A 270,696-nucleotide genomic window follows, 5' to 3' on the forward strand; every position below is an offset into this window, starting at 1 on the left:
AAAAGTTAGTAGGACAACCTTTGTTGTCATAAAATCCAGACTTTGATCTCTTGTCAATTTGGGTGGCAATATTCACATTATAGTGTACACGGTCCACTCATATGACCGGGCAGGTGGACCACTAAATTATCTTCTCGTCTACAGTAAAACAGACTGTCTGAGGCTGGCATCAGTTTCTACTTCTAAACAAATGTATTTTGGTATAATATTATCACGTACAAAAATAATCATCGCTAAATAAAAACTTTTATTCGTTAAGCGGGTTAATATTCTATCTACGGAATCGACGTGGGTGTTTATTGATAAAAGAATTTAAAAAAGTACTTGTTTACTATTTTTAGCAATCACCTGGACCAATGTTGAAACCTTGAACCGTTAATAAGATTGAACATTCCGCAGTCTAACTTACTTATAAAATTAGTTCTTGCATACAGTGGAAAGCTCTAGGCATCCGCTAATTACCTAATAATCGACCGAGACTAAGCAAACCCAATACATAGAAGATTAATTGGACTCCATTCTAATGAGAATAATGGTCCAGTAATTAACTGTCGGTTGCGTTCGCAGATTTATTACAAGCCTGCGACGTGTATAATCGACGGGGTTATGGACACCATACTGGCGGCCTTTGTCGCCTCTGCAAGTAAGATTTATTGATTAATTTAACACAAATTCATTGATTATTATAATATATGATATTAATTTTGATTTAAGACGGTGTCTGGTGGCTTTTCTGTGTGTAAAGGTTCCTCAAATGGAATACAAGCAATAATATTAAATTAATTGGAAACTAAACGTATTTGCGTCAGTATTTTTCGACGGCATTTTATGTAACACAGTTAATAAACTCGGAGTCGCGTAGCACAAGAAATAGCGCGTGAAATAAAATTACCGGTAGATGCTACATAGACAATTTTTTTTCTTGCTTAGATGGGTGGACGAGCTCATAGCTCACCTGCTGTTAAGTGGTTAATGGAGCCCATAGACATTTACAACGCAAATGCGCCACCCACCTTGAGATATAAGTTCTAAGGTCTCAGTATAGTTACAACGGCTGCGCCACCCTTCAAGCCGAAACGCATTACTGCTTCACGGCAGAAATAGGAGGGGTGGTGGTACCTACCCGTGCTTACTCACATGAAGTCCTACCACCAGTAAACATTTTGTTATCTTTGCACTTTAATTAACTAAAACGACAATACTACAAATGCTTAGCTTAGTAAATATTTTTATGGGTTGTAAGGGCGTATTATATGCGCCCACACGGATGGGTACCGTCTTCCTAGACGACTTTGAGTACTATTACCTTCCCTTACAAGAGCCCAAAGCTGTTCGTTTATTGTGAAAAAAAAATCTACTGCATAAAATCAGAGTCCATTTAATGGAAAATAACATGAATATTAAAGTATACTTACTTAGTTACATGATTTCGTGGAATAAATTAAAATATTTGTCGTATTAGCTAATAAAACTATGATACAAATAGTAAAATAAGAACTTATCGGAAAATCAACAATGCCAAGTAACAACAACAACGAACAAGTATTTTCTAGAAGAGATATATTAAATTTTAAGTACATTAAGTGTAATATATAAATACATCTACAAGTGTAATAATATTATGCCGTGTTGCAAATTTATATTTCCTCGTTTCAGTCGGCCAAATAGAAATATTGGCGTTTAATCTTCGTAATTTCGATGTTCTTGCGGAAAGACGACGCAAAAGGGCCATTAGTGATAATAAATATATCGGAAAATATACCAATTTATATTTTACAAAGCGTATTCTCAAAGAATGCATATTATTACATAACAGTATTATAAGGTAAACAAAAATTCAATTGCGATCTCTTTTTTTAATAAAATTAATGCATTCTGGTTTGTGTGTTCATTCGTGTTGTATGCATTCATGGATCTTTTACCTGATTATGTTGAAATTTTGTACTGTTGTTTTTCGCACTTTCGAGATGGTTTCTGGAATAGTATCCATAAGGAATGAATAACTTCGGAGCGGTCATGCGTGAACAACGTCAATAAATTTCTATTTCATAAAACATTTCGATACAATAACAATGAAGAGTAGCCCTATTTTACTAGTGTGATGTAAGAATGCTGTTGTAATAATTGTAAATGATTTTCACTTATATTCAAGAGCTTCGAATTTTAAATGAATTTTTCATTTAAAACTTAGAATCCCGGAGTCTGCTGCTGAGGTCGTCGTCGGTCAAAGGCTCAATTTTATTATACTTTTGTATTTGAGAAATATAGCATTAAATATTAAGCATTAAAGTATTTAATGTGATAATTTTTTTATGTTCAATTTTTCCAGTTTTTTGCGCTTACATCTTTGGTCTTCAATTATATTTTTTGTGTGCTTATTCATTTTCATCAGTACAATAAATTCTTTAATCTATACTTCTGTCATTAATTTTAAGTATAAATAAAATAAAAACAGTTACTATTTTTTTTAAGACCCGTAAAAAGTAATGTAATTATAATTTTGTGTTCGAGATTCAAGAAATTTGGTGCATCTAGCAAACAGCTTTACAAAAGTTTCTATTTCCTAGATACGTATCAGTGATAGAGAGCGCCTTTAGTCTGGCTTCCGCATTGCAGTTCATGCTGAGCGTCATGGTCCTCTGTTTGATTGGAATTCAGTTTTTGTCGGTAACTAATGCCATTTTCCTTATTGGTTACGTGTTATGTTTAACCAATACAATTGGTATTGTTTTGAAAATAAATTAAATGAAATGATTCTTCAGATTGTTTATGATTACGGGTGAGAAACAGATGTGTGTTTTTTTTCATGCAGATTGAGAATCCAACAAGTCATCCGATGCAGATGGTTTGGATGGCAATTTACTTGACTTGCATGTTGATTGAAGTTTTTATTCTATGCTGGTTCGGAAACGAATTAATTTGGAAGGTAGGTTTTTTTAATAGTGTACATATGCAAACTAGCTCACGATCGGAAAGCCGACCGCCACCTCCAAAAACTACCTCAAAAAACAAAACCTCCAATAATGATGATTTAACAGGACGAACCTCGGTCATTAAATTAGAGACGAGATAAATAAGAGATTGAAACAGATTTCAAAACATAAAGACAACCAGATTTTTTCCAGTTAAAGATAATTAGTATTTAATGGTTTTTCATGCTTACAGAGCAACGATCTACGTCAAGCAGCTTTTGACGGTCCTTGGCGTAATTTGAATCGAAAAACATGTATGTTTATAATTATTTTCATGGAGAGATGCAAACGTCCCATGCGGCTTTCCGCCGGAAAGATTTTCACATTGTCGCTAGACACATATACTGTTGTAAGTTACTTTTAATTTAAATCACATTTGAGTTGGGCTTAAGGTGGAAAAAGTATATGAAATATAAACAATTTTTGGTACTTACATATTTTTAAATAAGAACATGAAATAATCTATTTTGGAAAATATACCATAGGATGCGAATGCCTTGTGTACTGACAGCATCGGGTACCTCTTTCAACTTTGTTTGTAAATAATTTACATAAAGAATGTTTACGCAATGAAGTTGTCACAGTAAGCCTGAAACCGGAGACTGGTTCAGAATGAAACATTTGGTAGCTATTCGTAATTTTAATTTGAAAAAGAAGAGGGCAGATTTTTTATTGATAACGTTTCAAATATTACAGCAGAAAATATACTAATTTGATGTTTTAGTAAATTTTCTTTTAATTCTAAATTTAATTGTAAATACTTCTTTTCATCCTTTTTTTATTTATCATACCTTTTGACTGTACGTCAGTATAGTTTTTGAATGAGCTCATAGTCCACCTCGTGATAAGTGGTTACTAGAGAATCAAAATCTAACTTTAAAGGACCTACTTATGTACGTATTTTCTTCAAAATATTGGTACTTCCTTCGAGATTTGAACTCCAGCATAGTCGCATCGTTTGATACGAGTACACCGGGCATCTTATTCATGGCCCTTATACAAATTTTCATAATGAAAATAAGAGTCGGCGAAAATTTGTACAAACATATTTTTTATAAACTCAAAGCATTTTAAGGTATACCTACCCAAAGCGAAGCAATACCGTTTTATTTCAGCTTATCAACTGGGCGTACAAAGCTTTCGCTGTTATGAGAAACATGAAGAAATGAACACGCAAACAAATGCTAAAATAATTTTGGAGCACCAAATTACGGCATAGCGATGTTCTCTTGCACAATGCACAAACGAATCCAGTCCAATTAAATTTCAGAACACATTAAAATAAAATCGGTCCATAAAGAGAAATTTTGTTTAATTTTCAAACGCAATAAATAGTTTTAAGTGCAAATTTTCTACATGGTTTGATAAATTGAAATAATGAAAATGTTTCGAATTATTTTATGTGACTGCGTGATGTTTCAATTTTTAAAATAAAAAATAGGTTTGGAATAAATACTTTTTAGAATACAAAACAAGAATCCAACATACCTAAATATGGTTTTCAAGGAATTACATTGTAAAACAAAGACGTGGTAATGCCGTTAATTCCGAACACCACACTTTTAGAAAAAATCGCGGGTGCAATTGCTCGGTTAACATAGTTACTGGTACTACTTTTGTTAGTAACTTTTTACTGGTGGTACCACTTGTGAGTCCACGCGAGTAGGTACCACCGCCCTACCTATTTTCTGCCGTGAAACAGTAATGCGTTTCGGTTTGAAGGGTAGGGCAGCCGTTGTTGTAACTATACTGAGATTTCAGAACTTATGTCTCAAGGTGGGTGGCGCATTTACGTTGTAGATGTCTATGGGCTCCAGTAATAATGCACACAGTGTACGACTTAACTTTGTAATAACGTACAAAAAATAACATATTTTTTTATCATTCATTGACAACGATGTCAGAGCGTTTGTTTGCGCAATACACTAACTCTTATGCATAATAAACAACCGTGAAGGAAGTGTACCACAATAAGTTCGCACGTTACCGAATGACCGTGGGCTGTTGCGAAACCTACAGCTTTATTTTCTTTATACCTCGAATAGAACTTTAAATTAGTATTTTTATAACGGTGTCCCACGACACCACACATCTTTTTTTTATAAGAAACAAAAAAAAGATTTAGCCGACATTCTGTTATAAACAAAAACACTGTCGAGAGTACATGTCGTATTGTCCCGATGAACATAATAGTCAATGCGGCGAGCGCTAATCCTCTGCCACCATGCGCCTCAACTTTTCCAATTCCATGCTGGTATTTCTCATAGTTGCCACGGCGACACACTAATCCAGGATTATAAAGTTTCATTGCGATAACTTATGTAAAGGAGTTTCATTAACATAACGCATTTTTATTAGAAGCAATAAAAAAATATTGCTATAAATAGCTATTTTTGTAATAACACAACGATAGAATTTAGATAGGAGCACTTCAAAAATAATAATGCTTTTTGGGTTTAATTGAAAATAGTATTAGAGTACATTCGTGACAATTAAACAGTCAATTTACCTTGAGTATGTATTAGCATAATATGACTGTTATTAAATGAAATATTCGAAAAGAAACGATTCAATGTTACGTTAACATTCATTGATAAATGAAAATTTCATCACGGATCATCCGTGGCCTATTTATTATAAGGTTCCCCGGGAGACTCATAGTCAAACCATTACGCCGTGATACCGGGGCAGTTACTAAGTAACAAATGTAACAATTCGTTTAGCTTAAATAGGCTAAGTTGTATTTCAGGTTTTCTTTTTATTTTCGCTTTAGCTTATTTCTTTTTTACTGACGATATGCATAATTGGCACACAAGCAGATATGAAGAGATGCATTGCGACTATCAGCTAAGCTTCAACCAACAAAATTCGGATAAATTGGAATCCAAAAAAGTTAAGTAATTCTAGGGTAATCTGGTATTACTCCTTTCATATAAAATATATTTTTTCAATTATTTCCTGCTCTTTTACACTCAATTGATAAACGATTTTTTTGTTTAAAGTCTTTGTATTATTTTTGTCTGAAGCACTATATAATAATAACGTATTATCTCGTATGACACGATAATCATTAGCATGAAACAGCATATTATCAACGCAACTACATATATCTCTACGGGTTCGTCAATAATTAACACGACCGCAACACGACTCTATTTATTCGGTCAAATAATCACGTACAGTAATTAGACACAATTTTGGCGCCAAACATTGCACTAATTATGTTGCTGCACGTAGGAATATTAGTCAGAACTCATTCATTAACCTTGTATGATGTAATAAAAGTCATGCTACATTTATTTTACAACTTTAATCTGCTTCATTCTTTTCTTCAGTTTATTACCATTTAAAACAAATTTGAGTTATATATCGACATCAATGTCCTCGAGAATCGTACCTACTGACATTTCGCAATACAATTTATAAAAACACGATTTAAAAAATTACACCTATTCTAAGACATTTGAAGAGCTATATGGCCAGTATAACCCCTTGAGGTTGATAGCAGCAGGTAGACAAAAAATTTGAAGAACTTTACGATTGACCATACATCCCACATTTTATAATATTTACGGATATAGAATATGGATGTAGAACATGCATATTATAACTTATATTCTTTTGATCGCTACTTTACCCACGCGGACTACACTTTATATTGTGTAGGCGGAAACCCGTGCTCAGAAGTAGAATGAAAGGTAGCCAATATTCTCTCCCACGGCTCAAGCGAATAACGAACGAATTTCGACAAAATCGCTTCAATGATTAGATGAAAACGTTACAACCAAACATAATTACGTTAATAATATTGTATAATTTAAGTATTCGAATAATAGTAAATTCCATAAACCTTTAAATTACGATTAGTTTCTGCAGCCTCCAATTTTCAACAATCCTGCTCCCGATGTTGTGATACGTGAAAATCCGATCAGTAGTTCCGGAGATGTACGCAAACAAAAAAACATATTAAAAATATTGAATTCTAAAGATCACTGCTTTATTTTCTATTAATTCATTTCCATTTATTTTACTTTTCTTCAATGTTTCATTATTTTTTTCAAATAAGTCACTCCGAATTCTATTGTCCTATATAAATTACCTGCTATAATCAATGTGGAATAATATAAAACTATATTTATTTTACAAGCAACGTATGTAAATGGGCTTTAAAAAGCTTCAATATATCGTCTTCTCGCATTAAAACTGTATAATCTCAAAACTTACTAATTTTACAGGGGAGTGTTTTAAAGATTTACCTAACATGTGACATTTTTAATATTAATCATCTTTGCAACACTTATTTTTTATTTTTTACCAGTTACATTGTCTTTTAATGTAAGATAAAATTATGTATTAATTTTGTTAATAGTACCTAGTCAAAACAAAGGTAAACTAAAAACTAAAAAAAACTAAAACTAAACAACGCTCTTTTTACAGTATTTAGGAGAAAAATACTGGTGATACCTAATGCTTCCGCATATTATAACTCAGATTCGAATATTTTTGGGAATGCACTTTTAATGCGAAAAGACGATATGTAGTCCGAGACATCAATTAGGTACTGTTAGACTTTACTTCTACTCTTTGCGGAGCTCAAAACTACAATGATATCCGTAAAAGATTCTCTTGGGCTTGAAAGTTCGCCGTTTCTCTCCAAGTTATCTCCCCCCGGCTACAGCCGTGAGACCAATATTATCTATCACATCAAATTTAACACTAGAACGGGTAAAGAAAACTCTTTTCTGAAACTACTTTTGTTCGCAATTTTATTGGTACCTAAAGGATAGTAAAATAAAGAATGACAAATCAAAAACATATTTTACGAGATTCGTTGCAAAGATATGTTTGTGTCATTATCACGATGTATATTGAAATAAACTAGAGGTCCAGCAGTAGTCAAAATTCGACTATAATTAATTGGAATTGTAAGTTTGTACACTATTATGATTGTATTTTATACTTCTATAATCACAAATTCCGCCAAGGCTACACTATAAAAACGTATGAATAAAGACAAACAATATTTAAACTATTCTCAATTTGACAACAGACGTCAAGAACAAAAGTTTGACAATAAATACTATGCATGCGTGTGTGCGTCAAATACATGGTATGTAGTGTGTGTAATGTTTTCTTTATTGATTTAATGTATCTTTAAGGCATTATTTTAAAAAATATTAGTATTGTGCACTTCTTCTCGATATTCTCTATAAGTGTGGAAAATTTCATACTCCTCCGTCCGCGCAATTTTCGTAAAAAGGGTTACAAAGTTTTTGCTTCACGTATTAATATTTAGATAAAATAAGTACTTAATAAAATGTTTTCTTGCCTAAAAAATGAAGGTTTCAACACCAATATTTTTTTTTCTGAACTTATCATATGAAATATTTTCTGAATTAATCGAGAGACTTCTTATGACACGTTTTTATTAACTGGCCTCGTTTGTCTATTTAAAAAAGTCAATGTCCGAGTAACTCAAAAATTTCCACGCACTTCAAGAACCGCAAGCAATTTAATAGAAGGAAGCGAAGAAGGACCCCTTTACTGCGAAGAAGGACCCCTTTGTCATGGCGCCGCAATTCCAAGGAGTATCCCTGCAACCTTCCGAGAGTATTGGGATACTTGGGGTCGACATTTCGAGCGATGTCCAGTTTCGGAGTCATTTGGAAGGCAAAGCCAAGTTGGCGTCCAAAATGCTGGGAGTCCTCAACAGAGCGAAGCGGTACTTCACGCCTGGACAAAGGCTTTTGCTTTATAAAGCACAAGTCCGGCCTCGCGTGGAGTACTGCTCCCATCTCTGGGCCGGGGCTCCCAAATACCAGCTTCTTCCATTTGACTCCATACAGAGGAGGGCCGTTCGGATTGTCGATAATCCCGGTCTCACGGATCGTTTGGAACCTCTGGGTCTGCGGAGGGACTTCGGTTCCCTCTGTATTTTGTACCGTATGTTCCATGGGGAGTGCTCTGAGGAATTGTTCGAGATGATACCGGCATCTCGTTTTTACCATCGCCTCCGGATACCATTACCTCCCGCCACCGGAGTAGAGTTCATCCATACTACCTGGAGCCACTGCGGTCATCAACAGTGCGTTTCCAGAGGTCTTTTTTGCCACGTACCATCCGGCTATGGAATGAGCTCCCCTCCACGGTGTTTCCCGAGCGCTATGACATGTCCTTCTTCAAACGAGGCTTGTGGAGAGTATTAAGCGGTAGGCAGCGGCTTGGCTCTGCCCCTGGCATTGCTGAAGTCCGTGGGCGACGGTAACCACTCACCATCAGGTGGGCCGTATGCTCGTCTGCCTACAAGGGCAATAAAAAAAAATAATATATATATATATATATATATATTATTAACATGATTTTATATCCTTTAACCGGTGGTAGGACCTAGTCCGACTGGCTGGCGACCACCCTCCAACTAGAGTCCGCCGCCAAATAGCCTAGCTGTGTTCCGGCGTGTGGGTTGGAGAGCCAGTTCTATCCCTTCCCTTTCCCCTTCCTTGTTGGGGTTGAGTCTTGGTGACGCCTGGAACTTGCGGAGCAGACGTGCGTGCGAACTCACGGGGCGTGATTGTTTGACGGGGGTATAGGGAGACCCAGTGAAACGGTACCCGCTGCCGCCCGCCGGTCAGTAGGGGACCTGAACCCGGGTGTCTCTACTAAACTCCGCCCCGGGAAGCTGTCCCGCCAACCGGTGTAAAATCCTGCCGTGCGGTCGTCGTGCCGGAGTCGGAGACCGGAGTGGATCCCGGCGATCGCACGCAGAGTGGACTGGGGGCCCTTCCATGCCCTGCGTCAGTCTCTCACGCAACCCGTGGTCGAGCACGTACTATGTTCCGCGCTTCATTCAGGTGTTGCCTCGATCTCACCTCCAACATCCTACCTCTCCTAATCCTACTCTCCGAAAACTTAAACATCATGAAGACGACAAAAAAAAAGAAAAGGGTTTCACAGGCGGTCCCCCATTCCACATTTAATGTGGATTTCAGCAATGTCAGGGGCCTACATAGCAACCTTGACGCCGTACACCACCACCTTGAGACGGCGCAGCCTGCCCTGCTTTTTTTAACGGAGACGCAGATATCTGCTCCGGATGATACCTCATACCTTGAATACCCCGGCTACGTATTGGAGCACAACTTCCTGCGTAAAGCCGGGGTGTGCGTATTCGTCCGGGCTGATGTCTGTTGTCGCCGTCTTCGGGGCCTCGAACAACGGGACCTGTCCCTCTTGTGGCTGCGCGTAGATCACGGGGGCCGTAGCCGAATCTACGCGTGCCTGTACAGGTCCCACAGCAGTGATGCAGGTTCAGCTCTGTTTGAGCATGTGCAAGAGGGGACTAACCGCGTGCTTGAGCAGTACCCATCTGCGGAGGTGGTGGTTCTTGGAGACTTTAACGCTCACCACCAAGAGTGGTTGGGATCCAGAACCACTGACCTCCCGGGTCGGACTGCCTACGATTTCGCCTTGGCCTACGGCTTCTCCCAGCTGGTGACACAGCCCACCTGTGTCCCAGATATCGAGGGGCACGAGCCTTCTTTGTTGGACCTTCTGCTGACCACAGATCCGGCCGGATACAGTGTGGTGGTCGACGCTCCGCTTGGATCGTCTGATCACTGCCTTATTCGTGCTGCCGTACCACTCTCTCGTCCTGATCGTCGAACGACGACCGGGTATCGAAGAGTTTGGCGGTATATGTCAGCAGACTGGGATGGATTGCGTGAATTTTACGCATCCTACCCATGGGGGCGGTTCTGCTTTTCCTCTGCTGATCCTGACGTCTGTGCGGACCGTCTTAAAGACGTGGTGCTCCAGGGGATGGAATTGTTTATTCCCTCCTCTGAAGTGCCCGTTGGGGGTCGCAGCAGACCCTGGTATAACAATGCCAGCAGGGATGCTGCACACCTCAAGCGGTCCGCATACGTGGCATGGGATAATGCCAGGAGACGTCGGGATCCTAACATCTCGGGGGAAAGGCGGAAATATAACGCCGCTTCCAGGTCCTACAAGAAGGTAATTGCCAAGGCGAAGTCGGAGCACGTCGCTAGAGTTGGCGAGCGATTGAAGAGCTATCCCTCCGGGAGCCGTGCTTTTTGGTCGCTCGCCAAAGCTGCAGAAGGAAACTTCTGCAGGTCTAGTCTCCCACCACTGCGCAAGTCCGATGACAATCTGGCCCACAGCGCGAAAGAGAAGGCTGACCTTCTGGTCAAACTCTTCGCCTCGAACTCGACTGTGGACGACGGGGGTGCCACACCACCGAACATCCCCCGGTGTGATAGCTCCCTGCCGGAAATCTGCTTCACACAGTGTGCAGTCAGGCGGGAGCTCAGACTCCTGGACGTCCATAAGTCGAGTGGGCCAGACGGCATCCCCGCAGTGGTTTTGAAAACGTGCGCCCCTGAGCTGACACCTGCGCTAACGCGTTTGTATCGCCTCTCTTATTGCACTAACAGGGTTCCGTCTTCATGGAAGACCGCCCACGTCCACCCTATCCCCAAGAAGGGTGACCGGTCGGACCCATCGAGCTACAGGCCTATCGCGATAACTTCCTTGCTTTCCAAGGTGATGGAGCGAATTATAAATACACAACTCCTGAAGTATCTTGAAGATCGCCAGCTGATCAGTGACCGACAGTACGGTTTCCGTCACGGTCGCTCAGCTGGCGATCTTCTTGTATACCTTACTCACAGGTGGGCTGAAGCCTTGGAGAGCAAGGGCGAGGCTCTTGCTGTGAGCCTTGATATCGCGAAGGCCTTCGACAGGGTCTGGCATAGGGCACTTCTATCGAAGTTACCATCTTACGGAATCCCCGAGGGTCTCTGCAAGTGGATCGCTAGCTTTTTGGATGGGCGGAGCATCACGGTCGTTGTAGACGGTGACTGTTCTGATACCATGACCATTAACGCTGGCGTTCCACAAGGTTCGGTGCTCTCCCCCACGCTTTTCATCCTGTATATCAATGACATGCTGTCTATTGATGGCATGCATTGTTATGCAGATGATAGCACGGGGGATGCGCGATATATCGGCCATCAGAGTCTCTCTCGGAGCGTGGTGCAAGAGAGACGATCAAAACTTGTGTCTGAAGTAGAGAACTCTCTGGGGCGAGTCTCCAAATGGGGTGAATCGAACTTAGTTCAATTCAACCCGTTGAAGACACAGGTTTGCGCGTTCACTGCGAAGAAGGACCCCTTTGTCATGGCGCCGCAATTCCAAGGAGTATCCCTGCAACCTTCCGAGAGTATCGGGATACTTGGGGTCGACATTTCGAGCGATGTCCAGTTTCGGAGTCATTTGGAAGGCAAAGCCAAGTTGGCGTCCAAAATGCTGGGAGTCCTCAACAGAGCGAAGCGGTACTTCACGCCTGGACAAAGACTTTTGCTTTATAAAGCACAAGTCCGGCCTCGCGTGGAGTACTGCTCCCATCTCTGGGCCGGGGCTCCCAAATACCAGCTTCTTCCATTTGACTCCATACAGAGGAGGGCCGTTCGGATTGTCGATAATCCCATTCTCTCGGATCGTTTGGAGCCTCTGGGTCTGCGGAGGGACTTCGGTTCCCTCTGTATTTTGTACCGTATGTTCCATGGGGAGTGCTCTGAGGAATTGTTCGAGATGATACCAGCATCTCGTTTTTACCATCGCACCGCCCGCCACCGGAGTAGAGTTCATCCATACTACCTGGAGCCACTGCGGTCATCCACAGTGCGTTTCCAGAGATCTTTTTTGCCACGTACCATCCGGCTATGGAATGAGCTCCCCTCCACGGTGTTTCCCGAGCGCTATGACATGTCCTTCTTCAAACGAGGCTTATGGAGAGTATTAAGCGGTAGGCAGCGGCTTGGCTCTGCCCCTGGCATTGCTGAAGTCCATGGGCGACGGTAACCACTCACCATCAGGTGGGCCGTATGCCCGTCTGCCTACAAAGGCAATAAAAAAAAAAAAAAAAAAAAAAAAAAAAAAAAAATCCTGACGAGAATCACCGGAATATTTATAATATTTTATTTCGAAAAGATATCTACAATTTGGTTTTGCGATAATTAAATTTGCTTTATTAATAAAGCTCTTAACTCATTAACTTTGTATCTAATTTATAAACAAATCTAAAATTAAGCGCACAGCCGGCCATCCTTATACATTAACCATAATTAAGCGGAGTGCACGCTTGTGTTATAGAAGCCGCACTTTGCTCATACGCGTCCCGAGTTGCGACCTCATCGTCGTGATTAGGAAACCGTGTCTACCACGATTTGCCGGTGATATTCTGTATTATCTATACCGTATACATATAAATAAAATTGGAGTGTCTGTTTGTAATATTGAAATAGCCGCTTTTTACTACATGCATATTATTATGAATATATATACGGTACATACACCAAAATAACATTTTTTACAATTTTTGTCTGTCTGTCTGTTTTTTCCGGCTAATCTTTGGAACGGTTGGACCGATTTTGATGAGAGTTTCACTAATAAGTAGCTCATAATATAAGAAGTGACTTAGGCTAGCTACTTTTTTTAGACTAGCTTCGCCCCGAAACGTCACCCGCAGCTATTGACGTACCGCGCGCAACATGGCGGGCTCCGCCTATCAATAATGAAATGTAATGTTTCCGAAGCGAAGCGAGGGTAGGTCGCTAGTCTAATATAAATTCCGCTTAATATAAATCTAATATAAATATACGCTTCCTGAATAAAAGTTCATTCAATATTTACGTATTTTTTTTAATAAATCTTTCAAAAATTCTAGTCACCAAATTTTAGTGGTAAGTAGCGACTTGGCTGTGCTCCTGGCATTGCTGACATTCTTGAACGACGGTAACTACTCACCATCAGGTCCAGGTGGGCTGCATACACGTCTGTCTACGAAAACCATCTTTTTTCTACAACCTCTCTTTGCATGCTGCCTAAGAAATTTACTAGAACCTTCCTATTCGTTTTTAAATTATCAGATAAATAATGATCAGTGAGTCTGTAATAAGTCGCAGACCCTTAGTCGTTATATGAGGCAGTTTTGGGTGCTATATTACGTTTCCTAGAAGAATTATTTTGTTTAAACGTTCGAAACTACTTCTTTGGATTAGTTCCGTCACAAGTAAAAAATATGTTTCATTACAGATGTCGATAACCGAGCGAGACCTTAGAACTAATGTCTCAAGATGGGTGGCGGCATTTACGTTGTAGATGACTATGGGCTCCAGTAACCACTTAACACCAGGTGGGCTTGAGCTCGTCCATCCATCTAAGCAATAAAAATAAAAAAAGTCATTTGTAGCATCAACTCGATACCTTTGCCGCCCGCTCTACTTTAATAATATCACAAGAATATTTTCAAAAATTTATGTGAAAATTATAAAACATAAAACTAGTATTTATGTCTGATAGGTTCCAAAATGAGAGTCAATAGATATTGTTGTTTTTTATTTAGTTCATAGACATAGATTTAAACGATTTTTTTATTTTTTTTTATTGCCCTTGTAGGCAGACGAGCATACAGCCCACCTGATGGTGAGTGGTTACCGTCGCCCATGGACTTCAGCAACGCCGGGGGCAGAGCTAAGCCGCTGCCTACTAAATATAATAATATAAAATATTCCTCAGAAGACATTCACTAAGTTATGTTTCCAATATGACTGATAAATAGAAATGATGTTAATTATCCATAGATACACAGTCTAACAAACTAGAACTTGCTCCTCAAGTTTCTCGGAGAACTCGATCAAAGTCCTTGGGCCAGCTTTCCGACGGTCTAATAAACCCGCAAAAAGTTTACGTAAATAAAAGAGTCTCCAGCTCTGAACTGTTCTTGATTTACTCTGTCTATGAACGTACATATATTTCTTGAAACTCTAGTGAAATACATAGCACAATATAGTATGTTAGTTTGCACAATCATTTTGAAAGTTTACAATTACTATAGCTGTTTATAGTCTATAATTATAATTACTATATATATAATTGTCTATAGTCATTTATGAACAACAACTGCTGATTGAACAAACATACTTGTAGTTTGGGTCTAAGTAATACCATAAAAAAGTAGTAATACAGTACATACTGCTACTACATTCTAGTACATGATACTAGTTCATACCTAAATATATATAATTATCATAATCTTCGCACTACCTGCTTTATTGAAAATGGGACGTATCCCTCCTACTATTGACATAATAATATTTTCTACTACAGATCATTCCAACTTTAAGACATCTTCTTTAAAGCCCTTAAAAGAGGGTTCTTGGTCAGCATAAGGCAGTTTTGCTGACAGATATAGCGCACATCATGACTTCTTGCCATTAGGAGGGCCTAAAGGTTAGACTTATGTTTATTGTTAAATTCATCTTACATTTTATTAAAATTTACATGAAATTACTGACATAAAATTATTTGAAAATGAATGAGTTAAAGTATTTTTGTTTATTTAAACAATATTTTGTTTTTAATATGTAGATATTCCTAGGTACTAATATATAACAACACCCACGTTACCCCAGGTACCTACATTGATCTAAGTGTATATAATAATGATAATAATATGACGTTGTGCAATAAAGTAATAAAGCAACTCTACTCCACTTTAGGCTTAAAAGATATTAACTTCCTTGTAGATTAGTCTGCAAAATAAAATGTATTCATAACAGAGTAAGCAAATTAGGTATACATGTACAAAATAGTACAGTTCCTTCCAAAGTGTTGCTTACATGCATTAAAACACATCAAATAATACAATTTGGCCCGCACTATAAACTCTTATTATGATAAAATCAGACACAAGTGCTGGTATAAGATAGAATCTTCGCCTACTTATAAGTTTCCAGACGTACTCATACATTAGATATATCAGTCACGTCATTCGCAATTACGTAGAACTCCACCAGCTGTATCATTCTCAAAGGTAAATATTATTCAGTCGAATAATAAGATAATAAATTCATACACTCAGTCTTGCAAAACGATAATTCCGTTTCCCAAGAGATACAAATTGCTAAGTTTGAGTTCTATTCCATTTTAGTGGCGCAAGGAGCCTTATTAATTTTGAGTAAAATATCGCTTATTAATTACTAGATACTGATTAATTATTTCATAAAAATGTGCCAATTTTTATTACCATTACCATTCGTTTCATAAGTTTTATATTTAGAACGATACCAATATTTCTTATATTTTTCAACATCACCCATTTCGTTAAATCATCTGAACCATTAAAAACCAGGACCCGTAAAATACGCACATTTACAACATATACATACTAAGTGAGATGAATTTAACACAATGCTTCGTTAAGGTGAAACGTATAGGAAATCAATAGAAGGAATGATGACCAGTTATCATAAGACTGTCTCGTAGGTAATCTCTATGGTCATTGCTCCATTTTTTCATCTTTTTTATTATTCGAGAAGAGCACGGTCCCTCTGGTATTATAGTTAATGGAGAGCCTAGACATAGAACGCATGATTTATGACCGAAATTGGAAGGATGGTAGCCGCAACCCGTAGGGGTTCGCAATACGACCTACCACCAGTAAATCTAGCTGTGACTAAGATCCATCGACCTATCTAGCCAAATAAAACATTGAAGTAAAATTGTATTACTATCGACAAACGATAAATTTTTGCCTAGTGAAAAAACATGACATCCTTTCTAAGCAACCTACATATGTACGTAATCTATAGACAGAACTCAGGCAGAGAAAGTTTCATTGGAATTGTATTAAAGTATTCGTCCATAGTTCAACTGTAACAAGAAAACGAGGATTCAACCTCAATATGTGCTCAAGGTGTCGGTATTCAGTGAAGCGAAGTTAAAGGAGCAAACTTTGCGAATTCGCCCCCGGGGCCGATCCAACTTCTCTGTTGCAATAAATAAGGATTTTAGCGACAAATTACCACACGAAAACGTTTTACCCTTTCTTGGCAGAGTTTCGAACTTAGTGAAAATGGGATGCCCAAAAGAACGTTTGGTACAATGCAAACAAAGCTTTCGATTCCACTTTATTATCGCAAGGGACTTATCGTTGTTTTGTTTTCACAACAATTAACTGCAAATACCATAAGCTGCATAGCTTAAAGAGTAGAAAAATCAATTGAAATTTAAAAAAAAAAATTGAATTTTGTAAATTTGTTAGATTATAAATTATCTGTTTAAAAACTACACACTTTAATTATCTATATATAGGTACATAAAAATGAATTGCTGTTCGTTAGTCTCGCTAAAACTCGAGAACGGCTGGACCGATTTGGCGAATTTCGGTCTTGAATTATTTGTGGAAGTCTAGAGAAGGTTTAAAAGGTAGATAAATATGAAAATACTCGAAATTAAATAAAAATAACAATTTTGTTTTCCCTTTGATGTGTCCCCCGTCGGACGGATTATTTTTGTTTGTCGTGTATTTATCGATTGAGGCACTACGAAGTCTGCCAGGTCAGCTAGTCTTGAATAAATTTAAGTATCGAAGGTGAAATTAAACGTGAGATGGCGCCACACCTGATCTTAAAGTTATAATAAACATTTCTAACACGTTTTTGAAAAGTAATTGGTATCCATGATGTTTCCCCCTCTCATCCATTTCCTAAGAGTTTTTTTCTTGACTGATCAGTTTGAATTTTTTAATTATAATAATTAACATTTAATACTTAATAATTTACATTATAAATAAATAAAATTTGATATTTAACTTCCAAGTCCACATCTATGCAATTTTTTTCTGATATAACTTAAATATCTCCGGGAGCATAATAAACACATTTTCCAGGGTGATAGAGCGTCCGATATCTTATTACAGCGAGTTTGTAAAATGACGAAACGCTTCTCGAATCACTGCTTTTATAGTCTGCGCTACCGATATTCACCTTCTTATACTGTAGTAACATATTTTTTTAATCAAAATGATGCTCTATCTTCAAGAACTCAACGTTCAAAATTTGTCGTAGTATAACCCAAAGAGCTATAAGCTGATATAGGCAGATTTTTTGTCGACCGAGATGGATAGAGCCAAGGAGATGAGGGCGACTTGATTGAAAATGACTTTACTAGAAAGAGGTGGTTTTAGGGATCATTCTAAAATGTGGAACGTAACAATACATTAATAAGATAAGGTAGTTAATAAGATAAGATAAGGTATAAGAATATTATATCTTGAAATTAAGAAATCGTTGCTCTCGATTGACTCAGGTATTTATAGTGTAAACACGTCTAACGGTTATTTACTTACCTACATAAACAAAAATGAATATACCAACCTCAATGTGTTATTTATCTTAAGCTGAAAGTTTTACTGATAACCAAAATCGTATTAGCCATATAAACTCAGATAACATTAGCAACAATGATTTAGAAGTAACAAACAATATCTATTAATTGTCTTATCCCAAAATGTTAAAATATAGGGATTATGTCTGTCGAATTTACATTTTAGGTCGTTTTGGGGAGCAGCGCTTAGCTCTGAAATTTTTACAATAGATACTGATTCGCACATCCGTGGTGGTAATTCTTGTTATCACACGGTCTTCTGCTAGAAATATCTCCATACGACTCTAAAAACGTAAAAAATACCTTAATTTTTACGATGGATATTATTTCATTTTACCTTATTTCTTCTGGCTTCATGTGCTTTAATTTTAGGTAATCAATTTCAAATTAAGGACTCTACCCAATAAATGATGCCCCTGCACTCTTTCACCCGACGTCCGATCTCCGCCCGGGGTCAGAACCCTGACGCGGAAGGTTCCCGCGATCAACACTACAACCAAACTCACGGTACCTCCCTGAGGACTGACGGGTCGTCAAGGCAATCGTCGACGACCAATGACGCCGGTCTCTGCAGAAATTGGGCAGCACTCAACCGAGGCAGACGGTAGTCAGAGCCAAGACCACCGAACCTCTCAGTCGGTCACCCGACAGAAGCTGCTTAGACGGCGACATCCAGTCGTAACGACGCGATACCCGTTGGCTCAAAACTACCCGGAGTCATCTGTCACTCACAGACACATTTTGAGTAGCAGCAAGTTACACTTCCTTTTCGCCGGTCTCCAAAGCATACAGAGGAAACACAAAATACTTAGGGAGCCAAAATTTGGGCGAGATCCCTATCCCGGAACTTAGGCTCGATGACAACTGCGCAGTGCGAACAGAGAAGAACTCTCTTGCTCACATCTCACCATTAATTTTTTTATTTATTTATTGCTTTGATGGATGTAGCCCTGGATGTAGGACTGGAGCCCATAGACATCAACAACATAAATGCCGCCACCCACCTTGAGATACGGGTTTTGAATTCTCGGTTTCTGTAATACAACGTCTGCACCACCATTCAAACCGAAACCCATTACTACTCCAGGGCAGAAATAAGCAAGGTGCTGGTACCTACTCGTGCGGACTCACAAGATGTCTTACTACCGGTAAACGGTAACACCTGATTTTGGATGCGCAAAGTTGAGCATTGCTTTCAACGGCGGTCTGCAGTAACAAGTCGTTAACGAATTGTTTGACTAGGATACGCCGCTGTCCCTCCCTTTGCTCGCAAATCAACAGCTAAGGATAATAATAAAACATAAGTGCGATTATGGATCATCACTATCTCCAAGAAATTAAATGGTATGAAGACGATTCAAGCATTCAAATAATAAAGTAATAATACAACATGTTCGATGTATGTATATGAGCTACATTTAGTTAATTGAGTTTCATTAATCTCTAAGCTAGTTAAAAAGTTATTAATTTTATAGTATACACGTACAAATAGTCTAAGCATCACTAAATACTAATAACTAGCTTTATACATTTTACTGATGTGAGCAAGTAACTGTTAAGGATTATTATCTGACTTTTTGGCGGGAACGCAAGGAGTGAAGTTGTATGATTTGTTTTATTTTGTCTATTTAATGTCTCTTCAGGTTTAAATGTGTAATAACGGTGGTTTATTAACTGTTTAATATCTGTGAAAGTGCACAAATGTGGGAAAATTAAACAAAGCCGCTGGACTTAACTTCTCGGGATCCCCCAAAAAGTCCACTGAAAAAATCTCAGTAAATGACCACCATTTTACTGAGGTTATATTTCATCCCACATCATCTCATCTCATTTCATTTAATTTCATCCCAGTTTTTTTTTTATGCTTAGACGTGTGTACGAGCTCACAGCCCACCTGGTATTAAGTGGTTACTGGAGCCCATAGACATCTACAACGTAAATGCGCCACACACCTTGAGATATAAGTTCTAAGGTCTCAAGTATAGTTACAACGGCTGCCCCACCCTTCAAACCGAAACGCATTACTGCTTCATGGCAGAAATAGGCGAGGCGGTCGTACCTACCCATGCGGACTCACAAGAGGTCCTACCACCAGTTGATTAATGTCTCAAATTAATCATCTTTATTTCATTTCACTCCATAATATCATTTTTCATAAAAATAAGAATATAAATTAAAATAAGACCTAAAGGTCTTAGTTACTAGGTCGTAAAATCCCTTTAAAAAAACAAATACTAATAATTAATCTATGCACCAGCGTGACCAGATTTAGTAGATTTCTACTTTTTTGGTAGATTTTGAGGTATTGGCAACAGAATTTAGTATGTAAAAATTATTTGGTATATTTTAGTAGAATTCACGCTTTTCAGTTATTCTAGTACTTTTTTGGCATAACGGACAAATTTGGGATATTCCCCCTTTCATCGAATGAATTGTAACTATTTAATTTTCATTCTTTTCTTTACCATTCGTGCCTTGAGCATAGTGTGATAGACTAGTGGGAATTCCTTCATTGAGAATTTTTATAATCGAGCTTAAAATGAAACATAAATGTACACAAGGATATCGTGATGTCCTATTCATCACGATATCCTTGTATTTACAACAGAAAACATGCAAATTGTTGACAAAGAATATAGGGAATCAAAATCAGATGTTTCCGTGTCTAATTTATTGTCAACTTCTAGTTCGATGTCTGAAACTTTTATTGTGGATAAATTTTGGAGTGCAGGCAGCCAAATCTGTGATGCGAATAGCAAACCAAGGTATGGCAATTTGTCCCGATTTGTGAAGCAAATGACGACACTACCTTTGTCAAATGCCAAAGTAGAAAAAATAATTTCTGATATTAATAGGATTAAAAATTAAGATCGAAATCGATTTAATAATAAGAATGTTGCTGCAATCATGCATGGAAAAGAGGGGCTACATCAGTTGATGTCGCACATTTGATTCTGACAGAACTATTATCAAGTTAATGGACTCAAAACAACTTTATGAAAATGTTACCCAACATAAAGAAAAGAAGTTTAAGTTTCATTTTATTATTTTTATTTTTTATTTAGATAGATTTTAGTTAGATATTTTTTAGAGATTTTTATTTAGAATTTAATTTAAAAAAAATAACATTGGTCTCTTTAATTAATTGTGGTTTCTTTTTATTATTTTATTGTTTAATCAAGGAGATTCATGTCTTTACATTGTAACACAACAGCAAAAAAAGTATAATAGATTTTGAGTATTTCTCGTTCTCTTTTGGTAGAATTTAGTAGATTTGAACCTCCACAAGCAGTAGATTCGTCAAATAAAATCTAGTCACACTGCTATGCACTGCACCTGTCATTCTTGTCAAATAGGTTGCGAGAAGAGGAGTTTACAAAGATTTCGACTGTTCTTTTCATTTATTGATTATTGAACCATATCATCAAAGCTCCTAGAACACCATGGGAGACTCCCTTGACGGGACTGAAAATACTGCAGAAACCCAAAATGTGGTTGTTGTTGATTTTCAAGACTTTGCTAATTACTTGCGAAGAGCCGCAACGGTACTTTTGCCTGAGGATGACATCGTTCCTCCGGCTCTTAACACAGCCCTCGAGGATAAAGTGAACCAAGACTGCATTAGAAAGTTTATTGCTGATCCTCAAGTTTCTTCGCTCTACGTCCAACGATTTTCATCAAAAGGTACCCACGTCTTTCAGTTATAACAACTTTCTACTTAAAAACTACTTTACTGCATTGCTTGAATCACAGACCGTGACGTCATATCATTATGTTAAAGCTTTAGCTGCATAATTCTGAGGTTTATACTTAACCATTTGACTCGTAAGTAATTTAATTTTAATTTTGCAGAAGATGACAGTGAACAACCAACTGAGGGTGAAGAAGAGAAAGAAGCTGTTACATACCAAATCAGTAATGAGGTGTGTGAAAAATAAATAGTAATCTTAAATTAAAATTAATTAGTGAATAGTAAGTAGGCTTAAACTAAAATTAGGATTTTCTAATTACAATATTTATGACACTTGCTCAATAATGTTCCTCAGGTCAAATATGGTACATATGGTAATATATAGTTGTGGAACTTAGCAGGTTAATAAATGATCGCCATAACAGGCCTATATTGCTTTTTTTCTACTTGTAAAAATATAACTCAACTCAAATAAACTCATGATATATGGTGTATCCTATATACTCAATAGAATCTAAACACTACCAAGTGCATTAAGAAAATCATACCACGTTTTCACACATGATTGATGCATTTTGTAACCTCCTCAAGAAAAGAAAATTTAATGAAGGTGTTCAAGCACAACAATACACACATTGTATTGTTTTCTTCAATAATACTATTCTATGTTATAGGTTCATTTTACATCCCCACGAGTGGCTGCCCTTGTCTGTACGAAACGAGGAGCAGTTATTGAAGCTGATAAGTCCATCCATAGTCAACTTCGATTAATCAACTTCTCTGATGGATCTCCTTATGAAACCCTGCATGCTTTTATCAGCAAAACGATGGCTCCATTTTTCAAGAGCTATGTTAAAGAAAGTGGAAGAGCTGACCGGTTAGTTACTTAAAAATTTTATGTGTGTGTAGGCTCAAAACAAATTAATTTTTATTGTGTGTGTTGAAAAATGCTAATTATTTTTCAGTCTGGTTTAATTATGTTCTTGTGGATTGTATAAAATTTATGTGCTAAATTGAAGTAAAGCCAATTATTAAAAATTTCATAAAATATTGACACAATTATAATTATTTAATGACTCCATATGTACAAGCTATTGAATCTTGTTAAGCAGTTTCCTCATCTTTGAACACGTCTGAAATTAAAAGAAGTAAAATTGAAATACTGTTATAATTGGTTATATGTAGTGCCTAACTATCAGCAAGAATATTAATAAAAGTAAATAAAATAAATATATAATAATAATAAATAATAAATTTATTGTTATGAACCTTTTGTATTGAAAACATTATTATTCATTGTGAAATCTATAAGTACATTCTAAAATTCACATAGATTGTGATTCTAAAAAAGATACTATGCAATTATGAAATACACTCTAAATAAACTCATCTTTAAATTATGTAATGTTTGTTTGGGAAATAGAGATGGTGATAAAATGGCTCCATCAGTTGAGAAGAAAATTGCTGAACTGGAAATGGGTCTTCTTCATCTCCAACAGAACATTGATATTCCTGAAATTACTCTACCCATCCATCCAGTTGTGGCAGCAGTCATAAAAAGGTAAATAAACTTTTTCTGAAATGTAATATTTTAAATTTAAATTAACTGTATCTTCCAAATTTATTTTTATTAAAGTCTGCACGGGTTGCTACCACCATCATGTATCTACCCCGAAACTGCCTTCTATACCGTTGTGAACTATTCGAAAGCCAATAAATAATATAATTGAGACTTTATCGTTTTTAAATTTGGGTTGTAGTATTCAAATAGTGATGTCTGAGTTCCAGTAATTACTCAATACCAGGTGGTATGTGAGCTTGCATTAAAAAATGTTTGCTTACAATATACCCTATGATTAGTAGCCTTATTTCATATTATTCTAGTACATTAACTTATGAATGTAAACAAACAATTTAGGTGTAATGATTAAGTTTGATATTTACAATTGACTGTATACTCTATCCTCAGGGCTGCTGATGAAGGAAGGAAAGCACGTGTTGCTGACTTCGGTGACAAAGTTGAAGATTCTACTTTTTTAAATCAACTTCAGTTTGGTGTTAATCGTTGGATTAAAGAAATTCAAAAGGTAAGAAACATCGAGAATATGGCACCTCATTACTGTTTAAGAACAAAAAAAAATTTAAACCTATTTATTCTATATATTATCTTTATTTTCTGTCAATTTAGGTGACCAAATTGGATCGAGATCCTTCAAATGGTACTGCACTTCAAGAAATCTCTTTCTGGTTGAATCTTGAAAGAGCTCTTCATCGCATTCAAGAAAAACGAGAAAGTCTTGAAGTAAGTACATTGTTAATAAAAACTAGTACATTGTTATCAACATTAAAATACAGATATGCAAAATCCCATATAAATTTACCCTGTAGCAAACCTACATTAATGTCATTCATTCTAAATCATTCACTAGGTCTTAAACCAGTCATAATTTTCATTCACAAAATTCGCTTACATCGCTGTGCCTGTAAAAACCTTTGTACTTTCTATAAATATCAATATACACCCAGTAATAGTGATAAAGTGTTTATATTTCACAAGAACCACAAAACCTACAGTCCACTCAGTTAGTTCAACATCAAACAACCCACAGTCATTATGTATTAAATAAGCAAACTTATATTATGGTTAGTCAACATCTGCCCACTTCAAATTCAACCCAAACATTTTATTAGCATTCAAATGACAATAAGTCGAATTGTTTTTGAGTATCTACCAATCTTAGCAGACCAGTTAATGGCAGATAATATAAAGTGATTACTAAAGCCCATGAACAAAACTATATGAATTTTACTGCTTTTATTGAAACTTGAGGTTGGTGTTTCAATTTCTTTTTCGAATAGCAGCTATTCTTATCTTGAAATCTTAATACATTTACTTAGTTTTACACACTTCATCAATGTATAATATGCATTTAATAAATTGTTATTTTCTGCATAAATGATACAGGAGTATGATACAAATTATATATATACTTTAATGTGGTGCAATTTAATGTTCTTTCAGGTGGCACTAACTCTCGAGATCCTGAAATATGGTAAACGTTTCCATGCAACTGTCTCATTCGATACAGACACAGGCCTGAAGCAAGCTCTTGCAACTGTATCTGATTACAATCCATTGATGAAAGATTTCCCCATCAATGACCTTTTGAGTGCTACTGAACTTGACAGAATAAGGTTAGCTTTTAACTTCAAAGTATATAAGAAAAAACTTTAAATAGTTAAAATTTTCCTTTTGTTAAATTTTTTGAATAGATTATTTAAGAAAAAAAATTATATAGGATATTTTTAAAACAAATATTAACCTAAAATACAGGTTGGCAGTCCAACAAATATTCTCTCATCTACGTAAAATACGTTCTACAAAGTATCCAATCCAGCGTGGACTAAGACTTGTTGAAGCAATTTCTCGTGATCTCGGACAACAGCTGTTAAAGGCAAGTTATTTTCTCATTATATGTAATTTTTAATACAACTAGTTTCTTATCCGACCCAGGCAATGAGGCAAAACAAAGCCGCCATCTCACTCTTCGCCGTCGCTCTTGGTGCTTTTAGGCTCTTCAAGCACCAGTCATTGTCCTCGTCTAAATCGTCGACTACGACGAAGACTTCGTCATGCGAACTAGCTGTCTCAGTGGGTCGCGATTCCGATCCAGTAGTAGATTCAGAGAAGTACTGATCTTGCTAGGGCTAGTACTAGCAATTCTCTCAGGTTGAGCTCGTGAGCTCACCTATCCCTTCGCGCGAAGTTGTAATTGCCCCTTAGGCTACCAACGATTAGAGAGGAGGGAAAAACGCCACTAGTTCTAAATTTTGCTTTTTTTATTGCTTTTGTAAGCATACAAGCATACAACCCTCCTGATGGTGAATGGTTACCGTCGCCCATGGATTTCAGCAATGCCAGGATCAGGGTCAAGCCGCTGCCTACCCTTAAATACTCTCCACAAGCCTCGTTTGAAGAAGGACATTGCGGCAATAATAATTGCAGTAAAGTGAGGCGGTTACATCTGATTCGATGAGACCCTAATTTGTTTACAATATGGTTATGTTAACCACACCTGCACTTCACTGAGTATTGAATGACCCAAAAATTTTAAATATGCACGTTTCTTTGACACAAAAATATTGACAATCTAAATCGCACAGGTGCTTGGTACACGTCGTCTCATGCACATCCCATTTGAAGACTTCGAACGCGTCATGACTCAATGTTTCGAAGTATTTTCGTGTTGGGATGATGAGTACGAGAAACTTCAAGGTCTTTTGCGGTAAGGGCACAGAATATATTATCTATTAAATAATATAATTATAATGACAGTAATTAAATCATGCCAAGCTTATAAACCTGAAAATTAATATATTTTAATAAAAACTATATAAAAATATATCGACGCTTGAAAGGCAAACGTGACTAAGCGACAATGCGTGAACTTTACAGTAGACTAATTTAAAGTTGAAATACCTGAAAAAAAATCTATTTTAACGAATCTAGCTGCAGGATTGAAATGATTTTAATAGACCTAGAAATATATATTTTTTTGCGTATCGAATATGGTTATTGCCCATCATTTATGTATAAAGCAGTTATTGTCGCTTAGTCACGTTTGCCTTTCAAACGTCGATATGGATCTGAGTGACATCTAGAGGCTAAAAAAAATTTCACATATTTCAATATTTTCGATTTACTGTGTATTTTATTTACATTACATTTAACTATTTGATATTCCTTTTTCCGCATTTCGGTGTCCCATTGCTGTACTTACTTTTTCATATAAGTGTAAGGGATCTTCAATACTATCATCTCAGCGTTATCAAGAGCCAGTACGCTCGGGTGATGTGAAACTGTTTGATGTATTAATAACACGAGAACGGCTAGCTCATCAACCTTGAAACAGGTCTTGCGAAAAGAATTTCCACGATGTCTTTGGCGAGTTATAGCGAATATGTTGTATCAGCAATAGATAATGCAACTTTTCTGTCATTGTCTATTAGCCATGTATAATTTAAGATTGGTACCACATAAATTCGGAACAAGTATAGTACAAATACGTCCAAAGCTAAAAACAGTTCAATAGAACTTTCCTTCATAGTCATCCAAAAAACAATGAGAGAGAGAGAGATGAATGAGAACATGAATTTCTCAGAATACCGATTAAAATGTAACTATACTTGAGACCTTAGAACTTATAACTCAAGGTGCGTGGCGTATTTACGTTATGAATGTCTATGGGCTCCAGTAACCACTTAACACCAGGTCAGCTGTAAGCTCGTCCACCCACCTAAGCAATAAAAAAAAGGTTATTTATTTATTAATTTTTTAAGGGATTTTATGACCTGGTAACTGAGACCTTTAAGTCATGTATTATTTTAATTTATATTAATATTTTTATTAAAAATTATATTATGAAGTGAAATGAAATGAAGATGATTAATTTGAGACATTAATCAACTGGGATGAAATTAAATGAAATGAAATGAGATGATATGGGATGAAATATAATCTCAGTAAAATGGTGGTCATTTACTAAGATTTTTTCAGTGGACTTTTTGGAGGATCCCGAGAAGTTACGTCCAGCGGCTTTGTTTCATTTTACCACGTTTGTGCACTTTCACAGATATTAAACAGTTAATAAACCACCATTATTACACATTTAAACCCGAAGAAACACTAAATAGACAAAATAAAACAAATCACACAACTTCACTCCTCGCGTTCCCGCCAAAAAGTCGTTTATTTATTAAATCATATTTGTGAAACAGTGACATCGTGAAGAAGAAACGCGATGAACATTTGAAGATGGTATGGCGCGTTTCTCCGTCACATAAGCGACTGCAGGCGCGTATGGAACACATGCGGCGCTTCCGGAGACATCACGAGCAACTGCGCACTGTCATGCTAAGAGTAAGTCACTGAATATAGTACTTATCAATAATAATTGAAGACTTCTATCTGTTGATATTTGGGTAGAATTCTTGTTTATCAGAGAGTTAGCAGAGTCATCTAATATTTATTTATACCGACGCTTGAAAGACAAAAGTGACTAAGCGACAATGCGTGAACTTTACAGTAGACTAATTTAAAGTTGAAATTAATTTAAAATATACATGAGAAATACCTGAAAAAAAATCTATTTTAACCAATCTAGCTGTAGGATTGAAATGATTTTAATAGACCTAGAAATATATTTTATTTGCGCATTGAACATGGTTATTGCCTATCGTTTATTTACAAAGCAGTTATTGTCGCTTAGTCACGTTTGCCTTTCTAGCGTCGATATATATTTTTATATCTATATATTTATGTATATGTATTTATTTAAGTACAAGTATTTATATCTATAAGTATTATGTATGTTATATATACACATATGTTTAAGTTATATCACTATCACACTACTGCTACCAAGGTTCATCTCTGCACCCCCCTAAGGCAGACTGTCAGAGAATGCCTATGGCATTAAGTCCGCCTTTATACTGTCTAGTATATAAAGTTATAAATAAATAAATAGAATATTCATTTTTATGTTTGTATAAAAAAAAAAAAAATTTGATGTTGCTCAAAATGGTTGAATGAGCTGATATCCAAGTTGGTTTTAAACGTCAAAACGTGAATGTCGTCACCAACCTTCAAAGATCTCATCATCAGTCTCAATTTTGTTATATAACTGGAACGATGGATGGAGGATTGCTTCACACAAAAATAGACAGTTCAGTCACTGTGGTAACCTCTCACTAATAAATAAATTATACGTTACAGATGTTACTACAAATGTTAGAATAATTATTGGTCTGAACTGAGACATTTGAAAACGCTACAGATGTTACCACAAATCATAGAATCATTATTGGTCTGAACTGAGACCTTTGAGTTCACAGTTTTATTGCGTACAGAAACTGTTAACACGTCATAAGATATATACATAAATAATAACATTTCGAACAAACGATATTCAGGTTTGGTTTTCAAATTAAAAATATTAAATTTACTATCATTTGTTTAGGTTCTGCGTCCACGCGCTGTAGTGACTGCAGAGACAGGTGCTTCAGGCGAACCCGCGCAGCCTCACTCTCTGCCCATGGATGCTGCTGATGCTAACGCCATTGCCGAGGTAAATTTCTGAATATTAAATAAAGATTTGTGCATAAATTAACTCCCATAAATACTGATTTATCTGGGTTAAGTAAATAAGGTATTTGAATTGTAATTTCGTATATTTACTACGAAACTGTAATATTATAGGTGAACCTCGCATATGAGAATGTAAAGGAAGTCGATTGCTTGGATATCACCCGCGAAGGTTGCGACGCTTGGGAAGCTGCCGTGGGGCGCTATGAAGACAGAATTGGTATGTCAAACAATATGTATCAAATTTTTTGGCGAATGTTAAGATTTTTTTTTTTTGCTTATATGGGTGGACAAGCTCACGGCCCACCTGGTGTTAAGTGGTTATTGGAGCCCATAGACATATACAACGTAAATGCGCCACCCACCTTGAGATATTAAGTTCTAAGGTCTCAAGTATAGTTACAACGGATGCTCCATCCTTCAAACCGAAACGTATTACTGCTTCACGGCAGAAATAGGCGGGGTGGTGATACATACCCGCGCGAACTCACAAAGAGGTCCTACCACCAGTAAGAATATGAATAGTAAACCGGTTTTTTTTGTGTTCGCAGACCGCGTCGAGACTCGCATCACGGCCCACCTCCGCGACCAGCTGGGAACAGCTAAGAACGCGAACGAAATGTTTCGTATATTCTCTCGCTTCAACGCGCTGTTCGTGCGCCCGCACATCCGCGGCGCCATCCGCGAGTACCAGACGCAGCTCATACAGCGCGTCAAAGACGATATTGAGGCCTTACATGAGAAGTTTAAAGTACGTAATATTTGGTGAAGCCGACTTAACCTAATAAGTGTATGGCTCTAACAAAGAATAAAAATAAAAAAATTTGCGAAAACATTGCGAATGGATCAAAAACTTGTAATCTATACTCTATACTAATATATAAATCTACAGTGGTTTTTACGGATGTTCCGTTATAACTACTGAACCATGCATCCGATTGACTTGAAACTTGGTATCCATGTAGAAAATACGTGTACTTAATGGATAGGCTAATATTTATATGAGTGTTAGACTCCCTACACCAGTTCCGAGGGCGTTAATAATGAGAATCTTTGTGGGGGTGAGAAATAATAATGTTAATTTTAATTGCCCAGCGAAGCGGACGGGTACAGCTAGTTATATATAAAACTCATGATTGTGGATTCAGTTAGTTTCGGTGCTCGGTAGACCGATAGTTCGAATGATATTCGAAACACATATAGAAAGCATATCTTTTAAATGTCACTGTAAATTGTATTTTTTCGTAAACCATACGCTCTGATATCGAAAAGTTGTCCCACAAAAGGTCAATTGTCAAAAACTTACCGCCGAATATCCTATATGGATTCAAAATTTAAATTATCTATATGTTTATGTTGTAGTAATTTTATGATAATGAAGTAATCATAAATTCTGACCACAAAGCCTTGTAACTTTTTTATTCTATCTGTTGATTTGGTGTTTGAAAAGTAGTGTCGCACAAATGCCTTCTCCAACTTTTTAACCTTATCATTTTCATAGGTACAATATCCACAATCGAAGTGCAGTAGTATTTCGACGGTACGAGATCTCCCTCCCGTTGCCGGCTCCATCATTTGGGCGAAGCAGATCGATCACCAGCTCACTGCTTATTTAAAAAGAGTTGAAGATGTTCTTGGTATACTAGATGACTATATTAGATTATTGTATTATTTTTTATTATGTTTCTTGTAATTTTTTCATATGTGTTTGTTTTGCATTTTGTAGGTAAAGGCTGGGAAAATCATATTGAAGGGCAGAAGTTGAAGGCAGACGGCGACAGTTTCCGACTGAAATTAGATACTCAAGAAGTCTTCGACGATTGGGCTCGTAAGGTAGCGTAAAATGAGTTTTATTTTAAAATACTACAAAATTGTAATGAAATTAGTTCTCATGAATAATAATCCATTTTTTTCTAATAATGTTTATTCTAGGTTCAACAACGTAACTTGGGTGTATCGGGCCGAATCTTCGCGATCGACTCAGTGCGTGCCCGGTCCAGCAAGACTGGTACAATCCTCAAACTGAAAGTTAACTTTCTGCCGGAAATCATCACTCTATACAAGGAAGTGCGTAATTTAAAGAACCTAGGGTTCAGGTAAGTCAAAACCAAAAAGGTTAAACTTTTAAAATAACACTTCTATTGCAGTTTAAATAGAAAAAGCCTGCGTTCTATTTTAGGGTTGAATTGCATTGCTATTTTTCTCAAACACGAACAGGCGAGAAAAATAAGTGCAAATAATAATATTATAGTTTTCAGTATTGATTTTACTGGTAGCCTAAGAGGCTATTCCAACTAGGCCCAGTCGGGTAGGTGAGCTCACGGGCTCAACCTAAGAGAATTTACTAACGCTAGCCCTAGCAAGAGTAATGCTTCGCAGAATCTATCACCGGATCGGAATTGCAACCCACTGAGAAGATCCGGCGAGAAACTCAGTGGGCTAACGTTGATGAACACTCGTATGATGCACGTATCAGGTCCATAATGAAGATAGCAATTTCAAGAGATGATCGTGTGGAGTTACGACACTTGTAATGTTGGTTTATACTCGCCAAGACTGTTCTTTCCAAGTGTTCGCACCTGGTCGTGTTGGGGAAACTCGTCTTGTCTGAATCAGCCCTCATTCTCATTTCTTTGTTTTAGAGTGCCGTTAGCCATTGTGAACAAGGCTCATCAAGCTAATCAACTGTACCCGTTCGCCATTTCATTGATTGAAAGTGTACGCACTTACGAGCGCACTCTCGAAAAGGTACGTACACCAAAAGAAGTATTATATAACCGCAACGAATTCTCAATGTTTTTTCAGTAGTTCAAATATGAGGTGATTTGATTTTTTTTAGAAGAGAAATATGTGAAATCACTAACACGTACACGTTTTGTTTACGCAGCTAAATAATAGGAATCATACTAAGGTAGTTGGGTATAGTAGAATGCATGTTTAGTGAAACATTGTGGACTTGTGTTCGCTTTTATTTCAGTTTTTGGCGCATCTTCATATAGGGAGCATTTACGCCTTTACAAAATGTTTGAATGCCATTTTATGAGTTACTCTAGAAATTAGATATGTACCGTTAATTTGTCGTAATATGCATCGTATCTCATATTCATTTAGAATTAAAATATTAACCCGTACAGTGCATGTGTCCTTGTCGATTCTGCATTGATTTTATGATCTAAATTTAACAGCCGATGTACTTTTTTAGATTCGCGATAAGGCATCCATCATCCCGCTGGTAGCTGGTCTGAGGCGCGACGTTCTCAACCAGGTGTCCGAAGGCATGGCTCTTGTATGGGAATCCTACAAACTTGATCCATATGTACAGAAATTGAGTGAAGTCGTGCTACTATTCCAAGAGAAAGTAAGTCAAAAGAAGGTTTTTTTATTATTGCTTATATGGGTGGACGAGCTCACAGCCCACCTAGTGTTAAGTTACTGGAGCCCATAGACATCTACAACGTAAATGCGCCACCCACCTTAAGATATAAATTCTAAGGTCTCAGTATAGTTACAACGGCTGCCCCACCCTTCAAACCGAAACGCATTACTGCTTCACGGCAGAGATAGACAGGGTGGTGGTACCTAGCCGTGCGGACTGACAAGAGGTCCTACCACCAGTAAAAAAGGTTTTAAAAATTAGCTTTTTAGATTAAAATTAACTACTAAAACCTCACCTCAATTGACTAACAGGTTGAAGATTTACTTGCGGTCGAAGAACAAATCTCGGTGGATGTGAGATCGCTCGAGACCTGCCCATACTCAGCTCAAAGCCTGGCCGACATTTTGAGTCGCCTGCAGCGCGCTATCGACGATCTATCCTTGAGGCAGTACAGCAACTTGCATCTGTGGGTGCAACGCTTAGACGAAGAGGTATTTATGAAAAACGATTTATTGATAAAACTAGCTTTTGCTCGCGACTTGGTCCGCGTTCAATAGTTCACAAATAATGCTTTAATGTAGAACAAATTTGGTCAGCATAAAAAACGTTATAGTGAGGCAACCTTAACATATAGACATATGCTGTCGCGGACTTTTTTTTAGATCTTTTAAAGGGGAACAATTCTCTCATACATCATTTTAGCAAAACTTTAACCGTTTCCGCAGCGCACGCAGCGGAAGCCCTCAAAAAGGAAAAAAAAACGATTTTGCAACATTATTGGTGCTCCGTTTGTATTGGTCTTAGCGTGATGTTATATTATAGCCTATAGCCTTCCTCGATAAATAGGCTGTATAACACTGAAAGAATTATTCAATTCGGACCAGTAGTTCCTGAGATTAGTACGTTCAAACAAACAAACTCTTCAGCTTTATAATATAAAAACACGATTTAATTTTGTGTTACAATATTCATCTTACCATTTGAGTTTTTAAAATATCTATATTCATGATCGTGATTATTGTTTAGGTTGAAAAGAGCCTCGCCGCCCGTCTGCAGGCCGGTGTCGAAGCCTGGACTGGCGCCTTGCTAGGGAAGAGCCACGAGCTTGACCTATCCATGGATACTTATTCTCCTGCTGAACCTACCCACAAACCCGGAGGCGAACCCCAGGTACTATTTTTAATAAAGAAGTAATATTTCACAAAATCGTCGTGGCCTAAAGGACAAGACTTCCGGTGCATTTGTATCGAGAAATACATCGGTGCTTGAATCTCGCAGGCGGGTACTTTTTTTTCTAATGAAATACGTACTTAACAAATGTTTACGATTGGCTTCCACGGTGAAGGAATAACATCGTGTAATAAAAATCAAACCCGCAAAATTATAATTTGCGTAATTACTGCTGGTAGGACCTCTCGTGAGCTCGCACGGGTAGGTACCACCACCCTGCCTATTTCTGCCGTGAAGCAGTAATGCGTTTCGGTTTGAAGGGTGGGGGTAGCCGTTATAACTATACTGCAACCATAGGACTCAAGGTATCTCAGGCTCATATCTCAAGGTGGGTGGCGGCATTTACATAGTAGCTGTCTATGGGCTCCGATAACCACTTAACACCAGATGGGCCGTGAGCTCGTCCACCAATCTAAGCAGTAAATTTTTTTATCTACATTCAACAAACTCAAACTACTGAAAATATGAAAACCAAAATAACGGAGTGAAAATCATTTTAATACTTTAACATATAACATGCATATTGACTATTACATTTTAATGGTCATTATGTATTTTACAGTAAACTGAAACGTATTAACGTATACAATAATACTATATTAATTACGGCAGATCGCCCGCGTGGTCCACGAGGTGCGCATTACGAATCAACAAATGTATTTATTCCCGTCTTTGGAAGAAGCTCGCTTCCAACTGATGCGGCAGATGTTTGCGTGGCAGGCCATCGTCACCAGCCTGCACAGACTGCAGAGCACCAGGTACGGTAATAAAGATGTACAGCACAAATATTTAGATCAAACTTCTTACATTAAATTGAAACTGCATCCACTAATATAAATATTTGGATCTAAAGAAAACAATTTTATAGTAAATTCGTTTCTTTTTTGCAATCATTTTTTTCCATTTGACAGGATATTAACTAATAATTAACACTAGTGGTCCCGCAGTAGTCGAAATTCAACTATAATTAATTCAAATTGTAAGTTTGTACACTATTATGATTCTATTTTCAAAGACTATTATACTACTTTAATCACAAATTTCGCCAAAACTACAGTATAGAAAAATATTAATAAAGACATTTAATCTATTCTCAATTTGACAACAGACGTCAAGAACAAAAGCTTGACAATAAATAAATAGTATGCATGCGTGTGTGCGTCAAATACATGGTTGTGTGTATAATGTTTTTTTTTATTGATTTAATGTAATTTTAGGGATAATTTCAAAAAATATATAATATTCTCTATATTCTCTATAAGTGTGGGAAATTTCATACTCCTACGTTCGCGCAATTTTCGTAAAAAGGGATACAAAGTTTTTCCTTCACGTATTAATATATAGATTATAAATGTAATTGGTTCAAAGTAACTTTAAAAATAATACTTGGAATTTAAACACTTATATTTCTTTATAGCTAATGCTTCTATTTTCGTTTCTCCTATTCAAAGGTATCAAGTCGGAGTTGCTCGAGCTCAAACAGCCACCTACAGGAACCTACTGACCAAGCTTCCTGGAGGATCCGCACCTCTCGAAAAAGCTTACGACGCGATTGAAAAGAAGATATTTGAAGTTCGCGAATACGTCGACGAATGGCTGCGGTTAGTGTCTTAAATCTCCGGTTGCAAAAAAAATCTAAAACCTGCGTTATCTGATTTCAACCGCTACTGTGACTGGAATTGCTATATTGTGTATTGTTACAGTTATCAAGCCCTTTGGGACTTACAACCGGAAAGCTTGTATGGACGTCTCGGGGAAGATATCACTTTGTGGATTAAGTGTTTGAACGACATCAAGTAAGTTACTCGACTGCTAATCTTGGACATATTCTGTGTGTAAAACGAATGGACTAATAGGTAGTCTGTTGAACAAATAATTCGTCGGGTGTATTTAATGTTTATTGATCGAAATCCAAAGGAAATACTGTATCCCTTTCTTGCAATGATGCTTGTATGGATTTTATAGATGGAGTAAATTTTTTATTGCGGATTGACTTGATTTACCAATATATTACTTTCTATCTAACAGAAAATTCTTTCTACACTAATAATTTTCTGATTTCAGATCAGTTTTATTTTTTTATTTCTTAGATGGGTGGACGAGCTCACAGCCCGCCTGGTGTTAAGTGGTTATTGGAGCCCATAGACATCCACAATGTAAATGCGCCACCCACCTTGAGATATAAGTTGTAAGGTCTCAGTATAGTTACAACGGCTGCCCCACCCTTCGAACCGAAACGCATTACTGCTTCACGGCAGAAATAGGCAGGGCGGTGGTACCTACCCGCGCGGACTCACAACAGGTCCTACCACCAGTAATTACGCAAATTATAATTTTGCGGGTTTCACTTTTATTACACGATGTTATTCCTTCACCGTGGAAGTCAATCGTGAACATTTATTGAGTACGTATTTCATTAGAAAAATTGGTACCCGCCTGCGGGATTCGAACACGGTTGCATCGCTTCAACACGAATGCACCGGACGTCTTATCTTTTAGGCCACGACGACTTCAAAATTATTTCTTCTATAAACTTCAATATCTATAGACTTTAAAGATATTTCTTCTTACTGTTGTTTAATTACTTCACTGTAGTTATGGTTATGTCATCACTCAATGAATTTATCACGGTTAGTTGACTGAACTTAACCTTCCTGCCAGGAAATCTCGTACCACCTTCGACACATCCGACACTCGGCGTGAATACGGGCCGGTGGTTATCGACTTCGCCCGCGTGCAGAGCAAGGTGGCTCTCAAGTACGACGCCTGGCACAAGGAGGTGCTCGGCAAGTTCGGGGCCCTGCTCGGCGGGGAAATGGTCCAGTTCCACTCCAAGCTCTCCAAGTCGCGTAGCCAGCTAGAACAACAGACTATCGGTAAGTACGCCTCTTAAATATATACTTAGTTTATCGGAACGAAGTTCCTTATGGGGCGATGCGGAGGGGTACCCTAACCGGGAAAAAACGTCCGTAACGTAAGATTTTTATTAGTAATGCACACAGTGTACGACTTAACTTTGTAATAACGTACAAAAAATAACATTTTTTTATCATTCATTGACAACGATCTCAGAGCGTTCATTTGCGCAATACACTAACTCTTATATGCAAACAACCGTGAATGAAGCGTACCATAATAAGTTCGCACGTTACCGAATGACCGTGGGTTGTTGCGAAAGGTCCAGTTTTATTTTCTTTATACCTCGAATAGAACTTAAAATTAATATTTTTATAAAAAGGAACTTGGTTCCTATCCGGTGTCCCACGACACCACACATCTTTTTTTGCTTATTATTGTCAAATCAACTGACACAATGCTTTATTAAATTATAGAAGCGGCATCTACTAGTGATGCAGTGTCTCTCATTACCTACGTGCAACAGTTGAAGAGAGAAGTCTTGGCTTGGGAAAAGCAAGTCGATATTTACAGGGAAGCCCAACGTATTCTAGAACGGCAACGGTATTATTTTACTTGCAAATTCTAATATAGTCATCGAATAAAACTATTTAATATAGTAAATAAAAATGTCGTAATAATTTAATTTTTAGATTCCAATTCCCAGCTCAATGGCTCCACGTCGACAATATCGATGGAGAATGGAGTGCATTCAATGAGATAATGCGTAGAAAGGATTCTTCTATACAGACCCAGGTATTTTTTTTAATGCCTTACCTAGTACTTACAATGTAAAAGAAACTTTAAAAGTTAAAAACGTATTGAACGAATAATTTCTACATGCCTACTGAAACAACAAAGTTCATATTTTTTTTTAGGTTGCATCACTACAGCAAAAGATCGTAGCTGAAGACAAAGCTGTTGAAACCCGTACTCTAGAGTTCCTCACCGAATGGGAACGCAATAAGCCAACAGACGGATCCACCAGGCCTGAAGATGCGCTGTCAAGGCTACAGGCTATGGAAACTAGATACACCAGGCTGAAGGACGAAAGAGATAATGTCGCTAAAGCTAAAGAAGCTCTGGAGTTGCACGATACTGGTCAGTTGTATTCACATTACTATATGATTATGAAAACAATTTTTACTCAACTTTTTTAGTAATTCATTCGCTAGTATTAGTCGCATCTATACTAATATATATAAATCTACAGTGGTTTTTACGGATGTTCCGTTACACCTACTGAACCATGCATCCGATTGACTTGAAACTTGGTATCCATGTAAAATACATGTACTTAATGGATAGGCTAATATTTATATAAGTGCTGAACTCCCTACACGAGTTACGGGGGCGTTAATGATGAGAATCTTTATTGGGGGTGAGAAATAATATTTTAAATACCCAGCGAAGCGAACGGGTACAGCTAGTTGCCAAATAAATTCAACTCCAGATTGCCAAGTTAATAGTCTCCATTACACATTTATTTTTGTTCACAGGAAGCTCGATTAATAACGAACGCATGACGGTCGTACTTGAGGAACTGCAAGATCTACGAGGGGTGTGGTCGTCGCTCAGCAAAATCTGGACACAAATTGATGATATCAGAGAGAAACCTTGGCTTTCCGTACAGCCCAGGAAACTTAGGCATGTTTTCAACATATTTGATTCAAGGGAGATTAAGTATTGTATAACGTAATATAACGATTTATTGTACTGTTTCAGGCAACAGCTGGAGGCTATGCTGAATGAGCTGAAAGAACTGCCAGCTCGTCTGCGTATGTACGACAGCTATGAATTCGTTCGGAAATTACTTCAGTCTTATACCAAGGTAGATTTAGTACCAATTTTACAACTCTTTAAAACTAAAAACTCCTTGTAATTTATTCTTGTCAACAACCTAGACGTAAAAAAAATCTTATCAAACATAATTGAAATTTGCAGGTTAACATGTTAATTGTGGAATTAAAATCGGATGCTCTTAAAGAACGTCATTGGCGTCAACTGTGCCGAGCTCTCAAAGTGGATTGGTCTTTATCCGAACTGACTCTAGGACAAGTGTGGGATGCTGATCTTCTCCACAACGAACATACCGTTAAAGATGTCGTTCTTGTCGCTCAAGGAGAAATGGCACTTGAAGAATTCTTGAAACAGGTAAATTGCAGAGATTTTGGTAACATATAAAAGAAACTTGTATAATTGTTTTCAAAAACTAAAGTTGAATTTTCGATATCCCAAAATCGTGCACAATTTTCATTGTTCTAATTATTACATTTGTTAAATAGGTCCGTGAGTCGTGGCAGAGCTACGAGTTAGATCTGATTAACTATCAGAATAAATGCAAGATTATTCGTGGATGGGATGACCTCTTTAACAAAGTAAAGGAGCACATCAACAGTGTGGCTGCAATGAAACTTTCTCCCTATTATAAGGTAAACAAATCAAATCTTGTTTTGTACAACAGAAAATTTACAAATTAATAGGGGTGGTAAACTTTTACTATATCATTCATGAGTATACACACATCGTCGCTGTCAAACCAGAATCTGGTAGTGCTAAAATTATTTCGAATTAACGAGTAACAACATCTTCGTATAAAATTTTATATGAAGGTGAATTTTTAAGAACTATATCAAAGGAAAGCTATAGATAAATATTAAAGCTATAGACACATAACAGTTTTTTTTTATATGGTAGATAGGGCTGTGAACTATATGAAAAGGTCAAAAAGTAAAAATCTCAAAAGTGTACATAGCAGATTTTGGTTTGACAACGACGACATGTTCTTGATGCCGTTTTGTACCTGCAGGTGTTTGAAGAAGAAGCTCTTACTTGGGAGGAAAAGTTAAATCGTATTAACGCTCTATTTGACGTATGGATCGACGTACAACGGCGATGGGTGTATCTGGAAGGTATCTTCAGTGGATCTGCTGACATCAAGACTTTGCTACCCGTTGAAACAAGTCGTTTCCAGAGCATTAGGTAAAGGAACAATTTAACTTTTTCTAGTAGATGAATCACAATTTGTTTTTAGAAATAGTTAATTTAAAAAAAAAATGTCTAAAACAAAAATGCTTCTGATTTATGGTGAAAGTGAAAAATAATTTAATTTTTTATATATTTAGCTCTGAATTCCTTGGCTTGATGAAAAAAGTTTCCAAGTCTCCCATGGTCATGGACGTTTTGAATATTCCTGGTGTTCAAAGATCTTTAGAACGTTTGGCTGATTTATTGGGAAAAATACAAAAGGCGCTCGGTGAATATCTGGAGCGGGAGAGAAGCAGCTTTCCTCGGTAATTACCTCCTGCAAAAATTATCAAATTTAATGGAAATAATAACAAATTATACGAAATTTAATAAATAAACTAATGCTGTGTACCGTAATGTTTATTTTAGATTCTATTTCGTGGGTGATGAAGATCTCCTCGAGATCATTGGTAACAGCAAGAACATAGCGCGTCTACAGAAACACTTTAAGAAAATGTTTGCTGGGGTTTCAGCCATCATTCTAAATGAAGACAATACCATCATCAACGGAATCGCTTCTAGGGAAGGAGAAGAGGTACCGTTTTCAACATCAAAGATTTTATGTTAATCTTATATTTTTCGGTTGACAACAATATTTTAATACGAAATGCTAATAATTAATTCCTAATAACTCTTTTAAATAACAAGCGGTCAATTTCAATTGATCATACTTGCTTATTGCCAGCGGGAAATATAGACATATTATAAATATAGGCAACTAGCGACCCGCCCTCGCTTCGCTTCGGAAACTGTAATTTATTTTTGATTTCTCCACTATTTAATGGAGGTTATTATACATATAAACCTTCCTCTTCAATCACTCTATCTATTAAATAAAAACCCATCAAAATCCGTTTCGTAGTTTTAAAGATTTAAGCATACACAGGGATATAGGGACAGAGAAAGCGACTTTGTTTAATACTATGTAGTGATTATTACATATCTGAGTCACGGAAACAGTTCAATGCTACTATCGCTAGGTATCCTCTAATAATCGACCGGTACCACCAACAGTAACACGTCCTAGATCTCTTGCAAGCTGAGTTGCCAGCTGCCTCCGGTGATGTACCAAAGCTATCGCTGTCACCCAGTCCACTCCGTAAGAGAGGAGAACCAACAGCGGCGCCGGGTACGTCGTTTTGTAATGCAGGCTATATTAACGTCTAAAAACTTTTTTCAGGTTTACTTCACAGCCCCTGTTTCAACAATAGAAAATCCAAAAATCAACTCATGGTTGTCGATGGTTGAGCGTGAAATGCGTGTCACGTTAGCTTGCAGATTGAAGGACGCGGTTGGCGATGTCAAACAATTCAAGGACGGCAATGTCGACCCTCTGAAGTTTATCGAATGGTGTGATAAGTATCAGGTGTGCCTATAAAATTTATGATGTTTAAGTATTACACATTTTACTACACATTTTTATAGGCTTTAACCGGAAACTTTTTTATTTAGGCTCAAATAGTTGTGCTAGCGGCTCAGATCCTCTGGTCCGAGGATGTAGAGGCAGCGCTCGTTAATGGGGGCGGAGATGGATTGAAACGCGTACTGGCTCATGTTGAAAACATGCTGAACATACTTGCTGACTCTGTTTTGCAAGAACAACCCCCGCTTAGAAGAAGGAAACTTGAACATTTGGTGAGAAAATAAAACAGAACACTACATATTAATGATTGGTTTCAATTTACTTTCAATAAAATATTGCATAACTTATTTTATAAGTAGGAATATTATAAGAAAATCAATTCCTTAATACGTGTTTTGTTAACAGATCAACGAATTCGTTCACAAGCGTACAGTGACTCGTCGTCTGATCGCTTCGGGCGTGAACAGCCCGCGCTCGTTTGATTGGCTGTACGAGATGCGTTTCTATTTCGATCCAAGGAATAACGACGTAAGTTAATTTTTTGTTATTTATATTTCGCACCATAAATTTAAAATAATCCATACCTATTGCTAGTAAAATCTCGCTGAGCACAGCCTGTGACTTAACTAACATCTGCCCTAGTAAAAGCAGTACTTCACTAAATCCACCACCGGGTCGGAATTGCAAATTTAGAAAAAATATTCAACAAATTATCTTTTACAGGTGCTGCAACAACTGACAATACATATGGCCAATGCTAAATTCCTGTATGGCTTTGAATATTTGGGTGTTCAAGATCGTCTAGTACAAACTCCGTTGACGGATCGATGCTATCTCACCATGACGCAAGCGCTGGAAGCTCGCCTGGGTGGATCGCCTTTTGGTACGGACAAAAATAAATATTGAGGTTAACGATAAAGTATAAAACTCAAGCCTAACTATTCATTTTTCCGTTGTCAATAGGGCCGGCTGGTACCGGTAAAACGGAGTCTGTAAAAGCTTTGGGTAATCAACTCGGTCGCTTCGTGTTGGTCTTCAACTGCGATGAAACCTTCGACTTCCAGGCCATGGGCCGTATCTTCGTCGGTCTGTGCCAGGTGAATTTTCTTATAAGACTAAGTGGCCTTGGCATGTATTTTTCAACAGAGTACAAACACGAAATTTTGTTAAACAGGTCGGTGCCTGGGGTTGTTTCGATGAATTCAATCGTCTCGAAGAAAGAATGCTGTCTGCTGTATCTCAACAAGTTCAGACAATCCAGGAGGCTCTCAAAAGCCACCAAGAAGGGGACAATACTAGTAATTAATTACATGAATTTCAACGATAATTCTTGCTTTACTTTACTTTAATTTGTTATAAATTAGATTTCACAAAAAAGAAAACCTAATTTCTTTATCAATACATTAGTCATATAATTTTATAAACTTTGAATTTGCCTTATTAATAATGCAACAATTCTTTTAGGCAAATCGATTACAGTGGAGCTGGTAGGTAAACAAGTCCGCGTCTCGCAAGACATGGCGATCTTCATTACCATGAACCCTGGTTACGCTGGACGCTCAAACTTGCCCGATAATTTGAAGAAGCTATTCCGAAGCTTGGCTATGACTACCCCGGACAGGCAACTCATCGCGGAAGTCATGTTGTTCAGTCAGGGATTCCGAACTGCCGAGAAGCTGGCCTGCAAAATTGTACCATTCTTTAAGTAAGCCCATTTTTTATTTTTTTTTATTGCTTAGATAGGTGGACGAGCTCACAGCCCACCTGGTATTAAGTGGTTACTGGAGCCCATAGACATCTACAACGTAAATGCGCCATCCACCTTGAGATATAAGTATAGACATCTACAACGTAAATGCGCCATCCACCTTGAGATATAAGTTCTAAGATCTCAGTATAGTTACAACGGCTGCCCTACCCTTCAAATCGAAATGGATTACTGCTTCACGGCAGAAATAGGCAGGTTGGTGGTACCTACCCACGCGGACTCACAAGAGGTCCTACCACCAGTAAAACCACCAGTTTTTCTTTGTTTAATTTGCCTATAAATCTAAAGAAATTTGTCTTAAATCAATGTTAACTTTCAGACTGTGTGACGAACAACTATCGAACCAATCTCACTACGATTTCGGTTTGCGAGCACTCAAATCAGTGCTTGTATCTGCCGGTAATGTGAAACGTGATCGCATACAGAAGATAAAGGTGAGCTTCATATTGCAAAATCAGAGTGAGAAACTTGCCTCGCAACTACTGATGCTTACAGTAACCTTGCATCATTCAGGGTATTCAATAATTTAAAATACCCCCGCTTAAATCTTTTATATGAAATCCCTAAACGATGCGGAGAGACTACAAATCGTGCTGGCATAAAGTACAAAGTATCTATGTTAACTTATTATCAGTCTACAAATGACCTAAATGATATACATTTTGTGTTTGCAGGAGACATTAGCTGAACGAGGACAAGAAGTACCCGACGAAGCATCTATTGCAGAATCGTTGCCCGAACAAGATATTCTAATTCAGTCTGTCTGCGAGACAATGGTCCCGAAACTGGTAGCAGAGGATATTCCATTGCTTTTCTCACTGCTGAACGACGTGTTCCCAAATGTGGGGTACACTAGAGCCGAAATGACTGGTAATTTTTAAATCATCCTCCTTGTTACTGGTGGTAGGACCTGTTGTGAGTCCGCGCGGGTAGGTACCACCACCCTACCTATTTCTGCCGTGAAGCAGTAGTGCGTTTCGGTTTGAAGGGTAGGGCAGCCGTTGTAACTATACTTGAGACCTTAGAACTTATATCTCAAGGTGGGTGGCGCATTTGCGTTGTAGATGTCTATGGGCTCCAGTAACCACTTGACACCAGGTGGGCTGGAAGGTTGTCTACCCATCTAAGCAAAAAAAAAAACTCAGACAAATATCACCTAACATAATTCACTTTTTTTTTTAATTATCTAATAAATGTTATATTAATTTCTTTCAGGCTTGAAGAACGAAATTCGGGCAGTTTGCGCTGAAGAATTTTTGGTTTGTGGTGAAGCTGACGAACAAGGCTCCACTTGGATGGACAAGGTGTGTTTACTTTCTATTGAGATAGATATGTATTGAATTATTATAGTTAAAATAAACATAAAAATCTGGTTGAGGAGTTAACAGCTATGACACAAATATTATTATTGACAATATTTATTCATGAGTGACTCGTCGTTCACATCTCTAAACATGAACATACATGCACTTGTATTTGACGATTTACACGGCATTCCATCAAAATTCAAAGAAATAATATGGTGACGGTAAATATTTAATTACTATGAACATCTCGTACAAAAGAATACTCATGTCGAAATAACCATAACTAATTTAACATTTTGCTTATCATTATAATTATGTAGTGACTGCATTAAACAAATATTTATGCGATTTATTACGTTTTTCCCTAAATATCATTGAAGACATATTTAACCAAATGTAATAATTCCTAAATGCAATCTCTACACAATAAAATATGATATCGTTACCATAATACGTTAGTATGTGAGTGTGAATGCGTATGCGTTTCCATGCTAACCCGCTAACGGCACGTAGAGGCGCAGCGAATCGTCGCGAGCGCTTCTCAGCACGTGGATCGACAAGGTCAGTGACCGGCCGGTGTGGGACGCTCTCTCACTCCCTATTTGTGCTCACGTCTCTGTGTGTCGCCATCACCACTCATATATTATGGTTTTCTAAACACACGCTTTTGTCGGTATTTTCTCGTGTTTTAACTGCTTTTGACTGTAATGTTGGATTAGGTGAAAGTATTTGTAATCCTTCTTCCGTGAGAATAGCAGCATTCCTGAAGAGTCTCAATAGGGCAGTTGACTGGTACCGCATTTTAAAATGGACTAATACAAATTAGTATTAATCATTAAGATTTTGTGTAAAGGATGATCATTGCTCTCTGATCCTTTTGCCTCAAAACCAGAATAAAATGAATTTGAATTGAATTAAATTGGTTATAACTTGTTGGTCTCTCAACATAATTTAATTACGTTATCGTTGATCGATTGTATCATATTTTTAATTATACATTTTTATCAATCAGAAATAACCAGTTAATCTGCCCTTAATGCTTTTTGTTAAGTAACTTTATATTACAACATAAGCTAAAATAATTATTTATATTCAAGTCTTCCATTCAAGTCCTACTATCGCTATATCACGCCCTACATGCACATGACTGGATATGTCTGAAAATGTTTATGTCCATTAAGCTTCATATATTCTTGATCCTTGTTGAACTTTACAATGTTTTTTTTTCTTTACTCTATCAACATTTGTTTTCGGGAAAGTGTCGTTGAATGAACTTCCTCTTTGGTTCCGTTCTGTAACAAGGAAAAAACTGATAGCTCTAGAACAACTTGAGTGTTCATAAATGGTGAAGAAAATTTCACTATTATAAATAGATACATACTAATTGATATTATTGAGAATTAGTTTAAAAATCCCAGTTTGAATTTTGCTTGTCCATTTTTAGTTCTACTTTTTCTCCTCGTAAGTTATAAATGACATCGGTAAATCACATGCTATGGAATATAAATTAAACAAGAGAAGGTGGATGAAAAATAAAATCTATGAATATTTCATGTCTAAGCGTCATATACAATAACGAATATCCTGTACTACCATCTTGAAAAAAAAACACTGACGCTTATTTTTCCTAATAATAATCAATGTACAGGTACTGCAACTATACCAAATCTGCAAGCTAAATCATGGCTTGATGATGGTCGGGCCATCAGGCAGCGGTAAATCTACCGCATGGCGAGTACTACTTAAAGCTTTGGAGAGGTAAAGCTTTCAAATATTATTCACAAACTGATTCTCTTTTATATATTATTATAATAATTTGTAGATTTCATATCAATTCGTCCTATGGTTCAAAAAAGAAAAAAATACTGCCATTAGCGCCGCCTATCCGACACTAACGTAACTATGCTCGTCGGAGTGCTCATGTCGTCCTTTATATGTATTTATATGTGTGCAAAGTTTCATATTAATTGGGGCAACAGTTCTCGGGTTTTAGATATACACACATATATTCTCTGTTATATAAATAGATACCACGTAAGCGTGTAGCTGTAACAGCCCCTTAGGCTGCCAGTAAATAGGTAGTGGAAAAAAATTGTTACCAAACATTGTATACGATTTTATAGTAACGAATAAAAGACTTTTATATTATTAAACGTTTGATTGTTTTTTTTTAAAACAGATTCGAAGGCGTTGAGGGTGTTGCCCACGTGATCGATCCAAAAGCGATGTCAAAGGAAACTTTATACGGTGTTCTCGATCCAAACACACGTGAATGGACTGATGGTCTCTTCACACATATATTAAGGTAAACGATAATTTTAGTTGTTTTTTTTTATTGCTTAGATGGGTGGACGACCCACCTGGTGTTAAGTGGTTACTGGAGCCCATAGACATCTACAACGTAAATGCGCCACGCACCTTGAAATATAAGTTCTAAGGTCTCAATATAGTTACAACGGCTGCCCCACCCTTCAAACCGAAACGCATTACTGCTTCACGGCAGAAATAGGCGGGGTTGTGGTACCCACCCGCGCGAACTCACTAGAGGTCCTGCCCACCAGTAAATGTTTAGTCTAAAATTGTTTTAAATTTAGTCTAATTTTAGTCTAAAATTGTGTTAAAATCATTTGTATTAATCATCCAATACCATCGTACCTCGTTTGATATAAAATTACCTGTTTATTGTTAAAGGAAAATAATTGATAACGTACGAGGTGAGATCAACAAACGCCAATGGATTATATTCGACGGCGACGTCGATCCCGAGTGGGTCGAGAACTTGAACTCTGTACTGGACGACAACAAGCTCCTCACTCTGCCAAACGGTGAACGTCTATCGCTGCCTCCGAATGTCAGAATCATGTTCGAGGTAAAATGTTTTTCTTGTCCAGAACTCTTGAGTTGTTGGTATCTGATTTGAAAGCTTTTGAAAATTTATTAATGTAAAAATAAATTATTATTAACTCTGAGTGTCAATCAAGGACATAGTTCCATTGTAGGTAAATTAAACAAATATTAATATGCGAGCGAAAAGAAGAAAAAATTGGGATTAGCTTAGTAAGACATTAGTCTTCTTCTTCTTCAAGTAACTTCTTGGACGTTTTATTTTATTACAATTTTTTTTATAGGTACAAGACTTGAAATACGCAACGCTTGCTACAGTGTCTCGTTGCGGTATGGTTTGGTTCTCGCAAGACGTCCTTACAACTGAGATGATCTTCGAAAATTATCTGATGAGGTTTCTAACTTTTTATTTAAATTTTAGTTACAGATAAAGTTAATAAAACAGAAAAAAAAATTAGTAACTTAGAATATCTTTTTCTAAATACTAAAGGAATAAAATGTTTTTAGGTTGAAAAATATTCCTTTGGAAGATGGCGAGGAGGATTCGTTCAGTATTGTCATGGCTGCACCTACACCCGGTAGTGAACAGAATGTCACTGAAAATATCCTGTCACCCGCTTTACAAGTAAGTTTAAGATCCCACAACAAATACTTTTTTTACCTATGCTGATAGCCTTGAGAGGCTATTTCATCTGCTCCTTGACATGTAAGTGAGCTCACGGGGCTCAAATCGGAATGTTGCTAACACTGGCCCTAACAAGATATTTATTATTATTAAAAATGGAATTGGTCTCCTTCAATGTAGGTACATTGGGTAATATATGTAATGTTATTTATAAAACGGAACTAATTGTGGTGATTTTTCAGACGCAGCGTGACGTGGCGGCTATACTACAGCCACTTTTCTTTGGCGACGGTCTCGTGGTCAAATGTCTCGAAAGAGCTGCATCCCTAGATCACATAATGGACTTCACTCGCCATCGAGCTCTGTCTTCGCTGCACTCTATGCTTAACCGCGGTGTTAGGTAATAAATTTATCAATAACATATTGCTCTTCCGACATTAAATTTTTTATCTAAAAATGAATCGCGTGGTCGCACGGAAACTAAAGTCAACAACGACGAATTAAAGGTGATAGTCGAAGCTCGAATACTCAATCTACCACTCAATCGAAGTGAGCATCAACACAATATTGGTCTATTTGCGTTAAATTGGACAGGAATAAAAACTTGACAAGGTGGTGTCGCGTGTAACAAATTCATCTTATATGGAACATTAGATATAACTGGAATTGTGTACTTCAGGAATATACTGGGATACAATCGACAACATCCGGACTTCCCCATCACAAACGAGCAATTAGAAGCCTACATACCGAAATGGCTGGTATATTCTTTACTATGGTCATTTGCTGGTGACGCAAAATTAAAGGTATGTAAAAAATCACATTGATTGATAGAAATTTTAGTTATTGCTCTAACATTCTTCTTAATGTTGCAAATTTTATAGGATCGCAATGAACTCGGTGATTTCATACGATCAGCCAGCACAATGCTGCTACCCAATTGCGGACCCAATCAACACATTATCGATTTTGAGGTAAAGTATTATAACCAAATTTTAATCGATATTACATTGTAAACGTGAAGTTTTCTGTGCTGTGGAAATAAATATTTCGTTTTGTAATGTACACGCAGGTTAGCGTGACCGGAGAATGGGTTCCGTGGTCCGCGAAAGTACCACAAATCGAAGTTGAAACTCACAAAGTTGCTGCACCTGACGTTGTTGTTCCTACCTTAGACACAGTGCGTCACGAAGCCTTGCTTTATACTTGGCTTGCCGAACATAAACCTTTGGGTGTGTATCAATTAAAGAGTATAATAATATATAAGTTATTAATCTTAATCAAAGATTTAAAAAGTCTTGGATATTTTAACGTAAAAAAGGCCAAAAAAATGAAAATGTCTTTTAAACCAAAATCTAATATTCCTCAAAAACAGTTCCTGGAATGATTGCGTGACATATCGTCTCTTCGCATTAAAAGTGTACAATTTCCAAAAATATTCAAATTTAAGTTAATATCCAGAATCATTTGGTAACACCAGTATTTTTCTCATAAATACTGACAAAAAAAAGAGCGTAGCTTAGTTTTAGTTTTTTTTTGTTTGTTTATTTATGTTTTGACTACTATAAATAAAATTAATACATAATTTTATCTTACTTTAAAAGACAGATAATGCAACTGGTAAAAAATAAAAAATAAATGTTGCAAAGATGATTAATATTATAAATATCACATTTTAAATCTTTAAAACACTCTCCTGTAAAATTAGTAAGTTTTGAGATTATACAGTTGTAATGCGAGAAGACGATATGCGTATCATATATTTCGTATAATAACCGGCAAACTTCTTGAGCATTTGTTGACGTAGTGGGGGTAAGTTTGCGCATGGTACATTCACGTGCAAAAACATTACTTACTCTGCGTCATAATGCTATTAAATTATGAAAATCAACATATGTATTTATTTATATATTTATTAGAACATCAACAAAACATCTAGGTTAATAATTGTAATAATTTAATCTTGGGGTAAAATAGATATTCCTTCTATTAAGTCAAAACTAGAGCTGTTGCCAGGTCTTGGTTCAGTTGAAGCGAAGCTGGTATTTGTAATTTTTTTTTCGTTATCATAATCTTGACCATCATCATCATCACTGTTTTCATCACCCGAGTCGCTATCATCGTGATGAGTCGACATAGGGCTCATCGGCGTAGTTTACAACTCGGTCGATTCGGTCTTCTTTTTTGTCTATAATTAATTATTTTTTGAAGATATTCGATTCGTAGTAATCGAATGTTACTTTTTTCATTTACCAGCTTCCGATTATTTTCTGTTCTTTTTTTCCATCTGAAGCCTAGCTCTTTCATAATTAGTCGTAAGCTTCATTCCGAGCCATTAAAATTTATATCTTCTTTAAATTTTTCGAAGCCTTTCTACGATACGGAGTTTCGCTGCTTGTTATGTAGTTATTATGATTACATCTTTTTATTACAGATTGACCGAAACTATCCATTCCGGTAACTTTCTTCTTCCCTGATCTTTTCTTACCCGGAGTCCGAAACACGGCGAGCAAGCCAGAGCCTTTAGCTTCGTTAATAATGCACCTAACAGTACTCACTGATGTTTTTCTTGCTTCCAAAGTCTGTTTTACTTTTTCCATATCATTCTTCCCCTATTTTATAAAGAAGCAATATACGTCGTACACAAATTTTCTACCCTTTCTTTTAAGTACTACACCAGTTTGTCACGGCATAGTGTATGTTTTATAAAAAATCAACAAACACTCAACAAATAGCAATGGCAACAAAGTCCACAAGCAATTATAACAAATAACTTAACGATTAATAACGATAGACTTTCCACTGTACGCAAGCGTACTTTTGGGAGCAAGCGGAATGAGGGCGCGGTGCGGGACGCAAGGTTCGACTGATCTACCAATAACGCGCTCGATACGATTTCCCCTGCCGTCGCGCCTCACCCTCACCACCAAAGTGATCTAAAATTCGGTTCTGCGCAGTCAAGGTCATTTGCTCAAGAAGTTTGCCGATTACTATAATAGTGTTTATAATAAGACCCTATTATCATTTTTAGAGCACTTTTTTTAAGGCATTAATTTAATTCCATCTCTATAATATTCTATGAAAAGCTTGAATAGTATTTTTTTTTTTAATTATAAAATAAATACGTCTCAATTTCGAATTTCGAAATGGAATGCTAGTGACACTGCATCATACTCGTAGTGATCAATAAACACAATTCACAGTTCTGTGCGGTCCGCCCGGCTCCGGGAAGACGATGACTCTGTTCTCTGCGCTCCGAGCGCTGCCCGACATGGAGGTGGTAGGGTTGAACTTCTCGTCCGCCACGACGCCGGAGCTGCTGCTGAAAACATTCGATCATTACTGCGAGTACAGGAAGACTCCGAACGGCGTTGTGCTTGCTCCGGTTCAGGTATACACTTTATCTGTATTCAAACTATTTAACCGTTGTGAGGTCGCACGTGTAGGTACCCTGCCTATTTACATACGTACGTGACATAGTTAATGTAGTGTTTTATTTTATTTTATTGCTTACATGTGTTGACGAGCTTACAACCCACGTGGTGTTAAGTGGTTACTGGAGCCCATAGACATCTACAACGTAAAAGCGCCACACACCTTGAGATATAAGAGCTCACAAGAGGTTTGACCACCAGTAAACATACGACGTTTTTTACTGGTGGTAGGACCTCTTGTGAGTCCGCACGGGTAGGTACCACCACCCCGCCTATTTCAGCCGTGAAGCAGTAATGCGTTTCGGTTTGAAGGGTGGGGCAGCCGTTGTAACTATACTGAGACCTTAGAACTTATATCTCAAGGTGCGTGGCGCATTTACGTTGTAGATGTATATGGGCTCCAGTCACCACATAACACCAGGTGGGCTGTGAGCTCGTCCACTCATCTAAGCAATAAAAAAAAAAAAAAAATACATAGTGCCCTCCCGTACTTTCTCCTTCTGCTAAATATACTGTGTGTGATTGGGAATAAACTGTCTACCCTATTACGGACTCCTTATTGTGCCGCCCGGCACTGGTGACCCTACTACAATCAACCACCAACCACTTCCAGAGTTAATGATTTTCGATTTAAAGAATGAGACAGCAACAATTTTTTTATTCACTTACAAATGTTAATTTTACTTTGTAGAAATAACGTTATAACAAGAACAATCGCTAATTAATTATTTATGTCTAAAAACTCCCATAACCGCCATACTTACTCCAAACTGAGCTCAAGGCACATAAATCTCTGATTACTTCACCATGACAAAGTAATAGTAAAGTTGTACACAACTAAAAAATCACAATGCCATTATAGCAAATAAAAGCATGATAGCTGATACTTAAAAAATAATGATGAACTCATAGACAACATTTAGATAACAAATACTAAAAAATAAACAAACATTTCTATTTCAGCTCGGTAAATGGTTGGTTTTGTTTTGTGATGAAATTAACTTACCTGACATGGATCAATACGGTACCCAGCGAGTCATTTCTTTCTTGCGTCAACTTCTTGAACACAAGGGCTTCTATCGCGCAAGCGGTAAGTGTTATTATCAATATCTAAATATAGTGTTGTGTCAAGCTATTTTACATGCAAAGTGCGAGAGGCAGCTTTAGATTCAACTAACACATTTCTAATCAGTATGAGTATAAAGTTCGTACTAAAAAGTCCCATTATATTTCAAAAAATTTTTCTTTCTCATTGATAATAAATAAAAAAAAATTAAAAAAAAAAAATTAAAAAAAAAAAGGCCTGTATTTCCTTATCCTGAACTTTCATTTGCAATGTGGTATTTATTTGTTAGTGTTTAGTTAGTTATTAATGCCTATTGTCTAAATGTTAGTACGAGTTAATTTTTGTTATTGGATATGGACCCCTCCTCTGGTGAAGGCCTCCTCCAGTCCTTTCCACTGATCTCTGTCCTTGCCGATCGTTTGCCAGTCTTTTCCTATTGTTTCGGTTATGTCGTCAGCCCATCGTCTTTTCGGTCTCCCTACCCTTCTTTTGCCAATTGGCCCTTTCCAGATTGTAGTGTTGACTGTCCACCTGGTGTCTGTGTATCTCAATACGTGACCTGCCCACTGCCATTTCAATTTTAGAGCTTGTGTGAGGGCATCTGTCATCTTTGTTTTCTGTCTTATTACTTTGCTCCTGACTTTTTGAATTTTTCTTATGTTTAGGATACTTCTCTCCATAGCTCTTTGTGTTGTTGTAATTCTTTGTTTTGCTCTTGTCGTGTATACCCAAGTTTGGCAGCCATACAGTAGACAAGGCAGTATACAGGTGTCTAATACAGTTTTCTTAAGGTTTATTGAGTAGTCTCCTTTTAAAATTTCTCTGAGTGACCAAAATTTCTTCCAGGCTATGTTTGTTCTTCTTTCAATTTCGTCTTCATTGTGCGTTTTTAAAAATGATATTTGTTTGCCTAGGTAGATGTAACTGTAGACATATTCTATAGTTTTTCCTTTTACATTGATGGGTCGTTCTATGCTGTTTGTCATGATTTTGGTTTTTGTAGCATTCATCTCTAATCCTACTTGTGAGCTCGCTTGAACAAGAGAGCGGAGCATATCTTGTAATTCATTTGCTGTTTCAGACAGCATAACTATGTCGTCCGCAAATCTGAGATGGTTTAGATACCTGTTGTTTATTTTTATACCTCTATTTTTCCAGTCTGTGTTTCGAAATACATCTTCTAGAACCGCGATAAACAGCTTAGGTGACAGGGGGTCCCCCTGTCTGACTCCTCTTTCAATATTAATTGCATCACCTCTAGATTCTAGCTTCACATAACTTGTGCTGTTGTTGTATATATATTTTATAATATTTATATATTTCGAATTTATGTTTAATTTCTTTAGTGATTTCCATATAGAGTTGTGGCTTATGCTGTCAAAGGCTTTGCTGTAGTCGATAAAACCTAGATAGAGTGGCTTATTAAACTCTTCGTATTTTTCTATAACTTGTTCTAGTGCCTGTATATGGTCTAGTGTGCTAAACCCAGAACGAAAGCCAGCTTGTTCTATTGGTTGTGCCTTTTCAATCTCTTGTGTTATGCGTTTAAGAATTATAGATGAGAAGATTTTGTATATATTTGCCAGTAAGCTAATTGGTCTATAGTTGTTGATATCGAGGGGGTTTCCTTTTTTATATAGTAATATGATGTCCGACGTGCACCATTGGATTGGTACGATTTCAGCTTCTAGTATGAGATTGAATAATTCTGTGAGAGGCTTAAGTAAAACTGGTGCGCCTATTTTCAAAGCTTCATTGGTTATTGCGTCGGGACCAGGACTTTTATCTGATTTTAGATGCTTCAGCTGGGCGTATGTATCTTTTTCTTCTATCGGTCTAATTGTTTCCGTGTTATAACAGTTGTGTGAATCGTTGGCTTCCTTGATGGTTTTATTTTTGTTTTTGTATAATTCTTGGTAGAAAGAAGTTGCCTGCTGTACGATTTCTTGTCTTGTTGTAATTTCTTTATGTTGGCCTTCTAGTTTTTGTATCCAAGTTTTTCTTAAGTTCAATTCTTTAAATGCTCTCTTTGTGCTTCGGAATTCATTTAAATTTTCTGTTATTATCCTTTGCCTGTGCTTACTATAGTCTCTTTTAATCGCTTTGCTAGTTTCCTTATATAATTTGCTTAGTTCTTTCTTTGTATCAGCATCTTTATTCTTTCTTAGAGTTAATTCACTGCGTTTGTTAATTAAGGCTAGTGTTTCTTCGCTAAATATTTTGTGTCGTTTTTCTTTTTTTTGTATTGTTTTTGCTAGTTAAACTTTTTGTTATAGCTATTTCTAGCGCATCATAGTAAGATTGAACGTTTCTGGTATCTGCTAGTTTGGTATCGATGTTCGATTTGAGGCTGTCTATGTAGTATCTTGTTTCTTCTTCATTTTTTGGGATTTTTGGTGGTGGTTTAAAACCTTTTCTATTTTTTTTCACTTGACTCAATAGAACTGTTGCTCTAAGTAGTCTATGGTCTGTTTGAAACTTTACGTTGTTGAGAACTTCATAATTTTGGACTATTTTTGGGACATTTGTCATGATGTAGTCGATTTCGTTTTTAACTTTTTCGTCTGGTGACTTCCAAGTCCATCTTCTGCTTGGTCTTTTTTTGAAATAAGTGTTGATTATTGCTAGTCTATATTCCAATGCATATTCTAGCAGTCTTTCGCCTCTTTCGTTTCTTTGGCCTAGCCCGTACTGTCCCATGACGAGTTTTTCTTCTTTTTTGGGTTGCCCTATTTTTGCATTGAAGTCTCCCAATATTATGATTTTCTCATTGGATAGTGTGTGAGCTTTTTTCAGATCATTGTAGAATTTTTGTATTTCTGTATCGTCTGATTTTTCCGTGGGTGCGTATGCCTGAATTATAGAAATGTCTAGTCCGCCAAAATTCATTTGAAGTAGCGCTACTCTCTCCGAAATGCCAGTGAAGTTAGTTATATTGTTTTTCCATGCCTTTTTTATTAAAAATCTGACTCCATACAATCCCTTTGTTTCTCCTATATAGCAGAAAACATAGTCTGAATACTCTTCTATGTGGCAGCCCATTTTTCTTGTTTCTGAGAGTCCTAGTATGTCGCATTTTATATCTTTTAATGCATTATTGAGTTCTAAGTATCGGTGTATTGATGAGAGAGACCTGACATTATAAGTTCCAATTTTTATACAATTCTTAAAGTCTTTGTTCAGTTTAGTGGTTTTTTGTTTTTGTGGTTTTCCTGGAGGGTTGTGGTCGTACTCTTCCACGGGGACCAGCCGGCTTGGAAGATGTGTGTTTTGTATTAATGTACATTCTTCAGTTTGTTTGTTGTTTTCTGGCTGAGGCTGGTCGGTTCGTTGCTATATATTTGTGGTGTTGGCTTGTGTGTTTGTTTTCTTGTTATTTTTGTTTGTTAGATAGTTTAGTATGCTCGGTTTTACTCCGCCTTCGGAAAAGCTTGAAGACCTTTGGATTATGTGGGCAGCCAAGGTTTTGTTCTTTTTGTTTGCTTGAGATATCTGCTCGGCATGGTTGATTGTGTTATTCTCTGGAGATTCTGATAGATTTCTTTTATTGTTTTTCGGGTCTTTGGATGAATTATTTAGTAGAACAAGCTTGTCGTATTTAATAATGGCTTTATTACCCTTCTCTCTTTCTGCTATAACTTGCTCCTGTAGCTCTTTTCTTTTTTGCAAGACTGATTGAGGGTAGTCTTCTTTGATATAATACGGTGTTTCTTTTAAAGCTCCTTTGCCCTTTAAGATATCTATCTTCTTGCCAAGTGTTGTGAAAGTAATAACTATCGGTCGTGGCTTTTTAGTCCTCTTCCCTATTCTTCTGATCGCTTGTAAGTCTTTATGGTCTATTTGTATTGGGAAGTATTTATGTACAAAGTCTACTATAGTGTTTTCTAAATTTGAGTAGGATTTTTCGTGTTCCTCCAATCCAAAGAAGACTAGATTACGTTGTCTTGATTGTCTCTCCATGTAGTATAATCTTTGCTCTTGATTTTCCACCCTCGACTTAAGGTTTTCATGTTTTTCTTCCAAATTTTTTAATTTCTCTTCTAGTATCTTATTTATATTTAATGTTACGTTCTCTGTCACTTCTTCCCCTTTTTTGTGTATAAGTTTTTTCTGTTCGTCGAGTTCTTTTTGAATAGAAAGAAGTGCGGTCATTACCTGCTCCATTGTCAATTTAAAGTATTGTTACTTTGTTTACCATGCAGGTAACCCCTATTGATGATCTTGGGAACTTGGTAGCAAGACAAAATTCATTAATAATCTTTTAATAGTGACCTCTTTTGCCAATTGACGGAACTTTTTTCGTGGGTCGATTTAGTTGAGTTTGACATAAACCGCTCCTCGTCGTCGTCTAGTAGATGGCGTTAATGTACGATGACTTCGGAATTTTTATTATATTTGTTTTTAATGTAGTTTTTTTTTTTTTTGTAGAATTTTCACAAAATCACTACATAGTTATTCTAGTCAATAATTAATTATTTCACAGCCACTAGCAGTTTTGCGATGTATAAAGTTGTATAAACTTCTTTATTTATACTGTTTTGTCTTTAAAAGTCACTGGGTAGGTACATAAACTTTACGAGCCCATTTTTTTTTTTCTTTTTTTTGCACTGCTGAGTACACTATTTTTGCTATTTTAATTTTGTCCTTAAATAATGCACACTCAAGTTCTTTTTGATATTATTTTCACTGTAACTTCACGCTTTTTTATATTTAAGTTCGTAAGAAAACACAGAGCCGATGTTGACATTTGCTCAGCCTCGGCGGGTATCGGTGAAGGAATCGTCTCATTGATATTGGAACTTAACTATCACCATTCTCACCAGACCATTCCTGGGTACATCTGGAGCGCATACAGTTCGTTGGAGCTTGCAACCCGCCCACGGACCCCGGAAGGAAGCCACTCTCACATCGTCTATTAAGACACGTACCGGTTATTTACGTCGACTACCCTGGAGAAATGTCTCTGGAACAGGTCAGCATAAATCACTCAAAATGTCTATTAATGTAATGTCTCGGACACTTGATCTCTTCAGACCTAATAACATATTTCCGCTATTTTTTATTTATTTATTGCTTAGTTGGTTGGGCAAACTCACAGCCCACCTGATGTTAAATAGTTACTGGAGCCCACAGACATCTACAACGTAAATGCCGCCACCCACCTTGAGATATAAGTTCTAAGGTCTCAGTATAGTTACAACGGCTGCCACACCCTTCAAACCGAAACGCATTACTGCTTCACGGCAGAAATAGGCGGGGCGGTGGTACCTACCCGCGCGGACTCACAGGAGGTCCTACCACCAGTAATATTTCTGCTAATACACTTCAACTATCAATCAGATCTATGGCACGTTCACCCGCGCCATGCTCCGTATGCAGCCGGCACTGCGCGGATACGCTGAGCCGCTTACTCAAGCGATGGTGAAATTATACCTCGCTTCTCAAGAACGATTCACTCAGGACATGCAGCCGCACTATGTGTATTCCCCCCGTGAGATGACCCGATGGGTTAGAGGAATATGCGAAGCTATAAGGTAAAAAAACTTTAACAAAATCTCTAGAAAACCGCGCTTTAATTTACCAACTACTGAGCTTTGTTTTTGAAATTTTTAGGCCTTTGGACAATTTGACTGTAGAAGGTCTGGTAAGGCTGTGGGCGCACGAGGCTCTGCGGCTATTCCAAGATCGTTTGGTTGATGATGTTGAGAGACAATGGACAGATGAAAACATCGATACTGTAGCCATGCGATTCTTCCCTGGTGAGACACCTAATTAATACGAGTAGATTTAAATGTACGTCCTCAAACATAATTAATAAGACTGTTGTATTAAAATTTCATCGTTTTAGGTATCAATAGAGAACAAGCTCTGGCCCGTCCAATACTTTACAGTAATTGGTTGAGCAAAGATTATGTGCCAGTCTTACGAGACCAACTTCGCGAATACGTAAAAGCGAGGTTGAAGGTACGAACTCACTCAATCACGAATTATTCAATGTAATTCTAAATATTCTTTTATATTTATGTTTTTATATAATAATACCAAATATTATTTTTAGGTGTTCTATGAAGAAGAATTAGATGTTCCGTTAGTGTTGTTCGATGAAGTCCTGGACCACGTACTGCGTATCGATCGTATATTCCGACAGCCGCAGGGACATCTGCTACTCATCGGAGTGTCCGGAGCGGGAAAGACAACTCTGAGTCGTTTCGTCGCTTGGATGAACGGACTCAGCATTTTCCAAATCAAGGTAAAGTTAAACGGCTCAATTATAAGTATATAATATATATATATCATGCGTGTCTTTACGGAGTCAAAAATGAATGTATTTAATTTTGCCTCGATGCAGTAACCAGCAATGACAATATTCGGTCATAATAAACAGCTCTTTTCGGTACTTAGGTTCACAACAAATACACTGGTGCTGACTTCGACGAAGACCTTCGTTCGGTTCTTCGTCGCGCTGGATGTAGAGACGAGAAAGTAGCCTTCATATTAGATGAGTCCAACGTATTGGACAGCGGATTCCTTGAAAGAATGAACACGCTACTCGCTAATGGAGAGGTACGGCTTATTTTAAAATTATGAAATGGATATTTTTTTAACAATTTTACATAAGCTTCTGTTTCATCATTATTAAACAAAAATACGATAATTATTTCAGGTGCCTGGGTTATTTGAAGGTGATGAATTTTCCGCACTCATGACCCAATGTAAGGAAGGTGCCCAACGCGAGGGCTTGATGCTAGATTCGAATGACGAGCTTTACAAATGGTAATAAAATAAATTTAATAGTTTGCATTCCAAGTAGAACCAAATAATTAAAAGAATAAAAGTATTTGAAAATAAGGATATCGTAATGGTCATGGTTGTACTAATTATTCTCAGGTTCACGAGCCAGGTGATGCGCAACTTGCACGTAGTGTTCACAATGAACCCGTCCTCGGAGGGCCTGAAGGACCGAGCCGCGACATCCCCTGCTCTGTTCAACCGATGCGTGCTTAACTGGTTCGGAGACTGGAGCGACGGAGCTTTGTTCCAAGTAAGAAACAAAATATTTAAATCCATCCGGTCATCGACGAAGGGCTCGACGAGTAAATTAACCCTCAGACACAGCTCACTGAGTTTCACGCCGGATCTTCTCAGTGGATCGCGCTTCCGATCCGGTGGTAGATTCTGCGAAGCACGGCTCTTGCTAGAATTCGTGTTAGAAACGTCATCAGGTTTGAGCCCCGTGAGGTCACCTACTAGTTAAGGCTACGCTGATATAGCCTCTCAAGGCTATCAGCCTAGGGACAAAAAAAAAATCCTGTCATCAAACTGTGTTGTTTTTTTTTTCAACACGTCACCCGTGCCCTGGACTAACGTTAGTGACGCACAGGTGGGCAAAGAGTTCACGAGCCGCATGGACCTGGAGTCTGCCGAGTACGTGCCGCCCGCGGAGTTCCCGGCGGCGTGCGGCGAGGTGGGCGCGGCGCCGGCGCACCGCGAGGCCGTGGTCAACGCCTGCGTGTACGTGCACCAGACGCTGCACCAGGCCAACGCCAGGCTCGCCAAGCGCGCCAACAGGACCATGGCCATCACGCCCAGGTGAGCACTCTAGTTCCCACCAGCCGCACTCGCTGGATACAGGATTCAGGGTTACTGGTGGTAGGACCTCTTGTGAGTCTCCGCACGGGTAGGTACCACCACCCTGCCTATTTCTGCCGTGAAGCAGTAATGTCGGTTTGAAGAGTGGGGCAGCCGTCGTAACTATACTGAAACCTTAGAACTTATATCTCAAGATGGATGGCGCATTTACGTCGTAGATGTCTATGGGCTCCAGTAAACACTTAACACCAGTTGGTCTGTGAGCTCTTCCACTCATATAAGCAATAAATATATAGATATGTATAGATGGGTATCTAAGCAATAAAATAAAAAAATAAAAAATTATACATATCGAGGGGTGAAAGGCTATTTAGCTTAAATGACATTTTGCAACATTACAGGAGAGCCATTTAAAGTTTAAAATTTGAAAAAAAATTCTAACAAAGAAATCCTTAAGCTATTTGAATATGGTAAACTAACCTGAAGTTCAATTAACACCATCGAATTGCTGATATTAAATAAAACGAATCGCTTAGACCAAATAGCCTTTCCCCCCCTTGATATGTATATATTTTTTTTTATTTTATTGCCGAGATGTGTGGACGAGCTCACAACCCACCTGGTGTTAAGTGTTTACTGGAACCCATAGACATCTACAACGTAAATGCGCCACCCACCTTGAGATATAAGTTCTAAGGTCTCAGTATAGTTACAACGGCTGCCCCGCCCTTCAAACCGAAACGCATTACTGCTTCACGGCAGAAATAGGCGTAATAATAGAATAATTAGCGAAATAGAAATAATTTCAAAGATGTAATCATAGAATTTTCAAAATCCAACCGACGATCTGCTTGCAGTGATTGAACGGTATTAGACTAGTATTGTAGTTAATAAAACATTAAAGTATTTAAAGACACACCTTACTTACTCTTAATTTTTTATTTACATTAAAACGAAATACTTTCCAGGCATTATTTGGACTTTATCCAACAAATGGTTAAGCTTTACGCCGAAAAACGTGCCGACCTGGAGGAGCAGCAGCTTCACTTGAACGTGGGTCTCGGTAAGATCGCCGAAACCGTCGAGCAGGTCGAGGAGATGCAGAAGAGCTTAGCGGTCAAATCTCAGGTACGACAATACTCCATTACTTTGACAGAACGGTTATTGTCAAACTTTTTGGATTGTCTTAACAGTAGTCATAACTCTTAACCCTTTGACTACCGTGTAGGTCACCGGTACTCTACGCGGCGCACTCAAGTAATTATGTCGATTTCTGTTACTAAACGCCCGGATTGCCTAACTACATTTTTTTGTTTGTTAATATATGTTTTAGTCTTTTAGGTAAATCTATCTATCTATATATATATAATTATATATAAAAATGTATTGCTGTTCGTTAGTCTCGCTAAAACTCGAGAACGGCCGGACCGATTTAGCTAATTTTGGTCTTGAATTATTTGTGGAAGTCCAGAGAAGGTTTAAAAGGTAAATAAATATGAAATTGCTCAGAATTAAATAAAAATAACAATTTTGTTTTTCCTTTGAAGTGTCCCCTATCGGACGGATTCCTTTTGTTTGTTAGTTTATTTTATATAAAAGTTTCTTTTATTTATCGATTGAGGCATTACGAAGTCGCCCGGGTCAGCTAGTCAGGAATATATTCCTTCTCAGTATCTTCGGATTCGTCTTTTTCGGAGTCTACTAGATATTCCGGTGCCTTAGTAAGATGATCGAAGTGAGAAATCGACGTAATTACTTCAGGGCACCGGTGACCTACACGGCAGTCAATGTGTTAATAGCCTAAAAATGTAAATGTCATTAGGAACTGCAAGCTAAGAACGAGGCCGCCAATGCGAAGTTGCGGCAAATGGTGAAGGACCAACAAGAAGCTGAAAAGAAGAAGGTCGAGAGTCAGGAAATTCAGGTATGAGATTTTGAGATACTCTCGAGGATACAGTTTATTTATTTATTTAGACACACCAACAGCAATACACACAAAACATTCAAGCTTAAAATTAACAAGTATAAAGTTAAGTACTGGTATGTAAATCAGCTACAGGCATGTACAGCAATCTCTTATAACACACTATGACATGTTACAGCAATTTTACAAACAGCTGAAAAATAGGTTAAAGGACAATGCCCAAAAGTGGGCCAACTTTATGTCAAAACTATTTGTACTTGAAAAACTATGCCTTATTTTTTCACGTTGTTTAGTTTATGTATCAACATTTCTTTCAACCTGGCATTGTTTTCCAAAAAAATAAATTACTTAATTGATAACATCCCAAAACTATCCATGCCATAGTTTTTAAATTCGCCAATAGGCAAAGGGCTTAGCCCATACAGCCTTATAGCAAACCTATATGCTGTCAAACGAAAGAGTTGTTTGTGACTTGAACAACAAATTCAAAAAAAATAGCTAATGCTTATAATTCACAGGCTTCTTAGTTTATTTTTGTTCAATTCAATATTTATTGTAATCTATACTAATATTATAAAGAGGAAAGATTTGTTTGTTTGTTTGTTTCGAATAGGCTCCGAAACTACTGGACCGATTTGAAAAATTAATTTTCCATTAGAAGCCGACATTGTCCCTGATGAACATAGGCTACTTTTTTTAAATTTTATTTTATTTATTTATTTTGTTTCATGTGTGTTTTAATGTTTCTGAAGCGAAGCGAGGGCGGGTCGCTAGTAATAATTATTACTTAAAACCATGAATTATTTAATATTTTTAGATATTAATGATTCCATTAGTAAAAATATCAATGGCCTACCATTATTCTATTCTTATTATATATGATCAGAGAGTTTTGGCAGCAACCCGAGTGAAGCGTCACTTGAATTTTTATTTTAATGTTTTTTTAATAGCTTACTGTGTAATTTGTATTATTTGTAATATTGTGTATAAAAGGTCTGCGTAAGCTCATGCTCAGTCAATGTGGTATTCGTCGAGTTGACGTCAAAACTCCCAAAAAGCAATAAAAAGAGATACACCGGCTTTTTATTGACATAAAAAATATATAACTTCGACAGACTAGGCTGTATAGGCTACGCTCTTTGCCTGCTTATTGGTGAATTTAAAAACAACAACAACAATATCGTTGCCGGCTTCCGGATTTTCATTTCATTTTATTATTATTATGAGGATATAATAATAATAAAATGTACGTAAGGGTTTATTTCTAGCAACATTAACCACAATTAACTTATTTAATACTGTAAATAATTATGAGAGCGATTATTGATTTCGAAGAAAACAATTAACAACTTAATTTTAGCTGCAGAAAAAAACAGATTTCTCTTAAACCTGGGTGAGAATATAAAAATCGTTTTCTGAATATGAAACGATATTTCTTTGTCTATCAAATTAAGTTAAAACCATCATGACAGGACAACTTTTTTTAAGGGCCCAAACGCCCATAGAAAATGGGCATTGTCCTTTAAATGTTAACAGTAGGACATAAAAAAATAATTGAAAAGAACATGAAAACAAGAGTTAACTACTTAATATTCTCTCATCAACTATAAACAAAGGAACTTGGATACTATAATAGTTTGTTTTTGAGACCAGGACACATGTCGTTAAAAATATCGATGCCGTCAATTAATGAACATATTTGGTTATATTCACTACAAATCTTTGATAAAGGGGAATATTTAAGGAGTTCAGACTTGTTACTAATCTGTCACGACACTACAGGTCGCTTTGGAGAAACAAACCAAGGAGATCGAGGCCAAGCGAAGGGACGTGATGGCGGACCTCGCGCAAGTGGAACCAGCCGTTATCGAAGCGCAAAACGGTTTGGTTTTCTTTTTCATACGCATGAAATATATTTTAATTCCTTCCTAGAATAGATTAATAGTAGTAGATTGATCTTGAATTACAAATATCAAATAACAACAGCGTTTTGTTTCTTCAATAATCAATTCGTCTCGTAGTCAAGACTTACTGTAGTTAGATTAATGTTCATAGAATTAAAACAAATAAAAAGATGCTACTTTGAATGTTTTATATAGTATGATTATTTTGATGATTACAAATTATTATTTTTAATCATAATCACATATACAGAATATTTGTATTCATTGCACGCAGAAAAGCTTTATCTTATGTGTATAATAAGTATATTTCTTTGAATACAGTAATTATTGCAATGTACTCAAACTATTAAAAAAATATATATATAGGATTAAATTTATTGTACATCTTAAGTTTCTAGAAGTGAGACTTTTTTTGGCGATCTCGGTGTTAATTTCTGTTAATTCTATTAATTTTTGAAAAAGAAATGTATTTTATTGTTTCACTCGAATATGACCTTTTAATTTTACCTTGATTGCGCCCAAAGAAGTTTCACTTCGCAAAGCTAGTATTAAAAGCGAAGATACTTGTACAACACAGCCGTGCGGTCGATCAAGAAGCAGCAATTGGTCGAGGTGCGCTCGATGGCGAACCCTCCGTCCGTGGTGAAGATGGCGCTCGAGTCCATCTGTACCCTGCTCGGGGAGAAGGGCGACACGTGGAAGGGCATACGGTCCGTCGTTATGAAGGACAACTTCATATCGACCATAGTTAACTTCGAGACGGAGAACATCACGTTAGTTTTAATGGTGTTAACTCTGATTGGTAGATAACACGTGGCCGCCATCTATAGTGCAAGACTTTAATGTGTCGTTGAAACGTGACTTAACCGAATTGTAACGGCTCGACCACGTGCCATCTCTGTCTTTTGAATATTTGAATGAATTGTTCTAGAGATCAACATATTAGATAGCAACTAGTAAGTTTAGTTTTTAGACGTTTATTGGCAAAAACATCTTGTATTACAAATGTTTAGTAACGTATTTTTACTACTATTATTCTGTACGTATTTAGCTAATTCGAATGTGATGACTGATATGAGATCCGAAATTATTATTTTTCTACACTGTTCGTGAATGAATATTGTTTTAGTTAAGTACAATTGTATATAAGCTAAGCTCGCTTGCATTATGTGACTGTTGTTATTAATATTATGAACTTGTGTAACGCTGTGATAACTAAAAAAACATTCTTATTTTTTAAACGTTTACTTAAAGCACACTAATATATACGTGGACATTCGTAACTAACCCGGCTCGGCATCGTTGTCGATGTAAACATTAACATGTTAACAGAAATGACTAAACTATATGTTGTCTATTTGTGAAATGACCGGGTGCTGACTACGGACCGCCACTGTTCGTCCGGGCGCAGTACCGCCACGGTCAGGTTCCCGGACGAACGTTGGTCGTCGCGTGTGTACAGTAATAACGCCAGCCGCATGGTCGCAGAAAGCCGCTAAACGCCTTTTTTTGTTTCTCTCCTTTTGTACTCTCTCGCTCTCGCTTCGTGGTGGACGGACGCGACGATTGGCAACCCCGAACGGCTGGTTAAAACTGTACAGCGGTGAAATCTATAAAGAAGCAGCATTTGGTCGAAGTGAGGTCTATGGGCAACCCGCCGGCGATAGTGAAGGTGGCCCTCGAATCTATTTGCCTGCTGCTGGGCGAGAACGCAACCGATTGGAAGGCGATCCGTGCGGTCATCATGCGGGAGAACTTCATCAATAGCATCGTCTCCAATTTCTCGACGGAGGACATAACGTGAGCACCGCCGCTTGTTTTCCGTTCCTCCCCCGCAATACTCGTCCGTGTGTGGTGCCGGTTTGCGTGCTCTGTACTTAAACAATATTTGCTTGTCGATCTTCTGTTGAACTGTATGTGATGGAACAAACAAGCAATAGTTGTTTTTAGTTTTGCATGATGTTTTATCGCTTGGGCTATTTCGGTTTAAATGTGCTGCATTTTTTCGCATGTCTGGCATGAATGAATGCATGAGTGTTTCGTATTAGGCGTAAAGCATGCGGAATGCACGTCTTCATTATAATATAACATACGAATATATGTTTTTATTTGAAGATCTTGGAAACACGTATACAACGAATTTAAATAACCTGTATAAGATCACGTTAACGAGGGCGGCACTGAAAATTTCGGGAATTAACGAAGTGACACAACATTACTATTTAAAAATGTATTTATTGCTTTTCGAAGTATTCTCCGCGAAATTTGACACATTTTTCCATACGATGGAACCAATCATTGAAGCAACCATTCCATTCGGAAGTTGGGGTCTCCAAAATGGCCGTTTTGTAGGCGTCCACAGCTTCTTCAGGTGATGAAAATCTCTGTCCACGCAATTTATTCTTTATTTTAGGGAAAGTATAGAAATCATTAGGGCTTAGGCCGGGGCTGTACGGCGGATGGTCTAATAATTCTATGTTTTCTTGCTCTAAAAACTCTTTTGTTCTGTGCGCGGTGTGAGAACTCGCATTGTCGTGATGGAGGATGATGCGGCGGTTGCAGTTCTCTTTACGGAGTTCAGAAACGACCTGTGGCAAACAAATGCTAGCATACCATTCTGCATTAACCGTTCTTTGTCCCTCAAGAGGAATAGTCGTAACATGGCCGGTTTTGGAGACAAACGTGGCCACCATTTTTTTTGCAACACTCCGTGAACGAACAATTTTTGTTGGCTTTAACTCATTTTCGAACACCCAAACTCGTGACTGGTTTTTTGTTTCGGGTTCGTACGCGTATATCCAGGATTCGTCACCTGATACAATGTTGTATACAGCATTTGAGGATCCTGCGTGGAATCTTTCGAGAGTTGTGACGCACCCAGTAACGCGAGCCGCTTTTTGCTCTTCACAGAGCGAATGCGGTATCCATCGGGAAAACACTTTTTTACACCTAATTGTTCATGCAAGATAATTTGTATTTGACCCATGCCAATGTCTAAAGTTGCCTGAATTTCGCGGTATGTCACATGTCGATATTCCTCAATCAGCTTACGCACAGCATCAACGTTTTCTTGGGTGACTGCAGTTTTTGGACGACCTTGACGGGGATCATCACTGAGCTTGACACGTCCACGTTGAAACTCAGCAAACCAGCGATAAATTGTGGTTTTGGATGGGGCTTCATTACCAAATGCAGAAATCATCCGGTCAACACACTGTTTTTGTGTTAAACCATTTAGAAAGTCATAATAAATCATCGCTCTTGAATTTTCTCGAGTCAATTCCATTTTCTCAACGACTAAACAAGTTTGACAAAACCTCGTGACAAGACCGAGAATCTTTTCTTAAATAAATAAATCGTATTCGATTTTTAAAACCAAGGAGTTTTCAATTAAAAAGATTTTAATATGACAGGAACAGTGGAAATATTCCATTCCCGATACTTTTAGTGCAGCCTAGTATCAATTAAAATCAAGACGTTTTAATATTGAATCCTCCTCCTAATTGGGATTCGATATATCACGTCCATAACAAGTTCATCCACAACAACACACGTTTAGCACATCCGCAAACACTAATCACACAATCCAGTACCAGCTAATTATTAATACAGTAATATCTTCAATAACAATAGAAATCACAGAATCAGACAACCAATCATACCTGCCTTCTAAAACCCCACACACTTACCAAAACATAACGCCACGAATAATCTCCAAAACACTAGGTATATACTTAATAAAATATTAACGTTTCATGGTTCCCTCACGTATAATACAGTAAAGCATGAATGTATTTGCCAATAATGATGTTCAAATACACATTGATTCCAGCCGACAAAAGTCACCACAGACAGTGAAAGTTTGCTTCATACTTTTGTTTCGTTTTATTTGATTTGCTGTCTAATGCGTCTTTCTTTTGAGACTTTAAGTGTTTATCTCTGGAAATATGTTTGCTGTGTATCGGGTAAGTGACGTCCTTTATTGGAAAAATATATATGGAAATATGCATGAATATGAACTACTTCCCGGGAACAAGGAGGAATTTCATTCATTGAAACGGTTTGGTTTATTGGCCTTGCACGCGAGCACGTAATGTTTGGTACAATTTAATGTAATTTTTCTAATTATTAATCAACGTGTGTATTGTCAGTGACGACGTACGTGAGAAAATGAGGACCAGGTACCTCAGCAACCCTGACTACAACTTCGAGAAAGTGAACCGTGCCAGTATGGCATGCGGTCCTATGGTCAAATGGGCGATTGCTCAGGTATGTTCACTAACCTCATTGAAGAAGAACGAATGTATCTTATATCTTTAAACGAGCAATTCTTGTATATAAATATCTCGAATAAACGACTCCAACGATTTTCATAAAATTTAGTATACAGGAGATTTCGGGGGCGATAAATCGATCTAGCTACGATTTATTTTCAGAAAATGTTGTTTTATTCGTGTTTTCAATAATCAACTTTATCGATAATCAACTTAAACATAAACTTTTTTATTGAAAGAAACAATATAGTATAATATTAATATGTAATTCATATTTCAATACAATTTCTAAAAAACACATTTTATCAAAAAAAAAAACACTCATCCTCTAGTTTACTTTACAAATGACTGTTTCACTTGTGTTCTTCTCGTTTAAGATTGAATATGCTGACATGTTGAAACGCGTAGAGCCTCTGCGTAATGAGCTCCAAGCCCTCGAGGACCAGGCTCAGAGCAACGTGACCGCCGGCAACGAAGTGCGCGAACTTATTGCTCAGCTGGAGAAATCGATCGCTTCGTACAAAGAAGAGTACGCTCAACTAATCAGTCAAGCGCAGGCCATCAAGACCGACCTCGAAAATGTCCAGGCTAAGGTAAAGGAGATCGCGCCTTGTAAAATATTGTGATCTAAACATTTGTGATCTGTAAGAAGAGTTATATAAAAATAAAACGGTGCGCGTGCAACTTGGTGCACGTGAATGAAGTGAAACTTCTTTTTGATGTGTAGTATTGTGGTTTTCTTCATTTTTCTAAATCAGATTGCTTTTGTAATAGGGAATGCTGTTTATAAGAGATGCGACTACTTTATCATTGATATTATACATATTTTAAATTATAGATAGAAAAATAAATAAATATATTTTTTTAAATACTTCATTAAAATATTGGACGCTACTCGTTGCTAACGCTCGCGCTGTCCTGTAACAGGTATACTACGCGCATGCGTTCGAGTGCCGCGCATTCACTCTCGCTCTGTCTCTTTCTATTCCACGGTAGCGTTATACGTTTAACGCAACCTTGTTGGAAGTCGCATTAGAAGTTTCACTTCAATTATGTTATACATAAAAATTTATATTGTTAATATGATGTACAGGTGGACAGATCTATCGCTCTCCTGAAGAGCTTAGTGATCGAACGTGAGCGCTGGGAGTCCAGCTCGGAGACGTTCCGTTCACAAATGAGCACGATCGTCGGCGACGTGCTCCTTTCAGCAGCTTTTATCGCTTACGGAGGATACTTCGATCAACATGTAAGAACTGCAAACGAAATATACGTATCTATAGCCCACCGCTATTTATTCCACACTCCACACAAAATTATGTGTGTTTATATAGTATCTTCTTAGTCGGACGCTCTTGTAGAGTGGTTGTGTTTGCGCTGACGATGTACGTGCAGAAGTATTTGTTAGGTCACCTATTCTCTCTAGGATCGTCCTCCTGGCGGCTTGAAGCGTTTCTAGTACATTGGACCATAGGGGAGTCGGTTGCATTCTTTATTAGGTCAGTCCAGTGGGTTGGTTAACGGCCGCGTGATCTCTTGCCTTAGACTACCAATCTCTCCATCGAGTCCTCTTTTCTGGAGATGTGACACTTTAAAACTCGTAGTTGTGCAGTTGACATTGTATGCTGGGTGTTAGGAGACCGCTTCCGAAAACTAAGACAGACGATAGTACTAATGAAACCTTTGATGATGGAGTTATTTAGACAAATGTTGTAAATAAGTATTTGTGCGATCGCGCGAGCTTACGCCGCGCCCGTGCGTTCGTTGATCCGAGCATTAGCTGGTTTTGATTTTGTGTTTCATTGCTGGGTTTTTTAGTAAAGTCATGTATTTTTATGAAACTATCGTTGCATTTAGCTATACTAACATGATGGAGCGTAAATAATGCTAATAAAACGTTTTAAAAATATGATTTTTTTTTTAAATGAAGATCGATTTTTTTTTTCTTATCGTCTGTATTCGTGTTCGAAAGCGGCCTCCTAACACCCAGTATACGTTTGTAAAATATTTTAAAATGTTAATTATTATTTTTTTCTTCAGTATCGTCAAAATCTATTTACGACATGGACCAATCACCTTGCGGCGGCCAACATACGGTACAGAGCGGACATAGCGCGCACGGAGTACCTCAGCAACCCCGACGAGAGACTGCGCTGGCAAGCTAACGCCCTGCCCACTGACGAACTATGCGTTGAAAACGCAATTATGCTCAGGGTAATTCTAATTCGGAATAATTATTCATCAATACATAGCTTTGAAATTACCTTACTAGTGGTAGGCCCTTCTGTGAGTCCACACGGGTAGGTACCACCACCCCGCCTATTTCTGCCGTAAAACAGTAATACGTTTCGGTTTGAAGGGTGGGACAGCCGTTACAACTATACTTGAGACCTTCTGCCTTATATCACAAGGTGGGTGGCGCATTTACGTTGTAGATATCTATGGGCCCCAGTAACCACTTAACACCGACACAGGCGACAAATCATCACGTTAATATAAACGGAAAACAATTTTCATTTATAAAGCTACTATAATGTTCGCTATGTGGTCGACATCGGTACTCCAAAATTTAGGAGTAATTCTCTTTACTACATTTAATATTTTGTTCGATTGTGACATTTTTGACATTTGTAAAAACGAGACAAAAACACTAAAGCTCATCAATATCGATTAATAAAAAAATTACAGAAGTCAAAAAGGTACTGAATTTTTTTGTGTTCGCTGAATGAACTAATGCTCCGAGTAACCCTCAATCCACATAGGCTCATTATTAATATATACATACGTGTAATAAATATGTTACTTAAATATTAAATATGCAACTCTTTTGTTCTCAGCGCTTCAACCGCTACCCGCTGATCATAGATCCGTCCGGACAAGCAACGGAATTCATAATGCGCGAATTCAAGGAACGCAAAATCACCAAAACATCTTTCCTTGATGATTCCTTCCGGAAGAACTTGGAATCGGCACTCCGTTTCGGAAACCCCTTACTTGTACAGGTATGTATTATGCACAGTAATTAATTTAACGAATACATGCGTCCATAACATCTGGGCCTATAAGAAAAAGAGCTTTAAGCAGCGGCTGAGTTATGCAACCGGCATTGCTGATGTCTAATAGACATATTTATACATTACATTGATTACCATTCACCATCAGTTGAACGATATTATTTTCTACCGTCTAAAGCAGGGGCTCCCAAAATTATTTTGTCTGCTGCCCACTATGAGAATAAATTAATTATTAGCGCCCCATTTTTTCACCTACTTAAAAATCACTATAGCGAAAGCTCAGTCGGTGTCTAAGAGTCCTCTTAGATGAAATTACAAATCGCCTGCCAAACCTCTACACAACACCCCCTATTTTTTTTCTGGGTCTCTTACCGCCCCCCTTTAGGCCTGCAACGCCCATAAGGGGGCGTTATCGCCCACTTTGGGAAAGGCTGGTCTAAAGGCAAAAAAGACTTACCTGTATCGCATTCTTCTGGTACCATTATTTGACAATTGGAAAAAAACTGAAGTCGTCTCGAATGTTTTAACATAACACTAATCGACTACTGCCCTAGTATTCACACAATAGATAGTTTGAATAAAAACAACTGTTTGTTTAATAAAGTGTTATATAGTGTTGTTTTCAAAATATCATTATTGTTGATGCAACCACTTCGACGCCAATGTTACGTGCAGGTACTGACTAGGACTATTTTAATTTGAGCTATACATCCACAAACCACACAAAACTACACAAGACCCTTTAATTTAGAATTGATTATTTCTTGGAACACTTTGAATAACCAATAAATTAAGAAAAAAAGAGTGCTAATGCGTGCTTGCACCAGACAAAGATGAAACAATTTTGACTGCACAGAAAGAGTCAGAAAAAAACATCAGACATCACAGAGCACGCAATGTCTTCATCTTATTTGCTACAGAAGTGGTTGCACTCAAAGTAGTTTCACATAATTTACGTAACACCACACTTGACATATGTTTCATACACGCACCCATTAAGATTGTAGTTTATAATACAATGTCTTTCTGCTAACAGGACGTTGAGAACTACGATCCTATTCTAAATCCGGTATTAAACCGAGAGCTGCGTCGCACGGGCGGCCGCGTGCTCATCACACTCGGAGACCAGGACATCGATCTAAGTCCGTCATTCGTCATCTTCCTCAGTACAAGGTAACCTGTGACTGTTATAAGAAAACACCATTCAATATTCAATTAGCTGATCTAATACCTAAAGATTTCCAAAGAGGATATACAAATTGAAAAATAAGAATTTTTAATGATAAGGTTTTTTAAGGCTTTGGAATGAACTCCCCTCCATGGTGTTTCTCGAGCGCTATGATATGTCCTTCTTCAAACGAGGCTTGCGAAGAGTACTTAATGGTAGGTAGCGGTTTGGCTCTGCCCCTGGCATTGCTGACGTCCATGACCGACGGTGACCACTTACTATCAGGTAGGCTGTATGCTCGTCTGCCTACAAAGGCAATCAATATGTATATATTGATACTGGTGGTAGGACCACTTGTGAGTCCGCGCGGATAGGTACCACCACCCTGCCTATTTCTGCCGTGAAGCAGTAATGCGTTTCGGTTTGAAGGGTGGGGCAGCCGTTGTAACTATACTGAGACCTTAGAACTTGTATCTCAAGGTGGGTGGCGCGTCTACGTTGTAGATGTTTATGGGCTCCAGTAACCACTTAACTCCAGGTGGGCTGTGAGCTCGTCCACCCATCTAAGCTATAAAAAAAAAAAAAAAAAAAATATATTATTATATATGTCGCAATCAACACGTGATTGCCGCAGCCAATATGTGATACGGCACGCAAGCGCCGTCTGTCGGCATTCGATGGGTAAACTATTCACCGGCCGAGTGGGGCAGTCGGCTAAAGTGGTCGATATTGAACCATCGCGTTTTCCTATATACGTACCTACCTAAATATATAACGTGTCTTGTGGAATCATTAAACTTTATAATGTAACCGAGTAAACTACTACTGCGTTTCGTTTCCCCGACAATACCCAACGACGCCTAATGTTCGAAGAATAAGCATTATGGACCCAGCCATACATTATATATATTCAATTTAAATATTTGAATGTAACATAAAAGTATTTTCCAACGGCCAGAGACCCGACTGTGGAGTTCCCTCCGGACATGTGCTCGCGAGTGACGTTCGTCAACTTCACCGTCACCCGCTCGTCGCTGCAGTCGCAGTGCCTGCACAGAGTACTCAAGGCGGAGCGACCTGACATCGACGCCAAGCGATCCGACTTACTCAAACTGCAAGGTGAGTCCGCGTTTCTATTCATTAATTTTATAAAAATTTTAAAAGCCGTTCTGACGGTAGATTCTGTGAAGCACTGCTCTTGCTAAGGCTTAGAAAATTCTCTCATGTTGAGCCCGTGAGCTCACCCAGCCGTTCAGGCGTAGCTGAAGCAGTCCCATAAGCTACTAGCTAATGGATAGGGAAAAAGAGGGTACTCTTAAAATCCTACTGACTTCCTATATCTGTACATATAAATAAAGTTGGAGTGTCTGTTTGTAATATTGAAATAGCCTCTTTACTACATGCATATGAATATATATACGGCACATACACCAAAATAGCATTTTTTATTTACATTTTTTGTCTGTCTGTCTGTTCCGGCTAATCTCTGGAACGGCTGGACCGATTTTGACGGGACTTTCACTTATAGGTAGCTGATGATATAAGGAGTAACTTAGGCTACTTTTTTTAAACTAGCTTCACCGCGCGGCTTCACCCGCGGTACGACAATAACCGCGGGTAACATCGCGGGACTCAGCTATCAATATTAAAATTTAATGTTTCCGAAGCGAAGCAAGGGCGGGTCGCTAAATGTAGTCGTATGTAAATAAAATTAGTGAGGTGCAGGAGGCCATTCATTTAAAATACTTTTCTTACGTCACAGGCGAATTCCACCTCCGTTTGCGTCAACTCGAAAAGTCGCTTCTACAAGCTCTCAACGACGCTAAAGGAAAGATCTTGGATGATGACTCTGTAATCGCGACATTGGAAACTTTGAAGAAGGAAGCCGATGATATTGGACAAAAGGTATTTGTGCAGTTGTTTAGTTAACGGACATCAATCAATACAATAAAAAAAATTAATAACAGACAAATCAACATACGAAAAAAAAAGAAAAAGTTTGTTTTAAAGTTTTGAATTATAAACAAATCCAATTTATATTAAGAAAAGTTATTTAGATTACTAAAGAAAAAAATTAAATTACTAAAGAAATTTCACAATATATCAAAATATGCCAGAACGCATGCGGCCAACCAATTTGAGCGTCCTACAGAAATACCAAAATTATTACATTCATTTTGTGCCAATCTGGTAAAAAATTGAATTATTTTGTTTGTAGGTTGAAGAAACTGATAAAGTAATTGCTGAGATAGAGACTGTGAGTCAGCAGTACTTACCGTTATCACAAGTAAGTACAGTTTTTAGATTTCGAGCGTTTTCACCTGTTCATAATATATTTTTATTCTATAATTCTAATTAGCCTAAACAGATCTGTATGCGACATGCTTCTTTAATAAAAACTTTGTTTTAATACAGGCCTGCAGCAGCATCTACTTCACAATGGATTCCCTCAACCAGATCCACTTCTTGTATCAATACTCGTTGAAGATGTTCCTTGACATATTCAGCTCCGTGCTGATATGTCCCTTGCTGAACGGCGTTACCGACTATACGGCGAGGCTTAAAATCATTACCGAAGAACTGTTCGCGGTATGTTTTGTGCTATTATGAACTGAATAATATTTTTAATTCAATTATCAAGAGGCATTCGGTTTAAATATAAAAGGTTAAAATATACTAGTGCCATAACTCAATATTTTTATAATTCAACGATAGGTAGGCAGCGGCTTGGCTCAGCCCCCGGCATTGCTGATGTCCATGAGCGACGGTGACCACTTACCATCAGGTGGGCCGTATGCTCGTCTGCCTATAAAGGGCAATAAAAAAACGTTTTTTTATCTTGTTAAAATGTTCTATCTGCTGTAACTGCTAGGCAGTAACGGGATTATTTCAGATCTGCTGACCTAAATTGTTATGCCACAAATTAGTGCTTCAAAATTAAAATGCAATTTTTCAATGTCAAATTAGTTAAATGGTTACTGGAGCCAATAGATATCTACAACGTAAATGCCGCCACCTACCTAGAGTTATAAGTTCTAAGGTCTCAGTATAGTTACAACGGCTACCCCATCCTTCAAACCGAAAGACGTTACTGCTTCACGGCAGAAATAGGCTGGGTACCTATCCGCGCGGACTCACAAGAGTTCCACCACTAAAATTTTACCATCATAGTATATTTTTTTAAATTACAAAACAATGGTATAGAAATGAACCTAGCAAACCTTATGTTACAGGTCGTGTATGAGCGTGTAGCCCGTGGTATGTTGCACACGGACAGACTCACTTTCGCGCTGCTGCTGTGCCGTATACATCTGAAGGGCACGGGAGCCGAGGATACCCTAGAGCAGTCGTTCCCGGTGTTCTTGCGAGGCAAGGAAGGGTTCGTCTCTCAGACTGCGCCTTCGGAACCGCTCACGCATCAACAGCACGACGCCGCCGCCAGACTCAGTTCTAGGTTAGATATTTGTCAATCAAAATAGATATGGTAATTTCTAAAGGTCATTAAAATTATACAGACAAGGAACCGATACTTGTGAAATTAGCTATTGCTTTTAATTTTCTTAATCACACAACGACGAACATGGTATTTTTTTTTTTTATAAATGAGATAGTATTTATGCCACCTTTATGCCATTATATTCTGTTTGTGTGAATAAATAAATAAATTACAATACTTTTGTTTTCCATAAAAAATTACTTCATTTTACTGTTTTATAAGTAAGAGTTGCAGTGTTCTTATAGATAATATATATATATATATCTTAAAACGATACTCTACCATGCGAGTCTTAGTATTTACTTATAGTAAAATATTATAATCACATGTCCTTCTTAAAACAAAGTTTCAAAAGGTATTTTTGACGGTCGATAGTAGTTTAGCAGTAATTCTTGTTTGTTGATGCCCATAAAGGACGGTGACCATTCGAGATGAGATAGGCATATATTGCACTTCAATGGCGAAAATAATATAAATATTGAAATATGACCTAAGTATAATATATAGCGGCCCGTTATGGCTCCGCTCGGGTCTTTAACAAAAATTTCAACGATATTTGGCATTGTTTTATTTTGTAAAATAAAAGAAAATATTTTATTGCGGCATAACTATAATAGTTAGACATATGCTGTCACAACACTTTTTGTAAATAATAATGTGTTCTACAAAAACGTAGTACATTATTTTATTATATCATCAATAGTTTTCGCCGTGCATGCGATGTAAAGAATATTTTAGGTAATTTTTTTACACCTTTGGTTACATTATTGGAGTTTTAGTAAGGATCCCTAATTTTTTAATTCGAAACAGTGAAAGAATTTTTCAAATCGGTTCAGTAGTTTCGGAGCCTATTCAATACAAACAAACAAACAAATCTTTCCTCTTTATAATATTATTAGTATATTAGTATTATTATTAGTATAGATGTATATAAAAAAAATAGTATAATATTAGTAATAGTAGTAGAAGTATAGACGTACCAAAAAAAAAAGTATTGCAATAACATAATACAAACATTCCAGGTTGGGAGTGTTCCGTCGTCTGCTGGAGAAGGCTGGCGAGCTGCCGGAGCTGTCGGCGTGGCTGTCGCAGGCGGCGCCCGAACAGTGCGTGCCCACACTGTGGGACTCCGAGCCCGCCGCGCCGCCCGCGCCGCACTCGCTCGCCATGTACCGCCTGCTGCTTATACAGGTCGCGACACTAGCATAAATCTGTTCTGATCCTATGTTTTCTATTACAATAGTACATTTTTTACTGGTGTTAGGACCTCTTTTTTTTATCGCTTGAATGGGTGGACGAGCTCACAGCCCACCTGGTGTTAAGTGGTTACTGGAGCCCATAGACACCTACAACGTAAATGCGCCACCCATCTTGAGACATAAGTTCTAAGGTCTCAAGTATAGTTACAACGGCTGCCCCACCCTTCAAACCGAAACGCATTACTGCTCCACGGCAGAAATAGGCAGGGTGGTGGTACCCACCCGCGCGGACCAATACGAATAACCAAAATCTAAAATGGTTGAAAACATTATATAACTATAAATCAATCACAATTTGGCATTTGGCATGTTCCTAATGTACCTAGTGGTAGATTACAGTGTTTTAATACAAGTACTTAACATACGTACGTGCACATTAGCAGATTTTATTAAAAATGATTTTAAAGAAAAAAGATTTTATTAATATTACGAGTATTTTTAAAAGATGTATATGATTCGACAGGCGTTCCGACCCGACCGTGTGATCGCTGCGGCCACACAACTAGCGGCGGCGGTCCTCGGCGCCGGATTCATGGCTAAAGCAGAGACCGAGCTGGATCTCGCGTCCATTACCGAAACTCAACTGAACGCGACCACGCCGGCCATACTGTGCTCCGTGCCCGGATATGACGCTAGTGGTAAAATCTTGTTTCTACGGCCTTATAATTTTGAAACCTATTTTTAAAACTTGAAAACGTATTAACCCATTGCCTGCCATGTAGGGCACCGATGCCCTACGCGGCGCACTCAAATAATTATTTGAATTTCTGTTACTAAACGCCTAGATTACCTAACGTTGCTTTCTTTTGTTTGTTAATGTATGTTTTAGTTTTTAGGTCTCTTAGAAATAGATTCATTCTCAGTATCTTCGGATTCCTCTTTTCCAGAGTCTACTAGATATTAGGGCTGCGTAGGGCACTGGTGACCTACGTGGCAACTAAAGGTTTAAGAATGCAAGGCAAAATTTCAATAATTCTAAATATATTGTTAACAATTGAATGTAACAGGTCGCGTGGATGATATGGCAACTGAATTGAACAAGCCGTTGTCGAGTATCGCCATCGGATCTGCTGAAGGATTCAATCAAGCTGAGCGAGCGATTAACACTGCTTGCAAAACCGGACGGTATGACTTTTTATTTATTCTATTCTTAAAATCTATTAAAAGTCGCATTTCTCTGAATATGAACTTGTATGCATTGGCACATCGTTGATTCTATTCAAGTTAATTTACAGAGCTGTTGATACTTTAGCTTCTAAATTTTTATCATAAATGTAGTCAGTGAGAATTTTAAATAATATACAATAATATATCGTCTTCTCGCATTAAAACTGTATAATCTCAAAACTTACTAAATTTTACAGGAGAATGTTTTAAAGGTTTAAGATTAAGATAATTTTTAATATTAATCATCTTTGAAACGTTTATTTTTTAGTTTTTACCAGTTACATTATCTGTCTTTAAAGTAAGATAAAATTATTTATTAATTTTATTATTAATAGTAGTCAAAATATGGATAAACTAAAAAAAAACTAAAACTAAACTATGTTCTTTTGACAGTATTTATGAGAAAAATACTGGTGATATATGCGTTTAATACCAAATTACTAATTTTTTTTTATTGCCCTTGTAGGCATACACGGCCCACCTGATGGTGAGTGGTTACCGTCACCCATGGACTTCAGCAATGCCAGGGGCAGAGCCAAGCCGCTGTCTACTGATACTAATAAATAATACGTTATATTTAGTTCCTGAAATAAATAAATAAATATATTGCTCTGTATATTCCAGCTGGGTGATGCTGAAGAACGTGCATCTCGCCCCGGTGTGGCTGGTGCAGCTGGAGAAGAAACTGCACTCGCTGCAACCCCACCCGAACTTCCGGCTGTTCCTCACGACAGAGATCAACCCGAAGCTGCCGGTGAACCTGCTGCGAGCCGGACGAGTGCTGGTCTTCGAACCGCCGCCCGGCATCCGCGCTAACCTGCTCAGGACCTTTGTCACTGTACGTATATTATGCTATTATAATATTTTATTTTCTTTATAATTATCATATTGATGTGCCTTTGGAAAACATACAGCATTGTATTATGAAGAAGCAGTGTGTACTTAGCTTAAATTCCTTGTCTATGTCCAACCATAGACAGTCAATTTAGTTACATCTTTAGCCGCTAGGTGCTGCCAGCAAGTATAAAGGAAGCGCAGCCATCTTTGATCTTCATAGCGTTGTGTACTTTCGTACTGTGAAGTCGCAAATCTACAAATATTTATTCGACTTCTTATTAATTGCAAAAAATATTTATTTTGTGTTTCTATGAGTGTTATTTTGCAATCATTACGAGTATTATTTACCAATCCTATCATCGGACGCCATGAATCACGCGTCATCTGTTGGAGGTGATGTTGAGTCAAGCTCCATAATTTCCGAGAGGGAAGATGTCCAGGCGAGACGCGATGGAGACGCCTTGCGTTCGAACAGCTCGTCAAGCGAAAAAGAACAAAAGGAGTCTCTGCGTAAGAAACGACGGGATTCAAAGGTAACGGTCGATCTTCGAATCGGCTCCTTATCCCACCAGGTCAGTGACGTTGTAAATCTAATAATGCATCAACTGTGTGTAACAATTGAATGTAACGAAAATTGTTGTAAACAAATTGATCTCGTCAATACGGAAATTTTGACAAAAACACAACAGATTTAAACTAATAATCTTTGTAACATAATTACTGAAAACTTTGGCAAATCGTCTCCGTCGTACAAGTTACCCGTAAAAGCGTTTTAAATTGTATACGGAAAAAAGGGCTGTATGGATAGAAATAAGACGTCAAAGTTTAATTTCCGTGGTCTCTAACAAAGTATCCTGTTGCCAACGCACTACTCATTGAGGAATCTTTTGTTTGATAATACTAAATTGAAATCTATTCAGTCCCTCGGAGGGCTACAATCCTATTTGTCACGACCTCGTACAAAAGGCAAGCCAAACATTATAAACAATCATAGTCCGTAACATCTGGCACAATCCAGAGGGGGGCAATTGAAGACACCGACGGGAGGCACTGAGTGCCACCAAAATTGTAATAATTTGTAAACCATGTATGGTTACCAAATACCAAAAAAAAAAAAAAAACAAAAACAAAAAAAAAAAAAAAAAATCTGCGTAAGAAAAGCGACGGATCAATGCGTCCAATTTTCGATCTTCGAGAGTTGAACAAGGTCGTAAAGATAAAACACGTAACTGTTTTCGGACACCTCGGTACCAAACTTTCTCCACCCAGGGGACTGGATGATAGAATTAAACATTTCTCAGGAATATTTTTCTAGTATCAGTCGCAAAATTTCGTCGATACTGCTTGAGGATCAGTACCAAGGTACCAGTATCAGTACCTTCAGGAAGGAATCGGTACCTTCTTATGAGTTAGTATGAAATGACATGCCTACCCTTCGGTCTGGCTTCAGAGCCACACCTTTTTTGCTTCTATAACATGCGGGTCGCAGAGACCTTGCGTGCAAAGGGAACTCGAGTGCTAGTGTCTACCTAGACGACTTCCTTTTGGTCGACCAAGACAAATCCAAGTTGAAACTTCAGGCTGCAGAAGCTGTGAAGCTTTTGGATTAACCTTTTTTGCTTCCATAACATGCTGGGTCGCAGAGACCTTGCGTGCAAAAGGAACTCGAGTGCTAGTCTACCTAGACGACTTCCTTTTGGTCGACCAAAACAAATCCAAGTTGAAACTTCAGGCTGCAGAAGCTGTGAAGCTTTTGGATTATCTGGGCTGGCATGTCAATTTCCATTATATAGGGTGCTCGGTCGCTCGGTCGCGGAGATATTGCGTGCAAAGTCGAGTGCTAGCTTACCTACACGACTTAATCTTGTTTCACCGAGACAAATAAACGTTTTTGTTCCCATAGCATGCTCGGTCGCGGAGACCTTGCGTACATAGGGAAGTCAAATGTTAACGTACCTACGCGACTTTTTTGGTCCTTGAAGACAAATAAACCTTTTTGCTTCCGTAGCATGCTCGGTCGCGGAGGCATTGCGTGCAAAATCGAAAGTGCTAGCTTACCTACACGACTTGATCTTGTTTCACCAAAACAAATAAACGTTTTTGCTCCCATACCATGCTCGGTCGTGAAGACCTTACGTACATAGGGAAGTCAAATGTTAACCTACCTACGCGACTTTTTTGGTCCATGAAGACAAATACACCTTTTTTGCTTGCATAGCATGCTCTGTCGCGGAGACATTGCGTGCAAAGGGATGTTGAGTGTTATCCCACCTACGCAAATTCCACCTGGTCCATCAAAAGAAGTCCAAGTTGAGTCTTCAGGCCACATAAGCTGTAAAGCTCTTGGATGATTTGGGCTGCCAAGTCAGCCTTACAAAAAATCAATTAGTACACTGGTTCAAGAGATGACATGTTTAGGGATTCGATGGAAAATTGCGAGAAATAAAGTGGCCACTCAACAACATCCTAGCTCAAACTCTGACGGAATTACATCAATCTATGCTAACTTGCAAATTGCGAACTTGAAAATTCTTGCGAAGTTTCAAGAAAAAACACCCCCGTAAAAACGGGCCATCCTACATGTGTTAACAATTAAATGCAGCGCTGACGCGGAGCCCCATCTCAGACATTGCCGATACACAAAACCAACCATTTCCTGGCAACGGAAGCTTCGGACATGTGTAGGGGTTACAAATGCAGTGCTGACACGGAGTCACATGTCAAACATTGCCGAGACACAAAACCAACCATTTCCTGGCAACGGAAGCTTCGGACATGGGTAGGGGTTACAATTAGACAAAATATTAACGTCCTGTCTATGGTCAGCTCAACAACTGAAACGGCTCAGCCACAAAAGAGCTATTTGCAATGGTAGTGACAATCAAAATGAATCTGAAAGTATTTCACTAGTGTTGACCTTTCGATCTTTAAACCTAAGCGATAAGTTCAAGATAACTGTCAGCTTATAATCTCTCGGGGAGATACAACATCGTAACCGACAGGCTATCACGAGGAAATCAACCTGCGAAATGGCACTTTTTACCACAAGTGACCACAAAAGTTTTTCGAAAGTGGGGTAATCCGGATATAAACCCATTCGCCGACCAAGATTGGATACCTTCAGCAGACCGTAGAGGATGCAACTAGCATGGAGAATTCCTCCTCTCAACCTTCTCCCCAGAGTACTGACTCACTTCAAGTGTCTAGGGAACCTACCTGGTAGAGTTCCCAGACTGAGCGAAAGCATTTGGGTTCCAAGCCCTCAGATCCCGAACGCTAGATAACGCGCACGAAATCCAAAACCTGCCTCCTCCACAGGGTAAACATTAACCCTGAAAGCTTAGAAAGGGGGGGGGGGGGGGAGGTTGTACAAATAATAGACTGGTCTACACAGGAGAAGATTTATTTAAAATTAGCTGGTGTCAATCCACTTTGCCAGCATACTTACCAGCGACTAGAAGATGGTGCATATGGTGCTACAGATTTAAAATTGATCCTAAGTCTGCAGATGTTGCCAAATTCTTTTTTCTTTTCCAAAAACAAAATTATGCCTATAAAACAATCCTTCTGCATAAAGCAGCGCTGTCGACTTTCTGTGGGCAACATACATGTAGGACAGCGAACATTCTCAAGCTCTCTAATAAAAATTGCTATTCTAAAAAAGCCATCGGAATAACTAAACAAAATTCAACTACTTATTACAACTTTACTAAGTATAGTCCCATTCACATGAGATCCGAGAATAGTTCTAAATTGGTTTTCTTCAAACCCAGCCACCACCAGATCACGCCTCAAGGTAGCTTGAAGGACACCAACAACCATGTTGCTGGCTACTGGACGCAGAGTTAATGATCTTACTTTGCTCAACATTTAACAGAGAAAAACATCTTTCTGATACCAGTCATTGGGTCTAAAATTAAAATCCATTTTCGTCAATAATCTGCATAAGTGCTTTCTAAACATGAAACTAAAGACATGCCCAGTAAGATTCATAAGGACTTTTTTCTAACTATGTGTGTTGTCACAAAAGCGGCATACCGTACTGTAATTGGAAACTGGTCTTCGTTCAACCTTACGAGGTAGTGGCATCAACCCATATCTAAGAAGTTGTAGATCAGCAGTAGCCTCTGAGATGGATTGGTAATGAACCAATAGACGAAATACTTTCTAGAGGCAAATGCAAATCATCCAAACGTTTACAATAATTATTTCCGAATAATAGAACTTCCTAAAGATCCTCACGATTCTTTTTTTCAAAACATTTACACCTACATGATGTATATACATCATTTATACAATTTATACATTTTCTTGTATATACAAGATAAAATGTTTATTACAAACTTATAAATATTTTTTAATTATTGAATTAACATGGAAGTTAACAACTGTGTTTTTTCGATTTAATAATTATATAAATTATGAACATTATCATTGCGCTTCATAATTTTATTATAGCTTACCTATTTCATCATAGCGTTGTGCTTAATAATTTCACCAGCAGATAACAAACACGTCTTCATAATACAATGCTGTATGTTTTCCAAAGGCACATCAATATTACGGTTTTACATAACAATAAAACCGATATTATGTGCCGAGAAGGAAAACATACAGCATTGCAGGAAGTTCTTCCTGGTGAAGACTATGAAGATCAAAGATGGCTGCGCTTCCTTTATACTTGCTGGCAGCACCTAGCGGCTAAAGATGGAACTAAATTGACTGTCTATGGTTGGACATAGACAAGGAATTTAAGCTAAGTACACACTGCTTCTTCATAATACAATGCTGTATGTTTTCCTTCTCGGCACATAATATCGGTTTTATTGTTATGTAAAACCGTAATATTCATTATTCTATAGTTTTTTTTTAATTTAATTTTTTAAACACCAAATTCAATTCTGTAATCATTATATTCAATTTTTATTCCAAATTTAGAAACTTAATAGTTCTTTTAAATTCGAATTATAATTTTTGAAGTTAAGATTCTATCTAGATATATATTGAAGATTAAAAAAAAATATTCTAATGTTATTTGTAAATGGACATTTACAGTCCTACTGGTGCTAAGTGTTTACCGAAGCCCATAGGCAAAATTGGACGCCGCCTCCTAATTAATTGCTACATTTAAGTAGTTCGCAACATTAGGAATGATAATGTTATCGATCCGTGTGATACTTCACTAAAAGTAATATACGACGTAAATTTACTACTTTTGCGAGTTTAATACCATGCGATCTTCTATATTCATAATATTTGTTTACTATTTAGTATGACGAAAAATTATTATTATATATACATATATAATCAACATATCATAATATATTCTGTCAAGTTAACAAACTTATAATTTCATTGTTACAGGTACCGGCCGCTCGTATGATGAAACCACCGTCAGAACGTGCCAGACTTTATTTCTTGCTGGCTTGGTTCCACGGTAATCCTAATTATGTTATTAATTACCAGTTTCGATTTTTAAAAAATTCACTATCCCTATTACTATTTCATTACGCCTATTGTAAGCGTTCCTTATTCATTTTTAGAATAAGCTCCAATATATTATAAAACCATGTAGGAAAATCAAAGTAGTTCGTAGATTCTCCGTAACAATACCAAATATAAAAATTTAGCAAATGAAAAAAAACTTCTCAATCATACATACAGCCTTTAGATAATGACGTCTCACAAATCACGTGTTTCTGTACCCAGGTATTGTTCAGGAGCGTCTGCGCTACGTGCCGCTCGGCTGGGCCAAGTACTACGAGTTCAACGAGTCGGACCTGCGCGTCGCGTGCGACACTCTCGACACGTGGATCGACGCCACCGCCATGGTAAACATGCACACTAAATTATATGAATTTGAAAACAAAAACACGTTAATGATGTTTGCTATATTGACGATACACATTTCTGATACGAACGCAGCAAATACCAATAAAGATATCTTTGACGTGAAACAAGAGAATGATGAGACGCCTTCAGCTCTAACACTAGGAGCAGGCTTAGGGACCCCGGTAACCGTACTCGTCGAACTCGACAAAGAACTGCCTAACCCATACATCAGCCCGTTGAGTTTCTCGCCGGATCTTCTTAGCGGGTCGCCAAGCCGATCCGGTAGTAGAATCATTCGCGAAGCAGTTGCTCTTGAGTTGTTAGGTCTCCTTTGGAGACGCTCGGGCAGTTGTTAGCAAATCAACAATTGCTCGCCCACCTGTCCTGGTGAAACTGGAAAGGCCTCCGGGCCACCAGTAATCCTACAATAAAAAATAATGATGATTTTCGCACTTTCTCTTTCTCTCGTCCGAACATCAACGGCGGTGACTTTTTTTATTGCTTAGATGGGTGGACAAGCTCACAGCCCACCTAGTGTTAAGTGGTTACTGGAGCCCATAGACATCTACAACCACCCACCTTGAGATATAAGTTTAAGTTCTCAGTATGGTTACAACGGCTAAACTGACTTCATAAATCGCCTTTTTATTTTGCACCTGACGGCGCCAACATGTTTGAAAACCTTTTTTTTTTTATTTATTCATGTATTGTATTTCCATTTTGGATAACAGAACTGTCGAAGAAAAGTTGGTACTTATTTAAAACGACTGTATCACTTACCGTCTTAAAAGCACTATAGCTTGAGTTCTTCGAGCCATTTCTAATATATTCTGAATGTCATGCCTCATGATCTTAAACAAACACACACTCGGGCCCATCAAATCTATTATAGACTATCCGCCAGAATTTATTTATTTATATTTCGATATTAAAATTGTCGACCCTATATCTGAACGGTTGCTGTAATCGATGGGTCTAAAGTCAATGTACCAGAATTGCAAGATTTATTTCAGATAGCGACCCGCCCTCGCTTCGCTTCGGAAACATTAAAACACACATGAAACCAAAAAAAAATTAAAAAAAAATTAAAAAAAGTAGCCTATGTTCATCAGGGACAATGTCGGCTTCTAATGGAAAAAGAATTTTTCAAATCGGTCCAGTAGTTTCGGAGCCTATTCGAAACAAACAAACAAACAAATCTTTCCTCTTTATAATATTAGTATAGATAAAATTATTCTTTCTCAACCTTTTACAAATGTACAAGTATTTTTTGTAAACAAAATAGATATATATTGGAAAACTTAATTCATAAGCCGTTTCTTTTTTGTTTGCAGGGCCGAACCAATCTTCCTCCCGAGAAAGTGCCGTGGGAAGCTTTAGTTACGCTTCTGTCACAATGTATATACGGAGGGAAAATTGACAACTTGTTCGACCAACGTCTGCTGCAGTCGTTCCTGTCCAAACTATTCACGCCTAAATCGTTTGAAGCTGATTTCGCCCTCGTAGCTAATGTTGATGGGGTACGTATTATCTAGAATTTCTATTTAAACATCAAATTATTAATAGTTAAAAATTAATGCTACATGAATACTGTATTATGAATTTTTTTTATGGCTTGGATGGACGAGCTCACAGCGCACCTGATGTTAAATAGTTACTGGAGCCCATTGACATCTACTATGTAAATGCCGCCGTCCACCATGAGATATAAGTTATAAGGTCTCAGAATAGTTACAACGCCTGTCTTGCCCTTCAAACCGAATCGCATCACTGCTTCGCGGCAGAAATGGGCAGGGTACTTACCCGTGCGGATTCAAGAGAGGTCCTACCACCAGTAATAATATTAAACCACCAATAATATTAAACCACCAATAATATTAAATTAAGTAAAGTCCAAAAATAAGAAGTATAATAATGTCGTCGACAATAATTACATTGAATAAATCAATTTCTTGAGGAAGTCGCTTTTAATATTACAGGCTACTGGCAATCAGCGTCACATCACGATGCCCGACGGTAACCGTCGTGACAACTTCCTGAAATGGATCGAAGAACTATCGGATCGACAAACACCGTCCTGGCTCGGACTACCCAACAACGCTGAGAAGGTATGATCTTAATTTCAAAATATAGTCAAATTTAGTATTTGCGTTTTTTCAGTGTAAATGGATGATCGTAGCATTGTTAAGTCACCCTAGCCTGTATATACAGCATTGTTAATTTCGAATTCTGAATTTCGAGGTAAAGCCCCAAAGACATTACCAATAATTTACCTTCAAAACCAGACTGCAACTAATCTTTATTAATAATTTTATGGATTCGATTTCAATTGACAAAACGTTATTACTTTATGGAAGTCGCTCATGAAAGCCTTAAGTATCGAACCGCGTCTTGCTCGTGCAATCAGCACTGGACGTCTTACCTGTTGGAACATGCACGCTTCTACAATTACTGACCTATATTATTGGTTCAGGTGCTGCTGACTACACAAGGCAGCGATCTTGTATCGAAATTATTGAAAATGCAACAACTTGAAGATGAAGAAGAGCTGGCCTATAGTGCTGCCACTCAGGACAACGACGCCAGTGCGTATTTTGTCATTACTAAAATTATTTTAAATTAACAATTTAAATAAACATCTATATATATATAAAAATGAATTGCTGTTCGTTAGTCTCGCTAAAACTCGAAAACGGCTGGACCGATTTGGCTATTTTTGGTCTTGAATTATTTGTGGAAGTCCAGAGAAGGTTTAAAAGGTAGATAAATATGAAAATGCTCGGAATTATATAAAAATAACAATTTTGTTTTTCCTTTGATGTGTCCCCCTTTGGACAGGAATTGTTTTAAGTTTATTTTATATAAAAGCTTAGGTCTTTTATTTATCGATTGAGGCACTACGAAGTCTGCCGGCTCAGCTAGTTTAAATTAAAAAAATAAACAAAATTTAAATAGTTAAATATACAGTTAAAATGCAATCTTACTGAGTTTGGTCATATAGTTAATGAAATTTTATTTTGATAGGTTCGGTTGTACTTGGTGATGGCAGACCTGCCTGGATGAAAATTTTACATCAAACAGCAGCGAACTGGCTGCAACTACTGCCTAAAGAACTTCCGGTGAGATTGGTTGTATAATTTAGTAGTGATGTTAAATAACTTTGACTTAAGTAAATATAATTTAATATTTTCTGTTATCACTACATAGTATAAAACAAAGTCGCTTTCTCTGTCCCTATATCCCTATGTATGCTTAAATCTTTTAAACTATGCAACGGATTTTGATGCCGTTTTTTTTAATAGATAGAGTGATTGAAGAGGAAGGTTTATATGTATATGTTAATAACATCCATTAAATAGTGGAGAAATCTATATATACTATAAAAATTAATTGCTGTTCGTTAGTCTCGCTAAAACTCGAGAACGGCTGGACCGATTTGGCTAATTTTGGTCTTGAATTATTTGTGGAAGTAGATAAATATGAAAACAACAATTTTGTTTTTCGTTTGATGTGTCCCCGTCGGACGGATTCCTTTAGTTTAGGTATTTTATTTATCGATTAAGGTACTACGAAGTATGCCAGGTCAGCTAATCAATAATAAATTACAGTTTCCGAAGCGAAGCGAGGGCGGGTCGCTAATTTGTTATAAACTAATCTTATGTGGTTTTTTTATAGACTCTTCGCCGTACAGTGGAGAATATCAAAGATCCTCTGTACCGGTTCTTCGAACGTGAGGTAGCTGCTGGAGCGTCTCTGTTGCAGCAAGTACTGCACGATCTGCGCAACGTTATGTTAATCTGTCAGGTATTTTGAAAATTTTTCATTGGTTTCCTTGTTTAGGTAGTATTTTGTAACTTATCATTATCATACGAAATTGTTAAGCTAAAAAAATTTTTAAAACTAGGTAATATTTATTTATTTTATAAAAATGTAAAGAGCTATTTGTATTAGATCAGCGGTCGGGGAACTTTTTAATTATTACCCCAAAATATTTTTGTGTCAATTGATATTACCCCATGGCGAAGAACAAAATCGCTTCTTTTTAGCATCTTTCATATTATAGCCCTCATGATAATTTTGAATTTGAAAAAAAAAACTATTTTTTCGTTTCATCGAGTTTGAGATCACATCGATTCTAAAGAAGTTTCACTTCAATATATACTTTTTACTCACAAAAGTGTTCATTTTTACCCTCCAAAATTTCATTTTACCCCATTTGGGGTAATTTACCCCGGTTCCCCGACCACTGTATTAGATATTCTTACTTTCGTTACATTTCAATTGCTGGTTTTTTAATTTTATAAAAGCGTTCATTGCTCCATTAGTATCAATTATAAGTATTGCCATATCATATCTAGATCATTTATTAAGATTTTTCGATGTATAGAGCGAAATGAAACAAACAAACGAGACTCGCGCGATGGTGGGGTCCCTGGTGCGCGGCATGCTGCCCGCCTCGTGGCGCCGCTACGCCGTGGCCCGCGGCTGCACCGTGCAGCAGTGGATCGGAGACTTTGCACAGAGGGTCACACAGCTGGCCGAGGTGGCAGATGCCGTCGCTGCTAAGAGGTTGCAGGTATGCAAATGTTACGCTATTATACATACAGTATGAAACAGTCATCATTCTCGTCGAACTAGTCGCTTGCGACGAAGGGCTCGGCGAGTAATTTAACCCACAGACACAGCCCACTGAGTTTCCGGCCGAATCTTCTCAGTAGGCCGCTTTTTTTTTAGGCAATTTGTGACCTGGTAACTAAGACCTTAAAGTCCTGTTTTTATATTCTTATCTTTATATTCTTATTTTTATGAAAATTTATAATATGGAGCAAAATGAATAGAAGATGATTAATTTAAGACATTAATCAACTGGAATGAAATGAGATGATATAGGATAAAATATAATCTCAGTAAAATGGTGGTCATTTACTGAAATTTTTTCAGTGGACTTTTTGGAGGATCCCGAGAAGTTATGTCCAGGGGCTTTGTTTCATTTTTCCACATTTGTGCACTTTCGCAGATATTAAACATTTAATAAACCACCGTTATTACACGTTTAAACCTGAAGAAACACTAAATAGACAAAATAAAACAAATCACACAACTTCACTCCTCGCGTTCCCGCCAAAAAGTCTCAGTGGGTCGCGTTTCCGATCCGGTGGTAGATTCTGCAAAGCACTGCTCTTGCTAGGGTTATTGTTAGCAACGTCGTCAGGTTTGAGCCCTGTGAGCTCACATGTTAAGTTTAAGTGTTAAGGTCTCTTAAGACCATCAAATGAAATCATCATCATCATAATCATCATTCTTTCCTATTACCCCCTGCTGGTGTAAATAGGGGGAAAAAAATGAAGCACATAAATGGGTGTATTTTTTTGGTAATAAACGAACCCCTGCGGTTATAACTGCCATATACCTTATACCATACCTTTAGATAATAGAACTGAACTTTAAAAAAGTCAAGAAGTCACATATCAACAATATGTAAAATAACTTTTGGAATTATCTTACAGAATGTCCCAGTGTGGCTCGGTGGACTGCTGAACCCTGAAGCTTATATCACAGCTACCCGCCAATGCGTTGCTCAAGCTAACTCCTGGTCTTTAGAAGAATTACATTTGCAGGTAAATAATATCATATTATCTTAATCGATAAAAGATTCAATGATTTTTGTTCTATTTGCTCATAATAAATAGTCCTGCCTCACATTGTAATAACAAAATGTTCCATGTGTTGTTAATTGTATTTTTTATTTATTAGATTATAAATAAGATATTTTTACCAACAGGTGACAATACCCGACCCCGGAACACCAACTGAGAATGCTCAAACTGAATGGTCGTTCTCTGTAACTGGTTTAAAACTGCAGGGAGCCACTGTCAAAGGAAATCGGTTATTACTGACGAACACTATCATGGTAGACCTGCCTCTTACTGTGCTCACTTGGGTTCGGTAAGTATTTTCAAGTTATTATTGAGATCAAATTAAGTCGGGCAACCTTGATACTTTATTGTTTTTTTTAAACAAAACCAAATCAAAAAAATAATCGTTATTGGTACATGTCATCCCAATTGACCGAGTTCCGGTTTGAGAGCTATCCTGTAGCTGTTAATCCAATAGAATTGAGACATCATACCTCCACGGTTATTCAATGTGTCCTCTGGCAACTGCTAACACTACGAACGACTCACCTACGTCAGTATTGTAGTGTTCCCAAATTTTTCATTATTAATTTATATATGTACCCTTAATAGTACAATAGTACGCTTAAAGTAATCGCCGTCATTTAACTACACGGTCGCGGAAGACGTAAGCTCATAATAAATTTATAGTCGCATAGAAATATTTTGTAACTAGATTTTTTTTTATTGCTTAGATGGGTGGACGATCTCACAGCCCACCTGGTGTTAAGTGGTTACTGGAGTCCATAGACGTCTACAACGTAAATGCGCCACACCTTGTGATATAAGTTCTAAGATTTCAGTATATGTAGTTACAACGGCTGCCCCGCTCTTCAAACCGAAACGCATTACTGCTTCACGGCAGAAATAGGCGGGGTGGTGGTACCCACCCGCGCGGACTCACAAGAGGTCCTACCACCAGTAATTACGCAAATTATAATTTTGCGAATTTGATTTTTATTACACGATGTTATTCCTTCACCGTGGAAGTCAATCGTGAACATTTGTTGAGTACGTATTTCATTAGAAAAATTGGTACCCGCCTGAGATTCGAGTCTTATCCTTTAGGCCACGACGACTTCACTATATATTATACATATTACAATATATCTATATTACGTAATATAATAATAGTACGCTCAAAGTGATCACCGTCATTTAACTAAAGGCTCGTGGAAGACGCAAGCTCCATAATGCATTTATAGTTGCATAAAAATATTTCGTAACTAGATATATTAAGTGTGTTTTATATCGATCGAAGCATAACATTTGTTTTTTTTGTGTGCAGCGGTCCGGAGCCCGCGTCCAATTCTCACACGCTGACTCTCCCCGTGTACCTGAATAGCGCCCGCACGGAGCTGCTGTTCACGGTGCGGCTGCCCGTCGCGCCCGGACAGGAGCCGCACGCGTTCTACGAGCGAGGAGTCGCCCTGCTCACTTCTACTGCTCTCAACTAAATTATACATTACTAGCGACCCGCCCTCGCTTCGCTTCGCAAACTTTAATTTATTATTGATTTCTCCACTATTTAATGGATGTCATTACACATATAAAACTTCCTCTTCAATCACTCTATCTAATTAAAAAAACGCATCAAAATCCGTTGCTTAGTTTTAAAGATTTAAGGATACATAGGATATAGGGAGAAAGCAACTTTGTTTTATACTATGTAGTGATTTAGAACGCAAAATAATTCGTCACACTTTATTCGCTCGTTTTGGAAGTTTATATTAATCACGTAACTTATCCTCAAACAAAACTTATTTATTGGAAACATGAATCGAATAAAATGCTTATAATAAGTGATAAATATCATGTTAGTGGAATGGAACCAGTGTCCAAAAATATATACCCATTGTTATTTATAAAGTCGTAACATTCACATTTATGTCTCTAGATATAAAATCACTTATCGATCACATAACGTAACTAAAAATAAAATCCTAATAAAACACAATGAAAAATATTCAACTTGTTTTATTAAATAGACCTTAAATACACCTTAACAATTTATTACTAACGTACTACAGTTGACTGCTGCCTTGTATGGCAGATTTAATTCCCGGAGGTTTCTGTTTCGGTAATCTGTAAGTAAAGTAAAAAAGATGTAATAAATGCTTTAGCTAAAAAGTAGTAAAATGTGGCGATATAATATCTAAGTTATATTTATAAATATAAATAGCATGATAGTTTTCAATTAATTTTCTATCTACGATATTTAAAAATTGTAAGTATTACATATTTTTAGATTAACTATGATTTTATGAAACATTACTTTTTAAAATACTTTAAAAAAATGCAATTTGGGAAAGTCAAATAACCTAAAATTTCCTGTCGCACATTTTTACTCTATTAGGTTAGTTTTAATATTGGTTTATTGCAGTTTTGATTTTTGTGCCCCACGTGGGTTCATAACATTATAGAAAATACAATTCAGCCTACCGTGTGTGTATAACTTTTCTCGGTGACGACGGATGGATCAGATCATGTTGTCTCTCCCACTCCAAATACTTCTGATGCTGACGCTGACGTCGACGATCAACATAGCTAATCTAAATTACAAATAATATAGTTGCAAATATAGTTCTAAATTATAAATAAGCTTTTTTTATTCTACAACGCATTCCATTACTTAATTCGTTGCTTTTATTAACTACAAACACATCAGGAACGCATTACTGCTCGGCGGTAGGAATTAGCAGGATGAGAGAACCAACCCGTGCGTAAAATCACGCCTGTGTGTAAGTGCATTTTTTTTAACATTCTCGATAGTGTTACTCAAATTTGTATTGAGTTGGAATGTTTGCCACTAAGGGCGCTGTTCTCGCACTAAGCACAGTGGTGTCGACATGCCCGTTTTCATATAGAGCTCCAGTATTCTTTTAACTTTAGGCATCTCTATCTGATCTGATCTGTTCCAAAAGAGGTTGAAAAACCATAGATACTTACAACACAACTGGCAGGTATCCATATGAAGGCAGTAACGAGTACGACCACTCCTACGATGTTGTCCCGGAGGAAGCCCAGCACATTGTTTATGTTAATGTCCTCTATGATGTCCCAGAAACGTTCGACCACGTCTTGTATTGTCTTTTCACATACTCCCTGGTGATTGGTTAATATTTAAGAATGATATCAGGAAAAAAATCCTATGTTGTTTTATATTATTTCGTATAATTGTATATTTAAACTAAGAATAGTCTTAGAGTACCTTATTGCAAAAACCTTGTATACAAGGAGTTCCATCGGGCAAAATGTCGTTATGAGCGACTGGAAAACATGTTTTGTTCAAACTCTTTCGGCAGCAACGTTTACAGGCATCGGCGACTGCAAAACCAATTAAAAAATATGTTAAATTTTTATTTGTTAACCTTAACATACTACAAGCTTCAACCTTGTCTCAAAGCAGGGTGATATTCACATAGTGATGTTTATGTATATGGACTTTAACAACCACTTAACAGCAAGCGGTTCATTCGACCATATAATGTAATTAACAAATTAAATAAATCAGAGAAAGGCAAAGCAAAAACATTGGTAAAGTACAAAAAAGTAAACAGTAATAAAATATTGATCCTCGGAGTGGACGACATCGCAAGGATATGGAATTAAAAAATATTCGGTAAAGGTGTGCAAAGTTGTGTGATAATAAAATATCACACCTTTAGAATAGAAGTAGCATAATCCAAATTTTTTTTTTTTGATGAACATCAGAATGTTATTAAAAAATTGTAATTTTTTAGTCTTTCGATTTCAATACTTTAAGGTACAAGCCTTAATTTTAGAGACTCGGAAAGAGTACGTTTGTCCTTTTCTAGACTAAAAAGAGACTAATTTTATAAACTGACAATACATTTTTATAACACGCTCAAAGTATAAAACCTATTTTCTTAAATATTTTTTTTAGTTACGTTACTTCAATTCTAAAGTTGCGATATGTTAAGCGTATAATGATTTTGGCGGGAACGCGAGGAGTGAATTTGTGTGGTTTGTTTTATTTTGTCTATTTAGTGTTTCTTGAGGTTTAAATGTGTAATAATGGTGGTTTATTAACTGTTTAATATCTGTGAAAGTGCACAAATGTGGGAAAATGAAACAAAGCCGCTGGACGTAACTTCTCGCGATCCTCCAGACAGTCCACTGAAAAAATCTTAATAAATGACCACTATTTTACTGAGATTATATTTCATCCCATATCATCTCATCTCATTTCATTTCATTCTAGTTAATTAATGTCTCAAATTAATCAATCATCTTCTTTTCATTTCACTCCATAATATCATTTTTCATAAAATTAAGAATATAAATTAAAATAAGACATGACTTAAGGGTCTTAGTTACCAGTGTGCTTAGTGCGAGTTTTGTAACGTTCTCACTAGCGAGCCAGTTTGCTCAAATTTGTATGCAATTGGAACAGCGCCCCTAGCGGCAAACGTACTCGGTGTTATTTTGTGAGTGCGAGTTCATATTAACGTTGTGATCTCGTAACCGAGTAATTTTACCGAAATGAGTACTACGAATGACATTTGTGCGAGTGCGTGTTACAAATTAGTGGATTTTAACGTTTCGATCGAGTATTTCTTTAGTAGTTTTATTTTTCCAACTAGAGAGGCAAAAATATCATGCCATAGAGCCTAATCTTTTTTTATGAAAAATGATAATATGGAGTGAAATGGATTTGATTAATTTGAAGCATTAATCAATTGGCATGGAATGAAATGAAATGAAATCAGATAATATGGGATAAAATATAATCTCTGCAAAATGCTGATTATATACTGAGATTTTTTCAGTGGACCTTTTCGAAGACTTCGAGAAGCTACGTCCAGCGGTTTTGTTTAATTTTTTTAAATTTTCGCACTTTCACAGATACTAAACAGTTAATAAACACACGTTACTTTGTTATTGCACAGATGGGTGGACGAGCTCCCGGCCCACCTAATCTTAAGTGGTTACCGGAGCCCATAGACATCTACAACGCAAATGCCGCCTCCCACCTTGAGATATTAGTTCTAAGGTCTCAGTATAGTTACAACGGTTGTCCCACCCTTCAAACCGAAACGCATTACTGCTTCACGGCAAAAATAGGCAGGGTGGTGATACCTACCCGTGCGGACTCACAAGACGTCCTACCACCAGTAATTACAAAAAATAATTTTGCGGGTTTGATTTTTATTATATGATGCTATTCCTTTACAGTGAAAGTCAATCGTAAACATTTGATAAGTACGTATTTCATTAGAAAAATTGATACCCGCCGGCGGGATTAGAACACCGGTGCATTGCAAGATACGAATACACCGGACGCCTTAACCTTTAGGCCAGGACGGTCTCAAAATTACACTTATACACGAAGAAATATTAAATACGCATTAACTAAGAAACATTAAATAGACAAAATAAAACAATTCACACAATTAAGCTCCTCGCGGTCCCTCCAAAATGTCTTTTCATCTTTTTTTCCTAGTTGTTCAATTGTAAATGAATAAATCAAAATCAAATCGAGTTTACGTTCTATACGGTGAAAAATGAAGAATTGTGAGTGTGAGTTGAGATATGCTACTCGCTTCGCAGGGCGTTTATTCACCGAGAGCAGCAATAATATTATTTCTCGTATATTGGTAGCACGTGATGTTTTGGCATTAGACCGTCTAAATGAAATACAACGCATTTTAACAGCATTTTAATGGGAACCAACTACTTTCAAAATTATTCGGGTAGTGTCACGTGTTCAATACTATTTTGTACCTTTAGAATTAAAGTGGCTCAACCCAAAATTCTTAGTTTCTGGTAAACTTCAATATTGTAATACAATAATTGTATTTTTTTAGTTTTTCGGTTTAAACACTTTAAGGCATGCCATTTTATTTGAAAAAGACAGAAAGAGTACTTTGTCCTTTTCTAGACTAAAAGAGACTGTTTAATTTTATAAGCTGATAGAATAATATAGAAAAGAATAATAGGATACCCTCTAATCGTCACATTGGAAAAAGGTATGGCTTTATCATTTTATCATTTAAATTATTTTTTATTGCACTTATAAAACTAATTTAATTTACAATATGTAACTACATATATCTATAACTAATCCGTACTTGTCAAATTCCTCATAAATTGTCAATATTCTTAATAAAATTCCTATTAATAATATACAAGTGCAAATGTTGAGCTGCTTGCCAGAAATGATATAATAGTGTTTTGTTTTTTTGTTGTTTCCTTGTAGGCTGCCTAATAATCTAAATCTGTGTTAGGCAATAAATGATTTTATTATTATCTACTAATGGTAGTCCAGTGGTCGAAATTTGACCATAATTTATTTAAATTTTAAGTTTGAACATTATTATAGTTCTATTGTCACCTTTCTATTATCATCATTTCTATAATAATCATTGCTCTATGTCGCCAAGGCTACATTATAGAAAAATAATATTAAAGACAAACAATATTAATCTATTCTCAATTTGACCACAGATTGATAAATGAATAAACAAAAAAAGTATAAATGCATGTGTGTGTGTGTGTCAAATACATGGTAATGTGTGTAAGGTTTTTTTATTCATTTAGTTTATTTTTTTATTGTTTATGCACAATTAAAAAAAAAAAATCAAGCTATCAGCAATCTGCACTACTTCTCTATATTCTCTATGAGTGTGGGAAATTTCATACTTCTCCGTCCGCGCAATTTTCGTAAAAAGGAGTCCAACATTTTTGCTGCACGTATTACCTACTTAAAATGTAGGTTCTTAAACTAATCTTAAATTTTTTAGTTATACCACTTCCATTCTAAGGGTGCAATTTCGTAAACAAACTTTGCCGTAATGGCGTAACCTTTAAAATACACGAAAACTGCCCAGCATAAACATATTTTTTTAGTAACTTTAATAGAAGTATTAGAATTAGAAGTTTATTATAGAATTTATTTAATTGTAATTACATGTTTAGACATACTTAACATAATTAATCTTGGAATAGGTAATTATTTCAGCTTTTTTTAATTAAAGAAATTATGTTTTACATAGGTTTAATCTTTTACCCGTTGAACGTTTATAAAATGATTGTATTTACGGTAATAGTGTTGATGATCTTCATTAGGTGGCCCAAATGTACTAAAATTATTACGAGCATCCTTCCTTATTTATAAATGTGTAAAGAAGCAAAATTATTATTACATTGTTCAAATTTCTATATAATTTATAAATATAAATCTGTACGTATGTACCTGTAAATATGTATATTGCGCGCGTGTGTGTGTGTGTGTGTGTGCGCGTGTGTATGTGCGTGTGTGTATATATTTCTATAATAGATAGATACACAGTGTGCAATTCATTTCGAAATTATTCTTGCCCATCTAATGGTTGTCTGGAAGAGATCACTCTTAGCGATAAGACCAAGAAAAAATGTTTCACAATATTTATTCATTTTGTGTACAATAAAGAATACTCTTTCACTGGTGGTAGGACCTCTTGGGAGTCCACACGGGTAGGTACCACCACCCCGCCTATTTCCGCCGTGAAGCAATAATGCGTTTCGGTTCGAAGGGTGGGGTAGCCGTTGTAACTATACTGAGACCTTAGAACTTATATCTCGAGGTGGGTGGCGCATTTACGTTGTAGATGTCTATGGGCTCCAGTAACCACTTAACATCAGGTGGGCTGTGAGCTCGTCCAACCATCTAAGCAATAAAAAAAAAAACAACTCTATCTCGCTCTCTCTCTCTCATCAAACAACTCTTTAAAAAAAAGCAATGATTTAATAAGAATTAAATGAAAAAGCAAAGAATTAATATGTATTTACAACTAGCTAGACGTCTATAAAATTTTCTAACCGAAAAAATATATGTGTATAAACCATTAGAATAGATAAAACCTTAAAAAACAACATTATTATTAAAAACGAAAGAAAAAATCTTGATATTGTATTGGTTTCACGGCAAAATTTTTAGTGACTACTTAACTTGCTTGAAAGTGAAGAAATACTCTCAAAATCCATTAATTTGCAACTCGCACTCGCACATACAATAATCGAGAGCCTCACTTCGGTAAAGCTATTCGATACATGAGACAGCAACATAAACAAACCTTCTCTCTCCCACAAAACGAGATTCATAAGCTTACCACTAGGTGGCACTGATACAAACTCACACAAATTAAACATAACATTAACATCGACTGAGTAATTAAAAAAACTCGCACTAAGCACAGGTACATTACCCATTACCCGACTAATTATAAATATCGTTAGAAAGCTTGGCATTTCAATTAAACGCCTTAAAAAAAAACCTTGCGTGCTACCAATATAAAAGAAAAAAATATCGCTTCTCAAGATGAATAAACGTCCTGCAAATCGAGTAACTCGCACTCAGAGCTCCGCACGTTTCACCGTGAAGAGCGTACACTCGATGCGAGTCAATCGATTCCATTTTTGAAACTCGCACTAAGCCTACAGGTCACAAAATCCCTTAAAAAAAATAATTAAGCGTATAAACTAAGGTATGTAGGTGTGGAGTCGGTACCTATATCGCACATGCAGCTGTGCATCCCCTGCGTCTCGCAGTACGGCATGCACGTGCCGTTGCGGCACCGGCCCCGCTCCGCGCACTCGTGCTCGTCCGCGATGGCGGGCGCCTGACGCACGCGCAACACAATATTAACTAACTCGTTAATTAAATAAACAATCTCATTACAACTTAGGTTCGCGGGGACCACAGGAGCATCTTTTTTTTTTTTATTACTTTGATGGGTGGAGGAGCTCACAGCCCACCTGATATTAAGTGGTTACTGGAGCCTATGGACATCTACAATGTAAATGCCACCACCCACCTTAAGATTTGAGTTCTAAGGTCTCAGTATAGTTACAACGGCTGCCCCACCCTTCAAACCGAAACGCATTACTGCTCCACGGCAAAAACAGGCAGGGTGGTGGTAGATACCCGTGCGGACTCAGAAAAGGTTTTACCACCCTTGAATGGTTATACAAAATGTAAATAACCTTGGTTTATTTCCCAGATCTATTTCAATCAATTTTTATTCAAAAATTTATTGAAATTTGTCTCTGATCTCAAGATTGTGCCTGTTTCATTTTTAGATGAAGAGAATCATGGAAGAGGTCGCTTTCAGCGATAAGGCCGCCAATTTATGTCACCGACTATTATTTGTTTTATATGCTTACTCTGTACATGTGGTGTTAAATAAAAAGTTATATTATTATTATTACCTTGGGGCAGTCGGCGGAGGCTCCGTTGCAGATGGCCTCCCCCTCGCAGGCGGAGTGAGCGGCCTCGCGGCACACGAGCCCGGGCGGCGCGAATACACAGCCGGCGCAGCACGGGGAGTTCTTGTCGCTGTCGACAGACAACAAGGGGCATTTTGTTTTGTTTAGAAGAAGAATGCGGGACTTATGTGGATACCTCGCGTTTTTTTTTTGTTTTTTTTTTTTCAGGAGCTCGTAATTTTATTGGTAACTTTTTTTCTCTGTAATTTGTATTTTTGTTCTCAATAGCAAAATTTTTTTTTGGCCCACCTGGTGTTAAGTGATTACTGGAGCGCATCGACATCTACAACGTAGACCTCTTGTAAGTCCGCGCGGCTAGGTACCACCACCCTGCTTATTTCTGCCGTGAAGCAGTAATGCGTTTCGGTTTGAAGGGTGGGGCTGCCGTTGTAACTATACTTGAGACCTTAGAACTTATATCTCAAGGTGAGTGGCGCATTTACGTTGTGGATGTCTATGGGCTCCAGTAACCACTTAACACCAGGTGGGCTGTAAGCTCGTCCACCCATCCAAGCAATAAAAAAATAAAAAAAAATATATATATCATTTAGATTTCAATCCAGGTCAGATTTAAGTACTATTTGTACGATTTAGTTAATATGTAATGTACTGTAATGATTGTGATGTGTTTTGGGCATCAGTAAAAAAAAGAAGCAAATTAACACAATTCGACAAAACTATATTGAGCAATGAAAGACTATTCGGTTTAAGCGAAATTCCGTTTAATACGGGACATTTATCTTTGTAATTAAAGGTGCGTTTTGTATGGTATTAGCATCATAGCATTCGCTGTTTTAAATTGAACTTGAATTGAAGTTTACTAGATTCAAATATCTGAAAAAGTTTTTTTGTAATAACTTTTCTTAAAATTTTTGAACTTTGAAAGGCTCTCCTGTAAAGTTGTAAAAATGTCGCTTAAACAGTTTTAGTTTTTAAAAGCTATGTATTCAAATATTTTTTTTATTTTCGTCATTTTCTGTTTCGCTTTGATATCAGAATTAAAGGGGGTATTATCATAAATTTTAATTTTACTTGGTCACCATGCCTGTCTGGACACTTCCTCCTGTCTTTTTTAAAGCGAAAACTTCCCTAGCACTTTTTATTTGAGACTTAATAAAATGAAAAAGCGACATCTCAAAGCGACAAATATGCTGCCCTAATTTGCATGATAAATGATGATTTAATGTTAAATTTATATGTTCATAATTTGGTAAAGTATTTCCTTGAAAAATATTTTTTTGTACACGCGCCACAAATATGTCAATATAGGTGTATTTAATAAAATAGAATTTTTATCATTTCAGAATTCTAAAATAACGACTTAAACAAATTAGAGGAAATACTTCCAAATCAGACTACCTATGAATGTACAAGGGCCGAAATTAAATCTATAGTTTGTACCTGCAGACAGCGCCTTGATTTTTTCTCAATTTACAATTCTTATCACAGCACATATCATTGTCTTCAGTACCTGCCGAAAAACATAACACATAATGTAAATATTATTAATTATTCGATAATTTAAACCAAAAAAACTCTTTAATGATAAATTTCTTATAAAAATAGACAAGTTCCAATACACATTTCCAGCATAGAATAGGTGAACCCATGAATACTTTAAACAGTAGAATATACCAAGTAGGCCAGCGTCGCATTCCTCTCCTCCTTCGACACGAAGATTTCCACAAAAACTCTCCTCCGGTTCAGAGAAACATCTTCCAGATTTGGCCTGCAACACTTTTCTGATAGATCTTAGGCTGCACGGTGAAAATCTCTGAAACAAAAGACCCGATAAATGAAAAAAATTCAATGAATTCCAGTGTTTTTTTTAACCTACGTGCCTAATTCCCGGCACGATAAGTGTATCTCGCAATCAACCAAACAACCACCTCTACAGTGAGTCATGTCAGTGAGTGAACATCAACTTTTAATTTATATATTGACTGGACGGATGGGCGATCTCACGGCGCACCTGGTGTTAAGTGGTTACCGGAGCACATAGACATCTACAACGTAAATGCCACCACCCACCTAGAGACATGAGTTTTAAGGTCTGTCTTAACAGTACAACCGTTGTCCCGCCCTTTGAGCCGACCGCATTACTGCTTTACGGCAGAAATAGGCAGGGTGGTGGTACCGATCCGTGTAGACTCACGAGGCGTCCTACCACAGTAAATGCGCAAATTATAATTTAGCCTTATTATTTAATTTTGTATTACACACTGTTATTCCTTCGCCATGGAAGTCAATCGTGAACATTTGTTAAGTACGTATTTCATTAGGCCTGCGGTATTCGAACACCGTTGCATCGCTCGATATGAATGTACCGGGCGTCTTCGTCTTGTCCAGGCCACAACGACTTCCACCCGTGTGTAACCACATATACTGTATTTGGCCTTGGCTCGTTGTATCAAGTCGTATAACCGCTTGGGTGGACGGGTGTCGCCGCCGTGTTACTATTGTTACGTCAATTACCTTGTTGTTGACGTCATACCCGCTGACGCTGTAGGTGTACATGAGGTAGGAGCCTCCCTGGCTGGCGGCCGGGGAGCACTCGGCCACGTCGGGGTCGTGCTCGGAGCCCCAGTTGTGGCCAAACTCGTGCGCCGTCACCAGGTCTGCCTCCCGGGTGATCACGCGCTGCCCGTAATGATTCCGGGACGAACTCAGGCCAGAGTTCAAATATAACGTATATCCGTTCTTGAAATATTCTGTCAATGATACACCATACATGCAGAACTTAAAAGCTTAAGGTCATACCATACTTACTAGAAATTTGTTTATTCTCTAACTGGAGTACACTTTTCAATCTATTGTGACATGCATTATGCCAATAAATAAAGCAGAACCTCAAATATTTTCCTCTGCCGCTTACAGTATATAATTTTTGTAGATCTGGATCGGTTGTAGAATTCTTAGACATCACTATGAGATGCTAGGCTGACCTTGTTAAGACTGACTTTATTGTAATTTTTTGGAATGCATGGACTGTGATGTCTCTACTAATGCAAGAATCAAAATATATATAAATAAAATGAAACACGCTATAAATATATGTAATAATTAAAATAACAAAAAGCAATGCAAAATAAAAGGACACTCACATAAAGCACACCGTAAACTGAAAATAAAACAAAATAATTAGTTCATAATATCCTTCTTTAGGGTGTCATCTAATTTATTGATCACTCATTTATGACTGATCAATAAATTAAGTGAAGTAACTAACTAAAGTACTACACAATTGAATAAGATGCCGAATTCATGTATCAAGAAAATAATAAATAATCAAAATAATAAAAAAAAAACACAATAAAACATGCAATTTTATATAACAAACTAAAGAAATGTAAAGGTGATTTTTTTTTTAAAACAAGAAAATGCTATGCCATATATTAAATTCATTAAATCAAGAAAATCTTTCACCAAGACACTGAATATTAAAGGTCGACACAAAACTATTGATTTACAAAAAACTTTTTGGACTGATACCTTTTCCATCAAAAAAATATGTAGGTATTATTTTTTTATTTACCTGGGGTGCATATACCACCGACTGAATTTCTACGCGGCGAACCGACATAGGCTAAACCTAAGATGCCGCCTTCGAATTTAAGGTCAGTAAATAAGTGAGCCAAACAGAAGTCTTTGTGTGAATATTCTCGACTGAACACCTACAAATAAAGAACTAAATTAATGTTTTTTTTTTTGCCTAGATGCGTGGACGAGCTCATAGCCCACCTGGTGTTAAGTGGTTACTGGAACCCATAGACATCTACAACGTAAATGCGCCATACACCTTGAGATATAAGTTCTAAGGTCTCAGTATAGTTACAACGGCTGCCCCACCCTTCAAACCGAAACGCATTACTGCTTCACGGCAAAAATAGGCGGGGCGGTGGTACCTACCCGTGCGGACTCACAAGAGGTCCTACCACCAGTAATTACGCAAATTATAATTTTGCGGGTTTCATTTTTATTAGACGATGTTATTCCTTCACCGTGGAAGTCAATCGTGAACAATTGTTAAGTACGTATTTCATTAGAAAAATTGGTACCCGCCTGCGGGATTCGAACACCGTTGCATCGCTATATACGAATGCACTGGACGTATTATCCTTTAGGCCACGACGACTTCAAAATGTAATGCCTTTTGAAAACAACCACATGTTGGTAATATCAGAAAATATAAATCTAAAATGTAGCTTTAAATCATTTATCTTGAAAAAATCATTTATAGAATGGAATGAGAATCCTGAGATAAAATGTGAAGTAATTAATTTAAAAATTTAATTAATATAACGTGAATGACACTTTACCTCAAGCAAATTCCGAACATCCCATTTCTCACGCACCATATTATAATGAGCCTCTCCTCCTCGGACTCGTGTAGGTTCAGAATGTACCAATATCTTTTTAATTACAAACCCCATGCCTTTAAATCCATCCATATCCTAAAGACAATAAATTTGAAAATGTTGTGTTGAAATAAGTTGAGATTTGATAAGGAACAAAAACAGCATCAATTGAAAACTTACCTGCCTATCCTGCCACAGAGTATCATTATAAATTTTATGCACACGATCAATTAAACTTATCTGTAAAATACAAACTTGCTTTGAGTAATTTACAAAAATTTTGTATCCAAAATTAAACATTACATTTAGTATGTTACCAAATAACTAATGGTGGTTTTGGTGTTGCTAGCTCCCATTTCTTGAAAGAATCTATAGTCAGCCACAAGTAATAGGGGACATCTTGTTTTTGTTGGCGTATATTCATAATCACTCTGTCTCTTAGTCCTCTTTTTAGGACCATCATTACTTGTGTCAGCTTCATTAGCTGGATGGTATGAGTTTGTTTGGTCCAAATACTTTTCTTTTTCAAGCTGTTCATGCTTCAATTCTATATCATATTCTTCTTGTACGTCATCACTGTCGTCTTCCAATTCTGAATAAAATAAAATATTATAATTTTTATTTATTCTGTAGAGCAGCCAACATATCAATAGTGTAACTGGTGTCGACTAAGACATAAAAGTATCATGGAAGTAATAAAATAGCCTTGACATGGATCTACCTATTAATTTTAAACTAAAGGTTAAATTTACAATTACATTGGAAATATAACTGATCAAGCTTCAAAGGAATTTACCATCACTTCATGTCACAAACAGACAGAATAGTTCAATAATATGTTCAGTAATATAAGCGTGTATAAGTAATATAAGTGTTCAATAATATAAGCTAGTGACATTTCAAAATACTAGTATTCAAGTTAAAATTTGATGGATAGGTTCCTTTTTATAGTGAAAAAATTGTTGTGATTGGATTTTAGGAAAGAAACAGGCAACTCTATGGCGTAGTAGTAATTTATTTATATGAGAGTATACATAGACTTTACTTTGCAAGAAATTATCATGTGATAAAACTAACAATGACTACAATTTTTTTACCTTTTCCCTCTTTAACATAACCACAAACCCGTGGTTTGTTGCGAATTGCATCACCAGCCCAACTGTACCGAATATCAGAAGAACGATAAGTGATCATGCTCTTCCCATCTAAATCAGGCAGATGTCGCCAGGACGGCTGAAATTAAAAAGACTAACATGAAATAAGCCATTATATTGAAAGTTTATTTACTGAAAATTCTTATGCAATCTCTAAACTTGTATTATTTTAAAAGACACTTAAGTTATGTAGTAGTAAGTATATGTACGGTAGGCAGCAGCTTGGCTCTGCCCCTGGCAGTGCTGAAGTCCATGGGCGACGATAACCACTCACCATCAGGTGGGCCGTATGTTCGTCTTACAACAAGGGCAATAAAAAATAATAGATATCTGATTTTTCTCTATATTTACCTCCACATGATATGTTTCATCAGGTGTATGTATGATTCCTGTCATTACACCATCTTCCATATGTAACTTAACATCTGATTTTGTTTCTCCAAATACTCTGCCAGTAAAGAAATTCTCACGATCTTAAAACAAATTTTTTGTTAACAATAACTCTCATTATTAGTACTGAAGTAAATATTATAAGTCTTTTCTGCCATATCAAATATTCTTCAACAAAGATTGACTGTGATGGCAATAAGACCTACATTCATCATTATATGTTCAAAAGAAAATGTAGTGTGAACAGTATATCTATTTGTATGTTTATTATAATTATGTATACTTTAGTATGCTTACAAGGAAAAATCTTATTATATATTACAAAGTTCTAAATTATATATTCAAAATATGATAAACTGATGTCACCAAAAAAATCACTAATTAAATGTATTTTCATTTGACTCTTGACTTACTTTGCATATGTTCATTTGCAAGTAGTATGTTATTAAATTAATAGTAATGAAATGCAACTTCATCATCATCATCATTTCAACCTGTCTACTGTCCACTTCTTCATATAGGCCTCTCCAATGCAGCTACTAACTTATAATTGTTTGAAACATGCCCTTACCAACATGCACAGTAGTCTCTTTACCATCAGCATCAACAGAGTAGGCTTTAAAATTGGAATGCAAAACAGAACTCTGAGGGTGTAATATCAATCGAAAGTCTTTTCCCAAGGTCTTGAAGCGAACCTCCTTTATCGTATTATAGGGATGATTAGAAAGTTTTGCACCACGCTTGACAATACTATGGGAGAAACTCGACGCATGTATTGTCTCAAAATATTTCAAATTATGGTGTATAGAACCTTAAAAAAAATCAGAAATTAGTAACGATAAATGTTTTTAATTACGAAATTTCAACAATACTCACAATGTCCTAAAACAAACAAAATTGTTAATACAGGTAGTACGATTATCTTCATTGTTTTGTCGTATATTTTAAAGTTCTTTAAACATATGTCTGTAACAAACATTAATGTATTTTTAAAAAACTTCTCAATATTTGTGTTATATCAATTACTGTAAAATATGTAAATAATTTTACTTCTACTTTATAATTTGTCTATCGACTTACTTGGTAGATATAACCATAATATTTATACAAATATTTTTTTATGCTTGAAATAAACTTTAATTTATTTTGTTTTATTATTTGGAGATTTTAAAGCATTTCACATTTTTTTAAGGAATTTTATCACCTGGTAACTAAGACCTTTAGGTCAAGTTTTACTTTAATTTTATTGAAAACCTTTTTTTAAGAAAAATCATATTAGGGGTTAAAGTATGAAAATGCCGATTTGTAGTTTGTACTGAAAAATTAAAATTCGTTCTATTTTTTTATTTAACATTTATTTAATCAAAATATCAACCATTATTATCTATACATTGCTGCAATCTAGTAGGAAGGTCATTTATACCTTTGCGATAGAACTCTGGTGATCTAGGCCGTTTTCCAATTACAGCACAAGAGCGCATTATGCGGCATAATGCTCAACTAAGCTTCAGCATAATTCAGCATTGTGCGTCACTGAGTCGCATTAAGCTCTGTAATTGGAAAACTACCATTAGGTAATGATTAATTACAGAGCATAATGCGAGTCAGTGGCGCACAATGCCGAATTATGCTGAAGCTTAGCTGAGTATTATGCCGCATAATGCGCTCTTGTGCTGTAATTGGAAAACGGCCCATGATTCTACAAACTGTGTGAAAGCATTTTGTACTGCCGCCTGGGAAGAAAACTTCTTATTAGGTACGTAGAAAATTGTCCAAAACGAAAACAAATGGTAGGTCTGGCGAATGGTTTCTAATTGCAGTTCCTGTAGAGCTAAAACGATTTCTCGCGCTGTATGAGATCTCGCGTTATCATGGAACAATAATGGTGAAGATCGATTCATGAGTCGGGGCTATTTCACTGCAAGTTTTGCTATCAAGTTTTTGCAAGTTTTTGCCACGCACCATCCGGCTATGGAATGAGCTCCTCTCCAGGGTGTTTCCCGAGCGCTATGACATGTCCTTCTTCAAAAGAGGCTTGTGGAGAGTATTAAGCAGTAGGCAGCGGCTTGGCTCTGCCCCTGGCATTGCTGAAGTCTATGGGCGAAGGTAACCACTTACCATCAAGTGGGCCGTATGCTCGTCTGCCTACAAGGGCAATAAAAAAAAAACATTGTTTGAAGTTCGGCACAGTATACATCTGCAGTTATTGCTTAACCAAATCGGAGAAAGCTATAGTGAATAACACCATGCTGAAACCACCAAACAGTTACCGTTACCTTTTTATTGGTAAGCTTTGCTTTAGGACACTGTTGCGGTGTTTGATCGGGGACAGCGCAGGGCCGGACTTAAACTTAATTCCGCTCCCTGGGTACCGGAAAAAAATCCGCTCCAATACTGGAATTTTACCTAAACTTATAGGTTATATATTTTATTTTTCTAAATTAAGGTAACTAATTTATTACAGAAACTTTATCTTATGTTATATATTCCAAAAACATAAATAAATATTTGTCTTTTTCTAACAATTATAAATTTTGCACTAAGGGTGACTCATAATGATATTACATAAAAAAAAACTAATTAAATTTCTTTAATTCCAGAAAATGGAAAAATCGATTATTATTTTAAATGTTCAAGGAAATAAATTGATTAAATCATTTTGATTATTAATTTTTAGCAAAAGTGCTAAAATTATCATCCACAAATAATGGATGAATTGAATTTGTTGAATTATCAATTAAACAGAAAATTATTAATTAGTAGAATTAATTGATTATATTGAGCAATCTTGATAAGACTAAAAAATTTTTTTTATCACTTTCAATTCAATGTCATTCACATGTGTGGCCTTTCACGTGGTTTGTTCTTCAACTCAAAATTTCCATTACGAAAAAATCGCACAGTGCGTTCATTAGCAGTCACCTTTCCAAACGCAACATTGATATTGCAGCGTTAGTTCCGCGTTGGAATGACTGGAATTGAATTTTCGAGGTATCCATCTTTCCTAGCTTTCTTAGTTTCTAAGCTAAATAAAAAAGACAACTGAAAGTCAATAATCGAATGTTGCCCATTTTTTAAAAGAAGAAAGAACCTCGTACCATTTGAAACAAAATTCACTCAAAAATATCAAACCATGAAACGAAATGAAAATTCACCAGGACAGGTGGGCCAGCAAAGGCTCAGCCAGGAGGGGTGGGATTTGCTAACAGCTGCCTCCGAAGGAGACCTAACAACTTAAGAGTAGCTGCTTTTCGAATGAATCTACTACCGGATGGGAATCGCGACCCGCTAAGAAGCTCCAGCTAGGAACTCAGCGAGCTGATGCATGGGTTAGGTTGCACGTCGACCTCTTTGTCGAGTTCGACGAGTACGGTTACCGGGGTCCCTAAGCCTGCTCCTAGTGTTAGAGCTGAAGGCGTCTAATGCAAAGGTTATTGGATCTGATGGATCCGTAAGGACGTTATTAATCTGTATTGCACAAGAGCATTCCCGTTTTTACCTCTTATTAGTAGTTGCACACACTTGAATTTTTGTTTTTTTAAACGTAGTGATTTTTAATTATTTGTTTGCTCTATGATACCTTCCGCGAGGCCAAAGATTGCAGCAGATGGAGAACAATTGTACAAGAGAGATTGATGCAGTGGGGGAGTCACAACCCTCTGTAATGAGGAGAACGGCGCAAAGAGGAGGAGGAATTATTTGTTTATTGAATGACCTAGGATTCAGACCGAAGTCAAATCAAATTCAAGCACTTTTACTTAAAAGTGGAATTTACGGCTTAATTTGAACGTGTTTTTCTGGTCCTTCTTAAAATCCTTTTTTAAAGTTACCCAATAGATTGTATGGATGCACGGACTGGCCATGGCGCCTCGACTTTAAAATTAGACACGGTACCATGTATATCACAAATACACACGTTCAAACCCATACTTTTTAAAACAGGGGATTTTTGGTGGAAGCTCGTGGTGTGTTTGAAGTATTTTTGTACTTGGTGAAATTAATTTTTTTTTAAACTTTAAGTAAAGAATAATGGTGTTGTTGAAATAATGGTAATGTATGTGACAGTGCATAATTATGTTTAACTATAGTAAATTTAACTTCATTTATTTGCGTTTCTATTTGTTTTTTTGGCCACAAGAAATGGTTTTGAATCTTCTAATCAAAAAAGGGAGTATCCTTTACTTTCCTTTTGCCTATTCAATTCAACAAAACAAAACAGTATAAGATGGCGGACGTCTGAATGACGTATGTGTTGTGTGTTTATGAAATAGTATTTTATCAATTTTATGCCAGTTTTGTTATGAAGTGGGGAAATTTTTATCGCTGAATCGCCTTATCTGATTTGTGTCATATCGGTAAGTCATTATTTAAAAATAATTTTGTCTAGAAATTGATAAGTCTCGTGGTTCTCGTAGTTGATTTGCAAGCTGTAGGCGGGACGGACGAGACATCCTCATTAAAAAATGTAAAACCATTCATTAAATGAAAGATAAACACACGGGATAAACACTTGAAGTAAAATTCAATCGTAATAATATTATTTATGGGATATTTAGCTAAATCATTAAAAGCATACACATTATAGATTTTTTTGCATATTGTTGTTTTGCGTAGTCTCATTATAAAAATGGTTTAATTGTTGATTTTTTGTCACATTAACAGTATCGGGCTCAATATTTATTTACGTACGTTTAAATGCTCAGAGTATTGGATATTCCTTCCTTCTTGTTATATTAAAATAAAACATGAAAAGAATTTACCTACTCATTTTATCTAAGACAAGAACAAATGTATGGCTTTTTGTTCTCCTAGATCTCTATTTAGTTGTTCATAATCATACATATCAAAATATCAAATATACAAATGAACCAAAAATTCCCAATTTTATGCAATAAGCGTTTATCATGTATTATGATACACTGTGGTGATCAGAAATTGATTCCAAAATACTGGAGCATAGGTAATAGTCCTACAAGGATATATAAGGGTCGGCCTAAAATTTTTCTTCCTCTAAGTTTCTCATCATAATAAGACATGCATAACTAATTTTAAATAAGTGATACAAATATTTTGTAAGTATTAAAAAAGATGTATTTCTAGGAGGTTCATATTCTTAACAGCATCCAATCTTAAAACTTATGATATGTGTATAAAACATACTATGTTTGTAAGAATCATACTATTCACCACTTCGTCTACAAAACTTTTAATGTAGGTAATGTAATCATTGGCAGTTTCTGGATTGTTTCTATTTACCAAATTATTAGGAAACTAAGAATTTAATAGTATCTGATTGAATCCATTTTATAACAATAGTCTTGACTATCAACCCACTACCTCTGTCTATAAATACATTGGTAAAATTTGTATCACAGAAATCGAAATTATAATATTGTCTATAAATATTTGTTCCAAATAAAAAGGCCAGAAAAATATTCACATTATCGAAATCTGAATAATGAAAGGGATATATACATACAAAAGTATGTGATATAACCGGAATTAGTGTCTGTTAGATCACTAGAACATCAGAGACTGATGTGCTGAACATAGTATTGTACTAATTTTCGGCTACTAGAAATTGGTTGAAACTTTGTATATTGAAATTGAATTTTGAAATTGATAATAATTTTTTTCAATAGCTACAAGAAATAACAACTCAAAAATTTTTTACATGTTTGCATGATTTAGTGGATGAAGAAACGTATAATTTATTGTGATTGCAAAGTTTAGTGTAAACTACGTAAAAATAAACAACATTTCGTCATGCATGTATTTCTAATTACAATAATTCAAGAAAGCTAAGTACTTAAGCTGTAGCGATTTTTAAGTGGGAATCTTTTATTTGAATCCCTCACTAATAATTGTTTGTTGTTTTTTGAGAGTTTGTTGTTTGAGATTCATTTATTCTAATGAAAATTGATACAAAACAAATTGAGACAAATATTTTTAACAAATATTTCTTCTACTAACAAAATAATAAACATTTTTATAGCTCAGGATTCCTTTCTATCATTATAATACGTATCGAAGCACATGCATGTTTACATACATAAAAAAAAAAATTCAAAAGATATTTATCATATCCAAGCAAAAAGTATATTTATCATATCCATCACATGTCAGGAAACACAAGGAGGCAATAGGAAAAATTAATAATTTTCCATGAATCTCCAGTATATGGCTGCCTATAAGCAATTGAATTTTTTCATGTAAACAAAGCGAAATGAATTTTTTCACCAGAGAAATAATTAACTGGTTCCTTCTTCCTTATATTACAAATGAAATTGTCGTTAGGTCGAATTGGCCACTTTGATCTCAAATATCTGAGGGTTGGTTAAGAATTCGAAATTCAAATTTATTTCAAACTTAGGCTTGTGTATTTCCGTTTCGAATTCATAGTGATTCATTTATTTTTGCGTCATTTGAGTTTTCTTTGATATTGTTCCGTTCGTAATGTAAATAACTTAAAAAAATCGCACTATTTACGAAAAGGAGTTTCATTTTGGCACCAACGCTGCAAAAATAGCTCTAAAGAATAATGATATATGTATACGGGGAAGTTATTGCCAAATTGGCTTTATGGGAAGACTCAAGGTCACCCAATGGAGAGGGCTATACTCGGAGATTCCCAACGAGATCAAATCCGAAATGAGGAGATTCGCAGGAAAACCATGGTAACCGACATAGCCCAAAGTGGTTCTTGAGTGGCGACCGCGTACCGCAAGACATAGCGTGGGTAGGCCTCCCATAAGATGGACCGACGACCTATTGAGGTTCCCGGGCATCCGCTGGATGCGGGCAGCGCAGAACCGATCTTCGTGGCGAGGCTTGGCGGAGGCCTATGTCCAGAAATGGACGTCTGTCGAATAGGAAAAAAACTGGTCAAAGAAAATACAGTACGTTTTAGGTTTCAAGAATTTTATTCTGGAAATGTTTACCTATAGAACAAAGTGTTGCAGACTAGTTGACAATGTAGAATTAAAAGTTATGGTGGAAACGACATTGCAGCGTTAGTCATAAGCTTTGGCGTGAGCCATAAAACAATTTTGGTTTAGGTACTTAAAACAAATTGGAAAAGTAAAAAAAATACAAAAAACTAGTAGTAGCACTGCACGAATTGACCGAAGCACACTCATAGGCGTCTAGTTACTTAACTCGCCCATCACAATAACTGAAACATCTGAATTACTGAAGGCTGAATTAACGAGGTCATCCCTTTAAACCAAATCGAGGTAAATTTCAAATATAGCTTTTCTGTCTATCTAAGTTGTGACTGCGTGGAAGAAGGTTGCGAAAAAGTTATGGCCTCAATATTGAACTTCTTCTAGAACAGACTAGACGAACTTGTGATTTGTGAGCTTTGAAACTCATGTATCGTGGAAACCTGCATGTAAAATAGGAATAGTAGAACATAGTCAAGAAATCATTGTATTCAATTATTACGTCGATTAGGTCACTGTTGTGGACACAGTCGAATCGCTCGATACAAGTACATTGGGCGTTTTATCTTTTAGGCTACGTACGACGACTTATAAATAATAATGAGCATTTTAAATAATAACAAACAACATATTTTCCGTCTACCTATTTAATTGCTTTTATTTAGTGGATGTTACATTTAAACTTTGAAATTTATTCCATTTCATACTGTATATCTTATCTTTGAGTTTTATTTTAAAAATTCAATTGCACGTTTTTGCATTTTGATTTCTAATGAAATGTAGTGTAATAGCTTAGCGGTGCTCCTAGTCATATTCGTACTGATGAGTGTCAATGACTATACATCATCATACTCTTTTAAACAAATAGCACTACAAGTTGTTAAATAATTTTTTTTTTCTGTATTTTTTCATTAAAATCTATTGAACTTTATAATTACATAGTAATCTAATTATTTAACTTAAAAATACACTTGCATTTACTATTTCGCCCTTCAGTCAGTTCTATTGAAATTAAATTATAAATGGAATAATTAAATAAATACAACCGCAACGTCCGCAGCTAAATATAGAGAGGACATCAGAGCGCAGATGTTGTACCTAATTCTGACTCATCCTTGCTGTCCGCCATTGATCACGGATAAACTCAGTGACCATCACCTTGTCGAATCAAAGTCAATTACATATAAAAAACAACTAGGTAAGCATCTATATTACGTTAGTACCCCAGAAGCGTATTGTTATGGTTGATCGTGACTGATGAATATAAATTTACATATATCGCTGTTCAAAACATATATTATGATGTCAAAAGATTATCTTACCGACAATAATTGTGGATAATATAGTAAGCCAATTAAAGCGTGTCCATCTCTTGTGAGTCATTGTTAATGCCGATGTCAACGTGCAAGTACTGATAAAGGACGCCAAACTTAAGAGATCAGTGACCCCGTCTCGCTTGCAATATCATGAACAATATCTGGCCTGTTAATATGTGACAGCAAGCTATGTATGAAGTCTGAAAGAGAACTTTTATGTTTAGCGATCGAAAAAAGCAAACAAAAAGCCTAGCACTAATAGCAGCCTAAAACTAATAGTTATCTGTATATTTAGGAAAAAATATAATACAAACTAAATTCGGTAATACTATATGAATTAAATCTTTAAAAAAAAGTCATCGTAAAACTATGATAAAGTATTATAATCTACTAGCCGTACTCGCCCGCTTCGCTGGGCATTTAAAATTAACATTATTATTTATTGTCATTATTATTAGCGAGTCCAACACTCATATAGATATTAGCCTATCCATTAAGTACATGTATTTTCTACATGGATACCAAGTTTCATGTCAATCGGATGCATGGTTCAGTAGTCTACGGAACGTCCGTAAAAAGCACTGTAGATTTAAAAACTAGTATAGATTACCTAATTTAGAAAATATACTTTACCACCATTTGGCAAAAAAAATATTTTTCTTTAATTAAGACGTCCGGTGCATTCGTGTTGAGCGATGCACCGGTGTTCGAATCTCAGGCGGGTACCAATTTTTCTAATGAAATACGTACTCGACAAATGTTCACGATTGACTTCCACGGTGAAGGAATAACATCGTGTAATAAAAATCAAAACCCGCAAAATTATAATTTGCGTAAGTACTGGTGGTAGGACCTCTTGTGAGTCCGCGCGGGTGGGTACCACCGCCCTGTCTATTTCGGCCGTGAAGCAGTAATTCGTTTCGGTTTGAAGGATGGGGCAGCCGTTGTAACTATACTGATACCCTTAGAACTTATATCTCAAGGTGGGTGGCGCATTTACGTTGTAGATGTCTTTGGGCTCCAGTAACCACTTAACACCAGGTGGGTTGTGAGCTCGTCCACCCATCTAAGCAATAAAAAAAATAAAAAAAAATAAAAATTAGCAATGCAATTATGTACTTAAAGCAGTCGGAAATTACTTTTTTATTCCTCAGATGGCTGTACGAGTTCACTGTCTGCCTATTATCAAGTACTTATCCGAGCTCACAATGTGAATGTCGCCGCTTTTCTTGAGAATGAGGTCTAAATCTGCATTGTATTGTAAGTGTAGCGACTGTCCCACTGTTCAAACCGAAGCGCGGTACTGATTCGTGGCACATATAGGCAGGGTGATAGTACCTACCCACGCGGTCTCTCAAGGCATGAGCAACTACGCAAATAATCGCGGGTTTGATTTAAATACTATAATGCCAGTCCTTCACCCATTCGTTAACATACGCCAAGTACTAATTACATTATATTAATTACGTCAAATTGTTGTAAAACAGTAGAAGAAACGAAACAAGCAATAAAATGTAACATTTACTGATAGAAATGTACAGTCATAAAAAGCTAAATATTAATATTAATAATAATTACACGCACATCTGTCAACACGTCGTAAAACAATCGTGTTGACACATTAAATATATACTTAAAATGTTGCCATATTAAGTGTTTTTTTACGTATTTATCGTTTATGATATTGCGAAAACACAGTTTCCCCGTGCTACTGCAATCATTACGTGCACACAAGTGTCAAATACTGAAGTATGGGTATTCTACAGGCAACAACTATCGATTACTTCATTAAACAATTTAAATACAAAATTTCAGACATACATACAAAATTGCGATTCCCGATGACAGAAAAGAACATAACAATTTAAAAAAAAAAAGAAAAACAGCGGCTTATGTCGAGTCTCGAACCTCTGCGCAGTAGGCGAAAAACGCGTTGCACTCACACCAGTAATTTATTCATAAACTACTAATCATTTATGTGACCAAATTTTTGATTCGTTATGTCAACTCGGTGTTGGTCAAACTGTGATGGATGACATCATCGAGGCACACGCAAAACCATATTAGACGCACGTAACACTCAAACAAAAAGATAGACATAACATCGCACTCGTACATAACTTCTCAACTACTTGTTAACAATGTAAACTAAATGTTCTCTGGACAGTGAAACTAAAATTGAGTTCCACAATAATATATTGAGCTAGTTTACAAAAGACCGATATGGCACACTTGTGGGTTAACGTTAAATATGGGACTTTAAAAAAAATATGTTATAGTAATTGAAGACATAAGCGGATCTTCAACCCCTTCGGGTTAAGTACTATTTTTAAAATTTTTGAGTTTTTACATAACTAGTCAGGTCATAAGTATTGTCACACAGTAAAAACTTTTCTTTTAGAATGCTGGCCACAAAAAAGTTTATTGAATTCGAATTTCGAATTGTTCATGAAAATAAAAATGTATACTTTTAGAAATTTACTCATTTTTAAATATGGAGTGGACGCTTAAAGAAGACCGTGTTGCAGTTATTGCGTTGCATCGTTGCAGTTACGCGCCAATTCAAATTTTTAACATACTGAAAAATTTGAATATAACCAAAAGATCGTCAAATCGTTTATCGATACCATCAAACGATACAATGAAGACTCTAGTGTAGATGACAGGTCAAGAAGTGGTCGCCCTCGGTTTGTTAGGAATCCAGCAGTGATAAAAGCTGTGAAGGCGCGAATTCAAAGAAATCCCAAACGTAAGCAGAAACTGTTGGCCCTTCAGATGGGGTTAAGCAGAACCACGGTGAAAAGTGTGTTAAATGAAGACTTAGGGCTTCGGGCATATCGAAGAAAAACAGGACATCGTTTGAATGCTCGTCTAATGGACCTGAGACTGAAGAGATGCCACGCTTTGTTGAAGCGGTATGCGGGAAAAAAATATCGGGAAATTCTTTTTTCGGATGAAAAAATTTTTACCGTAGAAGAGAGCTACAACAAACAAAATGATAAGGTGTACGCACACAGTAGTGAAGAAGCGAGCAACCGTGTTCCGCGTGTCCAACGAGGTCATTTTCCATTCTCGCTCATGGTATGGTTGGGAGTCTTATTGGGGCTTAACAGAGGTACATTTTTGTGAGAAAGGTGTAAAAACGAATGCAGTTGTGTATCAAAATACAGTCCTGACGAACCTTGTGGAACCTGTTTCTCATACCATGCTCAATAACAGGCACTGGGTATTCCAACAAGATTCGGCGCCAGCTCATAGAGCGAAGAGCACACAAGACTGGCTGGCGGCGCGTGAAATCGACTTCATCCGGCACGAAGACTGGCCCTCCTCCAGTCCAGATTTGAATCCGTTAGATTACAAGATATGGCAACACTTGGAGGAAAAGGCGTGCTCAAAGCCTCATCCCAATTTGGAGTCACTCAAGACATCCTTGATTAAGGCAGCCGCCGAAATTTACATGGACCTCGTTCGTGCTGCGATAGACGACTGGCCGCGCAGATTGAAGGCCTGTATTCAAAATCACAGAGGTCATTTTGAATAAACTTTAGTGTCATAAGAATCTATGTTTTGTTAAGTTCATTTTGGTATATGAATGGTTACATAATGAATAAACTTGTTTCAATTATTTTACATTAAACATGTGACAGAATTTATGACCTGACTAGGTAGAATGAAGGTGCTATGTGCCTGTAAACCATATTAGACCTTAAAACTCCGGATTTAAATGCTTTTTTTTAGAAATTTCATGTGATGGGATTTATGTACGAATAAAAAGTACAAGTAACAAATGTTTGTTGCCCGTTTTCTCAAATTTAACAAATTGTATCATATTATCACCTTCATCCACTCATGTCTGCCATTGTTAAATGACTGAACTGACTAAACACTTTAAGTTACAAACAAACCTCATACGTCTACGTTTAAAGTCTATAATGATATATCGTCTTTTCGCATTAAAACTGTATAGTCTCAAAACTCACTAATTTTACAGGAGAGTGTTTTAAGTTAACAGCTTAACATGTGATATTTTTAAAATTATCTTTTAATATATCTTTGCAACATTTATGTTTTTATTTTTTACCAGTTACGTTATCTGTCTTTTAAAGTAAGATAAAATTATGTGTTAATTTTGTTAATAGTAGTAAAAACATAGGAACTAAAAAAAAAAAGTAAACTACGGTCTTTTGACAGTATTGAACACATGAGACAGATGAGAAAAATACTGGTGATACCAAATGATTCCACATATTAACTCAATTTCGAATACTTTTGGAGATTGTACAATTTTAATGCGAATAGACGATATTTGGATAGGAAAGTTGAATGCCAACAGAAGTTAGGAATCCATTGTTGGTGTCTGTCTGTTCGTTTGTATTGAGGTCGTTTTGATGACAACGCCGAAACTCGGTTACGGAGCAATGCGCTCGCGAACACTACCGTATGCGCGCCGGATTCCTCTCACGCTCCAGTTGCCACAAATACCACTAATTGTATTGCATTTGCCACTACACGGTTGTGGAATCGTATAATTTTACACATTGTGCTTCTCGCTGCATACGCTTTAATAAAACCCGTGACGACAATAATTAATTTCTCGAATACGTCATCTACATATTTGCTATTTCAGGTGTCAATAGAGATGTTTTTAAATGTTCGTCAAATACGGGGAATTATTTGTTATAGCGGCCCGCCCTGGATTCGCTTCGGAAGTAGCGCACGCGATGTAAAGAATTTTAACAATTTTTTTTACACAATGGGTTACATTATTGGATTTTCAGTAAGGATCCCTAATTTTTTTGAAAATATTATAAATATAGTCTTATGTCATGGGGGGGGGGGTGTATAGCGTAGATATTCAACAGTGATAGAATTTTTTAAATCAGTTCAGTAGTTTCGGAGCCAATTCAATACAAACAAACAAATCTTTCCTCTTTATAATATTAATATAGATTAAATTCTAAAAATCTTGAATTACACTACATCGCAATGTTCTAAACACAATGTACATATATGTACTTTTGATATTGAAGCGATTTTCTATTCTGCTTTGCGCCATAACTTAAGAATCGCAACAATCGTACTAGGAAATCGATACCTGTTTCTTAGTCTCCTTATGCATTTTTTACGTAATTAAGTCAGGGTTTCCTTATAATGACAGCTATTAAATCAGATCCATAATTTTTTATATTGTTCATCAACACTTTCAAAAAACTCTTAATTGATACGGTCATTACATTATAACACTTTCACTTTAGTTGAAAGAATAACCGTAATAAGAAAAAAATATTTTAAAAAGTAAAAGAAATAAACTGTTTTCACCTAGTCTTTCAGAATAACGTGTTTAATTTTGTTAATGAGCGTAAAATTAAAACATTCTAATAATCCGTATGCTGTTTAATGCCGCCTAAATTTTCACTGGACTTAATATGGCTATCTTGAAATTAAAGTTCCCAAAAGATAAAAAAAAGTTGATGTCTATGGCCCCGGGAACCACTTAACACCCGCTGAACCGTGAGCTCCTTCACAAGTCTAAGAAACAAAAAGAACATTCGATTGCACATGATATAAAGTCGTTCTGACTTTATTAGATGTCATCTTTAGGTATGATTCCAAAACCTGACCTAGAGTGATAAAAATTAATCGTAAAAATGTAATGATTAATGTATGTAACTATGAACTCGTTGCCACGCTACAGCAAGAACTCCCGCATTAGTAAACACCACCTTTGTACTTGTATAATAATCAGAATGTGTAATATTAACTAGTTTGTGAATCAATCAAGAATTATCAATTCTTAAGTAATTAGGTATGTTTAAATTTTTGTTATCATAACTAGTGATGATCGGAGATTGAATTACTAACCTACTGAATGAAACCAACCTTACGATTACGCAATTAAACCGAATGGCGTAGTTTAAAATTGTAAATGATTTTTCGTTCTATTCCCAATAAGGAAATTCACTAGTAGGTGGATAGAATAATGAGCCATCGCCGCTCCAACTGGGTCCGACCGCCGATAGTTTGTGAGTGGCCTCCGCGATATCCACACGGTTGTTTTTCATTCAAGCGCGCTCTTCGTGGTACTCATATTCGTACTCTTCAGTGTTGACTATAGCACACTTGTTACGATGTAAATAAACAAAAAAAAAACCGTGCCCCCGCTTCTGACTCACAGTCCGCAGTTTTAAGTATGTAAACAAGATTGTGTTGTGGAATATATTATTGTAGTTTGTGGAAAATAATTATACTTGTTGTGATACGCCGATAATACTGAGTGAAGCTTCAGTTAACGTTTGTTTTTCATGTAAAGGATGCCGATTTGCCAATACAAGGTCGTATTTGGATTCGTTCAGTAAGTACATCAGTCTTAGACAACAAAGAACAATATTGTAAAATAATAATATACTTGTATAGTTATTTAATTTATTTGAAGAATATTATATTAATCAAGATTTTTATTGAATTACAACATTTAATTATTTTATTAGTATGAATATCGACCTTGTGACGCAGGCTGACTAGTACCTTTACCAGGCTAGAAGTTTTCCAAAACTAAACGTCAAACTTCAATATTATCAAGTAAAGTTTATTTAATAAACATCTCAGGAACATTATATGAATATAATCGATTTAAGCACGTGGTAACCTAATAGCTAATGTTTTACGACTTGGTTGAGTCACGTTGCAATAAATATGGGGTGCGACCACTATTCTCGTGCTGTAAATTATGTTACGCAGACTAGCTGTGTGTAACTCGCCAAATAGACCCCAGACATGAAAACGTCCGCAGGGAAAGGCGAATCATTCATAAACGTCATAAAGGGTTCCGTCATAAGGGGTTCTATGATGTTGATTACTGGTATTTTTATGCTTATAGAAGTACAAAGAACTGGATTTCATTATATAACACTTAACAGAACTATAGGATCGTATTATGAGTAAAAGAAAAATTCAACATATTACTCGTAATGTTTCCAGTGAAACATGGAATTTCCGTTTGTAAAGACCTTGCCTAAAGGAAGGAAGCAATTTCACTAGTAATAAATTTCGTAACAAGACTAAATATTGCATTGACTTCGTTGGATGTTTTCTAAAACTTCACATTTCTTAGAATATCCTAGAAAACTCACAGAAAAACAGTAACGTAAAATACACTTATTTTACGTTGTCGTGGGAGTTACGAATGTTTTTGGAGTCTTACGAGAAATAAATCTGAACAAGCTAGTTTATATATATATACGACATTAGCATTATTTTGTTTTTAAGATTAGAAGAAGATTATTATTAATTAGAAGAAGATTATTAAGTTTTTGTGATTTTAAAACGTACAGTGAATAAAATTCTAGTAGTGGAAATATCTAATAAGAAATAAAATCTATTTACTCTCTTTAATCAGGAATAAAAGCTTAACAATAAAATAATAAGAGTGAACGACAACATTATAAAAATAAATTTTATTTTATTACCCACCTCAAGGCCCACGCGTGATGTTACGCGGTTACCGGAACCCATAGAACGTCAAAACAGTGACCCGCTTTGAGACATAAGCTTACTTAGTACTAATATTCTAATAACAACAGAAATAACAGCTGAAAAGACTTCAAATAGGCGAACGTCATATAGAAACTGGCTTATCTATGTATTAATACGTGAAGCAAAAACATTGTACCCCTTTTTACGAAAATTGCGCGGACGGAGGAGTATGAAATTTCTCACACTTATGAAAACATAGAGAAGAAGTGCAGAACTCTAATATTTTTTTTTTAAATTGTGCATTAAAAATACATTAAATCAATAAAGAAAACATTACACATACTACCATGTATTTGACACAACATATACGTATAAATATATACTCTCTGTGTATTGTCAATTGTGAAACTTTCGATAATCTTTAGAGTCTGTAGTCAAATTGAGAATAGATTAATATTGTTGTCTTTAATATTATTTATTTATAGTGTAGTTTTGGCGAAATCTGTATTATTATAGAAGTATAATAGTCCTTGACAATACAACCATAATAATGTTTAAACTTTTAATTTCAATTAATTATAGTCGAATTTCGACCACCAAAGGATCACTAGTTAAAATAATTAACCAACAAAGAAGGATGATTGACACGTTATTCTAACATTTTATAAATGTAGAACAACTTTGACGGGGTGATGAAAAATGTTGTTGTTTAGTGAACACGCCGATCGCGGTCTCGGCGGGGTCCGATGAAAGTGAAACGTGCACATGGTCCCGTGGTCGTTCAACTCGGCACGCGCCACTGTCTGTTCGAGAGTCGATCCATCTCTCATTGGTCTTATTGCATTGTGACTATGATTTCTTCAACCCCGCTACAGCCTCATGTTTAACTAACGGCTTCTAGAAAACCACAATACTTATCCGTGAAAGTGCGGGAAATCTTGCATAGTGTATAAATATGGAAATGTGTTAATGTAGAGATGAGAAATGTTGTTTTCTTTAATAGATGGCATTCTTGTAATTTTTTTGTACTTGGACCTAGTATTGTAGAACTAAGTAAGTTTCATGTCATAACCAAATCTCCATAATATTGTTTAGTCGTCTTGTATTTTTCCGCTTGCAACCGCAAACAGTTGCAATACATCTATAATTGTAATGGAATTGTTTATGTAAATACATTTGGCCTACAACGTAATGCAATATCTATGTATCCTGTTATCACGTCGCCTAATTTGATGAGACGTTTTATGCAAGAATGCTGTTTGTACTTATGATTTAAAATGTTCACGCAATTAAATTGAAGAAAAAAACTTCGTTTAGATCCATAAGATATGCACGTTTAGCTTCTGCGTTACGGAATAAGAATGTTTAATTAATCCACTTAAAATTAGAAAGTACGTTTAGACGTTTAAAAGGTTCGTAACAGACATAGATGTGGCTGCATGATACTCACGCAGGGCATCATAATCATGACATTACTACGCCTAGCAATGTGGGTGGTAATAAGAACAAACATTCAAATGGTGTTTGCATCGGAATTACAATAGTCGTAAATATTATGACGTGTTCGACCCTGAGTCTTCGTTATGATCTTATAGCGTGACAAAAGTAAATCCTTTTTGTATTAAAAAAACCTGTATGAGAAGGTACCTAAATAGGGTATGTTATTGAATTGTGCAATATTGTCCGTCACGCTGACCGCTAATACTACCGCTAATCATAGTGGGTAAATTGTGAAACGTTTTTTACTCATATGTAAACTCGCATTCGGGCTAGGTCAAGTGAAAAACAATAAACCGTAATACTTTTGCAACGCGTTTGCGAAATATTTCCATGTTTTCGTTTCGAAACCGATTAAAATAACTGTATTGTAACATGTTAATAATACTAAAATTATTAAGCGCTTTCTGAATCATTGTAATATTGATCCATTTTAAAGCTAATAAACTCAACTTCACCTGTAAATAATTATTAATGTGAATCTTACACGGGGTCGTTGGAGGTTTTAATTTCAATTCTAATATTACCTATTATTACATTTTGACGCAAAATAACAGTTAAAACACTAAGATTTCAATCGTTTGAATTTCGTGCTTTGGAAGATCGTAGGTAAGCAACCTATGATCTCTAAAAGTAAATTTAGGACATCAAAGTTGAATAAGTACTCTTCTTACATGCGTAAAAAAACAAAAAACAAAAACTAAAAGTTTTGTAGCTTTTTTGTAGTACATATTTTCTTCTTTTTGTATACCTGTCTGCAAGTAGTCATGAGGGACTATTCTACTCAGCCTAAAATAACTAAATACTAAAGTAAAGCTTAAAAATTTAGCTAATATTTGTCCTAGTCAAAGTAAGCTAGGACTAATGTTAGCCATAGAGCTTCAAGCTTTTCGCTGAAAACCTTCGCAATGGCTCGCAATTCCGATCCCGTGGTAGATTCAGCAAAGCACTGCTCTTAATAGGGCTGATATTGGCTAGTCCTTCAAGATTGAGTTCCGTGGATTCACCTATCAAACGCGGCGTAGTTGGAATATCACCTAAGGCTATAAACGATTAAGTAGGGAGAAAAATATATGTTTTTTATGTTTATGGCCTCGAATCATTAAACTACATGCGCGGTTCATTAAAATACTAATCGATTTTTTTATTTTTTACGTACTAAATACGGTTTTTCAATTACACTTTTAACAAACACGTTACAATTATGCTAAACCAAACAAAGTACCTATAGTTAAATAAATACATGAAACAAATTGTTTGTAAAATCACTCAAGTTGTCAATTTCTGTTACCCTCAATTTTATTATTAAATTACGCAGCTTACATTCTAATCCAATACATACACAGAGTCCGGTTTTTATTATTACAATTTCTTCTACTAGTTATCATAGTGTATCGTCGGTGCGAAATTGAATTACGTAAGTTACTTCACACAGTAGCTAAGTACAGTGGTCACGACAGCGGCCACGCTTCGTTGACCGCGCCACCAGTCGTTAGTTCCGCATCATCGCGGCGCGGCGGGAGGACGAGAGTGAATCACAACCACGCCCACCATCCCACGCTTACCTATCAATTGATTAAAGATTGCACTTATTACTTTAAGTCTGGTGCTTAGGCGTCATAACTGTTTAGCTTTAGCATCTTTGAAGTAGGCAAGTGTGGAAAAATGAAATAGTCTCTCAACGCGGCTTCTCGCGTGCTCTCAAGAAGTACACGTGAAGCTTCATTAAATACTACCCATTTTACATAATATATAACAAATTAGGTGTTCGTAATAATTGAAGATTTTATAAACTCTACGCTGGCGAAAATTACGATGCAAGAGTAGCCCACTGAGTTTCTCGCCGGATCTTCTCAGTGGGTCTCGTTTCCGATCCGGTGGTGGATTCTGCGAAGCACGGCTCTTGCTAGGGTTCGTGTTAGCAACGTCGTCAGGTTTGAGCCCCGTGAGCTCAAAACCGATACTAGTACTAAAAATAATATTATTTTTTTAAAAGAAAGATTCAGCTCAGTAGCTCAAAATAATATTTGTAGTAGAAAGATTGAATTTATACAAACAGCATTAACATGTAAAATGTAGTTCCTGTGAACACGGAATTGTATTTTTTTTTAGTTTTACCTATCGCCAAATATGTTTACTTTTTGATTTTATAAATCGGATAAAGTTCTTATTTGTTTTTTTTTCTTGTCTACAGATGATGAGGGGTGAGCGGGAGTAGTAGGGGAGCCCGTCATGAATTCTGACGTGCATCGTCATCAGGCGCATCCGCCATTGGCACAGGTATCTAAGCCCTAATGTGTATTATTTTTTCGGAAAAAAAAAAGAAAAAAATTATTAAACACCTTATGTCCGAAGATCGTAAGGGTAATAGTTTGTTCTGCTTTTAATCACAATAAACGAGCATTGTCTATTTCGGGTCTTCTTTCACTTTTCCATTTAAACTCCGAGTCCGTTGTGACAAAACATATTCAGGGCACTGTGGAGTGGCTAACTCTGTCTATGTGAGCTCGGCGGCTACTCTAATACTACTAACACCTGTATCGTTGTCTATACAATCCTCACTTGTTTTATAAACATAAACACAGGATTCCAGTATACCTTTAGTACTGGTACGCCTTACATGTCCGCGCTGCTAAACAACATATCACTGCCTATATCTTCGGTCCAGCGGCAGTAATACGTTCCAATTAGGTGGGGCCAGCTGACATTGCAATTCAGTTGAGACTTCGACTTCTTGTCTTAAGGTGGGTGGCGTCATTCGCTTTGTGATGTCTATGGACTCCAATAGCGGTTAATAACACCATCTAGGCCGGGAGCTCGTTCACTCATATATTCAATAAAAGTTTGGTTTTAAAGTAATATGTGCAAAGTTTTATGTTTATGCTACTTTTTTTTGTTCTAACAAAAGCAGTACATGCGTCCAAAATCTAAAATCTAAAAGATAAACAATACATATTTTAATGTCATTCTGTCGTGGCGCTATTACGACTCAAGTATACTTTACAATTATGGTGATGTGTAACAAACAGAGGCACGTTTGTTGCACATTCCTTAACGATGTATCGACGGCAAGCTCTTGAGCAAAACCGTGCCGTTCTCGGCTGCGTGTAGGTGCGCCCACTCAGATGAGTATTCTTAAGTAAGTAATAAATGCAAGCTTCAATCAGCTCAAATGCCCAATCCTTAGAATTTATTCAAAACCTATCTGTATCACAATTACGTCAAGATGCTATTATTGTTCTATATAAGTTATTCATAAATATTCATTCTCAATGTAATGGCAATGAATACTGTTTTTTTTCAATTTTCCAAACAGAAAACGCATCGTCTGTTATTCGCGTAGTCTAATTTTATTTGGCAACCTCGTTAGTAAATAAAACGATAAAATGATACAAATCCGAAGAATCTGCGTAAACGCGTGGTCAAACGTACCTGTACCACACCAAATTTGGCTGTCAGCCAAGGTTGTGCGTTTCAATGGACCATTAACCGGCTTTGTGTAGAAATATTATCTTTTGTCTGAGCACAAGCTATTTGCTACAAGTACGAGATTAGACATAATTGGTACATACAATTTATCGTTATCAATAAAGTGCTCTTAATAATCCTTGCCCTCAAAATGGTGCGCGGTCCCAGTGGGCCGCTTTGTATAATAATACGTACGCTGTTTGATATCAAAATTTGTGTTGATGACTCGTCTCTGCGTAGTGCAGTGATGCGGTCAATCAAGTCACGTTTTGACCTTATTTAGGAACATAATGTAACAACAAAATCAGAGCCCAAACAGATATGGGCTTAATAATGAAGCAAATTTTAAATTGTTATACAATGGTTTAAGGAATGCAAGTATATAATAATTTTTACATACTAAAATAATTAAATACCAAACGATATTTATTGAAATAATCATTAAAATCTTAGAAAATAAATTTACGTTCTAAAAATTATGCAAAGATAATTTGAAATATCAAAACAACATTAGACATCTTCCATTTAAAACTATGTTATTTTCATAGTCATTTCTAACATTGTTTTTATCTGCCAATCGGAGTTTCTGGCGAGTTAAAAATCATGAAAATTGATTCTGACTAGGTTGTAACTAAAACAAAATGAAATCAAACAAACATTTTGTTCTAGCACGGAGTGCACGGTGCGGCGCAGGGCGTGGGCCCTTGTGGCTGGTATTCGGCTTCTGCCGCTCCTGCACCCACGGCGCCCGCTCGTCTTAAGCGCGTACAAGCACCTCATCAGCTACCGGTATGTTCAATATTATTATTTTTTATTGCCCTTGTAGGCAGACGAGCATACGGCCCACCTGATGGTGAGTGGTTACCGTCGCCCATGGACTTCAGCAATGCCAGGGGCAGAGCCAATCCGCTGCCTACCGCTCAAACAATACCATGACGCAATTAATGTGAATTACGGTAGGCGGACGGACGTCTATGGGCCACGATAACCACTCACCATCAGATGGGCCATATACCCGTCTGTCTACAAGGGCTATAAAAATATATAAGGAAAAATGTATTTTTTGTAAATAATGCGATTCAAAAGAACATTTCTCATTTGATTAATCTGCAAACCCTTCTTTTTTTTAACTTTGTCATTCTTGTTTCAGTTCTATCTGTGTATTGTTTCAAATTTATAAGATTCTATTTTGAAATTTACACTGTATAAGCTAAACTGGTCAGAGTTTGAGTTGTCGAAAATCCAACTTGTTGTCAATTTATTTTTTTAGAATTATTTAAGTTATATTTTTTCTACTTTTCAAAAAATAGTTTCCCTGCTAAAGCGGATATATATTATATCGTTGTTGGAATACGTTAAATCGACTGTAAAATTAAATAAATGCATAATTTACTTTTTTACGATTTCAAAATGCCTATCGTCTATAATTTGTTTATGTAGAGAATTTAATTTATTTTCTGCCAAGTAATTCCTTTTCATAAGCCTACGTAATACTATTATAATATGTAATGCATTGTATATTATCATAAAATTCCGATTCCCCCAGTAACTAGTAATAACGCAAAACAATGAAAATTTTTCCTCATTTGCGAACAACATACAGCAAATGCTTGGGACATTTTTTTGTTATTTCACTATTTTCTGGAATTTATGCGTGCGAGTTTCGACTAATTTACCCGTAGTCTATAACATGCAACATTCGTGTCTCTTCTCGTTATTTATACACGCATTAACTGCTAATGCATGGGCGGTAAGGTCATTCCCATTATAGTTGACAATAACAAGAAGAGATCTCGTTCGCTGCTATGTCTGCTTTAATTTAATTTATAAATTAAAGTATATTTTTCATATTTTTGTGGAGACAAAAGCTATGATTCCAAATTAGGCTTAATGACCTAGAAAATTTTCCTTAGGAACTAGGTAATGTTATGAGATGACGGTTACTTCTTCCTCTTATCAAGAGCAAGCTTGGTAGGGCAAGTTCCGAGTCGACACGGTTAGGTACCACCATACTTCATCATTCTACCGCGAAGCCGGATACATTGTAGGTCTGGACGGTAGCTTTGACCTCGGATCTCGAGATAGGTGGGTGGTATACAAGTTCTCGATGTGCATTTTTTGATATCATTGAGGACGCGCGCTCGTTCACACAAACTTACAACTTCAAACTTAAAAGTTCACCTAAACTTAAAAGTTAAATTAATAGGAAACCTTAAATAAACCAAAGGTAAACGTCTCCGAGTAACGGGACATAACTTTACAACAAACGCCTATTATTATAGACAAATATCGGGAACTCCTTAAACTTAAAAGTCGTAATAAGGCCGTAATAGTAAATAGTGTTTGTTACTATATAATGCATATTCGATTAATATAAAGTTATATTTCGTTGTGTAATGAAGGCGAACTTAACGGCATGCAGGCATTCTCCTCCAGTTAACCCTCGTTGACGAAGTGAAAGATTCAAGAAGTGCGTAGCTGTGATAAAGTTAATTAATACATGGCGATCATTTAAAGAATTATATTAGACATGAGTAAAAATAATTATAACCTAGTGAGGTTATAATTAAATTATCAAAATAAATACATAGATAAGAAATACATATCAAATAAAATAAATTATATAAACCACAACATACTACAAAACAATCAAACAATCTGTGTTTATATAATAAAGAGTGTATTTATTTTTAATAACTCCCATTCATTGTTGTAGTCTGGAGGGAACTTGAGCGGCAGTAATGGCCCGCACGCGCCTCTCTCCCCGTCCGCATTGCAGAATACTATACCGCACAATGTGAGTTCGTCTATTTAATTTTCTAAGCCTTTTTTTCCTACCTATGCTGATAGCCTGAGAGGCTATTTCAGCTTCACTCTAACGTAGGTGGGTGAGCTCAGGGGGCTCGAACGGGAGTGTTGCTAACACTGACCCTAGCAAGAGCAGTGCTTCACAGAATCTACCACCGGATCGGAAACGCGACCCACTGAGAAGATCCGGCGAGAAACTCAGGGATTTCAAAGCCTAAGTTTTACTGTTCATGGGATTCTTAATTTTCAACTGTCGTATGATGACGCCGGGCTTCCAAAGGCGTTGAGAAATTCGCACTCGATTTTCGATGAATTTGTGATTTATATTTTATTGAATTTTGGGTTAACATCATTTTACGAGACTAATCATAAGCAACATCGATGATGTCTCTCGCGATTAGATTCTTCAGTTTTGTGAAATCTAATCGGAGACTACGTTCTATTATTTTTGATTAAAGCATAATCAATTCTGGGAATTAATTACGAAACATTTTATGGGTATCAGTGAAATAGATTATACCGTTGTCCTTGTACAAATGAGTGCTGTTTAATAAATTTAATGTACTTTTGACCTATATGATGAGTATAAGGGATCCTTCCGAGACATGAGACCACATCGTCTCTCTGAACCCTCGAGCTCACTGTCCATCAAGTCAATATAGTTGATATAATATAGATAACGAAATGAAAACGGATACGTGAATTGTAACCTTAGAATTACACCTGTAATTCAATAATATTTGCAGTGAATGTCTATTTATTATATTAATATAAGTCACCGTGGCTTAGAGAATAAGACGTCTAGTGTATAAGTATCGAGAGTTGAAATTATGCCGGTGTTCAAATCCCGCTGGCATGTATCAATTTTTCAAATACGAACTTATAACATTTTCACGAATCTTCGCGAATGGCTCATCACGCTGAAGGAATATTTTCGAGTAATAAAAATAATGAATGAGGCGAGGAAATGACCACATAGAGCGCCTTGTCGTTCAGGGCAAAGTAGAAGACACTAGACCGCGTGGAAGGTTGCCCGTGCGATGTACCGACGAAGTCATTTTATTTTTTTATTGCATAGATGGGGTACGAGCTCACAGTCCATCTGGTGTTAAGTGGTTAGCGGAGCCCATAGACATCTATAACGTAAATACCGCCAAAATTCAGTACCATTGCTGTGGGCAGATGTTACGCGCAGCAATAGCCACTTCTCCGGGTTTGTGGTGAGCCTGGTACACTCATGTAAACAACCGCAAATTGCCGACCTGGTAGGACCTCTTGAGAGTCCGCGCGGGTAGGTACCACCACCCTGCCTATTTCTGCCGTGAAGCAGCAATGCGTTTCGGTTTGAAGGGTGGGGCAGCCGTTGTAACTATACTTGAAACCTTAGGACTTATACCTCAAGGTGGGTGGCGCATTTACGTTGTAGATGTCTATGGGCTCCGGTAACCACTTAAAACCAGGTGGGCTGTGAGCTGGTCCAGCCACATCAGCAATAAAAAAAAAATTGACGCACTTAAAAATAGCATCTATTTCAATACGAATAGAAGATTTTAATGGCCGTTTTCTATTTTAATTGATAGCTTATAATGTCATCGTCAGTCCGGACACCCGCTCCGGCCGCCACTGTACCGTCCGCCATGCACACCTCACAAACAGCACCAGGTATTATTACACATTAATTACGTCGAGCAATTGCTTGAAGCGACATTTCGTCTTTTCGCAGTAAAAGTGTACAATTTCCAAAAATATTCTAAATTGAGTTAATATGCGGAATCATTTGGTATATTTCTCATAAAATTTTATCACTAATATTTTTCTTATAAATACTGTCAAAAGAGCGTAGTTTAGTTTTTTTTTTTTTTTTACTATAGCTTACCTATATTTTGACTACTATTAACAAAATTAATACATCATTTTATCTTACTTTAAAAGACAGATAATGTAATTGGTAAAAGATAAAAAATAAATGTTGCAAAGATGATTAATATTAAAAATATCACATGTTAAACCTTTAAAACACTCTCCTGTAAAATTAGTACGTTTTGAGATTATACAGTATTAATGCGAGAAGACGATTTATCTTTGTAATTAAAGCTGCGTTTTAATTGATATTAGGATCAACGGTTCGATGTTTTTAAATTGAACTCCAATTATGTTTACTCCATTGAAATAGCTGAAGAAGTTGTTTTGTTATGATACTATTACAAAATTTTATACTTTGTTTTTTACCCGTGTACAGTCGCAAAAATGTCGCTTAAACCAAATAGGCTTTCACCCGTCGACGTGAAACTCGGATATCGAGTTATATTATCTGATATTAAAGTATTATATATTAATATGGTAATTAGGGTTTAATTTAATTACATAATGACAGGGCGCAGTAAAACTTATTTATGAATTTGGCTATGTTGCGGATGGGTATCATTTGTGATAGGTCAATAATGACAGGTTAATATTAACATAGCGATAAATCTAATGCAATCAAAACTTCGAAATTCGAAAAACAAACCGATAAAAGTGTTTGTGGTAATTAGTCTTTATGGTACACGTTTGTTAATAAATATATTATACATATGTCACATTCAATTTATATGATGTAATATGTAATATAATCATTCCCTTTGCCTAAAACGGTACTCGATGGTAACATAAACACTATTTTTTAAGCAATCGTTTGCTGATGTGATATGTTTGGATGATGAAAAATAAATCTTGACTGTAAATGCACAAGGTCGAATGTCCATTAAATCAACGTTTCAAATTATATTTTGTTCTAGTAAATGATTAAATCAAAAATTATGTCCAGGGGTCCTCTTGGCTGTACAACTGCGGCTCGATTATTAAGTTACTAGCTGACTCGGCACACTTCGTTATGCCTCAATCGATAAATAAAAGACCTAAACTTTTGTATAAAATAAACTTAAAACAAACAAAAGGAATCCGTCCGATGGGGGACACATCAAAGGGGAAATAAAATTGTTATTTTTATTTAATTCCGAGCATTTTCATATTTATTTACCTTTTAAACCTTCTCTGGACTTCTACAAATAATACAAGACCAAAATTAGCCAAATCGGTCCAGCCGTTCTCGAGTTTTAGCGAGACTAACGAACAGCAATTAATTTATATATATATAGATTTATTTAATATTGCTTATTTTGTTTTAAACAGCAGTCACAAAAGGACAGAGCGATGTCTTGGTAAACTCTTCGTCCGTACAGAACCCACCGCCGGCCGGCAACAGGCTGGTCAATATGACACAGTGGCCGTGAGTATACTCAACTTTGTGTACGTGATTTTAAGACTGTTTTTTGTATGATTTCATAGATTTTCATTGGCGAAGATTGGCAGATGACCTCATGGTCTTATTTGAAACAGTGGTCAAAGTATTGATTATATTGAATTACCTGAGACAACCGAGTGGATGAAGTCGACTTTGAGTATCTTTGATGTTCATACATACATAGCGATTGGCAGGAAGCAGCTTGGCTCTGTCCCTGGCATTGCTGACGTCCATGAGCGACGGTGCGCGACCACTTATCATCAGGTGGGCCGTATGCTCGTACTGCCTGCACGGACAATAAAAAAAAATGTGAGCCGTCACGGGACGCCTGGCAGATATGAAACATCGGCATTATTTTGTAAAAGTAATATGCAGAAAAGAACAGATTGTGATAGGAACTAAATATTATTATGTCATAATAATAAAATAAAATATTACGAAAAAATAATTTGTTTTCAAGTAAAGCACAGGTTATGTGTACTGTAGTAAACAACACTGTATACACTACGGAGTATATACTATAGGTATCCGAGCTCAGTGTAGCGAGAGAGATGCTATGGCATAATGTTTTGCCAGCGAATCTTAAAGAAAGAAAACACTAAATGTAATTAACATTGTTTATTGGATTGCCCGCAATGAACTGCAATTAGAAACCGTTGATGCGAAACGATTGCCAGGGACGACAAGCAATGGAATATCCACCAGAGCTACCTTTTCAATTGTTCAATTGTATGGAACGTGCTAAAACAAAAACAAATTTTAACTTAACTTATATCTTAACTTAGAAAATCAATAAAATTTTCAATAAGTTAAAGTAGTTATATATATTGCTGCCTTGCTTCGAGATCGATGCTCCTACACTCTTTATATTATGCAAGATTTAAAAAGATAATTCAATTAATCACGGAATTCTTTTAGATTTAGAAAAACAAATATTCGAGGGAAAAAAAAACCAAAACAAAACCGTTAACATTCAATTATCATCTGTCGACTTGATAATGCTATCACGATAACGTTTTTGTTATTAAATGAATTTAAATAAATTTTAAAATTATATGAATAGAAACCGTAACGCTGTCGGCGAAGGTCGATTTTACAACTGACTCCCTTTGCAACTAATTGATAAGGATCTAACGTCACGTAAACTATCTCGTTGATAACGTTTCATTATACATATACGTTGGAAGCGAACGAAGCATGGAGAGCGACATTACGGAGTGTTATTATAAACCACACAAAATAAAACTGTGCATACCACCGGTTATCAACTATGAACCAACGGAGAATGAGTAAATTGTTTTGATGTTTTTTTTGGAATTGGCTACATACTTTTCTAATATTTTCATTGATTCATTAATTAATTTATTAATTCAATAGTTATCAGTTTTGTACTTGGATGTAAATTCCCAGATGTAAATATAAAGTTTTGTATATATAAATAAATAAATAATATTGCCTTCACGTTTTGGTAAATGTATTCTTACCTTCATGCTTTAAGAAAAGTTGGAATACAAATAAATGAATAATGTTGTTGCAGTAAAAAATATTTATTTAAATAAACATAACACAAAAGGCTTTAATAACGAAAATTATTTTAATAAAAAAATGTAAATGACAAACAAAACATACTTTTCTTTGCATATTATATAACATGTCATAGGTTAGGTTAGTTTAGGTTGTAGTACATCACTAGCACTTGCGATTTCGTATTTTGTATGCCATGCTCACATTTACCAAAACGACATGGTCATTGTGAATTTAATGTACATTTCCCTTCTTTGAAATATTGTAAATGTTAGTTGTATGCTGCACATTACCCGAACGAGCAGGCAAATGTGCACAATTACCGGAAAATGTGTACATTTGCCGCAATATCTACTTTTACCGTAACATGTATAAAGTTTGAAATGAAGATGTTTTCGTTGTAGATGGCATCACGGCGCGATATCGAGGGAGCGAGCGGAGGCGTTGCTCTCCGGCTCTCCGGACGGGGTTTTCTTGGTGCGAGAGAGCACTAACTTCCCAGGAGACCACACGCTGTGCGTCCGATTCCGAGGAAGGGTGGAACATTATAGGTTAGAACTGTGATTCAAAATGGGGCGAGGACTTTTTGAAGGGAACGCGAGGAGTGAAGTTGTGTGATTTGTTTTATTTTGTCTATTTAGTGTTTCTTCAGGTTTAAATGTGTAATAACGGTGGCTTATTAACTGTTTAATATCTGTGAAAGTGCACAAATGTGGGAAAATGAAACAAAGCTGCTGAACGTAACATCTCGGGATCCTCCAAAAAGTCCACTGAAAAAATCTTAGTAAACGACCACCATTTTACTGAGATTATATTTCATCCCATATCATCTCATCTCATTTCATTTAATTCCATCTCAGTTTATTAATGTCTCAAATTAATCATCTTCATTTCATTTAATTTCACTCTATATTATCAATTTTCATAAAAATAAGATTAAAAATTAAAATAAGACGACCTAAAGGTCTTAGTTACCAGGTCATAAAATTCCTTTAAAAAATGGGGCGTTGGGGGTACCCGTGTTTCGAACAGTTTGAAATTAAATAATAAATAAAGTATGTGAGTAAAATATGAATTGTGTGGATATTTGTGGACAAGTTTCGATTAACATTTCATCGTTCGTGCTTAATCTTAAATTGCATACCTCGACTAGGCTCTTAGCTACAAGCCTTGTGTAGTCGAATAAATAGGGCCGTTTATAGATTCATTGTAGAAATAAATTTGTATTTTCCTGTCGTGGATGAGCGTGGGTTAACTCATCGCTTGTCTGATGTTAATTGATAACAGGAACTGGTACAATGAAATGAATACCGCGAGCCACTTTTTGAAACTAAAGTCGAAGTTTCAAGTGTGTTGATTTTTTATTGGTCTAGACAGGTAGCGTAGTTCATAGGCCGCCTAGTGCAAGGGCGCTACCGGAGTCCATTGGCATCACACGATCATAACATCAATCCCACCCATCTCCAGTTACACGCTGGAAGTCTATTGTATTGTTTAATGGATCTTTCATCTATCCAACCGGAACACATGACAGCTTCACGGCAAAGATAAGCAGGACGGTGGTAATAACGGTGGTAGAACCAATTTACTTTTAATACGTTATAACATATTGTATGTTGTTTTTCATGTTTCAGAGTAAAATGGGCGACAGCGCCAGACAACCAAAACCAACGTCTGACCATAGACGATGAAGAATTCTTCGATAACATGACGGACTTAATTCATGTGAGTGTTCTAAAAAAAACGTTATTTGTTGTTTTCAATTAATCAGATATGTCCAAACATACTTGTTCATCGATATGTATAGATACAATTTTGTTGGATTGTTGTTGTTAAAAGTAAGTTTTGCTTGACCCTTGACGATTGAAAGCCGCGAGATCGAATTTTCTAGTGAATATTTTTAGAGGATCGCAAGTGACTTGTCCAGTAGTAGAAATACGACCGTAATAGCTGATACCTTAAGATTAATTTTGTATGGAAAAAAATTGTTCTTAACGTCATCACACTTATATCCCGTTGACGATATTGAAGTTGGCCGGCTTTATTGTTTTGTATTTTTTGTTATTGCTTATATGGGTGGACGAGTTCACCTTCACAGTCCACATGGTGTTAACATCTACAACGTAAATGCCATCCTCACGTGAGATTTGAGTTCTAACGTCTCAGTTGTAATTTGTTTTAATTTGTAATAAGAGAGGAGGATTAAACCAACAATCGGACAAAAAAAAATGAAAGGAGTTTCTAGTTCGAATGAAAACAACTGTCTTGTCCGAGTGTTGGTTTAATACTCCTCTCTTATTACTAATTACATGACTTATATGTACTACACTTCAGTATTAGTATAGATTTGACCGTGGCTCGTTGTATCGAGTCGTATGACCGGTACTGATTTATAATGGACGTTGTCGGCAGCACTACCTGCAGGACGCGGACGGGCTGTGCACGAAGCTGGTGCGGTGCCTCCCCAAGGCGACGGCGAACGGGACCAACAACAACGGCGCCCCCCAGCAGCAGTACCCGCCCCACCCGCAGGTACACGCCACTCGCACGCCTACTTTTTTTTTTCTTCAACGGTAGGAAATCCGTTTACGAATATCCGATCGAGAGGGACTCGCCTGCCTACCTACTGTACGGTTTATAAGTACAAGTGGTCCGGCAGTAGTCGAAATTCGACTATAATTAATTGAAATTTCAAACCTGTACACTCTGACAAAATGTTCAACAAATTTGTTATAATTAATATAGTTGAATTATAATTCCGTAGAATAACATTTTTCCTTGCAAGCATAGAATGCTAAACCACAATCGACTATTGTTTTTTTTTTTTTACATAACAAGACATGTAATGAAAAGTATGGTCTTTGAATGGCCTGAAAAGGGCATGGAAAATGAATTGAATTAATTTAAATAATTAGTTGATTTGTCTGCTTAGTTGCATGCTTATTGAATGGCCACAGGATCCATGTTCGAGTCTCGGAAAAACTATTCGGTGTCACCAATACCGTCTTTACCATAAGGGCACACGGGGCTCGTGCCCAGGGCCCCCATTCTCAGGGGGCCTCTAAGGACCGACAATTTCTCTCACACATTTATTCTTAAAACATTTTTGTCGGGCACATTACACTTTTTTCACAAATCAGTAATCTTATCAGAAGGCATATACTACGCCATTATATCGATGACTGCGCCTATTCCTACTGTACTAATTAATAATATTTCCGAACGCATCCTACCTAATTTACTAAGTACACCATCTAGCAATCGTAACCAAAAAACCAGCAGCCTTCTAATATCCTTAATGACATATTATATCATACTGTATTTGATTACCTATAATAAATAGTCATACTCAGTAAAAAATGTTATTATAATTCGCTTTTTTTACTTTCCAAAAGGGCCTCAAATTCTTGTGTACCCAAGGGCCCTAGCCTAATTTAGGACGTCCCTGGGTGTCACGCTCTACTTATTGTCATCTCGCATGCCTCTTGTTTGCACTCGTAACCAGAATAGGGTCTAGAATTTAGACATAACTGAATATTAAACCTAATAACGCGGCGCTATCTTACTTTTCAAGTAATTTTAATTAATCTCTTAAAGTGTCAATAATACAATATGCATATTAACTTCGGTTCTGAGTCAGATAACAACCTGCGTTCTCACATCGCAATTACAAGTACACGTTTGTACGACGCTACACAATGGTCTATTGCTTGACAATAAGACATTAATTCTATAAAATGCTATGTTTTCGTGTTCAATTGTAATTAAGTAATCACGTGGCGACAACACCTGAGGATGAATCACTGCGATTGCTTTCCATAAAAACATTTTTGTTTGCCACGCTACAATAACAGTTTATTTTTATTTTTTTGTTTTTAAATTTGTATTAATACCAAACGTTATTCATTGTTTTTTCGTATTAAAGAATCTAAAGTACAATTCATAATTTAATACCCTGTGAACATTTGAAATTGTCTTTGATTGTCGTCCATCCATATAATTATTTTGTAAAGACGGTTGTACTATTGTTTGATAGATAACTTGTTTCTCAAAGATGATAAACATTACCGCTACTCACGTATGCTACGTTAAATGGAATGCCGACGTTTAACATTGACAATATCAATGATAGAGCACGACCATGGTGCTAATGTCTCAGATAGAGTAGAAATGTAATTTTTTATTCGTTATAACCGTTGTACAATGTTTATGATGAAATTCCGGACATTAGTTCAAAATTATGTTTCCAATCCCGACTTGGTCTGGAAGACAACGTTATGTGCAATCAAACCACCTATTGTGACACTCGTCAGCACAATGTATTGTTATACTATGATCGTCCCATAAGCGATGGAATATAACATAAAGAGTAGATCCATCTGTTCTTAAATGAAGGTCACGAAAAGCGATCACCTTATACTTTTTATCACATATTATCTTCATTTTTCATACTTGACCTTCACGGCTACTATTAACTACTGTCCGCGCGCGAGCTCTGAGGATTTTTAAGGAATGTTGACGTAATGAGCTAGTGTTGTAATTAGTCGATATTGCGCTATCGATACTAACACATCTTAAGCCTCCGTGCGAGTGTAAATTATAAAATAGCTTTATGAGGGTATTATGCACTTGAAAAAAAAAAACAATTGATCACGTATGAATTTCATTTAATGAACTGATTTTTATTGAACAAAATGAACGTGAAATCTTATTAATTACTCTCGCAATTAGATTAATCAGTAGTTGAAGAATTTGATGTACTCTTGATGTCACTCTCCTCACATACTTCAATAATAAATGATTCGACAACATCCTCCATTAAGCCATCCTTTTGCCAGTAATATTTCTCTAATGCTAAGACATGTTTATTATGCTAGTGCTCGCCATTCCTTTTTCATCAAATTAAACAGCTATTTGTGTAAACAAAAAGACTTATAAGTGTAAGACTATTTATATTAGAAATCACACGTAATTAAACTGCTATCGCAAAATTAAAAACAACGAGTCGGTAAGCGTACTCTCACGTTAAGGTCAACACTAGTACTGGGAGAGTGCGGGGTATGAAGCGACGGTCGAGCGCGGTGCACGCCCGCCCGCTTCCTCAGCCCACGAATCCTCGGAGCTCGCGCGCGGAGTATAGATTTATAGTACTGCCATAAGTTTTCAAACTATCAAATCTTATTTATATTATAACCGTTATCCGGGCAGTAAAATACTAATTACATGTACAATTAAGACGTGAATACTATCCTTTGTATGTGTTGATTAAGTGTCGCCGCACACGAGCCAGCAGCCACAACCACAAAACGCAGTCACCGACCTATTTCCTGTTGTCTTCATACATTTTGCATGGACTCGCCAAACGCCACAAATCGCCATTGCTCGCCTCTAGCTGTCGGCTCGGCCACAAAACGCGCGACTCCCCACCCCTCTCTCCCTTCATTTCTTCGTCGTAGTCCATTATGATACTGCAAGCACGCGTTAAAAAAAGTCCGGTCATCGTCCCCGCCGAACCCGTCGCTTGCGACGAAGGGCTCGACGAGTAAATTAACCTATAGACACAGCCCACTGAGTTTCTCGCCGGTTGTTCTTAGTGGTTCGCGTTTTTCGTGTTCGCGAAAAAAAGTAGGACCACAAGTTTTTATTTATTTATTTTTTATTGCTTAGATGGGTGGACGAGCTCACAGCCCACCTGATGTTAAGTGGTTACTGGAGCCCATAGACATCTACAACGTAAATGCGCCACCCACCTTGAGATATAAGTTCTAAGGTCTCAAGTTTGGTTACAACGGCTGGCCCACCCTTAAAACCGAAACGTATTACTGCTTCACGGCAGAAAAAGTGGTTGTCGCGCACTTCAGCTTTTGTAGCCGCTTCTAGCTTCAAGTGGCGGCGATTGTGGATGCGGCTAGTGACCCGTGTGCGCGACCCTAAGTGTGTTTCCATCTCGTAGCAGCCGCCGCCGTATCCGCCCACGCCGAGCGTGCCGAACGCGCTGGCGGCGGGACACTTCCCGCACGCGTACGTCGCGCCGGCCGCCTCCACCGACCAGACGGACGGCACCTTGCAGTCGCAAAGCTTCGTTGACGCGCGTGAGTTGACATGACGAACTGGTCCCAACAACAAGGAGGAGACCAACGAACAGCAATTCATTTTTATATATATAGATAGATAGATTATGCGAAACGTGAAGAATTACGTTCTAAGAAGTGTCAAAAGGGACTTCGTAATTGGAATAGAGTATAAGTGCAATTACATTGTGATCGGTTATTTCGCTCGCACATATGCTGTTGTGCGCTAAAGAGAGAGATAGTGAAACTAGCTGGACCGGCGTACCGGTTGTTGACCGATATTTTAATTAAAAGCTCCTTATTGGTTTTCCACGTTATTGTAAATATTTTTGTTTATTATTTCCACCTTAAAAATCTGCTGGATTGTTTTTTGTTGGAGAATAATTAATGTAAAGGTTTAAATTTTCTTACAAGTCTACAAAATGGATTACAATAATCATTATAACCGTATTAATTAGAAAGACAGTTTTCCTAATAATAATAAAATAATAAAATAAATATATATAAATTATGTAATTATTCATAAAAAATCAACAATTTTACAACAATGATCCTGATTTTCTTATGCCTTTCTGTAAATAACTAACACTTTCATTACAGGTTGGAAAATAGACGAGCGAGACCTTGAAATCCGAGAAAATATCGGCAAAGGAGAATTCGGCGACGTGATGCTAGGGATCCTGAACGGCACGCAGAAAGTGGCCGTCAAAATTCTCAAAGATCGGGAAGCCGCTAGTAAATTCCGCGCTGAAGCTAGTGTGATGGCGTAAGTAATATCGTCTTTATTTATTTACTTGAGACACCGTAAATATTCTGAGATGTTAGGATCAAGAGTTAAGATCTTCTCCGATAGTTTGGAAACTGGGATTTCGAGTTAAAGATACTCGTGCCACACTCAAATTGGCAACCAGAAATTTTAATATTAAAGATAGGCGCGCGAGTTCATGTCCATCGGGTCCAGAGGCAACGTGCGAGGGATAGCTCGCCCCGCCTTTACCCACCTCCCCGCATTTGTCTGTCGTCTAGTGTTGTCCTTGGCGGTTGTGACGCGCGCTTATCGATATCGAAAATTTACGCTAACGCTATTGTGTTATTTCATTGCGATTCAACCATGACTACTCCGCTTCCAACAAGTTTAGGTAGAAAAAAACCTAGTGAAAAAATATACTGATTCCGACTCTGATCTGTCGGTTGCCTTTTCATCTGATAAGTGATTGAATTAGAAAAAATATATATTTTTCTCTATTAGAAATAATTAAGTAATTACTTATCACATTTATTTTATTTGATAATTGCAAAATCACCATAAGTTACATTAAACCGAATTGACAGCTGTTGACTAAATCGGTAGTTATTATCGACATTACCATAATTAACTAGGTCACAGCACTACCACATTCCTTAGGATGGACATGAATTCGCGCGCCTACTGTAGATACCCCGGTGAACGAATAATTGAGGAAATGGAGCGATATCTTCTGAGAAGCTGAAAAGAATGAAAGAAAGAATATTACGTAATAGATAGTGAGAATTAAATGTGTTTTGTATTTGTAACGCAGATCGTTGAAGCACGAGAACCTGGTCCGTCTGCTGGGGCTGGTGTTCACGAGCAGCGGCGGCACGTGCCTGGTGACGGAGCACTGCGCGCAGGGCTCGCTGCTAGACTACCTGCGCAGCCGCGGCCGCCACTACGTCACGCAGCTCAACCAGATCAACTTCGCGTTGTGAGTACCGAACCACAATTCTGATATCTGCTCTATAAAGAAACGAATCGGCTTATTGACGGGGAACGCGAGGAGTGAAGTTGTGTGATTTGTTTTATTTTGTCTATTTAGTGTTTCTTCAGGTTTAAATGTGTAATAACGGTGGTTTATTAACTGTTTAATATCTGTGGTGAAAGTGCACAAATGTGGGAAAATGAAACAAAAACGCTGGACGTAACTTCTCGGGATCCTCCAAAAAGTCCAAAGCTAATTAATGTCTCAAATTAATCATCTCCATTTCATGTCATTTCACTCCGTAATATCATTTTTCATATAAATAAGAATATAAATTAAAATAAGACATGACTTAAAGGTCTTAGTTACCAGGTCATAAAATCCCTTAAAAAAAAAACGAATCGAAAATGACGTCTATGTACCTGCACCGACAGATGGTAGGGTCAACAAATAAAGAGAAAGATAGAAAGAAAAAGTTGTTTAATTACTTACTTTACTTTACTTTGTGCCCTGGCAGAGGGGGAGGTGTCTCATCTGGCATGCAACTTGCGTAGACACTTTTACTGCCATTAATCTTAGTCGCACAACTCGAAAGTGAAAAAACTCGAACTCAACAACAAAGTCAGAACTAATAATTTTTTTGCATGCAGTACGCGCCGTGTGCGACTAAAGACAGCAATAGTTTAGAGTGAGATCGCATGATCGCCGCCGCCATTTTTGATTCGTTTCTTTATTGGCGCGGCTTATACCATCAATACTCGAGATAGCAACTAGAAGTATACGATGTCGGATATTTCTATGTATTAAGTAGTCGCGGCCTAAAGCATAAGACGTCCGGTGCATTCGTATCTAGCGATGCACCAGTATTCGAATCCCGCAGGCGGGTACCAATTTTTCTAATGAAATACGTACTTAACAAATGTTCACGATTTACTTCCACGATGAGGGAATAACATCGTGTAATAAAAGTCAAACCCGTAAAATTATAATTTGGGTAATTACTGGTGGTAGGACATCTTGTGAATCCGCACGGGTAGGTACCACCACCCTGCCTATTTCTGCCGTGAAGCAGTAATGCGTTTCGGTTTGAAGGGTGGGGCTGCCGTTGTAACTATACTAAGACCTTAGAACTCATATCTCAAGGTGGGTGGCGCATTTACGTTGTAGATGTCTATGGGCTCTGGTGACCCTTAACACCAGGTGGGCCGTGAGCTCGTCAATCACCACCACAACCATCTATGAAAAAAAAGAGTGAGGATATTGAATATGTAAGATGGGATTCTTTTTTCTTACAATTTTAAAATACATCCAATCGGAAATTAAGTTATAGTTAATAGTGACATACAGTGACTACTAACACCTGGTGGGTCACAGATTCCTTTTCCCAACTGTGCAATAAAAACGGTTTACTGAGATACCAGATTACCAGTAATCGTATAAGCGATTTTTCGAACACAAATCGTGAAGAAACTGTTTACATAAACTAGATTCTAAATATGGTATTGAATTTGGTTGCAGTGACGCGTGCTGTGGGATGGAATATTTAGAAAGGCAACGAGTCGTACACCGCGACCTGGCGGCGAGAAACGTGCTCATCTCGGCGGAAGGCACCGCCAAGGTATGTTTTCAAGCAATATTTACACCTTATCTGTTCTAATATAAAATACTTGCTGATGTGTGTATATACATTTAATCTATTTTTAAATCTTTATAAAGTAAAGAGAGTTTTTTTTTATTGCATAGATGGGTGGACGAGCTCACAGCCCACCTGGTGTTAGGTGGTTACTGGAGCCCATAGACATCTACAACGTAAATGCGCCACCCACCTTGAGATGTAAGTTCTAAGGTCTCAAGTATAGTTACAACGGCTGCCCCACCCTTCAAACCGAAACGCATTACTGCTTCACGGCAGAAATAGGCGGGGTGGTGGTACCTACCCGCGCGGACTCACAAGAGGTCCTACCACCAATAATTACGCAAATTATATAATACATAGTACATATATATTATATATAAGTGGTTTGTAGTCTCGACCTGAAGACAACATTTTTAGACACGTCCTTAAATAAATATTATTCTGAAAAATATCACAGCTAAAATGTATTCTTCTGTATTTTTTCAATACATGTAGTGTTTGATTGTATAACAGGTGGCGGACTTCGGTCTGGCACGAGCTGGCGCGGCGTTGGAGGATCCGGCGGAGGCGGCTCGGCTGCAGGCCAAGCTACCCATTAAATGGACTGCACCGGAGGCACTTAAATATAACGTCAGTATATAATTGCAAATTTTATTAACTAATGGAACCCAGTCACATGTGTCTATCGCTTGACTATTGTATGAATAAATAATAGTTTAAAAAAACTAAAAAAATACGCTTTTAAAGAAAATCCAACTGAAACATAGAAAATAAATTTGAATTACAAATAGTGTAAGAAAAAATGATTTTATTGTAAAAAAAGCGTGGAGTGCATGGTATCAGTAGTTATAAATATTTTATAAACAGATATGACTAAAAGGGTTATTTTGATAATATCCTGAAAAGCACCCCACGCTTTTTTCTCACCCCTTCAGTAATATTAGTAACCCACCTCCTCTCCCGAATGGCCGTCTCTGCCCACGATCATGAACACAAACGGCAGACGCTGCTGTTTATTGAAACTACCCACGCATTACTCGTCCTGTCTAACATCTATGCGTCTCAGCTCCGCTCAGTATTAACCATGCCACTACACGAGCAAACAATAAATCCACAAATTAGTGATTCTTCTTTTTTTATTGTTAAGTTGTGTGGACAAGCTTACGGCTCACCTAGTGTTAAGTAATAACCGGAGCCCATCGACATCAACGTATATTCCGCCACCCGTGCGGGCCCACAAGACGTCCTACTGCTATTAATTACGCATATATGACTTTTATTATTAAGTCCTTCGTGAACATTTGTTAAGAATGTATTTCATTAGACTCAAATTGGTTCCTGTCTGCGAGATTAGAACGCCGGCACAGTTGTATGTTATTAACTTTAGGCCACGACCACTTCCAAAACACCAAATTTAATAAAAATATAATTTTGTTGCAGAAGTTCTCAAACAAGTCGGATATGTGGAGTTTTGGAATTTTATTATGGGAAATTTACTCGTTTGGAAGAGTACCTTATCCTAGAATTGTAAGTTATTACTGTATTTTAAGGTAATGGTGTACAATTACCCTACGTGTTTATTAAATGATGTCTTTCTTCAAGCGAACTTTATAAATACGGGGCGGTAGGCAGCGGCTTGAGTGTTCCCCACCAGCTTGACTCATCCTTTCAAAATAATAAAAACATATTTATACAGATCACTCTCAATTCAGCTGATCAATAAGCTGACGCACGTCTCTATTATTTATTTTATGTTCTATTGCTCACGATGAGCGTTTTGTCTGATTAACGTCAGTCTAAATATAGATACTTTTCTTATTATCGACGGATGACTGTGCCGACTACCTACTACCTAATACGGCACCTGAGTGGCTTAACTGGTGTAAATTAGTTAAAGAACCCACATACATTAAAATGTGAAAGTCGCCACCCATGTTAAAGCATGATATCGAAATCTCAATTGTCTCAAAAGTGGTGGAATTTGTAGAAATCAATTAAAGTCGACAGTGAAATAAAAAGAATTCAGTTTAAATACAATTTTATTTTTATTTTATTACATATTACTGCCTATTTCTGCCGTGAAGCAGTAATGCGTTTCGGTTTGAAGGGTGGGGCAGCCGTTGTAACTATACTTGACACCTTAGAATTTATGTCTCAAGGTGGGTGGCGCATTTACGTTGTAGATGTCTATGGGCTCCAGTAACCACTTAACACCAGTGGGCTGTGAGATCGTCCACCCATATAAGCAATAAAAAATAAATAAATAAACATTGTTGTAATTTTTTTTAAGAGATGTAAAAATCAGATTGAATACTTTGTGTGTTGTGCAGCCGCTGGCGGAGGTGGTGCGGCACGTGGAGCGCGGCTACCGCATGGAGGCGCCGGAGGGGTGTCCGCCCGGCCCCTACGAGCTCATGCGCGCCGCCTGGCACGCCGACCCCGCCTCGCGACCCACCTTCCTGCACATGCGCCGCAACCTCGCCGACATACGCGACCACACGCCCGCGCAGGTACGCCCTAGCCTCCCCTCATCTATTCGCTGGACGTCTAGGTGAGCTTACGGGCTCAACCTGAGAGCTTACTAACAGTAGCCCTAGCAATAGTGCTTCGCAGAATCTAGATCTACCATCGGACTGGAATCACAACCCACTGAGAAAATCCGGCGAGAAACTCAGTGGGCTGTGTCTATGGGTTAGTTCGCTTGTCAAACTCATTATAGTGTAATAAAAATCAAACCCGCAAAATTATAATTTGCGTAATCACTGGTAGTAGGACCTCTTTTGAGTCCGCACGGGTAGGTAGCACCACCCCGCCTATTTCTGCCGTGAAGCAGTAATGCATTTCGGCTTGAAGGGTGGGGCAGCCGTTGTAACTATACTGAGACCTTAGAACTTATATCTTAGGGCGGGTAGCGCAGTTACGTTGTAGATGTCAATGGGCTCCAGTAACCACTTAACACCGGGTGGGCTGTGAGCTCGTCCACCCAACTAAGCAATAAAAAAAATAGTAATTGACGAGGTCGACGAGAACGGTGACCGGTGCTTGAGAGGCCTAAAAACACCGTTTTTTTTATTGCCTTTGTAGGCAGACGAGCATACGGCCCACTTGATGGTAAGTGGTCACCGTCGCTCATGGACGTCAGCAATGCCGGGGGCAAAGCCAAGCCGCTGCCTACAAAACATTGTTATATATTATTACATTATATTGAATCCGGGGATCCGATAAGACATGTGTTTGGCGACAGCGGCTTTGCGTTGCCCCGTCGCGGTCGGATAAGGGGTACGCCCTACAAGTATAGGGCGTACCCCTTATCCGACTCCCCTAGAGCATTCGTGACATCATCGAGGTGCCAAGTTCACCGGCTCCTGCAAGCGACACTGCGCGGAGTAAAATAGTATTCTGTGTATATTTTACATTAATCATCACCGTCCTGCGTTACGTTTCGGACTAGTCCCAAATATATACATATTCGACCTTACAATTTTGCTGTTTCGATATTGTTTTGACATGACCAATATTGGAGTAAGGTTTCTCCTAATCAAAGGTCTAATTATTCAGGCGCTATATTTATGTCATAACATGATTTATCAGATAACATACACACATTTAAGATATTGATAACCTTCGATAGGACCCACCATCTTTTGATTAAGTTTACCTACTGGGGTTAGTGTATTATTTTTTTAGTAAGAATAATCAAAATGAAGGGATAGTAAATTTAGAATACGTTTCGGCCTGGCCACGGGGATCGGCGGTGCGAACAGCGAAGCGGTGGATGAGGCGACCATTCGCGCAGCACCGTTTGCAGGCCACGGGTACTCACGTTCGTCGCCGCGACTAGTAAGGAAGTCCGACAGCGAAATGTCTATATCGAAATTATCTCGATATTGCTTACAAATTAATAGTTTTTTGGTTCAGGATCTATTATTTGGAAAAGATTGTGAAGTACATGATTTGAATAAGAATCAGAGTATACCTATAGATGGACAATTCCACAAGAAGTACGAGAAATACTTTGGGTGGCTAGACTTCCAAATAGCTGGTCTAGCTAGTATTTCAGCTATATATTTTTTTTATTGCTTAGATGGGTGGATGAGCTCACAGTCCACCTTGTGTTAAGTGGTTACTGAAGCCCATAGACATCCACAACGTAAATGCGCCACCCACCCACCTTGAGATATAAGTTCTAAGGTCTCAAGTATAGTTACAATGGCTGCCCCACCCTTCAAACCGAAACGCATTACTACTTCACGACAGAAACAGGCAGGGTGGTGGTACCCACCCGTGCGGACTCACAAGAGGTCCTACCCCAGTAATTACGCAAATTATAATTTTGAGGGTTTCATTTTTATTACACGATGTTATTCCTTCACCGTGGAAATCAATCGTGAACATTAAAATTTGTTGAGTACGTATTTCATTACAAAAATTGGTACCCACCTGATATTCGACTACTGGTGCATCGCTCAACACCGGACGTCTTATCCGTTCGGCCACGACGAGTTTAAAAATATTAAAAAAAAAAATTAATAAAAAATATAAAATATAAAAATTTCGGCGTTCATTTTTCGCGGCGAAAACAACTAAACTCATTTAATCACTGCACTATTCGCCGCGACTACCGCTCGACTCCGTGGCTTGCGCCGTCCTTATTCATGCATTTGTTTTGCTCGCCCGCCGCATCGTAAGTCGCCCGCGCGATTCGCTCGGTACATTTCGCCGGTCGCCGCACAGTGGGTCGATTCTATGATTTTAGTGACTTAGGGACCAACTTTGTTTTTTTATAAATTTTTTTATGTAGATAGATAGAGCTCGTTAATCTCAATAATAATTGTTTTGGGCCAAAATTACAAAAACTTTATAGTTTGGTCAGAAAAATGTGTTTTGTGATTTTTTTGTATGGAGCGGGTCACATTAAATTAAATTCCTGCTAAGTACCGCAAGGTCCCGCTTTGAAACTTTATTTTCCTTATACCTTGTCTAGTCTACTATCATTTGATGCTATGAACATGTGCATAAAGTTGCAACTCTGCCAAATAAATGGATCGAAAAAAATTAATAAATACATAGAATAAAAACCTTTATATTTTTTTTCGTAAGTGCTTTTAAGTTAAATTTGATATGGATTAGTAAGTAAAAGCACGTAATGATACCCATAATTACATAATACCTAACAACAATACATTTAGTAGGTCTCTAATTATGCAATCTCTCTAAATATTATATATTTTGTTTCACCTTTCGATCTTTGGGTCAGAAGACGAAAGAAGATTGTGTAAAATATCCTCATTAGTCGACGTTCTACTTCTCATTCTTGAATAACATCTCTCTGTATATTTCCGAAAATCTTTATTGCGAGCTTCCGCTGCCTCTTCCGAGAGTTTACCTATACGAATGGCACCAAAGTTCTTCATTATTATATATCACTGCCATGTGCCAACAATTTATGGATACTGGAAGGCATATATAATACCAGGGATATACATTAACATACAATTCTGCAGTATATCTAAAAAAATCCGAAATATTGGAAACGCGCTCTCCAGATGCAACAGAGTGAAGAATCACGTGAAGCCTCTCTATTAAATCTTTACGTATTCCTGTTATACGGGCTGTTTCTTCTGCATCCCTGAAAAATCTTCGGGCAGTATTGCCATCATTGGTTGTTCCTACTCCTTGCTTGACAACATCTATAAGTCAAATTCAAATTCAAATTCAAAATCATTTATTTCAACTTGGATGTCATCAAAAACACACTTGTTGAATGTCAAAATGTAAAAGAAAATGTTAACTCTACCAGTAAAGTTAGTTAAGTAAACCGCATTCCTTTTTAAACGCTTGCTGTATAGCGCTCTTTCTGATTGATATTTTTTCTTTGTCATCCCCCCTTGCAACCCCATTTCTTGAAGTCCAAACGATAAGACGCAAACAAAAAAGTGTCATATAAAAAATAATCTCACAGGAAACTACATACGATGAAAAAATTGTGAAGTAATAAAATTATATTTACCGATATGAAGTAAGCACTCCATGCATCTTATCCAAGCATGTAAAGATGGCATTCCATACTGGAATATTTCTTCATTATTTTCTCTTTGATAAGCAAGTCACTCCAAAAAACTCTGACGATTTTGCTTTGCAAATATCACAGACAGCAGAAAATGTTTCTGAAAAATATGAGGTTATTTTGCCGTCCATCATCATCATGTGCAATTGATGCTTAACTTCAACTTGTTTGATTTTTGATGGCTGAAATCTTTCTATTTCTTCTGTTATGCTAGCTTTTATAATTGTCACTGTTGATGCGTTTCTTTTGTAAATTTAAACATTATTGGACGGCAATAAAAAGTTGATGAGGTCGTTTTCCCAAACAATTGTTCCATCAAATTTCTGAAGCCTTATAGGAACTAGACTGACCATGAAAATAGATGAATCATCAAACTCTGTTTCAGTTTTTTGTTTATAATTACTTTGACCTGGGGCTCTATCAAAGCCTATTTGCTTATAAGCAGTAGCTCTCTTGCAGAGTCCAAATCCGAAGTAATCACATCTAAAAGCCTATATAGTGCCAAGTTTAGTAATGCTTGCATTTTAATAGCAGCTCCTTCTTCAGTAATAATTACCTCGTCTTTCCCTGGATAACATTTGGTCTTTTCTTGCTTAATTTTATATTAAGAAGGGTATAAATCAGACCCATTTTCACTTGCTGCTTCTCTTAGGTTTATATACTGCCACTTAATTTAAGTGAAACTAATATTGCCTTATCGGGAGAATATGTACTACTTTTCACTTTACTTGTAATTAAATACTCATTAACTTTTTCTAGATCTTCGGGGTGATTTGACAAGTGGTTCATTATTTCTCCTACATCTTAATTTCTAGTGTTTCTCAAACTAGTAATTGTAGTAGCTTTCATTTCATCCGGGGATAACGAAAGCGATTGGTAAATTTGTTCAATGCGTCTTCGTTTTTGCCTGGATCCCAATTCTTCAAAAGGTTTTCGAGGTGCAAAAATAGATGTCGAGGCTTCTGTAGTACATTTGAGGGTGGTACATTTTCAACATCTTCAGTATTAGAAATCTCGAGCCTTTCATGTGCAGTGTTGATAGCTTCAGGTATCATTCCTTCGGGCCAGTTTATTGCACATTCTAACCAATCACATTTTTTTCTTATAAACTGTGCTAACATGCGACTACTTCGTTTCCATATTGCACTTATATTTGAACAAAATTGCGTACTGAATTTTTGGAGCTCAACATTTTTCTCTTCGGTCACGTTTATTTGATTTTGTAGGAATTGAAAGAGTTTTTTATTATCAGACAGCGACTGTAGTTGCTCTCTTAAAATCATAAATAATCCTAAATTGTTAACAAAATTATCAATTATAACGGAAACAGCAAGATCACAACGACAATCACGAGATGTTAGTAGTAGTACGAATAAGCGAACACTAGTTAGTATATAATAAACATGGTCACTTTATACTTCCAGAGACAAACAAATGTTTACTATATTTTCTACTACCCAGTAATGGCTACTTAACTAATTATCCTCATTAAATAATGTTAACTATCTTAATAATTAGAGAGATTGCTTAATTAGAGACCTACTAAATGTATTGTTGTTAGGTATTATGTAATTATGGGTATCATTACGTGCTTTTACTTACTAATCCATATCAAATTTAACTTAAAAGCACTTACGAAAAAAAATATAAAGGTTTTTATTCTATGTATTTATTAATTTTTTTCGATCCATTTATTTGGCAGAGTTGCAACTTTATGCACATGTTCATAGCATCAAATGATAGTAGACTAGACAAGGTATAAGGAAAATAAAGTTTCAAAGCGGGACCTCGCGGTACTTAGCAGGAATTTAATTTAATGTGACCCGCTCCATACAAAAAAATCACAAAACACATTTTTCTGACCAAACTATAAAGTTTTTGTAATTTTTGCCCAAAACAATTATTATTGAGATTAACGAGCTCTATCTATCTACATAAAAAAAATTATAAAAAAACAAAGTTGGTCCCTAAGTCACTAAAATCACAATATCGACCCACTGTGCGCCGGTGCGCGTGGCTTGTTAGGTACATTTCTATGCTCTTATTTTAGTCGCTAGACGCTTCGCCGTTCGCACCGCGCGAATATTCTTATCGGCGAATGTCCCGTGGCCAGGCTGTTTGCGTGAAAGACGATATGTGTAAGAGGGGAGTGAGCGAAGAAATAGAGAATATGATAGAGGAGGACCCCAGGTGACTGGGAGAAGGGCAGAAGAATGATGATGATGAGTAAATTTAAAATATACATATTATGTTGATTTGACAACAACTAATTTGGTTTCTTGTGAGGCCAAAACAGTGTTAAAACCTACGAACAATTCAAAACTCACAATCACAATATCGAAAAAGTCCGTATATTTTTAGTTTTTCAATAAAATTGATAGTACTCATTATTACTGTGGTTAGAATGCTCTTTTATTTTATTAGTTCATCATAAGGGGTCTTTATCCAATGCCAAGTTATTGTTACCTTTCGGGACACCCTGTATATGTTCTATTTATGTTGTTTCAAAAATATTTCGTTCTATTTCAGTGAAGGACGCTCAACGTGTGGGGAATGGAACTACTTAAAATATAAAGAAAAATTACCTGTAATTTCTAACACATTGATATTTTTTTCAAATCGTGTTCTACATGTGAAAAATTGTAAGTACTAAATTATTTTACTAAAGCGCCCTGTCTCCTAAGGGTCTTTAGTTAGGGTAATATAATAATAATAATGGGTGTGTTCTATGGTTTAAGGATGAATGTTAAAAATAAATGTTAGTTATCTTTAAAGGAGTTTTTAGTGGTGGTCCTGATTATTGTGCTTTTAAAATATATGATCTACACAGATTTCTAAACTATGCGACATAAAGCGCGCCCTATTGATTTAGTTGAAAACTAATTGTTGCAGATAAACATAACAAAATACATAACTATATTCATAGTCGTTACCCGCTAATCTTGTGAGTTCAAAAACGAGGCTATTCCACTAAGAGCTCTAAATCTGTGTATTTAAGGCCTAAAATAACCTATATTAATACTGTTTTTCCATGAAAATTCCACCCAATAGTGGCCATAAGGTCGTATCGCTTGTCGGTACTATGGTACTGTCTAGTCAATGTATTGTTTGTAATATTGTTTGTATCATAGTAGCATATAAATTTATAAGGTGACTGAATTACGCAGAAATGGTAAATATTGCACATTACAGCACGAACTTCGTTTATAAGGCTGAGGATGACTCTTGAGATGAATTAAAATATAATCAGTGTGTCCTAAAATCCTTTATTTTTTTAATTACCTAGGTTGTGAATAAACAGCTTAAAATTGTGCCCTTGAATCAAAGCATGGATTATTGTATACTCAAAATAACAATGTATTTTTCATACTTAACTCGATTTCAAAATATTTCCTATTTATTTTACATAAAACCTGCTATTTCAATATCTAGAATGATATTTAAATATTGTAATGAATAAAAAATATATTTTCAATTGAGTGTTTGTCAGACATAAATATAATAATAGAACACAAAATCCGTGCATTTTACTAAATATAAAGGATTATGTAATTTTAATTATAATAATATGAGAAATTTGTTTTTGCACGACGTGCTAAAAGATAAGTGCTAGAAGTAAGGTGCATTAGGATACATAAAGCTTAGTGATGGTTGTGTGGTAGTAAAATTCAGGAATATATTACAAATTACGATATTATGTAAAAGTGAATTAAATATCGTAGTTTTAAGGTGATTAAAGTTTACTATCTTAAATTTGATTGTTTAACCGATTTTGTATCAAAACATACAGTGCAAGAGATGATATAGTTTTAAACTAAAGCAACACTTGTGGTAAAGTAATGCAAATCCTGTACGACAGTCTTACTATAAATTTTATCTTGAATCTCACAAAGTTGTGTCAAAGTCCAAATGTAGTGTTAATTAAACTTGTTTTATTATTGTCTTTACTATTTATATGTACATAAATTTTTTTGATTAAATTTTATAATATTGAATTTAACTTTCTTTTACTAGGGCAACACGCATTTTTATGAAAATGAGACTTTGTTTAAAGACTACATTGTTATGGGGGGAAAGTCCGTTCATATTCTTATGCAATACTAGGTATAAGTGTTAAATTGTTTTTACGAAATATTTGTGATGTCGATTGTATTCATATGCTTCAAGATACCAATAGTATTCAGATATGTTATGTCAGTTGATATCTATTCCAATAAATTTTTTTTCTATATTTCTTATAGTAAATCACTTTGTAAAAAATACCTACAAACAGAATATTTTATCACGAAAATATTTTAAAAAAATCTTTAAAAAATCCAAAAGTATAGTTTTGTTAACTCGATGTACCTACTGTAAATACACAAATATTTGTAATAATAAAGAATAAACTGTACTATAACAAAATATAAAATATTCACTAAAATAACAGTTTTTTATTTGAGTTTTATTCGGTTTCACTATTGCAGTTGCAGCTTTGGGAACTGTCACTAGTCGTATCATATGATTTAGAGGGAGCCCGTCCCTTGTAGCGGCGTTTCGGACAAGTCTTTTCGTTTTTAGTTTTCTTAATAGAAGTACTTTTGTTTTTAGACTTAGTTGGCGTTTGACTTCCGACAGCGGCTTGTTCAGAATATATTGAAGCCGATCTTTCAGCTATATCAGACTTGTTACATTCACAAACAACGTTTCTTTTAATAACGGTCAATGAAGAGGGCTCATTGGTCTCATTCTTATGAGTTTTTAATACATTTTTCGAAACTGTCTCATCAATAGACATAGCACTTGCGTCATCATGACAATTACAATTTATTTTTGTTTTTCTGACTCCACAATTGCAAACAATCTCGTAATGACATACATTGTTGGTTAAACTTGGCAATTCCACTTGAACTGCTGCACTGCCTTTGCTTAGTCCGCTTGGAAACCAATTGTATTGACGTATCGACGGATAAAAGTAATGTAAATCAGTCGTTGACGTCCAACGATCATTGTGAAACTGCAAACAATGGAGTACACAGACGAGATATCGGTATATTCTATAATTGAATCGATTCGAATATGCTTAATTGATATAATATTTTACATTTCTCACCTTTAAATCAAATGGTTGGACGGGTTGACTATCCGATATAATATTGTATCGATTAAAAATAACGCCTTCTGGCGAATTAGGATATGGTTGGATATGAAATCTAAACAAAAAAAGAGCTTAATAATGTACTAATAAATAATACATATACGTACAATTTATTGGCAGTAGGGCATTTTTTTAATGAGTGATTACTGGTGGCCCTGTGGCCTTTCTAGTTTCACCGGGACAGGTGAGTGAGCAAATGCTCAGCCAGGAGGGGTGGGATTTGCTAACAACTGCCCGAGCGCCTCCGAAGGAGACCTAACAACTCCAGAACAGCTGCTTCGCGAAATAATCTACAGCCGGATCAGAATCGCGACCCGCTGAAATCTGGTGAAAAACTCAGCAGGCTCATGCAAGGGTTAGGTTGCACGTCGAACTCTTTTCTCGAGTTCGACGAATATGGCTACCGGGGTCTCTAAGCCTGCTCCTAGTAGCTGAAGGCGTCTAAAGCAAAGGTTATGGCGTATTGTGAGCCCACTCACCTGTGCGTACCACCATGCACCATACGTGTATGGCCAAACAGCTACGTGTTGTTCATTTGAAGGATGTGACAGAGAAACTGTGAAATGCAACCGAGACTGACTTCATGTCTCAAGACAGATAGTGGAAGTAAGTCAGTAAGTCAGAAGTAGTCGTGCTATCATCTACGGCCTCCAGTAATCATGTTTTTTTTTTACTTCTTCGTAATTAAATAAGAATACGGCCCTCCGAAACGGCGTTAAACGTTTTTTTTTCCATTAGATAATTGAACGAACTCACCACCCACCAATTAGTCATTTTTTATAATTATTATACTAATTGGATACTTAGTATGATGGTACCTACTCATCCGAGCTCATAATACGCCCGTCCATTGCTATAATCGTCTGCCTATCGAAAGCAATGACAAAAACGTAAATACCAAAATTAATTGACTTACGGATCACCAATACTGCGTACGAACCACAGGGGTTTATTTGCATTCCAATAAGGTAACCCATAAGGTGCGTTGGTTGGACAGTGTATACCGTGGGTGACTGGTGTGAAAAAATACTGAAGAACACCCCCTGAAGACACTATGGCAACGACATCGCCTTCCCCTATTATATTATCTAAAAAAACCAGCATGAATAAATTTGAAGATACAAAATAGTTTTTGGATCTTTCTTTTTTTAGTCTTATTCCGTGAGCCGGGGAATAAAGCCATTACATGTATAAATATTGTTTGGTCAGGCTTTTTTTTTTATTGCTTAGATTGGTGGACGAGCTCACAGCCCACCTGGTGTTAAGTGGTTACTGGAACCCATATACATTTACAACGTAAATGCGCCATCCACCTTGAGATATAAGTTCTAAGATCTCAGTATAGTTACAACGGCTGCCCTACCCTTCAAACCTAAACGCATTACTGCTTCACGGCAGAAATAGACAGGGCGGTGGTACCTACCCGTGCGGACTCACAAGAGGTCCTACCACCAGTAATTACGCAAATTATAATTTTGTGGGTTTGATTTCTATTACACGATGTTATTCCTTCACCGCGGAAGTCAATCGTGAACATTTGTTAAGTACGTATTTCATTACAAAAATTGGTACCCGCCTGCGGGATTCGAACACCGGTGCGTCGCTAGATACGAACGCACCGGACGTCTTATCCTTTAGGCCACGACGACTTCAAGCTGTACAACAATAGCATAGTCAATATTATTTGGTAATCTTAAATTGGTCAAGCTGGAAAATAAAGTTATATGTGTGAGTATAGGAATACATATACTACTAATGCTGAGTATAGGAAGGCCAGAATAGCATAGCCGAATTTTTCAATTTTTTTAATCTAAAAATACACAATTTTATCTTACGTGGCAAGTTTGAGCTAGGCGGTACGAAATGTGGCGCATTACACGGCATCAATGGTTGAAACTGCATTTTACTGTTACTTTGTATTGAAGCATTTGTATTTATTTTGTCATATTAGTTAATTAAACCATTTTTATTAACGGTTATGTTATGTATAGGTTATTATTGTACAAGTGTTGTCTAATTGATATAATATGACATTTTAAGTTTGTAAATTGCATGCAACAAAGAGAAAAGTATGTATTTATTTTAACACTTCTATGGATTAGTGATGTATGAATTTCAAGTGTTGAAACTTTTACAAATATTTTCAACAAATGTGAAACGGATTATATTGTTGGCAAAAAATTCCACGACGAACTTACAAGATCATTTTATTAAGCAACAACATAATACTGGTGGTAGGACCTCTTGTTAGTCCGCGCGGGTAGGTAACACTACCCTGCCTATTTCTGCCGTGAAGCAGTAATGCGTTTCGGTTTGAAGGGTAGGGCAGCCGTTGTAACTATACTTGAGAACTTATATCTCAAGTTGGAGTGCGCATTTACGTTGTAGATGTCTATGGGCTCCAGTAACCACTTAACACCAGGTGGGCTGTCAGCTCGTCCACGCATCAAAGCAATAAAAATAAAACAATCCAACAAAATAAATTTCCGTACATAAAGGCGGCTCTGATATATCTGTTACTTGTCTATTTCTGAAGAGAAATAGTAGTTTCGCCTGAACTATAGGCGAAACACTTGACTGGTTCTCTGTTTAGGCCCTAAAGCATCATACTCAACGCTAACCACGGTCCCAAAAATGGAATTAAGATGGACCTTATTATCTAACATTGACGACATTCACGCTGGTGTAATTCGTAATTATTTTAAACACCCGGAGAGTTAGTCTTTTTCCCATTTAAAGTAGTAAAAAATAGACTATCCATATTAATATTAAAAATATGAAAGTATGTGTATTTGTCCCTTTCATGTCAAAAAAAGCAATAGATATTTTTTTTTTTTAATAATAGTATTAGGAGTCAGGAGAATGAAATATGCTACTTTTTATCTCACAAAAACAACTTATTCCTACGGAAAACTATACTTACGGCATACATTTCTAGAATATTTTTATTATCAGATATGTATATATAATTCACATATTCCCTATGCAAAATGGACACTATCCCAATGAGAGCATTCTTACCAAAATAATATTTTGAGGTCCATTAAACCATAAACCACTTAGATAAAAAAAAAAGCATTATTAGTGATTTATTTATTACACATTTGAAATAATATGTAAAAATATAATACACTTGTGTAAAATAATAACTCCCACAAGTGTGTATAACTATATAATTAATAACATATTTAACTAATAATTACTTACTGTAAGATAACAGACACTAATAGCTAAACCATCGGCTCACTTTTTTGCTTATTAATTATTACATTGTAAGTTTTTTTATCACAGTAAAAATATTCATTGTAAATCGATCCAAAACTTTATAGTTACTTTCAACTAAACACTGCGTTCCTTATGTGAAAATTAACAATGTATTCTGAATTTGTTCTTTGTACGCTAATAGCAAAAGGATCTGTTGGATGGAATGTGAAAGCTACTAGTCTTCGAGCACTGGGAGGCACAGATTGTCCTAAAACCCCTGCATATATTTTAAATTTTAATAGCCCCGAATCCCTTGCATAGAATCTGAAAAATCAAACAAGTAATGAAAATTAGGTTCTCAATTTAAAAAAATTTATCAAAAATCCATAAAATAATTTACCTTATGGGATATTCTCCGTAGGCCTTAGGTCTCTCCATTACAGATACCCATTTATCGTCGTAGCTGAAGAGACCTAAATCTAAATACGGAGATCCACTGTACGACTGCGCGCTGATCGGTAATTGCGCTAAAATTCTTTTAGTTGCTTCAGTACGTCCTCCATATATCGCTCTAACTATAGTCTGTTTAAACCTTTGTTGTGTCAACCTGGCGTATAAATTATTTGATGGCGAGCAAGTGAACTGCGAATCTGCACACAGTCTCGCATTTCTAAAACAATCACAGTAGTTTTCGAAAAGTTGCAAAAGCGCTTCGGACGTGTTCTCGTATATTTCCAACACTTTACTCTGGCTTATGTTGTATATGACAAAGAATGATGACTGACTGTTGGGTTCAGCCACCCTAAGGGTCACAACCTCTTCGCTTGCGTATTTTATAAATAAATGATCTTCATCTAACAGTTGCATCTTCCACATTCTCAAACTTTTAAACATATCGAAGTACTTGTAAAACTTTCGTAACTCCAAAGGATCACCAGTCTCGTCGGTGATTTTTTTAGCTCTCTTAAACAAAAATACAAGTATCCTGTGTTTTAAACTATTAATTGTTTCTTCGTGAAATGGTTTCTCATTTATGGATTTGCCTATTATTGAACTGACTATAAACGGGTCATCGTCATAACAATACCGTCCAATTTTTCTAATTTCAATCAACATTCCTTCAACAATTTGATACAAATGTATTGTTTGATGTTGCACCGAGAGAACAGCAAGCACTTCTTTGTATAAATAAATACCTTGATTGTGTGATAGGTAAATTTTGTCGATTCTAAAATGTTTTGTATCACAAAGTTTCCCTTGATGTAGATCAACTAAATGAAGTGAATAATCTTCCAAAGGGGACCTAGAATGTAATTTTTTTAAATGTTTTACAGAATAAATATAAACAAACAATTGTAAACATAACAGTTCAAGAACTCATAATCCCAGACCTAGGTCATCATAGCAAAGCTAAACTGTTTAGCGTAAATGGTGAACATAACTATTTAACAACATGCATATTAAAAACATACATATTCATTTTGAAATATTGAAACAAAATAAGGATTGGACGCATTTTTTAAAAACACTATACGAACATTGGCTTGACGGTGGAGGCGCGGTTAACTCACTTTGTCGAAAGTGAGAACGAAAGCTCCATGTTGTTGGGCGAAGCTTTTAAATGAATTTGAAACTGTGCACATACATATAAACCAGGTACCTAAACAATTATATTTCAATGCATATTCCACATATTGAAGTTGCCGTCCTGAATTCGTGAAGCCGGAATAGCTTCTTAGGCTACCAGAGAAAAGTTGGGGAAAAAATAGCTCGTCGTTGCCTAACGTCGGGTGACGGGTGTATTCATATCGAGCGGTGCGACTGTACTGTAGCGGCAAACGTAGGGGCGTTCCAACTCCATAAATTAACTTTTACGCGATCGAGAAGTTAAAAAACTCGCACTAAGCACACCGGTGTTCGAATCCCAATAATTTTCAAATGAAATATGCATGCAATGCATGTTCACGAATGATTTCCGAATAAAAGTCAAATGCTCAAAAGTTTCAATTTGCGTATTTATTTGTGGTAAGGCGTCTTGTGAGCATGCATGCAATGCATGTTCACGAATGATTTCCGAATAAAAGTCAAATGCTCAAAAGTTTCAATTTACGTATTTATTTGTGGTAAGGCGTCTTGTGAGCATGCACCACGTAAGTACCACCACCCTGCCTATTTCTGCCGTGAAGCAGTAATATGTTTCGGTATAAGGGTGAGGCAGCCATTGTATTTTAAAACTGAATCAGAATTCAAGATGGGTCGCGACATTTAGGTTTTTGATGTCTATGGACTCTGGTTCCAGGTGAACTGTGAGCACGTCCACACATCGAAGCAATATAAAATTAAAAAACGATAAATAATTGGATGAAATCTTTCAGATTTGTGATTACAAAATTATTTTAATTGCCTTTGAAACCATACGCAAGACCTATTGGAAAGCAATTACATTCCCTCACGGCTTGCAATGCCATAGCCAAGACACTGCCTGCTAACAATTATTTAATGTATATAAATGTATGTATATTGTATTGATGTATGAATCATGATCCCAAATTTTTGGGTATATATTTTTCATCACCTGTATTCCACCGGTTTTGGCCTAGGGGAAGAAATCAACATTTATGATTTCAGCACAACTTATACATTGTTCTTTTTTTTTTTGCTTACAATAATGAATTAAGCTTACTTCAATTTGCCATGACAAATTTATTCAAACCTTTATGATATGTTGTACTTACTATATTTTTAATTAAAAAAAAAAGAATAGCTGTGCTATAATGCTGTGGGAGTATTAAAATTAAGTATCGGACTCTAAATAATATTACAGATTAAAAAATACCTTATTGTAGGTGTGACAGCTTCATTGTTACTGTGAATGTGATAAAAATGTGGTCTCAAGTCATCTGGAATATGTGCTGCAGATCCCACTATTACATATCTACCATCTTCAGTAAACAAGCTGCATTCTCTGTTGAGTTGTTGCTCCATCACAGGCATGTTACCAAGACGATCAGGTCTGACATCTCTTTGTTGACAAACATTCACTGTAAACTTAGGCTGTAAAGATAATTTTATTATTTTGATAGACATTTTCTTATCATTCCATCAAATCACATTATTGCAATCAATAAGGGTTGTCTCTTTCTTGCTTGTCCCCTTAGTACAGTTCAGTAAGAAAATTGTGGGTAACTATGTATCTATATCTGGCTGATAGAGGGATATATGTCAAAACTGACAGCCACTGTTAGAGATTAAGACTACAATATAAATAAATTATCTTGAGATGGATGTATTCTTCAATACAGTTGTATTGTTTTAAAGGAGAGATTGAGAAAGTAAGCCTATATAATTAATAATATATGAACACCTAAACAAATTAATAAAACATGACACAATATAAATATATCATACCTTAAAGAATCTATAAAATATATGTGTTCTAATTCTGTGATGAGCATCAGCATCTGCATTAAGCAAGTCAGTTGGATAACCAGCCACTAAGTCTCCTGCACTAGAAGCACCTCTGTATTCATAGATCTGAAATACAAATCTACTATTTGCAAAATTAAAGAAAAACACAACCAACAGCATTTACTCAAAGTTAAAGTTAATGTTTTTTATTACACACTTAAATCACAAAACGTCAACATCATACATTAACATACCTCCAGGGAAGTTTGATCAGCTGAGAATGCTATGAAATGTTTACCATCTGGACTAAACTTCCTCAAAAAGCACGGAGGTTTCTCAACGTTTACGATAGTTAAATTTGGAAAAACATTCTGATAAAATTCACGAACAACGTGAAAATGCGACCCAGGTTTCCGTGACCCGTGTATTTCTCTTTCCATTAATCTTATGACGATATTTTGAGGTTTTATTTTACGAGGTACAATTTTTTCTGTGCAAAAGAATTCCTTTTCGTCGATTGCTCCCGGTGGAGGGTCCTCATAATAAATAAATTTCGAACTACTCCCAGAAGCCATTGCAAAGGCACGATTGAATTTCTAAAAGTAGTTACTTTCTTAGGTTATTTATTATTTATGTACCTTTGTATCAATATGAATAAAATAAGTAACAATTTAAAAACAAAAAAAAATACCTACACTCTGCTTTTTATGGGATTTCATGACCTGGTAACTAAAACCTTTAGGCCAAGTCTTATTTTAGTTTTAATGAAAACTATTATAAATGAAAAATTTATTCTTAATATTATAAAGCTGAAGAGTTTGTTTGTTTGAACTTGAACTTGAAATTTGAACTATTGGTCCGATTTGAAAAATTATTTCAGTGTTAGAGAGCCCATTTATTGAGGAAGCTATATAACATCACCCTAAAATAAGAGCACCAATGAAGAATGTTTCATAATCGGGGTTTTTTCCCTTTTGAGAGCTTCCACTGCGTGCGCTGCGGAAACGGTTAAAGTTTCGCTAAAATAATAACCGCAACAGCATAATAAGTATTTAATTTTAAAGAAATTTACCCACAGTTGATTTTAATGAGTACCTTCTATGAGTATTTTAAGCTGACCCGGCAGACTTCGTAGTGCCTCAATCGATAAATAAAAGACCTAAAGTTTTGTATAAAATAAATTTAAAACAAACAAAAGGAACCCGTCCAACGGGGGACACATAAAGGGAACATCAAAATTGTTTGTTTTTATATAATTCCGAGCATTTTCATATTCATTCACCTTTTAAACCTTCTCTGGACTTCCACAAATAATTCAAGACCAAAATTAACAAAATCGATCCAGCCGTTCTCGAGTCCTCGAATGGAGGCCTCGGATGGGTACAAGGAGCGTGGGACGTCCTCCAACCAGGTGGACTGACGACTTAGTGCGCACGGCGGGAAGTCGTTGGATGCGGAAGCCGAAGGACCGCATTATGTGGAAGGCATTGGGGAAGGCCTATGTCCAGCAGTGGGCAGATAAAGGCTAATGATGATGATGATGATGTTCTCGAGTTTTAGCGAGACTAACGAACAGCAATTCATTTTTATATATATATATATAATACAGAATACAGATATACAGATGAGAAGATACCACAGTTTTAAAATAAAATCGCAGCAAAATAATGATCAAGCGCGTAATATTGATGTACAAGGAAGCGGTCGGCTGGTGCGCGGCAGCAAAGAATAAGAACAATAACAAGAAACAGCCAAATCACTTCAAGATAGGATTTGAAAATTATAGATTTTTGTGGATTTCTCCAGGATCCCATCATCATTTCTTGATGATTACAGGGCAATTCGGGAAGTCTACCCTTTCGAACAAAAAATGGAAAAGAGAATTATCAGAATCGTTTCAAGGATTCTCGAGAAATCAGTGAACATAGATAAAAAATGGTGGTCGAATTGATAGCCTTCTCTTTTGAAATCGGTTTTAAAAGCGTGATTTTGGTACGTTACGTTTTTGGTAGCTCCTTAAGATTATATTATTCAAAAATATTTTCACTTTATACGTAAATGAAGTCGCGGGTAAAATTTTACGTTATGCCAAAGTAACTAAACTATTCCACGCGGACGAAGTCACGGGCAAAAGCTATGAAATATATATATGAATATATTATGAAATTAAATGAAGTTGATTAATGTGAAACGTGGCATGAAACGCAACGAAACGAAATATGTCAGTAAAATGGTGGTCATTTACTGAGACTTTCTCAGTGGACCGACTTTTAGAGGATCCTGAGAAGTTACGTTCAAGGGCTTTGTTTCATTTTCCATTTTCACATTTATGCACATTCACAGATATTAAACAGTTAGTAAACCATCGTTATTATACATTTACACCTGAAGAAACACTAATTAAACAAAATAAAACAAATCATACAACTTCACTCCTCGCGTTCCCGCCAAAAATTTCACACTCTCCTTTTTTTTAAAGGGATTTTATGACCCGGTAACTAGCACCTTTAAGTCATGTCTTATTTTAATTTATATTCTTAATTTTATGAAAAATGATAATATGGAGTGAAATGAAATGAAGATGATTAATTTGAGACATTAATTAACTGGGATGACATTAAATGAAATGAGATGATATGGGATAAAATATAATTTCAGTAAAATGGTGGTCATGTACTGAGATTATTTCAGTGGACTTTTTGGAGGAACTCTAGAAGTTACGTCCAGCAGCTTTGTTTCATTTTCCCACATTTGTGCACTTTCACAGATATTAAACAGTTAATAAACCACCGTTATTACACATTTAAACCCAAAGAAACACTAAATAGACAAAATAAAACAATTTACACAACTTCACTCCTCGCGTTCCCACCAAAAAGTCCACACTCTCCTTTTTGAAGTCTTTAGGCGCGATATGAAAAATTGATGAGAGTGAAATTTTACGATGCGCGCGCACCGTGACACAAAATTAACAGAAATGAAGTTGCCCACTAAATCGCTCATTACAATACGACCGACGTAACTGTGCGAGTCTGAATATAGCAGCAGGTGAACTTTCGCGCATGTACATTCGTAAAAAAAAGTGTTATTAGCATTCATTTTTTTAAATACAGTCACAGATTAGTACAGTAGGTACTATGTAGTGTTACTACATATTATAATGATGACTTTTAAATGTCCACCGTTTTACTAAGATTATATTTCATCCCATATCATCTCATTTCATTTAACTTCGTCCCAGTTGATTAATGTCTACAATTAGTCATCTTCATTTCATTTCACTCCATGCTATCTTTTATCATAAAAATAACAAAATAAATTAAAATAAGACATGACTTAAAAGTCTTAGTTACCAGGTCATAAAATCCTTTAAAAAAATTATTAGAATTTATTTGTAGTTAGTATCTAAATTTTTTTTTTTTTTTTGGAAAAAAGCGCGGGAAACTTTGAAGTAGGCGGTGATGTTTTTGGCGTCTTTTGTTTAAAATTCATTTTATTGTGTAAATAATAGGATTATTCTAGTGGTAGTATTATTAATTTAGTTTATTTATTAATATTTTGTGTTATTTGTATATATTTGGAGCCAGTAGGTAAGTTTTATGATTTTTTTTTCTTAGTCCCTGATGAATGTCATTGAAGATCCTGGGGGGACAACCCCACAGGTGTCTCATGTTGTCACGATTAATAATGATTGCTCGGAAATGGAAACTGAAAGCTCTTTATTAGACACAGATGCTTCAGAAACCAAAAGTAATACAAGTACTAAACGAAAAAGAGCCTTATCTCGTAAAATTTGTAGGCATTGTAATAAAAAGAGGAGACGTCATAAATTGCCTTCCGATGTTGTTTGCGAAAGTGACTGCCACTGTGAAAATGTTATGAAGAAAGAGTCGTCAACAGTTTTTAAGACACCTCAATTAGCACCCATCCCAGCGTCACAGCCCAAGCAGATTGATGTTACTAATACCAGTCTAACTGAACCTCGCACACCAGTCGGTAGGAAATTATATGAAGCATGTGATTCAGCTCCTTACACCATTCACATCCAAAAGGTACAATCATGTCCAAATGACAATGTTTCTATCAATCCAATTTCTTTTGGCCGTTTCTTAAAAAATAAATCCATTAAAAACATAGTTAATGGAAGCCTGAAAAAAATAGGTAGAAATAGATTAGTTTTAGCTTTCACTAACTATGCAGACGCAAACTCTTTCTTAGAGAATCAAGCAATAAAACAAATTAATTGTAAAGCCTTTATTCCTACCTCATCTGTAACACGTATGGGTGTAGTCAGAGGAGTACCAACAGAATGGTCCGAAGACGAAATCATAAAAAATATCACTGTGCCTTTTGGATGTGGAAATATATTAAAAGTACGCCGAATTAATAGGAAAAATGTGGTAGAAGGGAAGACAAATTATGTTCCAGTAGAGACAGTGGTTCTCACTTTTGATGGCCAGGTTTTACCCAAGAGAATATTCCTTTGTTATAACTCCCTTCCAGTTGATTTATACATATTCCCAACAGTTCAATGCTTCAACTGCTGCCGCTACGGTCATATTAAAGTCCAATGCAGATCTACTCCACGTTGCTTTAAGTGTGGTAACAATCATTCGGGTGATAGTTGCAACATTGATGAGGATGATGTAGTATGCTGTCTATGCTCAGGCTCACATTATGCAACCAACAGAAAATGTCCCGAATTTAGTAGACAAAAATCTATAAAAGAATTGATGGCAAATAATTGCATTTCATATGCTGAAGCTTCCAAGCTACACCCACCTGTGACAAAATCCTATTCGGATGTTTTAACATCCATTGCAACCCCTTCATCTCCTTTAAAAAATACTTTTGATATATCTAAAGGTAATAGTAATAAAACAAGCACTTCTTATAAAAAAACAGTATTTATTCAGTCAAATAGTGTTCCTAAACAGTATAGTAAGGGCTATGACAAACAAGCTCATGCCGCACTAACCAAAGACTACGACATTCCTTTGCCCACAATTGGCTCACTCAATGAAAATAATATGCCTTTATCAAATATGTCAACTAGGGATCTTATCATTGTTTTAATTAAATCATTAACTCAATCCAAAAATATGGTTGAACCGTCCAACGCTGCTATGCTAAATGTAAGTAACCTTTTTAATAATAATATCAATAATGGATCCATCAACAATACTTCAGTGGAATTGCCGCAGTATTAACTCTAAAAAAAGTGATATTTATCACCTTATAAATTTGTATAAACCAGTTATCATTGCAATACAGGAAACTTGGCTAAAACCAGGTTATAACTTCAAAGTTTCCCAATATTTATGTGTAAGAGAGGATAGAACAGATGGCTATGCTGGTGTAGCTTTACTTGTTCATAATACAATACCTTTTGACCACATTCCTATTGCAAACCATAGCATTGATTTCTCTATAATAGCAGTAAGTATTAATAAAATATGTTTTGTTTCGGTGTATATTCCACATCCTACATCATCAATCTTTGACGAAATTGAAGTAATTATATCACAGCTCCCAAAACCAGTTTTAATATTAGGGGATTTTAATGCACAGCACCAAGCTTGGGGTAGCACCAATTCCAGTTACTATGGTGCAAGAATATTGGATATACTGGATTCTAACAACTTTTGCATCCTAAATACAGGAGTCGCAACACGGCGCACTCAGCCCCATGAAGGTATCAGTGCTCCAGATCTATCGTTAACCACCCCTGGCTTAGCTTCCTTACTGACTTGGAAAACACTTTCCTCTACATACGACAGTGATCACTACCCCATATTAATAACTTTGCCCAAAAAATTAGTTAGAACAAAATTTAGACGCCCACCAAGATTAAAATACAAAATATGCAATGATACTGACAGTGACAGATGGACAACGTTTCGTGAGCATGTTGCAAAGAAAGTGTCCTCGCTCCCTCATATAAAAAAAAATAATCATTCCGTTTGTGCTGATGCTTTGGCCTTGGCTATGATAGAGGCTGCAAACCAAACATTTCTCATTAAAAAATCAATTAATAATATACCTTCTCCTCCGTGGTGGGATAGTGAATGCTCAGCGGCAGTGAAAGAGAGGAAAAAAGCTGAAATAAAATATAATGAATGCAGCACTACAGAAAATTTTGATAGTCTAATCATAATAATTAATAATACCCGTAAATTATTTAAAAAAAAGAAATGGGATAGCTGGCGAGCTTTTTGCTCATCTTTAGCCCCTGATGTTCCTCCATCGACTATTTGGCAAAATATCCGTAGATTTAGGTCAGCATTTAAGGAAACCTTGCCACAGTTTCTTGATGAGTCTGTGGCAGATAAATTCTTAGACAAGTTAGCCCCTCCTTTTACTCCACAAATGCCCATTTTATCACCTCACCTTTCTTTTTTTCCACCATTAAGTAATTTTGCTGATCTCGCTTCTCCTTTTAGTGTTATAGAATTAAAGGGTGTGTTATCTTATGTAAAAGATTCTGCACCAGGTATTGATGGTATTCCATATTCTTTCATTGCACATTTAGGCGACTCAAGTTTGAATTATCTGCTACATCTTATCAATTCCACCATAACTTCCGGAGAAATCCCGGCTTCATGGAAAATTCACGAAATTATCCCTATTTTAAAACCAAACAGAGCTCCATCAGATCCTAACTCCTATAGACCTATAGCCCTTGCCTCAGTTCTCTGTAAACTAGCGGAACATTTAGTGAAAAATAGATTAGAATGGTATCTCGAAAGTCAAGGTCTATTGTCACCAAGTCAGTATGGATTTAGGAAAGGAAAAAGTACCATGGATAGCTTAGGTATTTTTTCTACAGATGTAAGATTAGCTTACTCAAATAATGAATCTGTTCTTGCAGTCTTTCTAGATATCTCTGCCGCATATGATAACGTTGATCTTCACATCTTAAATACAAAACTATGTAAATTAAAAGTGCCTCCAATTTTCTGTAATTTTATTCATAAACTTTTCTCTGAAAGACAAATACAAATAAATATTGATGAGTCTAATGTTATAACAAGGCTTACATGGAAAGGTTTGCCCCAAGGTTCGGTGCTGAGTCCACTTCTTTATAATGTATATACCTTTGACCTAGAATCTCATATTTCTAGTAAAGCCAATATTCTGCAGTATGCAGATGATTTAGTCTTATATGTTTCTGGTCGCTTTGTAAATAAACTGAGTTATTCTCTAAATTGTGCTCTGGAATTTTTGAAACTATGGCTGGATAACAACTCCCTATAGTCGGATTTTTAATTAGACGAAGCCAGCTGACAGTAGCTAATGTCACTTTGTAAAATAATGTTGCTATATTTAAAGTAATAGTGATGCGTTCAGTTCTCGTTCAATCACATAAATGAACAATGAGTGTGAAGAGTTAATCATTAATTTCAAACTATAAAAGAATATTATTTATATTTTACAATAAAATTGTATTAAAGTGATCCAATATAATAATATGTTACTAGTAGTATGTAACTACAATCAGTTTTTTTATTTTCATTACCTATGTACCTATAATTGTTATATTTTATACATCTATAGTTTCAACTATATGATGCATTGGAAATAGGACAGTCTTACAAGCTTCCTCGCAATGTTTTTCTTAATGTTTAAAACACTCGGTATTCAGTACAGGTAGATACCATAGGAACATAATGTTTCGTCGAAAACTCGTTGGTATGTACAAAGCACGGCTAAAATTCGAACCCCGTGCCCGATATCGGCAGTTCGGCACACTAACTATTCACTAGACAATCGAGGCAATTTCATTAATTCAGGAGTTTTTTCAATCGTTCACTTTGTCACAACACTATTTTTATTTCATCAAAAACTGACAACACAGTAAACGTCAGTTTACTTCGTCTAATAAAAAATCCGACTATAAGTCTTTGTGTAAACAAAAGTTGCTCAGTATTGTTCTCAAGGATGCGTTTACCGCCACCATTTACACTTTTGTACAATGAACAAATAATACCCGTAAAAAATGAAGTAAAATTTTTGGGTATCATATTAGATTCTAAACTGTCAGGATTATCTCACTGTTATTATGTGTCCACTAGATGTGAACGATTATTAAACATATTACGATGCCTCTCAGGTGTTTGGTGGGGATCCCATCCCTTCACATTAAAACTCTTATATAATGCAATTATAAGAAGCATATTAGATTACGGGACATGTTTTTTAGAACCATGTAGCGTTGTAGGCTTAAGTAAGTTAGACGCCATTCAATCTAAAGCGTTGCGTATTGTGACCGGAGCTATGAAGTCCAGCCCTGTTAATGCTTTGCAAGTAGAATGTTTAGACCCCCCATTAAAATTACGCAGACAGTTTTTATGTGACAAATTTTTATTTCGAGCTCTCCAATTTTCTAACCATCCTCTCTATCACAAACTAAAAAAATTGTCAGAAAAAGTTAAATCCTCTTCCTATTGGTCCCATAAATCTCCACCGTGCTTAGTTATTAGTTTCCATAAATTTATTTCATTACAAGCTCCCACTCATCGCTCACAGTTTCTACCTATATTTTCCGTCAGCTACGAAGCTCTTGTCAATCTTCCTAAAATAAATTTTACTTTTGAAATCCTGAAGAACCACCAAAACGCTAACACTGAAATAAAATTTGTAACGGATAGAGATTGGGCAGACTGGCACTATATCTACTGCGATGCGTCTAAACACGCACTCTCTGGCACAGTTGGAGTAGCTGTTTATCATGAGCAGTACAATATTCACCAAAAAATAAAACTACCCCCCGAAACAACAGTGTTTTCTGGAGAATGTTTTGGTATTCTAAAATCTCTAGAATATATTCTACTTGCAAAACTTAACAAATCCATCATCTTCACAGACTCGAAAAGTGCTCTACAAGCTTTGCAGAAATTTCCTTTCAAATCTTGTTTAACCTGTGTTTATATAATGGACTGTCGACAGCTACTTCTAAATTGTAAGCTCAAAGGTTATGATGTTCTTTTTGTGTGGATACCTGGCCATCACAAAATACTTGGGAATGAAATAGCTGATAAATTTGCGAGAGATGCGATAAATAGTGGTGATATGTCACCTTACAAAAATGTTGTGTCTGACCTTCTTTCCACTCCTAAAGACCATTTACTGAGGTCTTGGGAAAGTATTTGGAATAGCTCTAGCTGCCATAAAGGCCGTTATTATAAAAATATACAGCAACGAATTCCTCTAAAAATGTGGTTCTGTAAAATTAGTCTATGTAAGCTTGCAACTTCCTGTATTATAAGAATGCGATTGGGACATGTTTGTACAGCTTCTCACCTTGCTAAACTCGGTGTCATTAACAACAGTTTGTGTGCTTGTGGCGTTGGTGAGGAGGACTTGAATCACATTTTCTTTGGATGCCTCCTACGTGACTGTTCCTCATTCATAAATTCCCTGATAAACCTCCGGGTTCCTCTTCCCACATCAATCCCTACATTATTAAGTACTATAAATTCTGATTTGTATAACTTGATATCAAATTTTTTATTTAGTAATAATATTAAAATGTAAACAGTTTTAAAATATAATATTCTTTTTATTTATACCCAATCACTATATATTATGAACTCTTAGGCATTATTATATATTATTATCCTATTACGTACATATCCTTTCCAAATTTCGAACCTTCCAATTGATTCCTAAATAAAACTGGTTTCCCTACCTTTTCCACACTAGTAGTGGCAAATGCACAAACCGTGCGAGTCAAAATTATAAAAAAAAAAAAAAAAAATCTAAATTTTTATGGATAAATAAATTAATTGAAAGAAATTAAATAAGCTGAAAATAATGACAACAGGATTTACAGCTCGCGTAGACAACATACGAAATACATTAATTGCCGTAAGCAAGCGAAGAACTTTTAAATATGGTGTTCCGTTTATATTATTTGTTGTAGGAGGATCGTTTGGTTTGAGGGAATGGACACAAATTAGGTTTGTATTTCACAAAATCAAGCTTTGATTTATAGATAATGTATTGTTTTGTATGTCGGTAATTTTTAAAAGTTTGGTTGATCAATTTCATCACACTACCACTTGTCACTGGATTTGTTTCAAGATAAGCATCATTAAGCATGATGAGTTGACTTAAATAATCCGAATTGATGCCTTTGGTATCCTTGACGGTTCATTATAAAGTCGTGATTTGTCTAATGATATTTATTATTTCACAAAATTACAGAAAGTTTCCATAATGCTAAGCTATCATGATGATTCAGTTAGATGTAGTTTAGAAAACTAAGTATATTTAGAGAAGTGAAATCCTGAATGCAGTGCTGTAAAAAATTTGATTACATGAAAATGAAATAGTATGGGTGAATATCTACAGTTAATTCATCAATGATAAATCATGACACAAATGTACGAAAACTTGCACAGTTTTAACAAGTGTTTTTGATAAATTTAGTGCAACAGTTGTCGGTCACGTTTCATCATTCTACCCTTTGCTTGTTATCTTTTATTTTATAACTGATCAAACCTTTTACAACTACCCTTTTATTATTTTTAGATATCAGTTTTCACAAGTAAAAAGTGTGAGTAAGGAAGAAGCAGAGAAAATGGGCCTTCACAGAGAAAAAACTGTTTCTTTGGAAACTGCATATGAAGAAATACAAAAATTGGATATTGATAATTGGGAAAACAAACGAGGCCCTAGACCATGGGAAATAAATGAATCAAAAAAACACAATTAACTATGCCTACCTTAAATAGATTGTAGTTCTTTTAAAGTTTAGTATTTACATAGCAGTAAATTGTTTGAATAAAATCAAATAATCACTAATAAGTATCAATCTAATTCACCTCCAACGCTACATGACGATCACGATCACTCTGTCGAGAGTGACACTATCGAGAAGAATTCACCTTCTTAAACTATTGTATTCAGGTTTTGAAAATATTGATAATCTGATTATATTTATGAAATACAGCAGCCTTTTTCTAATGTTCCATTCTTAGGAAGTATGAAAGGGCTTAAATCTTATTGAATATTCTTGAACTTGAATGTATAAAAATGAAATGTAAAATAAATAGAAGTTTCGAGATTTAAAACATCTTGCACTCTCACTTGATGTCCAAAATGTGCAGGACCTAGGTATTTCAATCGTGAAACATAAAAACAGCAACTAAACAATTAGAGAATTGCATTCAAAAAGTGTTTCATAAAACTATTTAATATCAGTAGGTCATGGTGAAATCGAAATTCCTTAAGATAAACGATTATAATTAAGTTATTTAATTTTGTTACAGGAAGTGTGAAATGCTATGAAGGTAATGAAAAGCACATAGTACAATTCCGTAAACTAATTATTTACTTAGTACAACTCTGTAAAACCAGTTTTAAAATGAAAAACTATTCAAAAGTAATTTCACAGGCGCTTTTAAAACTTTGGCTTTATCACGGAATGCAGTTCATCACGGTAGAAGAAGCTGGGTCTGGATCTTTTCCAAAAATATGTACAATAGGTACATAATTTAATAGAGCCGGCTTTGCCTATGGTGTAGGGTTTGCGTTACACAAGCGCAAGCACATTACAACGAAAAGGATTTTGTTACATTTGCACTTATTCCATTCCATTATTCCATTTTGACCGCACACTTACTAGAGGGTTCTAGGCTAATGATTGCACACGATTGCTAAATGGGCTAGAGACGCCTTTGTACAAAATATTATTAAATCTATACCTATAATAAAAATACTCTGTTGGTAATTCGTCGTATTCAATCAAGCAAGGAGTCAAGCAATCTACAGGTAGCCATTTTTTCACTTTTGGTGGATTTAGCTGTTCCTAATACGGCACTCCTACCATAGATATTTTCCTTTGGAGTGCGATATTGACGTCGATGGCACAGGTTGGCCAGGCTTGATGTACGGTATATTTTTCTTGGAATTATAGTAGTACGTACATATATCCATTTCTTAATATATATATTTCAGTTGGTGATGACAATCTTCGAAATCAATTTAAGACTCCGTATTACCAAAAATTTTGTTATTCGTAGCATGCCAATAGCCCATTTAAATAAAAATGACAAAGTCTTAATATACAATTTACATCAACATAATATTTATAAGAAACTGAATTTGGCAAAATGGTTGCTATAAAAACTAAATACCGCTCGCGTTCAAACCCTAAATCCAATTGTAATTACTAACATAGATCCAAACATTGATGAGGTAATTTGAAAATCGCAGCCTCATACATCTCATTAGACGGCAATTTTATTGATTTGTTATTGACTAATATGGGGGAATAATGGGAATAAATAATGCATGGTCATCCGACCCCAAATTAGGATTCCCTCTTGATGGGTACCTGAGACTGATATACATGCGTAAATACATTTTAATATATATATATATATATATATATATATATATATAAAGTTAATAAACAACAAGACAAAGAGCAATCAAACCTGTCAACACACGAATGTTTACCCGATGTGAGAATCGGACCCACGACCCTCGGCGCAGCAAACAAAGGCGCTAACCACTACACCACCGAGTGCTTTATAAAAAGAATTTTCTTAAAATTGTAAATAAAACTAATGTGTGTTAGAAATATTCATGTTTGTATTGATGAAAACGAAAGATGCGCAACATATCGTATTACTGGTGGTAGGACCTCTTGTGAGTCCGCACGGGTCGGTACCACCACCCTGCCTATTTCTGCCGTGAAGCAGTAATGCGTTTCGATTTGAAGGATGGGGCAGCCGTTGTAACTATATTGAGACCTTAGAACTTATATCTCAAGGTGTGTGGCGCATTTACGTTGTAGATGTCTATGGTCTCTAGTAACCACTTAACACCAGGTGGGCTGTGAACTCGTCCACACATCTAGGCAATAAAAAATTGTGGATATTTGTGTAGGGGTGGTAGCCAAATACTTTGTCTAACGAAGGGGTCATTGTCGAAAAAAGTATCAGGCGTGCAGGGTTAGTAGAAGGTTATTGAAAATATATTAAGTGTATAATCTATGGTTATTGATTTTTTTCAAATAAATGGCAGCTTAAAATACCTTAAAATTGTTTTGTTTTTTTTATTTATCCCGCAATGATTCTGACGATACCGTACAATGGGGTAAATAGGGACAAAATCGACCTTCAGATTGAATTTTAAAATAGTTCCAATTAAATAGTCACTGCTCAACCAAAGAAATAAGTTGAGTCTTGAACGTACCTAGGTGATAAAAACCGTTACATTATTTTAATTATTCATTTTAAAGAAATAATAGGTAAAATAATGGCCGTCCCAATTTACCCAGCGTCCGGGGTAAATTGACACGGTTAAGGGTTAAATTGGGATATTTGTAAGGGTTGTCAACTCGCAGTACTGCGATATATAGGTAGGTGCCATATAATTATTTATATGGACCGAAATGATGAATACAATCCATAATTTAAGCACAATACACAACATAGTGTAAATTAACCTGGTTTCTATTCCGAAGCGATGTGACGTGAATGATAATCAACAATACAATGATCAAAAAAAGTATGTGCATGTTATATTTTAGAAAATTATTATTTAATTTCCTTAAAAATCACAACTCTGAAACAAAATCATAAAATAGAATAAAAAATAGAAAATAAAAGGACTGGAAATGCATTAATACAATTTTATTTAATCAACATTTTCAAAATGATCTTTGAGCAAGAGTAAGATATCAGGTGAATAAGATAAAAAAACAGCTTTATCTGATTACTGTCAATAATAACAAAAATAAAAGAAATTCTTTCTAAGCTAAATAACTAAACTCAATTAATTCACTCACTCATAATTGGATATCTCGGATTTTTAATTAATGTTACATTTAAAATCTGAGGCCTGTTTTTTATTTGTGTGTGCGTTGTGAATGTTAAAAAAATCATGATTCGACGCGTGAATAGATTCTGAAATAACAAAAGTTTTGATTCGTTTGAGTTCTTTTAACTTTTAATTTTTTTTATTGCTATAAAGAACATACGACCGGGCAGATATTACAAGGTAAATGTCGCGAAAAAAAGTTATTATATATACTTTTCTTTTACCTATAATACTTACATAAACTAACTGATAAACACATTAACCTTCTTTACATCACGCAATTAAGTGATAGTATAGGCTAAAAAATCTATTATAAGATATCAGTGACAACCCTAACAAGCCATCCCTATTTTGTCTTTTGGCGTTCCAATTTTGTGTTTTCTCGTCCCTAATTTTTCCAGTCTCGTTCCAAATTACCCTACATACGTCCCAATTTTCCCCAAAAAGAAAGGAAAAAATATACATTTTTTATTTTGTCGAAATATTGTATTTAAAATAAGAATATTGCAACTTACCGTTTGTTGTGGTATTTCCAGGTGTATTAAAAACTTATATAAACTGTGATCTTATTGAAAAAACAACGATAATATTACTTTTTTTAAAAGTTCTGTAAGCTGTTTTAAAACGCACTTTTCAACCACTATTTTAAATTTAATTTGACGAATTTTTGGGACCAACTTAACTCATGTTTAGTACTTCCATAGTTAACTTGGTTTGTCTTCTATACATTGATAAATATTACCTTAAAGAAAATTAGGTAGATTCCGTGCTACAAGTACTTTGAGAATCTTCCGCAGGTTTGTCCCAATTTACCCCAGAATCCCAATTTACCCCATGTCATGGTAATAGAAAGTCTAACTAGTACTCTTAATTATGTATTAAAGTACTACATTCAGGGCTAGAAAAATATTGACTACCTACTTTTAAATTCACATGTTCAGTACAACATAACGGTGAGTGGGCTAAAATTTGACACTAGGCCTTAACGGCCTTATTGACTAAAGTTAATAGTCTAATTAAACTTAGTTCAAAACAACATGTAACATTAATGAGCAATGTTGCTGTCGCCCAATTTGACTAATGAGGTCGAATTCACAATTGGAATAGACACCCCCTATCCAGACCACTTAAATGGGAACGCAGGTTGCCTAGGAAAAATAATATTGACCGTGAGGCGTCATGTGGTAGTATTTTCCTTACAAGGCTTAAAAATACAACGAATACCAACACTTTAAAGTTCTCAAGTTAGGAAATGGGGAACAGCTAGGTTAGATAAGTGTATAATATTAAATCCATCAAATTCTTAATAGCCAGACCATATACAGATATGTACTTTCAAATGTAATCAAAGAATCGTTTGTTTTGTTTTTTTTACATTACATTTCGATATCATGATAATAAACTAAAGACCTAAATGAAAATGTTGACCTACAATGTACATTTTAAGATAATAATTAGATTAAATTCTACCTAAAATCATCAGTAACAGTTTGTTTAAGTATTGTTCGTAGCTGTAGGCATTTTACTGAAATAATGATATTTTAAAATACGTAGGTAAGTATGTATCAAAAGCTTAAAATAAAGTGCAACTTGCAAAAAGTAACCTGTAAACTGAAATGCGCACGTCATTCTTTTGTTGATTCCAAAATTTGTTGATTTGTGATAAAATTTATTGTATTTACTAGGTAAATATGTATGTTTGTGATTCTACTAAGTACATTTATAATTTTGAGAATACGTCACAAAGAATCCGTTTCTGAGAATCAGTGCTGATTTGGGTTGAGCAATAAAGTACGAGTGCCTTCTAGAAAAGTACAGCTATTTCTCTTTATCTTTGAAATTAAAGAGAAACAACTATATAGCTCGGTAAACTTCGTAAAGCTTCGGATGTTGTTCGGTTCGTTTCGGTTTATTGATTTGCTGCGGAATAGCCACGTATATAAGGTTTGTCCTCGTTTCGCTGACGCATTAAAAGACCAGCGGATTGCAACGTGATAGACAAGCTTATAGTTAAAATAAGGTGTTTTTCTACTCCATTTTGTTTTATATAAAAAACAAAGCTCTTATTTGTTCGACATACAACTGACAATAGCGAAATTATTGTATCTTCTAGGTGAGTACATTAATTTTCAAGTACATAAATTAAATTTTCATCACGAGAACGCCATGTTTGTCTTTAACAAATTAAAATTATTCTTGCTTTATCTTATCGATCCGTGTTTTTCATTTGCTTTTTGCTCAACATTTTGCAGAATATAATTATTATTCGCATGTGACGAAATGATGAGTCTAGTTGAAAATGCACAATAATTATGGTTTCATTGTTATGTTCTACAATATTTCAACAATATTAAAGCGTAATTAGGTCATAGCGTAAGCCTGCTGAGTTTTTCGCCAGATCTTCTCAGCTGGTCGCATATCCAGTGCGTAGGTTCATTCGTGACGCATCTGCCTATGTGCTATCAGGGTACCCTAAAAGGCTCGCTTAGTACTTAATAATCGATCCCCCTGCCAATTCAGCCATCGAGGACGTCCACGCGTCCTGATGGGATTACAAAGCACTCTCCACACCATCACTCATAATAGCTTCATACAAAATTTAAAATATATATATATACCTACCTATTGAGACCTGAATCGAGAGACACCTCTAATTTTTAATAACAAAAATTTGTGTATATATATACAGTCGTGGTCAACTAATTAGGGACATTCAAGATAGTGAAGGGCTATAACCGGTTATGTACATTTAAATATAAAACCCTATTGATTTCTCAGCACCTATCATTTGCATAATGTGGTCCGATTATTATGCTATAAATGGCTGTAAATAAAAGAATTAATAAATAGAAAAAGTATTTAATATCAAAGATTAAACATGTATTAAATATTAAGGTACAATTTTGTAGTGGACATTTAATTAAGGACAGTAAAGTATAATGAAAAATACAGTTACACAAAACTTATAATCTTCAGTGTTATAATATCTTTAACAGCTCCATTTTATTACGTGTAAAATCAGTACCCAGTAGCAAAACCTTTGTTAGTAATTACCGCTTGACACCGATGTGGCATAGACATTATCAGTTTCTGACATGTTTCGACAGGAATGTTTGCCCATGCCTCACAAAAAGCTTCATGAAGTTCATCCAAATTTGTATTACGATAAGTGACAACTTTTTTCTTGATTTCGTGCCAAAGGTGCTCAATTGGGTTGAGGTCCGGGCTATTTGCTGGCCAATCTAGCACCGGTACAAACTGACTGGTAAGAAACGACTTGACTGAATGGGCGGTATGTTTCGGGTCGTTATCCTGCTGAAACATCCATATAATAGGGAGATGCTCCTCAGCATAGGGAAGCATAGTTTCTTCCAATATTGCCTTGTATTGATGTTGGTCTAATTTACCCTGAACTTTCCTCACAGGTCCCACTCCACGTTCAGAAAATGAACCCCATATTTTAATGTTTCCACCGCCATGTTTCACCTGTTTTTTTGTGAATCTTGGATTCAGTTCCGCTTTTACAGGACGCCGTACATATTGCCTTCCATCTGAAGAAATCAAATTAACCTTGGTCTTGTCAGAGAAAAGTACATGTTGCCATTGGGCGTAGGTCCAATGTCCATATTTACGTGCAAATGCCAATCGAGCATTTCTATGTTCTTTCTTCAACAACGGTACTTTGCGAGCCACTCTTCCGAACAACCCTGCTTCTACCAAACGTCGTCGAACGGTCCTCGCAGATACACCGGCTCTTTCGTTTGCCCCAAACACTTCGTGTTTAATTAAAATAGAGCCTAGAAACGGATCTTTCTTAGCTAACCTGGTTATCATTCTATCTTCTTGCGGAGTCGTTTTTCTCGATCTTTTTGTTCTGACACATTTAAAGCTGTGTTATAGCGCTTGAAATGTTGCACTGCATTGGATACCATAGTTTTTGAACAATTTAAATGTTGTGCTATCCTTCGGTAAGACCAACCACGCTCGACAAACTTCATGATAATTTTTCGTAGTGTTGGATCGCAACTTTTATTTTTGCCCATTTTTCTTCAAAATAATTCTCAAAACTTAAAATAAAAAATCTGGATTGCCGCCAAAACAACCACTAAACAATAAGAAAAGAAACAAAAAAGTATTAAAATTCCAATTTTGAAATTAAAACGCAATACCTCAGTGTCCCTAATTAAATGGCCAACCAGCATTCTTTGAACCAATAGCACTATGATATTGTATCAGCTATACTGTAAAGAGGTTTAATGTTTAAGAAGTTGTTATTGTTTGTATAATCGCGCACATAAATGACTAATTACACTTACATGTCAAAGATAGGGAATATTGCTAAGACTCGTTGGAAAATAAAAAAAATATTCACAATTTGGCTTAACTAGAGATTGTCCCTAATTAGTTGACCACGACTGTATTTACTTGTAATTAAACAGTCATTCTTTTTAGTTTGAAATGTGGTGTGGCTGTATTAGATGGCAATATTCACATTGTAATGTTTATGCGACCCTGTAACCACTTTGATACTTGGTGATCTCATCTGCCCATCTGCAACAATAAACCTCTATTTAAAAAAGAGATAAAATAAAATTGATAAATTTTTCATTGTTTACAGATCATCATGCAAATCTTTGTGAAGACTCTAACTGGCAAGACCATCACATTAGAAGTGGAGCCTTCTGACACAATTGAGAATGTAAAGGCGAAGATCCAAGACAAAGAAGGAATTCCTCCTGATCAACAGCGTCTCATCTTTGCTGGCAAGCAGCTGGAAGACGGACGCACCTTGTCAGACTACAACATTCAAAAAGAGTCCACACTCCATCTGGTACTGCGTCTTCGTGGAGGCATGCAGATCTTCGTGAAAACTCTGACTGGAAAGACCATCACTTTGGAAGTAGAAGCTTCGGACACAATCGAGAATGTGAAGGCGAAGATCCAAGACAAAGAAGGAATTCCTCCTGATCAACAGCGTCTCATCTTTGCTGGCAAGCAGCTGGAAGACGGACGCACCTTGTCAGACTACAACATTCAAAAAGAATCCACACTCCATCTGGTACTGCGTCTTCGTGGAGGCATGCAAATCTTCGTGAAAACTCTGACCGGAAAGACCATCACTTTGGAAGTAGAAGCATCCGACACAATTGAGAACGTGAAGGCGAAGATCCAAGACAAAGAAGGAATTCCTCCTGATCAACAGCGTCTCATCTTTGCAGGCAAGCAGCTGGAAGACGGACGCACCTTGTCAGACTACAACATTCAAAAAGAATCCACACTCCATCTTGTACTGCGTCTTCGTGGAGGCATGCAGATCTTCGTGAAAACTCTGACCGGAAAGACCATCACTTTGGAAGTAGAAGCTTCGGACACAATTGAGAATGTGAAGGCGAAGATCCAAGACAAAGAAGGAATTCCTCCTGATCAACAGCGTCTCATCTTTGCTGGCAAGCAGCTGGAAGACGGACGCACCTTGTCAGACTACAACATTCAAAAAGAATCCACACTCCATCTTGTATTGCGCCTTCGTGGAGGCATGCAGATTTTCGTGAAAACTCTAACCGGAAAGACGATCACTTTAGAAGTAGAAGCTTCGGACACAATTGAGAATGTGAAGGCGAAGATCCAAGACAAAGAAGGAATTCCTCCTGATCAACAGCGTCTCATCTTTGCTGGCAAGCAGCTGGAAGACGGACGCACCTTGTCAGACTACAACATTCAAAAAGAATCCACACTCCATCTTGTATTGCGCCTTCGTGGAGGCATGCAGATCTTCGTGAAAACTCTGACCGGAAAGACGATCACTTTAGAAGTAGAAGCTTCGGACACAATTGAGAATGTGAAGGCGAAGATCCAAGACAAAGAAGGAATTCCTCCTGATCAACAGCGTCTCATCTTTGCTGGCAAGCAGCTGGAAGACGGACGCACCTTGTCAGACTACAACATTCAAAAAGAATCCACACTCCATCTTGTATTGCGCCTTCGTGGAGGCATGCAGATCTTCGTGAAAACTCTAACCGGAAAGACGATCACTTTAGAAGTAGAAGCTTCGGACACAATTGAGAATGTGAAGGCGAAGATCCAAGACAAAGAAGGAATTCCTCCTGATCAACAGCGTCTCATCTTTGCTGGCAAGCAGCTGGAAGACGGACGCACCTTGTCAGACTACAACATTCAAAAAGAGTCCACACTCCATCTGGTACTGCGTCTTCGTGGAGGCATGCAGATCTTCGTGAAAACTCTGACTGGAAAGACCATCACTTTGGAAGTAGAAGCTTCGGACACAATCGAGAATGTGAAGGCGAAGATCCAAGACAAAGAAGGAATTCCTCCTGATCAACAGCGTCTCATCTTTGCTGGCAAGCAGCTGGAAGACGGACGCACCTTGTCAGACTACAACATTCAAAAAGAATCCACACTCCATCTGGTACTGCGTCTTCGTGGAGGCATGCAAATCTTCGTGAAAACTCTGACCGGAAAGACCATCACTTTGGAAGTAGAAGCATCCGACACAATTGAGAACGTGAAGGCGAAGATCCAAGACAAAGAAGGAATTCCTCCTGATCAACAGCGTCTCATCTTTGCTGGCAAGCAGCTGGAAGACGGACGCACCTTGTCAGACTACAACATTCAAAAAGAATCCACACTCCATCTTGTACTGCGTCTTCGTGGAGGCATGCAGATCTTCGTGAAAACTCTGACTGGAAAGACCATCACTTTGGAAGTAGAAGCTTCGGACACAATTGAGAACGTGAAGGCGAAGATCCAAGACAAAGAAGGAATTCCTCCTGATCAACAGCGTCTCATCTTTGCAGGCAAGCAGCTGGAAGACGGACGCACCTTGTCAGACTACAACATTCAAAAAGAATCCACACTCCATCTTGTACTGCGTCTTCGTGGAGGCATGCAGATCTTCGTGAAAACTCTGACCGGAAAGACCATCACTTTGGAAGTAGAAGCTTCGGACACGATTGAGAATGTGAAGGCGAAGATCCAAGACAAAGAAGGAATTCCTCCTGATCAACAGCGTCTCATCTTTGCTGGCAAGCAGCTGGAAGACGGACGCACCTTGTCAGACTACAACATTCAAAAAGAATCCACACTCCATCTTGTATTGCGCCTTCGTGGAGGCATGCAGATCTTCGTGAAAACTCTAACCGGAAAGACGATCACTTTAGAAGTAGAAGCTTCGGACACAATTGAGAATGTGAAGGCGAAGATCCAAGACAAAGAAGGAATTCCTCCTGATCAACAGCGTCTCATCTTTGCTGGCAAGCAGCTGGAAGACGGACGCACCTTGTCAGACTACAACATTCAAAAAGAATCCACACTCCATCTTGTACTGCGTCTTCGTGGAGGCATGCAGATCTTCGTGAAAACTCTGACCGGAAAGACCATCACTTTGGAAGTAGAAGCTTCGGACACAATTGAGAATGTGAAGGCGAAGATCCAAGACAAAGAAGGAATTCCTCCTGATCAACAGCGTCTCATCTTTGCTGGCAAGCAGCTGGAAGATGGACGCACCTTGTCAGACTACAACATTCAAAAAGAATCCACACTCCATCTGGTACTGCGTCTTCGTGGAGGCATGCAGATCTTCGTGAAAACTCTGACCGGAAAGACGATCACTTTAGAAGTAGAAGCTTCGGACACAATTGAGAATGTGAAGGCGAAGATCCAAGACAAAGAAGGAATTCCTCCTGATCAACAGCGTCTCATCTTTGCTGGCAAGCAGCTGGAAGACGGACGCACCTTGTCAGACTACAACATTCAAAAAGAATCCACACTCCATCTGGTACTGCGTCTTCGTGGAGGCATGCAGATCTTCGTGAAAACTCTGACCGGAAAGACGATCACTTTAGAAGTAGAAGCTTCGGACACAATTGAGAATGTGAAGGCGAAGATCCAAGACAAAGAAGGAATTCCTCCTGATCAACAGCGTCTCATCTTTGCTGGCAAGCAACTGGAAGACGGACGCACATTGTCAGACTACAATATTCAAAAGGAATCTACACTCCATTTAGTGCTACGTCTACGAGGAGGAATGTAATTTCACATACAATCTGTTTTTGAAAAATAAAAAAAATACATAGTCAAGCTTACAAGTTCTTTTATTCTCTATTCCATTCTCCCTCAACAAAGTAAAAAAAGTAGAAGACTTATGAGGTCTTAAATAAACTAGGATTTAACTTTGATAATTATGATATATTGATTTGTTTCAAAGCCGCCATTTGTAATTACGCCTAACGCCTACGCTAGTAAGCTTTGGTTATATATCCATAAGTGGATTGCACGAAACTGGCATCTGATACGTTTTAACCGCAACTGCCGTTTTACTGAAGCTGGCCATTTTCGTCTAACCTTTGTATGTTAATACTTAGTGTGTTTTCTAAATTGATACAGAAATGTCCGTTTGAAGAACTAGAATTATTTTTCTTGAATTGATACAGAAATGTCCGTTTGAAGAACTAGAATTATTTTTATTGAATTGATACAGAAATGTCCGTTTGAAGAACTAGAATTATTTTTATTGAATTGATACAGAAATGTCTGAAGAACTAGAATGATTGTTATGTGACCCTTTGCGGCAGGCAGCGGCTTGGCTCTGCCCCTGGTATTGCTGAAATCCATGGGCGACGGTAACCACTCACCATCAGGTGGGCCGTATGCTCGTCTGCCTACAAGGGTAATAAATAAAAAAAAGCTATTGCTACTGATGACAATAGCCAAAGCGCAATTCACTATATTCGAAAAATTGCCCGTGGCCCTTGAACTGCTGCATTTCCCGCTGGATCTTATTAGGTACTGTGATGCGATGCCAATGCGGTGGTAGATTCACCCGAAAAACAGCTACTCTTATGCTCTTAGCTGAGCCCTAATGGTGCTCGAGCAGTTGTTAGCAAATTTCAGACAAATCAACTTCTCTCTACTCTTTTGTTAGCTTGGTATAATAGCCGGCAAACTTCTTGAGCATTTGTTGACGTAGTGGGGGTAAGTTTGCGCATGGTACACTCACGTACAAAAACATTATTTACTCTACGTCATAAAGCAATTAAATTATTAAAATCAACATTATTGTATTTATATTTGTATTTATTTATATATTTATTAGAACATCAACAAAAAATATAGGTTAATAATTGTAATAATTTAATCTTGGGGTAAAATAGATATTCCTTCTATTAAGTCAAAACTAGAGCTGTTGCCAGGTCTTGATTCAGTTGAAGCGAAGCTGGTATTTGTAAAAAAATTTTTCGTTATCGTAATCTTGACCATCATCCTCACTGTTTTCATTACCCGAGTCGCTATCATCGTGATGAGTCGACATAGGGCTCATCGGTGTAGTATACAACTCGGTCGGTTCGGTCTATTTTGTGTTCTTTTTTGTCTATAATTAATTATTTTTTGAAGATATTCGATTCGTAGTAATCGAATGTAACTTTTTTCAATTACGAGCTTCCGATTATTTTCTGTTTTTTTTTCCATCTGAAGCCTAGCTCTTTCATAATACGTCGTAAACTTCATACCGAGCCATTAAAATTTATATCTTCTTTAAATTTTTCGAAGCCTTTCTACGGTACGGAGTTTCGCTGTTTGTTATGTAGCTATTATGATTACATCTTTTTATTACAGATTGAACGAAACTATCTATTCCGGTAACTTTCTTCTTCCCTGATCTTTTCGTACCCGGAGTCCGAAACACGGCGAGCAAGCCAGAGCCTTTAGCTTCGTTAATAATGCACCTAACAGTTCTCACGGATGTTTTTGTTGCTTCCGAAGTCTGTTTTACTTTTTCCATATCATTCTTCCCCTGTTTTATAATGAAGCAATATACGTCGTACACAATTTTTCTACCCTTTCTTTTGAATACTACACCAGTTTGTCGCGGCATAGTGTATTTTTTATAAAAAATCAACAAACACTCAACAAATAGCAGTGGCAACAAAGTTAACAAGCAATTATAACAAATAACTTAACGATTAATAACGATAGACTTTTCACTGTACGCAAGCGTACTTTTGGGAGCAAGCGGAATGAGGGCGCGGTGTGGGACGCAAGGTTCGACTGATCTACCAATAACGCGCTCGATACGATTTCCCCTGCCGTCGCGCCTCACCCTCACCACCAAAGTGATCTAAAATTCGGTTCTGCGCAGTCAAGGTCATTTGCTCAAGAAGTTTGCCGGTTACTATAACGGTTATTTGTTCGTATGTAACGGAATCTTTAAATGTAATTTTCATCATCTTCGAGACATCAGCCTAACATGAAAATTTGTACACGCATTGAGGACCGATGACTATACAAGATTTTTTATCTTCGCTTTAATATCTTGACCAGCATCAACAGGATAAAAAATACTGAATATTATTATTAATTCGGTTTGCTATTTAAGCGTGTTTTTGAAGTTATACTTCTTTAGGCGCGTTATGAAGAATTGATGAGAGTGAAATTTTACGATGCGCGCGCACCGTGACACAAAATTAACAGAATGAAGTTGCCCATTAAATCGCTTATTACAATACGACCGACGTAACTTGGTGAGTCTGAATATAGCCGCAGGTGAACTTTCGAACCGTACCGAGAATTACCGAATTGATACGATGTCAAGAAAAGGGATGTCCAATAAGCGTGTTTGAGGATGTTGTTTAATCAATTTTTTTTTCAAATTGATTAAAATTGAAATAATAAAAAAAAGAAATAAATTTAATAAAAATAAAGTATAACTTCTTACGCGCGTACATAAGTACACGCACCCTTTTTTAATTTAATAATATTATTTTCGACGTTTTCTATTTTTTATTGTTTTCGTGTATATTCGTTTATATGTGTATTTTTGTTTATAGCGTTAGTCAGGTTCGTCCGTATCTTTAATTTTGTCTTCGACTCGCGAAATTCGGAAAAAATACTAAAAAGTAATTCATTGCTAATAATTGAAGAGCCAACACTGCAGTATGAAGCCTTATGAGAGCCAATAGTAAGGTTGACGCTGGTAGCAAGGCTATCATAAGAAGCCGATTGCCATATTGAAAAACAAAGAGAGAAAACAGCATTGACTTTAAAGACTACAATCCAGGCCTTAAATAAAAAAAAATTATGACAATTTAAAAATTCAAAATATTCAAATCAAACCACTCATTCTTGACAGTACATACCTGTGCAGTTTTTTAAAAGAAATAATAATAAATTTCCGAATGCTTCATACAATATCCTATCAATATTTCTACTTCACAGGGTGTGGTAAACAATGAATAATTTTGCTTTTAAAATTGTATGAACGTGGAATTAATAATTATCTGATCATGGAAGAACCAACTTTACGATATGAAAAAATTGACTTTTTGGGCGAAGGACAGGTAAATAAAATAAGGAGTTTAGTAGGTAGCAATGATAAAGACTATTAATACATACTAGGTCATTTATAACCTCAAAATAAAACTATTAAACTAATACAATCCACCACAAATTTCAGTTTGCAACTGTGTACAAAGCAAAGGATGCAAAAACAGACAAAATTGTTGCTGTGAAGAAAATTAAGATAGGATCACGTCTCGAAGCTCAAGACGGAATTAATAGAACTGCTCTTAGAGAAATTAAACTGTTACAGGAACTGCAGCATATAAATCTAATTGGATTATTAGGTATGTATTGTAGGAAGGATTGTATGAGATCGTAGATAGCTTATCTTCTTCAATTTTAATCTGATTAATTGTAAAGATGACAGGACGTCGCTTAGAAAGTAAACATCATTTATTTACACCCATTTTATTCAAATAGTCAAAATCAAGCAGCGAGGAAGGTACAATTTCCTAACCTACAGTCGTGAACTATTAGTTCAGAATAATACCACCCTAGAAGTGAGCTTTGGGTGTTGTAATAGGTGACTTATCACCAGAAAAAGAGGAGCTGCATTCTTTAAGTATTCAACCAGAATACGGCCATCATCAAATGGTCATTCATCAGGCCTCATATGTTCAACTGTTGTCTATTTCGGCCATTAAGTTATGTATTCTTCTTTGAATATTAGGACAGAAGTAATACGATTGAGATTTAGAACACTTAAAGTGGATAGTAGTATCCACATTGTGATGACAAACTCAAAATAAAACTATTATAAAATTACTATTTACTTTAATATCTTAAAAATTCTTAACCTACAATTATTGGCTTTGCAGATGTGTTCGGACAGAAATCAAATGTGTCGCTGGTGTTTGACTTTATGGATACAGACTTAGAAATAATAATAAAGGACAATACTATTGTACTTACCCCAGCTAATGTTAAGGCATACATGATAATGACTTTGAAAGGTAAGTTTACATACAAATGTATTTTTTAAAACCTACAAATTTACTGTAGGCCAAGCCTAAAGCCAGCTTACCCTAATTTAAATTTCATATTTGTAATTTACAAATGTTTTGTGAAAAAGTTCTAAGTTTAAATTCATTGTCAGTTAAGATTTTGTTTTATTTTATAAGTGTTTGTTACTTTATAATAAGTTGTTTAACATTGGGATATAAATTCTTGCATCTGTTTGAATCTTCTAGTACCTATGTAAGATGACTCTGCATGTCACTTTTTTGTAGTGTCAAACACAGCATTGGCAAATTAAATTTTTTTGTTAAATTATTTGTATTAATATTAAATTACTATTTAAGATTTGGGAAAAATAAAGGAACCGTCCCAAATTATTGGATAATTATCAAGTGATACCAAATGTCAAATGATAATTATCACGACAATATCAATGCTGTTTGGAGTTGTTGTTGTTGATAAAGCTGCTCTTTTTTCTATATCAACAGAACAATAATGCATAGGGTAATCCATCTCTTATAAAAAAAAAACTTGTATTTCATTATCCTATTAAACTTTTAAGTTTTACTATTTTCCTTAAATAACTGAAATTAATGTGCAATGAATAAAATTAATCAATAAACTATTAAATAAATAAAAATAGTAAGTAAGTAATAATTTAATAAATTTAATGAGATGTTTACAAAATTACCACTTTCAAATTATTGTTGTAATCTATTACTTGACTTTTGTTTTTTTTTTGTGCTTAAATAGGTGGATGAGCTAATGTCCCGTCTGGCTTTAAGTGGTTACCGGAGCCTACAGACATCTACCTTCATGCGCCACCTACCTTGAGATATGAGTTCTGAGGTCTCAGTTTTTACAGTACAATCGCTGCCCCCCAAATGGAAGCCTTCTGAATTGATTGATCAATGATGAAAGAGGATCATGTGTTGAAGTTTGACGTGTTTTAATAAATAGGCATAGCAATTGAAGGGATTTGGAACCATATTTTTCTTCTGCTAATTTGACTTGTCCTCAGAAAATAATATAAAATGTTTTCATAGACTTTTTAGAGTTTGGATGTTTGGAGTTCTAACTCAAGTAACTTGATTCATAAGAAATTAATAGATTAATAATGAGGGTAAACATGATTAAGTTTTTTTTTCTTTAACTATGTATGTCAAGATACCATTTCCCAGTAACCCATTTCGATAGAGCAGCACGACACGAGAAACCACTAATCGTGGCCGTCGGTAACTACATTCTCGATCCTGCGGACCGAATGGTAAATAGTCGACGTCGCCCAAGACACGTCATTTCGGGTCCTCCCGATCCACTAACTGCTTTTAGGTACCCCAAGCACCGGTCATCGTTCTCGTCGAACCCGTCACTTGCGACGAAGGGCTCGGCGAGTAAATTAACCCATAGACATAGCCCACTGAGTTTCTCGCCGGATCTTTTCAGTGGGGCCCGTTTCCGATCCAGTGGTAAATTCTGCGAAGCACGGCTCTTGCTAGGGCTCGTGTTAGTAACAACATCAGGTTTGAGCCCCGGGAGCTCACCTACTCGCCTGGTGACGCTGATATGGTCTCTCAAGACCATCAGCTTAGATAGAAAAGAAAAGAAAAAAATATTAACCTGTAATATGACAATTCTGGAAACTAAAACCAAAATAAACTAAAATAGGTACTGAACCTTTGTTTTTAACAAATTATTTATTAAAGATTTTTTTTCAGGCTTAGAATATTTACATCAGAATTGGATATTACACAGGGACTTAAAACCTAATAATTTGCTAATAAATAGAGAAGGTATTTTGAAAATTGGTGACTTTGGTTTAGCCAAGGCTTTTGGATCACCGACAAGAATAAATACACATCAAGTTGTTACGAGATGGTATAGGTATGGCGATTTACAACATGACGATTACAATTCCTTTGAGTCCACTATTCTATTATTATCGATTCTGAATTTTATTTCCATGATCAACTCTCGATTACTTTTATTTATTTATTTTTCAAACGATTGTCTTTTTTGTTTTAAACTGGAACTAGTTATGGCGTCCCGACGGGAATGAGAATGGTGAACTAATGTTGGTAATTATCGGCGCTCAATACCAAAAACAATTATGCAAATGAATAAATTCCTCATTTATTTATATTATTTGTGAAAGTCATTCATTAATTAAGACCGTGTCTGATGTTTGAAAAAAATTGGCAGCAGCAGTCTCAAGATTTAAATCCTGGTTTAGTCATATCACACGGTATGAATAAAACGGGCGTCTTGTATACTAGGCTATGGACGTTTCCTTCCAATGCAAACCTCAATAAATCTAATGTGCTATGATCGTGGTCTGAAACTGTAAATGGAATACACTTTTTTTTAATTGCTAGATGGGTGGACGGGCTCACAGTCCACCTAGTGTTAAGTGGTTACTGGAGCCCATAGACATCTACGACGTAAATGCGCCACCCACCTTGAGATGTAAGTTGTAAGGTCTCAAGTATAGTTACAACGGCTGCCCCACCCTTCAAACCGAAACGCATTACTGCTTCACGGCAGAAATAGGCAGGGTACCTACCCGCGCAGACTCACAAGAGGTCCTTTAATTTCAGAGCTCCAGAACTACTATTTGGAGCGAGGCAGTATGGAACGGGTGTGGATATGTGGGCTGTGGGATGTATTTTAGCAGAATTGCTTTTAAGAGTTCCATTTTTACCTGGCGAATCAGACTTAGATCAGCTCTCCAGGATATTCCAAGTGTTCGGAACACCAACAGAAGAAAACTGGCCTGTAAGTACTGTTTGATGATTATTGAAGACTATAAACAGATTAAGCATTGTCTATGTTTTAGTATTTTTTATTACTCACCTACTGCTTAGTTCAGACAAAATCCGATGTAGCTGCTTTTTCCATCTAGACCTAACACGGAGTTTAATGTGTGTTTGATATCTCTTGTGACAGTGAGATCGCTGTAATGAAGTCGGAAAACATTTAGAACTGTTTTAGCTGTGTATACAGGGTATACAGGATAATGCGCATATCAAGTTAAAACGCGATATCGCTAATGTAGATCACGTTAAACTTGTTAAAAAAATCACAATTGGTAGGATAGGTAGGTTCATAGTTTACAGAGAGATCACTATAGAAAACTCCTCGCTTTTATTCCAGGGTATGAAGACTCTCACAGATTATGTGCAATTCAAGCTGTTTCCCGCTCAAGAACTACGGCATATATTTAGTGCGGCGTCTGAAGATCTTATATTTTTATTGGAGAGCCTTTTAGCTCTGTACCCGCCAAATCGATGTGATTGCACGCAGGCCTTGCAAATGGCGTATTTTAGGTAAGCTATTTTCATTGATAAATAAGTACTATACAGCAGGCAAAAAAATAACTTAGGTATGTCGGTCAGTATTCGTATCGCTTGATGCGAATATGATAGGGTTCATACCAACAACAGTTTTCAAGTTTTCCAAACGAATAAAATATGTATCGCTGTAACGAGTTCAGGAAAAACTTCAGGATACAGAACAAAAATTTCGTGTAGGTAATCAAAATCCGCTTTTATATTATATGTTTGTGATCATTGATGGTAGGAAAATCGCTCGCAAGAATCTTTACCTGCGTCTTGCCTATTTCTGTATGTGTGAAGTACTCTTTAATCCATAATTCGTTCTGGTTTCGAGGGAGCAACAATCGAAATGTAATATATTTTAGTATGTCTTCATGTCGCGAGATGGGTCACACCTGTGGGTTCCGGCAATCACTTGTGGGCTGCCAACCTAGTGAAATAAAACTAACGTATATAATTAACTGTAAATATAACTAATGTAACGAAATCATCTTGAACACCGTCTACTTTATATAAAAATATTCTGAAGAGACATTCATGTGCATTCACTTATGCGTATATTTATTATAAATGACAGTACCTACAACTGATCGATATGTTTTTTTTATACGACAATGACTTTTCCAAATTCTAATTACAATTTATGAAATATTTTATTAATCATGTGTCCTGCATTGATAAATTTCTTGGATGTTTGTAAAACTAAACAGTTCTATGCCCATTACAGTAGTAAACCGGCACCATCGGTCGGCCCTAAGTTACCGATGCCTTCGAATATATCAAAACTAGAAGTAGAAAAGCCGTCTTTGAAAAGAAAACTCCTGGACAACATTGATGGAGGCTCACTAGCGAAAAGGCTACAATTTTAATGTTATTCCAATTTAGTACAATAATTTAAGTGCAATTTAGACAAATAAAAGATGTATGGTTGACTTTGTCATAATTGAAACACTTGGAATGTTTTATTAAAAGGTTGTCGTTGACTAAAAGTAAAAAAGTTGACTGATCTTTTTAAAAATATAATAATTGATAATAGCGACGATCCCTATTTATAAAGCGATATAATAACAAAACAAATTTTAATGTTTTATAAGAACGCTATAAAGATGCATTTAATATAAATTATATATAATAAAGTATATATATCTCTTTTTTTATGTTGCAATATACAGCTTGTTAAATCGTTTTCGCGGGATATTATTCAACAAACAAATTTTGCACCGACGTGGTACGCTGCGTAAAGTAAAGCAAATGCAAATATTTGGCAACCTTACAAGATAATTAAATTTTACAAATATTAAGTTCTAAGTTCTTACGTCACGTGCTCATAGCATGTGCTTTTACGTCGAATTTAAATACATTTTGGTAAGATTAATAAAGCTCATTGACTGATGTTCTCTTATAATTTGCATTATTTTAAACACATCTCTAAACATTTTAGGGTCGTCGGTAAGCTAATTATACTGCATACTGTAAATAGTCTTGTAGACTAACAATGGAGTGTCTGATATTTTTAAATGAATTAGTTGAATACATACTTTATTACTGGTGGTAGGACCTCTTGTGAGTTCGCGCGGGTGGGTACCACCACCCTGTCTATTTCTGCCGTGAAGCAGTAATGCGTTTCGGTTTGAAGGGTGGGGCAGCCGTTGTAACTTACTTGAGACCTTAGAACTTATATCTCGAGGTGGGTGGGGCATTTACGTTGTGGATGTCTATGGGTTCCAGTAATCACTTAACACCAGGTGGGCTGTGAGCTCGTCCACCCATCTAAGCAATAAAAAAAAAAAGTCACTTTGTCGTAAAAGTCACATAAATTAACAAGTTAAATAATACTTTAATATAATACATTAATTTCGAACTTAATAACAAATCCATTTTTATATAAAACAATTTTGTGAATATGACATTGTAGGAAATATGGGTAAAGCTTGAAGCTTTATTAAAAATAATTATTTAAAAGGTCAAATGAAACATTTTTTTGACATTTTAAAACTATTCGTTATCATTAAAAAAATTAGAACAGTTCTTTTAATAAAACACAACTAAGAGTTAAATGTTGGAGCATCGACTTTTAAGTTATAAAATATATGTCATTGATATTTTTTTGTTTTATTTATTTTATTAATCCAATTATTATTTTTTCAAAAAAAAACAGGTCCATTGGTTATTTTCTCCGCAATCTTATGAGGTGAAAATTTAAATTTAAGATTTAAGTCGGTGAGATGAGAACTGACTCGTTCCGTAAACATCAAATCACATAAAACTCTGTCAACAAAGATTTAAATCCACAATGAAAATTGTTGAAACCGACTCCCCAAAAAAGAGAGTGTTACCTTTTGAAGGTTATTTCTAAAAATAGATTTGATTTTCTACTTTTGATGACAAGAACGAAAGCTTACTATTCATCGCGGGACAAAACTCCAGCCAAGAAATATCTACATTAAAGGCTTGCACAAGTCCACGAATGAGAAATTAATAAAAAAAAGGTAATTTCAAATTTAATGCGTATTTTAGGAAAGTAGGTAAATTCAATATTTCTCAATTTAAACAGTCATTTCCTAATTAATAACGTTAGTTGCGCACACAACTGGGTTCTGGTGATCGTATCAAAGTATTCAGTGTTAGGTATACAACGATTCCTATTAGGATGCGGGAGCTCCAAATCTGAAAGAAACAAATGATTTTCCTTGGGTGTAAATGATCTAAGTAAGTTCCTTTTTTGTAGTAATAAAATGTTAAAAAGTAAAATTTTATATTTAACGTCTATTGTGTTCTGAGTTTACTTGTCTTGCCTTGTATGAGTATTTTCGGCACACAAACACGAGGGGACTACTCCTGCCTAATTCTGTCGGGAAGCATCACGAGTTTCGATTTGAAGGGTCAGACAGCCGTTATACTGAAAAACAGGAATAAACTCATATGTCAAGGTGGGCGCTATTAACTTTGTAGGTATCTATGGATTCTGGTAACCACTTCAAGTTAGGTTGGCTCATCCTCGTCCACCCATTTAAAGTAATAAATAAAAGGTTTAGTGGTTTGTTTCATAAAAAAGACAACTGTTAGTTAGTATTTATTAAAGTTCACCTTCGCCTGATTTATTTCTATTGCAAGCCTTGTGTAACTTTTGCGTCTTGGTGTTCTTCGTGTCGGTCTGTAGGTACACAAAATTTGGTTTCCATTATTTTTTTTATTTTTATTTTTCTAAACATTTCGATTCGCTTCTTTATATTCACATTTTCTGGAGACAAACACAAAAATAACGTTATCCTAAACCACGTGGGCGATGGGTGGGCCATTCGGTATCTGTGTATTTTAAAACTCCTGGATTTATATTAAAGGTTTGAATGGTCTGACCAGATTTGCATCATTCTTGATTCAACCGTCTGCGATGCTTTGAGTAGCTGAAGACAGGATGAGATGAGATGGCAACATCGTGAGGACAAAGGCGTAGATGGAGGTGCTCCTCAGACATGAGGAACACTTGAGGAGGAGGGATATAAAATATTGCGTTTATTTCGATTCGATTGTTTTAATAAAATTTACGAACGATTAATTACGAAAATTTAGGAAGTAGGTTGTGCACATTTTCTGATTAAAATAGATATTTCGGTTTGTTTATTTAAATATAAAAATAAATAAATAAGGATGTTACTTACCTTTGGTGAGGCAGAAATAAGAGACAGTCGCCCATAGACACCATATTTCCTTTCGTCTTCCGGTCTTAAAGTGCCAATTTTCTTCATCATCAAATAGATCTAGAAGAATGTGTGCCTTTAACAGTAGTTCTAACTCGTTAAATATCTAAGTAATATTAAGCCTTACTTGTTCCAACATTCCATAGCTTCTAATAAGAAAATCACGTTGTGCCAGTAAGTTGACTCGTTCGCGTTCATCTTTTTCAACTATTGGATCTGGTTCAAAGGAACAGAGGACATATTGAGGCTTGGACTCTTCTGGTATCTGCAAATAATGTGATTTTTTTTACAAATAGTTATCAATACATTTTGGATAAAAAAACATACCTATAGTCACACACACAGAGACCCATAGTCTAATAAAATACTCAGAGTTTACGGAATTATTCGGAAGAGGTACATTACAAACATTATCCTGTTACATAAATATTTTCAATAATTGATCTATTTTAAATCAGAGATCGCTTTTAGCGACAAGACTTATACATACATATCTAAATAATTTGAATAATTTAAAAATGCGTTTTGTTGTGTAATAAAACGTACTAAACTCTACTATTCAGGAAAATTTTATCTGAAGATGGATATTTCAGAAAAATAGATAAAAATGACGTGTTTAATCAATATAATCATAAGTTCGTTATACCTACATATTTGTGGTAAATTTCAGGAAGCGTAATCGAATGAAACACAAATAGTAAGTACTGTGTACATACCGGCTGTTTGGACTGTATTCTAGTTGCCTTATTTTTGTCTTCTTCACTGTCTTTCCCTATCTCTTTCCTCTTATCCTTTTCTTTTGTTTTAACTTTTGATTTTTCAGTACTGGGTGTCGCAACCGAAGTTGACGCCGTGATACTAGATTCATCGCCAGCTTTACTTTCCGATTCCTTGGGCTTCGGTTGAGACGGTTTTTTCAGGGCCTCCGCTTTAGCTTTCGATTGCTAAACGTTTTTATGATTCAACAAACAAATTATTCAGTAACATAAACATACTGTATAGATCAGCCTTCCCCAAAGTGGGCGATAACGCCACCTTGTGGGCGCTGCAGCCCTAAAGGGGGGCGGTAAGAGACCCAAAAAAAAGGGGGGTTGTGGAGAGGCTTGGAAGGCGATTTATAATTTCATCTAGGAGGACTCTTCATCGACTGAGCTTTCGCTATTGTAGTTTTTAAGTAGGTGAAAAAATAGGGGCTCTAACAAATAATTTATTCTCAAAGTGGGCAGTAGACAAAATTACTTTGGGAGCCCCTGGTATAGATAAAAGCGTTCGTTTGAACTGAAAGCGTACTTGGAATTCCTCTCGCTGTATCCGCGTACAGTCACCGCGAGCTCGCGACGACGCCGTGCCGGTGTACAAAGAACCAGACGGCTGTTGGAACAGCGAGGCGTATTGCTCTCCCACTGGATAAACTCGTCTACAAACATGAACCTTATCTTTATTTAAATAAAACACAAGTGCCAGCTATTCTTCTGCTGATCTCTTTAGTGGATTGGCCTTTGCGAATATTGCAAGACTGAGTGGTAAAATGAGACGGTAAAAATAATAGAGGAAGACCCGGGATAAAATGGGAGGATGCGATAGACAATGTTTACAGCCGATCCCAATTCGAAGAGGGTTGCTAGAGAGAGATAACAATGGAAGAAGTTAGAGGCGGCCTATGTACACATACCTAATTAAACCAACAGTTCTAAAAGTTCAGGAGAAAGGGGCCATTGGTTGATTGATTGAAATTAGGTGAGATGAGCTCCTACATCACTTACATTCATATTACATTACCTAAAATTGCCGAGGTGCGATTCTTCCCACTGGATCTGAGTTTGCCAAGGAGTTTTTTCCCGATCTTTTTCATCGATCGTTGTGGTTTCCGCATATCTGCATATTACATTAATATTGGGAAATTTAATTAACTTATCACGTTAATTTCAGTACAAAGCGTCAATTCAGTATTTACTTATTCGTTTGCAGCAATCGATCCCTTATACGTTTTCGATCCTCTTCGAGAACGCGTTTCTTGTCGCACTGCCAAATATTGAGCATAGTGAATGTGTCCGTGAGTAGATTTTCCTTCACTTCTCGGTCTAATTGCGTATCGGTATGGAAACTAGGCGAATGGTTTACCTGAAACGTTACTTGCTAATTGTAATTATTTGAGTCTAAAGTCAATATTTACTAATGATGGAGGCTGAGAGCTTGAATGGTTAGGTAATTCTAAAAAGGTACCGCTACTATGCATATTGCTGGCTTGAAGGATTTTTGAATTCCGGATAGAAATAAAATGAATGACTTACTACACTTAACATCAAGTGGTCAGTGAGCTCGAAGGTTCATTTTGCTCATTGCTCTCCATCTAAAGTGCCATTTGGATGGACAGCAAGAGTCCCTCTGTAGATTAGATACTATACCATTCAAGAGATCAGTAGGCTTAGTGCGAGTTTCAAAAATGGAATCGATTGACTCGCATCGAGTGTACGCTCTTCACGGTGAAACGTGCGGAGCTCTGAGTGCGAGTTACTCGATTTGCAGGACGTTTATTCATCTTGAGAAGCGATATTTTTTTCTTTTATATTGGTAGCACGCAAGGTTTTTTTTAAGGCGTTTAATTGAAATGCCAAGCTTTCTAACGATATTTATAATTAGTCGGGTAATGGGTAATGTACCTGTGCTTAGTGCGAGTTTTTTTAATTACTCAGTCGATGTTAATGTTATGTTTAATTTGTGTGAGTTTGTATCAGTGCCACCTAGTGGTAAGCTTATGAATCTCATTTTGTGGGAGAGAGAAGGTTTGTTTATGTTGCTGTCTCATGTATCGAATAGCTTTACCGAAGTGAGGCTCTCGATTATTGTATGTGCGAGTGCGAGTTGCAAATTAATGGATTTTGAGAGTATTTCTTCACTTTCAAGCAAGTTAAGTAGTCACTAAAAATTTTGCCGTGAAACCAATACAATATCAAGATTTTTTTATTTCGTTTTTAATAATAATGTTGTTTTTTAAGGTTTTATCTATTCTAATGGTTTATACACATATATTTTTTCGGTTAGAAAATTTTATAGACGTCTAGCTAGTTGTAAATACATATTAATTCTTTGCTTTTTCATTTAATTCTTATTAAATCATTGCTTTTTTTTAAAGAGTTGTTTGATGAGAGAGAGAGAGAGCGAGATAGAGTTGTTTTTTTTTTATTGCTTAGATGGATGGACGAGCTCACAGCCCACCTGATGTTAAGTGGTTACTGGAGCCCATAGACATCTACAACGTAAATGCGCCACCCACCTCGAGATATAAGTTCTAAGGTCTCAGTATAGTTACAACGGCTACCCCACCCTTCGAACCGAAACGCATTATTGCTTCACGGCGGAAATAGGCGGGGTGGTGGTACCTACCCGCGTGGACTCCCAAGAGATCCTACCACCAGTGAAAGAGTATTCTTTATTGTACACAAAATGAATAAATATTGTGAAACATTTTTTCTTGGTCTTATCGCTAAGAGTGATCTCTTCCAGACAACCATTAGATGGGCAAGAATAATTTCGAAATGAATTGCACACTGTGTATCTATCTATTATAGAAATATATACACACACGCACATACACACGCGCACACACACACACGCGCGCAATATACATATTTACAGGTACATACGTACAGATTTATATTTATAAATTATATAGAAATTTGAACAATGTAATAATAATTTTGCTTCTTTACACATTTATAAATAAGGATGGATGCTCGTAATAATTTTAGTATATTTGGGCCACCTAATGAAGATCATCAACAGTATTACCGTAAATACAATCATTTTATAAACGTTCAACGGGTAAAAGATTAAACCTATGTAAAACATAATTTCTTTAATTAAAAAAAGCTGCAATAATTACCTATTCCAAGATTAATTATGTTAAGTATGTCTAAATATGTAATTACAATTAAATAAATTCTATAATAAACTTTTAATTCTAATACTTCTATTAAAGTTACTAAAAAAATATGTTTATGCTGGGCAGTTTTCGTGTATTTTAAAGGTTACGCCATTACGGCAAAGTTTGTTTACGAAATTGCACCCTTAGAATGGAAGTGGTATAACTAAAAAATTTAAGATTAGTTTTATATTTCAAAACACTTATGTATTATTATTAAGAACCTACATTTTAAGTAGGTAATACGTGCAGCAAAAATGTTGGACTCCTTTTTACGAAAATTGCGCGGACGGAGAAGTATGAAATTTTCCACACTCATAGAGAATATAGAGAAGTAGTGCAGATTGCTAATTTTTTTTTTAATTGTGCATAAACAATAAAAAAATAAACTAAATGAATAAAAAAACCTTACACACATTACCATGTATTTTACACACACACACACACATGCATTTATACTTTTTTTTGTTTATTGATTTATCAATCTGTGGTCAAATTGAGAATAGATTAATATTTTTTGTCTTTAATATTATTTTTCTATAATGTAGCCTTGGCGACATAGAGCAATGATTATTATAGAAATGATGATAATAGAAAAGTGACAATAGAACTATAATAATGTTCAAACTTAAAATTTAAATAAATTATGGTCAAATTTCGACCACTGGACTACCATTAGTAGATAATAATAAAATCATTTATTGCCTTTCACACAGATTTAGATTATTACAGGCAGCCTACAAGGAAACAACAAAAAAACAAAACACTATTATATCATTTCTGGCAAGCAGCTCAACATTTGCACTTGTATATTATTAATAGGAATTTTATTAAGAATATTGACAATTTATGAGGAATTTGACAAGTACGGATTAGTTATAGATATATGTAGTTACATATTGTAAATTAAATTAGTTTTATAAGTGCAATAAAAAATAATTTAAATGATAAAATGATAAAGCCATACCTTTTTCCAATGTGACGATTAGAGGGTATCCTATTATTCTTTTCTATATTATTCTATCAGCTTATAAAATTAAACAGTCTCTTTTAGTCTAGAAAAGGACAAAGTACTCTTTCTGTCTTTTTCAAATAAAATGGCATGCCTTAAAGTGTTTAAACCGAAAAACTAAAAAAATACAATTATTGTATTACAATATTGAAGTTTACCAGAAACTAAGAATTTTGGGTTGAGCCACTTGAATTCTAAAGGTACAAAATAGTATTGAACACGTGACATTACCCGAATAATTTTGAAAGTAGTTGGTTCCCATTAAAATGCTGTTAAAATGCGTTGTATTTCATTTAGACGGTCTAATGCCAAAACATCACGTGCTACCAATATACGAGAAATAATATTATTGCTGCTCTCGGTGAATAAACGCCCTGCGAAGCGAGTAGCATATCTCAACTCACACTCACAATTCTTCATTTTTCACCGTATAGAACGTAAACTCGATTTGATTTTGATTTATTTATTTACAATTGAACAACTAGGAAAAAAAGATGATAAGACATTTTGGAGGGACCGCGAGGAGCTAAATTGTGTGAATTGTTTTATTTTGTCTATTTAATGTTTCTTAGTTAATGCGTATTTAATATTTCTTCGTGTATAAGTGTAATTTTGAGACCGTCCTGGCCTAAAGGTTAAGGCGTCCGGTGTATTCGTATCTTGCAATGCACCGGTGTTCTAATCCCGCCGGCGGGTATCAATTTTTCTAATGAAATACGTACTTATCAAATGTTTACGATTGACTTTCACTGTAAAGGAATAGCATCATGTAATAAAAATCAAACCCGCAAAATTATTTTTTGTAATTACTGGTGGTAGGACGTCTTGTGAGTCCGCACGGGTAGGTATCACCACCCTGCCTATTTTTGCCGTGAAGCAGTAATGCGTTTCGGTTTGAAGGGTGGGACAACCGTTGTAACTATACTGAGACCTTAGAACTAATATCTCAAGGTGGGAGGCGGCATTTGCGTTGTAGATGTCTATGGGCTCCGGTAACCACTTAAGATTAGGTGGGCCGGGAGCTCGTCCACCCATCTGTGCAATTACAAAGTAACGTGGGTTTATTAACTGTTTAGTATCTGTGAAAGTGCGAAAATTTTAAAAAATTAAACAAAACCGCTGGACGTAGCTTCTCGAAGTCTTCGAAAAGGTCCACTGAAAAAAATCTCAGTATATAATCAGCATTTTGCAGAGATTATATTTTATCCCATATTATCTGATCTCATTTCATTTCATTCCATGCCAATTGATTAATGCTTCAAATTAATCAAATCCATTTCACTCCATATTATCATTTTTCATAAAAAAAGATTAGGCTCTGTGGCATGATATTTTTGCCTCTCTAGTTGGAAAAATAAAACTACTAAAGAAATACTCGATCGAAACGTTAAAATCCACTAATTTGTAACACGCACTCGCACAAATGTCATTCGTAGTACTCATTTCGGTAAAATTACTCGGTTACGAGATCACAACGTTAATATGAACTCGCACTCACAAAATAACACCGAGTACGTTTGCCGCTAGGGGCGCTGTTCCAATTGCATACAAATTTGAGCAAACTGGCTCGCTAGTGAGAACGTTACAAAACTCGCACTAAGCACACAGGGTCATTGATTCTGCCTACTAAACATGTGTGTCACCACCGTGTATCAATTTGAAATTAACGAAAAAAATTCGACATATAATTTACCTAAACATATTTTGTAATCTACAGAAACTTTATTCTATTAAACTATTTACTCCGCACTACCTTTGGTTGACTGGTAGAGAATGCCTTAAGTCCGCCAATGTAAATTTTACATGAAGAGTAATAAATAAATAAATAAACTTACTTCCAAGATATACGGATGAAGTTTGTGATCCAGAAGAATATCAAAACCTAATATTTCAAAACAAGCGTGCACCTGTAAGGGTAAATTTAAATTATGTACCCCATCTTTTGTATATGAATGTGTATGGAATGTATTTAAATATATTTTTAAGAATCTCATAGCTGCAAGTAGTAAGCCGTCTATAATATATTTAATTATTTTCTTGTCGAGTGAATGAGCTCACGGCCCACCTGGCATTAAGTGGTTACCGGAGCTCATAGAGATTACAGCGTGAATGTCTTCACCCACCCTGAGCATTGAAGTCGAAATCTCAATTGTATAGTTTAACGACTCTCATCCTTCAATTCCGGAATGCATTGCTACTTCGTAGCGGAAATAGGCAGGACGGTAGTACCGACCCGTGCGGGCTCATAAGACCATCGGTAACTACGAAATTATTTTTTTACATTTTTTATTTTTATTACACATCGTCTTTCATCGTGGAAGTCAATTTCTGAACACGTGTTTTTTTTTGTTTTTTTTTTTATTGCTTAGATGTGTGGACGAGCTCACAGCCCACCTGGTGTTAAGTGGTTACTGGAGCCCATAGACATCTATAACGTAAATGCGCCACACACCTTGAGATATAGTTCTAAGGTCTCAGTATTTTCACAACGGCTACCCCACCCTTCAAACCGAAACGCATTACTGCTTCACGGCAGAAATAGGTGGGGCGGTGGTACCTACCCGTTCGGACTCACAAGAGGTCCTACCACCAGTAATTACGCAAATTATAATTTTGCGGGTTTAATTTTTATTACACGATGTTATTCCTTCACCGTGGAAGTCAATCGTGAATATTTGTTAAGTAGGTACGTCTTTTATTAGAAAAAATTATACCTGCCTACCTGAATTCGAACATCGGTACAATCGTATCGCTTGATATGAGTGAACCGAGCGTCTTATCCTTTAGGCTAAAACAATTTCGAGGAATGTAAAAACAAAACTAACTATAAAGATGTCCATTAACCGTTTACACAATAAAAAGCAAAACAATGAAATGAGCATTTAAGTTAACCATATCGTGCGAGGGGAAACATGCGTGGTAACTGTGCTTCAAGATGGGCCACGCGGAAATTATCGTCTTCACGATGACCTCGTCTATCGAATGCCACAGCTTATCGAGATCAACACCTTGAGATAACAGGATCTTGTTCAATGTTGAGATCTTGCTGGTCAATGTTAAAGCATTAAATTAATTATTAACCCATATTTATGTGGTCACGTTTTTTTTTTGTTTTTTTTTTATTGCTTATGTGGGTGGACGAGCTCACGGCCCATCTGATGTTAAGTGGTTACCGGAACCCATACCTACCTTGAGATATGAGTTGTAAGGTCGCAGTATAGTTACAACGGGTGCCCCACCATTCAAACCGAAACGCATTACTGCTTAACGGCAGAAATAGGCAGGATGGTGGTACCTACCCGTGCGGACTCACAGGTCGTCCTACCACCAGTTAGGTACGTCCTAGTTACGTCAGTTACGTCCAGTTACGTCATGTCCTAGTATACCACTAGCCCATCACTTCGCTTCAGTGTCGTAAAAGACGTTCATAAGAGGAATGGGCAGCGGCGTTCTCAGAGTACGCCAGCGTATTGCGATCGACAATCGGCATCTATACGAGTAGGTACTACCGATCAAGACTATGTCTATGTATATACCGGGAAACAGGACTACTTCGGGTAGAAGTAGGCAGTAGCCGAGCGAGGTTCCCAACACGTGTGTTTACAACTGTCGACACTCTTTGTTATAAACTACGATAAAAAACATGGAGGAGATGAATTAAATTAATTTATTCAAAGATAAGCAAAGACTATGATTCTCTAGTCTGTTTGTTCCGCGTTCGCACACAGTTCATACGAGAAAGTTGAAATTATGCTTTTAATATGGTACTTGCACACGTAATGAATTCAATTGTAAGTTCCGATTTATTAAATTAAATTAATTAAATTAACGGTGAATTAAAAACCAACATTTTAAAACTGTAGGTAGGTATATGGGTAGATTAATTTAAGTTGTAAGCAGAACGAAAACTAAATTAAAAATGAACGTTAAAAATATGTAACTAAAGTTTCAAATGTGCGGAGCTATGGGGGCTACGTATAAAATAGAAATAGAAGTTCCGTCACAAAATCGCACAAACATACCAACGACAATGTCATGGTATGCAACATGGCTTGCAGCGATTTGTACCTGTTGCTAGAACCTACTTAAATTATGAACTGTTAGTTTGTAAGAAGACTGAAATAAATAAATCATCGAGGAAATATGCTCATGATGAACATATCATTATTATATTGACCGTGATAAAATTCTAAATACACAAAGTACCGTTTGCTGCCCGCTTCAGAGTCATACACGTAGGTTCTGCTGTGTTTGTTCAGGGCGTAGTTTGTTAGGTGCATGAATACATTAGTGGTATTATTGGCATTCGGATCGGCGTATCTGCTCGTTGCGAATCTAGACAAATAGAAAAGGTATAATAATAAATGACAATTTCTCAAGAGAAAGTGGTGTTTTTCGACAAGCGACCTGATGAGAGAACCCTGTTTAAGTTCACCTGACTAGTCCTTCGTTGTAGACAAATATTCTTAATGGGTCACACGACGTAATGAGAGTGTATACTCGTATGTCAAACTTGTAACCATCGACCAGAAATGGTTTTGATAGATATACCTGTAACAAACAACACAACGCCGTACCATACAATAAAAAAATGTAATGTTAGCGTAGTAGATATACCTACTTATTTTATATTTCATACCTGACAAATAAGTTTGTCGGAAGGTTTGATGTCTTTCAAAGATTTTGTTAAATAAATACCACGTCCTTGACTACCGCACTCCGGTTTTATTATAAAAGTTTTATTTTTACGCGTTTTGCTGTAATTCAGAGCTTCCCCGAAGCTGTAAGAGCATAATTAGGTACATGAATACAAAAAATGAAAAGAAAAGTGCGAATGTGCCGTCAATACTGATTATATCTACGATTCATGGAAATCTCCGAAACAACTATAAAATGTTATGTTATACGATTTACTCTGCAGGAAGACACCAAGTTTTGGGAAAGAAATTATAATCCTTCGGATAAATTTTCTGCATCCTGTTCAAATTGCGAGCTAGGAGATCTTTTCTGAAAATAAAATTGCACATAAAATAAATCTGTTCAATACGCATAAAGTAGCAACATTTGGATTAGTTTATTTTCATTTTGAGTTAAGGTACCTGCAGATCTCAAGCATTCCCGGATAATGATTTATGCGCTGAAACCTTTTCATTTCCTTCGCCCTTTCGACAGACACACTCATATCAGTCCAATAGAAATTCCAAGCGTCTTCTTCGGAAACCTCCCTCATACCGAACGCACTGGCGACCTTTCTTATTGACTCATATCGGCAATTTGCAAGACAAATTGTTATTTGTGATCTATGGAACCACCGCAGAACCATTATTATTTACTAGCAAAAACCGAATACTCTCAACTAGTAAACGAATTGAAAACTTCTACGCGGTAAACTTTATGTTGCTAATAGCCATGTTATAGTTAAAAGGTTTATCTTTAGGATTCTAAGCAGTTCTAAGTTCAGGTACCGAATATCAAATATATTTAATAGATAAAGGTGGATCCCAACCCGGGTTTTAAACCAGATACATTGATTACTGAACTAAAGAGGTTTTACTGGTGATTACCAGCGCCCTGCCTATTTCTGCCGTGAAGCAGTAATGCGTTTCGGTTTTAAGGGTGGGGCAGCCGTTGTAACTATGTATACTGAGACTTTAGAACTTGTACCTCAAGGTGGGTGGCACGTTTACGTTGTGTAGATGTCTATGGACTCCAGTAACTACTTAACACCAGGTGGGCTGTGAGCTCGTCCAACTACGTAAGCAATAAAAAAAAGGTGATCAAACGTGGATGCAAACAATAGGATTTCAGATGGAAAAATCGGTCGAGCTAAAAACAGAAACTACCACAACTTCTTTCCCTATCATCCTTCCATATCAGTAGTGCCCGTTTTCTTATTTCCCTCTACCTAACTCTGCCATTAACTATCATCATCAGTTATTGGCGGTGGGACGTATTGTGAGCTCGCATGAGTTTGCTAGTGTAATGGACATGGCCGTTTTTGTTCTAAAGCGTCCAAATTTCCGGATAGAAAGAAATGATAAACGTTAATCGACGACATATGTTTTGTACTCCTTCGTAATTGTGACTGCTATTTCGTGTTTCAATGTGAATGACAGTTCACTTTGGTGTGGTAGTAAGAGCGTTACCTAATTCTCGATTACCAAGGGATCAATCAGTCTATGTCTTAATTCTTATAAATAAAATCAGTAAGTATTTTATTATTTCAAGTTCTTTGATAGCATCTGCTATATTATTATGTTTAGTTGAGTAATAATGTTTCGTAAAGGGATATTCGCTCTAAGATCTGTTATGTTATGCTTGATTAATTTAATCAAAGCAGATTCTGTTGACTTTATAGGATTAAACTCGATATAAAAAAAAATATACTTTTAAAGTTTTATAGTCTTTGTTTTTTTTCCTACCTAAGCTGATAAGCCTTGAGAAGCTATTTCAGCGGAACCTTAACTAGTAAGTGAGCTCACGGGGCTCAAACCTGACGACGATGCTAACACGAACCCTAGCAAGAGCCGTGCTTCTCAGAATCTACCACCGGATCCGAAACGCGACCCACTGAGAAGATCCGGCGAGAAACTCAGTAGGCTGTGTCTGAGGGTTTTATAGTCACTCATAGGACACATCATACCTTTTCCTTTTCTTTTTTTTGCGCATTGCGTCGACCGGAATAACAGGTGCAGCTCGTGACGTGGGCTGAGAAGTATCATCCTCGCCGTACAATTTAGCATCGTAACTGCGCATCATTGAGACTAAGTTCTCAGTTTGCTCTTTATCAGTTTGCTGATCACCTGATATTTTTTCATCTGAATGAAAATGAAATTAGTATCATTTTAAAGAGGCTTCCATCAGTCCCTTGAGATCCCATAACCTTTAAAGCATTTGAAAACCTAACCCAGTAGTCATCAATTCTGCAAATATTTTAACTCTTTTCGTTTATTAATTTAAACTCGTTAAAGACGCAAGAACCTTTTCCATATGACAGGCACGCGTTAAACATTCCATCGTAAAATGATCGTAAACCATAATGTGCCATTTAGGTACGTAGGTAGGTACTATGGTTTACGAAATTAATTAATAATACCAATCTATATTTTATAACATTTATCTTTTCATTATATTTTTACTGGTGGTAGGGAGTCTTGTGAGTTCGCACGGGTAGGTACCACCGCCTTGCCTATTTCTGCTGTGAAGCAGTAATGCGTTTTATCCTACTGAATATCCGTTGTAAGCTCGTCGTCAAATGGTCCAATAAAAAAGTAAAATAAACCTTATGACAACTGTTCCTATGTCACAGTATTTGCGGTTCTGTATTTGCGGCTTATTTACAGAACATAAAATATACCCCGCCAATAAAGAGCTTTTACTGTAAGTATAACATAACAGCTTTATATATTTTATATTTAAGATATTACGGTCCAAAAAGCAACAAACCTCTTGTTTTAATTTTTTTTGGTTTGTTTTGCGATGATATAGTTTGTTTTTGTTGTTCAAGATTCTCATCTCGTGAGAATAAGTCCAGAATTTCCTCCTGAAATTGTAGCCGTATTATCACTGACTTTGCAAAGATTTAAATTTATTAGTAATTACGATGAATTGGCTTCCTTACCTCCATTTCTAAGAGATATTATTATATCATTAGGTATTGCTGAATGCAAGTCTTTAATTTTGCATCATAATTCAGAAAACTATAAATGTCCCTGACAGGCTGATAAAAAATGTAATTTTTTGTATTTATTTATCCACTACATAAAAATATGGATTACTTCATAAAAAGTTAATCTAAAACTTTTTAATGTTGAAATTTCAGGAAAAAATACGCGACCGTGTGACATGACAAATTTGATTTTTTGTTTTTAACTGATCTGGCAGTGGTCAAATCAAAAGCTTTTTTCTTTTCTAATGAAATAAGTATCCCGACGAGGTAAACTATTTAACACATAGTATAATTTAATATTTTACAGGTTCTAATGTATAAATAATAAAAATTAGCTAGGTACTTATAACTATTTAAAAAAATGTATTTTTAATCAAGTTAAGTAACCCACTTACAATTAGGTAGGTATCCTTGCAATTGGCAATTCTTAATGTATTTAACTATACACGGAAAGTATATTATGCGTATTTTATCTAAAATAAGTAAAAATAGATTTTAATTTCACTTTAATTAAAAATTGAGAAAATCAGTGTCTGACAACGCAAGATTAAGTACCTATTTAGGATTTAGTAATAATCTGCGAAAAGGATAAACCGAATTTTTTAGAGATAATTTCTGCAGCTCGTCTTGGAGATCTTGCCACTTGGCTAGGACGGATAGGATAGGATACGGATATTCAAGTGCCCAACCAGGAAGGGAAGGACAATATATTAAACAAGAGCTCGAGCGCCCTCACAGAAGAAGACATAACCACCTCCACGGCATCTGTCACCAAATCTGAATCGTGACCATTGAGAAGATCCGGTGGAAACTCAGCGGGTTGATTCTATGGGCTAAGGTTAACATAGAACTCTTCGGCGAGTTCGAAAAGTATGGTTACTTATACTTTAGCTGCTCATATCTATAGCGTCCGACAGTATTGAAAGTAGACCGAATGGATCTGTAAGGACATGTCTAGCAGAGTGGAAAGTATAAATAGTCACCCTAGTCTAAAATTTGTTGTTAATAAATAAAATATGTCAATTTGATATTTTTTGCCACTTAACTTAAAAAAAAAATCTCTCTAAAGATTTCATTTTTGTTCCGTTTGGGGTGGAAACTTTGGGCCCCTGGGGCCCATCTGCTAAAAGCTTTTTTAAGGACCTTAAAAAAAACTTTTTGAGGCCTCGGGAGACCAGAAGGCCAGTACGTATTTTGCACAAAGAATTAGCATTGCTATCCAGCGTGGAAATGCTGCCAGCCTTCTGGGAACTCTGCCAACCGGCGCGGCGGTGAGCTAACGCAGATTTTCTATTTATAAGTAGCTTTACTTTATTAGTAGCTTAATTAAAAAATGTCTAATTGTTAAATAAAAATGTCTAATTGTTATTTAACAATTAGACATTTTTTGATAATGTGTATTCGATTCTTCAGTCTGTAATTTATATACATTTAAGAAGAAATAGAAACTTATTTGTAAATTGGTAACCCCGTACAACATACTTTGACGAACAAAAAATTAAATACTTTCTCTACATTGATCACGATATGAAAATACTTAAAATAATATAGTACCTAGCGTGATAACAAAAATATAAAATTCTATTTTTTGTTAACTACACTAAATCACTAACATAATTTATACATACTATATCCATATTATATTATTATGTTCATAAGGCTATCCACCCGAGATCTTATCAAAATATTTTCGTTCGAAAGTTATCGCATTTTTAAAGTCCATCCATTCTTAATCTGTTTTTTGTGAAATTTTTTACTATTTTTTTTATTTATTACATGAGTGGACGAGCTCACAGCTCACCTGGTGTTAAGTGGTTACTGGAGTCCGTAGACATCGACAACGTTAATGCCGCCGCCCACCTTGAGATATAAGTTCTAAGGTCTCAGTATAATTACAACGGCTGCCCCACCCTTCAAACCGAAACGCATTACTGCTTCACGGCAGAAATTGGCAGGGCTGTAGTACCTACCCGTACGGACTCACAAGAGGTACTACCACCAGTAATTACGCTAATTACGCAAAAATAAAACGGTTATCGAGGGACAGTTTTATGTTCACGTCATGACTTATGCTAGTGTAGTAGTGTGGTGTTCGCTCAAGCGGCCCGCAAACACATAGACACCTCTATGATATACACATAGACAATCCCTACAAACCCGCTCTTGCAGGTTAACAGTCGGAGTGGGTCATAAGGAACCTTGACCTATACGATGACCTGGGTCTCGAATCCATCCGGAAACACATGAAGTCAGCGTCGAAACGGTATTTCGATAAGTCTATGCGTTATGATAATCGCCTTATCGTTGTCGCCGCTGACTACTCTCTGAATCCTGATCACGCAGGAGCCAGTCACCGTCGATGTCCTAAACACGTCTTTACGGATCCATCAGATCCAATAATCCTTGCATTAGACGCCTTTAGCTCTAACAATAGGACCAGGCTTAGGGACCCCGGTAACCGTACTCGTCAAACTCGGCATAAAGTTCGACGTGTACCCTAACCTAAACATCAGTACGCTGAGTTTCTTGCCGGATCTTCTCAGTGGGTTGCGATTCCAATCCGGCAGCAGATTCATTCGCAAAGCAGCTGCTCTTGATTTGTTAGGTCTTCTTCGGAGGTGCTCGGGCAGCTATTTGCAAATCCCATCCCTTCTTGATGAGCCTTTGTTCGCCCACCAGTCCTGGTGAAACTGGAAAGGCTTCCGGGCCATGAGTAATACTAAAATAAATAAATAAGATTATGTTGGCACTAAAAGCGCATTTATTAGAGCAAATATTAAGTGTATTGTCTATAGATAGAGCTATCCTACTTAACTCACATAAATACCGTATGTTCTTCTTTGGTAATCTGCATATAATTTTTAGGATCTATTTAATTCAACGCACACACTTGCATGTGCACTCAAAAATGTTTTTATTCTCATGCTTGGTCTTAAGATTCACAAATCAAAATAGAGGTCAATCAGCAATTTCCAAATAGAACCATGCCGACTATTTTTGTGAAATTTATGGTCTTAGTTGTCTGGCAGCACTACTAGTTAGCCGTCATACTGACCCATAGACAATACACAAGTCAACGCTATTCGTCAATTTGTCTTTCTCGTATAAATTTTACTTTTCCGCCAAAGTACATAGTCATTCTAGAATTGCCAAAATGGCAGAGGGACAAGACGACCCTAAAAAAATTACGATCACAGTTAAAACCCCGAAAGAGAAGCAGCAAGTTGAAATTGAGGAAGATGCCGATATCAAAAGAGTGAGTAGGGGGCCGTGAAATCCTTCATTCATGGCGTAATAACATTGATATGGGACACGCAATCAGTGACGACATATATTTCTTCATTCCGGCACATAAAAATGCAGTATTTTCATTCGTTTTAGCTCAAAGAAGTGTTGTCTTCAAAATTCAGTACAGAACCAGAACAATTATGTCTTATTTTCGCCGGGAAAATCATGAATGATGCCGATACCCTGAAGCAACACAACATCAAAGATGGGTTGACAGTGCATCTAGTGATTAAAGCTCCTCCAAGACCAGAACCGGAGGGTGCGGCTCGTAGACCCCCAGGTAAATTAACTAACTAGGATTGGATTTTCATTAGTTGTGTTGACTAACGAGTTCCAAGTCCATTTCAATAAAATATGTCATACGAATTAACCTGGATGATGAAATACAGTTAGTTTAGCTATTTGCAAGTAAATTTGATGATATTTAATTGTTTTGAGAAACAAATGGAGGAACATACAAGAATCATATTCACTAATTATGGACACTATAAAATGTATGTAAATTTTAGAGATTCCAATGTGAAGATTTCAATGAGCGAGTGAAAATTTTTGGTAGGCTCACAACCAAAATGTAATTGAAAACTTATCTTGAAAATCTTGCTGGCTTGATATGTCGTCTAATTTCTTCTGCCATATGAGCTATCGCTACATGTATCATATATTATATCCATCCTTAAAGTGAAAAAAAATAGAAACGTTTTTGGAAAAATAGATGGCATACTGTTAACCTGCTCAGGTGGAATCCACCAATTTGCCTATTAATGCAGCATGGCATGCACACATTAGTTTGCAGGATAGGACAGTCATTATCTAAGACAATTTGGTCTTTTGCCTCGTGTGTCTAGTGGTTTCATTCACATTGTGATATCAATGGGCTTCGTTAAGCACTTAAAACTAGGTGCTCCTCCATCTATCTGTGCAATAAAATAAATAATAGATATTTGACTGGGAACTTGTGTATTATACAGGGTGGCCCATAAGTCCTTTGATATGAAAAAAAATTTATTAAAATAAAACTAATTACATTATGAATTAAATTTTTATTTACATAAAAAGCTTAAAAAACGGGAATTTTTTTTGAAAATAACATCTCCTAAATGTAATCCGTTGCGATCACGGCACTCTTGCAAACGACGTCTAAAATTGTCGATGACTGCGCGGCACGTCACTGCTGAAATGTTTGTCATTTCTCTGCGGATGTTTTCTTTTAGGGCCTCAATTGACCGCGGGTTTGTGTCGTATACTTTAGCCTTAAGGTAGCCCCACAAAAAAAAATCCATCGGGGTCAGATCTGGACTACGTGGAGGCCAGGAAATGTCTCCTCTCTTAGAGATAACTTTGCCAGGAAAAAGTTGACGGATAACGGGCATAGCAGTGTTAGAGGTGTGAGAAGTGGCCCCATCCTGTTGAAACCACGTCCTGGCATTAAAGCCTGAAAAGTTTTGCAATTCTGGTATGAAAAACTCTTCGATCATAGCCACATATCGCTCCGACGTAACAGTAACTGCGCGCCCTCTGCCATCCTCAAAGAAGTAAGGCCCTAGGATACCATGGGCTGACATAGCGGCCCAAACAGTCACTTTCGGACTATGTAAGGGCTTCTGATGCTTAAGTTTTGGATTGATGGGGCTCCAATAGCGGCAATTTTGTTTACTAACATGCCCGTTAAGATGGAAATGAGCCTCGTCAGAGAACATTATGTTATTGAAGGAAGTAAACCGATTCAACATTTCATTCGCATAATTTTGTCTTTGAATACCGTCAGTTTCCTTTAATTCTTGAACCAACTGAATTTTGTAAGGGTGCATATGTAAATCTTTCTTCAAAATCCGTTGTAACGATGTCCTGGATACGTTTAATGCTCTGGCGCGCTTACGAGTTGACTGTGTCGGATTTTCGCGAATAGACTGTGTCACTGTGTCTATGTTTTGTTCCGTACGTGACGTCCTTGGGCGACCCAACCGCGGTTTATCTAACGTCGAACCGGTCTCCTCGAACTTAGCAACCCAGTTCTTAATCGTTTGAAGAGTTGAAGTGTCGTCAAAGTTGTGTAAACCTTTGTGTTCTCGAAATTTACGCCGCGCAACGGTTGCCGAATTGTCGTTTTTATAAAACTCGCGCACACAAAACGCACGGTCCGCTCCGGTAAAACGCTCCATCGCGACTAAATTCCCAGAAACCGAAGTTACTCCCCCCGCTTCCCCTGCACCGCTCACGCGCGCCCTGTTCGTTTTATTCAAATTTTACTTTTCAAAGGACTTATGGGCCACCCTGTATTTATATCATAGGAAAATTAAATTTCTCGTACAGCATATTAGCTTCAGTGGCAAATTGAAAACTTTATTTTGGTCCACAAAGCTTTTGGAAAATATAAATATATTACATTTTGCTGCACTAAATATTAATTTCTTACTTGTAAAGTAAAGCTTTTATTGTTTTAATCAAGGTAAAATAATAATTAAGCATTAACTTTTTCTTTACAGTAAATCAGAAACTTTGGTATAATATGTTGTTTTGACATGTTTTAGACTAATAAACACAATTTTTTGTAAAAGATATATCAGGTGTTAATGGGATACTTGTGTTTATGGCTATATCTAACATTTATGACTTGTGAGCACACCTGCTGTTAAAGGTAACCAGAGTCCATAGACATCTTATGGTGAACATGTCCACATTCATCATTGTTACACATTCAGTTAGAAGCCACAGTAGCATTAGTAAAACAGTAATTTCACACACATCTATTCTACTCATAAACTAGACAATCTGTTATAACATCAGATCCTCTCGCCCAGACTGGCCAAATACTAATAGTTAATATGATGATGATAATAATCATTTCAATACTTGGGTGTTTGTGTCAAATAAAAATTATTATTATTAGGATTTATTTTACTAGAAAGAATTCCAATTGTTTACTTAATAACACTTGTGTTAGATTATTGAAAATTATAAAAATATGATATATAAAAATAAGAGAGGCCGCCCCAGAACAACTTGGCGTCGCTCGGTGGAGCAGGAGCTAGGGGTCTTGGGCATGACGTGGGAGGAGCTAGAACAGACTGCCCAAGACCGATACAAATGGAAAAATTTGATTCGAGCCCTACACCCCAGCAGAGGGTAATAGGAAAGCATGATGATGATGATGTAGTGGAAATAAATTTATCATTTTCCTAGCTGACGTCAGTGCTACACCATTTGGTTTAAACTCGCTGGGTGGGCTGGCGGGTCTTGAAAGCTTGGGCCTTGGTCAGAGTACTTTTATGGATCTCCAGGTATTTATATCACAGGGCTGCTTTATATGATACTGAAAAGTATTCAGCTACATTTATAAACTGTAAAACTGTAATTTTTTATTAACAAGCCTTTCGTTTAGTCTATTTATTGGGGTTCTCAGCCCATCTAGCACAGTTACCGCAACCCATATGACAGTTTCAGGTAGAATTCCAAGTAACAATTTAATTAGGATATTTCCTTTTTTTTTCCTACCTAGGCTGATACCCTTGATAGCCTATATCAGCGTTACTCTAGCGTATAGGTGAGTCTCGGTAGATCTCGGGGCTCAAACCGGAGGTGTTGCTAACACTGGCCCTAGCAAGAACAGTGCCTCACAGAATCTACCACCAGATCGAAAACACGACCCACTGAGAAAATAACCAAAATGCATGATTGTTTTGCTTTTTTCGTGTTTTTTTTTTTAATTCAGACTGTCTTTATATGCAATAGAACATACGGCCCTATTAATAGCAAGTTTACGCCGTCCCTCATAAACCAGCAATGATAGAGGAACAGGCAAACTTACGCCTACTGTACAATTAACAAATTTGGACCCTACTAAGGCTTATATTATTCACAGGCTAGAATGCAACAGGAACTTCTGTCCAACCCTGATATGCTCAGACAAGTCTTAGACAATCCATTGGTGCAGCAGATGATGAATGATCCTGAGAATATGCGTAGCCTCATCACCTCCAACCCACAAATGCAAGATCTCATGTCTGTGAGTCATTTTTTTTACTAAAATTGTACTATTATATAGTAATAAATACTACTAATAACTAGTATATAATAACAAAAATTTACTAACTTCATAAGTAACTTCATAAATTAACTTTGAAGACATACAATACAATAAATCTTTGGCTGTATAGATCAGTAATTGCCAAAGTGCCTTGAAACGAACCCTTCGTAGAGTACAGAATCAGAGAACAAAATTGGAAGTACACAAAATCTAGTGAGCATATAGATGAAGAGCCAACAAATGGAAAAAACATATTCTTTTGAGAGCTTGTTAAGCTTGGTACAAATTTTTTTTCTTAATTCAGTTCATTTATTCTAACAAAATTCATATTATAAAATCCCATTGTGAATCATTGGTATGCATAATAGAACAAAAGCCTAATATTGAAACTTATTGAAAAGAAGAAACCATTGGTTATGTCAGCTAGTAATCACATTTCAAAATAAATACAAGTTGAAGTTGCAATCAAGATAAACGTATAGTTGCTTGATTTTTACAGAGAAATCCAGAAATCAGTCATATGTTAAACAATCCTGAATTATTACGTCAAACTATGGAGTTGGCTCGCAACCCCGCTATGTTGCAAGAGTTGATGCGCTCACACGACCGCGCCCTCTCCAATCTCGAAAGTATACCAGGTAAGTTACCGATGTTTGATATAAAATCTATACTTCTATTCTAATATTATAAAGAGGAAATATTTGTTTGTTTGTATTGAATAGGCTCCGAAACTATGAATCGATTTGAAAAATTATTTCGCTGTTTGGAAGCTACACTATTCCCGAGTGACATAGGCTATATATATATTTTTTTTAAATTAGGGTTCCTTACTAAATCTCCAATAATGTAAAAAAAATACCTAAAATATTCTTTACAGTGCGTGCCCTGCGAAAACTATTGATGATAGAATAAAATAATGTACTACGACTTTGTGGAACACTTTATTATTTATGAAAAGTGTCGCGACAGCTATTATAGTTATGCGCAATAACGGTTCTTTTATTTAAAAAATGAAACATCGTCAAATATCGTTGAAAATTTTGTTAAAGACCCGAGCGGAGCCGGAGCGGGCCGCTAGTCTAATTAATATAAAAATGAAAACTTTGTCTTTTTTGTACTTTAATGTAAATTTCTATATAGGTACTTTTTGTTTAGAATTTGGAGGAAGCTTTTTATCGTTAAAATACGCGGGATTGCAATAACTATGGAAATCAGACTACCTTCAGCTATGATTAATTATCAATGACTACAACAAATACTTTTATTGAAATTACACTCGAGAACCTATCGTACGTTGATGGTACCACAACAGCAATCTTCCCTTCTAGAGTGTCGATAAAAGCTAGCCATAAAAAACTCGAGATTAAACCGTAAATGTAGTTTTTTATTAAGTACACAAGGCGCGAAAACAAAAAAAAATATAATTATTTTTTTAATAAATGTAACATCATTAATGCACTCGTCACATGCCCTGATTGTGTCGAATTTTGTCGAGGGTTGGCGACAACGTCTAACAATATATTTTAACGAACTACTTATAAGAACAATGCCAAAATTACAACTCGAGATTGTTACCATATGGTTTTCCTTCATTCCAGGTGGTTACAATGCGCTCCAAAGAATGTACAGGGACATACAGGAACCGATGCTCAATGTGGCCAGTAGCATGGCAGGGAACCCTTTCTCTGGACTCGTAGACAATTCTGGTTAGTAAATAATGTTTTAAACATTCCTTAAATTTTGGTTTTTTTTTTTTTAAATAATGTTCTTTCTATTTAACTGACGGCCAGATAACAAGGAAGTAGTGATGCTAATATGTAAGAAATTGTGAAAGCCCTACTCATATTTTTGTGATTCCTGATGAAACATTATTTGCATCATTTAGAGACTATTGGCTTTTCGCTTAAATAGTAACTGAAAATAAAATTAAAATGTCAAACCATAAATCTAAACCCTATTAATAAATGTGATATAAATTTTAAAATCCATGCTTAGTAAATATTGGTAACGTTTGTTCCGGAGCAGACGGCACAAACCCGCAGCAAGGATCTGAGAACAGGCAGCCGCTACCCAACCCGTGGCAGCGTGGTGGAGGAGGAGGCGGCGGCGGAGCCTCCCAGGGCAGTGCCTCTGCGGCCGGCTCGGGCTCCGGTCCCAGCCTCATCAATACACCCGGCATGCAATCTCTTCTGCAACAGATGTCAGAAAATCCTCGCCTTGTCCAGTCTATGCTCTCTGCGCCATACACCAACTCCATGTTACAGGCCCTTAGTGCTGACCCCGAAATGGCATCTCAACTAATTAATCAGGTAATAAATATAATTATAGCAAATCTATATCGTCAGACCTTTTTATTTATTATATAGAACATTTAAAATCACACATTAATCTGTGCAGAATCCAATGTTCGCCAACAATCCGCAACTTCAAGACCAAATCCGCACAATGATGCCGCAACTTCTCGCTCAGCTACAGAACCCTGAAATGCAACAGATGATGTCTAATCCGCAGGTAACATTCATTTTACGAAAACACATAAATGATTCCAGTAAAAAGGTATTCTTTAGAATAGAATAGAATAGAAGTCGTCGTGGCTTAAAGGATAAGACGTCCGGTGCATTCGTATCTAGCGATGTACCGGTGTTCGAATCTCGCAGGCGGGTACAAATTTTTCTAATGAAATACGTACTTAACAAATGTTCACGATTGAGTTCCATGGTGAAGGAATAACATCTTTTAATAAAAATCAAAACCCGCAAAATTATAAGTTGCGTAATTACTGGTGGTAGGACCTCTTGTGAGTCCGCACGGGTAGGTACCACCATCCTGCCTATTTCTGCCGTGAAGCAGTAATGCGTTTCGGTTTGAAGGGTGGGGCAGCCGTTGTAACTATACTGAGGCCTTAGAACTTATATCTCAAGGTGGGTGGCGCATTTAAGTTGTAGATGTCTATGGGCTCCAGTAACCACTTAACACCAGGTGGGCTGTGAGCTCGTCCACACATCTAAGCAATAAAAAAAAATTTGAACTTAAAATTAACTAAAATATAAAACTTGTTTGACGTGGACAGGCGTTGAATGCTCTGCTACAAATACAACAAGGCATGGAACAGTTGCGTACAGCGGCGCCCAGCCTTGTCAACAACTTGGGCATGGGCGTGGGCGCCGCCGCCGCCACGCCGCCGGCCCAACCGCCCAGCGCTGCCCAGAACCCCGCCCAGGCACGACAACAGAACAATTCTGAACTCTTCACGCAGGTATGTGCCTTCATGTCTTCTCGTTATTACTTACTGTAATTACTTATCTGATAAACTAGAATTTTAGATTTGATGATCTATCTCTTGAAAGGATACAAAAAAGCTACAATAATTAAAGAGTAAAATTAACTATGTTTTAACGTATGTATGAATTCCTTTCCACAAAAACATTATAACTTAATCATGTTAATAATTGTAAAGAGACATGCTTTAACAAAAACCGACTTCAAATAGAAAAAAAGATATTCCAAACCAAAAAATATACACTAAAAACAATAATCATCGAAATTGGTTGGCGTGATATTGAGTTATTGAGTTATTCATCTATTTGTCGCACACATACTTAATGCAAATTTAAGACTTGTATAGTTTTCTCATGGATACCACTATCAGAACTGAATTGAAATGGGACCACACGGGAAGCGTCAGCTTTCTAATAAATAAGAATCATCAAAATCGAAAAGCTATGATTTTTTTTTTTTTTTGATTGCCCTTGTAGGCAGACGAGCATACGGCCCACCTGATGGTGAGTGGTTACCGTCGCCCATGGACTTCAGCAATGCCAGGGGCAGAGCCAAGCCGCTGCCTACCTGCCTAAAAAACATTTAAAAAAAACATAGTCGACTTGAGAACCACCTCCTTTTTTGAAGTCGGTTAAAAACTGACCCTTTTTTTTATGAAGTTTATGCAACGGATGATGTCGGCCATGTCGAACAACCAGACGAACACACAGCAGCCCCCTGAGCAACGTTATTCCCAACAATTAGAGCAACTGGCCGCCATGGGCTTCCTGAATAGGGAGGCCAATTTACAAGGTGATTACTATTACTATTACCTTTTACAAGACCAAATACTTAGTTGTAACACAATTTTTTTGGTCCCTTCTTAATAAGTATCTTGTTAATAAGAGTTGAGGAGTCAATTGGCATGTGTCAAAATAACCAAAATGGTAGTATCATTTTTTATACATTCATAACATAATAAAAAACCTAATAGCTTACAATTGAGTCGTCTATTATCAAAGGTGGCAATCTGTGCATTTGGACAAAAAAAATTTATTGATATGACAATACAGATTGATTTGAATATAAACGTCTCCTTCAAAGAATACGGTTCAAAACCTGCACTAAATAAAGGTTAATAGCTAACCTGTTATTTATCTAAGATGTCGTTCCGAAGAGTTTTGTGACTGCCAATGGAATACAAAGTCAAAAATTCGTTTTTCTGATTTACCAATCATTGTCCAAAAGTCAGATTGCCGGTTTTGATAATAGTCGACTCAATTATAATTGACGTCACGCTAAATAGAGAGCAAACTAGTTGGTAATGATGTCAACACAAGAATGCATTTTTTTAGATGTGAGAATGATCTTACGGCTCTCATGGTGTTAAGTGGTTACCAGAGCCTATAAGCATCACGACGTGTCTGCCGCCTCGTATCATCAGACATGAAGTCGAGGACATCATACTACTGACTAGCAAAGTTATTTGTATGCACTGTGTAAGAAATGTTTTTTTTTATTGCTTAGATGGGTGGATGAGCTCACAACCCACCTGGTGTTAAGTGGTTACCGGAGCCCATAGACATCTACAACGTAAATGCGCCACCCACCTTGGAATATAAGTTCTAAGGTCTCAGTATAGTTACAACGGCTGCCCCGCCCTTCAAACCGAAACGCATTACTGCTTCACCGCAGAAATAGGTAGGGCGGTGGTACCTACCCGTGCGGACTCAAAAGGTCCCACCGCCAGTAAATGTATTCGATTATATAAAAATTTGATTAAATAGATATTTATTTTATTATATTGCTTACTTACCCTATTTGTTTTGTTATATCTATTACAAATCAACAATCTGATTCTCCTCAGTGTTATCAAAACAACAAAAATACGTTTAAAAATCTCCGAAGATGTAAAAATTTCCTTCACATTTATAATTTGTAACGATTTTTTATATTCTTTATTGTCACATGTTTGCTTTCGCCTAACTTGTTGTAATCCGCGAATGCTTGTTGCAGCTCTAATCGCAACATTTGGGGATGTAAACGCGGCGGTGGAGAGGCTACTGGCGCTTGGTCAGCTCTCCATGAGCTAACACTACCGCGCCCTGTCAGCGATAAAGCGATAACGTTTGTTTCATCCTATAACGCCACTGTCTTTTACAAATATTGCATTTAGATGTTGATCATTCAGTTTTTTGCATTATCATTTTAATACATATATTTTTGACACCTAAAAATTGTAGAATAAAACAGTAATTTTTTTTGTTAAAGTTCTCAGACTGTTACACCTATGGTCACATTATTTAACGTTAAAATTTAAATAATTTCTAATTCGTCATCAATTTCTTAGCGTTAAAATAGTCCAGGCAGATGTCCAAATTTACATTCCTACTCTGATGCAACATTTTTAATGTATGATTGCTTTAGTATAACGTGTTTGAAAAGACAGCGGTCACGAAAAAGTTTATATTAAAATATAATGGTTTTGGGGGAAACGTTTTTATGAAATATTTGCCCTTTTTTTGCTTCATAATACAAATTTTAATTTAATTTCATTTATTCCAAACTAGTACCCAAATTGATTGATAGTAGTTAAAAATTGTGGTATGTTACTGTAGTAATTAGACTTAATAAAGGTAAAAGGTGTCTTTATTTAATTTTTATTCATTCCTTTGATAGTAAACAATTCAGAAGTTTTTGTTTACAAGTCACTCATTACTCACTGATTTTACGTAGCGATGATATAAAATCAATATTTTGTACACTACAACTGTATTTGTATAGAAATTTATTTCTATTTCTATTAATTAGTTTAATTATTTTCTTTGTTACATTATTTTAATAACACGGACGTTTTAGTAGATTTGCGTTATGAAACGTCAAATTAAGAATAAGTTTATGTAAATAGTTTGCTTTTCCACTGAAAAATCTTTTGCACTACCATGCATATGGTATTATAAAAACTACATAGCATTTTATAGAATAAACTTAGTAAACTGTATGTATGATGAAGTTACAGATAGTTGTTACACAACAATCGGCTAGAATATCTTAGCAATTGTATCTTCTCAGCAATATAATATTAGCAAATTGCAATAAATTATATAAACTGTCAAAAACTGTGTACCAATTAACTAATTAAATTATAAATTCATAAGTGACTGGAAAGGTGAGGCTTTGTTTTATTTTAAAATATTTATGATCAGAAACATTCATAATATGATAAAATTTCGCTTGTAGTGTACTTTGTAGCGAATTGATTTTCAATTGTACAAGTCTGAAGAATTAACTTCGTTTCTTTGTTAAAATAAAACACCAATAATAATTATTCAGAAATAAAAAGTTTCTCATACTTTCCCTACACGTAAAAGTCCTTATTTTATAATAAAAAAATCAATAGAAAAGTAAATTAACGATATTTCTAAATCTGTCCACCAGTATCGCCAATGTAATAGAAATGTACTGTGTTATGTATCCTAGCCTGCTAGAAATGTCTTGATTTGAATGAATCTGGGTGTAACGTAATTGTGACATAATGCAACTATTATAAATAAATACAAAAGGAATCCGTGTTTCATTTCACTTATATATAAATTACAAATTAGTCTTAGATACATATGTTTAGCAGCGCTTAAAATGAACAACAAATTATAGGGCCAATACTAGAAATAAGAAAAAAGGAAAGAAAAAAAAGGCTGAGGAAAGTATGGAGAAATAGAAACATAACCAAAACCACAAAGATCAGGCTCGTTAGAACACTAATATTCTCTATATTTCTATACGCTGCTGAGACGTGGACCGTGCGAGACGTGGAAAGGAAGAAAATAGACGCTCTGGAAATGTGGTGCTGGAGAAGAATGCTTGGAGTTTCGTGGACCGACTTTCGTACAAATGTCTCGATACTTCAGGAACTCGGCATCAAGCAGCGTCTATTTGGTATAGTACAGTCTCGAATGGTGAATTTCTTCGGACACGTTTCGCGACGAGATGGCCGGTCCATAGAACGCCTCGTTGTACAGGGAAGCGTTGATGGTACAAGACCGCGCGGGAGGCCACCAATGCGGTGGACCGACCAAATTAAAACTGCAGTGGGAGGTCCCCTAAATGAGTGCAGTAGAATGGCCTCGAGCAGGGAGAGATGGCGCGACATCGTGAGACGCATCAAGTCTGCCCCTTCCAACACTACATGACGATCACGACCACTCTGTCAAGAGTGACACGACTGAGACGAAGAAGAAGAACTAGAAATAAGTAAAATATTGGTCAATTCGTTTTAATTCGCATTGGAAATTTAGCTTTATTGAAAATAAAGCACAATTCTTATAAAAATAATGTGATCCACTAAAGAAGAAAAGCTAGTCCATGATCGGAATCACAACTCTGGTAAATATTCATGAATTTGCGAAATTTTAAAAGATATTTGGAAAAAAAAAAATTGTTGGTTAAGTAAAAGTTTTATTATGCCGAACCGGAATATCGAAAAAAACAATTGTTTTTTTAATTAGCTGGATGGACGAGCTCACAGCCCACCTGATGTTACGTGGTTGTCAGAGCCCAATGGGCTCAGTCCACAGACATCAATAACGTAAATGCCGTTTTACTCGACTTGAGATATGAGTTCTAGATTTTAATTAGAACGACTGCTGCACCCTTCAAACTGAAAAGCATGAGCGGTGGTATAATAACCGGCAAACTTCTTGAGCATTTGTTGACGTAGTGGGGGTAAGTTTGCGCATGGTACACTCACGTGCAAAAACATTACTTACTCTGCGTCATAATGCTATTAAATTATTAAAATCAACATATGTATATATTTATATATTTATTAGAACATCAACAAAACATATAGGTTAATAATTGTAATAATTTAATCTTGGGGTAAAATAGATATTCCTTCTATTAAGTCAAAACTAGAGCTGTTGCCAGGTCTTGGTTCAGTTGAAGCGAAGCTGGTATTTGTAATTTTTTTTTCGTTATCATTATCTTGACCATCATCATCATCCCTTTTTTCATCACCCGAGTCGCTATCGAGTCGACATAGGGCTCATCGGCGTAGTTTCCAACTCGGTCGATTCGGTCTTCTTTTTTGTCTATAATTAATTATTTTTTGAAGATATTCGATTCGTAGCAATCGAATGTTACTTTTTTCATTTACCAGCTTCCGATTATTTTCTGTTCTTTTCTTCCATCTGAAGCCTAGCTCTTTCATAATTCGTCGTAAGCTTCATTCCGAGCCATTAAAATTTATATCTTCTTTAAATTTTTCGAAGCCTTTCTACGGTACGGAGTTTCGCTGCTTGTTATGTAGTTATTATGATTACATCTTTTTATTACAGATTGAACGAAACTATCCATTCCGGTAACTTTCTTCTTCCCTGATCTTTTCTTACCCGGAGTCCGAAACACGGCGAGCAAGCCAGAGCCTTTAGCTTCGTTAATAATGCACCTAACAGTACTCACTGATGTTTTTGTTGCTTTCGAAGTCTGTTTTAATTTTTCCATATCATTCTTCCCCTGTTTTATAATGAAGCAATATACATCGTACACAATTTTTCTACCCTTTCTTTTAAGTACTACACCAGTTTGTCACGGCATAGTGTATGTTTTATAAAAAATCAACAAACACTCAACAAATAGCAATGGCAACAAAGTCCACAAGCAATTATAACAAATAACTTAACGATTAATAACGATAGACTTTCCACTGTACGCAAGCGTACTTTTGGGAGCAAGCGGAATGAGGGCGCGGTGCGGGACGCAAGACTCGACTGATCTACCAATAACGCGCTCGATACGATTTCCCCTGCCGTTGCGCCTCACCCTCACCACCAAAGTGATCTAAAATTCGGTTCTGCGCAGTCAAGGTCATTTGCTCAAGAAGTTTGCCGATTACTATATCTACCCGTGCGGGCTCACAAGACGCCCGGCTGTCAGTAAAAAGTGATGATTTTTGATTAAAACATTCTAGTTTTCAATGCCATTTGTTTCTGCGTGTAAATAATTTGTGCTTAGTGTTTTATATTGATCGAAGGATTAATAATATTAATTGGCTGCACAGTAACAGTTAGCTTTACATTTAAACGTATCGGCCACCTCAAATTAAAATTAAGCCTGTGTCTGCAGAGCCTTTATAATAAATGTGTAATAGTAATTATAACCACTAAACCTAAACTTTCAAAAAACTACCTCTGAGGTTTAATTTATTTTATTAGAACGAAGCTCCTTACGGCAGGCTTTGAGGAAATAGGGATCATAGATTATACACTTAGGGATTTTACTGCGCGACCGAACTGAAAAAAAGTGAGACTGACCGTTATACCGGTCACTCACATTCGCACGAATACGCAAACCCGCAAGTGTAGGACGACATTTGCAAATGATTATGCAAAGTTTTCGCTGCATTCGTGGTTTTCCAAGCTGTGTCGGTTTTTTAACAAACATCAAAGCGCGCGAACCGCGATCCTTCGCGTAGTCTCCCACACATTCGTGTGACCAGTAAAGATGGGTTAATACCGATATTTATCAATATTAGCGAATACTAATATATTCATGATGTAATATTATAATACCTTAACGAATACGTGAATATCCTGATATCTTAATATACTTCGATAAAACGGGTAAACGAGTTAAACTTAATACGGTATTCGTGAAATAAGTTAATGATTATTAATACACTTAATACGGTATTCGTACCGTATTAATTTTAACTCGTTTATTCGTTTTATCCAAGTATATTAAGATATCAGGATATTCACGTATTAGTTAAGGTATTATATATACAAAAATGAAATGCTGTTAGTTAGTCTCGCTAAAACTCGAGAACGGCTGGACCGATTTGGCTAATTTTGGTCTTGAATTGTTTGTGGAAGTCCAGAGAAGGCTTAAAAGTTAAAATAAATATGAAAATGCTCGGAATGAAATAAAAATAACAATTTTGTTTTTCCTTTGATATCCCCCGTCGGACGGATTCCTTTTGTTTGTTTTAAGTTTATTTTATACAAAAGCTTAGGTCTTTTATTTATCGATTGAGGCACTACGAAGTCTGCCGGGTCAGCTAGTTAATAATATAAATAGTATATTGTATCTAGGAATTTGACTTCACACTAAATATTTTACAAGTAATATTATGTACATTAAAATTAATATTATTATTAAATCAGAATTTAGTCAACATTGTACATTAATATAAACAACAAGTTAGTAATATTATTTATTTCTTATTGGTGCATAAAAATATCAGCTTTTTTACTTTTTCTACCGAAAGCCTGTTACGTCGGTCAGAAACAAGTTTAAAAATTTTGAATTTTTTTTTAAAAAATCCTCTCACATGGTACTGAGGTGGCTAGTGGGTACACAACATCTATAATATTATAATCCACGAACCGTTTGTTTAGAAAGTCATTTCGATTCAAATCAAACTTCATAAAAAAAATCAAAAAAATCAAACTTTTATTTAAATTTTGAGAAGTCCGTAGAAGATAATTAAATACCACCGCAAAAATATATTGTCATTATAATTTATTATGTAAAAACACTTAATTTAGTTGTGGCAGTATTAAATTTTGTGTAAAAAAAAATTTATTTATGAAATTGGTAAACAATGTCAACTACCGTACCTACTTTCGTTTTTCAAATCATCGTTTTAAAACCAACTAATTCGAAGAAAACGGAAAATAAAATTAAAATAAAGCTCACCGATTTTATTCCAATAAATGTAAAAATGCATTATTTTGTCTTGAGTAGAATCTTTAGTTGAATCAAGAAATGAAGGTTCAAACATTAAAAAGTAATGCATTTAAAAATTCCCACTATCATCTTTGACATGTAAAAAGTTGAATTAAAAAATAGTCCTTATAGTCATAATGATATGTACTTATTTTAATTGCTCAATAAGCAAACATGTAGTTTATCTCACTTACTCTTAGCGCATGCAGTATTGTTATGAATGTGATAGAAAGATATCCGCGAGACACGTACGGCGTATGCCAGTATATTTTCGAGTGATAGATACAACCCGACCGATGTGAGTTGGCTAATATTATGAATAGAGTAATACGGAATATTAGCATATCAGAATTCGACGGATTACCGATACACGAATACAAGCTGTATTACGAATATCATAATGAATACTAATATATCGGTCTCACCCTTAGTGACCAGTTCATAGATTATACACTTAATATATTTGAGGACCAGTTGCATAGATTATACACTTAATATATTTGAGATAGATGCGCAACTCTCATTTTTATTTTTGCTTTAGTTAGAGCCCGGGACAGCAGGCGTCGCTGCTGTCGATTATTAGTCTCCCTACCAGTTGCGCCCAGGATTGCGAAGGCAACAGACGTTTCGCTATTTTCATAGATCGTGACGTCTACTGTGTAGCGTATCTTCATCAAAAGAAATCCCATAAAAACAGCATGGCTGTTAATGATGTCTGGGAAAGAATTCAAAACTCTTTTTCTCTTCAATGTTCTATTGACGAATTAAAAAGGAGGACAAATTCGTGAGACATTCGTAAGCAAGTGTAGGAGGAAGCGCAAACGGGTTCGCAAATTGAGTACCGAACCCATTTGCACAGCCGCTAAGTTTGCGAATGAATGAACGTTGGACGGCCCTTCACATGCGCGCAAATATTCGTACATTGTACGAATGTTTGCGCGCATTGTGAGTGGCCGGCATTAGAAAAACATAAAACGGAAATACTATAGTCATATACATACAAAGCGAATAGATTATAATACCTTTCTCTTCTTCCCTCTTTCTTTCTGTTCTCTCATCCCTTCTCTTTTAGATCCCACTCCGCCTCGCCAATGCTTAAAGGCTTATTACATTTGGCTGAATTTAGTCGACTGAATTCAGAAGAAAATTTAGAAGCTTCTGATTACACTGTTCTAAATTCAGTTACTGTATCAATTGTCAGTTTATACGCCACGAAGTAAGACGTGTCGTGTGCGTAAGAGGATGGCCCCAGTATTGTCTAGACAACGACAAAATTTTTATTTTTTGTTTCAATTTCTCAAAATAAAAAAAAATAAAAACAAGAATACCGGTGAACAAATATTTAATGCTGTGCGGAATGTTAGCAAATATGAACATTATGAGTGATTTAGAACCAGCAGACTTCAAAAATTATCTATAAATGGATTCGATCTTGTTTGACCTAATATTAAACCTTGTGACACCATTTATTCAAAAGCAGGATACTATCCTACGATAGTCTATTATATAACTATTATTAACTATTACATATCTAATCCTACGATAGTATGAGTCCAAAAGAAATATTGGTTAGATTGGTTGTAACATTAAGATTTCTGGCAACAGGAAATTCGTATCAAGATTTAAAATTTAGTAAATATTAGTAATTTAGTAGTAATTAGTAAATATTTTCTTTAATAAAAATAAGTGTATTAAACTAAATAAACACTATCTATGCTTTTAAGCCTTTTCCCTAAAAAGCTTTCAGATTGATTGATCGACGGGAAGTTTTTCCACTGAAATAATTTTTATACTTTTCTGGTTTTTAGCTTTTATTTTGTCCACTATCCTAGTAGTACTACATAATTTTTAAACATTCTGATTTTTATAATTTAAAGAGTCAGTTGTCTCACAATTCATTGCGTTAGCGATTTTGGAAAAACTACCATATCTTATTGTCATTAATTGGTTAAATGTCAACGTCTTCAGAATTTTAACACAACATTGAACGATTTGAAATTTAAATCTATATTTATTGTATTATTTAAATTCGGTCGTACACAAACGATGTGCTTGTGATTTAACCACAAACGGATAAGGTAATAACGTTTTTATTATAGTGCTAGACTAATTAGTAATATTTAAACCTAATTTAATTCCTAATTCCGCAGAAATCATGTATTCACCGCGACAAAAGCTTATGTGGTTTGCGTTTAATTCAAGAATGATAATAATTTTATTGCAAGCTGTATCGAATCTCATCATACCTGATCACGACGCTAAGGTTTTCGTCAGTCCGGAAGACCCCACTATGTACAAAAGTTGGTTAGATAGTATAGTTGATAAACTTTTCGGCGGTTTTAAAAGATGGGATGCTCAATATTTTATACACATTGCTCAGTATGGATACACGTATGAGAATTGTTTAGCATTTAATCCGTTTTACCCCCTGAGCGTGCGATATTTTGCCTACGGGCTAAATAGCGCTATTGGAACATTTCTTAATTTTCATAGTTGCTTATTATTATCTGCGACAATAATTAACATCTGTTTGTTTTTGAAGTCTGCAGACATCTTGCATCAATTAAGCTTGAGAATCTTAAAAAGTGAATGTAGAGCTTATAAGTCTGTCATATTGTATAGCATTAACCCTGCAAGTATATTTTTTTCTGCTCCATATTCTGAGACACTATTTGCTTGGATGTCATTCTACACAATGTTGAAATGCACAGATAGTGAAACATTAAGGTTTGCTAATATTGATATATTGAGTGGCATACCTGCAGGGCTTTCAATTATTACAAGATCAAATGGTATTGTAAATTTGGGTTTTATATTTTATACAAGTTTTAAGAATATTATTGAAAGAACACTTCCTGAAATTGTGTACAAATATAAGACATTAAAGTGTAGGATAATACTTCCTTTGTTATTGTTGCCTTTATTCATATCATTCATGGCACTGTTCTTAACTATAATAATTGCAATTATACCATTTCTTTTGGTTCAAACTTACAATTATTTTAAATACTGTGTACCTAGTGAACATAATTTACCTGAATTTTTAATAAAAGCAGACTATGTTTTGCCTGGTACAGCTGAAAGTCCTTGGTGTAATTACTCAATACCTTTATCCTACAGTTATATTCAAAGTCAATATTGGGATGTAGGGTTTTTTAAATATTACAAATTAAAGCAAATCCCTAATTTCATTCTTGCTGCTCCTATACTTATTTTATTAAATTATTATTGTTTACTGTATTTTTTTAACAATTTTAAGCTATGTTTGAAACTTGGTTTAAAGTTCAGTTCATTAAGTGGTTACTCAACTAAGACTTCTTGCAGATCAAAACAGTGTGCTAAAGGATTTGGTGCAAATGATCCTGCTCTTTACTTATATGTGGTTCATGTATTTTTTCTATCTATATTTTGTATTTTTTTTGTTCACATTCAAGTTACAACTAGACTCCTGGCTTCCGCTAGCCCTGTATTGTACTGGATTTGTTCAAGTAAATTAAATGCTGGTCCTACTCCGACATCTGAACAAAACACTATTAATGAACATTTCCGTGAAATTACAACAGGAAAGAAAATTCCATCACATCATTTGTCTATTGCCAATTTAGAGGGATTAGACAACATGTACAGCAAATGGAAAACTTTTATAATATCAAGAAAAATGCTTGATTTTCAATCTCGCTTGATACAGTATTATTTTATAGGGTACTTTGTTGCTGGTACAATTTTGTTTTCAAATTTTTATCCGTGGACATAGAAAATGTACAGTATAAAACAACATATCCTTTTATGAATCAATTATGTGATTGTTTAGAAGCATATCAGATGTTTAATTATTTAACTGTTATTCAGCATAAAGAATCAAAGATTAGGTAGCAAGCAATCTAAGAAGTTTGAAATTAAATAGGGGACCATAACTTAGGAAATGTAGGCAAATCTTATGTTAATTTTGAATTCTCAATATTTGTTTTAAATGTATTCGGAAGGCTATTAATTCTATACTATTTTAATACTAACAGAACATTGTTTCACAATGACCTTTTTTACAAAAAGGGTTGTGTTCTGGTGTTTAATAGCAGTCTGAAAACCACTAGACCTACTTAAATGAATGCATGCAAGTAAACTTAAAAAAAAATATCTACATTTTATATTTCGCTCTCATGATAAATTATAAAATAGAAATAGATGAGCTTTCAGGTAGTAGTACACACATATTATTTATTCCAAATTTAATGCTGGATGATGGAATTGGATAATAGAAAGTATTAAGTTTTACTTTATGCAATAAATTAAACAATAATTATTGTGGCCTTGTAATAAAAGTAATTTACTTAGTTAAAATTTATGTTATATATTGCATATCATGGGTATATATATAGTTGAATGAAATCAAAATCAAATATAGGATTGTAATACTTTTCCCAAAGTAATGCAATTAATTACATATCAAGGAGTGAAATGTTATTTGGTCTGTGACATTTTACTTAATACGCGAAATTTATCTTTGGAATTACTCATAAATGTGCGTTTAATTTGGTGTTAGCTTATACGGTTCGATATTTTTAATTGTACTGCAATTAAGTTTACTCCATTTAATAATTAGTTGAAGAATTTTATTCATAACATTTTTTTTAATTTTAAACTTTAAATGGCTCTCCTGTTATGTTGCAAAAATGTCACTCAAACCAAATAGCCTTTCACCCCTCGATATGGTAGAGTAATTAAAGTATTTAAAAATTATTATTATCCAAGTAAGACTGCCAATAATAAGCTATGCTATGCCCATTTAAATTATAATCATAAGACCTAAGACATAAGCTTGACAATTTAGCCATTTTTTCTAGTCATAGTGTGAGAAATACTTAAAAAAAATAACATAATTTAATTTATTTTCACTATTTTTATTGATAGAAATAAGACCATTAACACAAAAAACTAAATATCACTTATCAAAACTTAAATACTATATTTACTACTAAAATTTAATATCTTAAACATTCTGCTTGTCCGTCATTTCGCGCCGTCCATTTTAAATATTGCAATCACTAGGTTTTCTACAAATTTAAATCTACCTTTAATGAATTTCAATTACGCCTTATATCTCACTTAAAAAGGGTGTACTGGAATCGATCCCGAAAATCTTTTAAATTAGATAATAATTATATTACTTTTTTTTCTGCAGCCTACAAGTAAGAAAAACATTAGAATTTTCCCAATTTGTGCCATATTTTTTGTCAATAAACACAATTATAATCGGCAAACACGCGGAATATGCAATCACGGGTTATTCACAAAATGTAAACATCGTAATACAAAACTTTTTTTTTTAATCAATGTTTTCAAGTTTATTTCCGTTTCCGGTTGCGGGATCGGTATCTTTACACCACCGCGTATAAATGTGTACACTTTGCAAATACGATTATGCTTATTTTCATGCAATTTAGAAGTTTTACCTAAAAGCTGTTTTAAAAATTTATGGTTGTGAACTATCTTGCAATTACAGATAGTGATAGAATACACAATAATTGCAACAATTGCCTTTTAATAAATTAATGTGTAAAAACTGTGTACGACTTTTACTCAATAGCCTGTCATTGTGGTTGCTGTTGATGTGACCATGCGACGCTAGACTGATTTATTTTCTTTAAATTAATTAGGCCATGTCTAAAGATAAGTAGATTTGTATATCTAATCTTAAACTTATTAAATAGGATAGTAAGATAATTATGATATAAAACTGTTTTCATATTATGTCATAGCAATTCTGTTGAGACCAATGTTGGCATTTTAAAAATGATTAAAATGACATAATTATAGCTAAATAAGGAAATGTTGAAATTCCCAGTGGACCTAAATCACTATTTTCTCGCATTGAGGCCCCAAGGGTTCTATACACATACCAGAAAAAAAACAAGAAATCTTAGGTACCAAATACCATATCTAGTGAGATTACAGACTCCAGTTGTGAGTCAAATCGGGACCTGGTGCAGTATCCAGGGTATCTAACCAAATAACGAGGCAATAATTACTACTTCCCTTTACTCATTGAAGACTAACAAGAAAATTTTGGTATATAAAATTTTTGTATACTTCCATTCAGATAACATCAAATTGTGTCTTGTTACATTACTATTGAGTTCAATTAATTCAATCGGGAATCATATCTTATTTAGTGGAATTCGACATCATGCAATATGGTTTTACAAAAAGTATAAACCATTTTAGTCATTTCTATTAGACTCTGTGGACTTGGGGGAGTCCTGTGTAGAGTCGGGAAGCATAGCAGACATAGAAAGGTCGGCAGCGGTTTCCACACTAGGCTCACCGCCGCCGTCGCAGCCCTAGGCCACCGATAATGCTTGTCGCAATCGCTGGCGAGCTCGCTTCACGCGCTCCTCTTGGCGTCGCACATCTTCCTTAGTGATGGTCACTGCAGCAATCAGGGGTTGTTCTGGGTTTAAAAAAACACCTGGATTGTCTTTTATGGCTTGTTTCGATCCTATTTGTCCTGAAATAATTAAAGAGTTGTTAAAAATGCAGAAAGTTTGTAATATTCATGAGTTTACAAATTTAAGTTCCTATGCTTAATTAAAGTAAGTTTTCTTGTTATTCAAAAGGTTCTTTTTGATATAGTAAAGCGTGGGGTTTAGAATAATGTGACCAAAAATATGTCATATTGATATACATAAATTAATAAAAAAAATTATATTTTTAAAACTTTATTCCCTTGGATATGCCAGAGAAAGATGGTCATGTATAGTCTGTAATTTGTAATTTGTCAAATATAATAATTCAGTTAAAGGCTAACATTATCAGTATCTAAAGCATCTATAAACTTTAATATATTTTAGAATATGTATATATCCAAATTAAATAATTTATCACTGAAAACGAAATTAATATCTGTTCAGAATAAGACTGTTGGATGTCAAGCTGCAATAATGCCCATTTTCAAGTTCAAATTCATTCAATTAATTGTGATGATTTACGTCCAAAAATATGTTTTATAAAATTTCAGTGACCTATTTCCTTGATGTTACTCACTGAATTTAGAACCAATGACCAATTCGAAATGTTAATATTATATCGATATATATTTTATACTATATGGAATGGTACTGACAGATGTGCTGGATATATCCCGAAGCTTCATTTTAACACCAGAATCGAACATTATTCAAGTATACAAGATAATGGAAGTCCCCTACAGTGCCTATTAGCCTTACAAACATTCAATTCGTCGAGTCCTAAAGGATAAGATAGACGCATTCGCATCGAGCGAATCGAAAACCATGAATGTACGTCTTTCATATACTCTGTGTACTTTACGTACGTGTATGTTTTGTAATATTGCAATAATCACAGAACAATTTTGAGTTCTCGTGGCCTGCGGGATAAGAAGCCCGGTGCATTCGTATCACCACACCAGCACAGTCGCATCGCCAGATGCGATTCGAATCGCGCAGTAAAAATATAATTAGCGTAATTACAGGTAGTAGGGGGTCTTGTGACCCTGCACGGGTAGTTACCACTACATCGCCTATTTTTCCTGCAAAGCAGTAGTGCACTTCAATTTGAGGCGTGCAGCAACCGTATTGAGACTCAGACCTAGTCTTAGGGTACCCACCTTGGGGCATTTACGTTGTTGATGTCTATGGATGGTTGATGTCAATCTGTGGTATTTACTTAACACCAGATATTTGACATGATATTAAAGTTTTAAAACAGCTAAATAGTTTCTAATATGTAGATTTTTTTTACCAGTAATAGGTTGTGAAGATACATGCAGTGCTGTAGCCAATGACTGGATAGTGGTGGCATCAGAAGTGTATGGTCCCAAGGATTTGATGTATTTTGGTAGACTCGTAGTTCCAATTACACCATTTGCATCACAAGCTGTCAATCCCTGAAATTTTTTTCTCTTATCGGTAAACTTGCTCAGTGGTTAACTGTTTAGTAAGTGTTTAAAAGTAAGTAGAAGTCTTACCTCTAGTCTTTTTTCCCAAAATAATTGTTTAGGCTTTTCCTGTGTCCCATGCTTGAGATCTGTTTTAACTTTACTGTCTTGAGTTTTGTAGACTGTCACAGGCTGTTTGAATATTGATGCTGTTTGACGAATTGGTGGCACTAATGAGGCATCATTACGTACACCCCTATTTAAATAAAATGATTAAATCTTTAATCTAATGTATTCTAATTTTGGTAACAAAACTGCAAAGAATCTTACTGGTGGTAGGGCATCTTGTGATCCTCCACACCCATGAATCAGTACCTACCCACCAGCCTATCCATTTCTACCACAAAACAGTCATGTGTTCTGGTTCCAGTGTTAGGACAGTTGCTATACTACATAATTGAGATTTACATTGTGATGTCTGTAGGCTTCAGGTAACCACCTAACACCAGATGAGATTTTAACTTTTTTACCCACATATGCAATAAATAAAATAAAAAGAGACACATATGTCTTGTATTGCCTTTTTTGTGCCATCAAAATAGTTAAAACAACAGTGTATCATAATTGAAATTAATTTCCTTTAGAGCGGCAGAGAACATTTGTTAACATTATATTCATGCTATTCGTTGATGTTTCACCGTGCAGAACATCAACCTTAGTTACATAACATTATAAACGAAAAAAAACAAAACAAAAAAAAACCAAAATACCAAACACAAACAACAGCATCACAACATTTAACCATGAGACACAAATGTATTATGATGCACTAAGCCAGAATGTTATTAACAATAATGCTACATAACAGCTACTGTAATATAAGTGTGTAAAGAATTTAACTACTGGTGCCAAATGATAAAGATATTTCAGATACAGATCTAAAATTTGGAATTTTGTTACTCCATTAAGAGTTTTATGTTTGTGGCCTAAAGTGGTTGATGAATGAGAGGTGTTTAGACATAGATCCGCACCTGTACAAGAAGATTGTAAAATGATTTCAAAGCTTTAATAAGCCTAAGCTTGTTAAACTAAATGATATTATGGTAATAATTCAATCGATTTTGAAGCTGTGCAACTGTTGAAACCTTTAGTGATGAACATTACAATTACCCAAACTTGCGGTAATGAATAATCCACTTAATACTAGGCAATTGACCCAGTATTAAGGTAAACATTATAATTTAAGCGTCTATTGAACATAACAGCATTACAGATGAAAAACACAAAGCACAGAATTGCACTAACAACTCACAACACAAGATAAGTTAGGACACTAATGGGAACCTGTAGTCAAACTGCGCTCGTGCTTTCTTGGCCTTGCACAGCAACATTGTGTTTATCTGACCTTGCTGAAAGTCGAAACACGACAGGTCCACACTATCACCGAGATAACGAACAAGCTCTGGCTTACTGCGAAACTTTTTACCTGTTGGACTACAGAAAATATTGTCATCAGAAAGTGGTGGTTCAGTTATGGTTTTCAAGCCCTCTTATGATGATAAATGTGATGTGCTGTTAGAAATTTAAGAGATTAGTAGTTTGTTTCCAATTGCATATAGTTTTCCCTAGTAATAATAAGTTTCAATATTTTTCAACAATTATAATTTTAGCATATAAACAAATGGTTACATTTAAATTTCTTACATCTATCCGTGATTTCTTTTTGTAATTTTTACAACTAATCATAATTATATTGACTTGATTACCTGTAATAATAAACATCAACCTTCCCTGCCGACAGACCTGTTTTTCTAACTACTTCCTCTCTTTGCCAGCCTTTGGGTAACGCTGAACAATCGGATCTTTTTCTTTCGATAGATATGTTCATATTTACGGTTTATTTCTTTCTTCTTAATAAATCAAACCACACTAATATTCCAATTTCAATTTAGAGAATGTTTTGAGTATGACCATAGATTAAACACTTAATATATTATGACCCTACTACACATTTCATGTAAACCATAGACCTATATAGGTAAACACTGAAACAGGTATGTTTAGGTGAATGAAGTTAGCCCCTCAAAAAAATTTTTCTTTCCTATTTTCTACTTATTTTCTATTAATTCGTTTGTTCATCATTTGTTCTTGATTGTTCACTGTTAATAATTGTTTGTTCTGCATTTATTTATTTTAAAAAGATTATTAAAAATATATGTACAAGTTAGCCCCTCGATTGCAATTTTTAATATTTTTTCGTCCTTAATGACTCGTAAATATTCATTTTCGATTGTTCTTATATAAAACACGTTTGTTCTCTTTCGAAATTACTCGTTTTTTGTTTAATTTACTATTTGTATTAGTTGATTAAATGTATGCAAAATATGTGTACTGCGCATGCGTCAACTATAATGCCTAAACTTTGTACCGTCTACGCGGTTTTAATCGAGAGAAAAAAAAACATATATAAATCCTGAAGGAGCAATTGATTGGTATGTATACAGTTTAATTAAAAAAATTAAAAAATAAATAAATGAAATAATGTACATTGGCGTAAAGTTAGACCAAATACATTTTTTCCATCCTCCAAAAAGATTAAGTCAATAATATGTTCATTATTTATCTTTCAAGAGATAATGTAGGTATACATTATAATAACTTTTTTACACAGTCGAAATTATATTCCTAACATTAGTAAAATAACATTTTAATATTTTTTTTATAGGTTATGTATTGAAAGTGTTGGAAAATTATTTCATGTTTTAGCTGGAAAACGACATTGAGAATTATATGCAATACAAGATAATGGGCTGCATCAAATGAATTCGAATGAAACCAAACTGTTTACCATCCAAATTCGATTGTCGGGCAGATAGAAAACGAAAATTCACTCAAAGTGAACCTCGACCTGCATTTGTGAAACGGCAAAGACTCACTATTGTCAAGGAGATTGAAGAGACGACTATAAATGAGATGTGTTATATTATTATACCTTTGCCATCTTGTAGTCAAGGTAGGTGTAACTGTCAATAATTAGTAACACTCACAGATCTCATAATCAAATAACAATATCAGAAAAAAGGAGAATAGTTAGTTAGTTAGTGGAAGTAGCCAAAATGGGCAAGTGGACCTCAGTTCCTATTACATAAGGTACTAGGAAGTTTGTGATAATGAAAATTTATCACAGTGTAATATCACTTACTTACTTTAACAGTGAAGGAAAACATTGTGATGAAACCTGCACACCTAAATGTTCTTAGGATTTTCTTAGGTGTGTAATCCACCAACCAGCACTAGGCCAGCGTGGTGGACTAAGGCCTAAAAACCCTCTCAATGGTAGTGGAGGCCAGTGTCCAGCAAGGGGATATATTATATGGGCTGATGATGATGACTAGGAAGTTACATACTACTACTACTACTACTACTACTACTACTACTACTACTACTACTACTACTACTACTACTACTACTACTACTACTACTACTACTACTACTACTACTACAGTACACATATAATCCTATATATTTACAAACTATAAGTTTGTTGGGTACCTAGAAATTGCTAACATTATTTCATATTTCCAGATGTCCAGCCACTTGAAAATAGGTGTAGTAATGACAAAGCTATCCAAGTAGCTCCAGCACAGGAACACAAAGGCAAGGCAAGTGTGTATTGCCACATCACCCCTAAATATATCTGAAGCAAGTACAAGTAAACAATCAGAACCAGCAAAAAGAAAACTGTTGTTCCTGAGGACAAATTTGACAGTGATGAGTCAAATGCACCAGCAACAGAAGGATCAACAGTTGACTATGAGTCATCTCTCTATATCTCCACTCCATCAAAGACTTGTGCACTGCAGACTATAGCTCTCAAGAAGACTAAAAAAGTTGAAAAAATGAATGTGTTAACAATTTTATCTAAAGTGAAAAATAAACCACGTTTATATATTGGTCTTCCACAAGAATTACATTTCATAATAGGCTTGATTGAGAAACATACAAATGTTTCTGAACAAAATATTATATTATGTTTGATGAGAATAAAATTAAATAGAACATTCTCTCAATTGGCTGATGATTTCGATCTATCTGTAAGTCAAGCAAGCAATATATTTTTCAACAAACTCCCAGAAATTGCAAATGTAATATCACCCCTTGTTAGAGTATAAAAAAAACAATACAATAAATATATATGCAGGAAGGATAATTGATGTCAACTTGGTGGAAAATAGAAAGTTTTTAGATAGTTTGCCACCTACAAGACTCTTTAATTAAATAAGTAATCCTTACTTATAAATATGAATTTTTGTAAGTATTTTCACTCTTCATTCAAAAACTACTGAACAGATTTTAATAAGACTTCTATGCTGGTCTTGAATGGCTAGCAACTCATTATTATTTTGATTCTGTTTTCCACAAATGTGCTAAATATGGGCTTATATATATGAAAAGGAATAAATATTAATGTTATGTAACCTTTGTACCTGTATGTTAAGAATAATTTTTAAATAAAACATATTTAAATTGAAATATTATTTTTATTAAATCACATTCACTTTGTACACATCAATATTTTGTACTCCCTAAAAGGAAAATAGGTATGAAGATTTTTTTAAGTATTTAACATTACATTTTTGTGTAAGATTAGAAAAATGTTATTCTTCCAAAAAGAAACTACATTACCTAACAACTGTGCAACTTACTCGGGATCAAAATCAATACTAATTATAGTGACCTGATTATTTTTTTCAAAGTTGCTGTTTGCTACACAAAAGTAGCAAGTTTTACTTTTAGTATAATACATATGCATTTGAACTTGTGCATAATATCTTTCTTTAATTTTTTTTTGCCATTTTATTTATGGAAACAGCATTACACACTTGCTTTTTTGTAGATGTATCAAAAAAACATAATTTATGATTTTTTTTAGCATAGTGGGCAATACCCTATTATTCATATTAATTATATACGGTAATGCGAAAATTATTTCTTTACTGAATTATTTAAGAATGATAGGCATAATATAATATTTTAATACGCTATCTTGGTTTATAATTTTTAATCTATTATTTAAAAATAAGTTATCTATAATATTTTTAATTTCTTTATTTATCGGGTGGTCACAGTCATTATTATAAAAATAGAAATTTTGAGGAAATACAAATGTTTAATACAAATTATTTTGATAATCGAAATAAATTAATATCAATCCAAATTAATATTTCAACTATGAAAATTGTATGGTATGTAAACAGAAATATATTTTATAATTATAATGATTATTTATTCCATGCAGTGTCGGTTAGAGAAGCTGTGCAAATTAGAATAAATTCTAATAAAGAATAAGAATAAACTTTGAAGAGAAGAAAAGAGCTTTCTTCGAAGCTCAATTCTACAAGGTATTCAATCAGATAGCTATCTATCTCTGTCTTTCCTGTATGAAATTTTGGTATGTCGAAATATTGGATAAATCCAGCAAAGCTAAATAGAGTATTTACCTAAAAAATATGTTTATGCTTAAAGTCACGTGTTTATGTTATTCGAAAATATTAACCAATTTTTCAATCGAAGATTAAAACAACATTAATACTGAGAATGAATATTTATTTATAAAATACACATATATGTTTTGACCACAAATTTTGCACGATAATTAAAATTATATTCATTAATATTCATTTAAATAAATATTAATTAATCTTCTTCTATAACTCATAGTCAACTGTTGATCCTTCTTTTGCTGGTGCATTTGACTCATCACTGTCAAATTTGTCCTCAGGAACAACAGTTTTCTTTTTGCTGGTTCTGATTGTTTACTTGTACTTGCTTCAGATATATTTAGGGGTGATGTGGCAATACACACTTGCCTTGCCTTTGTGTTCCTGTGCTGGAGCTACTTGGATAGCTTTGTCATTACTACACCTATTTTCAAGTGGCTGGACATCTGGAAATATGAAATAATGTTAGCAATTTCTAGGTACCCAACAAACTTATAGTTTGTAAATATATAGGATTATATGTGTACTGTAGTATAATAACCGGCAAACTTCTTGAGCATTTGTCGACGTAGTGGGGGTAAGTTTGCGCATGGTACACTCACGTGCAAAAACATTACTTACTCTGCGTCATAATGCTATTAAATTATTAAAATCAACATATGTATTTATTTATATATTTATTAGAACATCAACAAAACATATAGGTTAATAATTGTAATAATTTAATCTTGGGGTAAAATAGATATTCCTTCTATTAAGTCAAAACTAGAGCTGTTGCCAGGTCTTGGTTCAGTTGAAGCGAAGCTGGTATTTGTAATTTTTTTTTCGTTATCATAATCTTGACCATCATCATCATCACTGTTTTCATCACCCGAGTCGCTATCATCGTGATGAGTCGACATAGGGCTCATCGGCGTAGTTTACAACTCGGTCGATTCGGTCTTCTTTTTTGTCTATAATTAATTATTTTTTGAAGATATTCGATTCGTAGTAATCGAATGTTACTTTTTTCATTTACCAGCTTCCGATTATTTTCTGTTCTTTTTTCCATCTGAAGCCTAGCTCTTTCATAATCCGTCGTAAGCTTAATTCCGAGCCATTAAAATTTATATCTTCTTTAAATTTTTCGAAGCCTTTCTACGGTATGGAGTTTCGCTGCTTGTTATGTAGTTATTATGATTACATCTTTTTATTACAGATTGAACGAAACTATCCATTCCGGTAACTTTCTTCTTCCCTGATCTTTTCTTACCCGGAGTCCGAAACACGGCGAGCAAGCCAGAGCCTTTAGCTTCGTTAATAATGCACCTAACAGTACTCACTGATGTTTTTGTTGCTTCCGAAGTCTGTTTTAATTTTTCCATATCATTCTTCCCATGTTTTATAAAGAAGCAATATACGTCGTACACAAATTTTCTACCCTTTCTTTTAAGTACTACACCAGTTTGTCACGGCATAGTGTATGTTTTATAAAAAATCAACAAACACTCAACAAATAGCAATGGCAACAAAGTCCACAAGCAATTATAACAAATAACTTAACGATTAATAACGATAGACTTTCCACTGTACGCAAGCGTACTTTTGGGAGCAAGCGGAATGAGGGCGCAGTGCGGGACGCAGGGTTCGACTGATCTACCAATAACGCGCTCGATACGATTTCCCCTGCCGTCGCGCCTCACCCTCACCACCAAAGTGATCTAAAATTCGGTTCTGCGCAGTCAAGGTCATTTGCTCACGAAGTTTGCCGATTACTATAGTAGTAGTAGTAGTAGTATGTAACTTCCTAGTCATCATCATCAGCCCATATAATATATCCCCTTGCTGGACACTGGCCTCCACTACCATTGAGAGGGTTTTTAGGCCTTAGTCCACCACGCTGGCCTAGTGCTGGTTGGTGGATTACACACCTAAGAAAATCCTAAGAACATTTAGGTGTGCAGGTTTCATCACAATGTTTTCCTTCACTGTTAAAGTAAGTAAGTGATATTACACTGTGATAAATTTTCATTATCACAAACTTCCTAGTACCTTATGTAATAGGAACTGAGGTCCACTTGCCCATTTTAGCTACTTCCACTAACTAACTAACTATTCTCCTTTTTTCTGATATTGTTATTTGATTATGAGATCTGTGAGTGTTATTAATTATTGACAGTTACACCTACCTTGACTACAAGATGGCAAAGGTATAATAATATAACACATCTCATTTTTAGTCGTCTCTTCAATCTCCTTGACAATAGTGAGTCTTTGCCGTTTCACAAATGCAGGTCGAGGTTCACTTTGAGTGAATTTTCGTTTTCTATCTGCCCGACAATCGAATTTGGATGGTAAACAGTTTGGTTTCATTCGAATTCATTTGATGGAGCCCATTATCTTGTATTGCATATAATTCTCAATGTCGTTTTCCAGCTAAAACATGAAATAATTTTCCAACACTTTCAATACATAACCTATAAAAAAAATATTAAAATGTTATTTTACTAATGTTAGGAATATAATTTCGACTGTGTAAAAAAGTTATTATAATGTATACCTACATTATCTCTTGAAAGATAAATAATGAACATATTATTGACTTAATCTTTTTGGAGGATGGAAAAAATGTATTTGGTCTAACTTTACGCCAATGTACATTATTTCATTTATTTATTTTTTAATTTTTTTAATTAAACTGTATACATACCAATCAATTGCTCCTTCAGGATTTATATTTGTTTTTTTTTCTCTCGATTAAAACCGCGTAGACCATAGATTATACACTTAATATGCGTAGACGGTACAAAGTTTAGGCATTATAGTTGACGCATGCGCAGTACACATATTTTGCATACATTTATTCAACTAATAAAAATAGTAAATTAAACAAAAAACGAGTAATTTCGAAAGAGAACAAACGTGTTTTATGTAAGAACAATCGAAAATGAATATTTACGAGTCATTAAGGATGAAAAAATATTAAAAATTGCATTAGAGGGGCTAACTTGTAGGTATATTTTTAAATATTTTTTTTAAATAAATAAATGCAGAACAAACAATTATTAACAGTGAACAATCATGAACAAATGATGAACAAACGTATTAATAGAAAATAAGTATAAAATAGGAACAATACTTCATTGGATCAAGTGAAGTAAGGTTAACTATCAACTTAATTTTTTTTTAAGGAATTTTGTGACCTGGTAACTAAGACCTTTAAGTTATGTCATTTTAATTTTAATTCTTATTTATATGAAAAATCATGAAGTGAAATGAAAATGATTAATAATAGTGTTCTGTGATGATTAATTTGAAACATTAATCAACTGGGATGAAGTCAAATCAAATGAGATGAAATGATTAGGGATGATTGTCAACTTTAAAACATATTTATAGGCATATAGTAAGAATTATATGCTCATATGCTTTTAGTCGTAAAGTGCGTTTTGTTTATGGTTTTTGAAATGAAACTCATTACACTGAATTACTTTAGCACTACTACTACTGTACTGAGCACTAATTAGTACAGGAAATGTAATCCATACACCGACAAATTTTTTTTTTCCTAATCTGTAAACTATCAAACTTTTTTGAAATGTAGCTTAAAAAATTGCGTTCAAAATTCTCTTCCAGTATTGGTTGAGATAGAAGTAAGATCCATTGAGTAGAATGTGTACCTACAAGCCATGCCAAAGCTAAGTCTATTGCACGATATGCGTAAGTGAGCTTTTAAAATATATATATAATTGATAATAAAATGTCACTGACTTCATTTTTCATTTATCTATCTATCTTTCAGTCCACATCAGTGGCGTAGCTACCCAGGGGCCAGGCGGGGCAGTGCCCCGGGGCCCTCAAGCTCAGGGGGCCCTCGAATCTATACCAGAAATCTCGATTGAACTGAACTTATGAAAATTTCTCCTATTTTTAAAACAAATATGATAGGTTGCAGCCCCACTTTAATCATGACAACTCAGTTGAGAGAAAATCAAAAGTTATGCCTAGGGAATTCCCCTAAATTCTTTCTGTAGGTTGGCAGTGTTGTCAATTTGACGGATAGTGATATGTGCGTTTTATTATTCTACGATGTGCGTTTTATTGTGCATTCGAGTTAAGCCTCGAAGGCTCCGTCGGCCAGGTGGCCTTGGCTTGAGCTGCGCCGTCTGGTTGTAGTGTTTACCGCGGTAACCCTTATCTCATCCGGGTTTTGACCTCGGAGGGGATCGGACGCTTGGGCAAAGAGTGTAGGGAAGTTGCTTAGTGCGGTAGGGCCCTGAAAACATTTTTGGACCCGCGGTTTTGCAGTCGCGGACCAGTCCCACATACCCCGCGCGCAACCTAGGTGCGAGGACCTTGTATGAGGTTCGGCCCCCAGCCCGAAAAAAAAGGCCCGACCTTTGTATAATAAACCCTTGAATCTTCTCTATTTCGTTTTATTAGCCAAACCTATACCAAGTATTAATTGTAATTTATGTTGTTACTGTTTAATATTACCTGCCCTGTAGTGCACAAAAAAGAGCATAAGTAGCTTAGCATTTTTAAAGTATTTCATATTTTTATTTGATAAAACCTAAACAGCTTACATAGCAGTGGGGCCCCATTCTTTAATTTGCCCCAGGGCCCTTGGTTACCTAGCTACGCCACTGGTCCACATATGTCCACTGCTGGACATAGGCCTCTCCCAAGCCTTGACACAACGACCGGTCCTGCGCTGCGTGCATCCAGTGGATTCCCGCGACCCTCAACAGGACGTCAGTCCATCTTGTGGGAGGCCTACCCACGCTACATCTTACGGTACGCGGTCGCCACTCGGAACTATACAAAATGTTAAGCAATAACTTCATTTTTACTTATCTTATACTTATTCATCTCATCTCTTTTATTTATATTTCATTCTGTAACCAATTTAAAATGTATTTATATTTCATTTTTGTAAAACATTGTTTTGTTCTAAAGAAAATGGCTTTATTAAGTATGTTCCCTGTACCTCGTGAACGACGAAGACGGATGAATAAACACTCTATGATTTTAGCCTAAAAGAATAGATATTAGATAGGTACGGTACCAACCTACCTACTAAGATTAGGTTTTTAATACCTAATGTGTATGAATTTAATTCTTATTGTAAACGAGAATTTTTGTGTTTATTCTTATTTGTTTTTGTGAAACAATTGTATTAGTGGTGAAAACAACCAGTGTTTCGAGAAGTGAGTGTTGGTTTTTTTTGTTATGTATGTACTGTTGATTATTTCCCTCAGTGATGTCAACACCTACTTTGAGTTGATAGTATTTTATATTTGAAGTACTTTCACTTTGTTTTAGTTTAAAAAAGTTAATTTACTGTTAGCATACCACTAAAGATTTTTAATTTTTTTAAGTGTAACATGGAAATAAGTTTTACAGTGAAAATACTGTAATTCTCATAAACATCAGTCGGTGTTTGGTTTCTTTTAGGATTTATTCTAGTGAGTCGGTGTTTGATTTGTTTTAGCATTTTTCCAGTCATTTTCATTTTGGGTGAATGGAAATAATAATAATATAAAATAATAATTTGTAGCTTTCATACTTCAGTGTTTTTCAAGCAATTTAAAACAATTAATTCCGCAACAGGTGCTGTCCACCTTCTATTTTTTTAAATTCAACTTCATGTTGCTCTTGTTAGATTACAGAAAAAAACTGATATTTTACAGATTGTCTTTGCCTATAAGTAACTTACTTTAAGTTTTAAGAATTTATCTTTTTTCATTGGAAACATAGGTTTAATTTTAGGTTTTGTCAATTTTAATACTATGAAATAATTTTCGAATTTCTTAAAAAATTTACATATTTATTTTTCTGAGGAAAAGTCCATTTAAACTTTCCCAATTTGATTATAACTGTGTGCTTATCATTCTGTACTTTTGTTTTAATTTCATATTCGGAATTTAGCTTACATAAGATCTTAGCAATTTCAGTCTGATTCAGGTGTGAGCATGAAATTGACTGTTCATGCATACACTTTTTAATTTCTAACTTGTAGTATAATAATTTTTTAAGAATTCATTCAAGAGGTTAAAAACACATATCATATTATGTTTCTTGTACCAGACACAGCAAGTGCAAGTACATGTAACACTAAGTTTTCAGTTTTTCTGGAAGTTCTAATTTTATAAAGGCATTTTGTATTTTATGCAATGTAACATAATTGTTAGTTCTTAGAGTCAACAACTGAGATAGTGGAGTATTGGTTAGATGTTTATCCTTTGAGGGTGTCATAGCTACTACAAAACAGTACTATAGAATTTACTCAAAATTTTGAATCACACTAACATTTTCTAGATATTTTACTCGCAGTAGGGCATCTTATGAGCCTGCACGGGTAGGTACCACCCTGCCTATTTCTGGCATGAAGCAGTAATACGTTTTGATGCAAAGGGCCGCCATTGTATTATAAAACGGAGACTTCGAACTCATATCTGAAAGTGCGTGGCGGCAATTCTGCTGTTGATGTTTATGGCTAATATTTATGGGTAATTTATGGATAAACAGTGCGCTGGTCCAAAATAAGAAAAAAAAATTTGGAAAAAACTTGTACTTGTAAAAAACTGTATATACAATGGTGGTCATATAATTAGAAACACTTCTTATGAATAAAGAAAGTATAACATCAAAGTACAAAATGTTTTTAAAAAAAATTTCTCCTACCTACACTGAAAGTTCGGTTTTCCACCCGCTGTACAGGGAAGAAAGTGTAACTTTTTCTGCCTGGGTACAATTGCGCATGCGGTTTAGTGCCTACGTCTGCTCTCACGCACCTAAAATTCTCCACCATTGTTGTGCTCGGGTAATTTGCAATATTGTGTTTAGTGTAAAAGTGAAATAAACAAAAGGCAATAAAATTTAATAGTGAAGTATTAAACAAAGATGAGTTGATCAGACAATTCTTATTTAATTAGTAGTAGTTTATTTAAAAATTAAAAAACAGATAAATTGGTTTTTTTTATAAGTATGGGGCGCTCCGCCCCCCCTTCCCCCGCCAGGGCTTCGCCCCTGGACCCCGACTCGGTACTCCACGAACTTTCGGTCTGGTAGGAGAAAAAATAGTTTGTGCACCGCGGGAAAAAAGTTGGACATTTCCTCCCGCGTGTAAAATTGGCAAACACGTTTTCTCCCTTGGTGCACAATATACTATACACATTCAATAATTATTAATCATGCAATAATATAGCCACTCAAACTCAAAAAACTCATTAAAAGCATGAAATATAATACCTAACTTACTTTTAATTATAAAATGAATCTTACACATGTAGGAGCTTATTTTCTGTTACTGACCGCTTGAACGCCTAATTAGAAACATTTTAAAAAAGCATCCATAGCTCGTTCTTTTTTTGAAATTGGAGAATAACGTTTCTTGGCTTTTTCTATTATTTTGGCGGCAATTCAAAATTTAATCTGAATTTTATTTTGTTCAAAATTGGCAAAAATAAATGTTGTAACGCATCAACTAGGCAAATAATTGTTAATTTACATATAGATCATAAGTGGACTTACAGAAGAATAGCTGAGCATTTAAATTGTCCTGTTAAAAAAGTTTGCAATATAAACACACACGGAAAAGGTTCTTAGAAAAGCTCGGCCAAGATAACCTCGCCCAAAGAAGATGATAATATGCTAATCATTCGTGTTGGTAAAAAAACGCAATGAAAGGTTAAAAATGACCAGATTAAAAATGAAGTTTTTTCGCCTCATGACCCGAGAAACATCTCGTCAAGACTGATACGCCGAATATTAGTGGAAGCTAATCTATTTGGAACCTCTCGTAAGATACCGCTTCTTACCAAGCCACACCGAGAGAAGCGATTATTATTATTAGTTAAAAATATGTTAATTGGACCGTACGAGAATGGAAAAAAAGTGTCATTTTCAGATGAAACAAAAATAAATATGATAAATTTCGATGGAAAGCGTTATGTTAGACGTACTGTAAACAATGTTTTTAATTATAAATGCACAAGAGTATAGTCACGGTGGCGCATGGCGGTAACATTAAAGTTTGGCGATGTTTTTCCGGATGTGGCATACAGAAATATCTTAGAGCACACAATGATTCCCTACTCGGACGATCATTTGCCTGTAACCTGGATCTTTTAGCATGACAATGACCTTAAACATAAACATATATAAAAAACATACAACATATTGTTAAAAAGAAAGTCTCAAACAAACGTAACATCAGTCAAAACGAACTATATGAAACATTCGTTGAAGCATGGAATTCAGTCCTCCTAGAAAAATGTATGAAATTTATTTAATCAGTTACAGTTATTGAAAATAAGGGATACGCCATTAAATATTAATTATAACTGTTGGTAGGCTGTGGATAGTAGCTATTTCGTAAATAACAATACTAATACTTAGAAAAAAACAACAATAAAGTATAAAAATCAACTAATTATTGTTCATATGTACCTTAAAACTGATTTAAATGTTTGTCCGTAATGTAATATTGAAACTGCACTTGTGTAGTGGGATTTATATTGTTTTTCTAATAAATAATAATTCGTTGAACATATTGTTGTCCTATTTCGTATTTATTGTTTAATTTCAAAATAAAAACGATTGTGGTGAATTATCTTACAATGACCGTTGGTAGTGTTTCTAATTTTATTATACGACCACAATTGTATGTTGTGAATAATATTGAAGGCAGTTTCGCTAGCAGATACAAGCTCTAAATGGTAGATCTTTCCTTTGTTGTTGACCTGTAAAGTATATTTATGAAAGTCCTTAAAATGAATTGGTATTTTTGTTTGAAAAGAATAATGTTTTATATTTATCACAAGTTCGTCTTCTTTCTTCTTCAACTACGAAATTGGTTGTGGTTGCGCTGACGATGTACACGTAAAAGCATTTGTTAGGTTGCCCATGTTTTTGAGAATTGCCTTCCTGGTTTGAAACGTTTCGAGTACACTGGAATTTCTTTGTTAGGTCAGTCTACCAGTTATCATGAATTATGAGCACGTATTAGTGTTTCTTACGCTGAGAATGATATTAGCATCTCGTTTGCCTGTATCACAGAATGGCTTCTTTGTTCAATTTTGTAAAAATTAACAACTAATAAAACTGATTATTTCATTTCATATATCATATTGAGCTACTCCTGAGCTATACTTCTGCTTCTTCATCTTACATTTTTTTCAATCAAAGCCAAATAAAATTATAACAAAATATGCTATCGCCACGCCATCGGTGGGACATGGAAAAGAAAAGGATCTCTCAATCATTAAAAAAGCGATTTTATAATGTATAGTTTTTTAAAGTGTAATAAGAAAGTGGAAGGAGTTAAAACAGACTGCCCAAGACCAATGTAAATGGAAGGATTTGATTCGAGCTCTACATCCCAGCAGGTGGTAATAGGAAAGAAAGAAGAAAGACACTGACTATACATTAGTCCAGGTTATCGAAAAAATTAAGTTGACAATTTGATCTTTAAACAATGTATCACACACGTACTCTGAACCGGTCAAGCATCATCTACTGGTAGTCGTAATAAACTCATCTTTTTTAGACAGCTTTCTTAACAGTTTCATCTGTTGAAAGGAACAGAATTAAGGACAAGACGTTTCGACATTCTTTCTTTGTTCCTCTAATAAGTCCTTTGGGATCCAACAAGAACATGGCTGCATGCCCTTAGCAGTTTTCAAATGTTGCGATACCTTTGGATATAATTAAGACTTCTGTTACGGTCGAAACGCGAGATTAAAACATTAAAAGGAATTTTAAATATATTTACGACTCGCGTAAGAAAAAAAACCCAAGCCAACGCAAAGCATATTTTGCCTGTCACCACTGGCACAAGTCTGATGAATGTTTAGTTCAACGCGTAATTCTACTTTCGCTCCTCGTCAAACTTCACCTCTAACTAGACTGGATCACAGACGGAAGCGTAGATAATACGCAAGTAAGATAACTTCAATACCAGCTATTAAGACTTTAAAGACCGCCAGCTAATCAGTGGTCGTTCCTATGGTTTCCATCATGTACCCCACCCACCAGTGAGCAGAAGTAACGCTTTTCTGCACATTGATGCCATCATTGGGGAGAAAGACATGGTATCGTTTCTAAAGCGCCATAAATCCATACAAACGAGAATCTTGGATTTCCAGGGGTCGATATCACAACCAGTATCGGAGTACCGCTTCTATTTCTCGACTGATTTTTTTTTATTTTTTTTTATTGCTTAAATAGGTGGACGAGCTCACAGCCCACCTGCTGTTAAGTGGTTACTGGAGCCCATAGACATCTACAACGTAAATGATGTGCCACCCATATTGAGATATAAGTTCTAAGATCTCAGTATAGTTACAACGGCTGCCCCACCCTTCAAACCGAAACGCATTACTGCTTCACGGCAGAAATAGGTAGGGTGGTGGTACCTACCCGCGCGGACTCACAAGAGGTCCTACCACCAGTAATTCCATCTACCGTAATACCATCTACGCTTCAGTTAATTTTACAGATTCAAGTTCTTCGAATCTCTCAGTTTTTATGTCTAATTTTGTATAAAACAAAAAATACAGCGATATTAGAAGAAAAATTGGTGGTTCGCGAAAATCTAAGAAAATACTCAAACAATGAGCAAGCGATGCATCTATGTATGTATATCGGTGTTCAAATCCCGCAGACATGTATTAATTTTTTAAGGAAATGTGTACTTGTGAACACGTACGAGTTCCGTATAAAATTTATAAAATTACGTAATTACTGATGGTAGGGCGTTCGTAAGCCCACCATTCTTCCGCGAAGCAGTCCTATGTTTCGGTTTGAATGGTGTGACAGCCGTTAAACACCATAGTTGAGTTTTCGACCTCGGATCTTAAGGTGGGTAGCGACATTCATGTTTTGGATGAAATCCGCTGATTGCTGTCCAGTTTTACAAGCACGACAAAAACAATTCAAATTTCAATTCATTATGAATTCGAAATGAAATTCATTAATTACACTTAGGTATTATGACATCAAAGGAATTAATTTTCTTTCCCGAGAAACGTTACGTGGTAAACGTGACGTAAACAGAACGGCTGGCAAACACTCACACGAATACCGATCAATTAGTATATTAATTATTCAGCGCCCCGTGAATGTCAGCTATCTGAAGCCTTGAACTTTATGTTTTGCGAAATCAACAATAAAAACACTCAAATAAAATGCTTTTATAGATTCTTAAAATTGCGTACATTTTACAGAGACGTATGTAAATGGTTAATAAAAATAAAAATAAACGGTTCTTGCCGGGCGTTCTTAGTCGGTCACGATTCCGATCCGGTGGTAGATTCAGAGAAGCACTACTCTTGTTATGGTCAGTGTTAGTAATCCTTTCAGGTTGAGTCCGCTAGCTCACCTACCGGTACGTGAGTAGTTGAATAGTCCCTTAGGCTACCAACAATTAGGTAGAGAAAAAAAAAACTTTTATTTGAAATCGTGCAATAAAATGTCGCCTATTTTTTTTTTTTTGCCCTTGTAGGCAGACGAGCGTACGGCCCACCTGATGGTGAGTGGTTACCGTCGCCCATGGACTTCAGCAATGCCAGGGGCAGAGCCAAGCCGCTGCGCACCGAAACCTACCTACCTACGTTTATATGTATTTTATCATAAGTAAAGAAGCAAGTCTCCACCTCGCTATCTCTTCAACAATATGTTAACAACGTAAAAGTTCATTTATACGACTAATGATCCCTGCGTTGACCGTGCAAACAAAGTTTACGATAGGCAAACGTTAAGAGTTGTTTTGTTTGCGAACTCTTAATTCGTCTGTACGCGTTTAATGTATGTAATACGTCATTAAGACAGAGGTGATCCAGTATTCGTTATGTATTAAATAAATAAACTGTCAGTCAAATTCGCAAGTACAGCTACAGCGGTAAAGGTATGGTAATAATTCACGTTAACTATCAGTAACTAATGAATTAGTCAAATAAAACATAATTTCATTTCCCACAAAGAATCTCGGCATCTATGACATCCTGAACCTAATTATATGAAAACTAAAAAGATTTAAGACTACATAACTATTATTATATAAGTGCAGTGTATATTATAAAATTATTCAGTTAACTAGGTCGTTCATTTAAGTATTTGTATAGGTACTGCGTATAAACATAATATAAAGAAAATTACAAACGAAATTTAGTAGTTTATTGACCCGCGTTGAAAGAATAGCATAAAGCATTCACACGCAATCCTTCGAAACAAATTTGAGTGTAATATAGTTAAGAATATCTCGTATACGTGGTTAACAGTTCTTTTCATATAGACGTTTATTTAGTTAATCAACTTCGCTAAATAACATTTCAATAATATAGATGGTGTTCTTAAGCAGTTTTTTTTTTTTGTAGCTGAATTACGCTACCACAATACTGGAACACATTTAAATGCCAAGGTGCGGTACTGCGGAGAAACAGCGCAGGCAAGCGAAGCAAATAACCAGCCAAAGCTTAAGTTATTAAGCCGCTCTGTTATCAGTAGTGTGGAGTAGGTAGGGCTGCTTTGTTACTCCAGCCCAAATGTCAGGTGCGGTTGGTGACGTCACCAAGCACTGAAATGGCGCGACATTTCGCGGAACAACGCCACGCCCGTGCCCACCCTAATTTCCACCATGGAGAAGGCAGGGTTGTTCGTCCAAATGCTCTCTCAAGGTTCACACTGGGAATCACCATCACTATAAACTTTCTATTACTAACTAAATGTTACCCTATTTATATTTTTATTGTATCTACATAATATATCACTTATTACGATTGTTAAACGTGCGTCTGATGTTTTTGCCAATCAGAAAGCTACCACTATAAAACTGTCAGTATGTCCCGACACCGTCCTTATTTCATTTAGCCTTTTCTACTAGCGTATATCGCGGTATAGACGAGTTCTAGGCCCATCAGCTGATGATAATTGTTTATCAGAGCCGAATGCCAGCGCTTGTAAAATTTAGATGTCAATACTATTGAAATAACAACGACCTATCCTTCTTAACTGAAGAGGCAAACGTTACGGATGGAATGCTGCGGCCTCCGCGGCCTTCAATACGCCCTTTCACCAGTTCACCAGATATTGAAGGGCGAGAGATAATAGTAGGAGACTAAGATTAGTGCTGTTTTTATTACTCTTTATGGGCATAGCACTCAACAAATATGCAATACAATTGAGGTCTCGCTTTCACGGTTGTTAGTATTGCGCGATACACTTAAATGTTGCTTGTTCACTTTACATTAGGTAGACAGACTTTGCCTGCTCATCTGACAAACAAATAAAAATAAAACATGCATTTACTTATCTGATGGAGCTTTAGTACCTATGAAAATATTTTTAAATTTGCCATTCTCTACAAATTATTTACAAATAAGTTCGTACAATTTGTTTATTTTTTGTATGTATAATCCAAGATTATTATTTTTAGACTATCAAATTTCCACCCTAATCGTCGATACCTTAAAATTGAGTTTCATTTTATAGAAAAAAAAATAATTATTGCCATCTTAAGCAGATAAGCATAGGGACCATTTGATGATAAGCAGACATCATCGCGCATGGACATCAGGAACACCGGGGCACAGGTCACAGACAATCCTATCAAGTTTTATGTTTGCTTCATAATTACTGTGCAGTCTTGTTGTCTGGGGTAACCGTTATCTTAATGAAATAGGAGATTTCGGCTTCATATGGTGTCTAGGTGAGCGTAGGCCGCTAACCATTTAACGCCTGGTAGACTGTAAAATAATCTGCCCTTCGACTTCATAAAAAGAATACGGAAATGATGTAATAATGGTTTATTTTTGTTAGCAGGTGATCACTATGGCAGTAATGGCGATCGGTCTGTAGGCCGCCCTGCCGATCGTGCTTCAGGTTCGTAAAGACTTATTTAATATTCTATCATTGCAATAAATTTAATTTAAAAAAATCTCACAGTATCCATACTCGTAGTACATGCAAAAAAGAACACAAATTTTAAATATGAATGTTACGATTTTGGTTAATGCACAATTGCAATATCCATTAAACCGTGTAAAATAGCAAAATCACACAGCCGAAAAGACAAATGGATTTCCGCATTATAACTGTCAAGATTCGAAAGAACAATATTGTGCTTTCATACTTTATTGTGAGAGACTGTCTAGCGCTGATGGATGATTTGGTTAGTTTGGAGTAAACGTGACCTAAATACGGAAGTCGATTGTCTTTATGAAGGCCGTTCGCACGAAGGTGTGTTGTACATGTGGACAGTATTTGCTGAAATCAAATCAATGTTTACCTTTGACCCGAATGTAAACAAAGCGAAGGAATAAACACATGTAAAAAACATGAAACACTGTAAAGAAAATGGTCATCGTGAAAGGGAACGTTAAATTAATCGAAGTTCTAGAAACTTGTTCGTTTTAAAGTAATCAAGGCTTACATGTAAAGTTATACACAACGATGCTTTAAATAAATTATGAAGAATTAGTCCTCGTTTTGACAACTAGTCATGGGAATCAACACAAGGTGTAGTCTAACATTTAACCATAAAACATTTTCATGTGTCAATGTTTGTAGCATATATACATAAATAGATATATTAAATTAATAATGAATATTAATAAGTAATATAAATAATAATTATTAATTAGATAATAATATACCAAAAATTTAATTTTTTTTTTACTCGATATTATATTTTACCAAGATTTCGAACCCTATCAACGTCGAATCACTTCGTTTCCCCTTACGGGTTAGGTCTTGTCCTATATTTTAGTGGGGTGACCGCATACTCGTGATGGGTGCCACGCCTAACTCAATCATGGCTACGACTAAGCTTTAATGTTGCTAAAAGTGGGACACGGAATTGTGCGAAACTGGGATAAAATAAACCTTGCATGTTGGACTTAAGACTTTATTTATATCGAAAGCATGCGTAGATAGGTCAATCTGTACGTTTAACCCTAAATACATTCGATCCAATGTAACGTTTTGCCTATATAAATTGCGATACGATTACTTAAGGATATTGGTTTTCTGTAACTTACCTAATATAAGAATGATGCATGGCACTATAGAAATGAACAACGATGACCATAATAACTTAACATGCGTCTCAACCGTTAGTAGTTTTTTATGCAAAATTGAATAATATAACTTTAGGATCATAAAAAAATTGCATGTAACCTCCGACGAGCGACTGTACTTTACTTATGTTCATTGTCATTAAAAGATGATAAATAAACGCATCGTTTATAATACTGAAAGCACGCATGTATGTGCCTAAATTCATATCTATTTATATTAGTAGGTAATTGATTAAAGGAAATCTTGAAGACAAATCATGCTTCACGAATAATACACGTAGTGTCATCTTTTTCCCCCCCTATTTTTTCGTTGGTAGCATAAGAGGCTATTCCAGCTACGCCCGTACGGGTAGGTAAGCTCGCGGGCTCAATCTGAGATAATTTGCTAGTCTTATAGCTAGTCTAATTTGCTAGTCTTATAAAGTGCTAAATAATTTATTAGCCTTCGCAAGGGCAGTGCTTTTCAGAATCTACCATCGGATCGGATTCGTGACCCACTGAGAAAATCCGGCGAGAAACTCAGTGGGCTGTGTGTATAGGTGTCATATATTGTCAGATACCAATATGTTTCGATAATTTTGAAATATTGTGCTTAGATAGCGCTAACATACCCCAAAATAACGAAAATACACAGAAAATGTGAATGAGAAAATTTAACTTGAAACTAAAGTACAATTGGGCGGATTTATCATTGAAAGCTTACAGTTTTCGTTTACAATTCACCAGGATGTTCTGAGCAGATAGGTATACCAAACCATGTATATGATTTGTCTAAATTAAATAAATCGCTAAAGAGAAGAACTTAATGCCACGTATGGCTATTGAAAAACAATACCTAACATCAATAGAGAAAATAATTGGAGCTTATCTAATATCTAAAAACCTCTTATCGTGAATATGGAAACCTAAGACAAATAACTGCCAGACTTCAAGATACAGTTAGGTCAGTATGTGTGCAAAAAACGTAAAGGTCAAGAAATAATACTTTAAGAATATTAGATGGAGCCGACTTAACCTAATAGGTGTATGGCTCTAATATAAAAAAAAATATATATATTAGACGATATGTAGCACAAAATTTAAATGTTGGCGAGTAACATTTAGCCGTCTGTCACCACGAAAACTGATAAAATATATAGGTACGAAACGTCGGAAAGAATAAAATGAAAAATAAATATGCGAGGTTAAACCGTAAATGTTGTTTTAATTAATATACTCAACATAATTATTAAGGCAATGTATTAAATTAGAGCCCTCTATGCCAATATTTTAAAGATCTAATAAGGAACATTTACATTTTTTTCCTTTTTTTAGCAACGACTTTTAGACCGGTTTCCATAGACATCACTTGATTTTATTTATTGGACATTTACTCCCACTATCAAATTTGATAATTTTCGATCCTAAATAATAAAATATCAGGCATGCCTATTAGGTAGTAACTTTTGTCCATGAATTATTAATATTGTGCTGACTGAATAAAGTAATTTTTTTTTTATATCAATATAACTGTCAATATGAACTGCCAAAACCATTCATTTTTTTCCGAGTGACCAAGTGAAAAACTAGTATATTGTTGGAACATTGCCAAGGTGCGTGACTTTTTTTCCTGGATTATTCGTAATTTTATTTTTAATCTCACGCATATCGAAAAATGCCTACAGTGCAAATAAATTATAAATCAAAACCATAAATTATCTTTATCAGTTTAAAAACACTATAACGAGTTAAATAAAATCATAATGAATTGTCACCAATAAAAATAGAGTTCCAGGCTTGTGTCGATATGACTTACATGTAAGTTCGTAAAGTTGACTTGAATTTTAAGAAATATTTAGTTTGGAAGTAATTTACTAAAATTATGGAAACCGGGTGTGAAAGATTAAATACGTTACAGTTAAGATATTATTATTTGATTTACAACTGCCATAAATAACGTTTTTAACTGCCGCTCTCCATTCTTTACGTGACGCATTCGCACACTGTGCTGCTGTTTTAATGTATTAGATGTATATGAAAGTCAGTCAGAAATTAGGTAATTCCTAAACATACACACTGTAGTTTAAGGAGTATAATACGAATATAAATCATTATAATTATTGCTTAATAAATCACTATAAAGCGTTTGAATTAAATAATTTAAATTGATATTGTGTATAGAACGATATGATACGTACAGGGTGGTGTTTTTTTAAATAGCCATATGATATCTTCATACCCGATCCTGTAGACCGAATGGGAAACAGTCGACTTCGCCCAAAACACGTCATTACGGATCCTCTCGATCCACTAACGGTGCTTTTAGGTACCACAGGCACCGATCACAGTCCTCGTCGAATCCATCGCTTCCGACGAATGGCTCGACGAGCGAATTAACCCATAGACACAGCCCACTGAGTTTCTCGCCCGATCTTCTCAGTGGGTCGCGTTTCCGATCCGATGGTACATTCTGCGAAGCACTGCTCTTGCTAGGGTCAGTTTTAGCATCACTCCGGTTTGAGCCCCGTGAGCTCACCTACTAGTTAACGTTAATTTGAAATAGCCTCTCAAGGCAATTTAGCTTAGGAAAAAAAACGCGATGTCTTCAATTAGCCGGCAAGCTATAGCTACCATTCAAGCGGCTTAGTTGCGCAAGAGCACTCATCGGTGCTACAGTGCGGCTGGTGCAGATGTCCTCGATGCGTACGGGGATGTCGTCATCAGCCTCGGTCTACTAATGCTTGTACATTTTTTTTCCAAGACACATAGCATAATAAACGAAACTTTCGTTTGAATGTCTGGGAAATACACAATACAGTGTTTCGATGGATTTGTCAAAAAACTATAATGAAATGCGCGTAAGTTGCATGCGCCCGTATAAATCGATTAACGAGTTGTATCAGTTTTGTACACATTTTTAATTAATTTTTGCAGTTTCAATCAAACCATACATTAACAGATAATACTATTAAATAAAAGCCCAATTACATTAGATAGTAAATTCAAGGGTTCCACTTATTATTCATAAGCGAAAGCTTTATTACTTTATTACCTTGACTATGTTTTCAAAGCCAAAACGTAATAAACTCGAAATTAAATAGGTAACAAAACTTCAATAATAAGTAAGTTAAGGATAACAAGTTTTTACTTTTCCGTCGAGTATTCGTTGTTTTTAGATTTAATCTGAGATACTTAGTGCAGACGTCCTTGGGAGAAAAAAATCCAAACGCCGTTGAATGGTTTGTTTCGTACTATTTTAATTCGTTTAGCGGTATAAAACCAGCGTTGGACAGAAAAAAAAATGAAATTAACAATGAAAGCTATATTGTTGGCCTGCTTTGGGTGAGGATCGCCTCGCCTCACCTTGCCTTTTGATGTTACGTAGGTACGCTACACTATCAAAACAGTGCGTTTCGTTCGCCGCTGGGAGACACACGTTTTTACGGTGGATATATTTTAACATTTACATCAGTATACAAAAAACGACACCGTATAATATCATTTAATGTGGTTTAGCTTACGTATAATTAAAGTGCCTTATATTGAAGACTTACTCTCGAATAAGATTTTTATGAATTAGTTTCGTGATGTGAATGTGACGTGTTTTTTACATGATTTAAGCGAGAATTGGATTGCTGAGGTTGATCTGGTAAAAATCAGAGTTTCATAATGTGAGTTTTTTACTAACCATATTCTTTGACGGTTTTAAATTTTTATTATGATATTATTTCTCGGTCGTCACATTTAGAATATGAAAATGTCTATACTCGAGTAGTATGTGCTACAAAATTTAGTACTACTCGAAATGTCTATATAAGACATTTTATTTTCTAATAAATCCACTTTAATAGGGTAAGAAAAATGTCAATTACAGACATTGTCAGGATGAGATTTCACGGCTTAATTTAAATTAAATAAAAATATTTTAAAACTCTATATTCTAACTGTGACGAGCGAGCCATAATCTCATAATAAAATCGAGTAAAAATCTGAACATATTTTAATATCAGTAGTTTTAAAATAAAATTCCACTTAAGAAGAAATTAATCGTACATTTCTCACCTTCAATTACTTCATCAAAGAAACTATTATAAATTTAATAAAACTACTATTTCATTCAAACGACTAATACACCTTTTTCTTGTATTTTTAAGTTTTGACTAAAGATACATTATAATATTTTTATAATTGAAACTGTAAACGAAATTAAACCGCTTTATAATGATATATTATAATTTTCTTACGTTTTTAAGATTTGACTAAATATACATTATAATATTTTTATAATGTTATTTTTTATTTTGTTATAATTAATTTTTTAAACTGTAAATGAAATTAAACCGCTTTATAATGATGTTATATAATAGTAAATTTAATACTCCCGATAAATTCTTAACTTTTGTGATTGATTGGTAATAGTAGTTAATCATTCGAAATATTATGTTAACCAACTTTTTAATTTGATATAGCGCTCGCCTCGTTCTAGTGACCCTAAAGCCTTGTTCGGACTAGGCGAGTATTTTAGTCGAGTACCCAGTAATTTAGTAGCTAAATGTGTCTGAGCACTAAAAATTTAGTCGAGTTGGTTAGTAAATCAAAAAGTCAAGTCAATCCATTTTGTTCTATTTTTCGGGCGAGTAGAGAGTAGTTTAGCCACTAAATTATTCGGTACTCGACTAAAATACTCGCCTAGTCCGAACAAGGCTTAACTGCTATCCCAGTCCGTCGGTATGTTTTGTTTTATGTATTAGACGTTCGGGAGAAAATTCGCAGAAAATTCTAGCATTTGGAAATATGGCATATAGCTTATTGAAACTGTAGACTGAATTCATCGAATCTTACAAACAGAACCTGTGATCTATTTACTAAGTTCTATTAAAAGTTAGGCTATAAGTTCGGTAAAGCTTCTCTCTATTCTTAAAATGTAATAAGTAATATGTCTTGACACATACAGAAATAAATATTACATTAGTCTTAGAACAACATGACCACAACCGCTATCTTACTCAGGATGACAGAGCGACTAATGCTAAAATACGTGTTAATGATAAATTTCACGTAATTTAGTTATCTCTTCTACGATAAGGAACATTTTGTTAAATAAAATACGTGTGCAGTGCAGATCACACGCGGTAGAAATTAAATTTTCAGAAACATTCTATCTCATATCATCATCTCCGTTTGTGTTCTAAATGTTTGTTTCTTTTTAGTTTAATTAAATTGGAAATTACAATGGTGGTACAGCAGTTTACACTCCAAATAGTCTTTATCAAGATTTAATGTTGGCGGATCGTGTTATCTTTTACGACGATCTCCATTTAGAACCGATGAAGACAGCGTCTTCGCTGTTGCTCCTTCGAGACGCTTCTTCGAAAAAGCGTCGCGTCACGATAGAACCCTTAGCGTGGCTAACAACATATCCGACCCAGGTGACGGGACAAAGCAAAGCTGCTGTCGCCCAAAACATGTCTTGTCGAATCCACTCTTGATGCTTTTAGGCTCTCCTAAGCAGCAGAGAAAACGTTCTACCCCTTTGTATTTTGTTATTTGGGTGAACTGGCTGCTACTCAGAATATCGGCAGCTTTTTACGATCAATGGCAAACGACCTATCTGTTATTTCGTGATTACCTTCAGACATGGTGATAGTGCCAAGAGCCAAGTTTGTCTAATGAGAAGTGCTCTTTAAATATCGTTTGGAGGATGTGTCAGTGCCCATATAGCATAGCGGGTGGGGGTTAATTTCAAAGCCGGATAGTACGTTGCAATAATGATCATTGTGAATGCACCGATTCCATTTAATAGGGATATAGGCTATCCGCTCCGGACTATTGTCATGTGGTCTTCATAAAGTGTTGGGCTTTATTAAATCTAGTACTAGATTTTAATTATAATTTAAATTCATGAAATCGTTAATGTTATTATGTAATTATTATTTTTCGATGTCACTTCTCAGGGCTGCAGCTCTTTTTGGAACTGGCGATAAACACAAAAAGTACAGTAATGAACGATTTTGAATAGGTATTTCCTAGCTGGAAGCATATCGAATTGTTTTTTTTATTGCTCAGATGAGTGGACGAGCTCACGGCCCACCTAGTGTTAAGTGGTTACCGGAGCCCACATACCTACTACGTAAATGCCGCCACCCACCTCGAGACATGAGTTCTTATGCCTCAGTTTTTATAGTTCAATACAATACAATACAGTTTTTATCGACCGGCATTATTTGAAATGTCAGTTAACAAATGATGGATAGTTACACAATCCACATTAAAACTTTGATGTCAGCTATATCAAGTCGAACATCAACTAAGTAACGTTTTATAATATATAATTGTAATAATATGTAATTGTACAAAATTGCTAATTGGTTTTGACCCATATCGGCTGCGGATGATACAAGATCATTTTCTCAGATGTTAATGAAGTACATACTCGTATATGAAGTATTCCCATTATTTACTATTATTAATATGTGTAATGGTGTACATGAGACCTTTCTTCATACGCGCTACCAAGGAAGCTTAGTACTTTATAAATAATAGGCACTAAAGAATATATGCATGTGCTCGGAAGTAAGTACATGAATATGACGAAAAGTAGTTTTATTACAAGCTGCTGAGCACCACCACATCACAGTCCACCTAGTGTGAGTGAATGCATAGATTCAGAAGGCACTCCATCCTGTTAATTGTTCCTCTATTGGAACAGCATAGCACATGTCTGCGTTGTCAAAGATAGGAAGCACCAAAGAAGTAAAATAGTTAATCTGATATAAATAACTATTAGATTGTCATATAGATGGTATGAAGAATAAAGTAAACGGGAAACTGGGGTTAATAAACATGAAAAGAGGTGGATGAACTGTCTTTTGTTATTTGATCGTTATAAGCCAAGTAGGTCCGAAATACATTTACATTATGTTATTCAGAAACAGACATCACTGAACTATAACAATCGCAATTCACGACATGTCAGTATTAATCTATAGAAATTTTGTAAATGTGAGAATGTTGGTATTGTTTGTATGTTTGGATATTGATTAGTCAATAAAAGCAAAAGTGTTTAATTAGAGATGTCGAGATTTATTAAGATTGAGGATAGTTCGGCAATAGATTAAAAAAGTCATCGTGGCCTAACGGATAAGACGTCCAGTGCATTCGTGTTGAGCGATGCACCGGTGTTCGAATCTCAGGCGGGTACCAATTTTTCTAATGAAATACGTACTCAACAAATGTTCACGATTGATTTCCACGGTGAAGGAATAACATCGTGTAATAAAAATCAAACCCGCAAAAATTTTAATTTGCGTAATTACTGGTGGTAGGACCTCTTCTGAGTCCGCACGGGTAGGTAGCACCGCCCCATCTATTTCTGCCGTGAAGCAGTAATGCGTTTAGGTTTGAAGGGTGGGGCAGCCATTGTAACTATACTTGAGACCTTAGAACTTATATCTCAAGGTGGGTGGTGCATTTACGTTGTAGATGTCTATGGGCTCCAGTAACCACTTAACACCAGGTGGGCTGTGAGTTCGTCCACCCATCTAAGCAATAAAGAAAACCCCGAATCGTTGAACTATAAAATAACGAAATCTCCTAAAACAAATATCAATGTGCTTAAATCTTTGATTCGACACAAGTTCCTGGCATTGATAGGCTCTCAAGGCCTAAACTATAAAATATATGATGTCACCGTGACACCAGTGTCTGTTATTTCGTTTGCTTTAATTATGGGCTTCAAAGCAAGTAATCTACGGACATGTAGGCGTGACGCGTTACTGATATACTCTTAAACGTACGAAAATGAGATAATTTTCTTGTAAATACATGTATTACTGAACCAGCTTGTTGTCAAAGGCTTTACCCGCTTTCCGTGTGAAAAAAAAGTATTATAGAAGAATACAATATACCATAAGACAATAAGCCTCCTTATGTATCCAAGACAAGATTTATCCCACCATTATAGAAGTGAATTTGAAATTATGTGAAATACGTCTAGTTATTTCTTTTAAGGAATATTAATACTCCATATCAAAATATTTTTTTCATGCTCAATATTTACACCTTATTACCCTCCTTAGGAGATAATATTGGAAAATTTTATGTACAGTACATCTGATTATTTACACTAAGAATTAAAAATTAATAATTATAAATGTTGGGCCAATATAAAAAAATATAAGGATTATTGTTTTCCTTAACGAACGATTATCTCTGGAATAAATATATCGCTTAAGTCTAAAATTATTTTGAAAACCCTCAGCATGTTGTTGTAACTTCGTTTACAATATTTAAAGTATACATGTATTTAAATACTATTTATGATGTGGAATACAATTACGACAATTTAAAACGGGGTTGAAAATTTCCACATAGTTTACCACGTTTTTCATAACTTTTTCATGTTATTTCAGATTTTTGCACTAAATTCAACGAATATACAAAGTAATATCAGTACTCAATTAAACACAAGTGGTTTTAATAAAGCATTTATGATAGCTCGTCGTGACATCTATCGATACACGCATTTCGATTCTCACAATTATCGTTAATTGTGCAATCGTAACAATTGTTAAATATTAGTTGCATTGAATATAAGTCGGTATTCAAAAAAAGAAGCATCTCTTGCTCTGTTTTATTTGTCAAAATATTAATACTAGTTTTTGTAATTATTTGTGCCAATCTAAAACTGAAATGGTCCGAACAAATCCACCTAATTATTCAAATGCTTTTCAGTCGGAATTCAGGTCACAAGTTATTTAATTGATCGTTCTTCGTGTTTGTTGCAGGAAAGCGAAGTGCAGAGTTGGAGCACAGGATGCCGATCGCGCCGCGCGGTCCTCCGTTCCTCTTAACGCCCTACCATCTCTTACACCGTAGAAGACCCAATATAACCCTCAAGTGCCCTTCAATAATATAACGTATAAAGTTTCCTACGCCTCTTTTACACCGACCTATAATTATAGTTACGCACAGTGTCAGTGTTGTGTCTCGAGCGAGTGTAAGTGTATATGTGTGTCGATGGTGCGGCCGACATGGGAAAGTCCTCGGCGAGAACACATGGCCAAGGTGAGTGTATAGCGTGCTGACCAGTATTTAACCGCCTTGATGACACTTGGCCCCAAGGCCGCCTGCCACTTACCTCGAAGATATCAGTCACGGACAACCTAAGTCATGTGTCATTGTAGACTGTATACATGTTATTAACATTCTTAATCAGTCATACTATCATTATCATGAATATTTCAACATATGTTTCTCGTCTCTATTATAAATTTTAGAACGTACTTACTTTAAAAAAAAGAAGTTTTAAAGTCAGTTCATACAAATAACTATAATTTATGAAGTGGTAAATTAATGAACCATTTTGCATCATCTTACCCTACTAGTTACAAGTTTCGAGTTTAGTTTTAGCGTTATATCATGCCCTTTTTGTTTCCTACCAAATATCTGGTAGCCTCGAGGGGCTATTCAAGCTTCTCCGGGCGAGCTCATAGGGCTCAGCCTGAGAGACTTTGCTAACACTGGCCCTCAGCAGGAGCAGTGCTTCGTTGAATATTCCACCTGCTTAGAATCGAGACCCACCGAGAAGATCCCGTGAGAAACTCAGTGGGTTGATACTTTGGCGTATTATAGAGTTCTATTACAAGTAGAATAGTAAACTACATAAATAGATATAATTGACTTGTCTGTTTGTAATATCAAAATGACAGCTTTTTATTATATTCCCAGAAAATGCAAATTATTCTCATCTCTTAAAACGGCTGTCCTGAATTTAATAACAATTATACTGGCTGATAGCTATCTATATATAAGTCGTCTATTATCAAAGGTGGCAATCTGTGCATTTGGACAACAAATTTTTATTGATATGTCAATACAGATTGATTTGAATATAATCGTCTCCTTCAAAGAATACGGCTCAAAACCTGCATTAAATAAAGGTTAATACTTAACCTGTTATTTATCTAAGATGTCGTTCAGAAGAGTTTTGTGACTGCCAATGGAATACAAAGTCAATAATTCGTTTTTCTGATTTTCCAATAATTATCCAAAAGTCACATTGCCGGCTTTGATAATAGTCGACTCATATGTACAATGCAATAAAGAGTCGCTTAGAAATATTTAAAATTTATATTCACATCAATAAAAGTACGACCTGCGTACGATGTGGTTGGTCATTACATCAGAAATCCCGTCTATGTAGGAAAATTACTAGTGGGCCGTTTCATTTCCTTAAAAAAAAATTTAATATACCTACTCGAACTGCGTTTCAATGTCACGGACATCGGCAAAGCCAACTAAGTCGACCGCTATCGCAAACGCGCACCCATGTTTACCTCATATAATTCGTCGTTATAATCCGAAAAATTTGTTTCTAAATATTACTAAATATTATTATTATACTGGTGGTAGGACCTCTTGTGAGTCCGCACTGGTAGGTACCACCACCCTGCCTATTTCTACCGTGAAGCATTAATGCGTTTCGGTTTGAAGGGTGGGGTAACCGTTATAACTATACTGAGAACTTAGAACTTATATCTCAAGGTGGGTGGCGTCTTTACGTTGTAGATGTCTATGGGCTCCAGTAACCACTTAAAATCAGGTGGGCTGTGAGCTCGTCCAACCATCTAAGCAATAAAAAAAAAAAACCTTATTAAGTTGACATTACACACAGATACTTAAATTTTATTTACTTAAATCGATGTGAAAGTCATTTCCAATGTGATTTTCGGGAAAGAAATGTTTCCATTATGGGATGCCTTAGGGCATAGGGTTATTAAACATATTTAATATGGTAAAAATTATAATAAGTTACGGTTAATTTGCCATCACTACGAGTATATTCCTAAAGGTTTTCCCGAGTCGTAAATATAATTAAAAACACTATTGTTATAAATCGCGTTTATTAGGCGAATGACACAATTCATAAAACTGCAAAGGGCATACCTATTCGAAACCTTTCAAACTGTAAATTTATGTCGTAAACTTAAAATTAAACCTTGTTTTCTTTCAAACTCAAACCATCTTAGCTGTACCAGGGTGGTTTGAGTTTGAGTTTTGGCATTAGCTAGGAGAGGTGGGATTTTGTCAGCGGGTTGATTCTATGGGCCAAGGATCATGTCGAACTCTTCGATGATGACGTTGACTGGCTCCTGTTTTTGGGTCGGATTAAGCAGCCACGATTAGGGATTATTCGAAAAGTAGCGTTCCGACACTATCTTCATATACTTTCGGATGGGGTCGAGACTTAGATCACCGTGAATATCTAATTTCCTAAGTGCTCCGATTATTCATTATGATGCTCCGATGCCTAGATTAGAAAACTGGGATTGCAACGGGGGCATTTATGCAATTACCAACTTCTTAAGTGAATAAAATACTCCTATAGGTCATGATTAAATGCAAATTTCTTGAAGTTTCACTTTATTGCGAAGGAACAGTTTATTTTACGACCGCGGACTTATTTTATATTGTGAGAATAGAAGATCATGGAGTTATCCGGGATCACTCTCAGATGCTTGTCCTTCTTGGCCTAAGGTCTTCACTCGCCGAAAGGGGTGATCGGGGGGTAATGTTATCAAATCGAAATGACATTATATGGTAATTTAAAAAAATAGCTATACAGACTATTTTAAAAGTTAGCAAAGCAACGATTTTTTTAATTATCTCTTATGCAATTAATTTTGCACTTTCTTATACGCCACCTAACGGAATCACACGTAATATCGTACTGATTAGAAATTCACCCTTCACAGGTGTGCAATGAGGGATAAAGTATAGGCGGAAAATGTAAAAAGTTTATACTAATCCTCGTTAGATGGCGGTGTGCCTTTTTCTTGAATCATGTTATGATTTCATTAGCATACTCGAGAGTCTAGACTATATTAATATATGATGTAAAGGGAGTAAAACCTCTGGGAACAGCTGTGATGTACATAACAAATATACAATCAATAAATTGTATTGTCCCTTAGGCTTTTTGGTAAGATTATACATTTAACTTACAATATAAAATAATTGTACAGGCTATTTCATACGACGCAGATGCAGTGCTGTGTATTTTATTACTTACTGCTGCATTTTAAATGAATAATAAGACACGAGTCTAAATATCTATTACTTTTACTAGCTTTTGCCCATCGTTTCGCTCACGCAAAAAGGAACTTTCCCTCGATGAAAATGTATCTCGGCAGTAGCTCGAAAATAACAATTTAAATGAAACTTTAAACCTTAGGGATGTCCATTCATTGTACTTTTCTCTCCCCTTAGTGAGATGTGGATACTCATCACAGCGCACAGGGCTTATACCGATGATAATTTTATAATGTATGTATTTTTATTTTTATGTATACATTTATTACATTTCGATGTATGCCGAGTATTATTAAATTATTTGATCAATTTTACAGTCACAGATTTTTTCTGAGTATATTTCTGGTTGTTATTTTTATATATTTAATTATGTCGCTGCATTAGCTCACTAGGCTTTCGAATACAATATACGCCCTGTAGTCGCAAACATCACCTTAAATATTTTTCGCTCTCCTCGATCTTGTCACAGTGAAAATGGTTCCGCTATTTTTTTAATTTCGTCCATTCACCTTCTTAGTTTGTTTTTCTTTATTACATAATTAAAACTACACTTACGTTTTTATCTTTCGTTTTTTATTGGCATTATATTATTTCGTAATTTCTTTCGAACTCTTCCCTCAGTAACTATTCTGTTAGCGTTTTATCCACTTCTCGCTAGTGTTTCTTGTAATGTGGTGTGGTATGTAAAAAAGACCTGTCGGGGGAGATACAGATGGAACGTTTTTAAAAAGTGTGACGTCAGCATTGCTGACGTCACGGTTATTGCTTTGTTGACGATAACTCATGTTTGGGTTTCCGAAACAAAACTTCACGAGAACTTCACAAGAACTTCGTATATTGCACGAGAAGCATAACAACGTTACAGAGATATCCGTACAGTACAACGGCTCGGACACGAATCAATCAGTGCTAGACAGCACGGCCGTATTTATGGGGCTTCGTACCCGTGAGCGTGTCGACACGTTTTAAACACGTGAGCGTGTTTACACGTTTTTCAAACACGTGAGCGGGTTTACACGTTTTTCAAACACGTTTTAAAGTATTGAAATTACAATAAAAGGAACTGTTTAACATTAATTTCTTATCACAGAGTAATTAGTTGATGATCAGTAGGTAAATAGTCATATTTGCGCCGACACGGCCATACTGACAGGCGGTGCGCGCTCTGCACCAGCCGCCCATGTATGGTGTATCACCAGAGAGTTCTTGGAGTCCATCTGAAACAATGGAATGTCTGTTTCTGAGATTGGTATCTGTGTACCTTTTTATGTTACTTTGAAAGTAACTTATTTTGTGTAGTTTTATATTGTGACGTACACTGTGGTACTATGTAGTGGACGTACACTGTGGTACTATGTAGTGGACGTACACTGTGGTACTATGTAGTGGACGTACACTGTGGTACTTATGTAGTGGACGTACACTGTGGTACTTATGTAGTGGACGTACACTGTGGTACTTATGTAGTGGACGTACACTGTGGTACTTATGTAGTGCAGAATAAAGATTGAGAAGCTTTATACAAAATTGTTATAAGTATAGGAATGCTGTACATGGGAGGTGAGCGATGATATTGAAGTGCTTGTAATGCTCCACGCTTACTCGCACGATTTATGTACTCGTAGATATATCGATACAAATGCTCCACGCATAATTGCACGATTTGATTTCTCGTAGATAGGATTGATGCTGTGGCGCTGAGCGGTCTCGAACGCCGTGGTCCACAGGGGCTCTAATGGAAGTGGGAACTAGGACGATGCTGGGGCCTAGGCCTAAGTCGGTCAAAGTTAGTCAGTCATAGTCAATCATTTTGACCGTGGTCCCCAGAGGCTCTGAAAAGTAATGTTTTTTTTTTTTTTTTTTTTTTTTTTTTCTTTCTTGCCTTTTGTTTAGGCTTATGAGGGTTTGATGCTGTGGTGCTGAGCGGTCTCGTACGCCGTGGTCCACAGGGGCTCTAAAGGATTGTGAAGGTCGATGCTGTGGCCTGGGCCTTATATTTATGACCGTGGTCCACAGAGGCTCTGAAAATAAATAGCGTAATGAAGAGCTCACATGGGAATGATGCTGTGGTGCTGAGCGGTCTCGTACGCCGTGGTCCACAGGGGCTCTAAAGGATGTAGGTAGGACGATGCTGTGGCCTAGGCCTTATGTATTATGACCGTGGTCCACAGGGGCTCTGAAATTGGTTCAAGGAAGGAAAATAGGATAGGGGTAATGTACAGGCTTACTTTTAATGATGGTCGACCCGTCAACAAAGACAAAGGCCAACGGCTGGATCTTACTGCTGATGTTGATACTGACTTTCTCATAAATTGGTAAACATTTTAAGTAACTATCAGGATAGCAGTAAGAAATATAAATCGGCGCGCGGCGGGGATGGTTAAGCGGTAGTTTCCGTTATCACTCGTGTTCGATTGAACTCAGTTTAGTCAATAAAACTTTTTGAATAATAATTATTGAAACCCAACACACACAACTTTCACAATGACAGGGTAAACCGACAGTTTCGTGCCACATACCAACAGACTGACTGACTGCCAGAGACTCATTGACTCTGACGGACGGACCGTCTGATACGGACTGGATGACTGTCTGACACGGAACGCCACGACTCTGTCCACGTACCGCCATTTTATACTGTGGCGTTACGGAGTCTACCCTACATTTTGTGATATTTATCAAAACAGCATTTCATCATTTAAAATAATAGTCAAAATAACGTCTTAATATTACTAAAAGTCTTTAATCACGACACGGCCATTCTGACATGTCACACGTCCCTGTGTGACGCTCCTGCTAGAAAAATAACCTTCTGTAATATCAAACAGGTTTCGTCTCGGCCAATCCTGATTCATTCAAGATTGAGGATTGGGATTCTTTCATTACAAAACATAACGTTAGCTTTCAACAAGATCTTTAACCTGTGTGAGTAGATAATTTAATTACCCAATTATTAGCGACACACTATACAACTGAAAAATTTCATTAACGCTCAATAAGCATTAGAAACCAGAGTCATTACAAAACTAAGTAATGTGAGTAGTATTTCATCAGTATTCAGTATCAATCACAAACTGTCGTTACCATCACCTCCATCTAGTGAGAGTAACTCATGCCACCTATATCGAGTGACGATACCTTGATACCTCCATCGAGCGACGCAAATAAGTGGGACCTCCATCCGGCACCCAACTTCAACATAAAACACACGCTCGATTTAGGTGATGTGTTCAATTACCAGTTTTATAAATGACACCGAATACTTATCTTTACTAATCACACAAAATAGGACAACAAAAATCCTTACTTTAATCAGTTAGTTGTATCGTGGTCTTTTGACTCTACATCTTCTAAATCACTAGTTTCAACAAAATCGTATTTAGGGATTGCACTACATTTTGATGAATTAAGCACACACACATAGTAAAAGCTTAGAAAATTCTCAAGTATACGGAAATAATTGATCACAATAAACTTCTAGAGCAAATTAAAGAGCGGAGGATGATCAGAGCCTTGTACCACCGTCGTTTATTCATTCAACCATTTAATTAAGCATAATTAAATTATCGAAACTTCACATAAGCCTCTCTATCGCCACGGCTCTCCCGCCGACCAGCAATCGCAATTGCCCTCATGATGCGCATCCACAGCGTGAATCGCCCGTGTGCATCACCCCCTGACTACACACGATGGTATTTACAGACCCCGACCTCCGTCAGAGCCAAACGCGCACCGCGCACCCACGGACTACTTGAGTTGCCTCAAGAGACATCGATTTCTACCGGGCTACGACTACGTAATAGCTACTAGTACGGTCGAACACAATACGGCCGATAGAGTCTTACTAGAGTTTCCAGCACAACTTAGGCTCACTCATCTTCAATAGGATCATTGTCAACATCAACTTCGACTGGTACATGACCTACTGATATCCTCCTCAACCTATCGTGTGCATATTTGTACGTACGCTTACCGGAAAATTTTAAATTTTCGCCTTTGTTTGATTAAATCGCGCCTTATCATAATCTTTTGTTCTCATACGCTATCTCGCGAATTTCGTCAATATCAATTTCAGTCTACATCGCTACACATCAACGACGGTCTTGCAACCTTGCCGATTAAAAGCTCGAGTGGCGATGCTTTCGTTACAAGACTCATCGTGCAATTAATAGCTAGCTGAACCTCACCTACAACATCTTGCCACGATCTGGTATCGCTAGTCTACCGCTGTTAACATTGCTTTTAGGACACTCATAACGCGCTCTACCTGTCCATTAGTACGAGGGGAACCGGTTGCTCTCTGGTCTCGTCAAGGTTAATCTCTTGTTTTCAGTATAATTTAAAGTAAAAAGCTTTTCGGGGTATGGCACGCGAATTATTAAAAGCTCAAGAGGGCTCACCCTTTTTATACGTTGGATAGAACAATTTAAAAAATATGTGCTTCTAGCACTTCTTGTCAAGAACATGTCAAGAACAATTCCATGAGCTAATTGCGAGCTTGGTCAGCAATAACGCAAGTGTGGGCTTCGAATAAGGACACACTAGATTTAAGTGCTTATTTCGCTGAATGCTCAATCTCACTGAACCGATTAAAACAACTATCGGTGACATTAAAATGGTTAAGCAATAAATCATCGCAAAGGATTTGTTCCGTACAGTTTTGGTCAAAACAACAGACCCTTTATGAGAACCATCGCATAAAATTCCTGAATTATGAAGCTACTACTAATAGATTTCTCGACAAGAGAACATTCGGCATCAGATTCCAAATAAAAGTAAAACGACTCACCAGATTTTTCTCATTTACCAAAACACCCGATGTTACGCAGCTACCGGCACGTCGCTCTGCTGCTGCGTTGCTCGCGGCCGTCGATGACATCGCGCCATCAATTTGCCTCGGCGGCAACTCGTGGCAATGTTTTTGCTTAGATGGGTGGACTATGAACGAGCTCATAGCCCACCTGGTGCTATGTAGTTATTGGACCCACATATATCCACAACGCAAACGCGTCATCCACCCCGAGATACAAGTTTCAAGGTCTCAGCATAGCTACAACCGCTGCCCCACCATTCAAACCGAAATACACCACTGCTTCACGGCAGAAATAGGCAGGGTGACGGTACCCGTGCGGTCGATGGCACTATACGGATCACCCGTCTGGTGCCACGTCCTTACCCACTAGAACGTCGCTGCGCTGCGACGGCGGCAGCGCGCGATCGCGGTCAGAGTC

The 270,696-nt window shown here is 36.2% G+C and overlaps 15 protein-coding genes and 1 long non-coding RNA gene across 36 annotated transcripts in view; 10 read left to right on the forward strand and 6 right to left on the reverse strand.

The window, feature by feature from the left end:
* The window catches only part of Or-44 (olfactory receptor 44), a 6,097-nt gene extending 1,814 nt beyond the window's left edge, over positions 1–4,283 (forward strand). Inside the window, exons 4-9 of the mRNA XM_028170774.2 lie at positions 568–643; positions 1,657–1,825; positions 2,568–2,667; positions 2,813–2,926; positions 3,166–3,321; positions 4,088–4,283. Of these exons, the coding sequence (XP_028026575.2) occupies positions 568–643; positions 1,657–1,825; positions 2,568–2,667; positions 2,813–2,926; positions 3,166–3,321; positions 4,088–4,141 (669 nt within the window). The 3' untranslated portion in view covers positions 4,142–4,283. The remainder of the gene's footprint in view (positions 1–567; positions 644–1,656; positions 1,826–2,567; positions 2,668–2,812; positions 2,927–3,165; positions 3,322–4,087) is intronic.
* A 17,276-nt stretch (positions 4,284–21,559) lies between these two features.
* Dhc64C (dynein heavy chain, cytoplasmic) lies at positions 21,560–92,097 on the forward strand. Of its 5 annotated transcripts, none has more exons than XM_089736538.1 (96): positions 21,560–21,905; positions 22,074–22,144; positions 22,587–22,789; positions 23,336–23,473; positions 23,882–23,999; positions 24,101–24,214; positions 24,935–25,107; positions 25,247–25,367; positions 26,077–26,198; positions 27,691–27,832; positions 28,932–29,039; positions 29,171–29,276; positions 29,608–29,807; positions 30,558–30,693; positions 30,783–30,889; positions 30,989–31,152; positions 31,699–31,804; positions 31,944–31,967; positions 32,259–32,414; positions 32,744–32,923; positions 33,459–33,602; positions 34,275–34,420; positions 35,114–35,263; positions 35,366–35,458; positions 36,324–36,538; positions 36,995–37,121; positions 37,211–37,313; positions 37,436–37,658; positions 38,057–38,204; positions 38,283–38,388; positions 38,502–38,711; positions 38,843–38,989; positions 39,367–39,539; positions 39,683–39,850; positions 39,954–40,119; positions 40,765–40,950; positions 41,037–41,219; positions 41,353–41,475; positions 41,671–41,830; positions 41,911–42,044; positions 42,122–42,245; positions 42,412–42,652; positions 43,035–43,149; positions 43,390–43,585; positions 43,931–44,019; positions 44,536–44,583; positions 45,671–45,780; positions 46,202–46,327; positions 46,714–46,891; positions 47,151–47,260; positions 47,374–47,491; positions 47,734–47,891; positions 48,171–48,297; positions 48,376–48,465; positions 48,564–48,723; positions 50,695–50,882; positions 51,889–52,015; positions 56,815–56,963; positions 57,332–57,525; positions 57,605–57,750; positions 57,840–57,955; positions 58,050–58,241; positions 58,394–58,555; positions 58,656–58,765; positions 58,880–59,033; positions 59,373–59,581; positions 60,550–60,709; positions 61,404–61,505; positions 63,288–63,387; positions 63,987–64,182; positions 67,561–67,678; positions 68,061–68,276; positions 68,777–68,932; positions 69,724–69,897; positions 70,521–70,685; positions 71,734–71,870; positions 72,824–72,984; positions 73,628–73,770; positions 74,084–74,152; positions 74,281–74,454; positions 75,099–75,319; positions 76,384–76,552; positions 77,084–77,258; positions 77,628–77,745; positions 78,412–78,625; positions 83,989–84,061; positions 84,334–84,455; positions 85,791–85,976; positions 86,436–86,564; positions 86,930–87,041; positions 87,481–87,575; positions 88,132–88,260; positions 88,844–89,032; positions 89,964–90,074; positions 90,239–90,402; positions 91,420–92,097. In XM_089736538.1, the coding sequence occupies exons 1-96, from the start codon at positions 21,665–21,667 to the stop codon at positions 91,586–91,588; spliced, it is 14,019 nt and encodes a 4,672-aa protein (XP_089592664.1). In that variant the 5' UTR covers positions 21,560–21,664; the 3' UTR covers positions 91,589–92,097. The 5 variants fall into 5 exon arrangements, with proteins under 5 accessions (XP_089592664.1, XP_089592663.1, XP_089592666.1 ...); XM_089736537.1 differs by lacking the exon at positions 63,987–64,182 and adding an exon at positions 65,011–65,209; XM_089736540.1 differs by lacking the exons at positions 44,536–44,583; positions 63,987–64,182 and adding an exon at positions 65,011–65,209.
* LOC114239801 (uncharacterized) lies at positions 52,336–56,752 on the reverse strand. Its single transcript, XM_089736572.1, has 4 exons — positions 55,406–56,752; positions 54,684–54,844; positions 53,654–54,025; positions 52,336–53,275 (listed from the first exon to the last, which is right to left on the reverse strand). The coding sequence occupies exons 1-4, from the start codon at positions 56,153–56,155 to the stop codon at positions 52,336–52,338; spliced, it is 2,223 nt and encodes a 740-aa protein (XP_089592698.1). The 5' UTR covers positions 56,156–56,752.
* Tace (ADAM 17-like protease Tace) lies at positions 92,093–106,518 on the reverse strand. The gene is made up of 18 exons (XM_089736542.1): positions 106,384–106,518; positions 106,180–106,269; positions 105,875–106,114; positions 105,265–105,386; positions 104,857–104,992; positions 104,077–104,351; positions 103,940–103,999; positions 103,721–103,855; positions 102,937–103,075; positions 101,877–102,112; positions 101,037–101,175; positions 100,803–100,872; positions 99,345–99,471; positions 98,644–98,755; positions 93,343–93,458; positions 93,081–93,236; positions 92,574–92,683; positions 92,093–92,216 (listed from the first exon to the last, which is right to left on the reverse strand). The coding sequence occupies exons 2-18, from the start codon at positions 106,229–106,231 to the stop codon at positions 92,156–92,158; spliced, it is 2,286 nt and encodes a 761-aa protein (XP_089592668.1). The 5' UTR covers positions 106,232–106,269; positions 106,384–106,518; the 3' UTR covers positions 92,093–92,155.
* A 3,000-nt stretch (positions 106,519–109,518) lies between these two features.
* Positions 109,519–153,531, forward strand: Csk (C-terminal Src kinase). 12 transcript variants are annotated; one of them, XM_089736547.1, is made up of 17 exons: positions 109,519–109,658; positions 124,728–124,813; positions 126,671–126,790; positions 128,718–128,798; positions 130,390–130,471; positions 131,981–132,077; positions 134,021–134,167; positions 135,251–135,341; positions 136,029–136,148; positions 139,570–139,708; positions 140,288–140,453; positions 141,247–141,411; positions 142,924–143,023; positions 143,555–143,671; positions 144,482–144,568; positions 145,372–145,551; positions 151,638–153,531. In XM_089736547.1, the coding sequence occupies exons 2-17, from the start codon at positions 124,766–124,768 to the stop codon at positions 151,638–151,640; spliced, it is 1,743 nt and encodes a 580-aa protein (XP_089592673.1). In that variant the 5' UTR covers positions 109,519–109,658; positions 124,728–124,765; the 3' UTR covers positions 151,641–153,531. The 12 variants fall into 12 exon arrangements, with proteins under 12 accessions (XP_089592673.1, XP_089592670.1, XP_089592676.1 ...); XM_089736544.1 differs by having other exon boundaries at positions 151,643–153,531; XM_089736550.1 differs by having other exon boundaries at positions 139,573–139,708.
* Positions 153,509–155,254, reverse strand: LOC114250434 (uncharacterized). Of its 2 annotated transcripts, XM_089736556.1 has the most exons (4): positions 155,162–155,254; positions 154,725–154,801; positions 154,201–154,300; positions 153,509–154,104 (listed from the first exon to the last, which is right to left on the reverse strand). In XM_089736556.1, exons 2-4 carry the CDS (start codon positions 154,745–154,747, stop codon positions 153,553–153,555), a joined length of 675 nt encoding a protein of 224 aa, XP_089592682.1. In that variant the 5' UTR covers positions 154,748–154,801; positions 155,162–155,254; the 3' UTR covers positions 153,509–153,552. The 2 variants fall into 2 exon arrangements, with proteins under 2 accessions (XP_089592682.1, XP_089592681.1); XM_089736555.1 differs by lacking the exon at positions 155,162–155,254 and having other exon boundaries at positions 154,725–154,893.
* Positions 155,255–157,323: 2,069 nt separating this feature from the next.
* Positions 157,324–161,580, reverse strand: abo (de-etiolated protein 1 abo). Its single transcript, XM_028184333.2, has 5 exons — positions 161,112–161,580; positions 160,858–160,983; positions 160,286–160,503; positions 157,850–158,752; positions 157,324–157,773 (listed from the first exon to the last, which is right to left on the reverse strand). Exons 1-5 carry the CDS (start codon positions 161,430–161,432, stop codon positions 157,581–157,583), a joined length of 1,761 nt encoding a protein of 586 aa, XP_028040134.2. The 5' UTR covers positions 161,433–161,580; the 3' UTR covers positions 157,324–157,580.
* A 2,710-nt stretch (positions 161,581–164,290) lies between these two features.
* Positions 164,291–168,093, forward strand: LOC149500460 (uncharacterized). Its single transcript, XM_089736558.1, has one exon. It carries the CDS (start codon positions 164,481–164,483, stop codon positions 166,065–166,067), a length of 1,587 nt encoding a protein of 528 aa, XP_089592684.1. The 5' UTR covers positions 164,291–164,480; the 3' UTR covers positions 166,068–168,093.
* Positions 168,094–170,599: 2,506 nt separating this feature from the next.
* On the forward strand, positions 170,600–173,912 carry l(3)neo43 (cytochrome c oxidase assembly protein COX16 homolog l(3)neo43). Of its 2 annotated transcripts, XM_028184328.2 has the most exons (3): positions 170,600–170,819; positions 171,394–171,613; positions 172,134–173,912. In XM_028184328.2, the coding sequence occupies exons 1-2, from the start codon at positions 170,674–170,676 to the stop codon at positions 171,575–171,577; spliced, it is 330 nt and encodes a 109-aa protein (XP_028040129.2). In that variant the 5' UTR covers positions 170,600–170,673; the 3' UTR covers positions 171,578–171,613; positions 172,134–173,912. The 2 variants fall into 2 exon arrangements, with proteins under 2 accessions (XP_028040129.2, XP_028040128.2); XM_028184327.2 differs by having other exon boundaries at positions 170,601–170,819; positions 171,394–173,912.
* A 1,951-nt stretch (positions 173,913–175,863) lies between these two features.
* LOC114241036 (polyubiquitin-A) lies at positions 175,864–182,798 on the forward strand. Its single transcript, XM_089736557.1, has 2 exons — positions 175,864–176,806; positions 179,312–182,798. The coding sequence occupies exon 2, from the start codon at positions 179,318–179,320 to the stop codon at positions 182,741–182,743; it is 3,426 nt and encodes a 1,141-aa protein (XP_089592683.1). The 5' UTR covers positions 175,864–176,806; positions 179,312–179,317; the 3' UTR covers positions 182,744–182,798.
* Positions 182,799–185,813: 3,015 nt separating this feature from the next.
* On the forward strand, positions 185,814–192,446 carry Cdk7 (Cyclin-dependent kinase 7). The gene is made up of 7 exons (XM_028171747.2): positions 185,814–186,047; positions 186,164–186,332; positions 186,867–187,001; positions 188,724–188,889; positions 189,603–189,780; positions 190,159–190,331; positions 191,068–192,446. The coding sequence occupies exons 1-7, from the start codon at positions 185,994–185,996 to the stop codon at positions 191,207–191,209; spliced, it is 1,017 nt and encodes a 338-aa protein (XP_028027548.1). The 5' UTR covers positions 185,814–185,993; the 3' UTR covers positions 191,210–192,446.
* Positions 192,447–192,762: 316 nt separating this feature from the next.
* LOC114241140 (tubulin polyglutamylase TTLL13) lies at positions 192,763–206,599 on the reverse strand. Its single transcript, XM_089736584.1, has 18 exons — positions 206,594–206,599; positions 206,419–206,515; positions 205,616–205,796; positions 204,072–204,272; positions 203,887–203,979; positions 203,612–203,753; positions 203,408–203,523; positions 203,179–203,307; positions 201,865–202,018; positions 200,808–200,879; positions 195,993–196,159; positions 195,818–195,913; positions 195,329–195,455; positions 194,755–194,982; positions 194,166–194,303; positions 194,000–194,098; positions 193,428–193,494; positions 192,763–193,007 (listed from the first exon to the last, which is right to left on the reverse strand). Exons 1-18 carry the CDS (start codon positions 206,597–206,599, stop codon positions 192,895–192,897), a joined length of 2,226 nt encoding a protein of 741 aa, XP_089592710.1. The 3' UTR covers positions 192,763–192,894.
* A 3,053-nt stretch (positions 206,600–209,652) lies between these two features.
* Ubqn (ubiquilin) lies at positions 209,653–220,773 on the forward strand. 2 transcript variants are annotated; one of them, XM_028171742.2, is made up of 11 exons: positions 209,653–209,897; positions 210,023–210,209; positions 213,110–213,207; positions 213,789–213,932; positions 214,453–214,591; positions 215,552–215,659; positions 215,976–216,262; positions 216,351–216,464; positions 217,024–217,209; positions 217,892–218,024; positions 219,228–220,773. In XM_028171742.2, exons 1-11 carry the CDS (start codon positions 209,796–209,798, stop codon positions 219,302–219,304), a joined length of 1,575 nt encoding a protein of 524 aa, XP_028027543.2. In that variant the 5' UTR covers positions 209,653–209,795; the 3' UTR covers positions 219,305–220,773. The 2 variants fall into 2 exon arrangements, with proteins under 2 accessions (XP_028027543.2, XP_028027544.2); XM_028171743.2 differs by having other exon boundaries at positions 215,979–216,262.
* A 5,822-nt stretch (positions 220,774–226,595) lies between these two features.
* On the forward strand, positions 226,596–230,502 carry PIG-V (phosphatidylinositol glycan anchor biosynthesis class V). The gene is made up of 2 exons (XM_028171741.2): positions 226,596–227,017; positions 227,090–230,502. Exon 2 carries the CDS (start codon positions 227,095–227,097, stop codon positions 228,691–228,693), a length of 1,599 nt encoding a protein of 532 aa, XP_028027542.2. The 5' UTR covers positions 226,596–227,017; positions 227,090–227,094; the 3' UTR covers positions 228,694–230,502.
* Positions 229,822–234,886, reverse strand: MBD-like (methyl-CpG-binding domain protein 2). Of its 2 annotated transcripts, XM_089736559.1 has the most exons (5): positions 234,600–234,886; positions 234,178–234,327; positions 232,924–233,089; positions 232,698–232,842; positions 229,822–231,444 (listed from the first exon to the last, which is right to left on the reverse strand). In XM_089736559.1, exons 1-5 carry the CDS (start codon positions 234,719–234,721, stop codon positions 231,278–231,280), a joined length of 750 nt encoding a protein of 249 aa, XP_089592685.1. In that variant the 5' UTR covers positions 234,722–234,886; the 3' UTR covers positions 229,822–231,277. The 2 variants fall into 2 exon arrangements, with proteins under 2 accessions (XP_089592685.1, XP_028027552.1); XM_028171751.2 differs by lacking the exon at positions 234,178–234,327 and having other exon boundaries at positions 234,600–234,875.
* A 14-nt stretch (positions 234,887–234,900) lies between these two features.
* LOC149500461 (uncharacterized) lies at positions 234,901–237,366 on the forward strand. 2 transcript variants are annotated; one of them, XR_016324932.1, is made up of 3 exons: positions 234,901–235,325; positions 235,600–235,846; positions 236,419–237,366. It is a non-coding gene; the product is annotated as an uncharacterized LOC149500461 (long non-coding RNA). The 2 variants fall into 2 exon arrangements; XR_016324931.1 differs by lacking the exon at positions 234,901–235,325 and having other exon boundaries at positions 235,445–235,846.
* Positions 237,367–270,696: the final 33,330 nt, after the last annotated feature.

Source organism: Bombyx mandarina, chromosome 21, assembly GCF_030267445.1.
Source record: "Bombyx mandarina strain Sakado chromosome 21, ASM3026744v2".
Lineage (NCBI taxonomy): Eukaryota > Metazoa > Arthropoda > Insecta > Lepidoptera > Bombycidae > Bombyx > Bombyx mandarina.

Coding starts and splice junctions, on each gene's coding strand:
- Dhc64C (XM_089736537.1), top strand. CDS start 21,665: ATGGGAGACTCCCTTGACGGGACTGAAAATACTGCAGAAACCCAAAAT. Junction 46,892..47,150: donor ATGTCAGAATCATGTTCGAG/GTAAAATGTTTT, acceptor TTTTTTTTATAG/GTACAAGACTTGAAATACGC. Junction 69,898..70,520: donor AAAACGCAATTATGCTCAGG/GTAATTCTAATT, acceptor TTTTGTTCTCAG/CGCTTCAACCGCTACCCGCT.
- LOC114239801 (XM_089736572.1), bottom strand. CDS start 56,155: ATGGAGCAGGTAATGACCGCACTTCTTTCTATTCAAAAAGAACTCGAC. Junction 54,026..54,683: donor GAAAAACTCGTCATGGGACA/GTACGGGCTAGG, acceptor TGAATTCCGAAG/CACAAAGAGAGCATTTAAAG. Junction 53,276..53,653: donor GAAATCGTACCAATCCAATG/GTGCACGTCGGA, acceptor ATACAACAACAG/CACAAGTTATGTGAAGCTAG.
- Tace (XM_089736542.1), bottom strand. CDS start 106,231: ATGAAGATAATCGTACTACCTGTATTAACAATTTTGTTTGTTTTAGGA. Junction 98,756..99,344: donor CCTCCGCCGACTGCCCCAAG/GTAATAATAATA, acceptor CGCGTGCGTCAG/GCGCCCGCCATCGCGGACGA. Junction 93,459..98,643: donor CAGCTGCATGTGCGATATAG/GTACCGACTCCA, acceptor TTGGTTTTGCAG/TCGCCGATGCCTGTAAACGT.
- Csk (XM_089736544.1), top strand. CDS start 124,766: ATGAATTCTGACGTGCATCGTCATCAGGCGCATCCGCCATTGGCACAG. Junction 130,472..131,980: donor CACCTCACAAACAGCACCAG/GTATTATTACAC, acceptor TGTTTTAAACAG/CAGTCACAAAAGGACAGAGC. Junction 145,552..151,642: donor GCGACCACACGCCCGCGCAG/GTACGCCCTAGC, acceptor ATTTCAGTGAAG/GACGCTCAACGTGTGGGGAA.
- LOC114250434 (XM_089736556.1), bottom strand. CDS start 154,747: ATGGTGCATGGTGGTACGCACAG. Junction 154,301..154,724: donor GTGCATGGTGGTACGCACAG/GTGAGTGGGCTC, acceptor TTTTTTGTTTAG/ATTTCATATCCAACCATATC. Junction 154,105..154,200: donor TCCAACCATTTGATTTAAAG/GTGAGAAATGTA, acceptor CATTGTTTGCAG/TTTCACAATGATCGTTGGAC.
- abo (XM_028184333.2), bottom strand. CDS start 161,432: ATGGCTTCTGGGAGTAGTTCGAAATTTATTTATTATGAGGACCCTCCA. Junction 158,753..160,285: donor GCTGTCACACCTACAATAAG/GTATTTTTTAAT, acceptor ATTACATTCTAG/GTCCCCTTTGGAAGATTATT. Junction 157,774..157,849: donor TACGGAGAATATCCCATAAG/GTAAATTATTTT, acceptor TTGATTTTTCAG/ATTCTATGCAAGGGATTCGG.
- LOC149500460 (XM_089736558.1), top strand. CDS start 164,481: ATGAATGTCATTGAAGATCCTGGGGGGACAACCCCACAGGTGTCTCAT.
- LOC114241036 (XM_089736557.1), top strand. CDS start 179,318: ATGCAAATCTTTGTGAAGACTCTAACTGGCAAGACCATCACATTAGAA.
- Cdk7 (XM_028171747.2), top strand. CDS start 185,994: ATGGAAGAACCAACTTTACGATATGAAAAAATTGACTTTTTGGGCGAA. Junction 186,048..186,163: donor ACTTTTTGGGCGAAGGACAG/GTAAATAAAATA, acceptor CACAAATTTCAG/TTTGCAACTGTGTACAAAGC. Junction 188,890..189,602: donor GTTGTTACGAGATGGTATAG/GTATGGCGATTT, acceptor CTTTAATTTCAG/AGCTCCAGAACTACTATTTG.
- LOC114241140 (XM_089736584.1), bottom strand. Junction 204,273..205,615: donor AAAAAAAAGAAAAGGAAAAG/GTATGATGTGTC, acceptor GTGGTTCCATAG/ATCACAAATAACAATTTGTC. Junction 193,008..193,427: donor TAGAAATAAATCAGGCGAAG/GTGAACTTTAAT, acceptor TGTTTCTTTCAG/ATTTGGAGCTCCCGCATCCT.
- Ubqn (XM_028171742.2), top strand. CDS start 209,796: ATGGCAGAGGGACAAGACGACCCTAAAAAAATTACGATCACAGTTAAA. Junction 210,210..213,109: donor TGCGGCTCGTAGACCCCCAG/GTAAATTAACTA, acceptor TCATTTTCCTAG/CTGACGTCAGTGCTACACCA. Junction 214,592..215,551: donor CAATCTCGAAAGTATACCAG/GTAAGTTACCGA, acceptor CCTTCATTCCAG/GTGGTTACAATGCGCTCCAA.
- PIG-V (XM_028171741.2), top strand. CDS start 227,095: ATGTATTCACCGCGACAAAAGCTTATGTGGTTTGCGTTTAATTCAAGA.
- MBD-like (XM_089736559.1), bottom strand. CDS start 234,721: ATGAACATATCTATCGAAAGAAAAAGATCCGATTGTTCAGCGTTACCC. Junction 232,843..232,923: donor TTTGGGAAAAAAGACTAGAG/GTAAGACTTCTA, acceptor AAAAAATTTCAG/GGATTGACAGCTTGTGATGC. Junction 231,445..232,697: donor ATCTTCACAACCTATTACTG/GTAAAAAAAATC, acceptor TAATTATTTCAG/GACAAATAGGATCGAAACAA.